Here is a 288,358-nt window from a genome sequence, read left to right as displayed (position 1 = left end):
ATTATGCTGTGTTCCCGATGCTCTGGCCTCAAAATGCATTGTCTCTCTCCTCCATAGGCAGAAGATTGTTTTCTTTACTTCTATGCTTGATAATGCCCTTCCCACAGACGCTTAACTAGTTTACTTTATGGAGAAGACAAAGGAGAAGGTAATAGATGAGGCTTTCTGCTTTCTCTTTCTACTATGCCCATTACTGCCCTGCCCATACAACAATCCAATCCTATCTTTCTCTTGCGCTGCCTTGGAAGCATTCAGTGAGGTCTGTGGACAGAGTGCAGCTGCTGTCTGCACACCCATGTAAGAACTAAATCCGGCATTTAGCACCTTCTCAAAGCACCTTCAGTTGGATTCTTCTGTTGAGATTTTAGTGAAACTGGCATCAAGATCAGGAGAAATATGCTCATCTGCTCTCTTTTCATGTGAACATCATTTTATATAATTTAATTTAGTTGGATGTCTCAGTTCTGAAGAGTCCAAGGACAACTGGTAATTGGCAGATTCTCCATCTCTTTATTGAGAGGAAAGGAATGACACTCTTTTCAGCTTTTTATGTCCCAGCTACAAGCCGGAAGATAATAATTTTTCTTTCTGAAGGTTTTTGAAGCCATTAAAACATGCAGCTCTTTTGCATGTTAGGAAGATAGTTCTATATAAAGCAGAGAATTATTGCTTTATAGGGAGCAGCTACGTTTTTTGAATTTTCTACATTCAAATGTCCTCACTACAAATATATAAGTATGAGAAGTGAGGCACATGGTATTTAGCTTGAATTAATCATTCCACATGGCATAAAATATCATAATATCTGGTTTTTGGTTTGCCTGTTTGTTTGTTTGTTTGTTTGGTTGGTTGGTTGGTTGGTTGGTTGGATTTTAGTTCTTTTGAGTTAGATATGGGTTTGTTTTAAGTTTCTTGAGTCAGGGTCTCTCCATGTATCCTAGACTCTCTCCAAAAGGTGATCCTCTGCCTCAGCCTCCTGCGTGTTAGGACTACAGGCATGAACCACTACATCAGACTTATCACTGAATTCTTCTTGTAAATATACAAAATTATAATTTGTTAATTTGTGATACAAATTTTTGAATGAAAGAGAACCAATGTAATGATGGCAAAGTTCTTTGAGACAAATCATCAAAGCTACTCCAAACATTGAGCACATAACTTATCTTTTATCCATCAAAATATTCTGGACCTTTCATGTGCATGGATGACTTCCTTTCAAGCACATACAGAGAGATGGAGTAGTAACATCAGCCTTAATGTACTCCTGTGGAATGGCAGACAAATTGAGGAAATGCATGTCTATGCTCTGACATTAATTGTGCTGCTATATGATAGAGACTTTGAAATTAGATATTATAAGATCCTGTTCACAGTGGTAATTATTTAGTAAAAGTAGTGAAATCAGGTTAGTAGTAAATTGCATGTTAATAGTTATGTTATTTGGGATAATTTGTGTCCTTAATCAGGGGTTCTCAATCTGTGGATTGTAGAACTAGAGTTTTAAAAAGGTTACTCAAATTGTCAGAGTCCAGATGTGCAGGGCCAGACGTGCCTGAGGGAGAGCCAGAGATAGGACTTGCCGGATCAGCTACCAGCCCAAGAACACTGACCATCCGTAGCCACCCCCTCCCCTTCCTTCACTCCCCAGAAGTGAGTCATTCCCCTGAGTGAGATGAGCCACCCTACCTGCACTGCTGAGCTGCTAGAAAGCATGTACTCCTTACTGATGTAATTTCACGCCGAAAGTAACTGTGCACCATTTGAAATGACCAATCATGTGTAAGAACCTCCCTATATAAACCCCGGTTTGGGCTCGGGTCGATTCTCTGTCTCCTGTGTGAGACAAAATGGGATTTTATTGTTTACATCAAGGGTCAATTCCTGGGGCACAACATTAGAGGAACTGTTTTAGAAAAGGGTTAGAATGACCCTTTCACAGAAGCAAGACCATAGAAAGGTTGAAGAGGTACACAATAGTTTTATCATTTGTCCATAGGAACTTGAAAGGGTTCAAATAAACCACTGTCCATATTAATAAATGAATAGCTTATATTTGACCTAAAAATAATCTCATGAGATTTAAGATTAAAAATTAGGAATATCTAGTTTGAATAAACTATCTGTGAAAAGGTTTCTTGAATACTTGAAAACAAAGGGATTGGGGACAATGGGCTGGTTAAACACAGATCAGTCTCCTGTGAGATAAAACACTTGTTTCTAATTACTTTGACCATGATGGAAAAAAGCTTTTAATTAGTTCTTTTTAAGACCAAAATGGGAAAGGATAGTTTGGGGTCTGTAGCCTTGAAGAGTTAAGCCATCTGCTTCCAGCCAGCTCTCCCCAACATGTGATTTGCAAGTTAAATGTCGCCAGCTGATGACATATGGCACTACTTACTTCTCTAAATATCTTACTCAAAATGAGTTTGCTGCTCTGCCACTTGGCTAAATACTAAATGCTCTCAAATGCTGAGCTCAGGTTTTCAGAAGTCATGGCAATTGCTGTAGTTTTCCCTTAGCAAACAAATCTAAGAAAAGGAACCGCGATCTAAGAATCTGGCTTGTCTTAGCGCTCCATGCTGTAAATTCTGCCTTAGACGTGTTTGATCCCCTAAGATGTTCACAGCAAGTTTACAATTTTAAATTTCTCTTCACAGTTTTAGACTAATGAAATGGAGAGGATGAAAACCACTTCCCTCAGTTTGAGGTTTGTATCTGAGGAAAGTGGGGAATGCTCTAAACAGGGAAACCAAAATCCTTTTCGAATCCATGATGTGCCTTCTGGCAGAAGAGTTGATTCTTATACTGCAGCAGCCCTCAAATATTGAAACAAACAGCACGCGGCAGTCATAATCCCAGTAACCTACAGATACAAAATGGTTGCCCTTGAGGTTTTAGGCTTGTTAACAGATACAGGTTGCTCGTCAGAATTATTGATCCAAACAACCTTTAGGTGATAACCTACCATCTCTTCTGGTCTTTTAATCACTCAGCTTCCATTAGCGACTATTTCTACTAGAGTTACCAAAAGAGCATAGTAAGGTCTACCTAAGTCATACTAAGACAGACCACTAGAAGGATACACACCAACCTTGCCAGTCAGACCACAATCTGTCTACTTGTAATCCTGATACTTCTCTGTAAGAGGAGAAGTTGGGGCCATTGGATTGCAACTGATAAGCTCTGGATCGTTAATTCATTGAAAAGGTGCTTGAATATCCTACCCACCCACAACTTTTGATCACATTACCCAGTGTTCAGTAACCAAGGTCAGCTAGCATTAGACAACACTTTGCCCTCTTATTATATTTATGCTCTTCTTTACTGTCAATAAAGATTTGGGGTTGTGTCACACCAAGGTCACATTTTAAGCCAGTCTTTTTACTATACTTCTCCTCTCCTCTGCCCCACCCACCCACCCCCAAAACAGCGGCCTTTAAACATTCTATCACAATTTTCAAAGAATATGTAATCATCTAATAAGCAAGGATTAAGGTCGATTAATGGACACATGAGGCTGAAATGCTGGCAGAACTTGAAATGTTGTGGAATTAGGATTTTTAGGAAAGATGACTTTCGTGGCCTTAGCCCATGAAAACAGCTGATTTGAAAAGCACATCTTAAAAACTGAGGTCCCTGCCCATGTTCAAAATTAAGCTTTTTAAAACTATTAGACTGTGGCAAGGTATGGAAATGAAGTGATAAGCGATAGGAAAAATGTGAGGTTGGAGAACCCTGATACACAAAGCTGGTCTGAAGCCATTAATGTATTCCACAGTTGGCATTCTGTGTTGCTTTATAGTAGCTCAGTATTAATCTAGATCCATAGAGTTCCTTATAAATTTCTAAAATTCATGATAACGAGCTTACCTAACTACTGAAGTTTCAGATAATGCAATTTTACCATTCTAAAAAGATACCCTAGGCCCTAAAATAAAGTCCATCATGTCTCTTCACACCATCAATATCATTAATGTCTAGAAAAATTTTATCCTAATTAAAAGATTTATGACTATGCACATGAACACACATATACATGTTTGTAAGCATATGTGTGTGTATATATATCTATATAGATATATATATAGATATATGTGTCTGTGTGGGTGTATGAGCACTCACATGGTCATGAACATGCAAAATGATAGCTTAAAATTCAAAGTTTAGGGGCTGGAGAAATGGCTCAGCTGTTAAGAGCACTGACTGTTCTTCCAAGGGTCCTGAGTTCAATCCCCAGCAACCAGATGGTGGCTCACAACCATATGTAATGGGATCTGATGCCCTCTTCTGGTGTGTTTGAGGACAACTACATTGAACTAAAAATAATTCAAAGGTCTTACATGCACAATCCAAATAATTCCTCAGCTTTAGGGAACAGATTCTGAATGCAGAGTTTGTTGTCTACACAGTATAGTATCGGTTCCTGTGTTTAGCTCCCACTTCTACTTGCTCCTTTTCTTCCGCAGCCTCCTACACTTTTTGTAATGCTCCTATTGTGTGTTGTGCTCTCATGAAAGTGAATATCAGCTGTATCAATCATGTAACATGCACTATTGACCATGCTTTCAGACTCCCCTCTGACTTGCTGACTCTTGCCTATGTCTCGGTGCTGTAGTAACCTATGCTGTGAGGACAGTCTTATTTACCTTCTTGGTTACTGTTAGTGTCCTACAAGGACTTCAGGTGACAAATCATCTGTGCTGTAGGAACAGGATTCCAATTATTCACCTAGGGGTATGCATGTCTATCTGTCCCTTGACATATTACTCCTTTGGAACAGCCAGAAGCAAAATTACAAGAAAGAAAGAAAGAAAGAAAGAAAGAAAGAAAGAAAGAAAGAAAGAAAGAAAGAAAGAAAGAAAGAAGGAAGGAAGGAAGGAAGGAAGGAAGGAAAGGAAGGAAGGAAGGAAGGAAGGAAGGAAGGAAGGAAGAAAGAAAGAAAGAAAGAAAGAAAGAAAGAAAGAAAGAAAGAAAGAAAGAAAGAAAGAAAGAAGAAAAGGTCTGGCTTTGATTTTATTGGAGAAGTGAGCAATGTAAGGTTCCTAAAAACAGAGTAAGTGTTCTAAGGCTCAGAGCAGGAGGGAGAGGTTCCCAGCCAAGGAAAGAAGGAACTTGAAGCACGAGCCTATAAATGGACTGGTCATGTCAAATTCTCTTGGCTTGCATAAGGCTGAACAATAAGTAATGATAAATGAACAACTCACTATTTAGAAATATCTTCATCGTAATAGTGATAAAAATTGGCCTATTAGGTTCTTTGTTGTTTTTATCTCTCTCCTGATATCCTAGAAGGACAAATGGCAACTTAGTTTGTTTAGCTGATCCTGTGGAGCTTAAGTGCGAGTGGCTTTTTGTGGATGTGTAACATGATTTCCAGGGGGCTAACTCAGAAGCTGGGTCTAAAATAATGGCCTCAAATTGTTGTTGTACAATATTTAATAACTCTATTAGTTCTTATTATAACCCAGCCAGCTCATTCCCCCCTCCAATCAAGTCAGAGTCTTATTGATTTACTTAATTGGTTTTAGCACAATGATTGGGTGATAACCCTAAACTATTTTTATACTAGACAGGCTATTTCTCAGCTGGGCTCCCCTAGTTACTTGCTTTTTGAGTCTTGCCCAGGTTATTTCTGCTCCACCAGTCTATCCTCCAATGTGCTTCTCTCCCTGCTCCTGGTCAATCCCATCCAATGGAGACCTCTTTTTCTCTCCATCTTCCTCCTCTTTCTCTCTCCTCTCTTCTCTCTCATGGTCACTACCTGTGATTCCCAGCCCTGTACCTGGAGCCCTTCCCACCTCTATTCTCCCAAATAACTTGGCTTTCAGACACTTTTATTTAACCTGTTAGAGAAGATTGACAAGCAAAGTTTATACAACATCATTTGGTACACATGCAAATGTACTGCAACCAACTCTTGGGCGTCAATAATTATCATTTGAATACATAGTAACACCAGACCAGCTCCTGACATTATATGATTTTTATTTAACAGCCATTTCCCACACAATCAACTTCTATTTTAATTTCCACATAACTGGTTCATCAGTATTCATCTTCTTCCTTGATGTGAGCTACTAAGCAAGGCCAATTGGGACCTTTGGTTTGGGGTGGCTGATGCTGAAGAAGACAAGGTCTCTATGCTTCTCTGGATAACGTCTAAGGACCCAAATAAGTGAGAAGCTTCCATTGGCTATCATGATACGACTGGCAGTAACCTGTCTGAGGGAAGAGCCAAAAAGAGGTTTGATATAATTTTGAGGTTTTGTGTTCAAAAATATAGTCCTGTGTCCTTTTGAATATCTGAATCCACTCAAATTATCTTAAAGCAGTCATTTCCTTGGAAGCTATTAGCCACATTTCAAATGCTCAGGAGTGAACTCTGTTCTGTAGGATAACTCAATATTAATGTCACCACACCTTGTATTTCTTCAGTGTCACAACGGGAGAGACAGAAACAGAACTCTAATTTCATCTTCCATTTGTTTATGTTTTGTTTTGTTTAATCTAAAATAATGGGAGCAATCTTTAAGTCCCACCTCTGCTCTTTCAGATTCACAAGCAGAAACAAGTCTTCCGACTTTCTCCATAATAAGGGTCAAAAAAGAATCTATTTTTTCCCACTTTTCAAATTCCTTCTCATGACCTTTCCTGACAAGAATCCTCCTAATCGTCTCTCCAGCCACGTGCACACAAACACACAAGTGTGCACATACACACAGGAAAAAGAGATCTGGTACAAGGTAAGGGAAGAGTTGCCACATAATAATCTTTACAATTGACAATAACAAACTGTAAACACCAAAGTGCTCAAAGCATATATTTTCTTCATTAGCTCCTAGCAGTACAGTAGGAGAAGGAGCTGAGCCTCATTCTGATTAGCACAGAGGAGGCCTGGCAGCCTAGAGCTCTGTGAAAATCTGCCAAGTTGCCAGCTCTAAGTGCAATTAACTATGGATGCCTAGGGGGTTATTCTAGAAGTTGGAAGTCTAGTGACAGGACTCTGTCCTACTGAAAATTACATTTCATATAAATAACCTTCAGATCCTTGGATAAGTCCCTCCTATACTGCAGATGACACATGAATCTCAAAAGGGCAGAAAGGACCATTTTAAGACTTCTGAGTACCCGCAAGGAGACCTATCATCAGTTGTAGGTCAGTACAAACCAGTCATTCAAACAGTTTCCTGTTTTGATAGCTAGGATTTCTGACAGGATCTCCGAAGCAGACCAGTTTGGCTTAGGGGCATTTCCTCAGGTTGCCAGAAGGCATGATAAAATCAAATCAAATCCCAGGGCAGAGATTTGAATAATGTGGTTTTGCCAAAAATTTCTTTCAATTCTCACTACCTTTATTTTTTTCAGAATTCAGAGCCAAACATATACTGTATAATTTAATCCACAGGTTCCTCTCTGATGTTGATATCATTATTCATTTTACCAATGAAAATAATAATAATAATAATAATAATAATAATGAGAAGAAGAAGAAGAAGAAGAAGAAGAAGAAGAAGAAGAAGAAGAAGAAGAAGAAGAAGAAGAAGAAGAAGAAGAAGAGAAGAAGCAGAAGAAGAAGAATTAATGCATGTTCTTATAACTAGCTTCTGTAAAAAGTGCAAATGGCTTTCAATGGCAGGGTCCTAGAGATATGAATAGGAAGGGGAAGAAAACCCTCACAAAGCATCAGAACTGTGTGACTGACAGGCAGCAGGTGTACGGACTACAAGTGTGCAACTCACATCCACTGTCATCTCAGCGAATGGCTTGGTCCCAAACTTGCTGAAGGGGGAAATTTGATTATCTTTGCTTCCCCAAAAGACTGATAAATTGAATTCAGACTGCTATTGTTCCAGATACGGCCGAATCTTCTGCAGGATTTTAATCAGCAGCAGCATTATGTAACATATGGGAGCGATTTGGCTGACAGGAGTCTCCAACTGTCACTGGAACATCCGCCCAACATGAAAGGAAAATAATAATATGTAATAACGGTGCTTCCTTATCGAAAGAGCAGCTTCCCTCTGAGAGACTCGGTGGTTTACTGTGCTACATCCTTACAGCATCCTGTTACTGGAGCAGCAAGCCAATTGGCTACAGTCTTGATTGTTTACTGGCTGATTCCAGTAGCATTTTAATGTCTTTCATGGCTCTTGCTTCTTCCTCAGTATAAATCCAATTCCCCCACTCAGTTTCCCAATTCTTCCTTCCTCTTTATTTAATGATTAACTTTTACCCACTCTTCTCTGTCCTTCTGCCCTAGTTCTCATTATTGATTCCTTTCTTTTTCTTATTTTATAAATTAGGATCTATACTATACAGCAATCACATCTACACATCAACTGGTTTAACCTACATTTCCAAAGTAATTGTCAAATTATGTGTTGTTTCATGAATTTGCTTTGTTAATCACATTTGCTGTATTAATTGAATTTGTGTGGGGATTCAAAGGCGCATAGTCCTTTCCAGCAAGTATGGAAGACAAAGAGCTAATGGTAATCCAATAAATGTTGTCATTAAACTCAGGAAACCTGCTTGTGCTTGTAGCTTTCAGACTTGACTGTAGAGTCAGCCTCAGCAGTGAGTCACCAGGCTTCCTCATTGCCTTTCCACTCTCGTGAACTTCCTATATGTGCCTCAATCTCCAGCAATGCTGTGTCTCCATACCTCAGAAAGGTTATCTATGAAAAGACGCTATGACAAATAGCTTAACAGTTGTTCTGATGGAAGTGATGGTGGACATCCTCTGACTCTGGAGCCAGGATTTTGGTTTTACATAAACTCTAAGTCAGTCCCAAATTCTTGTTTCTGAGTTATACAGAATGAGAAGAGAGAATCATTGGTGCGGTGAAGGAGCAAAGCAGAAATCTGAAATGAAACATTGAGATTCCTTTGAATCTTTGAACCGGGAAACTGATGGATTGGCCAATACCAGTTAAAAAGAGAGTTTAGTGGACAGAGGGAGACAGATTGCTGTAAAGTGTGATGGTGTGGGATTGCAACACTAATTAGTTGAGCGAGCAAACCACGTAAGCAGATATTGTTTTGGGGGCTGGGGAAATATCTCAATGGTTAAAGTACCTGTTTGGTAAGCATAAAGATCTGAGTTTGAATCCTCTGCCCTGAATAAAGCTAGGCATGGTGGTTCTCATCAGCAGTTCTAGTGTTTCAATGCTGAGATAAGACACAAAGTCAAGAGACTCTCCTAAAGACTGAGGGACAACTAGCCTAGTAGAGAAAAACAGTGAGAACCAACATGTAAGGTGGACCTCTGCCTTCTACTAGCATCCCATGATGGCATGAGCACCTGCACTCTTACACTATCACAGGCAAACATTCAGAAACATATATCTTATACACACACACACACACACACACACACACACACACACACACACTATAGTCTGCTTCGCTTATCTCTGACCTACTTATCCAGATTTTTAAAATTCAATTTCTGGAGATATCAGAGATACAATGATATTGCCGTCATATTATTCTAGCTATACAAGGAGTTCTTAAAGTAATGATGCTAGCAAATGAAGTTCTATGCTGATTTTCTACATTACTTAGCATTCAGTAACATAGAAGCTTTCCTTCTAAACCAATAACAGGGAAAAGTAAAAGTAAACTATTCCACTAGCATCAACAGAACAATTCATGTTCATGCCTTAATAGAATATGAGACTCTGATCCTTTGGCAAATTGGGGCAATGACACTGTTCCTGAGGTTGTCAACTAAATGTAAAATAAATAAATAAATAAATAAATAAATAAATAAATAAATTAAATAAATAAATTTCAAATGTACCATTGGTGAAATTGTGAGATTATGATACATATATATTAATCTTCTTTATTAAAATGTCATTTATGTCTTCTATTTTATAACTAGAGTACCTAAGTTGTCATAGATGGTAAATGTTGTATGTAAAATGAATAAACCATTACTGAGACACCATTTTCAAATCTTCCAAGACAAAAGTAAGAACTATTTATTTACAGTGTTATAAAAATATCACTAGATTAAATAAACTAACCATAAAACTAACAAAAATTATACACCAAGAGTGTAATATCTACATGTTGCCCCCACAAATGTATTGGTTAATAATGGTTTGTATCAACATTATAATTACTAAAAATTAACATTTTTCAAGAATTTAGTCATGGATACTTACATCATTTCCAACCCTTTTCTCCCCACTCAAATTCTTCCTGTGCCTCTCCACATGCTTTGTATTTCTAGTCTCTTCTTTAAGTACTATTTTATACACACATTTATATATGTTTTATATGCTTATATATTACATGCACATTTAAATGCAACCTACTGAGTCCATTAGTCTTACTCACGTGGATATGTGTTCAGGGCTAACTACTTGGGATAGGATAACCTATCAAGGGTCTCACCCATTTTTTTTAAGATTTATTTTTATCATAAAATACACATTATGTGTGATTGTATGAGTATGTTACAGATAGGGGGACACAATCAAGGTCCATGTTTTAGGATCCCCTGGAACTAGACTTACAGACTGTTGTGAGATGTCTGATGTGGGTGCTAGAAAGTTACCTCTGGAAGAGCAACACAGGTCCTCAACCATTGAGCCACTGCCTCTTGGGCTTGTGATGCTCTCTCGCTCTTTGCAAGCTTATTTGGGTTTTCTGGTTAATTGAAACAATTGGGTCAATCATTTTAGCAAATATCACCACATTCTCCCAGTATTCACAGGAGAGTTTTCTTTCCTATGTTGAGTCCCACTGCATGAGTGGAGTAGAGGAGCAGGAAGCCCTGTGATGTGAAGCTAAACAGGGTCTCTATTGGTTTCACTTCCTTGCTGCTTCCATCTTCAACCACATCCATCAGTTTGAGTGAGGAGGTAAAAGAAGAGAAAAGGATGCTTTTCTCTCTTCTTTTACAATTTATAATCATAGTACCTAGGACATCACATACGCTAAGTAAGTGTTACTTATCATTTTCAGATGTTCCTGGTGCTTCTTCATACAAGGTTGTGGTCCAGGTGTGAGGAGAAGCATGTCATGTCTGCCCACATTTCACTTGATAGAACTGTCATTGGTTTTATGTGGGCTGCAGGTCTTTGTTTCTCCGAAGAATAAAATGGCATCGGCACTGTCAGTTTTTTTAAACAAGGAAATGACTGAGATGAAAGTGAGGAATTCAATTGGCCATACTTAACAGAAGAAAGAGAGTTAGAACTGGAAGCAAGGGGGTCTGAAAAACTATTGCAGTAACACAGGCAGAATAATAAGACCCTGGCCTAGTTAGCAGGAAAAATCGAGGTGACCACACAACACATATCAACTTATTTGTTGAGTGAGCAGAAAAACAGCGTGTCAGATCGTGGACTTTATTTTATACACATTTATACATAAGTATATATTTAAATGTGGGTGGTCATTTGCTTAACTGATGCATGTTTTGTCAGCTGCTTAACATTTTCCCTAATGGATTCCTGCAATAAATATTTATTTGCGACGAAAGTGTCTGCAGTTCTGTGTCTGTAGGAAGTTGGGGAAAGCTCAAGAAGAGCTGAGGAAAACAAACACAGTGAGTGTTTTGGGATTCTGTGCCTCAACTGAGGGCTTTGAAGTCAATGTGTGACACCAAATCAAGTATCAAAAGAGGGAAAATGCCTTGTAAATTGTCTCCTCTTTATTTGTTTTGTTGCTGTTCACCACTGTCAAGTAGTGAGATGCAAATACAATTCTTGAATGAATAATTCCATCGTGGCCATGGCACCTGGCTTATAGTAGGAGGAGTCTCTAAAGATCTTAGTCTGAATATGTAGAAGAGAAAAACCAATGTGCCTGGGGAAGCAACTGGTAACCAGTTAATCAGATAACAGAAATTAGCCCTCAACACCTTTTGGTATGTATTATAGCAAATAACTAGTCCTCAGAAAGTCTAAGATACACAATGAAGAGTTTGTTAATGGAGCAAAGGGTGTCATTAATTCTTGTAAAATCACTTATCTGCATTTTAAAGCCTTTTTTATCCTTCTAGAGTTATGGACAACACATAGGAGCGACTGAGAACATGGAGCCCCTTCCCTGCAGGTGACAGCCACCATAAAAAACTGCAAGGTGATTGGCATTTCGGACTAGAAATAATTACCATAAAATTCCAGAGGATATCTGGTATCCTGCTCTATCATTCCATACCCTGCTCCTTTGAGACAAGGTCTCCCACTGTACCTGAAGCTTCATTAGTAGCCAACAATCCCCAGTGACACTTCTGCCTCAACATTTCATAGAGATGGAGTTAACAGGTGCATGCACTATTTTATACCTGATTCTTTGCATTGGTGATAAGATCCAAACTCAGGTCCTCTTGAAGGCACCACAATTGATGTTACTTACTTTACTGTAGGATGATGTCATTATACAGTTGAAGGCAGGTAGGTATAGGATAAAATGAGGCCTGAAATTGGACAAGAAGGAAGGATGGATGGGAGAAAAGTTTTAGGGGGGGAGGGAACAGGACCGAAAGGGGAGAGAAAAGAGGAGCAGGCAAGAGAACATGGAGGCAGATGTTACGATTTCTCTCTGCACATTTACAGGTTGTTATGGATATTCTTAAGGGATGGATGTGTACAGGGCTTTGTATGCCTAGATGAGCAAATTATATATTATCAGTTGGATCAGAGGTTATTGTTAATATGGCGATTTAAGTTCAAGAGTGTGTGTGTGTGTGTGTGTGTGTGTGATGGCTAGACATGCTAGCCCACCACGAAATTGGGATGTGTATGTCTGGCATGGTGGGAACCTGCCTTGGGAACTTGACAGGTAGAGAGATTGCTGCCAGGCTCAGAGAGTAGCCATTGACAGTGTGATATGGGATGGAGCAGAGCGGGTGAAACACTTTGCTGACTGAGATGACTATATCTACCAGATATCTTGATACACTACAGTGTCAGATCTAGTGTAGGGTAAAAGACAGTTTTTTATTTTAATTTTACAGCAACACTCTACCATGTCTCTGGCTACATATGTTTGTTTGTTTTTCTTAATTTTTGTTTGTATTTTTGTTTTGTTTTGTTTTTTTCAAAGAAACAAGTTCCCATGCCCTGGTATTTGATACATAATTGAGAGGCATACTGTCAGATACCCATGCTGTCTCTAGGACACAGAAACAATTTATACGAAATTTTCTCTAACTTCCCAAAAGTTATAGAGTATTCTGCATTTTCAAGTACTCTATCAAATGACTACCTCATATCCTACATATGTATAAGGTAGAATCAGGAATGTTTAAATACAAACTAAATATGCTTATTAGTACAGGAATAAATGCAAAATGTGACAGAGAGCCCTTAAATGTATACTACAGCCCCAGAGAATGTTTAGAAACTATGATTCACTCTGCATTAAATACTCATTGCTGGAAGCATGTTAAATTAAATGCCTGTAATGATCTCAGTTGACTAATCAGGAAACTGAGGCACAAAGAGAAAATACCTCACTACGGGCCACACTGGGAGCAGACAGGCGAACTCCACTCTTAACCATTAGATTTCTCCTGAACAAACAGCACAGAGAATTCTGCCTGAGGAATTACAGGCATGGTTTGTGGGTTGGGTGACAAGGTATGACAGAAAGAAGCCAAGGAATGAGGCAAGAGCTATAAGCAGGGGTCAGGATGTGACAAAAGGGGTGACAGGATTTATGAAACTAATAATTTTAGTCCATAAGGTGATAGCAGTCCATTATTGGTAGGAATAAGATGCCATGTTCCTATGAACCTTGTATAAAATAGTGGATAAATAACAGACAGAGCCAAAACCAGGAGCGTCTCTTTTGAAATGTGAGTGACTTTCCTGCTAATCATTAACAAGAATCAATTTTGGCTGAAGTGCCAAAATTTCTGCCTATACCCTGTTTTTAATAGTTGCTACCAAGGGTCTCCCTCACATTAATGATCTGTTTCCTTGGTGAAATTCTTCCTGATACTCTCAAGACTTCTCTCAAACTGGCCTCCATTAGTGCGTGTTTCTGTGAAACCAATTAGCTTAGCTCATATCGTGAGATACTTGGTCAAGTACCAATGTAACTATTGATGCCTATAGTTACCTAATCACCTGTGTACATTTTCACTTTTAATGAGGCTACTAATCTTACAGAGAACTAGAGAAGGTAATTGGGAGCTCACTAGCACACACACTCACACACACACACACACATTCGCACACACTCAAACACACACTCACACACACACTCACACACACTCAAACACACACTCACACACACACACTCACACACACACACATGAAAACATTTCACATATTAAATATTTTATAAATGTACACGATGCACATTATTTTCATGCTCTCTTGAATTAATTAATTTTTACTTACATTTAAAATTTTAAGCTTTCCTAGGCTGATAGAAAACCAGCTAGATAGATATCTACACATAGAGATACCTACATGCATTCACAACCATTCACCAGGAAACAGACATTGATATGGAGATAATCATTTCAGGTGAATAATCAGGGAATGAACATGGAAGGAAAAACAGAGAACTATTACACGGTGAGTAAAGTAGAGCTGTCACATGGTCCCATAAAGCCTGCAGGTGGCCACATCCCTTAGGGATTGCTTTCCTGCATCGCTTCAGAAAGATGCAAAGGACCTTGATACATTCAGGTTGACTCATCATTGTTCATGGTGATAAGGTCACAAGCATCACCAACAAGGAGAAATGGTCACAGGTGACTTGTCATCTAAATAAGCTAGGAACTTTCTTCTAATGCCATGCTTAGATCCCAGATTATTAACTAATTTGTGTAAAAGAGGATATGAGTGACATATCAGAGAATATACCACAAAGAGACAGAGCAACCCTGTGACACAGATAAATAGAACACCAGAGCATATTTATCTATAATACCAACATATGAATACATATATATATTTAATATATAATATATACTTAATATATTTATATATTAAAAGTTAACAAAGCATTCAGTGTGTTAATGCTCTATCCTACATACATATTATTTATTCAACCAGTGAAAATTGTCTTTTGGGTGTATATACACATGTTTTTATATGTGTATAAGAGGTACATGTGTGCCTGTACACACATGCATACAGAGCCCACAGAACAACCATGAATGTCTTTGCTCAGGTACAGACCACCATTTTCTTTGTGTTTTTAAGTCACAGTCTCTCAAAGACCTGGGACTTGTCAAAAGATCAAGCTGACCACCCACATAGCCCCATGATCTGTCTCATTCTGCCTTGCTGGTGCCAGAATTCTAAGCTCATGGCGCCATATCTGTATTTTATTTGTTTTGTTTTAAATATGGATTCTGATAAACAAACTCAGATTCTCAAAAGACACAACCTTACAGTCCAAGCTCTTTCCCAAGCTCCAGAAGATTATTTTAAACAGAAATTATTTTTATATTTCAATTGATTTAAAAAAAACTAAAAATTGTACCTATTAGGAAATACCATGTAATGGTTAATATGTTTGTATGCTGCAGAATGCTTAAATGAAAATAAAAATATACTTGTCTCCTTGAATATTTATTAGTTTCCTATGGGGAGAAACACTTTCAAAATATGTTTCCTCTAGTGTTTTTAATTTTCTTTCCAATTCAACTTTCCTCGATTATTTTGGTAAAAGACCAATGTCTGTAAAGTTACGTGAACTCATCTTACAGCAACAAGTCAACAGCCTTGGCCACTTTTCCAATGAACTTCGCCTAAAGTTTTTCACACAGAAGTTGTTCCAAAACCCTGTTCATTAGGAAAAAAATTAATTAAGATTATCAAGACATGGCTCTGATGCATTGGGTGTTAATCAATCTCACTAATCATCCCTGCAAGCTGACTTATTATAATCATATATGAGCAGAATACTTTTTTTATTCTTTATTGATTTGTTCTTTGCCAATTTTGGTTTTTATTGAATATTTATGCATTTATGTTTCTTCCTCCCCCCCTCCCCGGAGTTGGGGACTGAACCCAGCCAGAGCCTTGCGCTTACTAGGCAAGAGCTCTACCACTGAGCTAAATCCTCAACCACATTTACATTTCAAATGTTACCCCTTTCCCCCCTTTCCAATCCCCCTTTCCCTTCCCTCTGCTTCTATGAAGATGTTCCGACTCCTACCCACCCATTCCCACCCACCAACTCCCACCTCAATGCCCTGGCTTGCCCTACACTGGGGAAATGAGCCTTCATAGGGCCAAGGGCTACTCCTCCTATTGATGTCAGATAATGCCATCCTCTGCTATATATGGGGCTGGAGCCATGGATCCTTCCATGTGTACTCATTGATTTGTGGTTTAGTGCCTGGGAGTTCTGGGGGTAGTCTGATTGGTTGATATTGTTGTTCTTCCTGTGGGGTTACAAATCCCTTCAACTCCTTCAGTTCTTTATTTAACTCCTCCATTGGGGTCCCCATGCTCACTCTGATAGTTAGCTGCAAGCATCTTCATCTGTATTAGTAAGGCTCTGGCAGAGCCTCTCAGGAGACATCCATATCAGGCTCCTATCAGCAATTACTTCTTGGCATCAGCAATAGTGACTGGCAGGACAGTTTCTGGATGACCTTTTCTTCAGTCCCTGCTTTACTCTTTGTCCCAGTATTTCCTCCCATAAGAATTTTGTTCTCCCTTCTAAGAAGGACTATAGCATCCACATTTTGGTCTTCCTTCTTCTTGAGCTTCATATGGTCTGTGAATCGTTTCAGAGCTTTTGGGCTAATATCCACTTATCAGTGAGTGTATACTATGTGTGCTCTCTTGTGACTGGAATGCCAATGCATTCTCTCTTGCACACCCTCTTATCTTCCTTCAGCATAGATATCAACCACCATCCTCTTACTGCTACTACTCTCTGTCTCAGTTTCATGACTTCTAGGCTTATTTTGTGACTCACTTATTTGACCAGGGCCATCCATGTGATGACTGGATTGGAACAATCCACTGGAACTAGTGGGCTCTGAGTTCGTGAGTAGCAAAAAGTCCAGCAACTTCGGGGTGGTATCTCCTGAACCCTTCATCCAACAATGCGTTGATATTGACAGTTCCATCCTTGTGTAAAGGCAGTGCATTTGTTAACACCTCCTGGTTGCAATTGACTGGGTATTGATCAGACAATGGAATTTCACATCTATCTTCTGGTACTGGCATTCTTTCCAATGCCTCTGCTACTAATGCAATCATGAGTTTCTATACTCACCAGCATTCACTAGAAAGAGGCTTCTCTGATTAACCCATGAGTTCCATTTGCTTATGCATGTAACCTCAAGTATCTAAAAGGTAGTTTGATGCTATGTCAATTTAGAAAAACAACAGTGTTCACTCTAGGATTTATGAACCCAAACCATGGGGTTTTGAAAAGATTTACATTAGCAGACATGAATTTCCTCCTGTGGAATGAGTCTTGAATACAATCAGAAATCAGTTGTCCACTCACCAATAATAGTAACGTTGGTATTGAACAAGTGGGTACATCATCACATCACATCAGTCTCATAGTTCAGAGGATTTACAGCCAGGTAAAATCAATGATAACTTTCTTTCACAGATCCCTGAATAGCATCTTCTGAGATAAGGAAAATCAGATGACTGAAAGAAAACTTAGAAAGATTAGTTTTAATAACGTGATTTAATACAAATGTGAGATCTTTAATTTACCGAAGATTCTGAAAAATTATAGTTCACTTATCACACCTAGAAGATAATTACTGTTGATATGATATTGCCAGAGTATTTCTTAATTTAGTTAAATACAACTTGTTATTTTAATTCTTTAAAAAATTATGGAAATAATGTTACTTGTCTGATGAGCATATTAGTATAAGAAGTTTTAATAAACTCAGAAAAATAAAATACAGAAGAAAACATACAACTTTAATAGAAAATTATCAATCCAGTCAGAGTTACTGTGATATGAAATGTGTGTGTGTGTACATGTATGTATGCATATGTACACAGAAATGCAAGTTTCTTTAAAGAAAGATTATCTTTGAAAAGTATTTTAAGGGTGTTATGTACAATATATAAGTTTCTAAGGTGATTTTCTACTGGTTCTTATGGTCCCTTCTATTAGGGTTTTATATGAGCTTCATGTATACAATCAAAATGGCATTCCTTATTTTAAAAAGATCTTTATATTGAATTTATTTATTCCCCAAAGATAAAAGGACATCTCAAATGCACAAACTGCTGTAAAGTCTTTTTACAATTGAAGACACATAAACATTTAGCTTATTTCCAGTAGTCTTTCTACACCTTTGGGCATGTATTCAAATAAATATAGAATCACAAATCTAGATCTCAAAAACCAAATATCTTTTGTAGTAGGTCAGTCTTTTATTGAACAAAAGAAAAAATTCTGACATCTGTCATCAAACAGAAAAATCTCTACCTGGAAAAGATAATAAAATAGTCAGGGCAAAAGAACAAAATTCACAAACATTACAGTGTGAGGGCCAGAGGGCACAGAAGATACCAATAAAACTAGGCCCTCTAATTCAACATGATCAAAGTTCATATGAACTCACAAAGGCTGAGGCAATATGCACAGGGCCTGTACTGGTCTGCACCAGGTCCTCTGCCTATGTATTATGGCTTCTAGCTTAGTGATTTAATGGGATTCCTGAACATGGGCACTAATGGGACTCTGATTTTTGAGCCTTCTCAAGCCTTCTCTTGGGCTCTTTTTCTTCTGTCTGTTTGCCCGAATCCAGTGTTTTCTGGTTTCTTTTTGTCTTACTATATGTTATCTTATTAGCTCTTAGCAGCCTGTTTGTTTTGTAATAAGAAACAGAAAGGGAGTGGATCTGGATTAGAAAGAAGTTGGGGAGGGACTGAAAGGAATAGAGAGAGGGGATGCTGTAATGAGGATATGTTAGGTGAAAATAATTAAATTCAAACAATAAAAATATGCAGTGATGCATGCCTGATTTTTGCCAACGCCTAGAAAGCTGGAGAAGAATTGAGAGTTCTAATGCAGCTTGAGCGACATACTATATCTGCAACCAGCAAACCTTTATCTCCAAGGAGAAAAGGAGAAAAGGAGGAAAGGAGGGGTAAGAAAGAGAAAAGAAATGTATAAGTGATTTAAAAAAAACAAGTGAACAAAAGTACAAAATCAGGTAAATCAGGGAGCTTCAGAAAGAGTCATCAGGCTAGAGGTGTGGTGCTCACTCACTCCTGTAATCCTAGCCCTTGGAAGGCTGAGGCAGAAGGATTGCTGTAAGCTGAGGAAAGCCTAGATAGACTACACATTGATTTCAGAGGCAGCCTGGGCTAATGAATGAGGTGCTCTTTCGAGACTGAGAAGAACACTTAAAAGTTTAGCAAGGGGGCAAGGGGGTGAAAAAAATGTTTAGCAAGGATAAAGTTCCATTGCCATTTAGAGTTTTCTGCTGTAGCCAAGAAGACAGTTTGACGTTTTGGAGCACAAGTGCTGTCCAGGACTGATATAACTCTAGCCAAAGCACAGTGGATATATGCCAAACTACCAAAATATGTGAGTTAGAATGGATATATGAAATATTTACCCATTTATATCATGGACGGAGGAACCAGGAAGGCAGAAAAGCTGATTCTTATTATATTTATAGCAAATTAAAAGCAAATGTCTTAGCCCAGAAATCTCTTCCCAAGAGGATGCATTCTTGTTGCTAGGTTCAGCATCAGAGCCTGTTATGCATCCTCTGTGTTCGTCCCTAATGAAAGTGTTGGCACAGAGACCCACCATCCCCATGCCCAGCTACCCTGCTCATCTCCTCAGCTCAGTGAACTCAATCTTGCTGGGCTACCTTCCTAGCTTGTTGGGCTTATTTCCTGAAACAAGTGCCATTGCTTTTATTAGTACTTTGGTTCCCTCTTCAGGTCTATATAGCTCTATGTTTCTAAGGATGTGCAGTTTTCTGTCTTTGCAGATTATATAAATTTCGGAGAATGCATAAAACACCATATAGGAGAACAACGAGCTTCTCTTCCTTGGCTGGCTCTTCTATCTATAAAGAAGAAATAAAGTGCCTAAACTCAGTATTTGATGGGCTAATAAAAATGTACTCAGGTTTCTTCATAGAAGAACCAATGATCCATGAGCATCTTTCATCTAGAGTCTACACTGATGGGAAATGACCCACACATGTTGACTTGTCTCCTTCCTTTGGTCTTACAAACCAAAGCAGCACTTGACAATTACAATTACAATTCAACTTGAATATTGAAGAAGGGGGTATTTTTTGAGCTTCTCTCCTCTAGATGTTTCAGGAATTAGACTCCTTTAAATTAAAAAAAGCATCCCACAACTGATTTTGAAAGTCTTTTCTGATGTAAAGTTTCTGACACAGCATGCTATAGTTGATTGTGCCAATGGATTTCTCCCCTTTAGGAAAAAAAACTGCAAAGCAATAATTACCTAATTAAGATTTGCATAATTATGATTACTAAATTCCAAGAGAACTGTTGTAGTAACAGTATAACAACTTATCTAAGGCCAATTAGCTTGTATTTCCTTTCTGACTTAATTTATTTTAATTCAAAGGAGCTATAAACAGGATATGTCTAGTTGGTGATTTAATTAGGTATATATTAAGAGATTAGAAATTGTTATGATGCCAACAACCTCAATGTCCTTCAAAGTGGTATTTTTATTCCTTATTTCCAAAATTGTTAGAATCGGTGCTATTTTCATAACTCTCTTCATACCCTAAATTAAGATCAATATTCCATAGAGCTATAGTTCTCGTGTGTTATTTCAATGATAGAGAAAAGAACAGGATAAATTCATTTTTAGTAAAATGAACACTTAGCTCAGTTCCTTTGATGTCTATACTGGAAATGCAGTCATGGCAACTTGATACTCCATTTATAATATTCAAGGATGTAGAAATAAGATCAAAAGGGTGGTTTGAGATAGATTTTGTTCAGTCTTTGATTTGGATAGTTTAAAAACACCTCAAGACTGTGCATGATATCGACAAGAAGAAAGTGATGTTTAAATCTTCCAATGTGTTCACAATACAAGCCAAATATGCTGAGATAATTGAAAGAAAAGGAAATCCTCTGAGAAACATTGCACTAAGACCAACCATAATGATGAGAATCCAAAGGCTCTGTCTCGTTCTCTTCCTCTGAATCTGAATTTAAATGTCGCACGCACACACACACACACACACACACACACACACACATACACACACACGTGCAAGGGTAGCTAAAACAACCATAAATAGTAAAAGAACAGAGTTATAGTAATAAAAACAGTATGGTATTGTAATGAAAATGACAGGTTGTTCAATGAAATTAACAAGGCAGTATGTTCAACAAATAGTACTAGGCAAACCGAAGTCTGCATGCAGAGGAATCCAAATAGACTCGTGACTATTACCTTGTGTAAGACTCAACTGCAAATAGACCACGGACCTCAACTTAAGGCCAAATACACTGATTCCAACAGAAAAGAAAGTGGAAATAGTCTTAAATTTTTGCCACAGAAAAGACTTTCTGATCAAAACACAAACATCACAGTTACTAATGCCAATAATTAATAAATTTGACCTCATGAAACTGGAAAGTTTCTTCATGGCATGCTACAGAATAGGAAAATATCTTTACCAACTATACAACTGATAGAGTTTTAATATCTAAACTATATAATGAACTTTAAAACACTGGACATCAATAAAATAATTTAGTTTATAAATGGAGTATAAAATTAAACAGTTTTCAAATGAAAGTCAAATAGCTGAAAAGCACTTGAAAATATTCAGTATCCTTTGATATCAGGAAAATGCAAACTAAAACTGCTTTGAGATTTCATTTTACACCAATCAGAAGGGCCAAGATCAATAAAAGAGATTACAATTCATGTTGTCAAGGATGTGAAGCAGGGGAACACTCATCCATTGCTGAGGAGAGTGCAAACTTGTACAACAACTACGGAAACCAGTGTGGCAATTCCTCAAGATGCTGGTAATAGATCTACCTCAAGATCCAGCTATACCACTCTTGGTCATATGCACATAGGATGGTTCATCCTACTACAGAGATACTTGCTTATCTGTGTCCATTGCTGTTCTGCTCAAAATAGCCAAAAATTTCAAACAACCCATTTGTCCACCAACATATGAATATATAATAAATATGTGGTACATTTTCAGATTAGGAATTATTCAGCTGTTTAAAAAAAAAGGAAATGTGAAATCTGCAGATAAATGGATAAAGCTAGAAGAAAAACTGTGCTGTGTGAGGTAAACCAGACCTCAAAAGACAAATATGGTATGTATTATCTTATATGTGTACATTACCTTTGAAAGGTAAGCTATGGTCTCTATAACTATAGAGAACCATAAAAGTAAGGGACTAGAAGGATGGGGAGGCTCTTCCCAAGGAAGGGGAAACAGAAGATGTAGACACAAGGGGGAGAGTGGGGCAGGAGAATGCAATAGGAAGGGAGAGACAAAGGGTTGAGGGAGGACAGATAAGGAGGGACAACCAACACTAAGTACCATTTAAGAATTCTATCCATATGGAAACCTAGGAGTATAGAAGCTTCTTAAAATCTATACACATGTGAAAGAAATCTAAATGGACTCACCAAGTAATGGGGGAGAAAATGCCCCAACTATACTTCTTTCACTGCCAAGTGAAATATCCAGGGCTAGAAATGGGTTATATCTAGTTCAATGTTGGGCTTCAGGGATCCCATAGAAATTTCCAAATATCTCAGGGTATTTCCATACCTATTGGTTGCTTTCTACAAATTAATGGTAATGCTCTATTGCTGAATACTTACTTATATATCTCATTGAACATGGAGAAGTTGAGCTGATGCCTAGCTAGGGCATCATCTCTACTGACTAGAGTTCCTCACGCTAGAAGGTACTCTGCACATTACCAGAGAAAACAGATAAACAGCAACCCAGTTACAAATCCTTATTGTACAATGGTAATCTGCCTACATGATAGGCTAGTGCAATATCTGTGCTGTGATTGGATTTATGGCCCACTCCATGAGATGAAACCCATTCCTGACACCGTTGGAGTGGCCAAGGACCTGAAACTAGATAGGCCAAGAGCCTAGGAGAAAACAAAATACTGATGGAACATGGCAACAGTGACTCCCAAATACATGATCAATGCCTTTTCATCCATCACCAGGAAAGCTTCCTCTTGCAGTAAATGAGTTCAATACAGAGATCCACAACTAGACAATATGCAGAGAATGACAGACGTTGTAACACTCAGTACCAAATGGGCTGTGTTTATCAAACCCCTCCTCTCAAGGCTCAGACAACTGTGCATTTGCAGAAGAGGAGGCAGAAAGAATTGGACAGCCAGAGGTATGGATGATTCCAAAGAAACAGGGTCTTCCAGACTCGACACAATTGATACACACAAGGAATCACAGGAGCTATGACAGAAAGCACAGGACTTGCACAGCTTCAGGTTATACAGGGTCACAGCAATGTGAAGAAGAAGCAGACATGTACTGCGCTCCCATCCCTAACCAAGAAGCTATCTCCAATTGATGGTCTTATTGGAAGGAAAATTTTTTTCTCCAGTGGAGTCCCATACAAACCATACTAATAAAGGGCCAACATAAAATGGATTCCATGATATTTTTGTAGACACTTCATCTCATATTGCTTTGTTTGGGTATATTTTCTTTGTCTTACAAGTCTTCTGCTTGTATATTATGGTTTCTGATTTTGTGGAGTGTGTGTGTGTGTGTGTGTGTGTGTGTGTGTGTGTGTGTGTGTGTGCCCGCGTGTGTGTTTCTTGTGCTTTCTAGGTTTTCATTTTCTACTTTTTATTCTGTTTTTTTTTTCTGTTCCCTCATTGTTTTCTAAAGAAAGAGACAAAGAAGGTGTAGTGTTCAGGAGGTAGAGCAGTGGGGAGAATCTGAAGGTATGGGAAGGGGAAAACCATGCTCAGAATATATTGGATGAAAAATATTTCCAACAAAAACAAATGTTTATAAATAATAATATAACCCAAAAAATGTGTTGGTTTCATAGCTGCCAAACATGTGACCATATAATCCCTCATGTTTTCTAAGAAAATGACAGAGAGAGCTTTCCCACCTGTCTGGCTTTTCCTCCAATTGTCTCCTTCCAAGAATTCTGGACACCAGTGTCCGACTCTTTGAGCACCTTTTGTTTTATGCATATATATCCTGATTTGCCAGTTCCCTTTCTTTTCAGAAATAATCTGGCATGTTACTTTTACTTGCTTTCACTCTAAGAATGTGTGGCCTCTCTGTGGTGATACATTTAACTAAAAGAAAAAAAAATCATCATCAAAAAGTTCCTATTAAATTCAAGAGAATTGCATTCACTTTCTTTGGAGCCATCAATGTTTAACATTTCTAAGGACAATGGGTTCACACAGTTTCACAAAGCTGTCATGAGTGACATTTCAAAGATATTTGTCCTGAGCATTTCAAACTATAAGAAAACTTTGATATTTAACCAAAATATCATCAAACAGAGTCTGCTTCAGGTACTGTCATTACATCTTTTAGCATTTATTACCATTCTAAGCATTTGTTTCCCATTTCTCATATGTTTGAATGCACTCTGGATTATCTTTTATTTCAACATATAAAATTACCTCCAAACATAATCACAGCTACAATAGACCAGATATTAAAGGTCAAATATGAGGTGATGAGGTGATCTACATTTGCTCATATGCGCTGTCCGTTTCATTGCTTTCTCATTGCTCCTATAAACAAAGCTGGAAGAATTCATATCTTTGACTATTACCTCTGAAATGTCCAAAAAGTCTTACTGCCTCTCAGGGAGAAATCATGGTTCTCATTTCTTTTCCCCTTGATATTTTGACTCAAAATATGTCAGAAATGCCCTACTCACTGTAATGGGAAGCTATGATCACTAGTGAATCTCTTGGGGAAAAAACATGTTTTTAATAGTTGAGTAAACTATTTTTAAAACTAGAACTTCCTTAAGATTGGTAGCATAGGTTTTGATTAAAACTATAATGCCATTCTCTCTGCTATCAAGTCAAATTAGTTTCTCTATGCCTTTTAGTTTCCCGGAACTTTTTTGGTCTTGAATTCTACTATTCATTTTCCTCTTACCCTACTTCTGCAAATTCTAATCCTGGCTTACATATTTATAAGGGTACATGATTGTCATTAAAAAGTATTGTATTCTTAAGAGTGTTATTTAACATATATGAAAAATGTTGATTTTAAATATATAATCAAAATCCAGTGAGACGTGCACAGGTGCTCACAGATACACACACATGCAATTTTTTGTTGTTGTTGTATTTACTTAAAAAGGAAAAAGTCTTAGGAAGGAAAGAAGTTCTGAGGGGTCAATATAATTCCTTTCCCTGAGGCATCATTTTTGGATTGACAGGAACTCTATATTTCTTTCTTGCCTCACAGAAACAATCTAACTCTGACAGTGTGGGGAAAGAATATGTGATTACAGAAAAAAAATAAATAAATCATCTGAAAGCAGTTGGGATATGTGTGTGTTTGTGTGTGTATTACATGGTTTTGAGAATAATTACTGTTTTTGAACAGATTCTACTTTGCAGCATATTTTTCTATAGTTTCTTGTTTTGAATTAGAAACTTAATATCTTTCATTCTAAACTCCAAATCAAGGAAAATGGAGAACTTAAAAACACAGATGTTCATGACTTAACAGTTTCAACATGCACACTATTTTCAGATTATTTAGAACATTCATATTTTGCTCAGAAATTTTGCAATGAGTCAAAGACTTGTGAATCAAGGATACTGCAACAGTCAGTGTTGACAGGCCTCTGGGCAGGCCAGTAAAGGCCTCTGGATTCAGGTTAGTCCCTGAGCATGTCTGTGAGCAATTGTCTTGACTGAATATTTCATCTGGGAAGACCCATTTTAACTGTGGACCAGACCATTTCTTGGGTATAGATCTTGGACTGGATAAAGAAGAGAACAGGATCTGAGGACAGGTGTTCACTGTTCTTTGTTTTCTGATTGCAGCACAATTTGACCAGCTGCCTCAGGCTCTTGCTGCCTTGCCTCCTCTGCCATGATGCCCTATACCCCAGAAGTATGGGTTAAAATAAACCAGCTCTTTCATGAGTTGCTTTGTTCAGGGTATCATATCACAGCAACAGGGAAAGGAAGTGAGACAGAAATTAAAATCAAGACATGAAATGTAAGCCTTTTATAAAAATTGTCACTAAGGAATCAGTAGGTATTATAATGGTCTTACTTAGACTGCACTTAATCAAAACTAAGTTCAATGAATGTTTAACACTCAACTTACATTGACATACTCAGCAAGTCAAAATGTTTGTCAGTTATGAAAAATTGGGGATTTTATTTATTAAAATAAATTGTTTTAAATGGTACTATAAAATATCAAGAATATTTTTCTGTTAAACATAGCAGTGCCCTGTTAGAGATTAATGCATATTGCCAATAAGCCACATCATTTAATACTTCATTTCTTCAAAGACAATTTTTTAATTTAAGATATTAGAGAGAGTCCGCTATTTCTCTTTCTTCATCTATTAAGAGAACATGAGCTATTCACCAAAAAATTTCTATTTTTTAAAAAAATACAATTTACAGCCCTTAATAAATTTCTGTTTAATAAAAATTATAACTTTTGTATCTTTTATAAAATATCTATTAAGAATCTATGATATAAACACTGTGTCCTCCCTCAAAGTACTCATACTTTAGTGTTATGGGCAATTAGAAGATGAGGGTAGTTGAGGCTAAGTAGATGTCTTAGCTAGTGTTATATTGTTATGAAGAGACTCCATGAAGAAGTCAACATATAGAAGACCATTTAATTGGGTGTTTGCTTACAGTTTTAGAGACTTTGTCCATTTAGTCATGATTCTCATGGTGGGAGGCAGAGAGTCATGGCACTAGAGCAGTAACCGAGAGTTTTCTATCATGATCTGAAGGCAGTGGGAAGTGGGGATGAGGGAGGGAGGAAAAGAGGGAGGGGGAAAGGGAGGGAGGGACAAAGAGAGGGGAGGGAGTGGGGGAGAGGAGAGAGAGAAACTGTACCTGGCATGGGCTTTTGAAATCTCAAACCCACCTCTGGTGATTCATCTCTCCAACAAGGCCACACCTCTCAATTCTTTCCTAAAGAGTCCACCACTAACTTAGGGGCCAGACACTTAAAAGCGTGAGGCAGCTGTGGGCGTTCCCATTCTACCTACCACCTTGGATATGTCGGGAGTGGCAGGGGCGGAGACAGAACTGACAATTTTACCTGAAGCCTCCTCAGCAGTTTTTGTCAAAGACCTCTACACAGGCAACCAAACAACTCTTGTCTTTGATGCAAAAAAGAAAAAAAAAAGTTAAATCCAAACAAGTATAAATCAGAGTTGGAGTTTATTTTAAAATAAGATTTTAATATAGATAATAGGCACAAGGTTAAATGCAAGAGAGGCGCTCAGAAAGAAAAGCACACACCCAAATCACAGATATGGCTTTCTCAAAGAAGTGTCACACTTTATTGTCTTTACAATAATCACAGGTAGGAAGTTATTATCTTCAATTGGTTGCTAAGGAATTTAAATGAGATTACAGTATGTGATTCACGATCAGTGCCAGACAAGATTATAACTTATCTGGCTGGAGAGATGGCTCAGTGGTTAAGAGCACCGACTGCTCTTCCAGAGGTCCTGAGTTCAAATCCCAGCAACCACATGGTGGCTCACAACCATCTGTAATGGGATTCGAGACCCTCTTCTGGTGTGTCTGAAGACAGCTACAGTGTACTCATATACAAGATTATAACTTATCAATTAAAATTCCAGATCACAGGGATACAGGAAGTTAGAATGTCTCCATTGCAAGGAGAACTAATAGTCTTGATTCTGAGATTCCCACCAAGTATCTTGAAGATGAATCAAGTCCTAACCAAGACCCTAGACCTTCAGGCCTTAAACTTGCTTCATGGTTACTTTCACATAAACTATCTACTTATAAAAGCATTATTTATCTTTATGCTGGCATGCTGGGGGTTAGTCTGGTGGTGCTATGTATTCAAATGCTAAATACTGGCTCCGGATATTTGGATGCAGTCCAGATGAGCACTTTCTCAAGTACACCAAGCGATGTTGTGTAAACTTTGCTCCATTTTACTCTGACTGGTTATATAGAAGTTGGTGAGATTTAACTCCTGGGGAGAACAGTGGTAGATGAGGCTCTGGTTACTGGGCTGGGAGGTCAAAGGTGGAGACCATGAGAGAGCTGAGGGAAAAGGAGAAAGATACAAACCAGGAGCACATGGCCTAGAGACGTTCACCTTGAGAACAGACTGATGGAGCAAAGCAGCCTGAGTAAGACTCAAACAGGAAGTAACACACAGCTTATGACTGCGATGTAAGTTAGAAGAGCATAAAATTAACCCAATCTAGGCTTACATCTCAATGAAATACCAGGTATTTGTGTCTTTTATACAGACTAGCTAGAATATACAATTCCTTTAGGCGACTTCCACAGCAAATATTGTCATTTTTGCTGAAATACCTGCTTCTAAGATGGGGAAAGACTTCAACCAGACTCTAAAGTAGGGGGACTCCCATTTCTTACAGAATGTATTATAAGTACATCTAACCTGGACTCGAGGGAGAGCATAGGAATCTGCAAAGAGAACAGCAGTTAGGTAAGAAGCTGAGAAAAACAACTTCCAGGCAGGGAATCACACTTACCTGCAGGTAGAAGAGTTCAAAGAAGGAGGAAGGACACCCTGGGATCTAAAAAGCAACTGAGAGGCAGGCTGAAGGGGAAGCCAGGAGCCTCCATAACTCAGTGTGCAGGAGTGCAGGAACTCTATACCTTGGTTTGAAAGTGCTTTCATTTTATCCAAACATCCATAAAGAGACTATGGGGCTTTGGATAGGTGGGATGTGGTTCAGTTTTCTGTTTACAAAGGAGGGATGAGCTTGCTTAGAGGCATTTAGCCTAGCCGCCATGTGGAGAATGGCTTAAAAGGGAGCAATCCTGTGGTAAAGGATGTTGTAGTCTGATGTAAAAATCTACAGAACTGAAAAAGAGGGCTGGGGGGGGGGCGGCACATTGAGGACTGTCTATGCAAGTGGACCGGTAATCATAGGGGAACTGAAGTTAATTTAATCTGTGTATTTATTTATTTATTTAGAGAGACAAAAAAATATCATACATGACTCTTCCTTCACTTTGACAGAGGACATAGGAATATGGCATTAATAAATGGTACAACGGTTGGGACACAGTAATATTTGAGATGTCTTCAAGTCATTTATGTAAAAATTCAATCATAATAAAATTTGTGACAGACATTTCTAGCTTCCCTCTTGAGAGTGATCTCAGCTGTCAAGAAGAAATCCTAAGAAGCCTCCATAATTAAAAGAGGGAAGGGATTAAGTAAGAAAGGGGTCTTGAGAAGAAATAGCAACATATTCAAGTAATACAAACAAGACAAGATAGCATTGCAGACACCAAAAAGAGCAAATGCTATATTTAATAAAGGTATCCAAAAGACATTCATATACCAATACCCAGTGCAGAATACATAATACCTTGTATGGCCAAGGAACTTTGTGGCTGGATTTAACTTAAAGATCCTGAGATGTGATGACTTATTGGATTATTACCTGGATGTGGTGATTTGAATGAGATGTTAACCATGGGCTTTAGTAATTGAACACTTAGTTCCTAGGTGGTGATACTATTTGAGGAGGCTTAAGAGGAAGTGGGACCTTTCTGAGAGAACTACATCATTGAGAGTGGCCTGAGCATCCATAACCTTGCCCAATTTTCAGTTTGCTCTCCGATTTGTCTTTGCCCCTAAAAATTACTGATCTTGGCTTCCAATTCCTACTGCATTGCAGTTTCCTTGAATTATCCAGAACCATGAGTCAACATTCTCTTTCTTCCATGAATGTTTCTTAGTGATTGTGTTTTATCACAGAAACCGAAAAGCAACTACCACAGGAAATGCAGAATGAGTAGTGACAATGGTTCTTTAGATAGTGACAGAAAAAAAAAAAGAGAATCAAATAAGGGATAGAGTACATAATAGGGGAAAAAAGATTTGTCTGTGTGAGAGAGACAGAAAATACACACACATACACACAGGCACATGCACTTACACATGCAAACACCCAAGTGTGGGGAAAGAGAAAGATGGATGCAAGCCATTCAGAAAACCTGTAGAGGTAGGAAAAGGATTTTCCTCTAGAGCAGTGGTTCTCATCCTTCCTAAATACTGTGACTCAGTACAGTCCCTAAATACAGTCCCTCATGTTGTGGTGACCCCCAATCACAGACTTATTCTGTTGCTACTTCATAACTCCAATTTTGCTACTGCTATCATAATATAATATTACATGGTATAATATAACAGAATCATAATGTAAATATCTGTATGCAGAATATCTGATATGTGTCCCCTATAAGGGTCCTAACAGACAGGTTGAGAACCTCTGCTCTAGAGAGAAGGATCTTTGCCCTGACAATCCATTTCAATCTCCCAGCCTCCAGGACTGAGAGAAAAATCACTCTCTTGTTTGAAACTGCAGATGTTGTGGTAACCCATAACAACAGCAAAAGGAAAATAATGTTCTAAGTGGCTTAACACTTGCAACGTAGAAATTTATTGATAAAAGAGATGTAATTAAGAAGAAGTAATGACTTATATGCATTCTCCTTTGATATATCCCTCTCCATGGTGTTACGAGCTGCCGGCATTTCAGCTCAAATTATGACATATCTGAGGTGAAATGAAAACTCTATCGTGTCTTGGTCTCCTGACTGTTTTCCTCTTTCAACATTCAGAGTCTGCTTCTGATCATGTCATAAAAAGGTTCAGGGATTTTAGCTATGCTTGGTGGAATGAACTTGAGAAAATTTACCAAAGTGATTTTTAAGTGTATCATTTATTCCTTGTGAGAATGCTTCTCAGGAAAATTAGTCTTAGCTTGATTTAATCCAAAGTTTTATTTATCAGGAAATTATTTTCTGATAAAAAACTTACTTACACTGTCTGGAAACACCACCTCATTGCCTGCAATACACTATGTGAAAATATTCCTCAAATGCTTTCATGCTAAACTTACCTTGCCAATCCACTCTGTCCCCATAGCCTCGTCTTCCATTTGAGAGTTATTGCCCCCAAAGAGACCTTTTTTTCTGAAACCAAGCATATCCTGTATTCCAACGCTTTTAAGAAAGATGAAAAATCTGATATTAAATCCTATGAAATATTACAACTTTCCTGGATCTAAGGATACATTTCTTCACTAAACGGGTAACAGAAATAAGTAAAAGGCAACATAGGTCTTATGACTAAAACCACATACAGATTTTCAGCAATGTCGTCACCATCAATTGCTGGGAGATCGTGACCGAGAGCTCTGCAGCTAGACTGTGACGGAGACAAAAAACTGCAAAGCACGACTAATAACCATCAGCCACGATTCTAAGATGAGTCAGTGACCTACCAGGAACTCAGTACTCTGTGCTTTCTGCACGAGGGAATTTAAATAAGAATCATACAGCATGCTAACCTAATTCCCTAGTTGTATTAAAATATTTTTAGAAGAGAAATGTAATTTAGCTTTCTCAATCCTCTTGGCATTGAGAGACAAAATATCCTGTGACTAACAATAGGGTCTCTGCTGCTCTTACTGTATCATATGGCAGCATTTAGATAACCCTGGCAGAGCTGCGTAATGAGATACCGCTAACGGCGATTACTTGAAAAAGTACATTACAAATCTTAAAAGTACGTATGTTTTGACTTTGCTACTGAAACCTGAAAGTTCCAGGCTGGGAAATGGTGACTCACACCTATAATTTTAGTGTGAAGAACACTGAGAAATGAGGATTATTATGAGTTTGTGGCCAGCAGCCTGAACTATGAGTAAGATTCTGTCTCAAAAAAATATATAAAATAGAAAAATAAGCATATTTACTATAAAATATGTTATTTCTATATAACCACATATATGTAATAGATATTGACATAGAGATAGATAAATGTGAGCATGATCTGAGTAAAATTATTTGGTGACAATGGAAAAATATTTTTGTACTATGTAGTATATGCATTTAAATTTACAGACCTTTAACCACAAACCACATAGAGGTATGATATAGTAAATTGATGAAAGCAAAAGGGGAAAACTTACATGACTTTCTAGCTTGGACTAGGCTATAATTGAGTTCTTAGTGCAACTGTGGAATGTGGTTGAAGATGTAACACAGAGAACTTATTGAAATCCTATTCACATGAAGCTACGCACTGCAGATGTCAGCATCTAGCTTCAAACTGAGATCTTAAACCAAGCCACTCTCTGTTCTGCGCTTCCAATGTGCTTCAATTATGTATCTCCTCAAGGTATCTATGATAAAGTCTTGGTCCTCAGGTGACAAGATGAAACTTATAACCTGTGTAGGTGTCACACAGTCACAGATCATAGGTAGAGTGACCTCAAAAACAAATACAGGCCTTCTCATCCTCTTCCTCCCTCAACCAAAGTCCCTTTATAGGCGTCTTTGATGCTATCATGCCATCATTGGCCACCTAGTGACCCATCATCATTGGTAGCCAGTGCAGATGCCAATTCTTTGACCTCTAAATCTGTTTGTCACATGTGCCTCTCCTCTTCATGAGTTTGTTGCTTCAGGTACTCAGTATAATGACAGACATCTGAAATATGATGTTTGATACTTTAAAACCCTTCTTTACAAAGGGAAAATTAATTGCTAATATTGATCCCCTTTTAAGAAGAGGAGTAGCCACGAGATGTCTAGAATAATCAGAGTGAAAATGGAAAGAGGAAAAAGAGCCTTCCCTAAGGTAGAATGCAGAATAAAGCTCAGAACTGTTCTTAAAAAGAGCTAATGCTGCAAACAGCCTCACTAAACCAAACCAAACAAATCAAAACAAGCAGGACTAAAGAGTTATTATAGACTGAGTCTTCTTATTTGTTTTCTGTTGCTAAAGATAAATATTACCAAAAACAAGTTGGGGAGAAGATAATCTATTCAGCTAATCGTCAAGCCATCAAGAGAAACTGAAGCAAAACTCCAGCAGTAAGCTGGACATAGGAAGGAAAGCAGAGACCATTGAGGGATGAATGTCTTTATGGCTTGCTCAACAGGCTTTCCTATGCAAATGAGGCCCAACTGCCTAGGCTTGCTACCACCTGCAGACCCTCCCACATTAATTATTAAATCAAAGATCCCACAGACATTTCTATAAGCCACTCTGATGAAGGCCATTACTCAATTGATTTTTCCCTCTTCCAAAATGACTTTAGTTTCTGTCAAGTTGACCAAATCTAAACAACACATTAAGCAAGATGGAAACTGAGTATTATCTTCCAGTAACGATTTCAGAGGACAATCATTTCAGAAGTCATTTCATGACCTGCAATATAAATATAACATGTTTCAACACATATTTTACACAACATGAAATAAAAATAAACCAGTTGGAGTTGGGGTATCGAATTAGTCCATAAAAAGCTTACTGCACAAGCATAGAGACCTTGAATTTAGATGACTAGCACTCATATGACACAAAATATAGGGAGATTGCTTAATGGTCAAAATGCTTGTTATAAACATGAGGAATGGCATTTTTATTTCCAGAACTCACATAAAGATAGATGCAAGGGCATGCGTATGTAATCCCTATGTGCCTATGGCAAAATGAGGTAGGGACAGAAGAATTACCCTCCCCAAATCTTGACGGTAGCCTGCTGTTTCAGGAACAAGGTGCAAGGTGAGGATCGACATCCCAGGATGGTCTTCCACATGCACAAACACATTCCATGGCACAAACACATTCTCACACATGATTATTCATGCACAGGAATATGCACACACAAAATCAACACTAACTCACATACATCAAACACACACACACACACACACACACACATACCTGTGTGTGTACACACACAACCAGAGACATGATAATACACTTCTATAACCACAAGACTGTAAGGCAGAGACAAAACTAGAAATAACATACATGATATTAGTTCACAATGGTATAAAACCAGAAATCAAGAGGAAGAAACTCAGAAATTATACAGAAGTAGAGGGAATGTACTAAATCCTTTTAAGTAGTCAGTGAGTTACCAAAGAAAATTCCCAAGATTTAAAAGAAGTTAAGACACAACTTGTCAGAAAGCAACACATATAATGAAAATGGTTTTTCCTATAGCTATTCTGCTAAATGGACACAGAACAATTGCCAGGAGCTGTGCCCCTGACTGGGTCCTCTCTGGAAGGCAGCCAATTAGGTTGAGCATTAGCAGGGATAAGACTTGCTCTTGCAAAACTAAAGGTTGCTTATTATAAAATAGCATCTGCCTGTCTTGTCTCTAAGTTACCCTGAGACCAGGCCTCTAGCAATTAATACGCAATTGTAAAACAACAGAAAATGAAGAAAAGGATTAGTTTGAAAGGCAAGTTTCTCTATTGCCCAGAAGCCTCACCTCTCTCTGGCCAGTCGAGGCTTGGAGCAATTAACTATTATTGAACTAGGAAAAGAGTCACACCCACAGAAAGAAAAAAAAAACTTTTACACAAGCAAATGTGCATATAAACACATATATATTCATACATACATTCATATACACATTCACATTTTCCTTGGTCGCAACAATCTGTCTCACACACACACACACACACACACACACACACACACACACACACAAACCTATACTTGCATATATATGTGCACCAAATACCAATGCAGAAAGAGCTCACTCATTCTGGATGAAAAATAAGCTTCAACCTTTATTGCAAAGAGAAAGAAAAAGCTTCCACCTTTCTGTGGCTAAATGAGAAAAACCTAATTCCATTAGAAAAAAAAGGCCTGTCCTTGTCAGTAAGAAGAAGCACTTCTTACTGTTAAGAAAAAAAAACCCTGTCTCCTGGTGAGAAGAAGCTCCCTGCTGCTTTCTGATCTCTCCACAGCTCTTTCTGCTCTGCTCTCTGTGCTCTATCTTGGCTCGCCTCTCCTCAGCTCTTCAGCTTATCAGCTCTGTTATAATCTTTTTTGTCCCTTCTCGTTCTCTTCAGCTCTATTCCATTCTGCTATGTTCTGCTGTCTCTTCTGCTTCTCTTTTGCTTCTACTCTGCATTCCTTCTATTCTCTTTCTCCCTCCTCAATGCCATCATTATTAGTTTCTGTACTTTTTTTTTTCTTTTTAGGAAAATAGATCACATGGTATTCTAAGCCTTTTTTCTCAAAAGTTCACAAAAAGTTCAAACATAAATTCAAATCTTAAATTGAATAAGAACTAACAACAGAGATATTTGCATGTGTTTCCACTAAGACTAGTTATCTAACAAAACATTCATTATCTGCCACTAACTCCACAGGTTCATTGAAAGTTTAAAACTATAATTCTTGGGTTTAAGTTAGCAAATCATCTGCCTAGTGTTTCATTAATATTGAAGCTTTGTATAGATAAATCCAATCAATATTTTATCTTTTGTCCTTATACCTACAATAAACTGTTCATTCCTAGTTTATGGCCTTTAGTTATCAGATAATAGTTTTACAACCAGCCCAGAAAGGAACTTTTAATGGTAAATCTGCTACGTGTCTGTTTTCTATCTTAGGGCAATTAACTCATGACACATGAAGACTTGCAGAGCCTTACTTGCATCCCTTTGTGTAAATGGTTCAATAATTATTAGTATAAACTTGATTCTATAGAATCATTATCAAGAATTAAAAAGCTATTTATTTGTAGACATAGCATCTCTACAAGACAGTACATCTTCATTGAACTGCAGGAAATTTGCTCAATAGCATGGGCTAATGCCAAGAAATTGTTATATTAATTTAATAACGACAGGAAAGGTATATCAATAGCAAGAATCACTCCAGAGATGAAGTCTTTAAAGGCCTTACTTACAAGGGCTCATTCATGCAAAAATGGTAGACCATCACAGGAACGTCATCTGCTAACCTTTATTCTTTCCTAAATGGCTTCTGACACAAAATTGGCCTCTAGATTTATACTTGTGAACACATAGGTCACAGTTTTTTTGTGTGTGCAGTGGATAATGGTTAAAAGAATAACTCATAGCTGGCCAAAGTGCAGAGAATAAGTAAGTGTCCATAGAGTGCTCAGCCACACATGGAATATCTATACCTTCACACCCCCACAACCCTCCAAAGTTCAATAAACATCTCCAAAGATGAAATCGAGAGATTGACAGAGCCAGTGGTTGGGGTGGGCTGGAGCAAGACAATGTTTTCTAGAATTGACACGAGTGTTGCACTCGTGAATTCACAGCAGATGTAGTTACCTGCACAAAATCAACCCAATTATTGTTCAGCCTGCATACAGGAGGAATTCACCAGACCAGCTCCTAACTTAGAAGTTACAGATAGTTGATGGCTTCTGAGAGAGAGCAAGAGAGAAGATTTCTTTAAGGGTATGACTTCTAGAAGGTAGATGATACTCCAATGGATGGGCCCACATCCTGCAGAATGTAGTCACCACAAATTGGACTTGCTGGGTTATTTTTAAAAAAAGAAAGGAAGGAAGGAAGAAAGAACAAACACAAGGGAGATTTTGAAGATTGTAGATAAGGGAAGAGTTAAGGGGAAGAATGGGCCCTACGATGACCAAAAGTATATTCTTCTCAGAAGATCTGTAATGACACATTGCGGTCCTGTCTTCCTCCATCTACTACTTGGATACTTAGGCTATGTTTGTGTTTCTCAGCCTAGGATCACAGATAGAATGCTAGCATAACTGTTTTCTAAAAGGCTCTACCCTGCAGCTGACTGAAACAGATGTGGAGACCCACAGCCAAAGATTAGAGGGAGCTCAGGAAGTCTGTAGAAGAATTGGGAGAATGATTGAACTCAGAGAGGATAGAGACTCCACAAAAAAAACTAACAGAATCAACTAACCTGGACCCTTGGGGATTCCCAGAGACTGAATCAAATACCACAGAGAATATGAAGGCTATACCTAGGCTCCCTGCACATATGTAGTAGATGTACAGCTTGGTCTTCATGTATGTCTCCTAACAACTGGAGCAGGGACTTACCCTGAATCTATTGCCTGCCTGTGGAGTCTGTTCTCCTAAATGGACTGTCTTGTTTGGCCTCAGTGGGAGAGGGTGTGCCTATTCCTGCAGTAACTTCCCTTTTCTCACAGGTGAAGGGTAAAGGGGTGAAGTGGAAATTTAAGGGTTCTTTGGAAAGTCGCTTGGATGGTGTTTTGCTAGGGCATTTGTTAAAGTGGACACAGGTGTGAAACATTAAGGCCAATTTATAAAGGAACATTTTGCTGAAGCAAACACAGGAAAGAGGATGTTCTGCTAAAGCAAGTACATGAAAGGACATATGAAAGAGTCTCAGCTAATGACACACAAGTATTGGTCCACCTTACGTTGTGTAGTTGAGCTGTGATTGTCAGAGCTCCATAGAGAAAACACACCAAAGAACTCCTGGAGGTATACTGCAGTCTGTTGCCACTTCCTCAGACTCAGACTGACACATGCTGAGGCAAGACCTAGGATGAGGCAAGAGCCATGCTATAGCAAGGCATGCGGAGGACACGTGATGTTCGAAGGGTATAAATAGGATTCTGTGGCGTGATGAAGACAGAGCTTGGCTTGCTGGACAGCCAGCTGTGCAAGGCTTATGGGTCTCGAGTCTTCACTGATCTTCACTTCCCTGAAAGAGGCACAGCTGAGAACTTCTCCTGGTGTTCCTGTTGCCCTATCCCTACCCCACACTGACTTGAGCCTAGGCTGAGGCCTGGCTGTCTCTGTTATGTCATGTCACCACTGTTGCTAACTGACTCTACTGAACTGAACTGCTGGTGTATCCGTGGTGTATCCGTGTTTGCTAGTGGATCAAACTGCTGCTGCCTGCTAACCTGTGAACTGAACAGCTGATTTCCAGACAACACAGGAGGGAGTTGCTCCATAGAACCTTTCTAAATAGGTCTATTACCCTACTCTATCTTCTATATCCTTTCTTTTCCACTATCTCTGGTAGATGATGGGTTACAAGGAAGGTTAAATCATTTAAGAACCATCATTAAAAATGTATTTGAAAAAGCTTAAAGCTACAGAGGAGGCATGGAGGAAGGGGCCTTTTGAGGAGGGGACTTGGAGGTAGGCTATGATTAAATAAATAAATGAAAAAAATAAAATTTGTATATTAAAAACGGAAAGTGATAATTATGCTATAATCTACAGACCCAGAGAGACTAAGTATCAAGGATGGCTCAAGAGGGGATTTAGGAATCCTGGAATGGGAAAATAGAATAGATGTTGTGGATGAACTTAGAGCCAGTGCAAACAGGAACAGGAAGGATCATATGTATGGGGTACAGAGAGAGAATATTAGGAGAGACAACTGTAATTGGTGTATATTTAGGGGATAATATGAAAAATCTAGTACAGTGGAAACTCTCTGGACTCTACGAGGTTGACCCGAGTGAAGACTCCTAGAAATAGGGGAACAGAGAATCAGATAGCCTATAAACCAGCCTTAGTCTGTAACAAGAATAGGTTTCCAGGAGCAGGACTGCAGCATTAACCTTGTATTTACAATATATCCTGCCTATAAGATATCCTAGAGTTATGGTGACACAGAACTTATGCAAGTGGCCAACCAATGATTGGTCCAACTTCAGGCCCATGCCATGAAAGAGAGTCCATGTTTAATACTGCCTGGAAGGCCAAGAACCAGAGACAGAATATCCCAGAGACCTAGAACAGAACCAAACATAATTGACAAAGTAAGTCAATGAAATGCATCCTAATGACGCTCTATTATACTCATAGATTTGTGTCTAGCACAATCATAATCAGAGAGTGTTCATCCAGCAACCGATGGGGCAGGTGCAGAAACCCAAAGCTAAATAATAGGCAAAGCTTGGGGAACTCCATTAAAGAGGTAGAAGAACTGTGGGTTCAAGGATACCACAAGAACACAGTCCACAGAATCAATTAAGCAGGGCTTCTAGGGGCTCAAGGAGCCTACATGAGTCTACCCTAAGTCCTCCACAAATATGGTACCGCCAAGTCCTGCATAGTTTCCTGCCCCTGAGGCATAGCCAGAAGGACATGGGCCTCTATGAGTGCTGACTGTTTCTGTGGGTGTGAGGCTTGTTTGTATAGTAAAGTATATATTTTACTTCATGTTCTGCCTTCTGGAAATCTTCTCCCTGTTAAGGTTAATGACTCCATGATAATTGGAAGCATCATGAGTTCAGGAGGTGAGAATGTGTTCTTGAGCAAGACAGTAACCTCTGTGACCTTCAGGATAGCCCTTTAGGCTATGGGAAAGAAAACTGAAAATATCATGTTCAAAAATATATAATTTCCCAACTATGCAAAATATAAGGATACAATATGAATTGTATGAGAGGCTTCCCAGACCTAATAGAACAGAAACATCTGCACCAGTAAGTCTTTTTATCAGAAAGATATTAAGGAAAGGGATAAAGATATTTAGGAAATGGTGATCTCAGGGCAAATTTCCACCCATCTAAGTTTATTTTTGTACTTACAAAGGTAGGAAGATTCTTCAGTTCAAGGTCAGATTGGGACTGAGCAAGTTTAGGTCCAGGAGTGGTAGGAATGTAATCTCAGGACAAGATCCCACCCATGTAAAGTTACTGTTTGTGCTTACAAAGGCAGGCAAATCTCTGTGTTCATTTGCTATGTTTAAAAAGAAAATGTACTTACAGAATCCTTCTAAGAATCAAGGGGCTGAGGTCATAAAATGATGATTTGTGAGATAATCAAAAGGGAGCCTGGAGTGATGACTGAATTGCTATGTAAATAAAAGAAAGAGCTTTGGGTACGCAAGAGCTGAGCTGTCTACACAGCTGTCTGGAGAGCCACCCATGGGGAGCAGAAGACAGAGCTGTCATCTTGTATCCGTTATGGATTTCGAGTTGTTTCTTCCTCCACTTCCAAACACCCCTTCTTCAGGGCCCCCTCTCCAAGCCAAAGCTGGTCTTTGGCATGTCATGATTGCTTAGCTTGGTGTTCTTGGGGATCTCTTAACAGTGTGAGTAGGAGTATCTCCGACTCTTTTGGCTATTTTTGGGGACCCTTTGCCTCTTACTGGTTTGCTTCATCCAACCTTAATATGAGGGTTTGTGCCTAGTCATATTGCAACTTCTTATGCTCTATAGATATCTGCGGGTGACCTGCTTTTTTCTGAGTGGAAATGAAGGATAAATGGATCTAAAGGAGAGAGAAGTTGCCAGGGAAGGGAGGTTGGGAGGAGCAGAGGGAGAAAAAAACAGTCAGGATGTAATATATAAAAGAATAAATAAATAGAGAGGGAAAAATTAAAGTTTATAGGTAGGATCTATTACTTTCAGAGAATCTCAAATAAGTATCTTAATAATGTACGTCAAGTTCTTCAAAAAATAAGGACATTTCAAAATTAGTAAAAATAATAATAGAAAATAGAGCAGAAATTAATGTAATGGAAACTGGAGCAATAATGTACTAGATCGCAAGGAAAAAGTTTGTACTTTGAAGAATAAACATGATTGACAAGTCATGTCATGATTGACATGATGGCCAAACTGAACAAGCAAGAGACAAGGCCCACACCAATCAAATTGGAGATGGCAAGAGGTAGCGTCAGATATCAGAGAAACCCAAAGCAGCAGGAGGAAACACATATTGGACTATATTCAAATAAATTTTAAAATTCAGGCTCTAAATTTTGTCAGGCCTTGAAAGAACTAAGACGATTAATCTTCAGTGCATTCCATAAGAAAACACACTTTAAATTATTAAAATATATAATATACTTTATATTTATTCTTGAGAATTGAAAATAATTTGCATTAACAAAAATCATAATGCTTGGAAGGAAAAACTTCTTATTTCAGATGATGGAGAAAAAAGATGGGGAGGGATAAAGGGGAGGAGGAAGAGGAAGTGGAGAGGGAGGAGGAGGAAGGAAGGCAGAAGAAAGAAGAAGAGGAAGAAGACTGTCCTTGGTTCAAGATAAAATTTCATACTGAAATAAAAGAAGTTAATTTACTAAAACCTGCTGAAGGACAACTGTAAAAATAGTCTATAGCAAATGTTATTGATGAGATATTAGAAGTATCTATTTGAAAGAGAGATAGATTTAATAATGATTCATGTCCTCAGCCAAATGTTTAGCTGGAACGTCTAAATCATAGTATAAACTAGAAAGAAAAAAGGGATGAAAGATAAAGGATATAAAAGGAACAAATATTCATTACTTGTGGATAATAGGACTGAGAAGATGCAAATGACCTACATAAAGGTCTAAAGAGCTGATGTAATTATATCTGCATTGATTATGTTAAGGTTAATATAAAAAACTATTGTGATTTTATGCCTCATCAATAAACAGGAGGAAAAGCTTGTAAAATAGTATATTTATGCAGCAACAAATGTTGAAAGGTTTCTGGGGAGAGATCTTACACTTCAAAAGTCATACAAAGAAAAAAATGTGCAATTATTTAAAAGGGCATATAGGTGATAAACTAGTGAAGACATAAGCACTTATTTTAAACCCCCATTTTCTTCCTATTAGTAGATGTTGCATTCCTAGTCAGAATCAGTATAGGATTTCAAGTTAAAATTTGATAAGTTTTTCTAAAATGTTTATAGATGATCAAAGAGAAAATAAACCCAAGGCACCAATGAAGAAAAAAGAATTCAGCAGAGCATGTGCTGCTGAATCTGTTATGGAATAGTTTGATGTGGTCTGTTTCTCAAAATTCATTTGCTAGGAGCACACCTTTAGTGCAGTAGCAGAACTTCAAAATGAAATGAAGTCGAAGGCAATCTTAGGTCATGAGGTTCGCAGCTGCATGGGGATTAATGTTTTGCAGAAGCGGGCATTTCTGGAATAGTCCTCATGATAGGTTCTGTAGAAAGCAAGGGCACCCAGGTGTTTGGCCCTGTGCTTCGAGCTGGTTCATTTAACAGTTCTCAAATACGCTGTTGCGTAGCCAGGGGGCTCTTGCCAAAGTGACAATGATAGGCCGTTTAGACTTTCTAGTCACCAGAATTGAGGGCCAAATAAATGTCTTTTCTCAGGGTAAGATAAATTGAGAGAATGTGATGTGGTGTCGGAAAATAACCAGAGTCCTGTGGGATAGAGTAGGGGAGCTTGTAAGCAGCTTCAAGTACAAACAGAGTCAATGCAGGAGAAAGGCGGCATCCAGAACTCTGGAGATGATCATCTCCTTAGATGCCGAAAAAGCATTTAACAAAATTCAATGTCCCTTTGTGTTAAAAGTACTGGAGAGATCAGGAATTCAAGACTCATACCTAAACACAATAAAAGCAATTTACTGCAAACCAATAGCCAATATCAAATTAAATGGAGAGATACTTGAAGCAATCCCACTAAAATTGGGGACAAGACAAGGATGCCCCATATCTATTCAATATAGTACTTGAAGTGCTAGCTAGAACAATAAGATAACAAAAAGAAATCAAGGGGATACAAATTGGCAAAGAAGAATTAAAGGTATCACTATTTGCAGATGATATGACAGTATATATATATATAAGGGACCCCAAAAATTCTACCAAAGAACTTCTCCAGCTGATAAACAACTTCAGCAAAGTGGCCAGATAAAAAATTAACTCAAATCAGTAGCTTTCCTTTATACAAATGATAAACAGGCTGAGAAAGAAATTAGAAAAACAATTCCCTTCACAATAGCCACAAATAATATAAAATATCTTGGGGTAACTCTAACCAAACAGGTGAAAGATCTTTATGATAAGAACTTCAAGTCTCTCAAGAAATCGAAGATCTCAGAAAATGGAGAGATCTCCCATGCTCATGGATAGGCAGAATTAACATAAAAAACAGACCATCCTACTAATGGCAATCTATAGATTCAATGCAATACCCTTCAAAAGCCCAACACAATTCTTCAAAGACATGGAAAAAGCAATTCTCAAATTCATCTGGAAAGGGAAAAAACTCAGAATAGCAATAACATTTTTTAACAGTAAAAGAATGACTGGGAGAATCACCATCCCTGACCTCAAGTGTACTACAGAGCAATAGTGATAAAAACTGCATGGTATTGGTACAGAGACAGATAGGTTGATCAATGGAATAGAATTGGAAACCCAGAAATAAAACCACACACTCACACACACACACTTGATCTTTGACAAAGAAGTCAAAAATATACAATGGAAAAAAGAAATCATTTTCAATAAATGGTGCTGGTCTAACTGGCTGCGTGTACGTAGAAAAATGAAAATAGACCCACATTTGTCACCATGCACAAAGTTCAAGTCCAAGTGGATCAAGGACCTCAACATAAAACCAGATACACTGAATCTAGTAGAAGAGAGTACTTCTTATGGCAAAGAGCCTTGAACTCTTTGGCACAGGCAGAAATTTTCTAAACCGAACTCCAATGGCTCATGCTCTAAAATCAAAAATTGATAAATGCAACCTCATGAAACTAGAAAGCTTCTGTAAGGAAAAGGACATTGTCAATAAGACAAATTGGCACCCTATAGATTGGGGAAAAAAAATCTACACTAACCCCACATCTGATAGAAGGCTAATATCCAAAATATATAAAGAACACAAGAAACTTACCACCAAAAACAAAAACAAAAAACAAAACAAACAAATAAAAAACAACAACCCAATCAAAAATAGGGTATAAAACTAAATGGAGAATTCATAATATAGGAATCCTGAATGGCTGAGAAGCATCTAAAGAAATGTTCAAAGTCTTTAGTGATCAGAGAAATGCAAATCAAAACGACCCTGAGAATCCACCTTACACCAGTCAGAACGGCTATGATCAAAATCTCAGGTAAATACAACACATGTTGACAAGGATGTGGAGAATGAGGGACACTCCTCTATTGCTGGAGTGATTGCAAACTGGTACAACCACTCTGGAAATCAATTTGGAGGTTCCTCAGAAAATTGGAAACTGACCTACCTAAAGATCCAGAAATACAACTCTTTGGGAATATACCCCAAATATGCCCCACAATGCCACAGGGTCATATGTTCTGCTATGTTCATATCGGCCTTATTTGTGATAGCCAGAGGCTAGAAATAACCCAGATGTCACATGATAGAAGAATGGATACAGAAAATATGGTTCATTTTGCAGGCAAATGGATAGAACTACAAAATGTCATCGTGAGTGAGGAACTAAGACACGAAAGCACACGCATAGTATATTCTCACTAATAAGTGGATATTAGCCAAAAAAAATACAGAATACCCAAGATATAGTCTACAGAACTCAAAAAGGTCAACAAGCTGAAGGGCCCAAGTGATGATGACTCACTTCCACTTGGAAGGGAGAAGAAACAACCACGGGGCGGGGGAGAAAAAGGGGGATAGGGTGGAGGGAGAGGGAAACACGATCTGGTACTGGGTGGAGGGAAAGGACTGAAGCCCTGAAGGTCAGCAGAAAGAATGGAAACAAGCGACCTCAGGAGGAAGAGGGTTGAGAAGACCCTTTAAAATATACCAGAGACCTGGGTAGTGCGAAAGTCTCAGGACTCAAAGAGGGGGACGCTAGATGAAAGGCCCTTCAGTGGGAAGAGAGAATTTATTGGATCTACCTCCAGCAGAAAGACAAGACATCAAGTGAGGGATGGGGTTGCTATCCCACAGACAAAGCTCTGACCCATAATTCTTCCTGTCTGAAAGAAATGCAGGTATGGAAATGGAGAAGAGCCTGAGGAGAAGAAGGTCCAGCCACAGGCCCAAAGTGGGATTCAGCTCAAGGGGAGGCCCCAAGACCTGACACCATTACTAAGGCTATGAGGAATTCACAAAAAGGGACCTAACATGACTGCTCTCCAAAAGACCCAACAAGTAACTGAGTCAGCTGAAGATATATGCACCCAACTGCTGACCCCTTTGGTTGAATTAGGGAAAAGCTGAAGGAAGCTGAGGAGGAGGGCAACCCTGTAGTAGGACCAGCAGTCTCAATTAACCTGGACCCCAAGATCTCTCAAACACTGCATCACCAACCAGGCAGCATACACCAGCTGAGATGAGGCCCCCAACACAGATACAGCAGAGGACTCTGGGTCTGGGTTCAGTCAGAGAAGATGCACCTATCCTCAAGAGACTGGAGGAAGTTTAGATATCTGGGTGGGTGGGTGCGTTGGGGACATCCTTGTAGAGACAGATAAATTAATTAATTCGTTAATTTAAAAAGAAAATTCTATCCAAGAAATAATGGTGACACAAAGGTATTCATATGAATTTATGGCATAAATTCACAAAACTAAACTTTAGACTTTTTAAACTAAATACAAGAAAAAAAATCATTATGCTTCATAGTTCAAAATTTACTTGAATCATTATGCCATTGAATTAAAAAGCTAAAATGCCCCATTATTTGTAACGAGCCACATGAATATATAGACACTAACTTACTTATCCAAAATAATGGGGGTTTACATTTCAAGGGAGATACTTCCTAATTATTAGCTGACTTCAAGACATTTTCAACAATAAATCTCAGGAGAAATAACTCCAATTGATAAAGATAATCTGTGAATAGTCAATATTAATTTTCTAGAGAAAAACTGAATAGTATGTGTGTGTGATAGTAACAGAAAATCGATGGATTTGAATGTTAATGTAGACTTTTCAGTATGCCGTGTGACTCCTGTTTTACTGTCAACATCAGGAGTCTACTTTTTTTATCCTAAAATTGCATCTCTCTAAATAAAATATGTCCCAATTGCCAGAGCTTCATCCACAAAAGCCAATGATCTCAGGAAAGATATAGTAAGAAAAAATGATAATTACTTGCTTTTTTTGTTGTGTTTAACAAGTAGGGTTTTTAAATTATCAAATGACATTATTATAAAATCTGAAACATGTTTTTGCAAGTCTTAGAAATTTTTTCTATACATTTAGTCATTACATGTTTAAATCCCACTTCGTTAAGTTTAATTTCTCAGTTACTCAATCCTATTGCCTACTATTATTAATCCTAGACATCTTGTCTTCTTGTTCTTAGAATAAGCAAAAGAACGGACTCAACTCAGTGCTCATTAAGAAAGGGTTCATGTGCAGTAAAGGGCACTTACTGGCCATATCTTTGTATTTATATCCCATCCCACTCCTTCCTTGTTTTGATGTCATTGAGGGTAACCACTTCAATATCCAGCTCCTCCCAGCCAATCAGTAAGGAAGAGCCATTTGACCTTTGAACCTTCAAAGCCTCAATCAGTCAAAAAAAAACTACCAAAATAAGCATAGGTTCTGTAAATCCACAAGAAGGAACTCTACTATTGACATTTTACCAGTAAGAAAGAATATAAAGGAAACTTGCTCCTAGTATGCATTACTCCTGCCAGTAGCTGTCATCTAGGCATAGTTACTGTCTGTGAGATCTCAAGATAGCCTAAGGCCTAGCTTAAATCAAAAGGCAAAAGTAAGCAAAGCTCCCCAACAACTCACATTCCTAACTCACAAAGAGTTGTCCCAGCCGACCCCAGTGTGGTCCTCCCTCACCAGGCTGTCTACGCTCCTCCTTGCTGTGTACCGGCCCTTGCTAAATCAAACTTTTTGATGGTTGGCCTGCTGTATGCTTCTGTAATATTTTTTAATCACAAGACTAAGAATCTGAAACGAAAGAGATCTGAGCAGCATCCTTACTCTCTGTCACAACACTATTTTCCAGGAATGTTCTAGGACCTCGACTCAATTTCCAGCATCAAAATCAAAATAAAAGTTAGGTATTACAATTGTTCCAAATATCCTACCATTGTTTGCAGGTGTAACCAGAAGGAAATCACTGGAAATGTGATTTTTCTTCAAAGGAAGTCACTGGAAATATCATTTTCAATGACTCACTGGTCATTGACGTTAGATATCTACTCAATTGTGTAAATATTGTCATATGTAAACATGTGTAATTTTGTCTTAACTTGTTTTCTGAAGTTTAAAGGGTACTCTGGAAAATAGTTGCAAAAATGTCTAAATAAATAGCTTTATAGATTTTTTTTCAGTCTGTTAACGTAGAAAAGAAAGGCACGTAGACCAGTGAATATATTTCACCAAAATATAAGCTTTTGCAGGGAGTGTTCCCAACCAACTTACACTCTGGCAGCATATTCACGCTTAGCTCTTTCAAAACCTTTGTCTTTGCATTGATAATATCAAAATTATTCTAAAAACGACAGACAATATTGATCTATAAATATTGAGAAGTACTTTAACAATAGCTAAATGTTAATTACATAGTAATCCAAAATATCGGTTGCTATTTAAACTCATCTCCACTTTGCCTTATAGATTTTAAAACATTGAGAGCCAAATGATATTGGTAAATTGGTTGTCGACCTGTTTACCCTATCAGCCATCTGCCCATCTTTGCAATATTCTCCACACGAAGGAAAAGGTCATTCTGATGACTCTTTTCAGCTCAAGTACAGTTCCTCAAAAGCAGGACTTTTTTTTTTTTTTTTACTATTTTGATTTTCTTACAATATCCAATGCTTAATTTTTTTATGTATCACTAATCTTAAAAAAACAAAAAATGGAATTGAATAATGGATCAAAATGATATGAAGTTCTTTTTTTGATTTTTAAAATTTATTATCATCATCATCATCACTATTATTATTATTATTATTATTATTATTATTATTATTATTATTTACACTCCAGATTTTATTCTCCCTTGATCTACCCTCCAACTCTTCCACATCCCATACCTCCTTCCTGCCCTGACTGTCCGCACCAGGAATTCCCCCATCCCACCCACCCCACCAGATCTCTAAATGTCCGGGACCTCTACCTTCTTGAGGGTTAGGTGAATCTTCTCTGAATCTACCAATCAACACACCATTTATAAAGAAAACTATTAAGTTTAAATATTTATTTACTCGGACTTCAAATTGTCACCAAAAAAAGAAAAATTGTTTCTGGTGTATTGGTTAAAATAACTATACATACATATGTATGAGATACTTCTAGTTTCTGTTTCTAAGATAATTGTGTGCACACACACACACATATTGGCCAAACGCTCTGGGATATTGGTTCCATATAAAATGCACAGAGACGTGGCATCACACTGGACCCACACTTTAACTACAGCTATTTGATATTTAAACCTCTTTTGAGTTAAGATGCTTTAAGAGCTGAGATTTTATTCCTTCAACTAAATAAGAGATATCTCTCTCTCCAACAAGAGAAAGTAGAAGGTATTATTGTATCTTTGCACTAAGCAGTAAGCCATTTGAGTTTTGGACAGTAGCTTGTGATTAAATAAATAGCTTTAAACATGGTCTAGTCCTAGCCTTCCCTTTTGTAAAATCCCCCTGCTTTTATAATTTCCTATTCTCTGAAATGAAACAGACATAGAAATCAGGGCCTACACAACTCAGAAAGACAGCGTCTTCCTTCCTGCCTTCATCAGGCATTGTGAATTCTATTGACTTTCCTGTATTAATATGCTTTTTGAAAAGCCCTCCATAAATAGGATGACAGTAGAAAGTATGCTTTTCTGTGATTGCTTGGCATAAAATTCATTAGCCCCTAGTCTACTTTCTTTCAGCATCGTTCACGGCTCCAAGAAAAACCAGCAGCAGCCACAAAGGAAGGAAATGAGCAGTAAGCTCAGAAGCCCATCCCTTATTCATTTGATAAGAGGCCTTGCTTGTCACAGCCAGGTTCTGACATGCAGCCACAGTAGCAATGAATTCATCTCCTGGGTTCTTGTTGCCCAGTGGAAAAGCTCCTTTTCACAGAAGCTCCTTTCTGTAGTTACATCATTAAATTGTAACAAAGTCTCTCATTTTTCAGCTTCTTGGAGAGACAGCTTACAAAAAGTGACCACTCCGAGGACTAATTTTTTTTGTTTTAATGAATCATTTAGCCTGGTATCCAAGAACAGGAACATCCTTATTTTGAAGCCGTTCAAGTGTTGTCTATTACTTATGTTGTTCTTGAAATTTTAATGAATTGCACCTTATTAGATACTGAAGAAATCATTGTTCAGATGACAGCATGTTTTGAAAATCACATACACAGTCTTTTAGCATCACCTGCCTATTCCAATTCTCTAGAACTGCACGGGAGATGTCCTCCTGGTCATACCATGTTCAGTATTAAACTTGGAAAAGAATCTTCAATCCAGAAGAGAAGATACTATGAACGCAAGTACATTTCTCCACTTCAACTTAATGTCATCCAAATGATACCAGTTACCCTCAAAAAGAGAGTGAACAAGAACAAAATAGTTTATCCTTAGCTTCTTATCCTTTTAAATTTTATTTTTATTTTAATTGTGTGTGTGTGTCTGTGTGTGTCCGTGTGCTTGTGAGTTTGCACTTGCTAAATGGTGGGTCCACAAGAGCTGGAGTTACAGGCATTGGGGAGCTACCCAATATAGGTTCTGGGAATGAAACTTGGGTCCTCTCCAAATTCAACACATACTTTAGTCATTTAGCCATCTATCCAGTGTGTCAAAGTTATTTTTAATAAGTAAAAATTGTATGTTGATTCCTAACTACTGGCAAGAATCTCAGTGTCCCCAATATATCAATTATTACAATAAAATATTCTAGTCAGTTCTGATAAGAAAAGAGTGAACACAGTTCATTTTGCATATATATATACATATATATTTATCTCTTGTGATTTTTACTTATATTACAACTTTTTAAGTTTATAAAAGATATCTTAGCATTGTTAATCTAAATAAAACAAGCTCCAGTTTACATGAAGTATTTCCTTAAATATTATTTTGTGTCTCATCAAGGATCAGATGAAATACTGATGAGCAAAATGATCTGTTCATCAAGAGCAGAGATCTAGCAACCTGGCAAAAGCAAGGCTGTGCTTTAAATTCCAATTTCATTTACTAACATTTTACCTCAGAGATTTATCACTATAAAATGTGTCAGAGTAAAGGAACTACACAATGCAATTAGCTACTAAATTGTACTTTGTACTTAATATTGCAAAAAATTTAAATAGAAATATTTTTTTCTTAACCTTAAGAAATATGGGGACTGGTTGGGGATTTAGCTCAGTGGAAGAGTGCTTCCTAGCAAGCGTAAGGCCCTGGGTTCGGTCCCTAGCTCCGAATAAAAAAAAAAAAAGAAAAGAAATATGGGGACTACCTAAAATATACTTGGAGTTAAATGAGAAAGGTAGTAGCCCCAAGACTGATAACTGATAATGTTGAACAGGACTGTAGGAGTGTTCATAATTTAATGAATGAAATGGACAATGAACAATAACAAACACATAGTATAAAAATTGTTACAGATTATGCTGCTGTATGTAATGGAGATTAAGAAAACTTGTACCAAAACAGATGTTTTAGGTGCTTTTCAAAGATGAAGAAATAGTGTGAGAAAAGAACAATGCTTGGAAACTAAGAATCAGTCACTTAAATGAAAATTTCAATGAATATGTGGTTTTCTTCAAGTTATCTGCAAAATAATAATGATTAATACCCAGGATTCAGCCCAGAGATATAACTTGACATCCTCCTCCACAGATAACTTGCTTAGCCATGTTCAATGCTACTCTATTCACATTAGCTAGGAATGGAAACAACCTAACTATCCTTCCACTGGTGAATGGAAAATGAAAATGTGGTGTATATACTCAATGGAATACTCTTTAGCTGTAAAGAAAAGTAAAATTGGCAGGTGAACAGATGGAGATAGGAAAAGTACTGAGTAAATTTAGTCAGATCCAGAAAGACAGACCTGCAGTTCCTAGCTCCGAATCTTCAGATGTAAGTACACAGCATGGGATGGCCTTAGTAATCAGGTGAGTTTTAAAGCATTTCAGAAGGAGGGGCTTGGGAAAACAATAGCAGAATATAGGCAATACGAATAGAGATTGGGTGATAAAAATGAGTTGAAAGATGAGCAGGAAACTCATAATTCAAAATAGACCTAAATGGCATTGCAGAAAGATGGACAGGGCAGCACCTAGGGTGACCTGCCCGCAGGAATGCTACCATTTATGTTAGTTTTCTTTCACACTTCAAGTTTTATGGTAAAGTCATATTTTATCATGTCTGTGTCCAGGCTGTGCTTTTATGAGCAACAGAAAAACATGCTTCTAGAAAACCAGTTCAGTTTCCCCGTGGAAAAGAGCTTGTACAGACACATAAATCAGGTTGATAGTTCATGTGTTGACTCCACATTGTACTCTCTTGAAACTAGGCTGGAAGGGCATCCTAATAACTATAAGAGTGGGCCAAGAAGACCTTCTAACATCAGCAGAAAATGCCACTCTGCATCTGGAATCTGTAAGATAGAGGATTCAGAATATTATTACTCAATATAACCCCTTTAGACTTGTTCGCAATTGGGTGCTGTATGGAAAACTTAAGGATACGTATGCTCATACCAATTTAAGGATATGAGGTATTTTTCAAGGAGGAATAATAATTATTGTCATTTTAAATTGTGACTCTGGCAAGTAAAGAACATTGTAAAATAAACTACACAATCAGAAAGCATATATGATTACTGATGGTATTATATAAGACATAACTACCCGGTAACAAATGTTCATGTACCAATCCTATCTCTCAGTTGTATGTGAAAGAGGTATTTTTTCCAGTCCTAGTATAATTATAAGACCCAATGAAGAGTCTATAAAGAAGACAGTGATAGGAGAGTTCCCAAACATGCATGAGTCAATTAAAAGTGCCAAAGCCTGTGGAAACTACAGAGCATATTTGTCTACTGCTTTGTATTCCATTCCTTTATTATCTTCAGCAGTCATTTGCCTTCTTTGTTTTCCAGATCAATTCACTTTATAAGCATGCACTTCTAGATAATACAATTTCTGATTCGTTGTGTGCATGAGAGTTTGAGATGCCTCCTTGTCCAAGCCAGTCCAGCATTCCCTATCTGATAGATACATTCTCAACCTCCCAGGTTGTATACCCCAACCATCAGAGGGTCCATCCATTCTCCAATCTTAGCAGTGCCAGGTAGAAGAAGGAGTACCATAGACAATGGTGAAATACTGAAAGACCCACCATAAGTAGAAAATGTAACCTTCAAATTTTTAAAAGAACACTTCTGCTGGGTGACACATCATACACTGATATGTCAAGGACCAGCCTCAGCTTGCAGAGTCGTTCTGACAGATGGGGTATCTGGAAGTGGTGAAACAAATGACCTGGAGTCAAATTGTGTGTTACAAGCTCATGGCCTATGTTCTGCTCAAAACAATATTCCAGAATATTCTCTCTCTCTCTCTCTCTCTCTCTCTCTCTCTCTCTCTCCTCTCTCTCTCTCTCCCTCCTTCCTTCCCTCCCTCCCTCTCTCCTGCTTGAGACAACTTTTCCTTGCTATTCTAAAACCTCTTAAAGAGCCAAAACCCAGTTTTTAACATACGTATCAACCCAGTCATTTCCCCAGGTCCCTTCTGATTATTCCACAAATCAGCATCCCATGACTGCTGTCTTTTGACTATTAGAGACATCAAGCACAAGCACAGACAATAAGATAGTTGGACAGGACCCTACCCTGAAATTACCATTCAGACTAAGACTTAACCTAAATAATCTCTGTTCTAGGCTGGTCTTGAACTCAGGAATCTACCTGCCTTTATAAGCATAAACAAAAAAACTTATTTCGGTGTGATCTTGCCTTGGGATCACCACTCCCTAAATCTCTTTATCTCCTTCCCTAGTATCTTTCTGACAAGCTGGCTCATAGAGCAGCTGCCTCTGTTCCTTTAGATCTGTGAATCTCCTTATACAATTCATATTACATTCTTACATTTTGCATAGTTTAGAAATTATATATTTTTGAATTCATGTTTACAGTGTTCTTTCCCACAGCCTTAATGACTGTTCTGAAGGTTATAGCATCCTATCATTTTGCTGAGACCCACTCTCTCCTCTCAGATTTGTACTGTCTCTGATTATCATGGAATCACTAACCTTGACATAGGGACATTCTCAAAGGAGGAACAAGAAAATTTGTACACTATTATACAAACAAGTATTACACCCACAGCAACTATCAACACTTAGGAGGCCTACACCCTTCTGCTCTGTTCCATGGGCAGGAAAACATGTCATATTGCCCCTTACATGGCCAAGCCAGACTCAGCACTGATAGCTACTGTAGAAAATGATTTCTGATTTAGTGACTGAAGGCCAGCAATCAAAAGTCAGAATTTGGTGGATTTATTCAAGCCTAGGCTTGTGACTATTATTCTATGGCTACATTGCTTTGCCTTATGTTTTTAACAAAAATTTCCTCTGCCTCTCAATTATAAGATACATGTAATCACAACTAGGTTGCTTATATAATTCTGTGCTCTCCAGACTTTTAACTATATGTGTATTTAACTTATAGTTACAAGTTTGAGGATTAGCACACCGACATGTTTTGATGTCTCCTTATTCAGACCAATACAGAAGAATATTGTTTGAATCCTTAATGGGCAGTATCAAGATTTTAACCAGAATCCTCATACAAAAATATAAAGATACTCAATTTCATCTTGACACCCCCCTCAAAGCTCTGCATAATTCACTTATGAAAGCATCTTTTTCCCACTATAACAATGGCAAGATGGTCTGAGAAGTAGTATAATACCTTGCAGCATAAAATAAATCTTTTTTACAAGACCCTTTTTCTTAGTCAGTGTGCTATTGCTATGAAGAGACACCATGAAACACCAACTCTTATAAACAAACTCTTAATTTGATCTTGCTTACAGTTTCAGAGTTTTAGTCCATTGTGTTCCTGGCAGTAAGTATGGCAGGATGCAGGCAGACATAGTACTGGAGAAGTAGCTAAGAATTGACATCCAAATCTGTAGGCAGCAGGAAGATAGAGCTTTCTTGGGCCCTTGAAACCTCAAAGTCTATCCCTAGTGACACATTTCCACAACAAGGCCAAGCCTACTCCAACAAGGCCACACCTCCCAAACCCTCCCAAGTAATGCCACTCCTTGATGACCAAGCATTCAAGCATACAAGCCTACTGAGACCATTCTCATTCAAACCATCACATGTTCTCATGCATCAAATACTTTAAAAATATGTCTTGGCAATTAGAAAGAGAACAATAAGTCCTTATGTTATTGTTATCATTACTAAGATATATGTCCATTGAATTATTATAGACACTATTTTTGTTATTACTGATGATAGAAATGGTATTCACCTCTAGGATTCAATTTCCTTAGCTCCTAAAACTATAGAATTATATGTAGTGACATGTTATAAAGTTATATGGCAAAAGAAATTCCCTGATAATTGTCTCCGCAATTAAAGAAAAGCATAAAGTTTTAGATTTAAGAGAGAGAGAGAGAGAGAGAGAGAGAGAGAGAGAGAGAGAGAGAGAGAATCAGGCCCAATCAAAGAAACTATCTTATAGGCATTTAGAGAAAAAAGAGAGAGTCATAGTCAAGTAAACAAAAGCATGTTTTTAGAATGCTGCTGTTGAAGTACAATAAAGAGAGGAGAATGTTAAGCTTTCAAGGGCTGAGTTAAAATATTCCTTCTGAAATTCCAGAAGAGAGAAATCACAACACAGAATCAAAGCAAAAGGAAAATATGTTCAATCTTTTAAGATTACCACTCACAAATACTTATCAAAGAAATGATTAGAAGACAATTCAGGAAGGAGGTTAGAAATTTATGTTAATGAGAAAGTAGGAGGCAAGAAACAATGGTAAGCAGAGAAATCAGCAAGCATAATAAATCTAATCAAGTATTGTGGGAAACATTAATATAATGAATACGCTAGGGATAAAAAGCTAACAGATAAAATACTAAAAAGTGATGTCTACTATATTTCTATGTGTTAGAATTTCCTTAAATAAATGTATAATAAAGTTTGATTCTTATAACAAATATGTTAGAGCACTACCAATGACAGGCTCACTTACTGATGGAGAGAACAATCCAGAAAAACTTACTAGCTTGATTAATAAACTACATTTGGAAAATAACAGACCCAGGGTTTGAGTCCATTATTCACCAATACCATGATCTACTACTGGGAGTTAGTAAAATAGAAAAAAATATCACTCTAAAAAGGGATCAAGCATTCAGGAATACTTACTTTAATATGGAGAAGAGTGATTGTAATTAAAGATTTGAATCATTCAGAGAGAAATTAGAGGCACTGATTACAGCTAAGCTTTTATCCAAAAATTAGGGAAAACAAACCAGTTCTTTTCTAAGTAGTCAGGAGGGGGTATTGAGTAAATTCTCAGCATGTGCATTTCCTATAGTGAAATCCTTCTACTAAGGTTGGGTCTGTTGGTATGTATTTTAATGCTTAATACTAGTCCCTAAGATCTGGTTGCCCCCTATGAGGAGCTCCTCATGTACACAAAGTGATGCTATGTAACCTTGCCCCACCCTCTTCCTGGTTTTCCCTGATTGGAGAAGGATGCCTACAGCCTACAGATCTGGAGAAGAGACATAGGTGGGGTTTCAGTTCCAGGGGCCTGGGCTCTGAAACATAGACCAAGAAGGGGAGAAGAGAGAGTAGAAGGAAGTAGGTGCCATGGGGTACATGGGAATCATGACAGCATGGCCAGGAGGGTCAGCCACTTGAAGTAGGAACAGCCCATGTAAAACATGGCAAGTTATGTCTCTGGGCTCTTGACAGGGAAGTAGACAAAATAGCATAGAGGTTTGATATCTACCCAGCATTAGTCCTTTATAACTATAAAGGTTTTGTGTCTTTTATTTGGGGACAAAGTAAGCTAAAGTGAGAATGCAACTAGCAATTAGAATTTTCATAACATCATTCTGTTCATGAGTCTGTACCAGAAACTCTTCTACCTGTACTACAAGATGTGAGTGTGGGGAGGGGTGCATAATACATATTATGTATATATTACAATTTGTATTGAAAACTCAGTAGAACAAAGTTTTTGATATACTCAGTAATGCATCATCATGAATCAATACAAAGAAATAAACTCCTAACATCCCCCACAGTATGAAGAAAATGGACACCATTATTAATATTAAGAAGGTAAATAAAGAAGTTGCTGATTGATACAAAATAAGTGTCCCTAGCCTAAACACAAGGAGCTCTAAAATCTTCCCAGATATTGAACTTGTTGCTAAAGCATTTCAGAACATTTTGAACTGAAAATGTTCGTATTTGGGATCCTTAATTAATAAAATTATGCGAGCATTCTCAAATTTGAAGTCAAATCTGAAACATTGCTGTCCCTTAGCATTTCAGACAAGAGACACATGACCCACATTGTTTTGTTGAAATGAGGAAACCTATTAGTTTGGGCACATAGAGTAAAATATCATAAAGAAATGCAAAGTTAAGGTAAAAGAATACAATGAAAGAGGGAACTCATAAATGCACAAGACCTATTTGGATGCTGTGTCTCTCTGGATGCTTGGTAGACTCTTCACATGTGAACGGACATGTCATCCTCACCAGGCCGGATCTAGTGATGTGTGTGTGTCACTAACCAAGAAGAATGACTTCCTAAAACTGAAGGACAGGGGGACAAGATAAGTTCATAGATGACTACTCTATGACAAAAGCCAGATTAAAAAAGAAAGAAAGAAACACTCAAATTAAATTTCTCTCTGCCTCATAGGATTGGGGGAATTTCACGAGAAGATGAAATCTTAAAGGATAGGTAACACTAAATGTTTTTAGACTGATATAGTGGGTAGTAGTAGAAAAATATAATGCTGAAAAATCACATGAGCTGATGGTAATAAAAGGAGAGAAACTCAGCAAGACTGATTTGCTCCGATTTTTCTATATTTGGAAACAGAATCTTTGGAGCTAAGAATGTTCCTGCATCTAGGTTTACAGAGGGCACTCTTATATGAGGGTTTTAAAACACACTTCATTGCCAGACCATGCAATCCATCCTAAGTTTTATTCCCTGCTTTAGGAAACAAGAACGAGGAAAGGTCAAAGACATCCTTGGTTCTCTATGAGTTTTCTGAAACTCTTCCAACTTACAGTGGTTTGGGTAGCATATCTTGAATCTCATCATAAAAGTGCATTTATTCCCCTTGGGAAATGTAGAGACATGATAACCGCAAATAGCAGGTCATACCTTAAAGAGGATTCACAGACGGAATCAAAGAAGAATCCAAAATGAAATCATGTAGGAGCTGGGTAATAAACAACAAATCCTGCCCTTATTCATGCAGGTTACTCGAAAACTCACTGGGGGGATAAATGAGTTTTCTGGCTATTGTTTCTAATTCTGCTATCAAGCACGCTGTGAATTGAGCTGTAGTTGTATTTAATGGCTTCACAGAGTAATTAGGTCATGTGTGAATTCATAATCCTAATTATATCTGTGAAATACAATATTCATTTGAATGAAAATACATTTTCATTCTCTTATGATTTACAAAATATCCAAAGAGAGACACACAGTAGTAGTAGTAGTAGTAGTAGTAGTAGTAGTAGTAGTAGTAGTCGTCGTCGTCGTCGTCGTCGTCGTCGTCGTCGTCGTCGTCGTCGTCGTCGTCGTCGTCGTCGTCGTCGTCGTCGTCGTCGTACCGGTGGTATTCAGCACGTTTATGATAAGAAAGTTAGCATCCTGTGATCTCATACATTATTCAGTGTGACATTATTCAGTAACTTGATGGTGTTTTTTAGTGTAGAATTCAAAGACTCTCCTTTAATTATTATGATTTCTCTCTTCTGGAATTAAAGTGGAGAAATCAATAACTATAAAAACTTACCCAAACAGTTCTAATGCAGATGGTACTTAGAAAATACTTTATCATATAATAAGAAATATCTATAATGAGCCAACCAATTGACTAGAGAACTGTATGTAACTTGATATACTTACTTGATATATTTATAATCTAATGACTGTAAGCTACTTCAGCATCTCCAACCCACCACAGTATTATCTTGCCCATCTAAAAATGTGCGCATTGAATACACATATTTGAATCTAGGTCCAAATATTCAAACCTAAGCCTGAAACACTGGATAAAATTCTGAAAGGGTCTATGCCAGGACTCTGTAAATCATGCAACACTGCTGGCTTAGCCTCTTCCCCAAGAATTTCAAAGACCAATACAGGAGATAAATATGTAATACACTATCTGTAATCAATCATGAATTAGCAGATGGATGTATTTAATCCTGTTCTTTGAGAGATCAGATTTTATGGAAAAGGAACAAGATTAAAAAGACAAATGAGAATTTAAACCAAAAGAAACAGAAAGAAATAAAAAAGACACAGGTGTAGAGGGTCATAATGAAAAGACCATAGAAGGGTAAAGATAACACACCAAGAATTAGTTGGATTGAGGCCCATGTCAGAAAGCGCAATGCTTCCTTCAGCTCTCTCTGCCTGAAACATGAGATGACTATAGGGTGGCAGGTTAATTTGGGTTGGGCACACCCTGGGAAAGATACTTCTCACAAGACTTCTATGGTGCATATCACTTTCTAAAGAGTTCAACATATATACAGCCTCAAATTAAATTTATTTTTATTAATATTAAATTCACGGAAGAATTACCTTCCCATAACTTATTTTTCTTTGTTCTGCAATTTCATATATGAGTATTTTTAAATGGCTTAAAAGAACCTCCTAACTTAACTCAAATGAACTGGATAGGAAACAGCCAAAAATACAGAAGATGCTAAAATTAACTTCTAAATTCCCTATCAAATTCACTCTGCCTATTTCTTTTTCCTACGGTGTAAGTCCTGTTCTCTCTCACTGCCTTCTTTGTTGAAAGCTTTTTGCGTAACATGCATCCAAATGGTGTCATTTCTTATACTTCTGTTCCTCCTCTGGAGACCCATCTAATGAAGGTAGAAGGCCTTTTTCCTGTGCATTACAGATAGAAGACACCACAAAAATACACTGTGTTCTTTTGAGCTTCCCTCATTTTATCTTAAAATGTTTTTATTTAAGATTTGTCTGTGTGATTTTATTTAAATTTCATCTCTCTCTGTCTCTCTGTCTCTCTCTGTCTCTCTGTCTCTCTCTCTGTCTGTCTGTCTCTCTGTCTGTCTGTCTGTCTCTCTCTCTCTCTCTCTCTCACACACACACACACACACACACACACACACTCACATGGAAAATACAGAATCAAATCATAACGTCTCCTAGCTAATCTAAGGACACACATCCAATTATTAAAGTCAGGTGGAAGAAAGGCACATAAATAGTAGTAGTAGGTACCAACATCTTTAAGATGTAAGATCGCTAGAAGAATAAAACTTTCTACTTTTAAAGATGACTTCCTTCTCGCTTGAGCCAAGAACACAGAAAGGAAGCAAGTGCAGTATAGACATGACCACCTGTGTAAAAGTATCTTATGAATCAAGCATCCTTGTAAAATGATGGTCTTAAATTTCTGTATGCCAGAAAAGTCACTGTTAATTTACATTGTTCTTACATACTTCTTAATAGTATTGCTATTCAAACTCCAACAATTTCTAATGCTGATAGGCCAATCAAACTGTAAATGCTAATAGTAACAACAAATATTCATTAAATATTCATGACACAGGGTCTATATAGGTTTTGTGTATATTGACTTTGTTCTTTAATTTGAAGATCAAAAATTTGTGTATCTATATGCATGCCTATGAGTGTGTAATAGCTCTCTATATATTACATATAGAAATAATATTATATACATATATTAGTGTTTTACATATATTACACATTGTACACACATACTTATATATACATATATATAAATACATATTAGTATTTGCTCACTTTATACCTGAGAACTAAAGCACTGAGACATTAAATGACTTGTTCATGGTTGTAAAAGTTATGAGAACAGAAACCAAGTTTTCATGCTACCTGCTTGGACTCCAAATCCCATAACTCTCACACTGGATGTCACTTATGATGTATGTGCATAGCAATGCCTCCTAATAAGAATGGAGTTGCTATTATTTTTCCATTTTACAAATGAGAGCACACATACTGAGCCAGAGAGGCAGTGCAAGATGATAGATACATATTGGAAAATCTGAGATCATAAAGTCAACCAATCTAGTTTCAGAATATGTGTTCTATATTATTCTCTGAGATGTTTCAGAAATTAAGATTCTGAAACACTTTACAAAGCCCAGTTGACATAAGTTTTGGAGTCTGTGTGTTGTGCATCAGCCGTACACTTTTTTTTAATACCCTTATATGAGTATTGCTCCAGTAGAAATACTACTTACCTGTAAGACATAAATATCATCTTCCATTTTTTGAAACTGATTCATACAGTTTAATGGGTCAACTTCAAAGTCATAAATCTTGTGTTAAATTTAAGGCTTCGCTGAGTCCTTTTCTTCTCATTTCTGTACGTTTTGGAGCCAATATAACACCATCAAAATGTATAAATATGTAGATTTTTCCTATAAGAATTTTTGATTTGTCCAATAATTTAATAATGTTGCAACCTCAAAACCAAGAAGCAATAACAAGAGGGAGTGAGAGTTGCCAGCTGTAACTGAAGTCTAGTAAGTGCGCCCTTGAATAGCATGCTTAGTTGTTGTGTACAGCACACGATCGTAGACTTTGGCTAAAATATTTGATCTATAAAGTCTGGGAATTAGAAACACAAAGTATTTAAATATTTCTCCAGTTAAACTTACCTCAAAATGCATCATCTTCTCCATGTTGAGAAACCAGTTAAATTTCAAATAAGAAAGGTCGACCACATTAACTGCCCAGTGTCACACTCATTATTTCTTACAGGAAAGAAAAACAAACAATGCCCAGTGTATATTTAAAAAGAGTCCATTAGGTTGCGTGGACACATGGAGGAACACATGTAAACACAGTGCCACACACTAGATGATCTGAATGATACATTATTTGAAATATATTATTATCCAATATTTCATTGTTTATAAAGCCATACCCAACATACAGCACAACTTACTGTTTTAGCTTCTTTCTCATACTAGCATCCTCTTTCAGGAGACCATGTAAATAAAGGCAATGTAAATGCAGTCATTCACTGTGAGCCTTTTGAAATAAACTTATTATACTTTGATTTTGATTTTTAACAATTTTATTTTTATTTGAGACAAGATCTAACTTGATAGCCTTGGCTGGCCTCGAATTTTCAATAATCCTCTGGCCTCTGCCTCCCTGAGATGGTTAGTTTCATTGTCAACTTGACGCAATCATAAATCACCTGGGAAGAAGATCCCAATTGAGTAACTGACTAGATTACATTGGCGTCAGGCAGTATATGTGAGGGATTTTCTAGATTACATTAATTGAAAAGCTCTACCCTCTGAGGGTGTCATCATCCTGTAGGCAGAGGTGGATAGGATTGGAGAAAGTGGGCTGACACAGGCAAACTTGCATGAATTCAATTCTCTCGAGTGTAATACATCCAGCTGCTTCAAGTTCCTGTCTCGACATCCCTACACTGATGATGTAAGTAACCTATCTCTGTGAGTTAAAATAAGCCTTCTCGGGGTTGGGGATTTAGCTCAGTGGTAGAGCGCTTGCCTAGCAAGCGCAAGACCCTGGGTTCGGTCCCCAGCTCCGAAAAAAAAAAGAAAAAAGAAAAAAAAATAAGCCTTCTCCCCACTTAAAAAAAAAAAAAGAAAAGAAAAAAGAAATACATGCTTTAGTTCAGCATAAAACACTCAAGGTTGACATATGATTAATATTGTGTTCTTCATTGATGAGGATAATTATACTGATGTGACTTTGAGTAGCCATTCATTTGTTAGATTTTGAAGGGAATTTGAACCACAGCAGTAATGGTAACCATATTTTACCAAATAACCAAACATTTAGCACCCATTTTTTAACTCTATCAATGAAGGTAAATTTGTTGGGTTTGTTGAGTATACAGTGGAGAGTGAAAAAATAGGAGTCATTGGTCAAGTGCAGGTAATGCCAATCTTGCAAACCTAAAAAAATAGGGCTTTTTGTGCAAAAGTGTGTAAAACTGCTGCTAAAAGCTACTGTGTTGTGAGATTTTTGATTTCTTAAAACAGACACAGAAATATTATAAGAATAGGTTTAAAACCCAGGCCTGGGATATGTCCCCAGCAGCTGACGATGATTTACCTCATGCTCTAGAAGAAGCATAGTTTTACCAGCTGTAGATAGTTTCTGTGATTGTGTGATGCTTAGAATTCTGAAAACTAATTCGGATGTAATACTTGAGAACAGTGGGTATGTAAAGGCTAGGGCTCCTGAGATGTTGGGTTGGTCATTGATGGGTTGTTGGTTGTTGCTTGGCTGCTGTTGGATGCAGTTTGTAAAGCAGTTTTGTATAAAGGAAGAGGGGGAGGAAGAGGAGGAGGAAGAGGAGGATAAAAAACAAGAGGAGGAAAAAGAAGGTGAGGAGAAGGAAGAAGAGAGGAAGGGGAAGAAGGAGATGGAAGAGAAGAAGAAGAAGGGGAAGAAGGAGAAGAGGAAGAAGAGGAAGAAGAGGAAGAGGAAGAAGAAGGGGAAGGGGAAGGGGAAGGGGTAAGGGAAGGGGAAGAGGAAGAGGAAGAGGAAGAAACTATATATCCTGATAGCCAAGATCAAACGTATCCCACAAAACTCTACACCCCTAATGAGCAAGAAGTAGTCTAATGATAATAGCACACCCTTTTTCCTCTATCTCTTTTCTCTCCTATTTAGGGGTAGGAGGCTTAAAGTGTAAAAGAAGAGGATGGAGGACGGAAGACAGAAGAACCCACAAAGTAGCTAAACAGCCGGCTACACTACCACACTTTTAGTGCAAACTTGGGTTCTGGTGAACAGCCTTAGTAAAGGGCTAGTATAATTCATGTTTATATAGTTGTAAGAATTTAAGAGTTGCGGAAGTGTAAACATAGAAATATAGGAAAAGACAGAGGTTTCTAAAAAGAAGGAAAGCTATACAACCACTGCACCTGATAGCATCACAGGGAAGTAAATGGACCAGTGGCCTGAGCATCAGTGGTGAGTGACCCAAGATATGTGAAACAAGAGGAGATTTTGAAAAATAGCTCTGGTAAAGAAAGAACCTGAATTTATTATTATTTTACTCTGCTGGAGGGAAGAAGTTAACAACATTAGTTTTGTCTAACTTTAAACCACTTTCAATTTTTGTTTCCGTTGTCTTTGAAATGCACATCAATGAGGAAATATTTTATATACTTAATGCAGATTGATTCTAATAAGGATTTCCCAATAGTCTTAAAGCTCAAGGGTCAATTGCTATGTATTTTTTAAACATCTTTTCATCAGATCATTGCCCCAAGCTTTTTTTATGTGATAAAAGTTATTCTAAATTTCACATGATAATTAATCTAAACTCTAAAGCTGGAAAGTATACTATTAGCATTAAAAAACTGGGTCACAGTGTATTTGTTTTTCTTCTTAAACTGCTGGGTGAGTAAGCATAGTTAAAGCCAATGGCTTCAAACTGGAGACTAGGACAGACCCACAAAAAGTGAAAGACTTATTAGGAACATCAATACTGATATAGTTATTCTTACAATGCTTTAAATACATATAAACACACAACAGTAAGTACGTTGATTCCTCATGACACATGCTTTTCTAATCATAAATCCAAGTGTACTAAAAATACTAAAATACCTGAAGAAAATAAACATGTAGAGTAACGTCATTAAATTAATGTGATGAGTTATATTCTCCTAAGCTAAATTAAAATTCACAACATAATATGGCATTGAATGATTTTCTGCAAGTTCAATAAAGCCAATCAACTAGTTGTACTGAAGTTCACAGATCAACACTGTCACTGCCTATCATATATTTTCTGTTGCCTCTAACAACAGTTGACCACCTTTCTGTGCAATCTTTGTGTTTTCATTCCAAATGAGCCTCTGTTTGCTTCTTCTCACTAAGCACAAAAGGTTTATTGTTTTGTAACAATACACATGAGGCTTAATAAAGAATTGATCTGAGAAAATGTTTTAATAAAGTTTATGAACATAAACATGTCTCTCTCTAACAGCAAAAAAGCCAGATATGTAAGTTATGTTGAAGAAAACTTGATTTACTTTCTTCTTCTTCTTCTTCTTCTTCTTCTTCTTCTTCTTCTTCTTCTTCTTCTTCTTCTTCTTCTTCTTCTTCTTCTTCTTCTTCTTCTGATATTAAGATCCAATAGTAGATGTGCTTACAGCAAAAAGATCCAATCAACATCAAATCTCAATCTCACCCTTCATAGAAATAGAAAAAGCACTATTCTAAAATTCATATGGAAGCACAAATAATTTCAATCAAAAAGAAAGAGTAACGTGTGAGGTGTCACAAAGCCTAATTACAGATGAAGTCATACAGAGAGAGAGAGAGAGAGAGAGAGAGAGAGAGAGAGAGAGAGAGAGAAGAGAGAGAACTAAACAAACAAAAAAAGTCCATTCAGATAGCAATCAACTGGGGCTGCTGCAGATGGTGACCAATGACTAGAGAAAAGCAAGAGACAGGAAAACCGCACGTGCGTGTGTGTGTGTGTGTGTGTGTGTGTGTGTGTGTGTGTGCGCGCGCGCGCACACACACACACACACACACACACACACACACAGTGAATGAAGCAAGGGGTAAGCTCCAACAACCTCACACATACACAGACAGATAAACAAATATCCACACAGTCACACATTTGGTGGGTGGAGCAAATTACAGTGAGCTGACACTGAAAACTTTTCTTTTCCCTTAGACCTTTTATAGTCCTGAAGACAATGTTTTCCATATAAGAAGAGAATAAAATTACCTCATAGCCACAAGCTACGTATTCTCTAAAAACAATCACCACAAAAACATACTCTTCAGAAACAGATTAAAATCACTACACAAAAGGAAATTACAAGATAATTGATTGTGTATCCTTCTTTTGAAACTCATATCTAACTAAACATTTCCCATCTATCTTTCTCTTCACAAGCTCCTCATAACTGCAAAGCAATAATTCTTTTGTCATAGCTTACCAAAGCTTAAGCAAGCCTATCTATATTAGCGAGTTCTTTCCTATGTTTAGCTGGCGACAATTTAAGTAGAACATCATCTATCTTACATCTTTTGATTCTTGTTCAGTTAAACTGGCTAATTATCTATCATCTATTCTTATATTCACAATAAAATTACCTTTTCCATGTCTATGACCTTTTTTTATGGTGCACCCCAAACCTGTGTTCATATTCCTAAAAAATCAAGTAATTCAGGCCCAACTTAGAATGAATGTTTTCTTCGATCATTAACTTCCCCCCAGGGTATTTTTCTTGCTACCACGTTTACTGTTTGTAGTCATTAAAGCTCACTTTATTTCTTTTCTCATCTATGTAGCTCTTACTATTCTATAAGGAAGAGACACATTCTATTCTTGATTCTAACTTTTAACTTTCAATCATCTATCCTAACTTCCCAAAATTACTTAAATCAAATTAACTTCCTGAAACTATTTAAATCAAATCCAGAATTCTATAAAATTATTAACTTATCTAAACAGCTTTACCTCAAGAACATTTGTCTTCGTGTTGATCTGCAGGAAACTTGCCCAACAAAGTAGGCTATCACCCAAGAAGTAATGACACTAGGCTATATGCAGTGAGGGTCTTCTGATGCTCAATCATTGCAAGCTAGATAAATGAGGAATATAGCAATGACAACCATGAGAAGGCACATCAGTAGCAAAAACATAATCATGGGACAAAGACTCTAGGGCTGTACCTCTCTTCAGGGTACACCCATCACAGCCAAGAAGATAGGCCATTTCCAGGAAATTCACTTGCTCACTGCAGTTTTTCCTGCATACATCTGTCACAAAGGTATAAATTTTTAAATGCCTTTACATAATTTGAGAAGAGGGGTTGGTGATTTAGCTCAGTGGTAGAGCACTTGCCTAGCAACCGCAAGGCCCTGGGTTCGGTCCCCAGCTCCGAAAAAAAGAAAAAAAAATAATTTGAGAAGAAAGGATCTCTGATTCCACAGAGTTAAATCTTTGTTTGTAGCAATTTTGTCATCCAAAGACAAAGCTGTGTCCTAAGTCTGGCCCACCGACTGTTCCAACTGAAGTTAGACCTTGGAATCTTCATGTGGTACTGATTGGTCAGACATGCTGGATGCTAAATGCAATCATTGTAGGGTCACAAAAGATTTTACTGAAATTTCAAAAACCCCTGGGAAACTAGGCAATGTGTGGCAAGAGTTAGAATCCCTGCAGCAGCCTGTGGGAGAAACTGCCTCCATGAGATGGGCCTATGTCTTAGTTAAGGTTTGTTCTGATGAAACACCATGAACAAAAACAAAAAAAAATAAAACAAAAAAAATAAGTGGGCATGAAAGGGTATATTTGGTTTACAATTTCATACTGCTATTCATCATCAATGGAAATCAGGATAGGAACTTAAGCAGGGCAGAAACCTGGAGGCAGGAGCTGATCCAGAGGCCATGAAGGGATGTTGCTTATTGGATTCCTCTCAGGTTTTATTCAGCCTGCTTTCTAAGAGAATCCAGGATGACCAGCCCAGACATGGCACCATCGAGTGGCCTGGACCTTTCCCAGGGCTAATCACTGAGAAAATACCTTACAGCCAGATTTTATGAATGTTTTTTTCCCAGTTGAATTTCCCTGTTTTCAAAGAATTCTTCTTGACACAAGACTAGCCAACATTGCCTGTATGTCTCTAGGATATTTTCTTAATTGATGAGAAAGGAGCCATCCCACTGGGGATGGTACCATCCCTAGGCAAGTGGGCACTGGCCATATATAAAAGGTACCTGAACATAAGGTGGGACAATTCTGCTTCAGTTCCCACCTCTAGGTTTCTGCCTTGAATTCCCTTCGTGATAGACTGTGATTAGGATGTGTAAAACAAATAAGCCCTATCCTCCACAGGTTAGTTTTGTCTTAGGATGTTTTACCACAGCAACAAAAAGCAAACTGGAAAAATACCAAAAATATACATTGCAGAAAGCACAGTTTCTTCAACAAACGGTGCTAAGAAAATGGAATATCCACATGTAAAAGACTGAAACTATATCCTGGTCTAAAATGCTTCAGAAAAATCACTGTGAGAGACATTGGGTAAGTAGGATTTCTTGTTCTCTGTCTTAGAGGGCAAATGAAAGCTTCATGGACAAGAGAAATGTACTGAAGTATTTTGTGAGATCTTGCAATTAAGAGGCATAAGTATTGACTGTATGAATTTAAAGTCATAGGTAAAGTAAATATAATTCTGAGTAAAAAAATCAGGAGAGGGAGAAAGAGAGAAAGGAGAGAGAGAGAGAGAGAGAGAGAAGCTAAAAGAGAATTTCTGCACAATTCTGTTTCAATGTGTTTCTGCACATTGCTGTACATGCCTTTGTTGTTCCTTCTCATACAGAAGTCAGATATAGAGGATTAACAATTTATTTAACCACTTCAGAAATGCTGCTTTTTGCAGTACACAATGTGCAGAGACTGAGAGGCTTTAGAATAATACTCAGTCAAAAATGGGGTGTCTTCATCAAACCACTCCCCTCAAGACAGAGATTTATGCAGAAGAGGAGGCAGAAAGATTGCAAGAGCCAGAGGTGGTGGGCAATGATCTCAAGGGAACAGTGTCTTCCAGACATAGCAGAATTGATGTACATATGAACTCACAGTGACTGTGGCAGTTCATATAACATCTGCACAGGTTCAAGCCAGATGTTATTCCAGCACCAAAAGGGGAAGTAGACACAGATTCCCACAACTGAACAAGATACTATTTGCAACTGATACCCACTGAAAAAAATGAAAAAATCCAATGGAATGTCACTGGGTATATTAAGTGTACTCTAGTGTATTTCCCATGTCTGGGTGTAATTGGTCAACACTAAGAATCTCAATCTTGGCACTTTGTTCCAGAGACAGCCACATTTTCTCGTAACGTACCAGGCTTGTCCTGTAGACAAAATGGTGTAGGTCAGTGTGATCAGATTTGGGCAAATTTTACACCTGATTACCAGGGCTGCCTTCTGTTCTGCACTTGGCACAATGTTGCCATCAATGACCCCTTCATCAACCTCAACTACATGGTCTACATGTTCCAGTATGACTTTATCCATGGCAAAGTCAATGGCACTGTCAAGGCTGAGAATGGGACGCTTGTCATCAACAGGAAGCCCATCAGGAGCAAGATCCCACTACATCAAATGGGGTGATGCTGGTGCTATGTTGTGGAGTCTACTGGTGTCTTCACCACCATGGAGAAGGTTGGGGCCCACTTGAAGGGTGGGGCCAAAAGGGTCATCATTTCTGCCCCTTCTGCTGATGCCCCTATGTTTGAACCATAAGAAATATGACAACTCACTCAAGATTGTCAGCAATGCATTCTGTCCCACCAATTTCTTAGCACCCCTGGACAAGGTCATCCATGACAACTTTGGCATCATGGAAGGGTTCATGACCATGGTCCATGCCATCACCACCACTCAGAAGATGGTGGATAGCCCCTCTGGAAAGTTGGGCATAATGGCCATGGGACTGCCCAGAACATCATCCCTGCAAGGCTGTGGTCAAGGTTATCTCAGAGATGAATGGGAAGCTCACTGGCATGACCTTCCACATTCCTACTCCTAATGTATCCATTTTGGATCTGACATGCCTCCTGGAGAAACCCGCCAAGCATAATGATATCAAGAAAGTGGTGAAGCAGGCATCTGAGGGCCCACTAAAGGGCATCCTGGGCTATACTGAGGACAAGGTTGTCTCTTGGGACTTCAACAGCAACTCCCATTTCTCCACCGTTGATGCTGGGGCTGGCATTGCTCTCAATGACAACTTTGTAAAGCTCATTTCCTGGTAGGACAATGAATATGGCTACAACAACAGGGTCTTGGACATCATGGCCTACCTGGCCTCCAAGGAGTAAGAAACCCTGGACCACCCACCCCAGCAAGGACACTGAGAACAAGAGAGAGACCCTTGGTTGCTGAGGAGTCCCTGTCCCAACTCGGCCACCAACACTGAGCATCTCCCTCACTATTTCCATCCTAGACCCCCATAACAGAAAGGGCCTAGGGAGCCCTCCCTACTTTCTTAAATACCATCAATAAAGTTTGCCACACCCCACAAAAAGAATCTCTCTCTCTCTCTCTCTCTCTCTCTCTCTCTCTCTCTCTCTCTCTCTCTCCTCCTCCCTCTCTCTCTCTCTCTCTCTCTCTCTCTCTCTCTCTCTCTCCCCTCATGTGTGTGTGTGTGCATGTATGTTTTCTTGAGGAAATGTTATATATTCAACTTACTTAATGCCACAGTAGCACTGTTGTACTGAAAACCATTACACTATATACTAATTATAAGAATTTAAAAGACTGAACACTGCTCAAAGTACTGAAATGTATATGTCATAAGAAAATCTGGAGTAGGATATCTGAAGGTTTGATACTGACAGAAGTTCTATCAGGGATAAGGACTCTATGAACATTTTCATTTTTATGAACACATATCTCCTCATGCCTCTTGTCTCATGCTTTCAAGACTGCTGCAGCATCACAAGTTTCAGATCTGTGTGGGAGAAAGAGATAGGCAAGGACAGAGACTTGGGTGCCTTTGGTTTAAAACCTTTGCCATTTCTCCTTAGTAGGATGCATTGCTCCTGCCTTTTTTTTACTGATGTCTCACCTATGAGAACTATACCACGTTCCTCCATTTAATGATGTTTTTAGCCAGTTTCATTACTGACATGGACAAACTCAGGATGTTTTAAGGTCAAGGCAAACATGTGGGTATGAGTAAGCATGGGGCCATATCCCCCACGTTCGTTGGCCAGAATACATTAAAAGAAATGTGGCAGGTAAGCTAAAACAGAAGAAAAAACAATGAATCCGATGTAAAAATGTCAAAAGATAAAACATGCAGCTTGGGAAAAGAAAATCGAATAACGAATAGAGGCTGAACCCCAACAGTAAAGAGAAATGGAAATGAAAGTGAAACACATTTCTGAAAATGCCGTTTTGGTAAAATAATAAATGGGAACTTTAAAATTTCATTGAGGAGGTCAACTGCTTTTTTATTGCACCATTTTTTGAGATTATAATATAATTATCATTATTCTCTTACCTTTCCTCCATCCAAACCATCTTATATGCCTTTCTCCACTCTCCTAATTCATGAACTCTTTTTATTAATTGTTATTCACTGAATATATGGATCTATATGTATTTAGGAATAAAAATACATATATTTTATTTTATGTACTATATGTATTTATATATGTGTTGATATTCCTAAATGCAACCTGCTCAGCCTATACAATGTTTGTTATATGTATAGTTTTAGGGCTGAACATTTGATATTGGATAGCCAGTTGGTGTGCTCTTCCCAAGAGAAGACTATTTCTCCCACTCCCAGTGCTCCTTCGCAATATGTAGCCATTCTGCAAAGCCCATGTTATATGTACTGTTGGGAATTCATAACATTTGATCACAAATATTCATAAGGAGACATTTCTGAAATAGCAAGAATAGCAGCATGCATAACAACTTAAATGTTTCTTGAAAGGACAAAGGAATTTTGACACAATCAAATATTTAACTGCTAAAATTAGCAAAACTATATTCACAATGAAACAAAATTACATACATGTTGGTTGGAGTCTTCCAGACATAATCATTTTACTTAAACATAAATGGATGTGCTTTTATACCTTTTTATTGATTCTTTGTAAATTTCACATCATGCACCCGAATGCCACTCATCTCTACATCCCTTCATATAAACTTCCACACCAAAGGGAGGAAAAATCTTGACATGGAAACGGTATTGTGTCAGAGTGTGTCCCATAGTATACGCTTTTGTTCACACATGTTCATTGCAATGACTCATTGGTCTGGTTAGAAGACTCTGGCTTCCATTATTGTATCAATACTGAAACCTCACTGAGAGTCCTCTCAGTATTCTGTTGTTGCCCTGAGTCATGGAGATCCTGTAGATTTGGATCTGTTGCACCGGCTCCTTCATTCATGCCAGCATTTCAACAATGGAATATATGTTGGAGTAGAACATTTCAAAGCCCTAGATAGGGATCTAAGAGGTATCTTTAACTGGTCAGCCTGTTGACTTTCCCTGTCTCATACCCTTGGCCTCTCTCATGCCAGCTCTCTCACACTCATGCCCTCAGGCCAGGTTCCTGCAGCCCCCACATCCAGGGCTAGGGTGCACCTTGAGTGCTGCATGCAGTATTTCTTAATAATTGAAGTAATAACTAAAAAGTGATTCCTTTTTACAAAAGTTCAGGATAAAGAAGAACAAGAAAGGATAAGCTGTGAAATGGTGAAGTAATGGATGACTTGGTCTTAAAACCAGTTTGATCATCCTTTAATCAGACTATTTTAAAATCTTGATAATATTTTGTCCACTTTAGGCATGTTTGAAAAGATAACAGGATCAAAATTTAGTCATAGGCTTTAGCTTTTGATATCAAAATATATTCTAAGGCAGAAGTTTAACTTCGGGCTGAGTGTAGTTTTGAACTGGCCAGTGTTATACTGGTCCTATAGCTCTGAAGCCATGTTGTAGATGGAGGTATTATTCTTCTAAATGTTTCCAGGTTTCTTCAGAAAATGAGCACATATGATTACTCTTCTGCATGCTTCTAGGCGTGTGCTGTATACTGCTAAGTCGATCTGTAACACTAAGTAGCAGGTCAACTATAACCACTGTTGCTGTGGTATTAAGCACATTAAAGATATAAAATTAGCCACTAAGTTTGGCATCAGGAACAGGATCCCTGATCTTGTCTCTGCTACCCTGATGGAATGAGTTAAGACAGAAAGCTGAAGGTCTATGGAAAAGTAAAAGGAACGCGAGTGTAAAAAGAGAATATATGTAGAAAATTTAATTAGAAAAGATATTTAATTAGAATAAAACATAAGCCATATTAGAAGGGATGTAAGGAGATCAAAGATTTTACTTTTATGGAAATTGGAAGAAGACCCCCTTTTCTAGTCCATTAAAGATCCTGTTGATATCATTGTCACATAAGTATTTCAGATTCAGTATCGATTGTATCACGACCCTCTTTCCAGTCTATGGATCTTGAATTCATCTTTAAATCCCGACATAGAAGCTTCACCTATGTTCACCTAAGTCAAAAGTCATCCTAGACTACTTTAGCACCATTTGTGTGCAGTCCATCACTTGGTGATGAACTTTCATCTCTTAGGTCGTACATAAACATTCTTCTCTCTTAGCTTAATATCAATGTCCAGAATCATTTTGCTTTTTAACCCTATACGGTTCTAGTGATGGCCAGTAATATAGCCCTATGTTGCTACTAAATCACTGTATAACATAATATTGAACTCATTTAATGATCGGTTCACCAACATCCAAGATTAATTATTTAAAAGAATTTATTAGTATTCTTAAATAGCAATCCTACTCATATGTCTACTGACAAATTGTACTATGGCAGCTTCCAATGTTAACCCTAAGCCTGATCTATTCTTGTTGGGAATTTCTAGGGCCAACCAAAGCCTTATAAATTCATCATCCAAACACCTTTCATCATAAAGTCCCTTCAAGTTTATCTGATTTTTAAATAGGAAGGAACAACACTGGTTATACAATTTCATCCCACACAATTATACAACAATTATAGGAGTTTTCAGTCAACACCCAATTATCCCACTGTGTGTGTGTGTGTGTGTGTGTGTGTGTGTGTGTTGTATGTATGTATGTCATCCTCCTTCCTGCCCTCCTTTCCCCTCCTCTTTCATTTAAGACCAAATCTTCCTTTGTAGCTCTGGCTATTCTGGCAAACACTATAGAACTCAGTTTATCTCAAGCTCATGATTTTCCTACCTCAGCCTCCCCAGCCTTCCAAATTGTATTTATTGCAGCTAAGACATTAAATCTATACAAGCAATACTCGGGTCTCTTAACCACAATAATAGCAAGGTCTCACAGCATTTGCAGTATGTTTCTCTTGCATGGGAGACTTTCATTTGCTCTCAAAGAGAGAGAATGAAGAATCCTGGGCAATCAATGTCTCACACGTGGATTTTCTTTAATCCTTCCAGCTCTCAGAAAAAGAGACATGTCAATGTATCATCATATGAACTTTATAGGGTTTTTATTTCACTGGCTTATTGAAGATGACATTTCTGAACTACATTACAAGAACAGTTCGGTTCCAATTGCAATTCCAGGAAGGAGTAAATTAATACTAATGCAGAAGACATAGACAGAGGCCAATGAGAGTGAAATCTAGGAATGTATACAGGCACCAAGACTTTAATTGAAATTCGTCTCACACTAAGAAAAATAAAAGCAGTATGCAAAGAAGGTGTATTAGCATAGTTAGCAATGTAGATGTGCTTTGAGAGAGTCCTGCCAATATTCCCATTGCTGTAACACTGTTATCCACATCTCCAGAACTCTTTCTTCTATGACTCCATCTCAGCACCAGTGAAAGGGGAAGGCTGATTGAAAGAATGCCTTCATACTTCTATGTTATCACTTCCGCTTAATAAAACTGAAGTTTGGGGTAGTACATTGCAATGCTGAAACCCAACTCACCCATTTCTGGTTCATCGAGTCTGTCCAATGCCTTCACATCTTCAGACTATGTTGGGATGCCTACCTGGTAAGCACGAGGCCATTTTTTAATGTTTTTTTCTGTAGACATTGTCTCAGTTAAACATCACAGAGAACTTCAAGGTAGAAACCATGAATCTCAATTTCTAAATGGAAGTTCAGAACAGTTAGGATAACCCACCCAAATAGCTAGAGACAAAGCTCGTGTGACATTTTTGGTCCATCAGATGCTTTTCTAACGTCCTATAGACAAATAAGCAATGACTGACATTCTGATTAGGTAAGTATCTTGTTTTCTATCAATAGAAAACAGGGATCAAGGGGAAGAACTTCAAATGTAAAGAGTAAAAAAAGAATAGGAATGAAATGTTTGTCCTCTGGTTTCCCATATCACAGAGAAGAGACTATGAAGTCATCAAAAAGATTCAGTGAGATAAAACAGAAGGTTAAAAAATATTTCTCATGGGCTGAGTATATGGCTAAGTTGGTAGAGTACTTATCTAGCATGTAGAAACCTCTGAGTTATCTGGTGGGGTTGTACACAATTACACAGAAGAATCAGAAGTTCAATGTCATACTCAGTCACAGAGAAAGTCTCAGTATAGCCTGGGCTATCTGACAAGAATGATTGTTCTTTCCTTTACCCTTTTTTCTTCTTGTTGTCAGATAGCCCAGGCTATGCTCAGACTTGCTCTGTGACTGAGTGTGTTGAAGGGTTATATTGGAAATGAAAAGAAATCGATATCTTGATGTCTCAATTAAGTACCATTTTCTCCATGGATACTTGTTTCATCATTTTACACCCAATTTTTTACAGTTAACTCAACAGAAGCAGTACATTAGAGGTCACACCATGTATTATCATTAAATTTCCCTTGACACAAACAATCACAGAGTCAGATATACATCTTGATCAAAGTTTCTGAAGTCTACTATGTAGTCAGTGCTCTACTGGGAGTGCAGAGCGCGTGTCTCACACAGAAGTTTATAATTACTCTTTTATATTAAGGACGTTATGAAAAGCACTTTCAACTATCAGATAGAGTTCTGTATATTTCCAAGGAGTAGTTTTTCCCCTACTGGAAGCTTACCTAGAACCTCTGGCATCATGGAAGCTAGACCACACCGAAGAGCGTTTCAAGGATGGTACACTGCAGGTCCTCTGGACCCTGTGTTCAAAGTTTATGGCATCTTCAGCAGTACAGACTTACTTTCCACCTCTCAGGGGAAACCAAGGGCATCATCAGTAGTCTATAGTGTTTGGGAGTCTCTTGGACAAAGCTGAACAATTGAAAAAATGGTTTACCATACTTGGTGTTGGGGTTTGTCTTAAATGGTGGAGAATTGCCAGGCAAGATAAAAATTCTTGATTTAAACTGTATATGTGTACACAGACTTACATGTGATATAGGTATTGTTAAAAGTATAAGTTATCGTGCTCGCTTCAGCAGCACATATAATAAAAAAAGTATAAGTTATCATGGCTTTTTCAGATAGTGTTACTTTTATTTCCTTGTTTGTCTCCCACCCTTTCCCTAATTAGTGTCCCCTCATTATCCCAACCATCCTCAGATTATTGTTACCCTTCTATATTGTTATTCCCTTCTATATTTTTCTTCAACTTGATATCTCATAAAACTCTTCACACTTCAGTTACAATATAACACAACAATCAGAGCACTGTTTACTAAGTGATAGTTTTATTTCAACTTATCTCTATTGTTATTTTTTTAATTTCATGGTCTGAGACAGGCTCTCACTACATAGCTCTGCTGGTCTAGAATTCACTAGAAAGAACAGGCTGGCTTATAACTTGTAGAGTTCCTTCGGTCTCTACCTCCTGAGCGTTGGAGTCAGAGGAGTGCACTGCCATGCCTGACTAATGACTCTGTGCTCGGTTGTCACTGTATTGGGACTCCTTCTCTCCCTATGCAATGATGTTTTGCTCCCTAGGCAACAATGCTTTCCATTCTATGGATAAAGTATATAACATTTTCTATTCCTGAGAGTGCTTCAGCCTCAGGAGAGTTTCTGCCAGGCTAGAGTTCCTTTCATGGTAATACTTACAAATTGCCTGATGAACGGCACAATAACAAATTAGATGGTCAAGTTTTGACAATTAAATTGCATACAGCTCCAAACAACCTAATCACAAAACTGAAAATAGATAACACTAGAATGTGAATTCAGTTCAAGGGATGTCAGCGAAGATTTACAGTGTGCAGGCTATCACGGAAGACATAAATAGTGTTTGGACTTGAGCTAGAAGTCAATTTAATAAGTAAAGAGATGTATAGATCTTACAATGTAAATACAATTGCTAATCTTTTCTGGAATTTGGATGTCATTAAGCAATTTCTGACACCACAATCCCAAATCACCATATAGAAGAGAAGGGTTATGACCTAGCTGATCATGCACAAATTATTCCAAACCTCAATTAAGTTAAGATGCAGAAGGCATATATGTAAATGAGTGGTAAATATTGAGTAAGTAATACATTTCTTGAACAAATCTAAACCAAGATAACATAGAATACTCTTCTATAAATTCTTAAATAAAAGGATTTCTATTTGTGGGTAGGAAATACTTTCATCAAGACACCAATGCTGTGTTTTCTGAACTCATAATTCAACCAAGAAAACATTTCTGGTAGAAAAATGTATCAAACATCAAAGAAATGAATTATATCAATAAAATAAGAAGAATAGCTTTTAGGCATAGTACCCGTGGCATATGTCAAACTGTCCACATTTTGTATCAAAAATCTATTACAAATATCACAGGTAAAATTTGCAGCTTCTTTAACCTAATATAAAAACAACAAATTCTACCCCACAGGCTTCCATATTCATAACCAAAATGGAACCATGCCAAAGCCATGATAATTTATCCTTTTATGACATTGTTTCCTTGGAGGAAAGCACTTTATGATTTCTTTTATTCTCCTGAAATTTAAGTGAAAATCAAAGCATTTCTTGCCTTTTAAATTTGGAAGTACAAACAGCACATAGGTTTGCTGTCAGTCAAACCAAAGAAATTCAACCCTGTTAAAGAGCCAGGGAGTCTGTGTCTGTTGCCAAAGGCCTTCCTGATTTAATCATTGTGATTTCATAAGTCTTGGGAAGAAGAATCAAAGAAAGTTTTTATTCTTGTGGCTGCTACAATCAGGTTTTTAATATTGAAGATATTAGGTCTTGCAGGATTTACAGCGAAGCCCTTAGCTAGCTACACCTCTAAGTTTTGAAGCTGTGAAAACTATTAAAATAAGAAGAATGTAAAATGGCAAGCACCTTGATGCAAGGCCTTGTAGCAGGATTTAGTGTTAAATGAAGCTAACCTATTTCCACTTTGTAGTTTTGATAAATGTCCAGAGGGCCTTTTGAAAGTAAAACAAAATGAAAAGAACAAAGACATAGATCATTTCATTGGGAGACCCTGGGTTTATACAGTAGTTCAGTTTTGTCAAGTCAATATCAGAAAACTCAAGAAATACTAAAGAAGTCTATTCCTCAAAAACTCATTGCATCTCTCATCCAACAGCATACTCTAATGTGTTCATCATTTCCTGAAATTAACCTTCACTTGTATTCTTATACTTGAGAATCAACATACTTGAGGAGACATACCAGGTTGGCTCCAGTCTATAGAAGCATTAATATATTGCCTTCATACATAAATGTAACATTTTTGTACTAATTATTCTTAAATAAATTAGCTTGCAGGAAAATCTTTTCTGAATATCTATCCCATGTTATTATCTAAGATAAATTCTGAGATTGAGACCAAGATCTAGACAAGGTATAGTCCTGCCTACAAATGACCATTAAAATCTACCTGTCAAAAAATAATCAAAAATCTAACTGAATATGCATTCTAAAGAAGCCTAGATTAAGCAGAATACAGTGCTACTGGAAATTCTGTTTCACTTTACTCAGTAGTGGTTCAGATTGACTCTAAAGAATTGGTGGAAAGGCAAGCGAACTTGAGCCTCGGGACCACAGGTAAGACCAACTTTTCTGCTGCAAGAGACCTGCCTGGTGAACTCGGGACGCACAGAGGCAGAATTCCTCTAGGACCAGGCACTTCCTGTGTCTACCATGAGTCCCACACCCTTGGATCCTGGCCCGCAGCAGCTCTCTGCGCCTAGACCCTGTCGGAGAGAGACCTTACCGCCTGGTCAGGTGGCAACTCCTGAGGCTGCAGAGCAGAGAGGCCACCAACACTGCCCACCCCTGCACACATCCCTGGCCCAAGAGGAAACTGTATAAGGCCTCTGGGTTCCCGTGGGGGAGGGCCCAGGAGCGGCAGGACCCCTGTGCCTGAGACACCACCGGAACCTGAAGGAACAGACCAGATAAACAGTTCTCTGCACCCAAATCCCGTGGGAGGGAGAGCTAAACCTACAGAGAGGCAGACACGCCTCGGGAACCAGAAGAGACTGCACTCTGCACACATCTCTGATGCCAGAGGAAAACAACAAATGCCATCTGGAACCCTGGTGCACTGAAGCTCCTGGAAATGGTGGCGCAGATCTTCCTGGTTGCTGCTGCCGCAGAGAGCTCATGGGCAGCACCCCGCGAGCGAACTTGAGCCTCGGGACCACAGTTAAGACCAACTTTTCTGCTGCAAGTGACCTGCCTGGTGAACTCAAGACACAGGCCCACAGGAACAGCTGAAGACCTGTAGAGAGGAAAAACTACACGCCCGAAAGCAGAACACTCTGTCCCCATAACTGGCTGAAAGAAAACAGGAAAACAGGTCTACAGCACTCCTGACACACAGGCTTATAGGATAGTCTAGCCACTGTCAGAAATAGCAGAACAAAGTAACACTAGAGATAATCAGATGGCGAGAGGCAAGCGAGGAACCCAAGCAACAGAAACCAAGACTACATGGCATCATCGAGCCCAATTCTCCCACCAAAGCAAACACGAATATCCAAACACACCAGAAAAGCAAGATCTAGTTTCAAAATCATATTTGATCATGATGCTGGAGGACTTCAAGAAAGACGTGAAGAACTCCCTTAGAGAACAAGTAGAAGCCTACAGAGGAATCGCAAAAATCCCTGAAAGAATTCCAGGAAATCATAAATAAACAAGTAGAAGCCCATAGAGAGGAGTCACAAAAATCGCTGAAAGAATTCCAGGAAATCATAAATAAACAAGTAGAAGCCCATAGAGAGGAGTCACAAAAATCCCTGAAAGAATTCCAGGAAAACACAATCAAACAGCTGAAGGAATTAAAAATGGAAATAGAAGCAATCAAGAAAGAACACATGGAAACAACCCTGGATATAGAAAACCAAAAGAAGAGACAAGGAGCTGTAGATACGAGCTTCACCAACAGAATACAAGAGATGGAAGAGAGAATCTCAGGAGCAGAAGATTTCATAGAAATCATTGACTCAACTGTCAAAGATAATGTAAAGCAGAAAAAGCTACTGGTCCAAAAACATACAGGAAATCCAGGACTCAATGAGAAGATCAAACCTAAGGATAATAGGTATAGAAGAGAGTGAAGACTCCCAGCTCAAAGGACCAGTAAATATCTTCAACAAAATCATAGAAGAAAACTTCCCTAACCTAAAAAAGAGATACCCATAGGCATACAAGAAGCCTACAGAACTCCAAATAGATTGGACCAGAAAAGAAACACCTCCTGTCACATAATAGTCAAAACACTAAACGCACAAAATAAAGAAAGAATATTAAAAGCAGTAAGGGAAAAAGGTCAAGTAACATATAAAAGGCAGACCTATCAGAATCACACCAGACTTTTCGCCAGAAACTATGAAGGCCAGAAGATCCTGGACTGATGTCATACAGACCCTAAGAGAACACAAATGCCAGCCCAGGTTACTGTATCCTGCAAACCTCAATTAACATAGATGGAGAAACCAAGATATTCCATGACAAAACCAAATTTACACAATATCTTTCTACAAATCCAGCACTACAAAGGATAATAAATGGTAAAGCCCAACATAAGGAGTCAAGCTATACCCTAGAAGAAGCAAAAAACTAATAGTCTTGGCAACAAAACAAAGAGAAGAATAGCACACAAACATAACCTCACATCCAAATATGAATATAACAGGAAGCAATAATCACTATTCCTTAATATCTCTCAACATCAATGGCCTCAACTCCCCAATAAAAAGACATAGATTAACAAACTGGATACGCAACGAGGACCTTGCATTCTGCTGCCTCCAGGAAACACACCTCAGAGACAAAGACAGACACTACCTCAGAGTGAAAGGCTGGAAAACAACTTTCAAAGCAAATGGTCAGAAGAAGCAAGCTGGAGTAGCCATTCTAATATCAAATAAAATCAATTTTCACCAAGATCACCAAAAAATCCACCAAGATGAACTCTCAATCCTAAATATCTATGCCCCAAATACAAGGGCACCTACATACGTAAAAGAAACCTTACTAAAGCTCAAAACACACATTGCACCTCACACAATAATAGTAGGAGATTTCAGCACCCCACTCTCATCAATGGACAGATCATGGAAACAGAAATCAAACAGAGACGTAGACAGACTAAGAGAAGTCATGAGCCAAATGGACTTAACGGATATTTATAGAACGTTCTACCCTAAAGCAAAAGGATATACCTTCTTCTCAGCTCCTCATGGTACTTTCTCCAAAATTGACCATATAATTGGTCAAAAAACGGGCCTCAACAGGTACAGAAAGATAGATATAATCCCATGCGTGCTATCTGACCACCACGGCCTAAAACTGGTCTTCAATAACAATAAGGGAAGAATGCCCACATATACGTGGAAATTGAACAATGCTCTACTCAATGATAACCTGGTCAAGGAAGAAATAAGAAAGAAATTAAAAACTTTTTAGAATTTAATGAAAATGAAGGTACAACATACCCAAACTTATGGGACACGATGAAAGCTGTGCTAAGAGGAAAACTCATAGCGCTGAGTGCCTGCAGAAAGAAACAGGAAAGAGCATATGTCAGCAGCTTGACAGCACACCTAAAAGCTCTAGAACAAAAAGAAGCAAATACACCCAGGAGGAGTAGAAGGCAGGAAATAATCAAACTCAGAGCTGAAATCAACCAAGTAGAAACAAAAGGACCATAGAAAGAATCAACAGAACCACAATTTGGTTCTTTGAGAAAATCAACAAGATAGATAAAACCCTTAGCCAGATTAAGGAGAGGACACAGAGAGTGTGTCCAAATTAACAAAATCAGAAATGAAAAGGGAGACATAACTACAGATTCAGAGGAAATTCAAAAAATCATCAGATCTTACTATAAAAGCCTATATTCAACAAAACTTGAAAATCTGCAGGAAATGGACAATTTCCTAGACAGATACCAGGTACTGAAGTTAAATCAGGAACAGATAAACCAGTTAACCAACCCCATAACTCCTAAGGAAATAGAAGTCATTAAAGGTCTCCCAACCAAAAAGAGCCCAGGTCCAGACGGGTTTAGTGCAGAATTTATCAGACCTTCATAGAAGACCTCATACCAATATTATCCAAACTATTCCACAAAATTGAAACAGATGGAGCACTACCGAATTCCTTCTATGAAGCCACAATTACTCTTATACCTAAACCACACAAAAAGACCCAACAAAGAAAGAGAACTTCAGACCAATTTCCCTTATGAATATCGATTTAAAAATACTCAACAAAATTCTGGCAAACCGAATCCAAGAGCACATCAAAACAATCATCCACCATGATCAAGTAGGCTTCATCCCAGGCATGCAGGGATGGTTTAATATATGGAAAACCATCAACGTGATCCATTATATAAAACAAACTGAAAGAACAAAACCACATGATCATTTCATTAGATGCTGAGAAAGCATTTGACAAAATTCAACACCCTTCAGGATAAAAGTCCTGGAAAGAATAGGAATTCAAGGCCCATACCTAAACATAGTAAAAGCCATATACAGCAAACCAGTTGCTAACATTAAACTAAATGGAGAGAAACTTGAAGCAATCCCACTAAAATCAGGGACTAGACAAGGCTGCCCACTCTCTTCCTACTTATTCAATATAGTTCTTGAAGTTCTAGCCAGAGCAATCAGACAACAAAAGGAGGTCAAGGGGATACAGATCAGAAAAGAAGAAGTCAAAATATCACTATTTGCAGATGATATGATAATATATTTAAGTGATCCCAAAAGTTCCACCAGAGAACTACTAAAGCTGATAAACAACTTCAGCAAAGTGGCTGGGTATAAAATTAACTCAAATAAATCAGTAGCCTTCCTCTACACAAAAAGAGAAACAAGCCGAAAAAAATTAGGAAACGACACCCTTCATAATAGACCCAAATAATATAAAGTACCTCGTGTGACTTTAACCAAGCAAGTAAAAGATCTGTACAATAAGAACTTCAGGACACTGAAGAAAGAAATTGAAGAAGACCTCAGAAGATGGAAAGATCTCCCATGCTCATGGATTGGCAGGATTAATATAGTAAAAATGGCCATTTTAAAAAGAAATCTACAGATTCAATGCAATCCCCATCAAAATACCAATCCAATTCTTCAAAGAGTTAGACAGAACAATTTGCAAATTCATCTGAATAACAAAAACCCAGGATAGCTAAAAACTATCCTCAACAATAAAAGGACTTCTGAGGGGAATCACTATCCCTGAACTCAATCAGTATTACAGAGCAATAGTGATAAAAACTGCATGGTATTGGTACAGAGACAGACAGATAGACCAATGGAATAGAATTGAAGACCCAGAAATGAACCCACACACCTATGGTCACTTGATTTTTGACAAAGGAGCCAAAACCATCCAATGGAAAAAAAGATAGCATTTTCAGCAAATGGTGCTGGTTCAACTGGAGGTCAACATGTAGAAGAATGCAGATCGATCCATGCTTATCACCCTGTACAAAGCTTAAGTCCAAGTGGATCAAGGACCTCCACATCAAACCAGACACACTCAAACTAATAGAAGAAAATCTAGGGAAGCATCTGGAACACATGAGCACTGGAAAAAATTTCCTGAACAAACCACCAATGGCTTATGCTCTAAGATCAAGAATCGACAAATGGGATCTCATAAACCTGCAAAGCTTCTGTAAGGTAAAGGACACTGTGGTTAGGACAAAACGGCAACCAACAGATTGGGAAAAGATCTTTACCAATCCTAAAACTGATAGAGAGTTTATATCCAAAATATACAAAGAACTCAAGAAGGTGGACCACAGGGAGACAAATAACCCTATTCAAAAATAGGGTTCAGAGCTAAACAAAGAATTCACAGCTGAGGAATGCCGAATGGCTGAGAAACACCTAAAGAAATGTTCAACATCTTTAGTCATAAAGGAAATGCAAATCAAAACAACCCTGAGATTTCACCTCACACCAGTGAGAATGGCTAAGATCAAAAACTCAGGTGACAGCAGATGCTGGCTAGGATGTGGAGAAAGGGGAACACTCCTCCATTGTTGGTGGGGTTGCAGACTGGTACAACCATTCTGGAAATCAGTCTGGAGGTTCCTCAGAAAATTGGACATTGAACTGCCTGAGGATCCAGCTATACCTCTCCTGGGCATATACCCAAAAGATGCCCCAACATATAAAAAAGACACGTGCTCCACTATGTTCATCGCAGCCTTATTTATAATAGCCAGAAGCTGAAAAGAACCCAGATGCCCTTCAATAGAGGAATGGATACAGAAAATGTGGTACATCTACACAATGGAATATTACTCAGCTATCAAAAACAATGACTTTATGAAATTCGTAGGCAAATGGTTGGAACTGGAAAATATCATCCTGAGTGAGCTAACCCAATCACAGAAAGACATACATGGTATGTACTCATTGATAAGTGGCTATTAGCCCAAATGCTTGAATTACCCTAGATGCCTAGAACAAATGAAACTCAAGATGGATGATCAAAATGTGAATGCTTCACTCCTTCTTTAAAAGGGGAACAAGAATACCCTTGGCAGGGAAGAGAGAGGCAAAGATTAAAACAGAGACTGAAGGAACACCCATTCAGAGCCTGCCCCACATGTGGCCCACACATATACATCCACCCAATTAGACAAGATGGATGAAGCAAAGAAGTGCGGGCTGACAGGAACTGGATGTAGATCTCTCCTGAGAGACACAGCCAGAATACAGCAAATACAGAGGCGAATGCCAGCAGCAAACCACTGAACTGAGAATAGGACCCCCGCTGAAGGAATCAGAGAAAGAACTGGAAGAGCTTGAAGGGGCTCTGAGACCCCATATGAACAACAATGCCAAGCAACCAGAGCTTCCAGGGACTAAGCCACTACCTAAAGACTATACATGGACTGACCCTGGACTCTGACCTCATAGGTAGCAATGAATATCCTAGTAAGAGCACCAGTGGAAGGGAAGCCCTGGGTCCTGCTAAGACTGAACCCCAGTGAACTAGACTGTTGGGGGAGGGCGGCAATGGGGGAGGGTGGGGAGGGGAACACCCATAAGGAAGGGGAGGGGGAGGGGGATGTTTGCCTGGAAACCGGGAAAGGGAATAACACTCGAAATGTATATAAGAAATACTCAAGTTAATAAAAAAAAAAAAATTGGTGGAAAAAATTGCTATTGGAGGATGATCAGGCCCAATTGTTGTAGGACACTATTTTTCCTTTCCTCTAGGGAAAGGCGAAGCATGTCTAGTCATTTCAGATAGAGAAATTATGAAAACTCAAAGTGAGGCAACTCTGGAAGTCTGACATTTAAACAGAAGCTTAGATGAAATGAAAAAGTTGGTCAAGGGGAAACCAGGAAGCATGTGGTAGGCACTGTGGATGAGTCCAACTTCAACAATTAGGAAGTGAGACAGTGAAACTGGTAAGAAAGCAGGGACTTTGTATCCATCATATGGGGTATCAAAGTTGATTTAGAAAATATAGAGTGTTTCCAGAACCACAATATTCTTCCTGTTGCTTTCCATGGCTGTTTATATCCTCTACTTACATGCCAAGAACAACAATTTTTGTTCTTATTTTTAATATATTTTATTCATGACTGGTATAGAAATGGAATTATAAGTCACCAGTCTTTTTGAGATAGTCATTTCCAACCAAATGTTATTGGCCAGAGATTCACCAGATTGTTGGATTAGAAACTGTTTAACCACTCAGAGTAAAGAAGATCTTTGTCGTAAAATTACATAAGCATCCATGTACAGATTTTTTCCCATGAACAAGTTTTTCAATTCTTTATGTAAATATACACAATGCATTATTGGTTTACACTGATTCTGCATGTTTAGGACTAAGGGATGACTTCCATGCTTTCTACAGTCCCTCCAGCATTGAATAAATAACATAGTTTTTCCACTGTAATTTTTGCTATTTGTTTTATTTTAGCTTTTCTGAAATGAGTAGCTAAGGTCTATGTACCTTTTCCATACAAATGCTCATCTTTAACCATTATCCACTTGAGTTTTTGTTTCATGTTTGAAATTTATATATATGAAATATATATATATATATATATATTTGCTAACATGCGTCCCAATCTGTATGTTATCTTTTCAGCATCTTCCCAAGATTTTTTTAGAATAAGGACTCAGAATTTGGTGATGCTCAATGTATTAATGTTTTCTTTTATATATGTTTTAATGCCAATCCTAAGAACTCGTTGGCCTAAATGAAAATCTTGAAAGGTTTGGCCTGAAGTACAGTGGTCTATCTGCATTTTCTACTTCTCTGTTGTTATCTATCTGAGTCTTTTTCATTTATTTATTTATTTATTTATTTATTTATTTATTTATTCACCTTATATCCTGATCACAGCCCCCTCCCTCCTCTCCTCCCAGTCCCACTGTCCCATTCTCATGCCCTCATTCTTGTCTCCCCTTCTTCTCAGAGAAGAGGCTTCCCCCTTACAAGCTTGCCATTGCATATCAAATCCATCAGGACTAAGTGCATCCTCTCCCACTAAAACCAGATGAGAGACCCCAGCTAGAGGAAAAGCATCCAAAGGCAACAGTGTCTGAGTATAAGACAGCCATTGCTCCAATTATTATGGGAACCACATGAAGACCAAGCTTCACATCTGATAATAGGTGTAGGGGGCCTAGGTCCAGTTCATACAAACTATGTGGCTGGTGATTCTATCTCTAGAAGTTCCCTTGAACTAGTTAGTTGCCTCTGTAGGTCTTCTTGTAGTGTCTTGATCCCCTGGTTCCTTCAAGTTTTCCCTGACCCATGCCACGAGACTCTTTGAGCTCTGCCTTTTAGTTGACTATGGGTCTCCACATCTGTTTCTATCAGCAGCTGGATGAAGCCTCTTATATGACATTTGTACTAGGTTCCTGTCTGCAAGCGTAGCAGAATGTCCTTAATGGTATCAGTGACTGGCTTTCTCCCTCATGTGTGTGTGGAGGGGGGTGGGGGATCTCAAATGGCCACTCATTGGTTGGCCATTTCTTCCAACTTTATTCCTGGACATTTTGTACACAGGGAAAATTTTGAGCTGAAGGTTTTGTGGGTGGGTTGGTTTGCTCCCCCTCCACTGGATGTTCTCCATGGTTACAGGAGGGGACCACTTCAGTCTTTATGTCCCCCACTGCTAGGATTTTCAGCTAGGGTCACCCTAATATCCTCCCAGGCACTTACCCTATTCCAGGACTCAGACTTCTCCCAGAGATGCCCCCCACCAATTTCCCTTCTCTTTCCTATCTCTCTTAGCCCCAACCATACTCTCCCCCCCATCCCCTCTCCTACCTAGTTCCCTTCATCCATCCACTTCATATGTCTATTTTATTTCCCCTTTCCAGTGAGATTCAATCATCTTTTCTTGGACCCTCCTTGTTGTTTAGCTTCTTTGAATCTGTAAGTTGTAGCATGTTTATCTTGTACTTTATGGCGAATATCCACATATAAGTGCGTATGTGAATATGTTCCATGCATCTCCTTTTGGGTCTGGGTTACCTCACTCAGGATGATATTTTCTAGTTCTATGCATTTGTCTGCACATTTCATGATGTCCCTGGTTTTAATACATGAGCAGCATTCCATTGTAAAAGGTCCATTTTCTTTATCTATTCTTCAATTGAAGGTCATCTGTGCTGTTTCCAGATTCCGGCTCTTAAGAATAAAGCTGCTATGAACAAAGTTGAACAAATGTCCTTGTGGTATAGTGGAACATGTTTTGGGTATATGCCCAGAAGTGGTATAGCTGGGTCAATTTTCTCATACACAGAAAGTTTAATTTACAAAGTGGTCATACAAGTTTGTACTCCCACCAACAATGGATGAGTGTTCCCCCTTGCTCTATATCCTTGCCAGCATGTGCTGCTGTCCCTTGAGATTTTCATCTAAGCCATTCTGATGGGTGTAAAATGGAGTCTCAGTGTGGTTTTTAATTGCATTTCCCTGAGACCTAAAGATGTTGAATGTGTCTCTACGTGCATCCTGTTCATTAGAGACTCCATCACAGAGAATTTTCTCTTTAGCTCTGTATCCTTCTTTTAATTGGGTTGTGTTGTTGGTTCTTAAAAGTCAGATATTGTTTGTGTGGTTATAAAATTATTCCAGTGATTGGTTAAAAATGTTATTCTATCTCCATCAGATTAATTTTGCACATAATTCAAACATCAGTTACAGGTACATTTATGAACTTACTTTGTGATACTCTTTTTCTATTTCAGTGACTTAGGTCTAACCCCTACAACAATGCATAATAGATATTGTATCAATGTCACAGGTTTCTCTTGTTTTATTTTTTAAATTGCTTTAGCCACTTTGCATTCATTATTTCCACATATATTTTATATATTGTTCTTTGTATATTCTTCCTATACAAGATTTGGGTTCTCATGCTTTTTGCAGGAACCATCAGAAACCTTTCCATTAATGTGAGAATTGGTATCATTATCTAATCTGAGTGCTTCAATCCATGAACACACAATGACTTAGCGTTAATGTACATCTCCACTCATCAGTGTTGTAGAATTTCCATCACTCAAGTTCTGAACTGAGTTTGTCTTTTTGAGTGATTTTTATGGTATTGTAATGTGAGTACTTGCACATATGTCCACACTAGTTTAAAGCAATACCCTCAATGTTGAATCTGTACAGAATTCTTCTCTTTGTTTGGCCTAATTATGACTGAGCAGTGAATTCAATGTGATTTTAATAGAGCTTCTTTTCACCTTTCTGAGGAGGAAAGGGAATATTGTGTCACTACCACTAGGTAGAGGTAGTATTCTTACCAAATTCCTGTTTAACTCTTGATACTCTGACCCCTGGCAGAGACGAGAGTCATGGCCCTGACTTGACTTCTCCATCAACACCTTGGTAGAGATTTAGGCATTTCATTACAGTCTAGCTAAGATGAGTGTCTAGATCCCAACATGACACCCAGCTTTTACTAGCTTGACTAAAACATTTTCTGAGGACAATGGGTAAAATAACACGACTATTTTCTAAAACCATCCATTCTGCCAGGTTGCCCTTTTCTAGGTCTATTGGCCAGAGGAAGAACATATTTGTTTTGCTTTGTGACTGTGTTAACATTTTCTTTTCTTTTTTTTTTTTTTCTTTTCCGGAGCTGGGAACCGAACCCAGAGCCTTGTGGTTGCTAGGCAAGCACTCTACCACTGAGCTAAATCCCCAACCCCGTGTTGACATTTTCAAATTCTAAACATTTTCAACTCAAAGTATAAGTTATCTGAGGTAAAAAAAAAAACAAAACAAAAAAAAAAAAAAAAAAACACAAATCTCTACGATGTCATTTCATGAGTCCTGAGATCCTAAGTCTCTCCACATTTCAGAGTTTATTTCCATATATTATCTAGGATGGTTATTGTGCTTAGAAAAACAAACATGTCTATCCCATCTTTATAGAAGCAGAAGCCTCATGTCTCCATTGCAGAACCTGCTGCCACGTTGCTATGTGGGAGCTACAGAATCCCTGACAGTTTAAGGGCATAAACCCCAGGTTGAGTTCCCTTTATCCATGAGAAGCCCTGTAGCTTCCTAGTTAAATTTTTTTCCTTTTACTTGATATTTTGATATATTATTTGATTATAATTCTCATTACTTACCTTCTGTACTTGAAGCAGATCCAATGGGGCTGGGTGGTAAATTAGTTGTAGAGAGAGAAGGGAAAAAGGCCTTTGAGATAACTCTCAGGTTGAAGCTGAACAGGGATACTCCTGATTGACGTGGGAAAGAGATCTGTGAGGGTTTATTAAACCAAGAGTTTATTTTAGACATGTTGATTTATGAATGTCAATGTGTACAATATCAAATAATAATAAACATCTGGAGGTTAAGATGATGATAGGGACAGAGGTCAAATTCAGGATTCATCTGTCTTTTAGTGTGTAGCAATTAAAGTCTTCATAGCCAGATGGATATAGGCAAAGGAAAAAATATGTATCATTTTCTGGCTTTCCAGCAAATGATGCTTGTTGGAAATAATTGTGGGAAAAATGCAACAGGAAAGGAATTATGTAAACTAAAAGCAGAAATGCCGTGAGACAAATCACAGCCACTGATGCCTCATGGATCATATTGGAAAACATCAGGCCCTCAGAAATTCTTCAAAGTTCAAGCAAGAAATTTCTCTTTCCACCCATAGCTTTTGAAAATCCTATGATGGATTCCCACATGCTTCTTCAAATGAACTGAGAATCAAAAGTTACAGTGGGTTCAGCTCACTGCCACGCAAGCACTTTCCTGAGGCAGGACTTAAAATATGCTAATAGGAATGGAAAAACAGTAAATTTATTTTATGTCCATAAGATTCACACTGAAATATTCATCTTCAGCTGTGTATCCCTATCTTTATGTTTAATTTAATGAAACCGAAGGCATTAGAATAAAAAGTTGAAAATTTATAATAAACAACTGTTTGCCATGACAATTTATTACCGGTATGTTGTGTGCCTGTGGATATAATTTTATGGCGTTCAGATGCAAACATATAGCATTATCTTTCATATCTGTAAGTGCTCTTTCTGTGTCTTTACTCCTCTCCCTAGATGATTTCCCAAGCCCTTTGTTCTCTGTGCAGCTGTGAGAATGGTGGAGAATTGATGCCCTCTAACTCTTAAGTCCTCAAACCACTTCTCTAAAGATTGGACAAAGCTGGACAACGAACTCATTAAGTTAAACCAGAAATTATCAACTGCTTCTCCCACTCCTCAGTGGACCCAGGAAAGACAAAGAAGGCTCTTGTGCTCTTGGCTGAACTTTATCACTTGGAATATTTGTGGGGAGCGTTTATCCGATCAACTCATCTTTTCCTTGTCACTGCTGATGCGGATTTATTAAAGGAATCATTAGATAAATTCAACTTATAAAAAGCCAATGAGGGGGTTGGGGATTTGGCTCAGTGGTAGAGCGCTTGCCTAGGAAGCACAAGGTCCTGGGTTCGGTCCCCAGCCCCGAAAAAAAAAAAAAAAAAAAAAAAAAAAAAGAAAGAAAAAAAAAAGAAAAAAAAAACCAATGAAAGGAAGTCTTTTCACCTTTGGAGTGTAATTTAGGTATGATCTTTCAGATAACAGTTACCATCCTTGTCAAGGAAAAGGCCCTTTTATCAGCATTGTGAACTTTTGTGTCTAAATCCTTCATTGAGGTAGATTAATAGCAAGGAAAGACGATCTGGTTTTTCGTTGTCACTGGTAATCTAGCAAAATGAACAATGATTCTTTAATGAACATGTTTTGATAAACAAAATCAAATAAATAAATAATTCTTTTCTATCAAAAGTTTACATGAAGCAAAGAACATTATCTGAACCATCATATGCTGATCGATTTAAAGAAAACTCTTTCAATGTGTAATGGTAGGCCATATTCTTTGTGTAAATACTGAGTATGAGTTTTGAAAATAGCATAGATTTCATAAATCATTTACGTAGCCATCACAGGGAGACCCAAGACCATCTTCAAAAATTTGTGGTTAAAGCTCATGGCAATAGTCAATGACCTCTCATGGTTTCTGAGTGAGATATTCAAAAGACTCCATGAGAACAATTTGTGTCGGCTCTACAGTACTTGGGGCAGGTCTCAGTTCAAAGCCTTGAGACTGGAACAGACCGACACGAAGCCAAGCATTTCAGCATTCATTTGTTCATGTCTGTAGTTCACTGCTAACTGTTGCCTGGGACACAGTTGTGGGGTTCATTTGGGTCTGTATGCAAAAACACTTATCACTTACCTCTCCTTGTGTTTCTCTCTTTCTTTGCAACATAGGGAGGGTTTCTAAGGCCAAGAATCCCAGAGTTAGGCTATATTGCTTTTCTCCATCCTAGTTTCAAAGGTCATGTCCCCAGTCAAATGGAGTTCAAGGAAGAGCACTATAGAAAAGCATATAGGAAAAGAGAGACTTCTGCATGCTACACAGACAAGACAATCTGCTATAGTTTACTCTGGATGTAATAATTCACACACACACACACACACACACACACACACACACACACACACTTCTTTTCCATCAAAACTGCAAAGCCCCTTCTGTTACAGCAACAACGCAATATGTATAACAATTTTCTAAATGAGGTTGGATGTGGTTCCTAGGCAGAGATTTCTCACATACATTCTTAAAGGACTTTGCCTCACAATGGAGAAATGTGATTACGTAGGCAGGTTACACTTCTGCTTATTGAGCAGGAATGTCTGTATAAGCCTGGGTAATAGTAGTGGAACAAGGATTACACTTCGTCTGCCACTCAAAGGAAAGAAAAGAGCTGGAACAAATTCCTTGTTGATAGAGTGTTTACGGCACAAGAATGAGAGCATGAATTCTTACCTCCAAGACTCACATAAAAAGGAAGGCACACCTACTTGCATCTGTAACCCCAAAACTGAGAAGGGGACAAAGGCATGACATTCCCTGGTACTCACTGGCCAGCTGGTCAGGCCAAATGAGTAAGCTTCAAGGTCAGCAAGAGATCCTATCTCGAAAATATGATGGAGAACAGCTGAGCAAAATGCCTGGGACGTTTGTCAGCTTGACACAAGTCTGGATATACCTCAAAGAGATCTTAGTCAAGATAATGTCCCCATAATATTGAGCTATAGGCATGTCCATGGGACATTTTCTGGATTGATGAATAATGCAGAAGGGCCCAGTTCATTGGAAGCCATCAATGACCTGAATGTGGCCATTTCTGCTTCCAATGTTAACTTACTTTGAAGTCATTTAGGCTTTGCCTGGCTCGCTCTTCCTTCCTCCCTCCCTCCCTTCCTACCTTCCTTCCTTCCTTCCTTTCTTTCTTCTTTCCCGTTGGTTATTTTATTTATTTACATTACAAATGTTATCTCCCTTCCCAGTTTCCCCTCTGCAAACCCCCTACCCTATTTGCCCTCCTCCTGCCTCTATGAGGGTGCTCCCCGACTTACCCACGCACTCCTGCCTCATTGCCCTCTATTCCTCTATTCTGGGACATCAAACCTTCACAAGACCAAGAGCATCCCCTCCCAGTGATTCCATCCTTTGCTGCATATACAACTGGAGCCTTGGGTCCCTCCATGTGTGTTCCTTGTTTGATGGTTAGTCCCTCTGGGAGCTCTGGGTTATTCTTCTTATGGAGTTGCACAACCCTTCAGCTTCTTCAGTTCTTTCTCTAACTCCTCCATTGGGATCCCCGTGCTCAGCCCAATGGTTGGTTGCAAGCATCCTCATCTGTATCAGTAAGTCTCTGGCAGCAAACACTATGTGGCATCAGCAATAGTAATTGGACTTGGTGGCTGTATGTGGAGTGAATCTGCCCATGCGGCAGTCTCTGGATGGCCTTTCCTTCAGTCTCTGCTCCACTTTTTGTCCCTGTATTTCCTTTAGACAGAAGCAACTCTGGGTTAAAATTTTTGAGATGGGTAGGTGGTCCCATAGTTCTTTTTAATTTATTTTTACTGTATTTTTTAATCTTTAAAGTCCAGACTTTATCCTCCTTCCTGTCCACCCTCTGACTGTTCCACATCCCACACTTCCTACCCCGTGTCCAAGAGGATGCCCCCACTCCCTACCTCCACTCCACCATTCCCTGGGGCCTCAAGTCTCTGAAGGAATAAGTGTGTCTTCTCTCACTGAACCCAAACCCAGCAGTCCTCTGCTGTATATGTATTGGGGGCCTCGTATCAGCTAGTTTATGCTGCCTAGATGGTGGCTCAGTGTCTGAGAGATCTCAGAGACCCAGGTTAGTTGAGACTGCTGGTCTTCCTATACTCTCCTCCTCAGCTTTTTCCAGCTTTTCCCTAATTCAAACAAAGAGGTCACCAGCTTCTGTCCATTGGTTGGATATAAATATCTGTACTTGACTCTTTCAGCTGCTTGTTGGGCTTTCAGAGAGCAGTCATGATAGACCCCCGCTTGTCTTTCTTAAAGGTTACTGGGCTTTAACTAACCTTCTCTTTAGTGTCCTTGCATCTTCTGTCTTCTATTCAAGCAGAACACCTACAGAATTGTTTACTTTAATTGGATTCCTAGTCCCATAGACCCAATCTCTCCTGAATTACTGAGAGTTGTAAAATGAAATAAATCCATTCCTTCCCATGTTGCTTTTGGTCATGCTGTTTTATTGCAGTAGAAACCTTAACTAAGACAATGTCTAATGTTGATTTCTCCCTCTCCCAACTCCATGGAGGGGGGGGGCATGGGGAACTAATGGGAGAAACATGTAGTGATTCTTTCATAGAAATTCTGAAATACATCTTGACATTTATTATCAATTCCTTGACTAAAACTCAGATGCAATTGTAGGGATAATTCTCTACAATTCCTAGTTCTTTTTTGGGCTGCAAACCCTTTATGTAAAAGCCAGCTTGTGAGTGCAACTCATAATGCTTTGTGCTTTCTGGACTGCAAGTCCTTTATGTTCTTTATGGAAAAGCCAGCTCATGAGTGCAACTCACAATGGTTTCACCCAGTATAACTTGAGCAAATGGAACCAAATGTGATTCCTTTTTTGTATCCCATTCCCTTTAGTCCAGTGTTTTTTTCCATAAAAAGAATGTGCTTTAAATTCCTGTGATATGTACTATGAAATTTTGGGTGTTTGTGTTGTATATCCAGGGCCATAAGCATAAATCTTATCTTAGCAAGCTTCTCCCTATCTGGGCCCGATAAAAGGCTGCTGTGGTTGGACAGGAATCAAAATGTAGACGCCTTATCAGTCAGTACAGAGATATAGGCATACCCTTAGTGTGCCTGGGGGACGTTAATCTGTCCAATTCTATGACACTCCATTTTATATCTTCCTGAAACCTTAGGAAGAGATGATATGGTCATATTGTTGGCTTTATTTTTTACTGGCAGTAAAAATTTTCTGACAGTGACCTGGGTTCAATCTGGATTAAGACTCCTTTTCTTAATTTTAGAATTATTATCCACCCATTTGAAGAGGTGAGACTCAAAAACGGTTGTGTTAAGATGCAATGAACTGTGGTTCCCTTGCATTTAATCATCTTTTCTTCAAGGTCTCTCCTTTCTGTCACATTTTATCAGGAGCATGAAGATGCTCACCAGCACTCTCAATATGCTGCCTAGGAAGGCCTTTAAGTGGATCATGAAGTTCATTAGATGCACCTACTGCTTCCGTAAACCGCATGTGGCAATGCTACTAAAATTTCTCCTATTCTTACCAAGGGTTCATTTGCTTCTAGATCTCAATAATATTTGATAGCTTCCCTGTATTACTAACTAATGGCTTGATGGTTATTGGTGCTTCCAATACTAACCTACTTTGAAGTCATTTATGCTTTGCCTGGCTATTTCTTAAGGGCTACTGGGATTTAACTAACCATCTCTTTAGTGTCCTTTCTTCTTCAGTCCTCTATTCAAGCAGAGCCACCTACAGAATTGTTTAGCTTAATTGGGTGACTATTCCCACAACCCCAGTCTTTTCTGAATTACTGTTGCCTAGCAACAAATCACACCACTATCTACTAGTGATTTTACTCTAACCTGGTTTCTATACAACAGAAATTTGGACAGAGCATAAGAAAGATGATTTGCTTCAGACGTACAGTATACAAAATTTTTATTGGAGAAATCAAATTTGAAGCGCAAGATGTTAGATCATCCAAACCTTGATCACTTAGATGCCCTGAGGTTGTTGCCAGTCATCACTTGGGATACTGGCTGGATAATGAGAATACCTACTCATGATCTCATCTTTTGGACTTAATCTCTGAACATAATGACTGGAATCAAGAATAAGCTACTTTGACATCCATGATCTAGCTGTGTATTCACATAATGTGTCACAACTGCCTTAATCAACAGCATTCCTAGAGTTAAGGACAGGTAACAGAGATAGCCATCTCCACAGCACTAAATTTCCAATGGGAGAAATGCCCATTACACATCATAAGAAGTAGGATTAGTATGGAAATATTGTTGTTACCATTTTGAAAACACAACCTGTCATTAATATTTTTTAAAAAGTATTTAAACTATACACACCATAAGTACCAAGTGTTATGAAATGTAGTTCTTTTGTTTGATTTATTTTTTTTTAATTTTAATGTTGGGGAGGGTACTTAAGCCTTGAAATATAATCTACTTCTACTAGACTGTAAAAAATAGTTCAGCCCGGTCTCCAGCTGCACCCAGAGCTAAGGCTGTCCCACAGCCCTCCGGACCCAAAGCCTGCCCAGAGAGAGTTGGTCTCCCAGGACTGTCCTTGCTTCTAAGTTCACAGGCTCACAAGACCAAAAGAGACAAAAGTTCACGTGAGAGACAGCAGGAAAACTAACATCAGAGATAAGCAGATGACCAGAGGCAACAGAAAGCTAAGCAACAGATACCATGACCACTTGGAATCTTCAGAACACAATTCTCCCACTAAAGCTAGTTCTGGATAGCCCAACACACTGGAAAATCAATATTCAGATTTCAAATATCATCCCTATGATTATGTTAGAGGACTTTAAGAAGGTCATAAATAACTCCCTTAAAGAAATACAGGACAACACAGGTAAACAGGTAAAAGCCCTTAAAGAGGAAGCAGAAGAAAACCCTTAAAGTCTTACAGGAAAACATAAACAAAGAAGTGAAGGAATTGAACAAAACCATCCAAGATTTAAAATTGGAAATAGAAACAATAAAGAAATCACAAAGAGAACCAACCCTGGAGATAGAAACCTTGGAAAGAAATCAAGAGTCATAGATGCAAGCAAGCATCACCAACTGAATACCAGAGATTGAAGAAAATCTCAGGAGCAGAAGATAGCACAGAAAACACTGACACAACAGTCAAAGAAAATGCAAAATGGTCCTAACCCAAAACATCCAGGAATCCAGAACACAGTGAAAAGATCAAACCTAAGGATAATAGCAATAGAAGAGAGCAAAGATTCCCAACTTAAAGGGCTAGTAAATATCTTCAACAAAATTATAGAAGAAAACTTCCTTAACCTAAAGAAAGAGATGCCCATGAACATACAAGAAGTCTACAGAATTCCAAATAGAATGGACCAGAAAAGAAATTCCTTCCATCACATAAAAGTCAAAACGCCAAATTTACAAAACAAAGAAAGAATATTAAAAGCAGTAAAGAATTATGGTCAAGTAACATGAGGGCAGAACTATCAGAACTACACCAGACTTCTCAACAGAGACTATGAAACCTAAAAGATCCTGGGCAATTGTCATACAGACCCTAAGAGAACACAAATGCCAACCCAGGCTACTATATCCAACAAAATTAACATGGATGGAGAAACCAAGATATTCCATGACAAAACCAAATTTACACAATATCTTTCCACAAATCCAGCCCCATAAAGGATAATAGACGGAATATTTAAATACACGTAGAGAAACTATACCCTAGAAAAAGCAAGAAAGTAATATTCTTTCAACAAACCCAAAAGAAGATAGCCACACAAAGATAATTCTACCTCTAATAACAAAAATAACAGAAAACAACAATCACTATTCCTTAATATCTCTTAACATCAATGAACTCAATTCCCCAATAAAAAGACATAGACTAACAGACTGGATATGTAAACAGGACTCAACATTTTGCTGCATACAAAAATGCACCTCAGTGACAAAGACAGACTCTGCCTCAGAGTAAAAAGCTGGAAAATGTTTTTCTAAGCAAATGATCTCAAGAAACAAGCTGGAGTAGCCATTCTATTATTAAATAAAATCAACTTTTAAACAAAAGTTACAAGACACTTGAAAATCATCAAAGAAAAAATTGCATGATCATTTCATTAGATGCTGCGAAAGCATTTGACAAAATTCAACACCCCTTCCTGATAAAAGGCTTGGAAAGATCAGAAATTCAAGGCCCATACTTAAGCATAGTAAAAGCAATATACAGCAAACCAGTAGCCAACATCAAACTAAATGGAGAGAAACTTGAAGCAATCCCACTAAAATCAGGAACTAGACAAGGCTGCCCACTCTCTCTCTCTACATATTCAATATAATACTTGAAGCCCTAGCCAGAGCAATTAGACAAAAATAAGAAGTCAAGGGGATACAAATTGGAAAGGAAGAAATCAAAATATCACTATTTGCAGATTATATGATAGTATACTTAAATGACCCCAATAATTCTACTAGAGAACTCCAAAATCTGATAAACAACTTCAACAATGTGGCTGAATATGAAATTAATGCAAACAAATCAGTAGCCTTCCTTTATTCAAAGGATAAACAGGCTAAGAAATAAATTAGGGAAAGAACACCCTTCACAATAGTTACAAATAAGGGAGAGGGGGGACGAGGGAAAAAATAGTCACAAATAATATAATACACCTTGGTGCGACTCTAACTCTAAGTGAAATATCTGTATGACAAGAACTTCAAGTCTCTGAAGAAAGATATTAAAGATCTCAAAAAATGAAAAGACCTCCCATGCTCATGGATTGACAGGATTAATATAGTAAAGATGGCCATCTTGCCAAAAGCAATCTACAGGTTCAATGCAATTCCCATCAAAATTCCAGCTCAATCTTCATGGAGTTAGAAAGAGCAATTTGCAAATTCATTTGGTGTAACCAAAAAGACCAGGTTAGCAAAAACTATCCTCAACAATAAAAGAACTTCTGGGGGAATCACCATCCCTGAACTCAAGCTGTATTACAGAGCAATCGTGATAAAAATCTGCATGGTATTGGTACAGAGACAGGCGGATAGACCAGTGGAATAGAATGGAAGACCCAGAAATGAACCCCACACACCTATGATCAATTGATCTTTGACCAAGGTGGTAAAACAATCCAGTGGAAAAAGACAGCATTTTCAACAAATGGTGCTGGTTCAACTAGAGGTTAGCATGGAGAATAATGCAAATTGACCCATTCTTATCTCCTTGTACAAAGCTCTAGTCCAAGTGGATAAAAGACTTCAACATAAAACTAGATATATTGAAACTGATAGAAGAGAAATTGGGAAAAGCCTGGAACACATAGGCACAAGGGAAATTTTCCTGAACAGAACACCAAGCACCGAAAGAAATGTTTAACATCCTTAGTTGTCAGGTAAATGCAAATCAAAACAACTCTGAGAATCTACCTCACACCAGTCAGAATGGCTAAAATAAAAAACTCAGGTGACAGCAGATGCTACTGAGGATGTGGAGAAAGAGGAACACTCCTTCATTGTTGGTTTGAGTAAAAGCTGGTACAACTACTCTGAAAATCAATCTGGAGTTTCCTCAGAAAATTGGGCATAGTGCTACCTGAGGACCCAGCTATACCACTCTTGGGCATATACCCAAAAGATGCTCCAACATATAACAAGGACATATGCTCAACTATGTTCATAGCAGTCTTGTTTATTATAGCCAGAAGCTGGAAATAACACAGATGTCCTTCAACAGAGGAATGGATACAGAAAATGTGGTACATTTACACAATGGAGTACTCCTCAGCTATTAAAATCAATGACTTCATGAAATTCTTAGGCAAATGGATGAAGCTAGAAAATATCCTGAATGAGGTAACCCAGTCACAAAAGAACTCACATAGTATGCACTCACTGGTAAGTGGACATTAGCCCAAAATCTAGGAATACCCAAAATGCAATTCACCGACTATATGAAGCTCAAGAAGAAAGAAGACAAAAATGTGGGTGCATCAAACTTTCTTAGAAGGGGGGACAAAATATCCACTGGAGGAAATACAGGGACAAAGAGTGGAGCAGGGACTGAAGGAAAGGTTATCCAGAGATTGTCCCACCTGGAGATCCATCCCATATGCAACCACCAAATCCAATCTCTATTTCTGATGCCAAGAAGTGCTTGCTGGTAAGAGCCTGATATGGATGTCTCCTGAGGGGCTCTGCCAAAGCCTTACAAATACAGATTAAGATGCTTTCAGCTAACCATCAGACTGAGCATGGGAACCCCAATGGAGGAGTGATAGAATGGACTGAAGGAGCTTAGGGGATTCCAACCCCATAGGAAGAACAACAATATCAACCAACCAGATCCCCAGGAGCTCCTAGGGACTAAACCACCAACCAAAGAGTGCACATGGGGAACCCATTGCTTCAGCTGCATATATACCAGAGGATTGCATTGTCTGGCATCAATAGTGTAGTTGAATGGCAGGGTTTTGAGATGGGAGTAAGTGGATGAGAGGGGGAGTATCCCCTTAGAAGCAGGGGAAAGGTGTAGGGGAGAGGGGGGAACCAGGAAAGACATTTACATTTGCAATGTAAATACATAAACTATCTAATAAAGAATAGTTGAGAGTAGGTTTAAAGAACTCACCTAAGTAAACGAATGTCATATATTCTGTATAATAAAACACATGACATTCAAATTAGGGGGATGACTCATGTATTTGAGCAGATTTCAGTTCATTCACAATAGCACGAAACTCTAAATCCTAGAGACACCACACCTCTTGTCTCTCCACTTGGACACCTGGACAGACAGGCACACACTCACATACAGACCTGTGATGTATTATGTATAAATTATGTATAAATGTATAAATTATGTATACATAATTTAAAAATGAAGAATAAATATTTAAAATGTTTAAACTTTGACAATTACCCATCTATTAGGCTATCTATAATAGCCAAGTTATCAATATTATTTTGACCCTTTTGGGGAAGCTTCAGAAATAACAATGGATGGCCCCTTGCTTTTCAAAGCTCTATGAGAACTTTGAACTAGCGTAGTAAGTATTCAGCTCAAAAAAGAAATAGGTATGCCAAAAGCTGACGTATCCACTGGAAATAACAGAGACATGCGTGGCAGAAGTATAATTACTACAAATTTGTTTTAGACATTTATTGATCTTAAGAGTTCAGAGTCTATAATGCCATTCTCATCCAAAATGGATCATTGATATTTCGTAACTTCAATACTGACAGATTATCACTCTATTCTATTTAGTTCTGTCACAGTTTGAATAATTATATTTACGGCAGTTTCTTCTAGAGTGGTTCATATGTTTTTGAAGGCAATGTTGAAGTCTAATTTTGAAGGCTTCATTTGTCAACGGAATACTTTTTAATATCTAACTTCAGAAAGGTGACGTGACCGTGAGATACACATAAAACCTATTCACTTATACTGCTGCCTTGAAAACAATTTGCTACTTCTCACCAGTACTGGGCCATTATCTACAGCTGGGGATTTTTATGTGTCAACAATAGAATATAGAAAAATAAATGAGAAACATCAAATCTCTGACAACAGTTGCTCTACATATATGCATATTTAACCCTATTAACCTATTTTTGAAATTTTTTAAAGATTTTAAACATTTTAACATTATTTATAAATTTCTGTTTTTATTTAAAAACAAAACACATAAAATTGCATATCAGAATAATGTGTGATCTTAAAATGCAAACTTATTTAAGAAAACAAATTTAATTCCTAGAGAAAGGCTAACTGAAACATTCACAAAATTTTTTATGTCACAACCCAAATATTTACCAAGGAGCTTATTGCTTTAAAAAAAATCTTAAGTCATCTTTTTCTCAACAAGAAATCTATGAATACATTATAAGTATTAAGTCACTTTGTTGGCAACAAAAAAGGAGATGAGATATATACAACATTAAGATATGGCTCTTCAGTAACATGCAGGTTAGAATCTTAATAGAATAATAAACAATATAAAAACTTACTATAAAAATTGATCCAAATAAACAAATGTTGGGCATCTCTAAAAACAGGATAATAATGCAGTTGAAGAAACTGAATTTAAAATAAAGTGCAACAGAGTAGTGTGGTGACAAGTCTTGGATATCAACTTGACTACTTCTGTAATTAACTAAGGGTCAAGCATCAAAGTACACCTATGAGGGGTTTCCCTTGATTGAATCACTTGAAAACTCATCCTAAATCTGAATCATTTGAGGTTGGAAGATCCAACTTAAAACTGGGCCATACCTTCTAGTGGCAGCACAGGTAAAAGACGTGGAAGAAGGAATTGCTTGCTCTTTGCTTGCTAGCCCTTGCTCTCTAGAAAATCCCCCCTTCACTGCAATTAGAGCCCATTTCTTCAGAACTCTGATGTATGCCAAAGACCACCTGAGACCTCCATCCTTGTGAACCAACTATTGAATTCTTGAATGCCCCACTTGGAAAAAGCCACTGTTGGATTATGATGTCTATAAGCCACTCTGATGCAGTGCATTTTTATGTATATTGATTTATTCCATCTGTTCACATTCTCTGGAGATTTGTGACTAATACCAATAGTGTAATAATCACTTACATGCAATCATAACCCAATTTTAAGTTGAAATTAGCAAGGATAAAAGATAAGAAGGTCTAGCTGTCTCATAAGTACAGAAATTTTTCTCTTAAAATTCGGAAAAATTAGTTTAGTCATCTGCCACTGTTTTAAGAAATTCTGATGGGTAATGCACCTACTTTCCCACTTTTTAATCTATGCTGTCAAAGATATTCTGTCAAGTGTCATGTGGGGGAGATAATCACATTACTCTGCATTCCTAACCCAGGTCTTTGTCCACTTTTCTCAGTGATATTTTCATGTCTCTTCTGCATTTGAACATGTGATATGTTTGACATGTTTAGCAGATGTCGCCACACATACACACCAGTACACAAACTATAAAACATGCAAGATACTTTTAAAGAATTGGCATGCAGAGAGAAGCCGACGGTTGAGCCAAAGATTTTCAAAACACTAAAGGTTTAAAACCTAAATGTAGCCAAAATTTTCCGTAAGTTTTGGAATTTATATAAATCCTACCCTTTTTAGCGTTATGGATATGAAGACTACTAGAAAAGCAAGCAAGGTAGCCCAGAGTTTCTGTAAGGTAATTTTGTAGCTGCATGCAGAGACAGCCTGTCAGTGGGATCATCGGTTAGGACATCCTTTGTCTGCATGGATTTCTTTCTCCTGCCCTCAGCATGCCTTCCAGGATAGATGCTTTCCATAGTAAGGAAAGGCATTCTGTTCTTTTTTACGAGTCCTTGGAAAAATTCTGTCTCAGGTACCAAAAGCTTCCCATCAACTAAATAGGGGAGGCAGAGACATGAAGGAGAGAAGAGCACACGACTATTTCACTGCTTTCCCTGTAGTGAGACAGAGGAGTTCAACAAGCGAGGAGTCCCACAAGCCATGGATTTGCCTTTACCTAGCTCTCTTCAGAGAAACCCCCTTCCAAATCTTTATAGCTGCTGTCATCACATCAGGGAAACACACACCCATTTTTACTGTGATCCAAATTCCAATAAATATCTAAGTATCCTGAATTCACCGAAGCAAAAAATAATCAAGAGGCTTTCGCTGGTAGATTGTGGTTAATCCACTTGCCCCGCCCCAAACAAAACCTAAAACCTCTGGTGCTTCACTAATGACAATCCGGTTAAATTCTGCAATTGCTTTTGTAAGCATGAATATTTAGAAGACTGGCTCATTGGTATATGACACAAGCCGCTTCAGATTCTAGTGTCTAGACCTTAGAACTTAATTTAAAATGCATTTATTTACGAGAACTACATGTTTTACTATTGTAATGCCTTCACTATAAGTTGATTAAAATAATTTCAGACACATATTTCATGAATATTGGCTGGCTGAAAATGAAGATATAATAAGGATAAAGGAAAAACTATCACCATATCAAATTCTAGGCTCTTCCTAAAGAAGTCATAGCCCTCCACTGACTGCAGCTCCTTTCTCTTCTTCATGGATTTAGATTTGAATGTAAAATATCATTCACATTCACATATATGGTAAACACACTAAGTAATTTTATGCTTACATAGTATATCATATTTCATATATAGTTTATTTTTATGAAGGCAAATCTATAAACTTGTGAATTGTCAGTTAAATATCTGTATTATCATTGAGGAAGACCTTTGGTTTTTCTTCAATTTTGAGACATTCCATTAAATATTGATTCAAATATTTTTCATTGCTTTTCTATATGTTTTACTGTCTGGTCTTCACTTATTTGTGATATTTTCTTATATGTTAACATTATTACTAAATAACACATAGTATTGATATTTTCGTAATATCTATAGTGCAGGTATATTTTTATTTTGAAGGCTTTTTTTTTCAAATTTTCCATTATAAATTTTCACTGTGACTTATTTTTGAAAGGGTTCCCCACTTAAGAAGTGAATGTACAAACTTGAATGATGGCCCCATGGGTAAAGTCGCTCCCCACACAAGATGATGACCTGAGTTAAATCTCTGGAATCCACATAAAGTGAAAGAAGAGTATAGACTTTCCAACACTGTTCACTGGCCTCCATATATGTGTTCTGAAGTATGAACTCACACATACACACACACACACATGCACACATGCACACACACATACATGCACATACACACACACATACATACACATGCCCACACACATGTACACACACACACCACAGTATAATAAGATAAATTTTAAATTAAGTGTACATTCTTCTATATTGTCTTTGCCCAGACTTTAAATTGACTCATACATCTTTAATCTAATATTTTGTTTTGTGAATAATCTACTTTCATATGCGTTTTCTGAATAATCAATCTCATCTAATATGCTATACAACTTGCCACCAATTTATTCCCTAGCTTACTGAATAATGCATTTCTCCTCCTATAAAATTTCTACTTTACAATATTCTAATGGAGAGTGAGAGGATGCATGCCACTTAGAGAGTCTTTACTCCAGTTAATTGTAGCAGAACTGCTACTTCATGACTATTGGTAACACTTTGGTGTTAAAAGCACAAGCTGCGACCTTTTTTTTCCTTCAATATCATCTCGACTATTGTTTTTCACCTTTACTACTATTTATATATTTTTGCCCACATCTCTCACTTAATGGGAAAACTGTGTGATTTAAGAGGCTTTGCCCTAAATTATAGATTTGCTTTTTGACAATGAAAATACTTTAATATAGTGTTTTATTTTTATTCATCCATGCATACAGCTTTCCTGAAATTTTTAAACAATATTCAAATATTTTAGAATTTTAAATCTAAGTTCCTTGGGCATCATTTTTCCTTTTTTCTATAGCTGCCAGATACTGCATTTGAACTTTGAATATGATTTTCCCTGCCTTATGTTTCTATTTGGAGGATAATTGCTTTCGTAAACTGGTACTTTATTTAGCTGTCTCGCAAGTAACTTCGTGCATTCTGATAGCTAAGCAGATTCCCTTAGACTATTGATGGGACAGGTATTCTCCCCAGGTGCCGGGAGCACTGCCTTTGCTTCTGTTATGGCTGTTACTGTGCTTGTACCTTGGTGCCCTCATCTATAGGGTGATAATGATCCTTCTTCTTTCTCCAAGTCTTCAATAGAGAACAATCCAAATACCACGCAAGTCACGGGTCTTTATAGATATTTTTATAAAGAATTACCAAGATAATAAATAGGAAACCAACTTCATAAATTTTATTCACTAGAGGGTGCCATTTAAATTACATTTTTCTTTAAATTGGTCGTTATTTTATGTTATATTGATACGTTTTATTATTGTTAAACAAGTCTTATGTTTCTGAGGTAAGCACTAATATACTATATATTTATTTTTAATTTTACTTATTTACTTTTTATTCACTGTATTTGTGCATGTAATGGTGCATATGTGGAAGTCAGAGAATAACATGAAGAGTCAGTTCTCTTCTTCCACCATAGGAGCTTAGGGATCAAACTCAGGTCACCTGGTCTGAGTGAATGCTTTTAATCACTGAACTGATTTGCTAGCCCTACGTCATATTTTAATTTCAATTCATTGCTTGATATTATTTGCAAATGTTTAAAAAGTTTATATCTATGTAATATTGTTCATTATATTACCTTCAGTGTCTTTTATTAAATTAATTTTATAGGGAATTTGAAAATTATATATTACATGTCTCCAAATCTAATAGTAAATGTTCACTTTAAACAACTTTTCATGATTATATTATTTCAAACAGTAACTAGATGATTAAATTCCTTAAATGTCCACTAAAAAGCAAGATCCGGGATTGGGGATTCAGCTCAGTGGTAGAGCGTTTGCCTAGCAAGCACAAGGCCCTGGGTTCAGTCCCCAGCTCCGAAAAAAAAAAAAAAAGAAAAATAATAAAAAGCAAGATCCACGGTGTGTTTACTGTCAGTTACCGTATTATGTTGTCTGCAATTTTTAAGTTATAAATGATTGACTTTTATGTATTGGAGCTTAGAATAATTACAATGTATTTCTTATTACTATCTTTAATTAATTGCTTAATATTACTTTTAATACCCTATATAGTCATCTGTGTTTCATATTTCTATTCTTGTAAAACCCCCAAAAGTAATCCAACCTCTGCCTATAATTGATAGATTTTTATGACTCAATCTATGTGCAAAACAACCCTAGTTCTCTTTCACAATCAAATGCCAGGGAAGAATGACAAGTGGGGATTTGTTGATCTTAAAATGCATTTTCCAACATGTTCTTACATCTCGTAAATCCAGCAGATTTGCAGCAAATCTAATTTCAATGTATCATTTCCTAGTATATACATCTTCTATTTCTCAGGCAGATTTTAGGGTTTTGTTCTTGTCTTTTGCTGTCCTAAATCTCATTAGATCTTGTGGTGTTCCAAATCTGGCTGAGTGCTTTATAATCTTGCTGAATAATTTATATATGCTTTACAATATAAAGAAACAGCATCCTCCAGGTTTAAGAAATATTTGATTGATATTTTATCTACTGCCAACTTACTGTTCTGTTCTGTGTTCTGAATCTTCAAGTTGGTAGAATTGAAATGTGGGACATCTGGACCGTTCCAAAGTTCTCTCGTTTCCATCTCCTCTGGTTCTGCACTATGCTGCAGTTTCTTGGTGTAATTTTTGTTATTTCTTTGAAAAAGTAATCTTGTCCATGTGACTAAGGATTATAGACATGCCTTCAGTTTAAAGAAAAAATTATTCTTTAGCTCTAGGGGGTGGTGCTGTATTCTGCTCGAGAGTTAATCAATTTTGCTGTTATGTGACTGTTCGTTTTATTTATTTTTCCTTCCTTTTATTTAATCTTTTTTTAACACTCCAGATTTTATTCCCCTCCCAGTCCACCCTCCAACTGTTCCACATCCCATACCATGCTATGTGATTGGTTGACTTTTAAGTAGGAATATCCCTTTAAAACTGTATATACCCAGGGAAGAACCTATTTCCTAGCTGTCGTAGCAGCTGTTTCTTTGGTTCACTCATGATGCTTCCCTGTACACTTCGTAGTGATTTTGCTTAGTTAGCTTTTAAAGCAATGGTTCTCACCCTTCCTCACGCTGCAAACCTTTTAATACAGATCCTCATGTTGTGGGGAACCTCAACCATAAAATCATTTGGTTGCTACTACATAACTGTAATTTTTCTACTGCTATGAATCATAATGTAGATATCTGATATGATCACATCAGAGGGTCACAACCTATAGTTTGTTTTGGTTTTGGTTTTGGTTTGGTTTGGTTTTTCATTGTTTTTCTTTTGTTTTCTTTTTTGTTGCTGTTGGGTTCAGTGTGGAAACTGGAAAAACTCAGTTCAGATGTGGAAGCTTAAAAATGAAAGCTTTATTTTCTAAGCACTCGAGGAGACTGTCAATTCAGGATCTAAACTGTTTTCCCAAACAGAGATTGTACAACATTTTTAAAGGACGGGAACACAAAGCAAAGGGGCAGTAGGGAGGGGGAGCTACAGTGTTATCCAATTGTAGTTTGGCATTATGGGTCAAGCAAGGCAGTGAACATTGGAGACCGAGCCGTATCCAGGGCACGTAGTTTCTAGGATCTCATTCATTCTCCTAGACATTAGGTCCAGAGCTCAGAGTGATGAGGAGACAAAGAAGCAGGTCAGCTGCATGGAGTTAGTGAGGGCATAACTGGCAATTGACTTTATGTTTTCATAATTATGAACCTTGGTTTAAACAACAGTAATTTCTATACTCTTTAACGGTTAACAGACAATAAAGAACACATTGGGAGCTTAGATTCCTTTTCCTCACCTATCTTCCCCTCCCACTTAGGTCTCTGGGGCACACCCACCTGCCTAAGTCACCAGCTATCACCCTGGGACCTTCATTATCCTGCCACATTGATAGATTCCCTTCCCACACCCATCCTCTCTGTCCACTGAGTCTTCTAGGGCATCCCCATCTGCCCTGAGCAGCCTGCAAGCCCTGCTAGACCCCCACTATCCCACTACCTCTCAGTCCACCATCAGACCTGCTGGTCAGCAACCATTCATCCCAAGGATACCCATCAGAGACCTGCCACACAAGGATCACTGAAGTCAACCCCCCAGATACTGTGCTACAGCAAGTCCTACATATCCTAACACAACTGGAACACAAGAAAATGACCCTAAATCTAGTCTTATAAAGAAGGTAGAGGCCTTTAAAGAGGAAATAAATAAATTCCTTAAAGAAATACAGGAAAATATAATTAAACAGGTAGAGGTCTTTAAAGAGGAAACAAATAAATCCCTTGAAGATATGCAGGAAATTTTTAAGCAGGTAAAGGAAATAAATAAAACTGTACAGAACCTGAAAGTGGAAGCAGAAGCAATAAAGAAAACACAAACTGAGGGAATCCTGGAAATGGAAAACCTAGGGAGGAGAACAAGAACAACAGATGCAAGAATCACCATAGAAAAGAGGGCATGAGAGAGAGACTCTCGGATGTACAAGATACAAGAGAAGAAATTGATACATTGGTCAAAGAAAATGTTAAATCTACAAAATCCCTGACACAAAACATCCAGGAAATCTGGGATGCCATGAAAAGACCTAACCTAAGAACAATAGGAGTAGAAGGAAGTGAAAAGTCCCAGCTCTAGAGACCAGAAATATTTTCAACAAAATCATAGAAGAAAACTTCCCCAACCTAAAGAAATAGGAGAGTAAAAACATAAAGAAGCTTACAGAACACAAACCAAACTGGACCAGAAAACAAAATCTTCCCAACACATAATAATCAAAATACAAAATCTTCAGAACAAAGAATGAATATTAAAAGCAGCAAGGGAAAAAATGGCAGGTAACGTACAAAGAATACACCTGACTTCTCAACAGAGACTCTAAAAGCTAGAAGGGCCTAGACAGATGTCTTGCAAATTCTAAAAACCCACAGATGCCAATCTATACTGCTATAGCCAGCAAAATTCTCAATCACCATAGATGGAAAAAATAAGATGTTTCAAGAAAAATTCAAATTTAACCAATGTCTATCTACAAATCCAGCCCTACAAAAAAAAAAGACTAAAAAGAAAACTCCTACACAAGGAAGATAAAACACAGGAAAGAAGTGATTCCATACCAGCAAAAACAAGGGATTGATCAATAGAACCAAATCAAAAACCCTGAAATAAACCCACACACCTGTGGACACTTGATTGTTGACATAAAAGGCAAAACCATAAAATGGGAAAAAGGGAATGCATCTTCTACAAATGGTGCTGGTCTAACTTGGTGTCTCATGTAGAAGAATACAAATAGATCCATATCTGTCACTCTATACAAAACTCAAGTCCAAGTGGATCAAAGACCTCAAGGTAAAACTGATTACACTAAATCTAATGGAACACAAAGTGGGGAATAGCCTTGAACTCATTGGTACAGGAGACAACTTCTTGAACAAAACGCCAGTGGCTCAGGCTTTCAGACTAACAATTGATATATGAGACCTCATGAAACTGGAAAGCTTCTGTAAGGCAAAGGGCACTGTCATTAGGACAAAATGGCAGCCTACAGATTGGGAAAGGATCTTCACCAACTTTACAGCTGACAGAGGACTAATATCCAAAATTTTTAAAGAACTCATGAAGTTAGACACCAGCAATCCAAATAGCCCAATTAAAAATGGGGAATAGTTCAACCTCGAGACCCTCAGTGGTAACTCCTGGGCGTATACCCAAAAGATGCCCCACCATACCACAGGGACACTTGCCAAACATGTTCATAGCAGCTTTATTGGTAATAGCCAGAAACTGGAAACAACCTTCATGTCCCTCAACTGGAAAATGGATAAAGAAAGTGTGGTTCATCTACACAATGGAGTACTATTCAGCTACTAAAAACAAAGCCATCATGATTTCTTAGGCAAATGGATAGAACTTAAGAATATATCCTGAGTGAGATAACCCAGACTCAAAAGGACATTCATGGTATGTACTCATAAGTTGGATAATAACCATAAAATACAGAATACCCACACTGCACTCCACAGACCCAGAGAAGCTAAGCAAGAAGGAAGACCCAAGCAAAGATACTTGAATCTCACTTAAAAGTGGGAATAAAATGATTTTAGGAGGCAGATGGAGGGAGGAAACTGAGTGGGAGAGGGGATGGTGAGGGGATTGGGAGTGGGGAGGTTCAGGATCAGAAGTGATAGGGGGACGGCCAGATCTGAGAAAGAATGGAATCTGCAGCTGATGGGAGGAAGGTAGGAGTGGGAGCATTTCAAGCATGTGCCAGAGACCTGGAGTAGGGGAGGTGCCCATGAATCGATGGGGTGACTTTAGCTGAGACTCACAGCACCAGGGAGACAGAAACTCAAGTGGCAACTTTCTGCAGCTGGGCAGGAACCCCAGTGGAGCAATAGGGACCACAGACCACCCACAAAACTTTCAATCCAAAACTTATCCTGCCTACAAGAAAGGCATGAACAGGGGTTATGGAGCATTTTCTGAAAGAATGGCCACGAAATAACCTGCCAACCAGAGATCCACCCCACGTGCAAGCACAGATCCCTAATACTATTAATGCTATTCCATTATGCTTTCAGACAGGAGTGTGTTGTCCTCTGAGAGGCTCCACCCACCAGCTGACTGGGACAGGGGCAGACCCTCACAGCCAAATACTGGATGGAGCCTGATGACTCTTATGAGAATGCTGAGGGAAGGATTGAGGGCCCCTATGGGGATAGAAACTCCACAGGAAAACAACAAAGTCAACTAACCTGGACCCCGGTGGGATCTCAGAAACTGAATCACAAGCAACGAGCATACAGGAGCTGGACCTACCCAACCCCCACCTTGCACATATATAGCAGATGTGCAACTTGGTTTTCACGTGAGTCTCAAACTACTGGAGAAGGGGCTTCATGAAAGATGTTGCCTGTCTGTGGAATCCTTTCCCCTAACTCTGCTGTCTTTGCTGGCCTCAGTCGGAGAAGAGACTTGGTATGCCAGGGATGATGGGAGAGATGGCTGGGGGAGACTGGGAAGGAGTACAGAGATTGGGATGTAAAGTGAATAAAAAAGAAAAGAAAATTACACACACACACACACACACACGAAAGAAGAAAAAATCCCACACCCATCAAAAAAGAAGAGAGAGAGAGAGAGAGAGAGAGAGAGAGAGAGAGAGAGAGACTGAGACTGGAGAAGAGAAGAGAAGAGAAGAGAAGAGACAGGAAAAGAAAAGAAAAGAAAGAAAAGAAAGAAAAGAAAAGAAAAGAAGAAAAGAAAAAAGTTGGAGAAGTGATATTGGTGGTCATTCCTAGACCTGGGAACATGAACTTGTTTGACACTGCCAACAGGATGGAAAAGTTGTTCTTGAGATGACTGGACTCAGACAACTGCTTACAACAGAAGCTGTTCAGTTTAAGGAAGTCCCCAGGTCCCATAGGGCCTAGGACTTTGAATTTAGGTTCTCCATTTGATTAAATGGAGTCTAAAAATGAAATGGTGGTCCTTAGAATGTGTTTCTTTTGCTTTTTTCCAAGTTACTGAACTTGAATTCTTTTTTTCTTTTTTTTTCTTTTCTTTTGTTGGATATTTTCTTTATTTACATTTCAAATGTTATCCCATTTCCCAGTTTCTTCTCTGGAAACCCCCATCCCATCTCCCCTCCCCCTGCTTCTATGAGGGTGGTACCCCCACCCACCTACCCACTTCCTCCTGCCTCCCCATTCTGGCATTCCCCTACACTGGGGCATCGAACCTTCACAGAACCAAGGGCTTCTCTTCCCACTGATGCTCACCAAGGCCATCCTCTGCTACATAGGTGGATAGACCCATGGGTCACTCGATTTATACTCTTTGGTTGGTGGTATAGTTCCCTGGGAGCTCTGCAGGGGCTGGTCTGGTTGGTTGATATTGTTGTTCTTCCTATACAGTTGCAAACCCCTTCAGCTCCTTCAGTCCTTTCTCTAACTCCTTCAATGGGGACTCCATTCTTAGTCCAATGGATGGCTGCAAGCATCTGCCTCTGTATTTGTCATGCTCTGGCAGAGCCTCTCAGGTGACAGCTACATCAGGCTCCTGTCAGCATGCCCTTCTTGGCATCCCCAATAGTGTCTGGGTTTGGTGACTGTATATGGGATTGATCCCCAAATGGGGCAGTCTCTGGGTGGCCTTTCCTTCAGTCTCTGCTCTACACTTTGTCTCCATAGTATTTCCTCTTATGAGTATTTTGTTCTCCTTTCTAAGAAGGACTGAAGCATTCACACTTTGGTCTTCCTTCTTCTTTAGCTTCATATGTTCTGAGAATTTTATCTTAGGTATTCCGAGCTTTTGAGCAAATATCCCCTTATCAGTGAGTGCATATTATGTATGTTCTTCTGTGATTGGGTTACCTCACTCAGGATGATATTTTCTAGTCCTACCCATTTGCCTAAGAATTTCATGAAGTCATTGTCTTTGATAGCTGAGTAGTACTCCATTGTGTAGATGTATCCATTTCTGTGTTGAAGGGCATCTGGGTTCTTTCCAGCTTCTGGCTATTATAAATAAGGTCGCTATGAACATAGTGGAGCATGTGACCTTGTTATATGTTAGAGCATCTTTTGGGTATATGCCCAGGAGAGGTATAGTCCTCAGGTAGTACTATGTGCAATTTTCTGAGGAACCTCCAGACTGATTTCCAGAGTGGTTGTACCAGCTTACAATCCCACCAATAGTAGAGGAGAGTTCCTCTTCCTCCAAATCCTCACCAGCATCTGCTGTCACCTGAGTTTTTTATCTTAGCCATTCTGACTGCTGTGAGATGGAATATCAAATTCAATATTAGTAAATACAAACTAACGATGCATTGAGGAGAGATAAAATAACGGATATGAAAGCATCAGACCAAAAGCCTGAGATAGCACAGGCACTCACTCCTTTCGTCCCAGTCCCCTAAGACCTTGCAGGCATTCACCCTGACTCTTCCCAAACCCCCTTCACTCCCCAACAGATCCACTCCTCTTCCATTTCTATTAAGGAAAGTGCAGGCCTCCGAAAGATATCAGGAGATCATGTCATGACAACATACAGCAAGACCACGTACAAACCCTAATAATAAAACTGGCTAAGGCAACACTTTAGGAGGGAAAGGGTCTGAAGAGCAGGTAAAAGAATCAGGGATGGACGCCCCCACGCCCACGATCAGGAGTCACACATCATAACACACATGCGCACAGGCAATGTTTACCGGAAGGATTCATTGGTTACAATGAACACTGGCTACAATGTCTCATTACTTTCTTTAGAGTATTACAGGCTTCCTTTTTACCATACCAATAAATTTCAATGCTAACTGGCAAAGGGCTAATGAAAAGACACATTGTCTTCTGTGAACTGCACGTTACCACCTGGAGAATGTGGGTGTATGTTTAGGGTTGGAAAAAACAATTCCTAACCATTGCTAAAGCATGTTCACTCTACCTGAGAAACAAATGCAGTATACCTGTTTAGAAGCCTGAATCTGATACGACCACCAACAAATCACACTGTGTAAAGCTAGGACCAGAGTAAAAGCTGGCCCTTAAAAGGGAACCACACAGGTGGGTCTATTTTTCTTTAAAATGGAGGCTTTCATTTCAGTGAATTAGAAGCTAAAATCTTGACAGAAACCATTTTCAGGTTTCTAGTTTCTAGTTCATATAGATTATCTTCCATAGATTTTTTTTTAAAGTTATTGTTTCCTAAGACTTCCTTATTAAAAGCATTTTCTTCCTTTTCGAAAGTTTACCACTGCATTTTTAACTGACTGAAAGCTTTGTTCTGTGTGACCTATCTACTTATGCAAGCCACTGGATTATTGGTGCTCTTGGTGCTGCTGAGAGGCAAAGGACTTACCTGAAATCTTAAGTGAGCTCAGACAAAGCTCTCAGAGCAGCCACTCTTCACAGTCCAGAATCTTTTTTTTTCCCTGTTAAGAGAGGTCGGAAGGTCAAAGAGAAGAGCAGGAAAACACCTGCAGTCCTACATCTATCTAAGCACTTCTGCAAAATGTGCTGTCAGGAATACATGTGCGGAGGCAGGGGGGATGCGTTTTCCAAGAGACACTTGATTAACACAAATGCATCATGTTCAGACCTCCGGTAAAACAGAATAGCCGGGAGGGCCTGGAAAAATTATGCAGCTGCTTCCCGAGATGTTTTTATTTATAATTTCATGGACAGTGCACTTTGCCAGGAAGTGTCACTGGAAGGTACACATTCATCTGCATGACTGGCTCCAGGTCTCTTCTGCGGCAATGATCGCTAATGAATATGCAATACGTCGTTTTAAGGTTCAATAGATTTCAGATGGGCTCATGACAAACCACCTTGACTGCATTTGCTCTCAAGGCCCAATTTGGAAGGCTAGAGACATTGACATGGTGCCAGTCCTGCCTGGCATATTAAACAAGGACTCTGCCTTAATTGTGCTCTTGTGTGCTGAAAGCCCAACACGATCCTCAGGGTCCTTCTCCATGGCAACTTCCTCAGTGATTTGACATGAACACACATGTGTGTAGAAACAGTTGTGGAACTCTTAGACGGTGAGAAGAGGAAACGAGCCCAGACCTTGTCTTTGAGACTGGGTGTGGTGAGCAACAAATAAATTTAAAATATTCACAGTTGTGCACACCATTTTATTGTATTATTTTGATTACTGAGTCCTCAGTGTCTACAGTCACTGGAAATCTTTCATACAGTGAGATATAAAAATGCAAGATACATATGGAAAGGTTCATTAGGGCAGCCCATACAGTATTCCTTGTAAAAATTGTTTTGTATTACACACACAAACCTTTCTGAGTGGATGTATACACATGAAGGAAGTTTCTAAGGTAAAGCTCAGCTTTAAGAGACACGAGTGAATGTTTCAAGCTGGTTGCTAGGCCCACCTAGAATCCTTCCATCAGTGCATGTTTCCAAGTTCTCAACTTTAGCGGTGCTGTCTCTAAATCTCAGTCATGAAGCTAGAAAGTGGCTCAGTGGTTAAAAGCTCTTGCTGCTCCTACGGAGGACCAGGTTCAGTTCCCATCACTCTTGTCATTGGTCACAGCCATCTAGTTTCCGGGATCAGACATTCTTTTCTGACCCCTGTGGGGCACTAGCCACACATGTGAGTGTATACATACATACATGGAAGGGAAACACTAACTAACACACATAAAAATAATTAAATCTCAGTCATTCTGCTGAGGGTGCTGTGGAGTTTGCCTAGTCCGATGATCACTGTGCGTTTGAGTACTTTTCTTGACAGGTTCATTTAGTGTGGTATTCTCTTCGGTCAACTACCTCTATGTGGGGATCAGCCTGTGTGGTGCTTACTCTATTTTATACAAAATTGTAGCTTCCAGGCTATACCTTGCCCTGAGTGATTCATTTAATAATGCAAACATTCGGTGTGAGTCTGAGTGCTGAAGGAGAATGGCCTATACCTCGGTTGTGCATGGAAACCACCACTGTCCATGCTACACACACCTTGAGGCAAAGACTGATAAACGTCTCACTTGCATAAATAGAAAAGTGTCACTTATGGGCTTTTCAGATTAAACCAGAAACACTAGGACATACCAATCTAAGAAATCATGTCATTAAAAGCCCAGATTCGACATAAACCAGACAAACAAATGTTGTGACTCTCTCACCTAGATAGCTCATATAAAAAGAGACACCCCTGTAGAAATTAAGATTTTCATAAATGTCTTCTGTTTTTCGCATATGAGAGCATAATTTAACATTCAAAAAAATGACCTATCAGGCAATTAGCATCTTACCTTATGGAATTCCTAAGTGTATGCTTCAGTTATGAACTCAACATGATTCACATGTCAAAGTTCAGAAGAATTTTCCAATTACCACTTAAGTGCTTTGAGAAAAATATTTTATTAGAGAGTCAGGGCTTGTACTAATAGCTTGTGTGTCTACATAGGACTTACTTGAACTGAGCTCTGTTTTTATTAAGAAATACATACATATATGCATACATATATGTGCGAATGAACAAATAGCTCAGTGGCTATGAACAGTTTTTGCTCTTGCAGAGGACCCAAGTTTGGCCAGCACCAGCTTGATGGTTTACAGTCATCCATAACTCCGGTTGCATGAGATTCAACGCTTTCTTCCAACCCTCAAGAGTACAGGATGCCCACATAGTGCACATGAGGGCAAAACACTTGTACACATAAGAGAAAACAACAGACTACTTTAAAAATTTAAAAAAATAATATATACATATTGGCTCAGAGCTTGTGGGTGGGACCAACCAATGACTGGTGTTCGTTGAGTCCTAAACCTGGAAAGGGAGCCATGCTGCCCATTACTGCCTGGATGGCCAGGAAACAGAAGCTAGATGGCCCAGCAACTTTGGGTAAGAACCAAGCATGACTAAGAAAACAAAAGTCAATGGAGTAATTCCTAATGCTATTCTGCTATACTCATAGATTAGTCCTAAGCTAATCATTATCAAGGAGGCTTCCTCTGCAGCTGATGGAAGCAGATGCAGAAATATACAGCCAAACATAATATAGAGAGCACAGGGAACTCTGGGATATAGGGAGGTAGGATTATAAGAACCAGAAGGGTTGAAGACACCACGAGAGCAACTAAGCAAGGGGCTCATAGGAGCTCACAAAGACTGAAGCAGCCATCGTGGATCCCGTGTGGATCTATGCTAGGTCCTCTGCATATATGCTATGGGGTTTTTTAGCTTGAGTTTTTGGTGGAACTCTAATCGTAGGAGTTAAGGTGTCTCTGACTATTTTGCCTGCCTTTGGGACCTGATTCTTCCTGCTGGGCCGTTACATTCAGCCTCAATATGCGGATTGGTGCCTACTCTTATTCCACCAAGTTATGACATGCTTGGTTGATATCCCTGGGAAGTCTGAACTTTTCTGAAGGGAAACAGAGGAGTAATGGATCTAGAGGAGAGAAGAGATGAAGGGGGAACTGCGAGGACTCAAGGGAGGGACGCTATAGTCAGGATGTATTGTATGTGAAAAGAATAAATTTTAAAAAGAAATAATATATTCATGTATAGTATAATCTGTACATGTAATTTTTAAAATAGTTACATTTAACATATATATTATTGCTTCTTATACATCCATAGAAAGATATAGATATAGGTATAGGTATTTAGATGATAGATAGATAGATAGATAGATAGATAGATAGATAGATAGATAGATAGATAGAGATAGGTAGATAGATGTAGATAGTGATGATATAGAAAGCACAAGGAGGTCAATCATTCATCCAGGTCACTGAGTTTAGTAAGTATAAAAATTTGGACCTAGGCAATGCTCAAAACTTATGTTCTTAAATTTCTATTTGGCACGTTACCTGAGGAATGATTCACAAAATTTATACCTACCTACCACCTATCTTGCTCATTTTAATCACATGTTTGAAGCAGTAATATATGGATATTGGTATGAGTAGTTCTTGTAATGGCTTGTAATAGCTAATTGAAACAGAGAGCAGAGACTGAGGTCAGTCCTTAAGAAGCACTTTAATTTTAAAAATGGTCTTGAGTCTTTCCACTGCGGTAAGAAATTCTTTTGCTTAAAATGTTAAGTTGAAATTTAGTACCGAAATTAATATTATATTTAGAAACGACTGTTCTAGGTATTCAAATTTTACAGGGTCCAACATTAAACCTCCATAATCAAGAAGTCATAAAATAAGTATGTTAGATTCGGCAAACTGAACTGTAATAACAGTGTGAATCGTAAAGATTGGGACTAGGATTCTCTATACCTGGTCTGGTGTCGGGCATGTATAGCCACAACATGACAACCCACATATTCCCACCCACAACTCCTCCTCCACTTCATATCAAAATGTGGTTCTCCATGTGGCAAGGAAGCCAAGCAAATTAGTATACCAAGTATAAGACCCCCAAATTCATACAACTCTGCTATCATCTTGGTTCAACAAAAAACTTTTGCTACCCAGATAGTGATACGAAATTCAATCTGTGGTCAGCCATCTCTATGGGAACTCCTACTCCACAACTTTCTCTGCTCCTTGGGTCCATTCAACACCAAATGGTATATTTACTCTCAAAGCTTCAGATCCCTGGAGGCCCAGAGAGTTCAAAGATTGTCATGTCTAAGAAGGCAGTAAACCTCAGAAAACACACTTGAGCCCCTCCCGCTGAAATAACAGAAAATAGATCTAAGGAAAGAAAGTATGGTTGTGACAATGAACATCCTGGAAGTCGTGATTCTATCTCTATATCTTTCTCTTCCTCTACCTTCCAACTTAAACTGAAAAGCACCATTCTCAGCCACTGGGCTTGAGGAAAACTAAGCAATGATTAAAATATTTTGCAGGAAAAAATAATATATAAATATGTATACATAATATATTCTGCTGAAAATAATCATTGACTTTTATTTTCCTTCTTACAGGATAAGTCCATTCTGTATATGCGAGAGTATATTTCAGGCTTCTATTTTATAAATTTGGCATTATCTTGCATATTCATATTACCCAATAAGCTATTTATTAGTTTCAATAAAAACACTTTTAATATCCTACCCACAGCATAAATCCTGACTCTCATATGAATTCATTGAAGTTCTATTCAAATAGAGTAATTATCCTAAGGTATATCTTTAGAATATATAGGTTATTTATGTATTAAAGCTGGTAGGTTCTGATTGCTTTATTTTGATGGTGAGTTATGAATCTTCTACATTTAAGTGGAAATGTGTTTTCAAGCCCCAAAGCTAGAAATCTTTTTAAAACACATTGGAAATGAAGTCTTATTTCCCAGGTCTATTTCAGTATATAGTAGTTTGTAAAATAAATACTATAAAGTGGTTTGACTTCATAATAGTAATTGCTTTAAAACAGCCCCATGGTTAGACTTGGTATTATAAACTTTGTCTGGTAGCCAATTATTATGGCCCCACTAATGCTCTAAGCCACTGTCTATAATAGAAGTGCCAGGTTGAGCACAGTCATATGAATAAAATATTACAAATAAATTATCCCATTGGTATGCAGCTTCTCTTATGAAATACAATGACTTGTATTTACCAATATATTTCCAACAAGATTTGCAACAAGATTGATATGAATGGCCAGGGACTCTATCCAAAACTATTGTTCAATTCTTCATCGTCCAATGTTTCACTATATAATTTCATTTGATGGCTCATTTGTTAAAAGTTTCATCAGAAAGGAAGACAGCCTAACTCAGACACACCACCCACTATACCTCCTTACTCTGGGGTACGTTTATAGACTTTTAAGCTATAATTTATAGAGTAAGTGGAATGTGAATGAGGTGATAAAGCCAGCATGGAATTTCCAGAAGTGCCATGACTTCAGAAGCTTATTCAACAACTTCACATTTGAGCTGTACTAAGGGTATACCCGTTTACTTTCTCTGGCCATGCTTTCTATGAACAGAGGCAAGGAAAAGGGAGAGTCTGCAGGGGAAAACAATACACAATGAATAATAATCTGCTCTGCCTTCTGATATTACTATTGTCTCAACACCGTGACAATCAAAGCATGAATTTGCACAGGAGAATATAAATAACATAGTGAGGGCATATGGGAGAAGGATTGAGGGAGGGGGTGATCTGGAGGGGTCCAGTGAATGGGGTACAAAATGAATAAGTAAATAAAATAAAAATGACACAGTGCAATTAAATTTTGATTATTTCAAATTTTTGGAAGACAAACATTTCACAAGTGAAAAAAGTTACACTTGACTTTATCTGGCAGGTGAACATCTAAACACAGACATAAGATCATCATTTATTTAACATCTCCAAGGGATAAATGACTATTCATTCCCACCTTGACTGATATACGTCTTTTTATGTGTGCTCAGTAACCCTTGGTACCAGCCCATCCTCCTCCCCATCACCACCTTCCTGGCTACCATGAGTCAAGCAACTCGACTCCATTACACTCTTCCTTCCTGATGCTCTGCCTTATCAAAGGCCCACAATGCAGCCAGAGCACAGACCGAACCATCCAAGATATCTCAGCTGAAATTAATGTCCCCTTAAGTTGTTTTACACAATGGTAGTAACCTGACTGAAACAAGGCATTTAAATTCAAGTTACTTTTTTCTCTGTAAAGAGGTCAGAAAAGGGAGTGGGAAGATGTCTCTATCGCTAAAAATGGTGCAGAAGCATGAGGAAGTGTGATGGATCCCGAGAACATGTACCGAAGCCTGGTGTTATGAAGGACACCTGTACTGACTAGAAAGATGCAGAAGGACAGTACCCTGAGGCTTGCTCCTTAGTCTAGTTAAACCAGTGGCCCCCAGGTTTAATGAAAGATGATCTTTAAGTATAGTCTAGTTGCTGCAGAGGTTTTCAAAAGCAATAAATTTTCTGATCTGAATCACTGAGGAATTACATTTGATTAGTTATTCAAAGAGACAGAGTAATTAGGGGGTGTTAGCAAAGTATGTTATATACATGCATGAAAATATCATTTTCATATATGTGTCTTAATGCATGTGTGTTAGTCACTGTTCTACTTCTGTGAAGAAACATCATGATGAGGCAGAGAGAAATTGAACCTGGCATGGGCTTTGGGAACGTCAAAGCCCACTCCCAGTAACATATGTCGTTCAACAAAGACACATCTACCTCAGTAAGGACATGCCTCCTGATCCTTCCCAGCAGTTCATAAACTGGGACTAAGCATGCAAATATATAGGCCCATAGGGGGCAATTTTATTCAAATCACCACAGTATGCTAAAATATAAAAGGAAAGAGATAAAAATAACTGAGATACAATTTTAAAGACATACAAAAGTAACCAGAAAATTATTAGTGCACCTGGACACAATGAAATATTTTTAAAATGTATCAGCCATGGGAATTTGGCAAGGGGTACAGTTTTCTGACAGGATACTACTGAAGGAAGAACATGTGTTCTATCTATTAGTGAAGAGATAAGCTGCTATTCCATGGGGAAGGGAGAGCATACAAGAAATGGTATAGTGTCCAGGAGACAGAAGTTGCCCACATTACTGGAATGCTCAACCACTAGATGTTTATGACAGTTTTTAGGTTCATATAAACTAAGAGACAAAGAGGTTTGCCTATGTAATCCAGACTGTGACTAAGGGAGGTTTTGCCACCTCCTTGATAAGAGTTATGGCTCCACACTGGACAATCTGCACGCTTCAGAGCCAGTGTGATTCGACAGCATGGTGCCATAAATGCAGCAAGGTTTGGACCACCAGCAGCTGCTTAGAATGTGGGAAGCACAGCCTCAGGTGCAAACAGTAAAGCTTGAGACTCAGGAGGAGTGGCGTGGATGTGAGAGAGGCTGCCTCCACTGCGCTGCTCACGGGTACGCCCTCACACCTTAATGTCTACAGCTTCAGTTTCAACAATGTGAATAAAGATCAGAATGTATGGGTCTTGGCAATGCAGCTATGAGGACACCTGCTGAGCCTCCTTGCTGCTGGATTGAGTCAGAGAATGACATCGTGCTCTTGAGTCACACATCTTACCTAACGCATACCAGCAGAAGAAGGATGGGTGACTCCCCATAGCAGGTTTGCAGAAAAATCACAAACTAAAACCCAAGCATGTCTTACTACAGCTTTTATTAACCACGGGATTATGGAAGTTCATAGCGTGAACAAGTATGTAATGGAAATAGGCTGCAGAGATGAGAGCATATCAGCAATCTAATCATTCTATATGTGCTACAGACTGTGGACTCATAGGTTCCGTGGATGCATGAGTGGCCTCATGGGTTCTTTAGATGCATGAGGCCCCATGAGAAAAGTGATAGGCTCTTGTGACGGTGGATGAAAGGAAGAAAAACATTCAAACCTATTTGATTTAAATCCACTGATGTTTCCTTTATGAGTTTTTCCTCCAAGATCACTATAGAAAGCAGATGCCCACATTCATTCTATGTCCCAGAGTTTATCTATGCATATATTTGGATCTTTTCATTATTAGGTTTCATTTTATCTAAATGATGCATGCTTGCTGAGACATTTCATAGTAACTGTGGCAACTGCCTCGAGAGGCAGTGCAGCATAATGAAGGGTACCCCAGATTTGAGCACTAAGTGTTATGAGTAAGACACCTACTGTGCCTGCTAATAGAATATCATTAAGCTGCACTCCATCCCCTCATCAAGAAAATGAAAGGATCAACAGGATCACTGTGTTAAAAATGTTTATCTAGTAAATGTTACTTACTTTTGTTATTAGTGCTCGCCGTATCTTCAGTGCTTAGAATAGCAAATGAATGAATAATTCACACAGGTGCATGCGCATGTGCGCACACAGACACACACCGCACACATTCTTCCTTCTAAGGTGTGCACGTCCAACAGAGTGCCCCTTTTCAATAGAATTATTAAAAGTGCCCCGCATATCAAAGATGCGGACAGAACATTACATACCATCTTGTAGCTAAACACGGCACTAGCTTCCTGGAAACAATTACCTCATCCGAATTCAGTGCTTCCTAACTCTCCTTGGACTCAAATGCATACCATACCAAGTACAGTTAAATAAAAGTATTCGTCTCGTACTTGAACATTTTTCAAACACATCTAGCTGAAGCTAATGAAGCTCGGGTGTCATTGAGTTCAAGGAGACCATTATTGTTTTGTAGTTCATCAGTGTTAATTCAAAAACTACATCTAGTATCTCTTGGTATTCTGAAACTTTGACATTTAAAAGGAAACTTGTACTTGAAAAGTTTGAGAATCATGAGTCTTGGTCATGCTACATCTCTAAAATGTAATCTTTGCCTCCATGAGTTCCGTGGCAGAAGCAAAGGTCACTGGAGTCAAGAATATACAAAGACAAGAGGTGCCCTGTTAAGCCTTCTCTTCTAAAGGGCTCTGGGCATCATGTGTCTGAGTCTGCCTACATTTGTGAATCCGTTTAGGTGTGAAGGTCAAGTTTTGACAAGAAATAACCATTATGGACAAATATAGCCTTCTTTGCTAATTTGGAGAATGTGAGATTGAATAAGTTGCCTTACCAAAAGTCTTGCAATGTTTTAAAAACACCAATATTGTCTTTCTAAATATTTACCTTCGTTAAGAGTCTCTTCAGGTAGGTGCTGCAAATCCCAACAACTTCTGCCACTGATCTTCCTCCATCATCACAAAGATCATAGCAACATTCATGCAACAGACGTGTATGCCTGTGCTCTAAAGAGATGCTTGGAATTGAAGAGTAAACCCAAGAAATGGAAAAGAGTCATTATGTAGATTTCATATCCAAAAGAAGACCGTGGAAGCTAGACCTGGTGGTACAGTCTTGTAATCCCAGAACTTGGGAGGGTAACATGGAAGGGTGTCACACACACACACACACACACACACACACACACACACACACACCACCACCACCAACAACAACAACAACAACAACAATAACAAAAACAATGACAGTGGTGAATAAAATGAAAGGGAAAAATAACGGATTATTCTATTATATTTTAGTTTGTCTCATTTTCTGAAACTTTCTGACTAAACAACGCACCCATCAGGAAGACATACTCTGTGGTATATACCCTCTTTTGTGTGTGAGCGTAACAAGAGTTGTTCAGCAGCCCTTTGCCTCCTGACCAGTGAAGCAGCTAAGACAGAAGCCAAACACATGCAATGGGTTCATGAAATCCAATTTCATTTTTCTCCTTCTGAAAATATAAGACCCCATTTCCAAATTGCCCTTGCTATTGGGTCAGAGCTGGGTGATTAGTTTGTCATGTGGGACTGTGGAGAGAATTGATATGTGTAACACAGTCACAGAAGTTAGAAGTGGATATAGGACCTCTACCTACTTTCTTCTGAAACAATTTAACACTTGGTGCTAAACTCACATGAGGAACATTCCTGTTAGGATCCTCGTTCTTCATGTCCTAATTTGCCATCCAGCTAAGAGATGGTATTTTCTAATCAAAATACTTTCGTGTGTGTGTGTGTGTGTGTGTGTGTGTGTGTGTGTGTGTGTTGACTTCAGACTTTTAAAAAATGAATTTAAAAACCAGACTCTCAGGATTGAGATCTTTGAAAAGTTAAATAAGATCTCCAAGTACTAATCTGCTGTCTGTAGAAAACACAGAAAGTGTTACCATGCAGGATCATGTATTAGTCTGCTTTTTTGTTTGTGTGTCCAACATGATTACAGAAAAGATTACAGTCCACTAGATATGTAAAGTAGCTATGTGAACAATAGTTTCTTCTATATTGTTTTATTCCCAATAAATGTATGTTGTATAGTAATTATTGAAATGGTAAGAATACTTGTATTTCAAGAGTAAAATGGGATGTGGAAACCCTTGAATTCAGCACCTCATTTTACATACAGATAAGCAAATGAAGGAAGAAGAGCCAGTGATGAGGCCTATGGTGGAGTTCTACTCTACCACTGTATCCTTGATGTTCCACACCAATGTATGAGAATGTACCATTTAAAGAGTCACTCATCTATATACTACATTTAAAATAGTTCATCACGGTTGGAGTGATAGCTCAGATGTTAAAATCACTTATTGTTCTTGCAGAATGCCCTGGTTCAGAACCTACATAATAATGGCTCACAACTACCTGTAACTCTGATCTGCTGCTCTCTCCAGCCTCTGGGGGGCGGGGGGTACTGTATATTCACAGTACACATAAAGATGCATGGGCAGAAATAGAAACACAAAAATAAATAAATAAATAAATGTAAAATAAAATACTTTATCAGTCTTGCCCAAGATCACTAAAATTAGAGGCACAGAGGTTTGAGCAGCAGTGACTTGAGTTCTTTCCTTCATGCAAAACCTACTGAGTTATATCACAGACTACATGACTGTGTCTTAATTACAATACCAAGTTAACTTGTCTAAGTAATGTAGCAAATGACATAGGTGCTCATCAGCATACACTTTGGTCTAAATCTTGTTCTGCTGTTGTTATTATTATTATTATTATTATTATCGCTTTTTTTTTACAGCCCAGACATTATTCCCATCCTGGTCCACCCTCTGACTGTTCCTCATCCCTTACCTCCTCCCCTGTCTCCAAGAGGATGTCCACAGCACCCCAACTCCTACCTCACCAGACCTCCCATTCCCTGAGGCCTTAAGTCTCTCAAGGATTAGGTGAGTCTTCTCTCACTGAGGCCAGATCAGGCAGTCCTCTGCTGTTTATGTATTGGGGGCCTCAGTCAGCTGGAGTATTCTGCCTGTTTGGTACTCTGTGTCTGAGAGATCTCAGGGCTCCAAATCAGTTGTTTTCTAACTCTAGACCATAGGCAGTTTAACTATGATTTAGTTCTAGAATCCTAACTCTAAGTTACCTACTCTATGAAATTAGGATAAGAGAATGTGCTGTGAATAAATTTTCTGTTTATGAAATCATTTCACACAGCATCTGATAACAAAAAGCATCCACTAACGATGATTACCATGAGATGCACAAAATCCATTCTGCTCTAGTCATACAATGGACATACCTGAGTGTAAATACTTAACACACATATGTGATATGAACAAGAATATGTTATATCTGCTAAATCATTTTCACAGCATATCTATAGAAACACTGTTACAGTTCAATTACCACATAAACTTGCACTGTTGAAAAACATGTATACACTCTGATGTTACAGAATACAGGCTTGAAGAATAAAATAATATGAACCGTGTTTTTAAAGTATTTTAAAACACTAGGATAGATTCTTAAATCAACTTATTTAAGAACAAATGTTTGATTTTAAAAGGTGTTGGTGTTGGTTAAATTTCACATAATTAATCACCTTTACCAGAACATCAAATTTTGTATGTCTTTTGCCTCTTGATATGAGACACACAGAGTTACAGGCATGGGTTCAGAGATAAACCTCTGGCAGGACCCTTCCCTCTACAGCAAGAGATTGGCTTGCATTTTGCTCATTTGCATTTTTCTTGGGAAACCCAAGTGAGTAACGTTGAGCTGCCTGTTCTTCAGGGCAATAGAATAGCGCTCACTTTTTGAAGAATACATTAATAAATTAAAGACTGAAGTAATCAGCTTTGAACTGTTTTACTTGCCCTCCAGAAAATTATCTTCGCTGCCTGTGCCTCCAGGATCTTTTGAATTGTCAGCACCGTTCAAAACATTGCTCGTGATTCCACCAGGGACGTCATTTATTATCATATCTATCGCTTCTCGCACTGCCCTCTCCTGCCTGAACCAAATGAACCAATTTCACTGTGTAACTAAGCATCAGAATCAAGAACCATTGGCAGGCCGGTAATGGTGGGAGTTCTTAGTTACATTAGTGCCTTTTGAGCTGTTGTTCCCCTCAACTACCCTCAAAGCGTTGGAAAACTGTATCAGATCTGGCTTATACACCAATATTCTTCCTGGCATTTCCCCTTGTTCCTGAACTCCAATAACTATCATAAGGTTTTAAAACAATCTCAATTTCCCGGAGTTGGATTCTTGTTCCCTTCTGCCAACAACTAGCTGGAATCCTGCTTCCAACCCAGATGGACCATCACACTCCGGAAACCACCCGATTCTCACCCACCTGTCTGTGAGGACCACGGCTGCTGCGGACCTCCAGCCGCCAGCCCCGACCACCTGACTTCATCCTCGGAGCCCTGATTCAAGCCCAGACGGAAACAAGTTTGTTCCATCAACTCGGACCCTGAATCAGATTCCTGCCACGTTCCTTGGAGGCCAACTTTCCAGCTGAGCCAGTTTCCCTAGATTTGGCATAACCTATTCCTAACTTATTGCTGTCTTCCTGCAAGCCAAAAAAACCCAAACCAAACAAACAAACAAAAATGGATTTCTGGTGCCACACACACTGTCTAAGCAAATACAAGTATCGGAATAAATAATTCAAACCTTTGGGGACCTAGTGTTGTGCTCCTTTACCTTCTGGTATCACTGAAGAGTATATTCAGGTTATCACCGAGTTTATTTGGATACTTTGGGGAGGTTTCCAAGTCTATAAAGTCCCAGCAACAAAGTAATATGGTATTCTCTACATTTGCAATACGGAATTGAAACAAAAATGCCACATAGATTGTGATGTTTATAGTCCTCTGTGAATCGGGAAGGAGAGGGGGTGTCTCTTCATCCAAGTGTATGGGGCTTGGTCAGTGCAACTCCTGGAGAAGTGTCTTCTTGGTTTGCCCACTATTCCTATTGTTTCTGCCTGGGATTAGCTGGGCTTCTCATTTCCTCTCTGAGCAGCCATATACACGGTGCACTTTAAAAACGTAACAAGCTTGCCTGAGAGTGTCTGTAGGACACAGTCCTGGAATTGGGCTCACAAGGACTTTTGAGAGCTCCTTTAATGAATAAAAAAGTGGGTTCAGTGACACGTTAAGAAACACTTGCTTCCTCATTCACTGGCAAAGGATCCCAGGTTTCTATAGCTCTACATATATAAGAGAACATTATTAGGTGTGGGAGGAGTGAGGGCGAAGGGAAAAGAGAGAGGTAAAACAGGTGTAAGAAAAAAAAAAGGAGAGAAGAGGTAAAGAGAGTGACTGTTTTGGGCAAATGAGAGGAACAGTTGGTTGGGAGGAAAAGATTTAAGCTATGATCAAGCACAGGGAAGCCACTTTCAAATCTAAACTGTCTGCTGATTGCACTGAAAACCCACAACTATTTTTTAATCTTATTTTCATGATCATAGGCTTCTCAGGCTGGCATAATTACCTTCTGAGGTTTCATCAGCATTTGGCCAAATTGCACCATCTCTACTTCAAAAGCGCTCTGCTTCCAGAAAAGAATAGGAAGCCGCTTCCTTTTTAACTCACAGCAGCTAGTGAGCTGTTGGCGACTTTGTCCCTAAGGAATGATACAATTAACCTGAGCCTGCTGCATTCCCAATGCTGGGTGTGTTGTTACTGATTTTTAAATTGGCCTTCATTTAATTATAAGCTAACACTTAAGAGTATTATTCATTCAGGGTTTTAGCCTTTTGCCAAACTACCCCAAGGTTCCTTTTTCAGTAATAGTTGTCATTCATTCTCACCCAAACAACAAGCCTGGAACAAATGCTAGCGTGGTGAATAGTCCACAGAAAAGCTGATTGTGAGAAACTAGATAGCAAGGTAGACATGGCTGTGTCTTTCTTAAACATAATTTGTCTCTTGATTTCATGACCATACTAGCACTCCATTGTAGAAAGTGTCAGGAGGCAGAGAGTAAGGGGGAGGCTGCTTGCTTGGTCTGAAGAATAAGAATGTAGGCAAAGGCTAGTTCAGAACAAGCAGAGATCAAAATCATATCAACTCAATGAGAGAAATCAGGCCTTGGCAAACTAAAAAGTCAACACATTACCAGATTGCCTTAGAAACCATATGCCAGTTAATTTATAGCACAAGTCATGCTTTTGATTGAAGGAATCATCTCTTCTGCTGGCCAAAAGAGCTCCTGCCCAGAAAGAGGAATTGACTACCAAAACACAACTGTGTGGTCATACTCTCATGACCATCGGTTTCTGGAATGAATATGTCTACTTCACCCTAGCACCTGTAATTCTTTTTGTCTTTTAGGCCTTGGGTAGCAAATATTTTCAGCAAAACAGGCTATGGTTTCTGTTGCAGCTAAATATTCAACTCTGAATTTATTGAGTAAAGCAGGAGCCATGGAAAGAGAAAGTAAAATTATAGACAGGAATCTTGCCCGATAAAACTTTATTTAGAAAACAAGCAGGAGATCGGGTACATATTGCATCTATCCATATGATGCTAACAAGATGCCTCCCCACTAACGAAGGTATTGCCAGCCTCAAAAAGAATCTGAGAAAATACGTTACTTCCTGGGAATAATAGAGGTAAATCATAGCAAAGAATTTCTTAAGCCAGGATTTACTATTCAAAGTCTCATTTTAGTAGATCAAAATTGGGTAGTGAAGAGTTAATTTAATTCAGATGCCAGCAAATCTCATGAATTCTCTTTAAATCAAATGAGGTATTTTCTTCTAATCTGCCATCTACTTGCATCAATTACAACTGTCACACCCTGGGAATGTAAGATAAATATCCATTTTTTAATCCTCCTCTAAACTGGATGCTTCATGCTAAGGGCAGAATATGAACACTTCCTTTCAATACCAGGTCAGCACAAGAGAAAGGTTTCTGCAAAAACTGGATTTATTTATCTATTTTTCCATAATTTCAATCTCTGCTAGGTGTGAAGTGTCATTGTTGTTATCACTGTTTGGCCTGGATGGCTTGACTTAGGGAGTGGCACTATTAGGATGTATGATCTTGTTGAGTAGGATGACCTTGTTGAAGGAAGTGTGTCATTGTGGATGTGGGCTTTAAGACCCTCATCCTAGCTGCCTGGAAGCCAGTCTTCTCCTAGTTCCCTTCAGATGAAGATGTAGAAATCTCAGCTCCTCCTGCACCATGCCTGCCTAAATGGTGCCATGCTCCCACCTTGACAATAATGGACTGAACTCTGAACCTGTAAAACATCCCCAATTAAATGTTATCTTTATAAGAGTTACCTTGATCATGGAGTCTGTTCACAGCAGTAAAACCATAACTAAGACAGCATGGCAGTCAAAACCCTTCTAGTTGGTCTTGTTTCCACCATTCTTTTCCAGCCTCTTTGGAGTTCATCTCCCACCTAGAGCTCTTTAAAGTTTGCCTGTAACCTAACATACAGGATTTTGGTATGGTGTCTGGGGTGACATCTAGAAAAATGTTCAGCAATTCACATTTCACTCTTTATTATTCTCAAGTTTATAGGGGCAAACAGTTGTCCTTGTTCTCAGAGAAGTGAATGAGAGAAACCTGAGGGGATGGCTGGCCCATTTTCCCCTCAGTTCTATGAAATGCCCTTTAGATATCTGGTGTCTCCTGCATACTTCTCTGCTTCCCAGATTGCTCATGGGTAAAGAGCTCCACCAGGCTTTGGGGTTGATTTGGTTGGAATGATGCTGTTGGAACTCAGAGTATAGTCAATTTCATCTGGTCTCAAGGTCTTCATCTATGCTGGTCAATTGACTTATCTCTAGGCTTCTGCTAGCCAACAGAAAGTCTGCACTCTTCATCACCTCACTAGGATACTTCAAAGAACTGTAACATACCAGAATACTTTGCAGACCATCTTAAGACAAAAACAGGAATAATTACTGAGTGCCGGTATTGGATATGTCTGTAACATAGACTTCCTACTGAGCCTGAACAACTTCTAGTCAGTGTATCAAGGAAAATGTTATCAGCCTGAAAGGGTAAATACCCTTCCTTACTCCTCTTGTATACTCAAAGCCAAATATACGCTTAAATTGAGGAAACTAATAATAGCTATTGTTCCTATCTACTCGCCCTTTTCTCTGGTCTCTCCTGTGCTGTGCTATTTTTCCCACCAACTATTCAGACATATATGTATATGTCAATATATATATTTCTTCTTCCTTCTCTCTATTCATCCCTTCCTCCTTCTCCCTTTCCTTCTCTCCCTTCCTCTCATTCTCTCTACATCTCCCTCTGTCTCCATCTCTATCCAACAAGGACCACACGAAAACAGAGCACTGCAGTCAAGCTTTATATGTCTCATTTACTTTATATCTCGTGGAGGAGATAACAATACAAATGTCTCTGTGTTTTGATAGAGCCTGACATTCACCTGTTTTCTGAAAACTTCTGTTTGTAGTGTAACAATTACCAATTCATTTTCCCTTTGATTTCTGGAATGTTTAAACTCTTCCTAGAGTAGACTGATGCCTGTATCCTGCTAAGATAATTAATTAATTAATTAATTAATTAATTAATATACAGAGAGCTGTACTGCAGAGATCTTGACCCTTCCATAGTTTATGGGTTGCTTTGATAGCAATTATCAGTGTATGACTCAGTTTCTGCTGCTGTGAAAAAACATCTGAGGAAATAACTTAAAGGACATGAAACATTTATTTTTGTTCATAGTTCTAGAAGCATTGTTCCATGTTGACTTGGCTCCTTTTTTTTCCTGTACCCAGAATCCTGTAGACAACACTCAGCCAGACAGAAAAATAGCTGTGGAGAGCAGAAAGCAGAAAGAGAGGAGAGGGCTAGAGGTAGGAGGCCCTTCTAGAGCACACTTTCAGGGACCCTTCATCCAACTAGGTTTTCCCTCTTAATCTCCAAAATCGTACAGTGAATCCTTAAAAAGGATTAAACTGCTGACTAGGTCAGAGCCTTCCTGTTCTAATCCCTTCCATCCTTTTACTGAGCGTTATATTGAGGCTCAAGCCTCCAGTGCATGAGCTGCTAGGGGACATTTCAAATCCAAACCACAAAAGAGAACTACAAATGTCTCCCACTTCAAGAATATATTTAAGGTTAGTTCTCAATGGATGCATCCGCATGACAGGATGAGGGGAAGAGAGGTAGGGTTGTCAGATCCTCATCTATCAAAGACAAGAGGTCAAAATAACCACAGATTTCCTAGACTGGGGAAGGTCAGCCTGACACAGGTCAGGAAGTTGCAATACTCAGAAGATGAAGGCAGTAACTCTGCGAGGAGGAAGCCAGCGTGGGCTGGAGAGACAGACCCGCCTCGAAGAAAATTAAATGAAACAAAGACTCGGAGTAATTTTTATGCTGCTCATGACATCACCTTATGTGATAGATTTCATCCTTGGCTATTCCATAAGCAGAATGTTTATTTTATCTTTTTAATTTTGTAAAGCCTATTTTTGTGACCATACAATACATATTTTAATTATATAATCTAAATAATTAAATGAATAAGCGAAATATAATCCCCACATACAGCTAAGGAGATATACATACACATACAAACAGAGAGAGAAACACACACACACACACACACACACACACACACACACACACGCTCACTTACTTTATGACCTATCTAGACTATTTTATAACATTACTGCAAAGTTCTATCTATGACAACATATATTCAGCCTTTATGAGTCATGTGCCAATGGTTTCATCCTAATTATATTTAGAATTATAATTTCTGTAGATCCATTTCCTAACTCTTTGATTATTTTTGTAATAGTTGAGTCTTTCCAGCATTCTGATTCACTGGACAAATTCAGCCTGTAAGTATTTTGAGTCTTCATAATTTGCCCAACTTCGCTGACTAATCCCTGATTTTACTTTCCTTTACTACTCCTCTCCTCCCAGCTCTTGGCATGATTTTGTCTGACTACTTATAAATTAAAACTCCTGCTTCGCATCGTGTTTACTCCAAGTCTGTGAGTTTTGCTGCATCTTGAAAATATGATCAGCTTACTTATAAGTTCTAGAAGTAAGAGGTACTACTTGAGCAGAATTTTAACCACCAAACTCTTACTAGCTTCTTTCAAATTATGGAATATTGCTGCAACGTACAGCTATTGAACCGTTTAATGTAAACTATTACTATTCTTAAGACAGGCTAATGGTTCTTGGCTCTCAGGAAGAATAGAAAGATTTTGTCCATGACAAATTCCTTATTGAAAACGCTCACTGAATATTTAAAATCAGTGATTTCTGGAAAGGAAGAGTTCTTCTTGGTGAGATATTAACAACATGCACCCCCATCATCCATGTTCTTCTTCTGGGTCTATGACTTATTACAGAAGGAGCTTTTGACCATGCCATGGAATAGCTTTTGCTTTCTGTAATAGAAGAAACTTTTCTCCTTTGTTAAACTCCTCACACTAAACCAACATGCTGACATCTCACCTACTTAGTGAAGAATGGGTAAGAACCACATGACTGGTGTGTCATTAATATCTGAATTTATCTAAGAAATCAAAGACAGACTGTTTTCTAGCGGCAGGCTATCACTAGTGTCTGGCTACATGTGCTATTCACATACCGAAGAGTCAAGTAGGATTTTCAAAAGATAACTTTAATTCACACAAACACACACACACACACACACACACACACACACACACACACACACACACATGAGCATGTGTGGGCGTATGTCATGCTTTCCCTTTTAAGAAAACAATTTGCTCTTCAGCTCCCACATTCTCAGCCATAAAAACTCTCCTACCTTTCCCTTGCAATATGATTTTTATGAGCAGCTGGGAAGGTCTCTCGGCTTCTCACGGTTTTCAAACTCCCCCAAGTTCCTCTTTTCTGCTCAGCAAAATTGTTAACCAGAAGTAAGAAAAGCCCTTCCTCACAATACAGTCTGAAGATTAGATGCAGCAGAGTAGACTTTCTAAATAATACCACGAGGACATTCCCAGTCTTCAGTAAATACCAGGTGCCTTGCCCTTCTCAGCTACAGCAGTTGCCATCTATCTTGCAACTCTTTTATTAAAGATGAGATTCTGCATTTAAAGGACACCCTTCTCCACCTCAGGAAGCCAACCCACTTACAGAACAATGCTAAACACAAACACCAGTTACTTGCACATCTGATGGAAAATTGTAGTCCATCTAATGAATAATAAAAGAATATGAATCTAACAAAAGACTTTAATTGGAAACTCTAGTGTCTCCATCTGCTCTGACATCTTTTATTGAGTTCTGATTATTATTGCTGGAGACAGATAAGCTTTAGACTAATCTGAATGAAGTGAGGTGTGACATTAACTGTTGCATCTGAACTCTTTTCAGATTAATAAGTGTGCAGCTTAGGCATGTATCTCATAATAGATTTCAATTCCTTTTCATTTTTTGCTTGTTGTTTCTTTCAAATTTCAGGATGTTATTGTATCTTGGGTACCTTGATGTATTAAAATTAAATTAAAATTAAAATTTGCACACCACAATGTATTTACTAGGACTATTTTTTATGTGAGGCAAAATAATGGACACACCCATCCAATACAAAACAAGAAGCAATTAGCATCTGTCTTCCCGATTGTAGGGTCAAGTCAGCCTACAGACAATATTGTCTCAGTTTGGGGGTGCTGCTGTAAAAATGTTACTGTGTTCAGAGAAATATATCCAATAGGACAAATTTAAATCCAGAAGAAGGAATAAATGAGTTAATGTTTAGAATAAAAATCTAAACACAAAAATCTACCAATTGGAACAGCTACTAATATTTTTCAGGAAAAAAAAAAAAGGCCTCATAAGGAAAATCAGAAGTCACAAATAGAAAAGGATGGGCAGAAGTACAAAGTAGGCTGATCTGGGTTAGGGTGTCTCACACAGACACAGACCCATACACACAGACAGATGGACACACAGAGAGACAGACAGACAGACAGACAGACAGACAGACACACATACACTTTCAAACCTATCTCATTCTACATAGACAATAGATAAAAAGGGTGATTGCTGGGATCCACTAGTAATACAAAGAACACACTCTGGAAACTGAAGGAGGTGGTATCATTGGGCCAATAAACCAGCACCTCTTGGGTGTCTCCTTCTTTCCTCCCTGCCTTTCTCTCTGTTCTTCCACATTTTTACAAATGTACTTGAAGACATAGATGGCCTTAAAACAAGATTTCAAGAAAATAAAAAATGCAAAATGAAAAAGAAAATGTTTAACATCTTTAGAAACTGTTTCATAGCCTGAGGCAGCATTCTTAGAATTCTTTCAGAGCTACAGTAATAATATTGGCTTGATTTATAAGCTTCTTGAGGGTAGAGGTGGAAACTTAAGGAACTTTGTATACCCAGCAAATAGAGTAGTAAAGAAAACTCAATAAATAGTTACTGTTGAAAGATTATATACACACATACACACACGAAACCACACACACACACACACACACATAATGATTAAATGGCAGTGAATTCCTTCACTAAAAGAATTTTTTAGTATGCTTGAAGAAATACTGAGCCCACTAAAACAAGATTCAACAGCAGATTAAAAGTTCTAGTAAAATGGGAACAAGAAAAATTGTAAGCTCTTATTTAGAACCCAATAGGTAGGAAGAACCCAAGAAATTATGATAGCATCAAAGACAAAAATGAGGGAAAATTTTTAGGAAAAGAATTCATAGTGTTGAATTCTACAATGACATCAACTAAGACATGCAAGAGAAAATATTCTCTACATTAGGTAACCAGGGAGCACTGTTAGCTTCATCAAAAGTAATAAATTAATTCAGTCTTTTAATGTAGTTTAGTTTATTAAAACAAAATCTAAGTTATCTAAACTATTTCCCATCTGGTTAGTCTAGAAACCCCCCCAAAAAAAAATCATAAAGAATTGATTCATTCATTCAACAAACACAAAATCAGCATGCACCAATATTGTAAATTTTCCAGTCACTATGTACCTATTTACAGGTACCTCTCTAATTTTTATTCATATCAAACTCACCTTGAGGGCCATGTAGAAAGCATATAGGTCCTTGGCAGTAGTCCGAACCTGAGTGAATTTAAACCTTATACTATAAGACCAAAGAGTTACCTTTCCCAGGTCAGAAATTTGGAGAACTAAGATAATCTAAAAATTCTCATGCTCAAATGCAAGGAAATTCTGAGTAAAGTACATGCAGTTCTTGTCCTAAAAATATAAAAATGAAAGGAAAAAAATGCTTGCATCTTGTGGCAGAATAAAAACACAGACCAAAGAGAAGTCATATTTATATGGCTGAAAAAAAGAATGTACGTTTCGAGGAAGCTGGGTCACAACACTTGAGGGGAGGTACCTGGTGTAACCTGGAGTTAACATCTGCAAGATTTCTCAAGAAAATTGACGTAGTGCTTGGAGTCACAAAGTCCCAGTCTCTTGGTATCAGAATCATGTGGCAGATAAGGATACATACAAACTTTGAAATTTTTCTTGAAGAAGTACTTCCTTCATTTGTAAATACTGCAGTTCCTGGAGTTTGTCTTTCTTGACTCACTGTAGGAGGGTATTGACTGAACAGCTGGATTACTATAATAAAATACCACAAACTGGGTACTGTAAACAATAGAAAGGTATATTCAGGAGTCTGAGTATTCAAATTGAAGGTACAAGATTAGCTTCTGGGAAGAAGCTAATAGTAAATACTATTCATAAATAGTAGTATTTTCATGGACCGGCAGAAGGGAACTCTTATATCTTTTGCCCCTATACAGACATTAATCCCATTAGTGAGTGTTCGACTTTCCAAGGGTTTCACTTGCGAATACCAGTATTTTGAGGCTTTAAGAGAGGTACCCATTGGGCATATTCAATTCTTTGCAAGCCACTAATGAAAAAGTTCAGCCTATTAACCTATGAACATGTGAAGATTTCAGATGGGACTGATTTTTATTGAGAAGTCACTATAAATTGCATGGCTCTATCTTGGCAGAGAAAGTTTAAAGAGATGTAACAAATTAATTAAAACTACTGGCATGTCTATATAAGATGTCTGGCCAAATTTGTCTAGACCAGACATTCTGTATGTGGTCCAGAATAAGTTTTACAGATTATTTATATCTAGAAAGCTCTCGAAAGAAGTACAAAGAGTGAGGTCTACTTCTAGTGGCCTGCTAGGTATTGCTTAGTTAGTCTCTTGGGAAGCAGTTTCTATAGGTGCATGCAGACTTCATTTAACTTGCTGTTGGCTGGATAATTTTATAACTCCACAGAGGTAGTTATTTAGTCGCAGACCACAAAGATTCACGCAAATGATGCCCAGCCATAAAATAACCCTGCTCATGGCAATGCAAATGACTTCTGTTTTATATGTAAATTAACACACAATATTGGAAATTTTTTCCTGAAAATTGAGAACAGGAAGTGGAGGAGAAATTGAAAGAAAGGAAATCAGATGGATTTGAGCCACACAGATTGTGTGCATGCAGGATATTAAATAAAATACTTTAAAACAGAACAGAAAAAAAAGGAAAACAGGCAAGCGAATGCCTACTGACAACTAGAAGACTCCTATGAAGAGTGTGAGGGATGCTTCCACAACCAACAAGGAAAGTTCTACAAAAATGGAAGAAACAAAAGGGGGAACCCCAAAGACTTCTTACAAAAGGGATTGCAGAAATTCCCAATAAGCCCATAAAGCTGGGAGCTGTCAGTCACAAAACTAAATCATATTAAGATATCACTTAGGAGCTGAAAACACCAAATAATTATGAAACGTGAAAGATGTGAAACTCTCAAAACTTTCAGGCAGGAAACCAAAATGGTACAACCATCTTGGAAATCAGTATTTTATTTTCCCATCAACTCAAGCATATATTTTACCCATCCTCTAGTCTCCCCGTTCATAACCATTTATCCAAGGAAAAGGAAAACATGCTAAGAAATTACTTGTACATGCATTTACATAGCAGATTTATTTGTATTAGCCCAAACCAGGAAAAAAAGTATTTTCCAAACACAAAAACCAGAGGTTAATGGAAAAACAAATCACATGCTTATGTTATATTCATACTTCCAGCCATATTAACCCACCAACAAAAACAAAAAATAAACAAAAACCTATTGAGGCATTCAACAGCATGAATAAATCCCTCAGACATTATTCTGAGTGAAAGAAACCAGACACAAAAGAGAATCCACTGAGTTATTCCATTTATGTGATGTTCAAGGACAGACAAAAACAATCTGTGATCGCTGCGAGGCTGTCTCTGGGGGAGGGGAAGGAACGATTGCAAAGCAACAAGGCAAAACTTTTCGGAAGGATAAAATATATTTTGTTTTGATCATAGATCAGGCACTAGATTACATGAATACATATAACTATCAGAAACTTTAGGATATGTATGCTCTTAAACAAATACACACTGCCTCAACCACTGAAGATGTGAATTAGATGTTATCATCTATTTATCTGAGTCGTCCTGTTTTTCCTGTCCTTTTTTTTTTGATTGCCCAATAATATTTGCACACATTTATCAATTAAGATATAATGGTTCAATTTGATTGGATTCTTCTACTGTTGTATTCTATTGTGAGATTTCTTTGGGGCATCCTATGCCATTATGTTTACCCTGCTGTGTTAGAGAACAGCACATCTTACTCTGAAACAGTAGCACTCTGTCACAAGGCTGACCTCACTCACCCCCAATCTTTAGTAACCACTACTCTGCTTCTCGATCAGTGGTTCTGAACTTTCCTAATGCTATGACCCTTTAAAGCCGTTCCTCGTGTCATAGCGATGCCACCCCCTCCAAAACATGAAATTGGTTTTGTTGCTACTTTGTAACTGTAGCCTTGCTGCTGTTATGAATTGTAATGTAAATATTTACATTTCTCTTAGGTGACCCCTGTGAAAGGATCATTCAAACTCCCAAAGGAGTCACAACGCACAGGCTGAGAACCACTGTTCTAGAAAATAACTGTGCTTGGAGAAAGGTTGGGAGTGGGGCTGTTTGGGTAGAAGTGTTGGATTTTGTTCTTGTTCTTGTTATTTGTTCCAGAACTGGGGGTGGAAGATAGGCCTATTTTAAGAGTACTTGCCACATGATAAACTACTGAACCTACCCCAACACAGTATTAAGGTTTTAGATACCACTTGTGAGGTTCTGCAGCATTCATTTCTCTTAGTTTCAATTGCTTCGTTTGAGAGAACATCATAATGGGCTCCATATGTCATCGATGCTGTCATGGTATTTCACACTTGAGATTGTATGAATAGTATTCACTGTTTTATAGCTCAATTTTTCATTCATTTGCTGATAAGAATTTGTGTTGATTCTGTGTTGTGGTTATCATCTTTAAGGACTTATTTGTGTTTGAGAAACTTGTTACTTAATTTCTTTTTATAGTTTATAGATATAGTTCCTTCTATTTCCAGTTTTATTGTAATGTGGATATAAAAGACAGATTGCATGATTTTTGTTTTTAATTGTTTGATTAATCTTTTATCCTTCCATATAATCTAGCTTAAAGAATCTTCCATATGCAGAAGACTTTTTTTTCTTAAATTGTGGGTAGAATGGTCTATGGATGTCTCTAAGGTTCATTTGAACTAGTATGTGAGCCAGCATGTGAGCCAGCATGTGAGCTAGTACATGAGCTAGCATGTGAGCCAGCATGTGAGCTAGCATGTGAACCAGCATGTGAGCTAGCATGTGAACCAGCATGTGAGCTAGCATGTGAACCAGCATGTGAGCCAGCATGTGAGCTAGTATGTGAGCTAGTATGTGAGCCAGCATGTGAGCTAGTATGTGAGCCAGCATGTGAACTAGCATGTGAACTAGCATGTGAGCCAGCATGTGAACTAGCATGTGAGCCAGCATGTGAGCCAGCATGTGAGCCAGCATGTGAGCTAGCATGTGAGCTAGCGTGTGAGCTAGCATGTGAGCTGACACGTGTTTAAATTACCATGTTTCTTTGTTGATATTCTAACTTCGCTATCATTCAATATGAAAATGGAACACCCAGTCTCCAGATATTATCATATAACAGTCCATATCTCCCTTAAAGTCTACCAATATTTATTGTTCATATTCAAATGCTCCAAAACTATATATGCATCTATCTATAATTCTTAAAAGTTGTTACTCTCTGACCTTCTTAACAATATATAGTAGCCTTTTTGGTCTCTTTTTACACTTTCTTTCATTAATTTATTTATTCACTTTACATCCCAATCACAGCACTGTTTTAGTTAGGGTTTTACTGTTGTGAACAGATACCATGACCAAACAACTCTTTTTTTTTTTTTTTTTTGTATTTTTTTTTATTAACTTGAGTATTTCTTATATACATTTGGCAAACATCCCCCTCCCCCCCCCCCCTCCTTATGGGTGTTCCCCTCCTTGCTGCCCTCCCCCCGACAGTCTAGTTCACTGGGGGTTCAGTCTTAGCAGGGACCCAGGGCTTCTCCTTCCACTGGTGCTCTTACTAGGATATTCATTGCTACCTATGAGGTCAGAGTCCAGGGTCAGTCCATGTATAGTCTTTAGGTAGTGGCTTAGTCCCTGGAAGCTCTGGTTGCTTGGCATTGTTGTACATATGGAGTCTCAAGCCCTTCAAGCTCTTCCAGTTCATTCTCTGATTCCTTCAGCGGGGTCCCGTTCTCAGTTCAGTGGTTTGCTGCTGGCATTCGCCTCTGTATTTGCTGTATTCTGGCTGTGTCTCTCAGGTTCGATCTACATCCGGCTCCTGTCGGTCTGCACTTCTTTGCTTCATCCATCTTGTCTAATTGGGTGGCTCTATATGTATGGGCCACATGTGGGGCAGGCTCTGAATGGGTGTTCCTTCAGTCTCTGTTTTAATCTTTGCCTCTCTCTTCCCTGCCAAGGGTATTCTTGTTCCCCTTTTAAAGAAGGAGTGAAGCCTTCACATTTTGATCATCCGTCTTGAGTTTCATTTGTTCTAGGCCACTAGGGTAATTCAAGCATTTGGGCTAATAGCCACTTATCAGTGAGTGCATACCATGTATGTCTTTCTGTGATTGGGTTAGCTCACTCAGAATGATATTTTCCAGTTCCAACCATTTGCCTACGAATTTCATAAAGTCGTTGTTTTTGATAGCTGAGTAATATTCCATTGTGTAGATGTACCACATTTTCTGTATCCATTCCTCTGTTGAAGGGCATCTGGGTTCTTTCCAGCTTCTGGCTATTATAAATAAGGCTGCGATGAACATAGTGGAACACGTGTCTTTTTTATATGTTGGGGCATCTTTTGGGTATATGCCCAAGAGAGGTATAGCTGGATCCTCAGGCAGTTCAATGTCCAATTTTCTGAGAAACCTCCAGACTGATTTCCAGAATGGTTGTACCAGTCTGCAACCCCACCAACAATGGAGGAGTGTTCCTCTTTCTCCGCATCCTCGCCAGCATTTGCTGTCACCTGAGTTTTTGATCTTAGCCATTCTCACTGGTGTGAGGTGAAATCTCAGGGTTGTTTTGATTTGCATTTCCCTGATGACTAAAGATGTTGAACATTTCTTTAGGTGTTTCTCAGCCATTCAGCATTCCTCAGCTGTGAATTCTTTGTTTAGCTCTGAACCCCATTTTTTAATAGGGTTATTTGTCTCCCTGCGGTCTAACTTTTTGAGTTCTTTGTATATTTTGGATATAAGGCCTCTGTCTGTTGTAGGATTGGTAAAGATCTTTTCCCAATCTGTTGGTTGCCGTTTTGTCCTGACCACAGTGTCCTTTGCCTTACAGAAGCTTTGTAGTTTTATGAGATCCCATTTGTCGATTCTTGATCTTAGAGCATAAGCCATTGGTGTTTTGTTCAGGAAATTTTTTCCAGTGCCCATGTGTTCCAGATGCTTCCCTAGTTTTTCTTCTATTAGTTTGAGTGTGTCTGGTTTGATGTGGAGGTCCTTGATCCACTTGGACTTAAGCTTTGTACAGGGTGATAAGCATGGATCGATCTGCATTCTTCTACATGTTGACCTCCAGTTGAACCAGCACCATTTGCTGAAAATGCTATCTTTTTCCATTGGATGGTTTGGCTCCTTTGTCAAAAAATCAAGTGACCATAGGTGTGTGGGTTCATTTCTGGGTCTTCAATTCTATTCCATTGGTCTATCTGTCTGTCTCTGTACCAATACCATGCAGTTTTATCACAATTGCTCTGTAATACTGCTTGAGTTCAGGGATAGTGATTCCCCCAAAGTCCTTTTATTGTTGAGCATAGTTTTAGCTATCCTGGGTTTTTTGTTATTCAGATGAATTTGCAAATTGTTCTGTCTAACTCTTTGAAGAATTGGATTGGTATTTTGATGGGGATTGCATTGAATCTGTAGATCGCTTTTTGGCAGAATGGCCATTTTACTATATTAATCCTGCCAATCCATGAGCATGGGAGATCTTTCCATCTTCTGAGGTCTTCTTCAATTTCTTTCTTCAGAGTCTTGAAGTTCTTGTTGTACAAATCTTTTACTTGCTTGGTTAAAGTCACGAGGTACTTTTATATTATTTGGGTCTATTATGAAGGGTGTCGTTTCCCTAATTTCTTTCTCGGCTTGTTTCTCTTTTTTGTAGAGGAAGGCTACTGATTTATTTGAGTTAATTTTATACCCAGCCACTTTGCTGAAGTTGTTTATCAGCTTTAGTAGTTCTCTGGTGGAACTTTTGGGATCATTAAATATACTATCATATCATCTGCAAATAGTGATATTTTGACTTCTTCTTTTCGATCTGTATCCCCTTGACCTCCTTTTTGTTGTCTGATTGCTCTGGCTAGAACTTCAAGAACTATATTGAATAAGTAGGGAGAGAGTGGGCAGCCTTGTCTAGTCCCTGATTTTAGTGGGATTGCTTCAAGTTTCTCTCCATTTAGTTTAATGTTAGCCACTGGTTTGCTGTATATGGCTTTTACTATGTTTAGGTATGGGCCTTGGATTCCTATTCTTTCCAGGACTTTTTTTATCATGAAGGGGTGTTGAATTTTGTCAAATGCTTTCTCAGCATCTAATGAAATGATCATGTGGTTTTGTTCTTTCAGTTTGTTTATATAATGGATCCGTTGATGGTTTTCCGTATATTAAACCATCCCTGCATGCCTGGGATGAAGCCTACTTGATCATGGTGGATGATTGTTTTGATGTGCTCTTGGATTCGGTTTGCCAGAATTTTGTTGAGTATTTTTTAAATCGATGTTCATAAGGAAATTGGTCTGAAGTTCTCTTTCTTTGTTGGGTCTTTGTGTGGTTTAGGTATAAAAATTGTGGCTTCATAGAAGGAGTTGGTAGTGCTCCATCTGTTTCAATTTTGTGGAATAGTTTGGATAATATTGGTATGAGGTCTTCTATGAAGGTCTGATAAATTCTGCACTAAACCCGTCTGGACCTGGGCTCTTTTTGGTTGGGAGACCTTTAATGACTGCTTCTATTTTCCTTAGGAGTTATGGGGTTGTTTAACTGGTTTATCTGTTCCTGATTTAACTTCGGTACCTGGTATCTGTCTAGGAAATTGTCCATTTCCTGCAGATTTTCAAGTTTTGTTGAATATAGGCTTTTATAGTAAGATCTGATGATATTTTGAATTTCCTCTGAATCTGTAGTTATGTCTCCTTTTCATTTCTGATTTTGTTAATTTGGACACACTCTCTGTGTCCTCTCGTTAATCTGGCTAAGGGTTTATCTATCTTGTTGATTTTCTCAAAGAACCAACTTTTGGTTCTGTTGATTCTTTCTATGGTCCTTTTTTGTTTCTACTTGGTTGATTTCAGCTCTGAGTTTGATTATTTCCTGCCTTCTACTCCTCCTGGGTGTATTTGCTTCTTTTTTGTTCTAGAGCTTTTGGGTGTGCTGTCAAGCTGCTGACATATGCTCTTTCCTGTTTCTTTCTGCAGGCACTCAAGCGCTATGAGTTTTCCTCTTAGCACAGCTTTCATTGTGTCCCATAAGTTTGGGTATGTTGTACCTTCATTTTCATTAAATTCTAAAAAGTTTTTAATTTCTTTCTTTATTTCTTCCTTGACCAGGTTATCATTGAGTAGAGCATTGTTCAATTTCCACGTATGTGGGCATTCTTCCCTTATTGTTATTGAAGACCAGCTTTAGGCCGTGGTGGTCCGATATTCATGGGATTATTTCTATCTTTCTGTACCTGTTGAGGCCCGTTTTTTGACCAATTATATGGTCAATTTTGGAGAAAGTACCATGAGGAGCTGAGAAGAAGGTATATCCTTTTGCATTAGGGTAGAACGTTCTATAAATATCCGTTAAGTCCATTTGGCTCATGACTTCTCTTAGTCTGTCTACGTCTCTGTTTAATTTCTGTTTCCATGATCTGTCCATTGATGAGAGTGGGGTGTTGAAGTCTCCTACTATTATTGTGTGAGGTGCAATGTGTGTTTTGAGCTTTAGTAAGGTTTCTTTTACGTATGTAGGTGCCCTTGTATTTGGGGCATAGATATTTAGGATTGAGAGTTCATCTTGGTGGATTTTTCCTTTGATAAATATAAAGTGTCCTTCCTTATCTTTTTTGATGACTTTTAGTTGAAAATTGACTTTATTTGATATTAGAATGGCTACTCCAGCTTGCTTCTTCCGACCATTTGCCTGGAAAGTTGTTTTCCAGCCTTTCACTCTGAGGTAGTGTCTGTCTTTGTCTCTGAGGTGTGTTTCCTGTAGGCAGCAGAATGCAGGGTCCTCGTTGCGTATCCAGTTTGTTAATCTATGTCTTTTTATTGGGGAGTTGAGGCCATTGATGTTGAGAGATATTAAGGAATAGTGATTATTGCTTCCTGTTATATTCATACGTGGATGTGTTATGTTTGTGTGCTTTTCTTCTCTATGTTTTGTTGCCAAAACGATTAGTTTCTTGCCTCTTCTTGGGTATAGCTTGCCTCCTTATGTTGGGCTTTACCATTTATTATCCTTTGTAGTGCTGGATTTGTAGAAAGATATTGTGTAAATTTGGTTTTGTCATGGAATATCTTGGTTTCTCCATCTATATTAATTGAGAGTTTTGCAGGATACAGTAGCCTGGGCTGGCATTTGTGTTCTCTTAGGGTCTGTATGACATCAGTCCAGGATCTTCTGGCCTTCATAGTTTCTGGCGAAAAAGTCTGGTGTGATTCTGATAGGTCTGCCTTTATATGTTACTTGACCTTTTTCCCTTACTGCTTTTAATATTCTTTCCTTATTTTGTGCATTTGGTGTTTTGACTATTATGTGACGGGAGGTGTTTCTTTTCTGGTCCAATCTATTTGGAGTTCTGTAGGCTTCTTGTATGCCTATGGGTATCTCTTTTTTTAGGTTAGGGAAGTTTTCTTCTATGATTTTGTTGAAGATATGTACTGGTCCTTTGAGCTGGGAGTCTTCACTCTCTTCTATACCTATTATCCTTAGGTTTGATCTTCTCATTGAGTCCTGGATTTCCTGTATGTTTTGGACCAGTAGCTTTTTCCGCTTTACATTATCTTTGACAGTTGATTTCTATGGAATCTTCTGCTCCTGAGATTCTCTCTTCCATCTCTTGTATTCTGTTGGTAAAGCTTGTATCTACAGCTCCTTGTCTCTTCTTTTGGTTTTCTATATCCAGGGTTGTTTCCATTTGTTCTTTCTTGATTGCTTCTATTTCCATTTTTAATTCCTTCCACTGTTTGATTGTGTTTTCCTTTAATTCTTTCAGGGATTTTGTGTCTCCTCTCTATGGGCTTCTACTTGTTTATTTATGTTTTCCTGGAATTCTTTCATGCATTTTTTGATTCCTCTCTGTAGGCTTCTACTTGTTCTCTAAGGGAGTTCATCATGTCTTTCTTGAAGTTCTCCAGCATCATGATCAAATATGATTTTGAATCTAGATCTTGCTTTTCTGGTGTGTTTGGATATTCCATGTTTGTTTTGATGGGAGAATTGGGCTCGATGGTGCCATGTAGTCTTGGTTTCTGTTGCTTGGGTTCCTCGCTTGCCTCTACGCCATCAAATTATCTCTAGTGTTACTTTGTTCTGCTATTTCTGACAGTGGCTAAACTGTCCTATAGGCCTGTGTGTCAGGAGTGCTGTAGACCTGTTTTCCTCTCTTTCAGTCAGTTATGGGGACAGAATGTTCTGCTTTCGGGCGTGTAGTTTTTCCTTTCTACAGGTCTTCAGCTGTTCCTGTGGACCTGTGCCTTGAGTTCACCAGGCAGGTCACTTGCAGCAGAAAAGTTGGTCTTACCTGTGGCCCCGAGGCTCAAGTTATCATGGGGTTCTGCCCACAGGCTCTCCAGCGTGGCAGCGACCAGGAAGATCTCGCCCGCCTCTTCCGGGAGCCTCCGTGCACCAGGGTTCCAGATGGCCTCCGGTGTTTTCCTCTGGAATCAGTAATGTGTGCAGAGAGCAGTCTCTTCTGGTTTCGCAGGCGTGTCTGCCTCTCTGAAGGTTTAGCTCTCCCTCCCACGGGATTTGGGTGCAGAGAACTGTTTACCCGGTCTGTTTCCTTCAGGTTCCGGTGGTGTCTTAGGCAGGGCTCCTGCTGCTCCTGGCCCTCCCCACAGGAACCCAGAGGCCTTGTACAGTTTCCTCTTGGGTCAGGGATGTGGGCAGGGGTGGGCAGTGTTGGTGGTCTCTTCCGCTCTGCAGCCTCAGGTGCCCACCCGACCAGGCAGTGAAGGTATCTCTCCACGGGTTCTGGGAGCAGAGAGCTGCCACGGGCCGGGACCCACGGGTGCAGGACTTCCGGTAAACACAAGACCTGCCCTGTCTTAGTGGGCGGGTTCGCCTGCTGGCAGGCTTCAGCCCGATCGGTCGCGCGCAGCACTTAAGTTGGTCTTACCTGTGGCCCCGAGGCTCAAGTTCACTCGCGGGGTGCTGCCCACGGGCTCTCCGCGGTGGCAGCGACCAGGAAGATCTGCGCCGCCTCTTCCGGGAGCCTCCGTGCACCAGGGTTCCAGATGGCCTCCGGTGTTTTCCTCTGGAATCCAAGGCAACTCTTAAAAGGACATTTAACTGGGTTCAGTCAGAGGTTCAGTCCATTATTGTCAAGGTATGAGCATGGCAGCATCCAGGCAGGCATGATGCAGGAGGAGCTGAGAGTTCTACATCTTCATCTGAAGGCTGCTAGTGGAAGACTGATTTCCAGACAGCTAGTATGAGGGTCTTAAAACCCATGACCACAGTGACACACCTATTTCACAAAGGCTACATGTCCAAATAGAGCCACTTCATGGGCCAAGCATATTTAAACCATGACAGCACCCTTCCTTCCTCTCCTCCCTGTCCTACTCTCAAACCTCCCTTCTTTCATTTCCTCCTCCACTGGGTACTAACCCACCCTGAAACATCGAGTCTCATCAGGAGTAACTGCATCCTCTCCCACTGAGGTCAGACAAAACAGCACAGCTATGCGAAGGGGATCCAAAATCAGGCAACAGAGTAGGAGTGAGAGAAAGCCCCACCTCCAATTGTTGGGAGACCCACATGATGACCAAGCTCACATCTGCTACATATGTAGAGGAGACCTATGTTCAGTCCATGCACACTCTTGGGCTGGTGGTTCAGTCTCTGTGAGCCCCCATGGTACCAGGTTACTTGTCTCTATAAGTCTTCTTCTGGTGTCTTGACCCTTCTAGTTACATCAATCTTTCCCCCTAATTCTACAAGTCGCTACAAGACTCCCTGAGCTCTGCCTAATGTGTACCCGTTAGTCTCTGCATCTGTTTCCAGATGGCTGGTAGAGCTCTCAAAGGGCAGTTATGCTAGGCTCCTGTCTGCAAGCATAGTAGAGCATAATTAATAGTATCAGGGGTTGGTTGTCTCCCATGTTGTGGTTCTCAAGTTCGACCAGTCATTGGTTGACTCTTCCCTCAATCTCTTCTCCATCTTTATCCTTGAACATTTTATGTCAGGGAAAATCTTGGTTTGGAGGTTTTTTTCGGTGTGTTGGTATGCTACTCCCTTCACTAGGCATCCTGCCTAACTTCAGAAGGTGGCCATTTTAGTCTCCATAGTCCCCATTTCTAGGAACGTCAGTTAGGGTCAGCCCTGTATATTCCCTTGAGTTTCCCCAGTCCCAGGTATCCAGCTTATCCGAGAGAAGTCCCCCATCAACTTCTCTTTTTTCTCCCAGACCCCTTATACCCCAAATTCTCCCTGTACCTGATCCCCATAGCTGGTCCCCACTCCACCCCCTCTCTTACCTAGTTCCTTCTCTCAATCCACTACCAATGTCTATTTTATTTTCCCTTTAGAGGGAGATTCAAGCATCCTCCTTTGGGCCCTTCTTGTTATTTGGATTCTTTGGGTCTGTGAGTAGTAGTATGGTTATCCTGTACTTTATATCTAATGTCCACTAATAAGTGAGTATATACCATGCACATCCTTATGGGTCCGCATTACCTCACTCAGGATATTTTCTAGTTCCATCCATTTGCCCAAAAATATCATGATGTTCTTGTTTTTAATAGGTGACTAGTATTCCACTGTGTAAATGTGCCACAATTTCTTTATCTATTCTTTGGTTGAGAGACATCTGGTTGTTTCCAGTTTCTAGCTATTACAAATAAAACTGCTATGGACATAGTTAATCAAGTGTCCTTGTTGTATCGTGGAGCATCTTTTCGGTGTATACCCAGGAGTGATATAGCTGGTCTTGAGGTAGAACATTCAGTGTAGGAGAATGCAAACAGATTCATATTTAACAATCTACACAATAATCAAGTCCAATGAAATCAAAGTCATCAACATAAAACTGAATACACTAAATCTGATAGAAGAGAAAATTGGAAATAGCCTTAACACATTGGTTCAGGAGAAAACTTCCTAAACAGAACACCAACAGCTCAGGCACTAAGATCAACAAATAATAAATTGTACCTCATTAAATTAAAAAGCTTCTGTAAGACAAAGGACATCACCATTAGGACAAAACCGCAGCCCACACATTGGGAAAAAATCTTCACCAATCCTACATCTGACAGCAAGCTAATATCCAAAATATATAAAGAACTTAAGGAATTAAATACCAACAACCCAAATAACCCAATTAAAAATAGGATACAGAGTTAAATAGAGAATTCTCAACAGAGGAATCTCTAATGGAAGGGAAGCACTTAAACAAATGCTCAACTCCTTAGTCATCAGGGAAATGTGAATTAAAATGACTCTGAGATGCCATTTTATCCAAGATCAGCTAAGATCAGAAACTCAAGTTACAGCAAGGATGTACAGCAAGGGAAACACTCCTCCATTGCTGGTGGGAGTGCAAATTTGTACAAACACTTCAGAAATTAATCTGATGGTTTCTTAGAAAATTAGGAACAGTTCTTTTTACACTTTTTAACTTAAGTTTATTTTTTCTGAAAAGAAGGAAATACAACCATTTATTTCAGACTCCATTTGTATAGAATAACTTTTTCCATCCATTCCCATTCAGTCTAATTCTTACTAGTGAAATAAGTCCACTGAAGGCAGCAGAACTGTGTATTTTGTTTAAAACTCATTTTTCTATAATCTGCTTTTATTTGTAGAATTTAAACTATTTATTTTCAATGTATTTTTTGAGGTTTAGCATTTTCTTTCACTTTGTTTCTTCATTTTATAGATCTGTTGTTCGTTTTATAAATTTAAATGTGTGTGTGTGTGACTGTGTGTGTGTGTGTGTGTGTGTGCTCGCGCGCGTGCACACATCAAATATTGGTTCTTGCTGAAGCCAGAAGAGAACATTAGAGCCCCTAGAGTTGATAATATTGGCAATATGGGTTGCTCGACTTGGATGCTGGGAATCAAACTTGGGTCCCCTGGAAGGGCAGCAAGTACAAGTGAGGTTACTCTATAGCTCCAGTCTTTTATTCTCTCTTTCTTTCTTTTGAAAAAAAAAAGAGACTACGATTCCTCTATTCAAAATCTTAAATGAAAAAAATATAACCAATGAAACAAAAAGATCGTAATAAAATTTTTTTCATAGAGTTGGCAAAATGGCCTATTGGGTAAAGATATTTACTGACAAGCTTGACAACCTAAGTTTGATCCCCAGATGGAAGGAGCTAAATGGCTCCTGAAACTTGTCTCCTGTACATGCTACAGTACACACACATGCACACACGTGCACACATGCACGTGTACACACACACACACACACATGCATGCATGCACATACACATAATTGAATATTAGAATATAAATAAAAAATAAATACCATGAGCAATTATACACCAATGAATTGAATAATTGAGAAGGTATAAATCCTTTCACATGTGAAGCCGACCAGAACTGAGTCATGAGGAAGAAAAAAATCTCCAACCAGTTCTATTGTAAGAAGGTTGAGTTGGTAATCAGCAAAAACTCTCAGTAAAGTCTAAGCTTGGATAATCTTCCGTAAATTTTACTAAACATACAAAAATAATTAATATGAATTCATCGCAGACCTTTTCAAAATTTAAAGAGAGGTGAACACTTCTATTCTCTTTTATATTACCCTGATCACACAGCTAGAAAAAATTACTACTAAAATTACATGCTAGAAGTTCTGTGGATATGCATGTAAGTGTTCTCAACAAAACCTATTAGCTAGTCAATTCTAGCAGTGCATTCAAAAGGTGAATTAACTGTTGGGTTTCCTGTTATCTGTAACACAATGCATGGGCTAGGTTTGTCTTGAGGCAGAGAGTATATTTCATTCATGTTTTGAGAAGTCCAAGGGTTATCAGAACTACATCTAGTGATGATATTTTTCACTGAAAGAGTTCTGAAGTGTTAGGAGACAGGGAGCGTGCACACATTTGTTTGTTTCCTACTTTTCCTCTTCTTAGAAAGGCACCGTGGGAGTTTAATGATCTTCTCCGATCCTAGTCACTGTCAAAACCACCACCTCTAATTGCAAATATTGGATGGATTTCCCACATCTAAGTATTCCTAAACATTGTTCTCACTAAGGCAATGCCTTGTGGAACCACACTCGCAGTTCTGCAGGGAGCCTGAATTGTAGTGCCATAACGGATAAACCCATTGCATGAAGGTTCCAGGCACCTGACTCCATCCTGAGAGCATCATAGCTAGGGATGCAGTCGGCAAATACCTTAAAGTAGCATCTTTAAAATGTTGGGAACCAAACCACCATCCTAGTCTAACTGGAAGATGGATTGTAGAATCAAAGACAATTATCCTCAAGTCTTAAGATTTAACATTGTTTTCCTTGTTAGATTTTAGTCTTATTTGTGATATTTTTTCTCCTTTCTTCTTCATGATTTCTCCCTTTTGCAATTGGAATGCATATCCTGTGTCTTGCCACTACAGTATTTTGGAAACTCTAGCATATATACGATTTTTCAGTCTCATAATTGTCCTCAGGACGAGTTGTATATACATTAAATCTTACTCAAATCTGATGCAGCTGAACTTTCGAGGAGGCTTTAAAATTCATGCTGGAATTAGTTAAATTTTCTGTGTCCTATCAGAGTGATATGAATGAATTTTGCATGTAAGGACATGAAATGTAGACGTGAAAGAGTGCAGTGCTGTGGTTTGATGATAGCGTGCCCTTCGCACATCAGGTTGGTTTCTAACCTCCGGCGCAATAGTGAAAGAACCATGGCTGTGGAACTGACACACCTATTCAAAGGCTCAGGGTGGAGAGCAAGGCTTTCTTGCCCATCTGCCCATCTCCATGTGACAATACAACATCAAATGCACTTTAAGTGAAGAGTAACCCCGCCTGGCGCCAATGTTGGCACCTTCATCTTCTTCTCCCCAATCTGCCAAATTATAAGGAATTAATTTCTATTGCTTAGGAACCATTTGGGAGAATATGTTGAGAGGTATGTTGCATATATACCATTTGAGAGAATAAACCACCAAATCTGAAATATTTCGCTATAGCAGCATGAACAGCCTAATGACCTAGTCAAGTTAGCTAAAGAGGATAAATTGTGTTCATGTTTTCAAAAGACCATACTTAATAGGAAAGGAAAGGAAAAGAAAATAGAGACAGACAAAACTCACCAAGGACTGACCTTCCAATTCAGATTTTCACTGAGTGAACTACTACTACTGCTATCATTACATTTTTATTTCATTATTATTACTGGCTGTGGTGGTGATAGTGGTGATGATGGTGATGGTGTGTGTGTATGTATGTGTGGGAGAAAGAGACAGAGAGATGAGGGGGAGAGGGAGGGGAAATGGAAAGAGAGAAGGATATGGGAGAGAGAGAGAGAGAGAGAGAGAGAGAGAGAGAGAGAGAAAGAGAGAGAGAGAGAGAGAGAGAGAGAGAGAGAGAGAGAGAGAGAGAGAAGACATGCACGTACCACAGAGGACAAATTTCCGGAGTTGGTTATCTTTTTTCTTCTTCTGTAGCTTCAAGAAATAAAATTCAGGTTGCCAAGCTAGCACAGCAAAATCCTTTACCCACAAAGCCATCTCACTGTTCTGAAGCTTGCTACAGTTTCATCAAGAGATAAATAAAATGGACTTTTTTTAAAAAATAAATTGATAGAAACCACAATGAGCAAACAAATTAGCAAACTTTTGGATCGGTTTGACAAATATCAATTCTAAATGGGAAGTTATGAAAAGTATATAACAATACAATATTAGAAGTGGAATCTTGTCCAAGGGGAATGGCAAGAGGAATTCAAGATTTTTTTTAGCTGTGGGTGTTGTCCAGGAGAATAGAAATATTGATTAAATTATATTGTTCACTTGGGTATACATGTCTCTAAAACGATCAAACTATATTTCTTAGGTCATAATCCCAATAAAAATATATCTGTGAATATTTCTGCCTGTCTCTAGTTCAGGAGTTTGGGAAAGTAATAAGATAAGGACTACTACTCTATCTCTATGGTAACAGACAAATTTACTACCAGTGGAACATGTTCAGTGATTATGTCCCTCTCCAGAGGCTCTGAGCACCTTGTTTATTCTTTCTAACAGAAGCTAAATGTTTCCTCCTCGTCCATTCCCACCTCTTCTTTTTAAGATTGATTTGAAATTTGTTTGCTCTTGTTATTGCAAACCCAAGTAATATAGGATGGCTACTGCTATGAATCTGAATTACCTAGAGAAAGCTTTGCCAAGGTAAACGTGCTAGACCCCACATCCATAATCCCACATGCTCTCTAGCACCACCAACAAGAGGTGAAGCCGAGGCAGAAATTGTGTTTTGACATTTGTTTTTATAAAATTTCTCTTCTTCCACATACCTCTAATGAGCACACCCCATGGTAATTAAGTGAAATCTGTTTGTATTTTCCTAGGACACTGGGCATGGAAATTCCACATATAGCGGGCTCTTTTAAATACTGACTCTGCCCCCAAGAAGCTGATGACGATTATGTAAGGAATGGTACTTTTTAGAGCTCCTTCCCTTTGTAGCAATATATGATACAGGATAACAAGAAAATGCTGCTTAAAATACATGTCTCCAAATAATAAAGGAAACAAAGACTCGGCTGGTCATCTCTTGTTAATAAATGAAGCATGCACACATAGGCACACACATGCATGCACACACATGCATGCACACACACACACACACACACACACACACACACACACACACACTACCCTAATGCAAACTAGGGGGACAAACAAGTATTATAATTTGAAGCTATAATTTAAAGCATGATTATTATACTTTATTCCTGGAAACCAATTCATTCAAAACTCCTCCAGCAGCCCCACCTACAATGACAAAAAATTCTTTGCTTTTTTTGTTTCATTAATAAGATTCCTATCAAAATTGCCAAGTTGTCTTGTTTCAGCACCTATGATGCCCCTGGAAGACGAGATTATAGCTGTCACCCCTATCAAGGTAACACCTTATCAAGGTAACACCTCCCTTTACCCCATTTCTGCCCCCAAAGCCCAAACTTAGTATTTACACTTACAAAGCAGGGTGATCTTTGCTCTGTGATGTAGCCCTATTAGCCTCTCCTAGGAACAACCACAAACACTTCTTCCCACAGACTTCTTAAAATTTTGGTTTTTATCTAATTCTAGTAGAAATCTTAACATTTGTTTAAAACCATACTATTTTCTTGGGATTCTGAAAAATATTGAATTTGGGGTTATTTGCCAACCAAAGAATCTGGAAAGCCTGCCTTAATTCTCCTTACGGTATTTCTAAAGCTCAAGGACTCTCCCTGGGAAGTGATTCATGAGGTCTATGCAATTCTGAGCAGAGAGAGGGGTATGTGACTTGAGTCCACCCTCTTTCAGCACAAGCATGTCAATCAAACGCAAAACAAAAGAACAATTCTTTATCACTTCAACATTGGTGCAAAAATAAATCTCAGGTGAAGAGTGTCATGTCTAACTTATCCAGTAAGTATTTGATTCTATAAATGTCCCAATTAGAGTAATTCATTAAATGTTATTCTTGTAAGCTTATTGAATAAAATGATTTTAATATAAAAGATGAAGCTTTCAATATCTGGACTGGGTTACATCCAATTGAGTTGGTCAAAGGGGTCCCATAGGAATCTCCAAATAATTCAGACTCTTGCCAAGAAGATAGTTTGCTCTCCACAAACTAAAAGCAAGATCTCAATGCTAAAGACAACGCCTACATAATGCATTGAACTTGGTGAGGTCAAGCTGGTGCCTACACAGAACCTTCGCCTTTTCTAATGTATTTAGTATAAAAAGGTACCATGCAAGCTAACAAAAAAGAAAATTAAATATGAACCCAGCCACAAAACCTTTTATCTACATTCTGTCTTGTCTGCAAAATATGACAGGTCAGTGATGTCACAAAGCTTGTGGGAGTAACTCAACAATGTCCAATTTGACTTAAGGCCACGCCATGAGATAGAAGTTTAACTCTGCTTGAGTGATCATGAATGAGAGATTAGATATCCCAGAACCTGTGGAAACCAAATACTACTGGTAACAGTAAAACAAACACCTAATGATATTCTGCTACACTCATAGATTATTGCTTTATTCAGCCACTATCAGAGAACCTTCTTGCTAAAACAAATAAAACAAATACATAGATACACAGCCAGACATTACTTAGGGAGAGAGACACCTTGGAACATGTTGCTCTAAATGATATGTCATCACAAAATACCAACCTTGGAGCTCAAGGAATCCTGTGAAAGAGGAATCAGACAGAGTGTTGGAGCCAAAGGGATTGGAGGACACCAGGAAAACAAGTTCCTCTGAATCAATTAAGCAAGGCTGATATGATGAACTCTGATATGAGTCTGTGTGGCAAGCACAGGACTGATTCAGGTTTGCACTAGTTCCTATGCATTTATAGTATAGCTTCCAGTTGAATGTTTTTATAAGACTTCTGAGTGTATGAACAAGTGAATCTCTGATTTATTTTGTCTTTTCTTGTGGCTTTTTCCTTTTGTTGATTTGCTTTGTCTAACTTCAATGTGATGGTTTTTTGTTTTGGCTTGTTATATTTTATTTTGTTGCATTTTATTTTTACTTCTTAGGAACATGTTCTTTTCCAATAAGAAAAAGAAAATGGGCCTGGATAGGGAGGAAGTAGGGAGGATCTGACAGGAGTAGAAGGAAGGAAAATTGTATTCCAGATATACTGTTTGAAAAATAACCTATTTTTAATAAAAGGTGGGGAAAGAAAGAGAAAAGGTAGTGGGATTTATTTGGGAAACAATGCTGAGTGATGTGAATTTAAATTTGTTTTTTCCTAAGGGAAGATGCAGAGAAGATGACATGTTAAGCTCTCGATGCATGGTCCTTCTGTACCCTTCCTATAAAGCACTAGTCCCTTGACAAACATCAGGATGACCTTTCCCTTACTGTGTTCAAACCAGCCTTCATACCCAACTACATTATTGCCAATTTTCTGTTGCATATGAAAAATTCAAATGTGCCAGCTGAGACTCAAAAGAAAAAGAAGAACGTGGTTGTCTCAATTCCTTTTATTATAATATATAGTTTTGTTACCTTTGCTTAAAAATTAACTTCACCCTCAGCTCCAGGAAGAAAAAAAATTAACTTCACATTTTATACCAGTTTTTTCTTATCTTTCATCATTAAATGTGCCTCCATTCTGCAATGCTTTATAGAAAACGTCAATCCAGATTGTTTCACCATGTAGACACTCTTTGATTTATTTATCAATCTCCATTGCTGAGAACAATGATTCCCTTTTGTTTATTAAATATCAATAAGACTTCTTTTGACCTAGATTATTGTTCTCCTCTTTGGTGATTTCCTTGAGGATGAGTGACTATTTTTAAGGACCCTCTTCATCCCAGATACCCTCTTTTTATAACCTGAAATTTACTTACTTGTTTATTTCTTTGTGTCGGGGTTGTGCTACCAGAATAACATATGCTCCCTTCCAAACCATCATGAAATATGTGGTCCAAGAACAGAACAGCTCAATCTTCCTAGAGAGACTGTCCTCGGAGAAGGAAAAGACCTTAGCTCTTTCCTGTCCATTACAACTTACTTGTGATCTATTCAATTTGCTGAACGACTTTGTTGGAAAAGAGCCTCAAGGTTTGATAGATTTGGGAAGAATAGGGAGACTGAACTCACATTCTCTTGAAGACTGGACTGTACATCATAAAATTCAAGCGGACAAAAATGAGACATAAAATGAAGAATTGAATATAATACACAGGAGCAAACAAGTGACTCTATTGCCTCTGGGTCGATATTGGGAAGAAATATCCTTGGAAGGTTTTAGAAATTGAAGCACCTCATTGCCTTTCATAAGCCTGCATTGTCTGTCAGTAGAAACTCCTGGGCTGCTTCAGTTCATCAAAGCAAACTCTCTTTAGAAAATAAATTATGTTCCATAATTACTTCTTATCTCGTTTTCAGTTTTACAGGCTGCTTCCCCCTCCCATTCTCTTCTCAAATGCACATTTAAATTTAATACCAGAAATTGTTTAATTATTTTTAAAGCGTTAACAATAGGACAGCTGACACTGTGGTGATTGTGTGGAAGCAGAGAGAAGCCTACTCAACACGAAGCATCTGCTGCTGTCTCAAAACTTGGAGAAACTTCCATTGATTTATACAAAGCACTCTGTCTACTGTGCTGACGAGCTCTGTGCATGTCTCTCATGCTGCATCAGACAACAAAGAGTAACTAAAACTCCTAAAAGGGATGGACTGTCTTTAGTGGGTTTACAAGGTGGCGAGAATGATAAATATGTCTACAAATAATCGCAGCACCATGGAGAAGAGTCGCAGACTTGAGGAAACAGACTGTATTAAATAATGACTAATGAAGCCTTGGCATTGGCTTTGGGAAAACTTCTCAAAGGAGATCATTTTTAAACAGACCAAATAAACTTTTGTTTTAATGAAGAAGAAGAGAAATCTGTACCATGAAAACAAACAGAAATATATTAATAGCAGAGGGAATAGTAGTACATTGTGTTAAGACAAGTCAGAGTATAAACAGCCAGGAAAGTGACTAGGGAGAATTCCCACTGACACCTTTGGAGTTTATTGTCAGATGTTATTTCTCTTTATATCGCGTCCCTCTTGAGGTAACTAGAAACTGTGATTTAGTGCTTTTGGACAGATGTTGTTTTATACAATTCTTCATACACCAAGTCTGATTTTTAAATGGTATATAAAGAAAACATCAAACCAAACCATTCACTGATTGTGACAGACTTAGAAAGGCCATGAGCCTTTAGGACTTGAAGCATCACCACAATCATCAGTAGTCAAGAAGAGCTTCAAGAAGCTGGCAGATCAAAGAAGACCCTTCCCCATACCTCACAAAGAGATGTGAAGCCTGGAGCACTTAAGATTCTTCCCAGGTCCCTCTGGGTATCTTATCAGGATTTTGATCTATTTAGAGCAAGACAAAAATATAACTAACATTTCATGGGAAAATATCTCAAAGAATTTAAGAGCTGAGCATTAATATTTCAACCTGACCAAACAACATTCTTTGTTTTATGGCTAGCAGCCCGCTAAATTACAAAAGAAAAATTAAAATGTTATGAGCAATTACCATCTCTTGTGTTCACATGGTCTTTCTGCACAAATGCCTATGAAATATTAAGGTGATGGTAGGCAGCAGCATTCCAGGGCTCTGCAAAGCCAAGCTCAGTTGTCTTGGCATTTGTCTACACCAGCCCAGGTTGTGATTCAGAGATAATCAGGTTCCTATCACTTCTCAGTGTGCACCTACTTGATTTTTTTTCTTGTTATTTTCCTCCCTGTTGAAAATCTAATTTATCAACATGTTTCCCTTTAAAATCACACATGAAAAGAGATTTATAAGAGGTAAGTAGGAGATGTAGTAAAAAGAAAAAAAAAAGAAAGACCGCAATGCTGGAAAGATTTGAGCTTTTTTCCCTCTTTATTCCTGGAACCAAGCATGAGAGTATGGGATGAGAAAAAGACTGGATGTGAATTTTATTATCTGTTCTGAAGAAGCCAGAGAGAAGGCCAGCTGCCACTCATGGAGCTCCCGGGATCAATGTGTCCAGCTGCATACCATCCACAGCCTCCTAGGAAAGGTCTCATCCCAGATGGTAAAAGTGCAACACTTGAAACTCCCAGACCCAGGAAAAGATCTGTTACTGAAAGGAACTAATTATGCATGCATATGATGAACATTTATTCCCCTATAACCACCTTGCAAGAAGAAAACACTCCATAACAGTCCTCTGAGAGGCTCCACCCAGCAGCTGACCAAAACAGATGCAGAGACCCACAGACAAACATTTGATGGAGCTCAGGAAGTCTTATGGAAGAGTTGGGGAGGGATTGAGGAAACCAGAGTGGATAGGGACTCCACAAGATCAACAGAGTCAACTAATCTGGACCCTTGGGGCTCCCAGGAACTGAACAACCGACCAAAGAGCATATGTGGGCTGGACTTAGACACCACACACATATGTCGCAGATGGGCAGCTTAGTCCATGCGGGTCCCCCAACAATTTGAGTAGGGGGCTTACCCTGACTTTGTTGCCTACCTATGAATCCTGTTCCCATAACTGGGCTGTCTTGTCTGCTCTCAGTGGGAACGGATGTGCCTAGTCCTACAGTGACTGTGATTTAAGGTGCCAGGGTAGGTTGGTATACAGGAGGGAGAGCCTCCCTTATTGAAGGAGGAGGGGGAAAGAGGAGGAGCTGTGTGAGAGGAGACTGGAAGGGAGAGACTGTGATCGGGAAATAAAGTGAATAAATTAATAGGAAAAAAGGAAACACTGTGCCCACTTTATAGAAAACTGAATGGCAGAGAAAATAAGTAAAACATAATTCTCATGACAGGTAGATTAATTTTCCATAGGATACTGCTGTGTGTGATACTCCCTTGTTCTAAACCTCCTGGGATTCTTCCTACATACAAACTCCAACATCTGTATTTTGTTCCCAGACTCCATTATGTGTACATCACTAAAATCAGCTCTATAAATATGAGTTCAGTTCATACTAGTTTGCTCCTTTCGTTTGGTTCACACCAAGCTTTTCCCATAAGGACATGGGCTCGTTAAATTTTTCATCAAAGGGGAAAGGGATGGAGGAAGATGGCTCCACAGTTGATGGTACTTTTGCTCTTGTAAAAAATATTGGTTCAGTGCCAAGCCTCCACATGGCAGCTCAAAACCATATATACTTCTAGTTCCAATGGTTTCAAGACTATCTTCTGACTTCAGTAGCCATCAGACATTTCACCTACATACATGGTGACAGGCAAACCACAAACACACATAAATGAATCTTTTTTGGAGGGTATAGGGAGGAAAGGTTTATTCTGCTTACATCTCCAGATTATAGTCCATCATTGGAGGAAGACAGGACAGAAACACAAGCAAGACTGGAACCCAATCTAACTCTCCCTCCTGCCTCTCCTCCCAGTCTTGCCCTTACAAATCCCTCCCACACAATAACCCTCCTCTTGAAGAAAAAGGGAAGCCCCCACCTGTGTACCACCTCATCCTGAGACATCCAGTCCCAGCAGGACTAAATGTACCATCTCCCAGAGGCCCAACTAGATAGTCTAGGTAGGGGAAGAAGATCCAATGGCAGGCAACAGAGTCAGAGACAGTCCCTGCTCTAGTTGTTAGGGGACCCACATGAAGACCAAACAGCATATCTACAAAGGGGAATGGGGCTAGGTCCAGCCACTGCATATGCTTTGGTTGGTGGTTCAGTCTCTGTGAGTCCCCATAGGCCCAGGTTAGCTGGCTTTGTAAATCTTCTTGTGGTGTCTTTGACCCATCCAGCTTACTCAATCCTGTCCACAACTCTTCCACAAGCTTCCTGAATCTCTGTATGTTTGCTCATGGGTCTCTGAATCTGTTTAGATCCACTCCTGAATGAAATCACTCAGAAGACAGTTATGCTAGGTTTTTATCTGTAAGTATAACACAGTATCATTATTAATGTCAGTGGTTGGCTCTCTCCCTTGAATGGGTGTCAAATTAGACCAATCATTGGCTGGCCATTTACACAATCTTTGCCCCATCCTTATCTCCATGTATCAGGTAGGCAGGATAAATTTTAGGGTGAGGGTCTACAGAGCAATAGTAGTAAAAACTGCATGGTGTAGGCAGATAAGATTGATCAATGGAATAGAATTAGAGAACCAGAAATAAACCCACATACCAATGGACACTTGATACTTGGCAAAGAAGCCAAAATCAGTGGGAAAAGGAAAGGATCTAAAACAAATGGTGCTGATCTAACTGAATGTCTACATGTAGATGAAGAAAATAAACCCGTATCTATCACCCTGTACAAAATTCAAGTCCAAGTGGATCAAACTCCTCAACATAAATGAAACTTAAAATAATTTTGAATTGAAAATTTCACTTCAAATCATTTCTAGATTGAAATATGTTGCATTTAGACTGACCTACATCTGTGTTCCCAAGCCATGAAGCTTCAAAGTGGCCCTGGGATAGACTATCTCATCTTTTTTTTTTAAATATAAGAACTGTCACTTTTACCTCAGTTGTACGAGTAGCACTTTGTACAGAGGTAGCTTATGTTCCTTCCATATTCACAGAATCATGGATACGTAAGTATTTTCCATTTGGAGCTACTAGAAATAACGCTAATATTCAACATGAATTTGCAGAGATGGGCAGTTTCACTGATCCTGAGTAAGTCCCAGGAGGACAGCCATATTCTAAATTTATGTTTAATCCTTTTGGAAACTACCAATCTAATTTTCAAAGTCTCTACGTCATTTAATATTCCTCTCCACAATATACAAGGTTCTAGTGTCTCGGAGTCCTTAAAAATACCTCGTATTTGTCATTTTGATGGCAGTCATTCTAGAAGATACAAAGTGGTTTAGATTGTGTTTCTCTAATGAAAGAAAATGAGCTATTTATATGCTCATTGGATATTCTTACATCAATGTTGATTAAATGTCTATGCAAATTTCCTAGAAATGGTAGCCAGTGCCTTTAATCCTAGTATACAAGAAGCTAAAGTAGGAGGGAGAATTTTAAGGAAAGCCTGGATTAAACTTGTGAATGAGAATTTACCGAAAGAAGCCATGACTATAGCATGAACTTCAGCTGTATGAAATGGTTGGAAGCTTACAAAGGCCATAGCCAAATTATTCTGGCTCAAGTTTAGATGACTTAAGGGACACACATTGCTCTCCTCTGTACGTGATGTAACACTGTAATCATTAACTAAATTATTCAGAATACATAAATACACCCCTTGCCTCCACCAATGAAAGGGCTAAGAATGTTGTCAGCATCTCAGACTTACAGCAGAGTTTTCATGTTTACTGTGTCCTGCTCCCCAATATTTCCACCAATGTATTTAAACATGAAATGTGTTGTTTCATGACTTTCCTTGTTCTGTTTCTATTAAAAAACAGTTCATGAAGCCTAAGCCTGTATTCTCAGACCATAATGATTTATATTTGGCTCCAGAGTAGACAATTCCTTTTATTTAAAAAGATAATAAAAATTTCCCATTAAGGGAAGAAGCAAACCTTTCATGGTCACTACAATCCAGACTTTCATCAAATCACATTAGATAAAATGTTAATCTAAGCTTCACTTTACTTACTACTTTCCAATTTTTTTAAATATTTATTTTGATCTTTTTGTGTTGTGTGGGGAAGTGGTATATACACATGAGTGGTAGCACCCATGGAGAAGAGAGGAGAATTTGAAGATACAGATTGTTGTAAGCTTCCTAACATGGGTTCTAGGAACCAAAACTGGGTCATTTTCAAAAGCAACAAGTGCTCCTAACTGCTGAACCATCTCTCCCACACCAATTCCAAACCTTTTATTCAGTGGTTTATCATCGTGAAAATGTGTGTTGATCATGCAACTCAACCTTGCTCTCTATACTAGTCCTTCATTGGGCCTTATTCATCCCAGCTAACCCCCTGTCTGCTACAGCCAGACCCTGTGCGATGACCTGGAAAGCAGAGGAACGAGTCAGACTCAGCAATGGTTAGCATTTATTTTATTGGGAATGTGAAGAATGGAGACCAAACCCATGACATCTGACTGCATGGATTTTGCTCTTGGTGGTTGTTGGTGTGCTGATATTAAAAATGACAGAAACTGTTCTATATATATTATGCAAAGATATTCCATTCATTTACAACTCTAAGAAGCTACATGCTAGTTTTAGCCACCATTTAACAAATGATGACAGAGTTGCAAAAATTATTAAGTTTTCTGAGAGCACAAGGTTAGTGGCTTTCAGCACCTTGTGATGCCTAGCAGGAGCTAAGGCTTGGTTTCACAATCGGTGGACTGCAGGAACTTGAGTCCATGTTTGCATAAGGCCCCCTTCCCCTCCCAATCTTGTCTTTTCCTGAATGAACATCATTAGATCAGGTCAGGCATTTCCTGGCAGTCATTTTAGCGCTTAAATAAACAGTATTAGCTTCACAGCATGAAGATAACCACCCAGAAAAGGCAGGGGGCATGAGTTCCAGGGACATTTCTAAACAGTGCTGTGACTCAGTAACTATTTTCCTCCTTGGAATCTTTTGTGTGTTCCCACAGTACCCTGATACTTGTCTGTTCTTCAAGGTTCACCATGCTTCCTTGCATTTGTTTATTGGCTTCTCATGGGAACATTGTAAATCTAGTTGTGCACAAACTTAGCCAGCAATCATTGCTCAAGTGAGCAAAGAATGACCAGCACTCTTAAGGAGTCTTTACGGCAGTCCTAAGCATAAAAGGCATTTCTATTTTCAAATTCAATCCTATTAAAATGTAATTAACAAACTGGTGTTCCAGGGAGTCCGTTAAGGCTTTTATGAAAACTGTGCCAGAAGTTTTAATATTTTTCAATTTTCCCTTAGGCAAAGTCTCACTGCATGCTCCAGAGTAGCCTAACTGCTAACTGCTCAAGCTCCTCTTCCTTGGTGTCCTGATGCCAGGACAACAGCTGTGAACCACCACAGGACAAAAGAATGTTCATTATTTGATGGGGAAAATTATTTGTATTCCAGCTCCTTAGTTTATAAAGGTTTATTGTAGTGCAGTGGTGTGTGTGTGTGTGTGTGTGTGTGTGTGTGTGTGTGTGTGTGTGTGTGTGTGTGTGTGTGTGTGTGTGTGTGTGGGCACGTATGATGGGGTTGGCTGCATATAGAGGCCAAAGGACAGATTTGGGTTTCTGCTTGTGGGCCCTAGTCACGGAACACACGGTGCCAGGACTTGCTTGCAGGAGCAAGGACCTTAACAAAGGAAGTCATCTCACAGGGCCTCTCATAACATCAGGAAAGGAGCACGGTAATTCTGTTGGTCCTTTGAACCAGGCAAATTTGGAAACTAATGTTTTTAAAGCTCAGGATTTGACTAAAGTGCTAGTTTCTTAGGATGTACAGAACCTATTATTAAGGAGAAATACAGATTTGATTATAAATAAAATTATTATTTTTCTTTATTTTATTAATTTTTCAAGTTGGCACATAATGTGATAGTAAAAAAGACCTATATGGAGGGAGGTAGTAGACAAATGGAAGGGGCAAACAAGAAGAGAAACAGAATGAATAAGAACAAAATATAGTGGCCTAATATACCCAAAAGATGCCCCAACATATAAAAAAAAGACACATGCTCCACTATGTTCATACTTGGCCTTATTTATAATAGCCAGAAGCTGGAAAGAACCCAGATGCCCTTCAACAGAGGAATGGATACAGAAAATGTACATCTACACAATGGAATATTACTCAGCTATCAAAAACAACGACTTTATGAAATTAGTGAGGCAAATGGTTGGAACTGGAAAATATCATCCTGAGTGAGCTAACCCAATCACAAAAAGACATACATGGTATGTACTCATTGATAAGTGGCTATTAGCCCAAATGCTTGAATTATCCTAGATGCCTAGAACAAATGAAACTCAAGACGGATGATCAAAATGTGAATGCAGATTGCTCCTGAGAGACACAGCCAGAATACAGCAAATACAGAGGCGAATGCCAGCAGGAAACCACTGAACTGAGAACGGGACCCCTGTTGAAGGAATCAGAGAAAGAACTGGAAGAGCTTGAAGGAGCTCGTGACCCCATATGTACAGCAATGCCAACCAACCAGAGCTTCCAGGGACTAAGCCACTACCCAAAGACTATACATGGACTGACCCTGGACTCTGACCTCATAGTAACAATGAATATCCTAGTAAGACACCAGTGGAAGGAAGCCCTGGGTCCCTGCTAAGACTGAACCCCAGTGAACTAGACTGTTGGAGAGAGGGCAGCAATGGGGGGAGGGTTGGGAGGGGAACATCCATAAGGAAGGGGAGGGGGGAGGGGGATGTTTGCCCGGAAACCGGGAAAGGGAATAACACTCGAAATGTATATAAGAAATACTCAAGTTAATAATAATAAAAAAAATTTAAAAAAAATTAAAACAAAAGAAAAAAAATATAGTGGCCTATATATTAATATGTGCGTGAAAATATAACCATGAAGCTATTATATTTTCCTGTGACATTTTAGAGCTTTTTGCATAAAAACTGGATAAATTTTTCAGGTATATGTCTGAGAAAGATTCCGCCAAAGAATCCAGGCAATGATGCTGTAATCAAAACACTTCTGAGTGCTGATCAGGCCTTCCCATGATTCCTTATAGCCCTTTAACATCCAAGAAATCAAGATTAAGTCAATAAAATTGGTACGCGTGCATACAGCAGCCATACAGGGAGAGATGGCACTGCTGTTTCGATGGACACTATTCAGAAGAGCTCATTCTTGTATCTGATTTCTGGCATCTGATGGAGAATTTGATTACACACACAATACTCAGAGTCTCAATGCTGTCTTTTGATTTCTCCGCTCCAGAAGATTTGCAAGGTGGAAAAAGAAAAGTTTTCCCTGCTCTCTGGAGAAGAGTTGTAGTTTTAAAGTAATACAAAAACAATTCAAGGAGCAGCAGAAACAATTTTAAAAGTAATCGACTGAGAGTCCATCGGAGCAGGTGGCTTCTAATCTCCATCTGCCAAACCGAGCTGCGTGGCCTTTGGCTAATCTCGATGCTTGTGACCTGGTCACTTCTCTATAAATAGAAAGTTCTTGGATTCACCGCTCATTCATTGCAGTAGTTATTGCATGGTAGCCATAAGCAAAATACTTTGCTAAGTTTTCTAGAAGATGTGAGCAGCCTTCACTTTAGTATTTGAAATAATTAATGTTATTCTTTTAGGAGCTCAGTTCAAGTATTACTTCCAGGACTTAATAAATGACTTCTATTCACATCCTTCCAAGGGACACCCGAGAGAGTTACAGAACAATAAGAATTATTGCCACATTTTGTTAATGTATTAGTAATGGCGATAATAACTAAAATTATTGTCTATTCAGTAAAGAATTATTCTAAGCACTCAACATGCATTTATTAATCGGATACTCAAGGTGAACATATAAACAAAGACTGAGATAGAAGAACTAAAAGAAGAAAATGAAAACCTTGAGCCAAACAGCCAACAGGTAGCATCTCTCAAATTCAGCCCAGAATTTGAGTACAGGGGCCATCTTGCACTCTCCAGTGTGCCTTCTAAAATAGTATAAAGACTCGTTTGCCTCTTAGTTCAATTGGAAAAGTCCACCTGTAGAACATAGCTTAGTCCTTGATATCCAACCTAAGAAATTAAACTTTGTTCCTTAATAGGAAACACCACATGTGAAACTGATCTTCCTAATCCAAGCAAATGATGCTAGCCTCAGGCACGCCTCAGGCAGGAACGATAGGTAACTCTTCTGGAAAAGTTAACTGAAACTGGAAACGCTTCAGTTTTATTTGAATTCCTCATACCAGTACAATAATAGGATCCCTCTCCTCTGTGATGAACTCACATCACACATGTATAGAATGATGACAGAGTCCTCCACTGACACTATTAGGAAATTCTCTTTTTCTACATTTTGGCAGAAATAACTAATGTATGCCTATGGTTTGTGTATCTCCATCAGAGTGAGCTCTCTATAAAACAGTACATTAGTATAAGGGGAGAAATGAATTTTTCTGAATATTTTTTCAGCAAATAGTGAGGATTCAATTCAGTCTTAAAGATGGACATGGGCCTATGGACCACATGAAGAAATGGAGTTTTAAAAGTTATCTGAGTTTGCAAGTGGTCCCTGGATCAATTATCACATCCTGAAAAGTCAGAGAGGTTTTGAAAATTGAAAGGAATGTAAAAGGCTAGTGACTAGTGACAGTAAGATCGGACCTGAGCATATTGTTCTGTACAACCATCCCAAGAAAAAAATAACTGATTTTAACACATCTGTCTCCCACCCATCAAATACAACTCTGCGAATATAGCAGTGGATGTAAGAGCAGAAACAGAGAAATAGGAGAAAAAATGTAAGTTGTTCTTATATATATTGATAAAAAGTTCATTCGAGAAAATTTCTTATTTATATTCTTCTTTCCCTAACATTAGTGAGAAAATATCCTTATTTCCATGCAATGCAATTATACCCAGTATCTTTATCATAATTCAAAACATATATGTTCATAACATGAGCCAACACATACTCTACACATAATCCCTGAGACTGAGCTGATATTAATTCCTGTACAGGTTGTGTTTAAACCAATAGAAGCTTATTAAAAAGAAAAAACATCTTTCCACTCTAATTCTTCTTTCCCTGATAAATCCAACATAACTAATAATAACAAATAAAACAGATACATCTGAATATGCTCGCCCCTCTACCGCTTTGAACAATGTCTTTACAGTTTCATGCCTATTTGGAAAACTGACTCAATTCAAGACATAAACTCTGTGACTTTAAGGCTACCTTGTCTGTTTCCCACAACAGGGCAGATTGTGCTTGAGGAAAAGGTGAACAAGAATGTGCACTCATTTAGTTTCATTTCATTACCATGAGATAGTTCCTCTATATCTGACACTAGAAAGTCCAAGTTTAACTGACTTTGCTATTTCCTCGAGATGGATTCTCAGTCAGTCACTTTAGCATTATCTCTGACGAGCCTTATTGCACATCAGTACAAGAGCTTCTTTGTAACTCATTTATAGGGAAAAAAGAAAACTGCAGGATCATAGAAAGAGGGCTTAGCTTATAAAGTGCTTATCATTAAAAGACAAGGTCTGACTTCCATCCCCATTAGACGTGTTAAAAAAAATGGTCATGGCAACACACATCTGTAAGTAATCCCTCCATCAGGGGGGCAGAGAGAGAAGGCTCTCTGGGGACTGCTGTAGGAACCCCTGAATGAACTCCATGTTCAGAGAGATCCTGTGTCAGAAAATAAGCTGTAGAGTAATTAAAGGAGATACTCAGTGTCCACTTCTGGCCTCCACACACATGGCACTCATAAGAACACACACACAGAGAGGGGGAGAGAGAGAGAGAGAGAGGCCATACAGTGTCTGCATGTACAAATTATTGCTACATTATCTATGTATACAAACTATGCTCAATTAAGGATTATCCAATACCCCCCAAAAGTATTTCTTTAATGCTTAGTGGACTTAAATTTGGCTCTGTATTAATGTCAAGCAGGCATCAATTTTTTATAAGTTTAAAAATCACATAAAGTATTTCAGAGAAAAATGGAGATAGTATTTTCTTGTCTATCATATCTCCAATAATTCTGTCATTCATAATATTCCAGAAGACTTAGTGAAATCAGTGGTTCCTCATGACACATATGTAACTGATTAACTTTCTCAGATGCATTCTCTTTCTTTCTTTTTCTCTCTGTCTCTATCCCTCCTCTCTGTCCCTCTGTCTGTCTCTGTCTCTCTGTCTGTCTCTGTCTCTCTGTCTCTCTCTCTGTCTGTCTCTCTCTGTCTCTCTCTCTGTCTCTCTCTCTCTCTCTCTCTCACACACACACACACACACACACACATACACACACACACATATGAATCCTCATTCCTCTGCATTCAACTGGTTCAATCATCTAAAAGTCATTTATTGACCATTATACAATGTGATGCCATGTAACATACTACTTGTTTTGATTTGTTTTTATTTTTTTTTATTTTTACACTCAAGATTTTATTCCCCTCCCGGTCCACCCTCCGACTGTTCGATATCCTATACATCCTCCACTCCACCCCCAACCCCCACCCTGTCTCCACTAGGATGGACCCACCCCACCCACCCCACAAGACCTCTAAACTCCCTGGAAACCTCCAGTCTCTTGAGAGTTGGATGCATTTTCTCTGACTGAACCTAGACCCAAGAGTCCTTTGCTGTATATGTGTTGAGGCCCTTATATCAGCTGGTGTATACTGCCTGGTTGGTGATTTAGTGTCTGAGAGATCTCAGGGGTCCAGGTTAATTGAGACTGCTGGTCCTCTTACATGGTCACCGTCCTCCTCAGCTTCCCCAGCTTTTCTCTAATTCAATGACAGGGGTCAGCAGCTTCTGTTGATTGGTTGGGTGCAAATATCCACATCTGACTCTTTCAGCTGCTTGTTGGATCTTTCAGGGAAGTCATAATAGGTGCCTTTTGGTGAGCGCTCCATAGCCTCAATAATGGTGTCTGGTCTTGGGAACTACCCTTGAGATGGATGTCACTTAGGTCCTGTCCCTGGACCTTCTTTTCCTCAGAAAGAAGCTCTTCTCCATTTCCATTACTGCAATTCTTTCAGACAAGAACAACTCTGGGTCAGAGTTTTGACTGTGGAATAGCAATCCCATCCCTCTATTTACGCCCTGTCTCTCTGCTGAAGGTGGGCTCTACAAGCTTCCTCTACTCACCATAGGACATTTCATCTAGGATCCACCCCTTTGAGTCCTAAGGTTCTTTCACCTCCCAGGTCTCTGCTGCATTCTGGAGGGTCCTCCCAACCTCCTACCTCCCAAGGTCACCTGTTTCCATTCTTTCTGCTGGGTGTCAGGACTTCAGTTCTTTTCCTCCACCCAATACCAGATTATGACCCCCTCCGTGTCCCCTTTCTCTACCTACCCAGTCCTCCCTCATGCCTTCTGGTTGCTTTCTTCTCCCTCCCAAGTAGAACTGAGGCATCCTCACTTGGACCCTTCAGTTTGTTGACCTTTTTGAGTTCTATAGACTGTATCTTGGGTATACTGTACTTTTTCCTTTTCTTTTTTTTTCTTTTTTCTTTTTGTTTTTCTTTTCTTTTTTTGGCTAATATCCGCATATTGGTGACTACATATCAAACATGTCTTTTTTGAGTCTAGGTTACCTCACTCAGGATGATATTGTCTAGTTGCATACATTTGTCTGCAAAATTTAGGATGTCCTCATTCTTAATGGCTGAGCAGTATTCCATTGTGTAAATGATCCACATTTTCTTTATCCATTCTTTTGTTGTGGGACATCTGGGTTGTTTCCAGCTTCTAGCTATCACAAATAAGACTGATATGAACATAGTGGAACACACACTCCTGTGGCATGGTGGAGCATATTTTGGGTATATTCCCAAGAGTGGTATTGCTGGGTCTTTAGGTAGATCTCTTTCCAATTTTCTGAGAAACATCCGTATTAATTTCCAGAGTGGTTGTACCAGGTATGGAATCCCACCAGCAATGAAGGAGTTTCTCTTCTTCCACATCCTCACCAACATGCGATGTCACCTGAGGTTTGAATCTTAGGCATTCTGACTAGTGTAAGGTGGAATCTCGGAATCATTTTGATTTGCATTTCTCTGAACACTAAGAACTTTGAACATTTCTTTTGTATGTGTGTGTTTCAAAATTTTTATTAGAATTTTTTAATTTGCATTTCAAATGTTATCCTCTTTCCCTGTTTCCCATCCATAAGCCCCCTACCCCATCCTCCCTCCCCCTTCTTCTATGAGGATGTTCCCCCCCCCAACTACTCCCCTTCCCACCTCCCCACCCTGACATTCCCCTACATTGGGGGTCCAGACTTGGCAAGACAAAGAGATTCTCTTCCCATTGGTACCCAACAAGCCCATCCTCTGTGACATATTCAGCTGGAGCCATGCGTATGTCCATGTGTACTCTTTGAGTAGTGGTTTAGTACCTGGGAGCTCTGGTTGGTTGGTATTGTTCTTTTTATGGGGTTGCAAGCCCCTTCAGCTCCTTCAATCCTTTCTCTAACTCCTCCTATGGGGACCCAATTGAACATTTCTTAAGGTACTTCTCAGCCATTTGAGATTGCACTGTTGTGAATTCTCTGTTTAGTTCTATACCCCATTTTTTGACTGGGTTGTTTGGTTTTTTGGTGGTTAGCTTCTTGAGTACTTTATGTATTTTGGAGATTAGCCCTCTATTGGCTATGGGGTTAGTGAAGACTTTTTCCCAGTCTGCAGTTTGCCGATTTGTCTTACTGACTATGTCTTTAGCCTTACACAGGCTTTCCAATTTCATGAGGTCCCAATTATCAATTCTTGATCTTAGAGCATGAACCACTGGAGTTCTGTTTAGGAAATTTCCCCCTGTGCCAATGAGTTCAAGGCTACTTTCTTTTCTATTAGATTCAGTGTATCTGGCTTTATACTGAGATCTTTGATCCACTTGGACTTGAGCATTGTGCAAGGTGACAAATATGGGTCTATTTTCATTACACACAGACAGCCACTTATACCAGCACCATTTATTGAAGACACTTTGTTTTTTCATTATTTATTTTTGGTTTCTTTGTCAAAATTTAAGTGTCCATAAGTGTTTGGTTTTATTCCGGGTCTTCAAATCTATTCCATTGATAAACCTGTCTGTCTCTGTACCAGTACCATGCAGGTTTTTATCACTATTGCTCTGTAGTACAGCTTGAGGACAGGGATGGTGATTCCCCCAGCCGTTCTTTTCTTGTTAAGAATTGTTTTTGCTATTCTGTTTTTTTGTTTGTTTGTTTGGTTGGTTGGTTGGTTGGTTGGTTGGTTTTTTTGCCTTTCCAGATGAATTTGAGAATTGCTTTCTCCATGTCTTTGAAGAATTGTGTTGGGATTTTCAAAGGGGGGGTGCAATGAATCTGTAGCTCTCCTTTGGTAGGATAGCCATTTTTACTATGCTAATTCTGCCAATCCATAAGCATGGGAGATCTCTCCATTTTCTGAGATCTTCTTTCATTTTTTTCTTGAGAGACTTAAAGTTATTGTCATACAAATCTTTTACTTGCTGTTGGGTTAGTGTTACCCCAAGATATTTTATATTATTTGTGGCTATTGTGAAGGGAATTGTTTCCCTAATTTCTTTCTCAGTCTGTTTATTATTCGTATAAAGGAAGGCTACTGATTAATTTGAGTTAATTTTATATCTGGTCACTTTGCTGAAGTTATCAACTGGAGAAGTTCTCTGGCAGAATTTTTGGAATCACTTGTGTATATCATCATATCATCTGGAAATAGTGATACCTTCATTTTTTTCTTTGCCAATTTGTATCCCCTTGATCACTATTTGTTGTCTTATTGTTCTAGTACTTCAAGTACTATCTTGAATAGATATTGGGGAGAGTGGCATCTTTGTCTTGTCTCAGATTTTAATGGGATTGCTTCAAGAATCTCTCTATTTAATTTGATATTGGCTGTTTGTTTGAAGTAAATTGATTTTATTATGTTTATGTATGGACCTTGAATTCCTGATCACTCCAATACTTTTAACATGAAGGGGTTTTATATTTTGTCAAATGCCTTTTCTGCATCTAAGAAGATGATCATGTGATTTTTTCCTTTGAGTTTATTTATAAGGTGGATTATATTAATGGATTTTCATTTATTGAACCAATTTTGCATCCCTGGGAAGAAGCCTACTTGATTGTGGTGAATGATGGTTTTGATGTGTTCTTGGATTCAGTTTGCAAGAATTTTATTAAGTATTTTTGCATGGATGTTCATAAGTATAAACATGATTGGTCTGAAGTTCTCTTTTTTGGTAGGGTCCTTGTGTGGTTTGTGTATTAGAGTAATTTTGGCTTCTTAGAATGAATTAGATAGTGGTCCTTCTGTTTCTATTTTATGGAATAGTTTGATGAATATTGATATCAGGTCTTCTCTGAAGTTCTGATAGAATTCTGAACTAAATTCATCTGGCCTTGAGGGTTTTTTTTGGGGGGGGAGGTGATTGGGAGATTTTAATGACTTCTATTTCTTTATGGAATATGGGCTTGTTTAAAAACTTTACCTGCTCTTGATTTAACTTTGGTATGTGGTATCTGTCTAGAAAACCATCCATTTCATCTAGATTTTCTAGTTTTGTTGATCCTTTTGTAGTAGGATCTGATAATATTTCTTAATTTCCTCCCTATCTGTTGTGATGTCTTCCTTTTCATTCTGATTTTGTGGATTTGGATACTGCCTCTGGGCCCTTTAGTTAGTTCGGCTAGGGGTCTATATATCTTGTTGATTTTTCTCAAAGAACCAGCTTTTGGTTTTGTTAATTCTTTTTATCCTTCTCTTTGTTTCTATTTGGTTGATTTCAGCCCTGATTTTGAAGATTTGCTACCTTCTATTCCTCTTGGGTGAGTTTGTTGTTGTTGTTGTTGTTGTTGTTGTTGTTGTTGTTGTTGTTGTTGTTCTAGAGTTCTCGGATGTGCTGTTAAGTTGCTAGTGTGAGATCTCTCCAGTTTCTTTACAAGGGCACTTAGTGCTATGAATTTTCCAATTAGCACTGCTTTTATTGTGCCCCATTAAATTTGGGTATGATGTGTCAACATTTTCATTAAATTCCAAGAAGTTTTTAATTTCTTTCTTTCTTTCTTCCCTGACCAAATTATCATTGAGTAGAGAATTATTTAATTTTCACATGTATGTTGGCTTTCTGCTGTTTTTCTTGTTATTGAAGACCAGCCTTAGGTCATGTTGATCTGATAAGGTATATGGAATTATTTCAATCTTCTTATATCAGTTGAGGGTTGTTTTGTGACCAATTAATATGGTCAGTTTTGGAGAAGGTACCATGATGTGCTGAGAAGAAGGTGTATTCTTTTGTTTTAAGATGAAATGTTCTGCAGATATCTGTTAAATCCATTTGGTTCCTAACCTCTATTAGTTTTACTCTGTCTCTGTTTAGTTTCTGTTTCAATGATCTGTCCATTGGTGAGAGTGGGGTGTTGAAGTCTCCCACTACTATTGTATGGAGTTCAAAGTGTGTTTTGAGCTTTAGTAAAGTTTCTCTTGTGAACGTGGATGCCCTTACATTTGTGGCATAAATGTTCAGAATCGAGACTTTCTCCTGATGAGTTTTCCCATTGATGAATATGAAGTGTCCCTCCTGGTCACACTTAATAACTTTTGGTTGAAAGTCTATTGTATTGGATATTAGGATGGCAACTCCAGCTTGTTTCTTGGGACCATTTGCTTGAAAGACCTTTTTCCATTCTTTTACTCTAAGATAATTCTGTCTTTGTTATTGAGCTGTGTTTCTCGTATGCAGCAAAATGCTGGATCTTGTTTGCATATCCAGTCTGTTAGCTCATGTCTTTTTATAGACGAGTTGAGTCCATTAATATTGAGAGATTTTAAAGAAAACTGACTGTTAGTTCCTGATATAATTGTTTTTGTAGGTGGCTTTATGTGCTTGTGGTTATCTCCTTTTGACTTCTTTGTGAGACGCTTAATACCTTGTCTTTGCTTTGATGTAGATACCTTCTCGTGTTGGAGTTTTCCTTCTAGGATCCTATGTAGGGCTGGATTGGTAAACGGATACTATTTGAATTTAGTTTTGTCCTGGAATATTTTGGTTTCTCCATCTATGTTGATTGAGAGTTTTGCTGGGTATAGTAGCCTGGGCTGGCATTTGTGTTCTCATAGAGTTTGCATGACCTCTGACCAGACTCTTCTGGCTTTCATAGTCTGTTGAGAAGTCTGGAGTAATTCTGATAGGTCTACCTTTCTATGTTACTTGGCCCTTTTTCCTTGCAACTTTTAATATTCTTTCTTTGTTCTGTGGGTTTAGTGTTTTGATTATTATGTGACAAAAGGATTTTCTTTTCTGGTCTCATTTGTTTGGTATTTTTTTATAAGTTTCTTGTACCATTATGGCCATCACTTTCTTTAGGTTGGGGCAGTTTTCATCTATGATTTTGTTGAAGATGCTTAAATGTCCTCTGAGCTGGGAATCTTCATTCTCCTCTATTCCAATTCTTCTTAGATTTGGTCTTTTCATTGTGTCCTGAATTTCCTGGATGTTTGAGTTAGGAGTTTTTATGTTTTGAATTTTCTTTGACAGTAGTGTCAATGTTTTCTAAGGTATCCTCTATACCTGAGACTCTCTCTTCTATTTCTTGAATTCTATTGGTGATATTTATATCTGTAATTTCTGGCCTCTTTCCTAGGTTTTCCATTTCCAGGTTGGCCTCCATTTATGTTTTTTTATTGTTTCTACTTCCACTTTTAAGGGATTTATTTGCTGCCTCTTTAAGGACTTCTACCTGTTTACCTGCATTTTCCTGTATTTTTTTCAGTGAGTTACTTATATCCTCCTTAAAGGACTCAATTATCTTCATGAGATAGGATTTTAGGTCAGCTTCCTGATTTTCTGGTGTGTTGGTGTATTCAGAGCTTGCTGTGGTGGGAGAACTGGATTCTGATAATGTCCACATATATTGGCTTCTGTTGTTTATGGTCTTATGCTTGCCTCTTGCCATCTTGTTATCCCTGGTGTTTACTGGTCTGGGTGACTTTGTCTGGAGCATACTTCTTTTGTCCCTGGGTTGCTATAGGTCTCCTGGTAGGCCTGCAGCCCTGGCTATACAGACCTCCTGTGAGGTCTTCCTACTTTGGGTCTTCAGAGGGGCAGATAAGCTGCTAATCTGTTGCCCTGACTTCACTGGATCTCCTGAGAAGGCTTCAGATGGTTGCGTCTTCAGAGTAGCAGTCAAGATGTTGTTCTGTGTGAAGCTGTTCTCTATGGGAGGCCTATGGACTGCAGTTTCTGTTTTCCTGTTTGCAGCAGAACTCCAGCAAGGCTTTTAGTCTTTTTGGTCAGTTGCCCTATATGCCACAGGTGCAGCAGATCTCCTGGGATGCCTCAGGATGTGGTATCAAGTGCTCTGAGTGCAGCTGATCTTCTGATATCCCTCAGAATATGGTTTCTGTCCCAGCAGAAAGGACAAGGCAGAAGGGGATTGATATTTGGTGGGCATGGGGTGGGAGATGTTGGGTCCTCAAATTCACGGGCCTCCCAGCAGCTGCTGTGGGACTTCAGCAGGATTCTTACCAAATGCTCTTGAGTGCAGCAGATCCTCTGATATACCTCAGGATATAGCCTCTTCCAGGGAGCAGACTAGCTAGCAGTCTGTCCCAGCAGAAAGGACCAAGTAGAAGGAGGTAACATATTACTTAGTGACTACTTCATGAGGACATACAATGATAAAAGCAGATATCAAAGGATAGAAGTAAACTAGGTGCCAAATCAAGTAGATGCAGTTTGCTAAATAATGCAGAAACTTTTAAAAAATTAAAATGAATAATTCTTTGGGGTAGTTGAATGTAGATGTAAGGTGTTTGACAGTCTAGTTTTAGAAGTTGTTAGGGATCACAGAAGGCATGTGAAAGAGAAGGAAAAGGACATGCAAGATAAGGAAGTGCTCAAAGCCCAAGGCATACTAAGAGATGTCCATCTGGTTCAGTGACATTAGAAGGAACTGTGCGCATGCTTATCAGCAGTCTTTTTCAGGGGTATCTTTTCATTATTTCTCTTACAGCCACTGGTTGATTTTATGAAATGACTTTTTGAAAAGTAGTATATGTCCTTGTAACCTTTACTATAAAACACAATCTCTGTATCAAGTTTCTATAGTCAGTACATAAAATAGGACAATAGACAAAGCTCTACGGCAATGGTGGCAATAGGTGGATATCAAGTTAACTCATTTCACTTGGTTATTTTGATATCCCACAACAAATTTCCCACTTCAAAATAGGAGCACTTGCATTAAGCTAAACTAATAGTTCTCACATGCTTATTATGAATGAGATACTCTTGAAAATACTAGAGTGTGCCAATGACCAAAATGAGTGAGAAGATCCATACCTTGCGGAGATTAAATTCAAGAGAAAGAAGACAGGTAAAAAATATTAATAAAGAAAATTAGTTCGGTAAGCACAGTAAAAAAGAGAACCAAATATGATGTTTAAATTTTTATAAAAATAACAGGATGAGCTTCATTGAGAAAGTAATACATAGACAAGGACCTAGAGTTGGGTGCTATCTATTAAGCAAAGGAAATATCACCTGCGTGGAAGGAAAGGGCACAAAGATACAGCACAAAGACAGGCATAGCAGGAAGAGAGTGAGGACTGATGACACATGCCAAGGAAAGAAAGTCGGTGGCATACGCACAAAATATTTGGGACAAGGGTAACGTTGAAGTTTATTCTACTTTGTTCTGAGTGGAATAGGAGCCTATTGCAGCACGACTTTGGCAAGAGTGACATGATGTTGTTTACACTTTCCAGGAATTTCTTCAGTTGCTGACTTGAGAACACATAAAAAGGAAAAGAGAAAGGTGAAGTGAATTTAAGGGGCTGTTGCATTAATATAAGCATAAAGTGATGGTTCCAAAAAAGGCACAAACAATAAGAGGCAGTCTGAATCTAAATTCAATCTTAATTTGAACTAATGACGCCCTAACAAGCTGGCTAGAGAAAGATGAGAATCGATTATAACCCAAAGATTTCTCTCATGTTTCTAAGGTTTGTTTTAGGTTCTGATCTGAAAGGAGAAAGCTGGTATTGCCATTAAATGAAAACAAGCATAGAAAATTATGACAATGGATTTTACATTAAACATAAATGGACTAAAGAATGCAGACATAGAAAATGTTAAGAATGGACTTCACACAAATGTAAATAATCTAAGCATGCTAATAAATTGCATATACTATAAAACTGAGTAAAAAATCAAGGCCTAATCACAAAATACAGTAAAAGACTGTCTTAGAAAAATACAAATGATGCAATTCAAAGTGTAGAGGAAGATTGGTGTTTCTACTTATCATTAATTGAATTAAAGCAGGGATGATGTGATACAATATCTGTTTCAAAGCACATAGTATTTCACAATGATAAGATGGGCCTAATTATCAGAATGTATCTAGTAATGTTACACTGAATATTTAAAATAAATAGTAGATATTCATAAAACTTTAAATAAAAATAATCCAATCTAAAAATTATACTCAGAAAATTAAATATTCTTTCCATATTTAAAAAATGTAGAGACTCAGAAAAATTAGAGAAAATTCAAGAACTTTTACATTAACATTTGGGATGTCTTCTACCCTAAAACACCAGAATAGATATTCTCATCAAGAATAAATTGTTCAGCTAACAGAAAATTCTGGGCCACAAGTGATTTATTTCTCTTTTATTTTTATATGCATGTGTGTATGAGTGTGCATGTTTATGTACATCACATTCATGCAAGATCCTTCAGAGCAGAAGAGGCCATTGGATGCCCTGGTACTACAGTTTTCAACATCTATGAGCTGCCAAGTAGATGTTGGACATTAGACCCGGGTCCTTTAAGAGAACATCCAGTGCTTCTGATCCCTGAACTGTCTCTCCAGCTCTCAAGTATCAATGAATTTACAAGACAAAATTTTAAACAATGGTTTTTTTTTCTCTAATCATGATGGAATTAAATGAGAAATTGGTAACAAAACCATATCCCAATAGTTTTCAAATATCTAGAAATTGAGTAGCACAGCTCTAAAGAAATTATGGGTAAAAGAAAAATGCAAAAGAGAAATAAGAATGTGTTTTAAATTGATTCAGAATACAGTACGTTAGCCAAGCAAACTAAAAACAATATCTTAGATTTTTCAGCTTCTACAGAGCATCAGGAAAATAAAACCAAAACAATAGAAGTAAATAGAAAAACAAAGCTCCGAGAGTAATTTATAAAGAACACGAGAAGAAAGCAATATATACTACCACTGAAACAACAACTGAACAAGAACACTGGCTGCTCTTGCAGAGGACCTACGTTGAATTTCCAGGAGCCCATGGTGGCTTACAGTCACCCACAACTCCAGGTCTAGGGGACCTGATGCCTTCTTCTGACCTCTGCAGACACTGGATAGCACGTGTAGAACACACACACATGCATTTAAAACACTCATACATATAAAAGAAAATGAATAAATCTAAAACATTTTAAAGAGCATAAACAGATGATATTTCACAAAAAGTACTTTGAAAGATGAATGAATGCATTCCACTCAGTAAGAAATCAACATTTTGAAAAACCCTGTGCCTATTAAAGACAATGAATTTGGGATTGAAAAATTTGTCACAAATGCACACAAATGAGATTGTATCACATTCTTTAAATCCTGAAAAGCATTTGAGAAATACATAATAACAATGTATATATAAATAATCCATAACATCCAAGGAAATTAAATAATACAGAACTTATTCTGTGGTAAAAGGTTTATGCTGACCTAAACATCAAATAAACACATACTGAGAAAATAAAACTGCAAGCCAATATCTTTCATTGATACAAATGCAATTTTATCACAATGTTAAACAATTAGACCAAAGACTAATTTGTTGACTCAAAAGCCAAGCAGTGTGATTCATCTTAGCATGAAATAAATAGAAAATTTACATGATCATCTCAGCACACAGAGAAAAAACATTCAATACAATATAATGTCCTTCATACAAAGTCTCATTTACCCAGAAACAAAGGAACTTTCCACGTTTGAAAATGATATCTACAAAATATCAATACGTAACATCAGACTGAATTGTTCAGCACTACTTGCTCGTAAGGAAATCCTTAGAATCAGAAATAAAACAAAGATGTCTGTACCGTTCTTTTCTACTTTTCATATACTAGAAGTCCTATACATTGCAATAAGAAAAGAAAGCAAAATATATTTACACTGGCAAGAAAAAACTATTACTTATAAATGCTATAATACCACCCAGAAATCATTGAAAATCCAATAAAATGCCGAAGAAAAAAGAACAAAATTAGTATTTGATCAAGGTGGTAGGATTCTGAATTAATATGCTAAAAACATCAAATTTATTTTTATAGACTTCATAAAGAATTAGTATCTGAAATGCCATTTATAACCCAAAACATATTGAGCTCTTCAGATTAAGGCTAAAAACATTTATAGCATCTGTACAGTGAAAACAACAGTGTTGTTTGAGAGGTTAATTGAGAAAAACTTAAATAAATATTGGGACAAACTACATTTATACAACAGAAAATTCAATATTTTTAAGCTTTCATGTCCCCAAAACGACATGATCATTGCTTCAGATGCAGAAAAAGCCATTGAAAAATCCAACTCCTCTTCATGTTAAAAGTCCTGGAGACAATATGGATCCAAGTGACACAACTAACCATAATAAAGGCAATTTACAACAATGCCATAGCCAACATCAATTTAAATGGAGAGAAACTCAAAGCATTTCCACTAAAATCAGACGGAAGACAAGTTTGTCCATTCTCTTTGTACCTATTCAGTATAGGACTTGAAGGCTTACCTAGAGCAACAAGAAAACTAAAGGAGTTCAGTGGAGTACAGACCAAAAAGAAAGAAGTTAAAGCATCTTTATTTGCAGATGATATAATACTATACATAAGAGACCCTAAAAATTCAACCAGAAAACCTTTACAGTTGATAAATATTTTCAGGAAAGTAGTGAAATAAAAATTAACACACATACGTACACATACACACAGCGCACACACACACACACAGAGTAGCCTTCCTATATACAAATGACAAATGGTCTGAGAAAGGAAAGTAATACCTTCAACAATAGCTTCAAATAATATAAAATATCTCAGGCTTACCCTAACAAAGCAGATGAAAGACTCATATGATAAAGCCTTTCAGACTTTGCAGAAAGAAATTGATGGACACATCAGAAGACGGAAAGATCTCTTATACCCATGGATCACAAGGATTAATAGATTAAAAATGGCCACCCTACCAAAGCAATCTACAGATTCAATGCAATCCCCATCAAAATTCCACAGGTACAATACCAACCAATAATAGAACTATTTGAGTTTCATAAAAAATTTACGAAAGTTAATAAATAAATAATTTTGCCATGGCACTATCCTGAAATACTTGTTAACATTATTTAAATGAACTATCTAAATGCATAAAAGCATTGATTAGTGTGTTAGATGTAAAATTCAAAGTTAACTAAGTCACCTATTAGAAATGTTAGAAAGGAAGGAAAGGAGGACTCTTGTGACACATAAGGAGACTTTTGAAAGTAAGGGCTATGTTTATTGTCTTAATGATTTCCAGGTCGGGGATAATTTCAACAGCATCCATCCACACTGCTGGTTTCATGGATAATTCTATGAATAAGAATGTATTCTCTTGTAAATTTGCAGTTTGATGGATATAAATATGAGTTTCAATATAGTTATAATATTGCTGATATCCTTTCTTCTAGATGCCATCAAGTAAGGGGTGAGAATATTTACAAATATATATGACCTGTATACAAGTCAAGAGATTTGTTTTTTTAGAGAAGTCCAAATAGAAGCATAAAGGCAAGAAAGTGAGTATGAAGTCTGATAGGTGGATAGATGGTACTGTGAAAGTCCTCATACGTTCTCGGTGAAGTGTTTCCATTTCTTTGATAACATAGGAGGCAGAGTTGTTAACTGAAATTGTAGTTGGAGAATGAGATATATAGGTGTAAGGTAAGAGTACAAAATAGCATTGAGAGAAAGTCCATAGTAGCCCTGGAAGATATGGTACAGTTCTCAGAGGACTAAATTCTATTTAATGTTCACTCCCATGTATCTGAAGTGTGACCACAGAATGTTTAGATATTTCCTACTAGTCAGTGGGCAGTAGTGAGAAAGAGATATTTTTTAGTAGAATTGTGACTTTTTTCCCATGTTAAGTGTAGTGAAGAAGAAAACAAGCAAAAGAAAGGGTATTTGTGCCAGCAGCACCCACAATGATTGACAATAGAACTCAATCCTAATGTTTTGGCTTCAGTGTGAAATGTCACTTGCAGGTCCATATGTTTGAACAGGTGATCCTAGGGTGTGAAGCTGTTTTAGGAAATTGTTGAACTTTTGGAGGATAGAGCATCACGGAAGGAAGTGGTTCACTGGGACAGGCCTTGAGGTTTACAGGCCCAGTTTCCTGTTCTTGCATTGCCTCCTGATCTCCAGAGATGGGAGAAAGCATTTGCCACATGCTCTCAGTCCCACAGAACTGCATGCCATAATTCAGAGAGACTGTATCTCCTCAAACCCTAAGGCAAAATAAGCCTCCCTCCCCTTAACATTTTTCCAGTGCAGAAGTCAGTTATTAGGTCACATCAATATAGAAGTACCTATCCACGAATGAGGTATATAAAATTAGTTTGCTGACAGAATTGTAAATATGTGCAAAGGCAAGGTTTAGTTAGTATCTTTTAAGTAAGAGTTGTAATTGAGTAGAGCAAATATTGCTAGAGAACAGTAGTAAAAGCATCATGGAATAGAAGCTGAACTGAAGTACAAGACAGGAACGATGGTGGTAAACACGTCAGGCAGCAGTGTGCTAAAATCTTTGAAAAATAGTATAACAAGGCAGAAGTTGAGATGACTGCAAAATGATAAGTGTGAGTGATGTAAATATATAACATAAATTCCTCTCCCATTCCAGAAGTACAGGCTTTATGACAGAAAAGCTCTAAGTAGCTCACAGAGTCAAAGGGGTCTTGACCTGAGACGTGAAAGAGAAAATGGGACGGTTTCTACTGGATGGGAAGAGGTGATCTGAATGCTTCCATAATAGCGTGAGCACACATAGAATGGGTTCTGATGTTTAATCGTGGTCTCTAGAAAACACAATATTTAAGAAGCCAGACCTTGGCAGTCTGGTTCTCCTCTCAGTGTGTAGAAAGTTAGGATTAGAAGGTGAGGAACCTGCCCTTATGGGTTCAAGGTAGATGGTATTGGTGATAACATAAGTTTAGAGGTAAGGAATAGGTGTCTGGAGCGTTCTGACTCTCTTATATAAGGTCAAGGAAGTATCTCTAGGTGCAGCTGGGGCATGTGGAATTCTCCCTGGTGAGGCAAGGTTTTAATTATAGTGCAAGAGTTCAGCTGTATCCTGTTAGAGTAAGAGATGGACTGTGGGCCCTGTGCCTGCTCATCCTGCTCTGTTTAGCAGGCTCTGTGAGTCCAGGGAAGCTACAACCAGGGAAAGAATCATCCCTAGACGTATCCAGTCTAGGGTTCTATCCTTCCTTCACAGCATCCTAAAAGCCCAAGTTCACTCTATCACTGAAGAGTTTAGGACAGGTGTAAGTGAGCACCATCAGATGGAGTAAAAGTCTTTGTGAATATTGCTTGATACTTATAAAGATAATTTAAAACAAAGTGTTTTGGCTTTTTTTTAAACATTTTTAACATTTGACTATGGGACTATTGTATTTGACATGGTAATTTCCTACCCGTCCAATTCACTCTTGTAGCCTCTAACAGTTAACTGTTGACTTCTCAGATATTCCAGATTCATAATATACCTTTTGATTTAACCCTCTGTTCTTTCCTTTGTCTGATGTGCTCTTCTTTAAGCTCTGCTGAAAGCCTTTCCCTGATGTGTCAGATAAGAGGTTTCATTCTTAGTGTGCAACCATGTTCAATGTGCATGGTTCTGTCAGAACTCAAAATAATATGATAAGTGCTTACACACTTGCATTTCCTGCTGGACAATAAGTTCTTGAAGGTCAGAAAACCCTATTTAACTTTCTACCATGAGCACCTCAAGTGCTAGGTCTTGTTTAATTAAGCTGAATACAAGGAATTCATTAAGTAGTCTTGAATAGATGCTATTAATAGCTAGATTTGGATAAAGCTTATCCAAATTTAAAAACATACGATTTAAGTATACTTTCAGTTTGTCAAGAAATGGCTTGTTCACAATTCACGTAATATTTCTGACATGTCATGAGGAATAAACTTTAAGAAGGGAACAAAATGAAATTATTTTTTACATGGTTTAGTCATCCCACAAATAGAGCATGAGGTAAAGTTCTCAAAATTTCTTCTCAAGTATAGTTAGCTTCCGTGGAAAACGACAAGATAAAACTATACTCTGTTGTCAATGTGACACAGCACTGCCTATTTAGACATCCCAGGACACACAGAGGTTAATTGAAACCAAAAGCAAACTCCATTTTAGTAAACAAAATCAGTTTTTAACCAAACTTTGGAATGCCGCATTAAATACCGTAAGAAATGTGTTCCCATGTGAGACTGTGGTTTGTAAAATATAACAGACAAAGTTAGTGTTATTAGAACACAAACAACCTTGCTGAATAAAGTAACATAGCTAGCTACAGCGCAGAAACAATCCTGCATGGTACAATTTACAGCACAATTCCGAAGCTTGCCAGCCATGAAGGGAAAGGCTAAGTCTCAAGCAATTTATTTTATCCAACAGGATTAATTGCTTCCACAGTGTTAGCCCAAGTCAGTGCAAGAAGGAGGGCCTCCCAGGAGGTCACTTCAGATTTAAAAACTTAACTGAAATCAGTGCCGTGAAGCTTTATGCCGTCAAATGGTCATCGGGAGACAATAAAGATAAGCTTTCCTGGGGTTTAATTGTTAAGTATAAGGTCTTATTTAAAATTTTTCACTCAATCATGTGCCTTTTTTGTTGTCACCGGAAAGTTAATGCATACTAATGTCAATAATTTGTTTGAAAGTCAGTACAAAGAATTACAAGCTGTCAACACTTCCAAAAGGTTCTGCCAGTCATACTGACAGAAGCAATTCACAGGCTTCTTGGCCGGACACTCACAGAATGTCCAGAAGTGAAATGCTAGGAAATTCTATTTTCTCGGAACTTATAGTTTATCTCCGAAAATTGGTGTTTCCTATCTCTGGGATGAGGAAACGCTGCGACTCCTCTGCACATATTTCCTACCTGAAGCACGTGACACGGATGGTTTCCTCATCCTGAGGGGAGCTTCAGGAGGTCTGAGAGAATGCTAATGACCCTGTTTAAACATGAAGGAACAAGTTTACTTTTTCTCCCTGCCTTTCAGAGAGTAGAGCAGCCTCCTAATGAGACACTTCAACAACCCTGCATTTCCCACAAACAGAAACTTGAATATTCTTTCGGTCCATTTGGGAAGCTAAAACTTCTCCCCAAGCTGATCAACATCAGCACTAACTGGCATGTATGAAGTCCTAGATTTGCATAACTATGTGTTGAAAAATTATAATTAAAATCTAAAGGCAATTCTCCCCAGAATTACATTTACGTAGTATTTCTTAAACTATGAAGAAATCATATAGAGATGATTAGCCACAGTTGCTGAATCACAGCAGTCGCAATCGCCATGAATACATAGCGTGACCAAACTACCCAGAATTCAGTTCAATCAACTTTATGCTAAAGAGTGAGAGATAGTAATGGTCTTCCGTTTGTCTATAATATGTCTTTTAAATGTAGCAACGAGAAGATACCGAATTTAAATTCAGAACATATCAGAAGTCAGAAGAATCTCAGACTTCAACCACAGCTCACGTCTCTTCAAGCTAGGTTCAGCATAATTGTAGCGCTAATCCCCTGTTGGTCACATGTGATCGGTGACATTAGCAAATCCAACAAAAAGTATTGTTTTCCCAATTCATCCTTAGGGAGCTAAAAACACACTTACAACACAGGCAATCCCCCTTCTTCCTACAATTTAAGTGAGTTAAGGCCAACCTATTATGTCAAAAAATGAATTAATGTCATAAAATACAATGACAATCAATCAAACCTCCTGACATTTTACAAGAGCAGATCAGCAGTGTTTCATCCAGGATGAGTGGAAGTTCCACACAATGCAATGGTGAGGCTGACAGAGACAGAGATCACAGGACAATGAGCTGTGCTGTCAAAGCCATGACATGCAGAGTTGTGGGAGATTGCCAGTTTCCACATCTATGCACCGCCAGGAATATGCAGAATAAAAATATAAGTGAAGCCGGTCATAGTGATGAATCCTTGTAACTCTAGCACTCTGGAGGCAAAGGCAGGAATGTTTCAAATTTAAGGACAGCCTAGGCTATATGTCTAGATACTAAGTAAGTAAGTAAGTAAGTAAATAAATAAATAAATAAATAAATAAATAAATAAATGTAATTTTTAAGACTAAGCGATAACTCTTCACATCATTATAGCATATTTATTCTCTTTTAAATAATATTTTTACTTATTCTTTGGAATTGTCATCTATGTATATGATATGTTTTGATCATTTCCACCCTGATTCACCCTCTCAAAATCCCTCTGCCCCTTTCCCAAAACATCAAGTCTTCTTACTGTTTTTTAATGACCAACAATATGCAATCAATAGCTTATTGACTCTGATGGATGCTTTGGCTGCTTGTTCTCCCTCTGACTGGAAGTTCCTAAACCCTGAGGAATATAATTTTCCTAACAAAGGATTTTACTCAAATTGTCAAAAACCGTAGTGAATTTGGGCCCCTTGATAATGAATCAATGGTGGCAAAAATGCATAGGTGTGTAGAAAATGTAATTCCATTTGTTTCAGTTTGCCGTGGAAGATGTGGAAAAATTAAAATTTTTCCACGTGTAAATTTCATAGAAACAGAAAATTTTGCTAGAGAAAAGCCTGTGTCTTCCTGTGTCATTTTTTACCACAAAAAGACCCCTTTCTACTAATTCTAGGTATAATAGATTTGAATTCAGTTATCCTAGCAGCAAATATGTTGCTTTAATTGCATTCTTAAAAGTCTTATTAACATTTTATTGTAACACAAGTTGAACCTCATTCCTATGAATATTTCATAATGAAAACTGCGTCTCATATAACTTCTTTTTTTTCCTCCCTTGTAGCAATTGGTAAATTGAGTTCAACATCTTCAACTCTCTAGCAATTATTCTGCGGCTGTGTGCCATGGTGACGATTGCAGCACAGGGTGGAGGGCACTGGGAAGTATGAATAACAGCTAGATATACCTTGGGGAGAATTTGAGTCATTAACCTCCAAACTTATCACTCTCAAAACGTGTCATTCGGAAGCATGATACAAATGAGGCGGGAGAACCCATTGGTGGCCTACAAAACAGAAGGGGGGGATATTTAGTTCAATCCAAACTCCACACCAAGAACATCTACAGAACCGCTTTGAAGGGATAGGAGTTGGTTTTGTTTGATCTTTGTAAAGGAACAGTCAGCATCATTTGGTTCTTACAGTTGGCCCATTCCTTTCTAAAGTTCCTATTATTTCGTGTCACCCACAATTCCCCTTTTGTAATCTAAATGAATATAGCAACATCTCTAAATATATTTTGACATTTATGCCACAGATTATTACATAATTCTTTAGCATTGGTATATTTAAATTTAACAAGTTAATTAAATTTTCAGAATATATGGGAATGGAAATGAGTTATAAAATGTTACATACAGAGTAATATTATATATGACCAAACACTAATAACATAATCTATGTAATTTTGTTTCTCTAAACTCTAAGCTCCTAAAACGTCTTCATCTGAGAACTTTAAAACCTTTGTATTAAGTCACTAAAAGGAAAAAAATTTCCTACACTTTCAATATTAAATTTAACTCCAAGATTAGCATAATAAATCCCAAGAAAGAGTTATCAATTTAAATAAGAAACAAAGACTTCTATCCAATCACTCTTTCCCAACATCTACTGAAAGTTGCTAGAAAGTCACAGGATCTTTCTTTATTCCATCCCCTCAGTTTAAAGTATACCAGCTATCATGAGTCTAAAGTAATGTCTAAATAAAATCAGGCAGCAGAGAAGAAAAACATTCAAAGATCCTTTACCTACTAGCAATGGCTGGAATATCCTGCAGAACATTAAATACTAAATATATCTTAAATAATAAGATACTATCTATTCAAAAAACAGAACCAAGTTTGAAATTTTTCAAACACCACAGGTTAAATTAAAGAACCATACTTCACATCAATATATTTAAAGCTCTAAAAAGTTATACAGTTACAATATCTGTTGAGCATGGTTTAATTGTACCTCTCAGCACCAGCCCTACCTGACCCTTCAAAATGTTCAAAAGCACCTAAAAGATTTCAGCTGCTACCCTGATCTTACTCTGGTTGGCTCCTATAATCCTATTTCTCACACATTACTCAATCCAATACAAAATACTGTTAATTTTACCAAAAAGTGATTTAATTTCTGTACATTTTCTATTTATCTGACGTTTTTGAAAACCATGTATCTATATAAGGTAATCTAGACTGTTGTCCATTAACTATTATCAGCTATTTCTGATGAAAATATTTTTTAAAAAAACACCCTAATGGTGAACTAGGAGCCATGAATTTGTTATTTGTTCCCTAATTCCTATTTTAATCAACTCAGAAGTTTGTAATGGCATCGATAGAAAGACTAAGTCCAAACCTTGTACTTATAAAATTTTTGTAACAAATAAGTTCTATACCAATGTAAAGATATGACTTTAACTTAGTTACCAAATGATATTATGGCTGTACAAATCAATTCTAGCTAATTCTTCCCTGTTAAGTTATGACCATTTCTAAATTCCTCATAAAAACAACCTTAGGATAACCACCTTTAGCACCCCCCCAAAGTCCAGGGAATTAGGGTGATAACTCTTCAATGGCTTCTTTAAGCTGTACATGAGCGTTGAGCTATCTAGAAGGGGTTGGGGTTGGATGAGGAAGCTGGCCACACTGACAATTGTTGTAGTCTCTGATGTCTGTCTTGGATTGGATCCTGAGGATCAGGAGTTTAAGTAGGTCTGATGGTGAGACTCATCAAAGCTGCACATTCTGTAATATATAAATCTCAAACAAAACCTTAGTATCCTCAAGATATCTGTATGGATTGAATCAGTCTATGTAAGATGTACAGACTGGTTACGATGAAATTTTGTTCATTTTTTTATTTCCTTAAATCTACTTCTTCAGGCACTCTCCCTTTATCAAATCTAATCCATATGACTCTGGAAGGTGTCCAGAGCCTAATCATCATTTTAAAAACACAAAGACAAACCTATCTCCCCAAACACTGTGTTCTTTAGTCTGTAACCAGAAAAGCTTGTCTCGTATTCTGTCCCAGAGAAAAAATATAACAAGACTCAAAATCACATCCATTATGAAAATTAAAACAATTTTTAAAACAAAAGTAAGCTAAACAATAGTGTATGAGCCTGTTGAGGTTTTCTGATCTGTCATATCAGGAAATTCACCCAAAATTCCTGTGGAGCCATGTTAGAAAGAATTATGAGTATCCTGTAGGACTTACTAGAGCATTATATCTTTATACCATCTATCTGTTAAACTCTCTACTTGGAGCCCCAGACTTTATTTATTAATAACTCTATAAGATATGTCTGTATTCACTCTGCCTGGTGTTCCAGACCTTTTATTTATTTATTTATACCTAGTTCCGAATCATGGGTGAAATCCCTACATGATTCAGATAAACTCTGTACTTTTCACAACAAGGGACCTAGGGTCTGTGAGCAGACTCCCTCCTCTGTTCCTTTGTTTAAGGTTCCCACACTTGGACCATCGTGTGATTCAACATGGCACAGCCCTTTTCTACTTAGAAGATAAAGCTCTCTCAGGCTGAAAAACTTCAATTTTTAGTGGATTCTTGCCTAACTTGTTGGCTTACCACTTGTTGCAGTAAAAATAAAAAAGATCATTTGCTATCAGTTCCTGCTAGCCAGATCCACTCACTCCAGCTGCTACTCTGCCAGCAGTCTGTAAGCAGTCCTTTCCCAGCAATCTCCCTTTTATCTGCCCTAGGCAGTAATTACCAGGCCTGGTAACTAACTCTCTCTCTCTCTCTCTCTCTCTCTCTCTCTCTCTCTCTCTCTCTGTGTGTGTGTGTGTGTGTGTGTGTGTGTGTCTGTCTCTCTCACACACACACACACACACACACACACACACACATCGTCTCATTCTGTGGGCCCTGTGCATTCTCACTCTACATGGACAACAGAACCAGATCTGCACGTTCCAACTGCCTCTCGGCCATTTCTTTCACACACTGTCCTCTTTAGCCCAGTAAAATCAAAGTTCCAGAAACTTGTAGTTTAGCCATTAGATTAATATGCTGAATTCTCAATCCACAATTTATCTACACAATAAATTCATTGCCAATTGATAAAGATATAAACTGCCCACCTAGACAAGGTAAAATAGATTTAGTTCACCTAAATCTGAACCATCCTCCTCCATAGGCTCTATCTTGATCCCTGCTTCTCCTGCTCCTTTCTCCTTTGACATTTTACCCACCTACCCTTCCATCTCATCCAATGATAGGCTTCCCCTTATCCTGGACCTGTCTTACTACATAATGACATCATCCTACACATCACCCTTTCTGTTTAATTTAAAAAACACGTTTTTGTCAAATATAAGCTGTGCACAGCTATTACCATTAGAAAATCATCCAGACAACTATGTTTTCTCAAACTTAATTAGCTTGAGTAGGCTATGAGACTAATTAGTCTTCAACTCCATCAGAAATCTGAGAATGGCTGGACTTGCCTTGCTGCATGATGGCATCATCCTACAGGGGAGCATCTTCTGGGTATATGCTCAGGAGCAGTATAGCTGGGTCTTCAGGTAGAACTATTTCCAGTTTTCTAAGGAACCACCAGATTGATTTCCAAAGTGGTTGTACCAGCTTGCAATCCCACCAGCAATAATAATCTCCACATACTCACCAGCCTCTGTTGTCACGTGAGTTTTTTATCTTAGCTGTTCTGATTGGTGTAAGGTTGGTTTGTATTTCCCTAACGATTAAGGGCGTTGAACATTTCTTTAAATGCTTTTCTGCCATTCAAGATTCCTGTTTATCTCTGTACCCCATTTTTAATTGGATTATTTGGTTTGTTGGAGTCTGACTTGAGTTTTCTTTTTTATATATTTTGGATATTCACCCTCTGTTGGATGTGAGGTTAGTGAAGATCTTTTCCCAATCTGTAGGCTGCCATTTTGTCCTATTGGCAAGAACATGAACCCACTTACAAAACTTTTGACCCAAAATTTGTCCTGTCTAGAAGAAATGCAGGCACAAAGATGTAGCAGAGACTGAGGGAATGGCCAACCAATAACTGACCCAACTTGAAATCCAGCCCATGGGCAAGCACTAATCCCTAGCATTATTAATGATACTCTGTTATTCTTACAGACAGAAGCCTAGTATAACTGTCCTCTGAGAAGCTCTATCCAGCAGCTGACTGAAACAGATGCAAATACCCACAGCCAAATGTTGAATGAAGATCAGAGACTCTTATGGAAGAGATGGGGGAGGATTAAAGACCCTTCAGGGGATGAGAACCCTACAGGAGGACCAACAAATTCAGCTAACCTGGAACTCTGGGAGCTCTCAGAAACTGAACCACCAAACAAAGAACACACAGGGCCTGGAATGAGGCCCCTGGCACATATGCAGCTGATGTGCAGCATAGTCTCAATGTGGACCCCCTAACAACTGGAGAGGAGGTTCTTCCTAAAGCTGTAGCCTGACTGTGGTATCCATTCCCAAATAGTGCTGCCTTCTCTGGCCTCTGCAGAAAAGGATGTGCCTAATGTGACAGAGACTTAAAACACCAGGGTGTAGTGAAACCCAAGGGAGGGGTGCTCATCCTCTCAGAAGTGAAGGAAAGAAAGAATGGCGGAAAGGGTCTCAATGAGGAGGAGACATGGTGGGCAGCACTTGGGATGTTAATTAATTAATTAAAAATTTTAAAATTAATATTCAGGCTGAAGAGGTGGCTCAGAGGGTAAGAGCACTGGCTGGTCTTCCAGAGGACTCGAGTTCAAAACCGACAGACTCATAGTGGGTGGCTCACAACAGTATAAATCTCCAGTTCCAGGAAAATTGGAGACCTTCTGGCCTCTGTGGGCACTCCATGCATGTACTGCCCAAGTATACATGCAACAAGGCAGCATACATATAAAATAAAAATAAATATCAAAAATAAATATAAAGAAAAATTAAGATCAAAAAACTAAATTTTACCTGAAGATCTCTCTTGAAGATGGCTTTAAGGGTCAAAGACTGGAAGACCTACATACATATGTTCACAGAAGATGAATGCAGTAGGAAGAAAAAGTTGACCAATTGTCCAATTCCAAAATGCTAATAAAATTTCATCTTTTCCAACTTTCTCAGAGATCCAATTTAAAGGAAGAAATATGAGTAAACCAGGACTAAGAATCAAGGTGAAAAAGTTTGTTCATGCTACTCGAGAATCTTAGTGCTCCTTACTGGGTTGGGTGGCAGAGGGGACTGGAACTCAAGATCATAAACCTTCATGAATTTGTTCTTCTGTATTCAACACAGTATATATTGATTGGATAAAATAGTTTGATTTTCTATAACGACTTAATTAGCAAATGAATATCATACCCAAGATTGTGGATTATTATACACAATGTTTATCCCTCTTAAGTCAAACTGTGCAAGTACATAAAATCATTTGAAATAAGCAATTCATATGCTCAATATAGAGATATTTATATATTCATTAGAAAAATTCCTATGGGACAATACCTACTTGGCAAGGATTTGGGTATAATTAAACATAAATTATATTATGCATAGATGACTTAATATAAACATTTAGAAAAGTTGTTGATTAGCCACTTAACAATTGATTGTTTCACTCAGCTATCAAAAAACAATGACTTTATGAAATTCGTAGGCAAATGGTCGGAACTGGAAAGTATCATCCTGAGTGAGGTAACCCAATCACAGAAAAACACACATGGTATGCACTCATTGATAAGTGGCTATTAGCCCAAATGCCTGAATTACCCTAGATGCATAGAACAAATGAAACTCAAGACGGATGATCAAAATGTGAATGCTTCACTCCTTCTTTAAAAGGGGAACAAGAATACCCTTGGCAGGGAATAAAGAGGCAAAGATTAAAACAGAGACAGAAGGAACACCCATTCAGAGCCTGCCCCACATGTGGCCCATACATATAAAGCCACCCAATTAGACAAGATGGATGAAGCAAAGAAGTGCAGGCAGACAGGAGCCGGATGTAGATCTCTCCTGAGAGACACAGCCAGATTACAGCAAATACAGAGGCGAATGCCAGCAGCAAACCACTGAACTGAGAACAGGACCCCCGTAGAATGAATCAGAGAAAGAACTGGAAAACTTGAAGGGGCTCGGGACCCCATATGAACAACAATGCCAAGCAACCAGAGCTTCCAGGGACTAAGCCACTACCTAAAGACTATACATGGACTGATCCTGGACTCTGACCTCATGGGTAGCATTGAATATCCTAGTAAGATCACCAGTGTAAGGGGAAGCCCTGGGTCCTGCTAAGACTGAACCCCCAGTGAATGTGATTGTTGCGGGGAGGGCGGCAATGGGGGTAGGATGGGGAGGGGAACTCCCATAAAGAAGGGGAGGGGGAGGGGTTAGGGGGATGTTGGCCCATAAACCGGGAAAGGGAATAACACTCAAAATGTAAATAAGAAATACTTAAGTTAATAAAAAAAAATTGATTGTTTCATTGCTTCTCTAACTTGTATCTATTTTCATGTATAGACATATGTATGATAGAAATTAGGTCAAATACAACATATTCCATATGTTTCTGAAAACAAAATAAATTTCAGGTTTCTCTAAACATCCTCTAGCTCAAATTTTCAGAAATTCTCATTTTTCCCCTACTTGTTTTGAACTAGTATGGCAATGAGTGCTGCTACCAAAGGTATGTGAGATAAAGGAGGAATTACCAAAAATAACCCAAGGTGGAATGGACCCTTATTTCCAGACCCCATTCACCCAAGTTTATGACAGTCAATAATGAGTCTACATGCACCAAATGGGGCCTCATCAGCAAGGACAGCTGATGTCCACAGAAAAGGCCATCTACCATGTTTCTAAAGACATTCCGTGGATGCTTAGAATAACAGAAACCTTGAGACAAATTCAAAAAGTTCTTTTAACATGGAAGAAATGACAGGCATGAACAGACAGGGCAAAAGTTTAAAAGAACCAGACAGACAAACTAGAAAGCAAGGGGGAGGTTTGCTATGTTTGTGGTAAATTCTGACAAAATAAATGAGAGATCAACTCCAAAGAAACTGACATACAATGCTTGACATATTTAGCTCTTCAAAACCACTTCTTCACAGGCATTAACATTAACTCAGAGTAGTTTTTCCAGGAAATAAAAATACTATGTGTTTATCATTCTCCATTCCTTCTTTCCTTTCTGCAAAGATGTATTATCCTGCAATGCAAACTTACCTGAGTATGTGTGTTTGTGTTTATGTGTGTGTGTGTGTGTGTGTGTGTGTGAGAGAGAGAGAGAGAGAGAGAGAGAGAGAGAGAGAGAGAGAGAATTAGAGCCCCATGAAGATGGGATTTTATGTCAGAAAATAATAGACTCAACAAAGAAAAATCTATCAAAAATATAATTTATGGTAGTAACACAAGTTTTAAACACAAGCATATTTCTTTTCTCATCCAGAGGGCATTCAATAAATGTTTGCTGATGGAGAATTCCTAAGTGTTGACTAAACTTCCAATGCCTTTCCTGTCATTTATCAGATGCCATGGGGCATTTTGTATAATACTTAATTAGTACAGTCAGTGTTCATCAAGAAATCAATTAAAATGCAAGCCGCCTGCAGGCCAACCAGCTCCCTTGATGATGAGGACAGCATATTCTCTCCTGACCAAACAGATCTGTTTTTATTAAGCAATTCTCTGAAGATATCATTCGCACCTGTTTCTGAACTCAAAGTACATCTTCGAAGCAGTCCTAAGTCAACTCCTGCACAGCCCCCTACCATCTCCTCTTCCCACAGACCATATTGGAATAGCAATGATGATGCTAGCCTCTTAAGTAAAAAATAAATTATTATTAAAGGAAATAATTAAAAGCCAGTAGGTATACATAGGTAATATCTGTATGAAGAACGTGTATGTGCATCTCAGCCAGAATGTCTGATGTATAAATAAATGGCAAACAGTAGAGTCTACTGCAACACACAAATACGCTGGTGAGCCGTCAGCTCATAGCCCTCACTCAACTAGTGTTTGCATTGCCCAAGCCAGACACCTAGAAAATTCTCGCATTTCATATGAAGACAAACCTATGGAGCTGGAGTTTCCTTTTGTTGTCAATTTATAAACAAAAGACAAAATTAAAAACTGAACTAGAATATTGAAGTTGATCAAGTTCATGGCAACAAAGAAGAGGTATATGGGATTCAAAACTAGTCCCATCTGCAGAACCTTTTGTCTCCATCCATTTAAGATGTCTCTGTGCATTTACAGAACTCAAAACATATAGAGTCTAAATTTCTCCTTTTCTATTGATATTTTTCTTTCTCCATTGATTGTGAATGATAGTTTTCCTAAGTTTAGTAGTCTGAGCTGATATCTGTGTTCTCTTGTGGGCCAACCTTTATATGTTAGTTCATCCCTTGCAGCCTCTAATATCCTATCTTATTCATCAACTTAGTCTTTTTATAGTTTCCCAGATGTCCTGGATATTTTTTACCTAGATTTTTCCAGACTCATTATTTTCTATGACTGAATTATCCATTTTTCAAATTTGTCTTCAACACAAGAGTTTGGCTCTCTCTTTTTTTTTTTTTTAATGTGTGTTTGTTTTTTTTTTTTTCTTCCATGTCTTAATATGTTGGAAGTTTATCTGTTTGGTTTTTTGTTTCTTCTTTCTTTTGTTTTTGTTTTTATTTATTGATTTACTGCTTATTTTTTAAATATATATTTATTTTATCAGACTATAATTCCACCATTTCTCTACTTCTGTATCTGTTTGGTTTTTGACATCCTAATTTGTGTGTGTGTGTGTGTGTGTCTGTGTCTGTGTCTGTGTCTGTGTCTGTGTGTGTGTGAGTATGTCTGTGTCTATGTGTGTCTATGCGTGTGTCTGTGTGTGTTTGTGTGTGTTTCATTTTTTAATCGGATACTTTCTTTATCTACATTTCAAATATTATCCCCTTCCTGGTTTCCCCTCTGTGTTCTCTGGTTAGTCTGGCTAAGGGTTTATCTATCTTGTTGATTTTCTCAAAGAACCGCTTTTGATTCTGTTGATTCTTTGCATGGTCCTTTTTGTTTCTACTTGGTTGATTTCAGCTCTGAGTTTGATTATTTCCTGCCTTCTACTCCTCCTGGGTGTATTTGCTTCTTTTTGTTCTAGAGCTTTTAGGTGTGCTGTAAAGCTGCTGATATATGCTCTCTCCTGTTTCTTTCTGCAGGCACTCAGAGCTATAAGTTTTCCTCTTAGCAAAGAGTTCATTGTGTCCCATAAGTTTGTACCTTCATTTTCATTAAATTCTAAGTAGTCTTTAATTTCTTTCTTTATTTCTTCCTTGACCAGATTATCATTGAGGAGAGCATTGTTCAACTTCCATGTATATGAGAGTTTATCTTGATAGATTTTTCCTTTGAAAAGTATAAAGTGTCCTTCCTTATCTTCTTTGATGACTTTTGGTTGAAAGTCAATTCTATTCGATAGAATGGTTTCTCCAGCTTGTTTCTTGTGACCATTTGCTTGGAGAACTTTTCCAGTTCTTTACTCTGAGGTAGTGTCTGTTTTTGTCATGGAGGTGTTTCACACACACAGCAAAATGGTCTGTCCTGTTTACGTATCCACCCAGTTAGCCTATATCTTTTTATTGAGGAATTGAGTACATTGATGTGAAGAGATATTAAGGAAAAGTGATTAATGCTTCCTGTTATTTTGTTGTTAGAGGTGGAATTATGTTCATGTAGCTACCCTCTTTTGGGTTAGTTTTGTTGCTTTTTCTAGGGTGTAGTTTCCCTCCTTGCATTGGAGTTTTCCATCTTTTAATTTTTGTAGGGCTGTATTTGTGGAAAGATATTGTGTAAATTTAGTTTTGTCATGGAATATCTTGGTTTCTCCATTTATGGCAGTTGAGAGTTTTGCTGGGTATAGTAGCCTGGACTGGCATTTGTGTTCTCTTAGGGTCTGTATGACATCTGTCCAGGATCTTCTGGCTTTCATAGTCTCTGGGCAGAAGTCTGGTGTAATTCTGATAGGTCTGTCTTTATAAGCTACTTGACCTGTTTCCCTTACTGCTTTTAATATTCTTTCTTCGTTTTGTGCATTTGGTGTTTTGATTATTATGTGTTTCTTTTCTGGTCCAGTCTATTTGGCTCTGTAGGCTTGTTGTATGTTCATATCTCTTTATTTAGGTTAGGGAATTTTCCTTCTATAATTTTGTTAAAGATATTTACTGGCCCTTTAAGTGGGAATCTTTGCTTTCTTCTATACCTATTATTCTTAGGTTTGGTCTTCTCATTGTGTCCTGGATTTCCTGGATATTTGGGGTTATGATTTTTTCACATTTGGCATTTTCTTTGACTGTTCTTTCAGTATTTTCTATATCTTCCCCACCTGAGATTCTCTCTTCTATATCTTATATTCAGTTGGTGATGCTTGCGTCTGTGACTCCTGATCTCTTTTCTAGGTTTTCTATCTCCAGTGTTGTCTTCCTTTGTGATTTCTTTATTGTTTCCATTTCCATTTTTAGATTCCAGATGGTTTTATTCAATTCCTTCACTTGTTTGGTTGTGTTTTCCTGTGAACCTTTAAGGGATTTTTGTGTTTCCTCTTTAAAGGCTTCTACCTGTTTACCTGTGTTCTCCTGTATTTCTTTAAGTGAGTTATTTATATCCTTCCTAACGTCCTCTATCATCATCATGAGATGTGATTTTAAAGCTTGCTTCCAGGACTTGCTGTAGTGGGAGAACTCAGTTCTGATGATGCCACGTAGCCTTGGATTCCGTTGCTTATGTTCTTGAGCTTGCCTCTTGCCATCTGGTTATCTCTAGTGTTGTCATCCCTTGCTGTCTTTGACTGAAGCCTGTCCCTTTTACGATTCTGGTTGTGTAAGAACTCCTCAGAGTACAGCTGTCTCTGTGATCCTGTAATTCTGAGATCCTGTGATTCTGAGATCCTGGGTGTGTCAGAGCTTTTGGGAGTCAAGCTGCCACAAGGATCCTGAAATCTTGGTGTGATGAAGCTCCTGAGACCCTGTTGTGTCAGAGCTCCTGGGAATCAAGTTTTGTCAGGGTGTTAGAGGAGTGGGTGGGGATCCAGAGCTCTGGGTTTGTTCTAGACCCAGGTGCAAGCTGTAAGGAACCAATGCCTCTGGCTGGCAGGGTTTGGGTTTCCCTCTTTCCTGTGGGGGGTCCCAGTTATACAGGCACTGGGAAAGATGTTGTGGCCTCACTTGTGATCTTGAGTGTGTCTAGTTTTCTTGGTTGTGTCCTATCTCCTGAAAATCCAGCTTCCTCTATGATCCTGTGATCCTCTAATCCTGGGTCTGTTACAGCACCTGAGAGACAGGCTTCCTTTGGGTTTTGTTGAACTGGGTTCGAAGCCAGCATCCAAGGTCTGCTTAGGGCACTGGTTGAGACTGGAAGGAACTTGTGTCACTGGCTTGGTAGGGTTTCTGCTTCTCTGGATCCTGGGCAACCCAGTTACTCTGCGTTTTGGGGCAGATGTTGTGGCCTCTGGTCCTGGACATGCTAGAGCACCTGGGAGTGGGGATTCTTCTGGGAGTTGTGGAAGTGTGACATCCTAAATTTTTATTTCTAGATTTATTTAAGTTTGTATTTTATTTAGTGGTTCTACTTTGTTAAATTCTACTTTTGTGTTTTGAATCATCATCATCATCATCATTATTTCATTCAATTTTTTGTATTTTCTAAGGCTTCATTTGATTTATTCATATGCTTTTTAAGGCCCTTAAACATATTAATAATTCCTACTTTAAAATCATTGTTCTATAATTCAGCCATATTGAATTTTTCAGGGCCATACTGCAACAGAGTTACTGGTTTCTTGTGAAGGTGTATTATCTTGGCTATTTGTGTTTGTGTTTTTGTGCTGTGATGCGGGGGAAGGTTAGTGAGATTGGGATCCCCACCAAGAATCAGATTCCCAAGGAATGGAGGTGGGGTAGAACTTTTGCAGGCAGGCTGCATTAGGGCCAAGAATAAGTCTGGAGACAGGAAAGGATGAGCTAGGGGAACAGTGGGTACACACTGAGGGGTGTGCTGCTCAGATTCAAAGCCAGTAATACTCTGCTCTTCAAGGTCTGATTCAGCCTCAAACACCATATCAATGCAGAATCGCAGGCATCATTCAAAACATTAACTCACTAATGCATTTTTTACAAGGCCTCAGGTGACTCTCGTGCAAGCACACTAGAGTTCAAGAAGCACAGCTCACTGAAATTTGATGTTCTGGTGGTTTCTATGTTATTCCACCAGTTTGAGAAGAGAGAACTGGTGCTGGATCATCATGAACATCTGGCTTTAGCTTACTTATCTAATTCTTGTATGTCAATGCATTTCTTTCATAAGGAAAGAGGAGGACATAGGGCTCCAGAAAGCAAATAGGAAGCTAGCAGAGCTCAGTATAGATGATTATATTTTCTGAGACTTATTATTGCAGAAAACATTAGATACCAGACCATATTCTAATGAGATGGAAATATCTTTATTCAGAAGCAAAGAATTTATTTGATTCCCCAATGACCAAAAGACTGAAGGGCTACCTGTTTCTTCAGTCTTTCATACCTCTGAATATGTATGAGTACTGACATCTACTGTCCAAGTCATCGACAACGTTGATGCATGTGTATAATTCTCTTCCAAAACTTAATGTTTCTATACATTTGTTTATCATATGTTTTTCAAGTGATGTATTTTGTCTGAAATAATAACCTGCTTGTGGAATATATATATGTATATATACATATATATGCATTATGCATCCTGGATAGGATTTCAAACCTTTCTAACAGTAATAGATAGCTCTAAGTTGGCAGTAGCTTTGAATTTGTTTTCAGATGCATGTGGAGTTGGGAGCGCACAAAATATCTTACACAGTCAGAACGCCATGAATAGGCAAGCAGAAAGAGCATCAAGTCCAGGTCAGCATGTTTGGGAACGAATAAGATCTAATGCCAATGTTAGAGTGATCACCAGCAAACTGGAAGGTCAAAGAGAAAAGACATTACAGCTAATGTCCTATGGCTGTGACACTAGAACCCTACTGGAGTGCCACCTGGCATCTCAGCCCTTTTGATTAGCAACAACTGTAGTCCATTCTAACTATAATGAGTTGCTGGGTAAACAGTATGGTTCCAATAAAGCAAAAGCATCCTTAAGTTATAAAACAAGGTCTCCTTTCAAAGAATTGAGCAGGGATGGAAAAAAAAAGTGCAAAGTAGCAGGAATAAATCTTGATTGACGGCAGGCAACTCCTAAATACGTGTTTACAGGTTTTAAGTGAATAGTCAGTGAACCAATAGAGGTGGTAATCACAGCCACTCTCAACCTGGCTCCTTTCCAGCATCCTCTTCACTGCTCAAATGTCGAGGGTGTTTGGCTTTGCCGTGTGATTCCTTTTCTCAGAAGCAGTGAGGTGCCAATAACATGGAATCTTGTTATCTTACGAGCATTTCTGCTGGAATGGATCTCATCCACAGAACACATGAAATGAGAAATAAAGTTGCAACCAGTCTTAGTGAACTGAAGTAGAATCTGTAATGCAGAAAATTGAAAAGTAAATTTATAATTGTCACAAAACTTCCAACAGTGCAGCAAAGCATGTACCCCTGAAAGGAAGAGGCAATGAGTTTTCTATAATTGAAGAGACGATTGTAAGCCAAGACACAAAAACAGGATTTTTATGCAGCAGGGAAATAGATACAGATGGAATTATAGTCTTGTCAGGCTACATCCACACAGCTATTAACTTTGCCAGGTCTGATACCACCTTGGAAAATATGAGATGCATATCATGCTATCCATGTCCATTTCAAAACTCTATGTAAATCTTCTGAGAGCATAGATAAAAATGAATATTAAAAAATTGATAATCTCAAAACTATTAACTAACAACCTGCTAAGTATAAAGCAGTCATGAATATCTGGCAGAAGGCAGATAGCTACATTAGTCAGGGAAGAAACCAGACTCGTGAGACTTTTCTGTATTCTACTGAGATCACCTGTGGAATTACATTATATTAGAGAAAATGATCTCACGATCATCTATACATTTTCACATGAGCCTATCTACAGCAGTCACAGACACATAATTAGTGCCTTTTCTAAAATAGATGTAATGCTTTGAAGAAAGATAGTAGCCATCATGTCTTTGGGGAAAATAGATTAGTGAAATAAAGTCTCTTGTTCAAACATTCAGGGTATGACATTGAAGAAGTCATGACCCACAGTAAGAGGTTAGAGTAGAAATGGGAAGAAAGGCTGACCTGGTTTCCCAGAACAAAAGGCATTAGGTGTTTCCATTTTCCAATGCAGAATGATTGTGTAGGCAATAAATTATAATAAAATTTGTAGCTTCAGTGCAAATGCGTAAGAGCATAAAGAATTACCAAATTAGAGCAAGTATGTGATTTATCTAGGATAGTGTTCAGACTCTTAAAATGCTAGCTACTGAGTTCGTAATCGGTGAACTCAAGTAGCGCCCCACACTTAAGGTTGTGCATGGAATATTCATCTTCGCTATAGATGCTAAAGCCCGTGCCCAGTCCAGAGTTCTATGCATTCTATGCCCAACATCTGACAACATTTTTATTAAGGAAATTGTAAATCTGCTGATCAAAGGTACAGAAAATTTGCAAAATAATACCCATGAAGTCTGTTTTTGCGTTACATGTTCCTTATGAATTCGTGGATCAGAAAGTGGGAAAGATAGGGAGCTAAAGGGAGGAAAAGGGAGGAATCATAAGTTTTTTATTCTTCCCTCAATTCCTAAATTTAAATTTAATTTAAATTTAAACTTCTCAATTTAAAGGTACATGTTGAAGTTAAAAAAAAAACCTAAAGTAATTTTAACAAATATTAAATCATCCCCATTCAACAGCATGTGTATTTTTTTTCTGACTTTAATTCAGCCCCTCAGAAGGATGCCACAGAAGTCATAAACATGAGATGAAAATAATGTCTTCCTGAGACCTGCACAGGTAACACTCGTTACACCAGAAGGGGGCATTGCTGAAAGAAATGACTGTCAAGTGACAAGGGGCGGGGGATAATGCAAAGGGAGAAGAACGGAATTCTGCAGAATGGAGCAGGAAAGCCATTACTTCATGTAAATTAAAAATAGCTTTAAAAGGATGATAGTGGCTCTGATCCTGTCAGGCTAAGGTATTTGGTGGCACATAGTAATATGAGAATTATAAGCAATTTGCAAACCACAGGTCTGAATGCCTGCCTGCCTATTTCTAACCTTGTGATGGTTAATCAGGGATTTTTCATGGGGGAAAAACAAATTCCAAAATATCAGTTTCATGAATCCCTGCCAAAACCAAGAGCAGTTTGCTCCCTGCCAATGAAAGACCCCTGTGAGCCAAAGCGAGATGATACAATGAGTGCTCTGTCATTAACACGATCCATGGCCTACACACGCTTTTCTGAGAGCCTCACTCTTGGGCAGAATACAGACTTCTCCTTTTCCCATACTGCTTCTTTGATTTAGGTATTGTCCTCAATCCCCTCAGCTGCTTGAGCACAGCCTTTGGGCCTCCACCTTCCCTGCTACTTGCCCTCTCTCAGTCTGCCAGCCTCCCCCACCACTCTGCCGCTCTCCTCTTCCATGCCCATGAACGGTACTGCCCAAATATCTCCTCTATGCCAACCATCAGTATGCTGTAGGTCCTGCTAGGTACCAGTGATGTACACGTATGCTGTTACATGTAGCATATTTTATCACTAAGATCACTGCTATGTATCTCTTACAACACACACTTAACCCAAGATAGCCTGAGATCAGAAAGAAGCACTTTAGTCCTATCACACAAGAGCTAAGTGTCTAATTCAGGCAAGTCTGACCCACGCTCTCCTTTAGTGAAGGAAAGGAATGAAGAGGAATGCAGAGAGATACCATGCCACTCCTTTAACCATGCCACTGAAGAAGACTGTACAGTTCTTGTGTCGTGACTCCTCTAACATTTCTTCTGGCATTATTAGGTGCTTGTCATTGGGATTCATACTTGGGAGTGTTTCAGTGAACAAAAAGGATATGGTTAGAGAAATGTAGAGATTTAGCAGATAATTTGGAGTGAATGGCAATGAGCTACAGAGTGTTATCACCACTGAAAAGAGTGCTCTAAACGTCAAAACCAAGATGTGGTTAGAAAGTGCAGAAATAATAAGGAAAGGTACCATGAATGGCCAAGAATGAGGGGTGGAAAGAAGCCAGTTATACACCGAGCATTGAGGATTGTTCAATGAGAAGTTGAAAGCCCTCCCTTCTGGAAGCAAAATCCTCTGCCCCAAAAAGATGCTCTTCTTCAATTTAAGGAAGATCCCAAGGCACATAGCAGAACAAATAAAGGAGCCCTACTGCTAAAACTTGCTTAAGGAATTGGGGGTCCTGAATCAGTCAAGGGCAGATGCCACCATCGCCTTTAGCTCACGTCCCCAAGCCATCAAGAACCATGATCAGTCATCACCTAAGGTGACCAACATGTTTCCCATCCAGGTGTAGCATCTGTCTTGCCTGCCAGGCCCAGGCACTCCTGAAATAGAAGGTGACTGTAGGTTTAGGTCAATGACTCTGTTCCTTTAACCTTAAATGGGAGAGGATGGACAGACTAATACACCTATGTGTGCGGACAAGCAAGTGGCTGTTAGTGAAGGAAAGAGATGAAGACGAGGCGGAGATGCCAAGCTTTCCTTCCACTTTAGTGACCTCTTTAATGCTCCTGAACAGAAGCAACCTTGAAGCTCCTGCTACTCCACACTTAGTCTTCAACATTTGACCCAAATATAGTTTAATCTGCTCCTCAATGAGAGATAATAATAGAACTGTCGGAAACACATCAGGCTCAGAAGGAAAACAAAACATCTTCGTTTTTAAAACATAGGACTTGAATTCCAAATATTAGGACCCTCCCACCATACTTCCGATACGGACAAGCTTGTGTGTATAGCTGGTAGAGCCTGAGACAGTCAACAAAAACGTATTGTATCCAGCAAGGAGAGCATAGTAAACAAGCCCAAGATCCTCTGCCTGGATGCATACAAAATGAAGGGAAGGAAGTCCTGAAAGAGATCCCAGTCCCCTCGGCAGAGAGCTTTATAGCCAGCTACAAGATGGTAAGGCCTGCACTATCACAGGAATTAAGAGAAAGGCCAAAGGACAAGGACAAGCAGCAAGTGTGACAGCAGCAGGGATACCTGCATGAGAAAAAGGAAAGTACAGGCCAAAAGTGTCTCTCTGGTGCCAGCACACTAATGCCACCTGGAGGAGTGGCATGGAGATGTGTAACTCAACTCGGACTATGCAACATGATGGCGACTTACTTAGTCCAAAAAAATGTAACAGTTTTTAGTGTGGTTTTCCCTTTGTGTTTGAAGTTTCAAATCTACTCATATTTGTTTAGGCTTCCAAATCTACATGCAACTACGAACTAGTAAAATATTAACATTCTCCTGCCCTTTATCTCCCCACCCCCTTCACAGTCTCTCGAGAGGCCCCGCGGGGCATTTCACGTGGGACAGTAATGACTCCGCCATTGCTATTCAGCTTCTTCAGCTTCATTTTATTCGTAGAATTCAGCCCTTTGTGTTCAGAAGGATTCTGTGGAGAAATAGCACCCATGGAATGAATATATATCATAAAGATAGATCTACTAGATGACTTACACAGGAAGAGATGACTATTCCACAATGGCTTTTATTGTACACCGGAGAGGCTCAGAACCCAGGAACTTCTTTGTCCATGAAGCCAGGAGCCTCATCATGACTAATCTGCCACTGTAGGACTGACAGATTCGTGAAGAGCCATTGGTCTTCCATCATATTGCAAAGTCATAAAGGATGTGTTTCTATGGCCATGAGGGATTGGAGCAGCAGCAGAGCAGATAAATCTCTAGCAAGTAGCAAAGGGGGGCCAGAGAAGGCACCCCACTCCCCTCCAGACTTCTGTATGTCCAGCCTGCCACGAGAAGATGACACTTAATATAGGGAAGGCTCTTCTCTTCTCTCCTCAGTTAGTCAGGCCCAGAAACAAACTCCCAAACATGCCCAGATTCTTCTATTACTTTATTTGAGGCCCAATCAAGGACAACACCCTATAAGAGATTTCAAGGCAAGACTAACTAGAGCGTGGCTAATAATTATTAGTCCTGTCTTATAGGACATGACTCTGATAGCTTTTCATTCTGTGTTCTCTGAGCCTCCCATCTACCAAACACATGCCCATCTTCTACGGGATGCAGAGTCCTTGGGTCATGATGAGAGACAGATGTGAAGGAGGAGTAGCATACTCCTACACCAAAATAGTAGGGACTTACTGTCAGATGAAATCCAATTCCCCATGAGAATAAATTCACTCACAAAGAAGGCCCTTACTTCCCCTATAAAGAAACAGATAGCAGTCCTGTGAGCAGAGGAACTATGCTCATTGGCCAACAACTTATTTTGCCCTAAGCTGAGACCCATCCTGGCCCTGAACAAATACAATGATGTAAGTCTTAGAAAATTTAGAGCGGAGGGGGGGGGATCAGACCATTTTGAAAAAAATAATTGATGTAACCAGATCTTTAAGGTAGCTTATACAAACATCACTAAAACCACTAGGAGGGACCCTTGGCCTTAATGGCATAACCATGCTTCCCGACTACTAGGTCTTGAGTAACTGTAGAATCACCAGCTCCAGATGAGGCAATTAACTTGAATGATCAAATAGAATCAGCACTTACATTCCCCTCACCCACACTTTACCTCACCATGTGACTCGCTCCGTCCTTGAACTTCTGTCACAGTCTTCTGGGTGCCAGAATTACAATTCTGTGGCCACCATGCCCAAGCCTCCCTTTTAGCTGCTGGTATCTATAGTGTATAGAATTTGCATAATGGGGCAGAAAGATATTACAGGATGTATCTGTAGTTTAAATTTTTTATCGTATCTGGTAAAGAAAACGAAATTTTTCTATAACCTTAAGAGAACCTAACTTCAGAATTGGGGTTGCTACTGACCCCTTCAGAATTAGCTAATTAGTTTATTATGTGCGTCCATCTGCCCTTTGAAGCTCCAGGTGGTTTAATGTATGTGGCACTGTAACATCATTAGCATTGGTTTAATTGGGGGGAACCGAAAGACCTCTGCCAAGAAAGCAACTTCATAATGTGAAATCCGCAGTATTGCCCTGGAATGAATTCACAGTCCCATGGGCATCAATCTAGTCAGCATCAGACGATCCTTCTGTCCTCAGTCACATCATTTTACTCCATAACACATCATCTTCCCCATCTGCAAAATGGACAGAAATACATAACTCAAATGTCATGGTAAGGATCAACATGACATTAAAAGCATGCAGTCAACATGATAATAAAATTGTTGATTTTATTGGTTTGATAGAACATGTTCAATTTATTGAAATTTACACCTGGGGTTACTATACTGTTTTCCTCAATGATTCAAATAAGGCTTGTCAAATGTTCCCCTTCGCCCATATACAAACTCCTCACAGACTGCCCCTCATTCTCACCACATGCTTTAGTTTGGGGTCAAGGTTGTCTTGTGTCTTATTCAAATTTCACCCTTCTGCAGTCACAGGATACTACCTATTGCAAGTAGAATACTGACTACTTGTCAATACTACCTAAAATTGTTGTTGTGTGGAGGTTCTTGGGAGGATACTTGGGCCTCTCCTTATGTGATCTCTTGACTAAGATACCAGGGTGAGGCTGAAACCATTCCTTTCTGCCTTAACATGAGCCACATCTGGGACCTATTGCACAAAAGAGTGCACTGTAACACTGCACAAATCATCCCTACAATCAGTGGGTTTTTACCAAGGCATAGGAAATGACATTTCTCTAAGCACAGGATAAAGCTGAACCCCTGTCATTCACACAAACCTGGTCATTTTCCAGACTCAGAACTATCATGCAGCGTGTCAGCTCAGGGGCTCAGCAGGGTGCAGAGGGGAAGAGCTTAGCAGGTGTGGAGCTCTCAGACAAGAGCGAGCTCAGGCCTTCGATGCTGACACCACCAGAATGGACTGGATCATCAAAATCTACATGTTGAATATGTAACCCCTGAAGCGATGAAATTAGGAGACGGGCTTTGGGGAGGTAAGAAGCTGTCCTAAGGGTAGGTTCATAGATTAGAAGTGGTGCCTTTATTAAACAATCTCTGACAGCTTTCTTCAACCTTTCCCTATTATGTGTGGCTACAAACCCCAGCTTCCAGACACATAAGAAACAGTGTTCTGTATATCAATGTTCTGTTGTTTATATTATAGATAGAGTATGTATCACATTTTGGTAAAGTAACCCAAATTGAGGCACAACAATGAAAAACTTCCCTCAAGGTATTTCATTCTGCTTGAGATCAGTACTCAAGTCCCTGAATCCAAGACCTTCAAATTGCTGTGAAACGTGACCCAGGGTCCACAGTTACTTACCCATGCCCCTCTGACTAATTGTCACCTATCAAATATCCCAGGGTATTCTAGAGTTTAGCATATACTTACTCTCTCTCTCTCTCTCTCTCTCTCTCTCTCTCTCTCTCTCTCTCTCTCTCTCAAGGAAGCAAGGGGCACATCCTCTGAGGTAGGAAGAAAAGCAGAAACTGTGCTTCAGTAGAAGCACGGTGAGGAGACTGGCTTTAGAGAGAGTGGGAAGGGAATCAACATTTCTAAAAGGGAACTCAAGGGTTGGCCTTTAAACGGAGCAGCTTAGGGGTCTACTGACCTTGCATAAGAGTGCAGTAAAGAGTGGAGGTCCTACTGTGACACTATAAAGGTTAATGGGAGATGAAGAGCTGGATGTTCTTCACGGTGGTTAGACTCCATGTAGTCAGTATTTATTAGCACTCAGATTAATTTAGTTTAGAGCGATCTCACTCTTTGCCAAGCACTGTTAAGAACTTTGAAACCCTTTCTGAAATTTTAAAATCAATGAATAAATAAAAATAAAAGTAACACTTTTTGGTAAGAAAACTGAAATCCAAATAGCTTCAGGGACGTATCCAAAGACACAAGGTCTGGTCCCTGGAACTTTTAAGGTTAACTTCCACAGCAAAGGGAACGTTGTAGGTGTGACTGGGTGAAGGATCTTGAAGAGACGTTAACCCAGGTTATCTAGGTGGATCCTAAAATGTGATCAAATGGTCCCAAGTCATGGGCAGAGGGAAATGTGACATGGAAGGCAGATGGTGCTGTGTTCTCATCAAGAAAGAACTTTTGGGATGCTACCGTGCTGGCTACGAAGGGGAAAGTGTGGAGCAAAAGAATGCCAGGAAGAGGGTCCCACAAAGAATGAAGTCCTCTAGGAATGTATAGAGCGATGGTTCTCAACCTTTCTAATGCCGCGACCCTTTGATATAGTTGGGGTTGTAGTGAACTATATCACTATAAAATTATTTCGTTGCCACCTCATAACTGTAATTTTACTGCTGTCATGCATCATAATGTAGATATCTGAGTCTTCTGATGGTCTTTGGGGTCCCCTGCGAAAGGGTCATTCAACCCCCAAAGAAGTTGTGACCCACAGGTTGTGATCTGCTGGTGGAGAGGGAACGCGGTCCTGAAACTGAAAGGTCCTCACACTTCGGACCTCCCCAGCTCCAGAGGAGGAAGGCCATGCTGTCCAAAGCTGCATAGTTGACAGCCGTTTGCTATGGATGACTGAAGGGGAGTACAGAAGTGACTCTGAGGCCCTCTAATGTATCCACAAACTGGATAGCCACGCCTCTGGGAAACACAGAACAGGAAGTCAGGCAGAGAAAGGGGCAACTAGAAAGGGAGCTGAAGGATGGAGAAGGAAAGCAAAGAAAATGAATAAAAAGAGAGAAACAGGTGGGAAAGGAGACGGAGAGAGGAAAGAAATAACCGGACTCTAAACAGTCCCAACATCTATGGCGGCTTTGCTGAGGAACCTGTCACCCCACGTGAGTCAGAGTAAGTTGGCATGAGCCCTTAGTGGATGCTGGCACTGGGGTAGAGCTACAGGGCTCAGTAGCTCTAAATCCTGAGGTGTCACAGCTGAAGGGAAAGCAGATTGATGTAGTCCTAGCTCTAAGGTCAGCTGGCTCTGGAACTGTTGGACACAAATGTTAAGTGGTTATATATGAGGCTCAAAAAAAAAAATAATCTGAATGGATCCTCTTACTTTGTACCACGCATTCAATTACGGCTTATTTTGATTTTAGAATATGTTTTATATGTGTATATGCGTGCGTTGTGTGTGTATGCAGGTGCCACAGCATGAGAGGTCGGAGGACAACTCTCAGGGATTGCTGCCTCCTCTGCCACGTAGATCCCAGGGTCTCCGGTTTGGCAGGAAGGGACTTCACTCCAGGAGCCATCTCACTGGACCCCTGACTGCTTTTAATATATATTCTATAAGGTATTTTTAATTCTGATGTAGTGATCTTGCCGTTCCTTATTACTAATTATGACTGGCTGTATGTTATAGTATGTTCACCTAAATCTTCTAACTATTGTTCAAGAAACTCTTATAAATGCATTTTTATTGTTTTAATTGTATGTAAATTACCAAAACCTCACTATATGCTTGCATTCGATAGTTACTCAGAGAAGACGTAAATTAAACAGGAAAACAAGTGATTGTGCCTAGCATTTTAACAACATGACATACACAGAAACATTTGTCCTCCAGGCTGGAGCATGAATCTGAGAGTCTTTTGCTGGTTAAACTTAGCATTACATTTTCCCTAGAGAAATTAGAAACGACATTTTGACGTTCTCTGGGGCTTGGAAGAGAGACTGAGATAAACATTTGGAGTCCATATATAGCACCCAAAGTACAGCGGTTTTCTAAATTTCCTAAGAAACAACCCTCATTATACCGCTGAAAAGCAATATTGCTTGGGACAATTAAGAATGTGAGGCTACAAGGTGAGCTGCTTTAGTGGGATGAGGAGACATTTAATTCAGTCGCTTCTGCTCAAAATCAGAAAGGGAAATAGCAACCAAATACCACAACATACGGAGTATCTGTTTTCTGATAAAAATGCCAGGTGAAAGGGTCTTATTCAAATCCACACAGTATTATCCACCTCTCCTGAAGTTGATTTTCCCCTTGGCACAAAAGGCACAGCCCTGTTTCCCTACCACAAAGCCCTGGGTCACAGCGCCATCTAGTGGATGTTTTGTGATATCGGCAACTCTACTGCCTAACCAAACAGGCCGTGAGTGCTTACCCCAGCCACGGACACAATTGTGGGTCAATATTTAGCACCTGGAAAAGGTCTTCTGCGCAGAGAGGGTTGTAACTGAATCCCAAGATCTCTGGTTTTTTTTATTGAAAAGACTAATATATTGCTGTGGTTTTTTTTTTCTTGTAAGTATCATCAATCCTACCACAAGGGATTATAGTGGTTTTGGGGCAGGACAAAGCTTACTAAATGTTTTCACATGCCAACCTAAAAGCTCGATCCAAAACCATTAAATTTCACAATATCGTCCCTTTTATTGCTGTACCGTTTCTACTATCTTCAGAAAAGCCACCCCAGGCCACTCAAGCAGTTCAAACGAGGGCACTTAGTCCTTTGTGTCCTCCGATCTACCAACTACCCGCACCTGGCCCCTGCACCTCGGGTGGCCGCAGCAGCGTCCCTTTGTCCGGTTGCCAGGTCAGGAATCTCTGGGCAGCTGCCTCTTCCACCGCTGCCCTCCTCCCGCTCCATCAAGAAATTTAATTCCAAGCTGGCAGGCAGAAGGTCAGAAATCTTTGAAAGCCTCAATGTCTACCACCTCCTCTCAGGTCTCGCCTCTCTGCAGACTGCCAAATGCCAGCTGATTTTCCTCCCCCCTTCCATAGTGCCCTGTGTCTCCAATGTCCAGGTTGTCACCTGAATCTTGCCCTCACATCTGCTTCCTCCCTAGCCTTCCACAGCAGCACTGTCCTTCATTAGTAACATTCTGCTTCAGCTGTCCTCAAAGGCTCTGTACGACTTGTCATCCATCCAGAGATCAGCTGCAACCTCTTCGGAGTTGTGGACTCGGCTTTGCCTGTATCACAGGCATCCAGAGACCAGAGCTGACGCGGAACTCTGGGGAATCAGAGCTACAGGGCACCTGAAGTCTGCACGATCATATCTTGGGAAAGTGGGTCTTGTTAAAAACCAAGGACTCTGGGGTAACGTGACAAAAAAGACAGAGGACAAACATCAAACCCAAGCTGAATCGGTGACAGTTTTCTGTCTTTTTAAGTTTTAAAATGACATGTTCAGGGCAAATTTAGAACAGCCTTTCCAAAAAAAAAAAAAAAAAAAAAGCTTTCCTGTATATTCATGAGGTTTTGCGGCCACTCTAAAAGAAACTTTTGAAACTATGCGGGATAGGGACATTACACCATTTTTAGGAGACCATATCAGGTTTAAAGATATAGATTGCAAAGAAATTATATTCTCTTGTACAAAACTGCTGTGTCCCCCTATCATCTAGCCTCCAGTATATCAGGGTCAGAGCTATCTCACAAAGGAGCGATACAAAATGAGAGCATGGGGAAGGTTTGAAAATAGACGACAGCAGGGTTGGGGATTTAGCTCAGTGGTAGAGCGCTTGCCTAGGAAGCGCAAGGTCCTGGGTTCGGTCCCCAGCTCCGAAAGAAAATAGACGACAGCTATTAGCTATGGTACAACTAAAGACCAGGCAAACGCTGGGGGAGGGAGCAAGACCCGGAAACTCTAGAAACCATAAAGCTAAACGCATGAGTCAGTAGCAAGGAAAAGCAAACTTGCAGAAACGTCTCTGAAATGCTTCTTAGGGAAATGCGTCCTCTGTCTTGCTGGGTTAGGTAAACAGTGCTAGAAGACAATACTTGGTGCAATATGTGAAGGGTATTTATTTCTACCTCACGATTTGGCATCTGATGTGAAACAGAAGCCAGATGATTATGTTGATTGTCCCCAATAAACGTTCATAGTCTAAGCTTCTGCTCCCCAGTGCAGTGCTCCATGTACACCTCTGCCAATCGTTTTTAAACATAAAGTATAATGATAACTCTTTGACAATCTGATAAGTGCATCTAGCACTGAGAGGATAAATTCATCTGTAGTTTTGTGACAGTTCGAGTCAGATGTCACTACCAGAATTTCAAATTTACAGCCTTCTAGATTTTAACACTATGGCTCCAGAGTTAACTACTTAAAAGTCTTTACAGCATACTAGCGTGTCTATTGGTGTCACCCGAGTTCACGCCATGCTTAGACAGCTGTATGAGTGAGACTTCATGCATGGAGCTACTGACACCAATAGATGGGACAAACTGAATGAGGCAGAGACCAAGAGGCCTCAACCCTAAGCAAAGAACTACAGGCTGCTAAGGAATGCTCGGAGCATGAGAAATAGTATCCGCCAGGGAGGAGCACTCCAATTGGCTACCCAACAGCAAATACTTCGCCCTGAAAACAAAAAGACTTTCTACAGACTGTGCAGGCTGTACTAACATATTTAGGAACACACACACTCAGATATACACATACATGCCTGTGCTCGTGTGTGTGTGTGTGTGTGTGTGTGTGTGTGTGTATGTGTGTGTGTAACAATTTAAAAAGAGCCTGTGGACATTTTAAAAAGGAGAAGAGGAGGTGGGTTTAGAGGAGGATTTGGATGTGGGAGGGACGTGAAGGAAATAATGTAATTATTTAATATTTTCAAAAAATAACTGTCTATTTATATTCAGGATGGAGCGATTCTGGGAAGGAAAGACATACCTGAGATATGTCGGTTTGTATGACATCCTGGGGTGGATAATAAATGTGTTCTCAGAGAATCTTTGCTGAACATGAATTCTCTCTCCTAAGAGAACTAAGCCCAGTTGTCAAGTAATCTTGAGGCACCGTGGGAAGGAGCAATGAATTCTCTGCTTCTGTCTTCCACTCAATTTTCCCATCATATCTTCAGTCTCAGAGCCCTACGGGCAAAGTTAAGGAACAGAGAATTGCCTATGAACAATGTTTTCTTTCAAAACCAAATCCTACACCTCCCTTCCCTCTTTGTCCTCACTGCCTCTTCTGTGTACTCCCAGGGACTACTGAAGTGTGCTGTGCACTGCTTTCTGGGCATCCAGTGTGGCTGCTTGCAATGACTTCTCTACTCATTATGCCAGTTGACTTCAGTTAAGTCCAGACTTTGGTCACCTACTCTCTGTATCCCCTCTAGGAGGAGGACAATGTCCTGGGAACTTCTCAACCTCCATGGAACACAGCCTTGGGTCCAGGAAGATCGGTTTCTCTCAGTTGAAAGTTCACATCTGCCTTTCCAATCAACCTAACAGTTTCCCATTTCTAATCTGAAGAACACCTCCAATTCTGCCCAGTGATTCATTCACAAACATCCCACACACATCCATCTCCAGCCCCCTAGGCATCCACCTGCCTAAATTCTATTACTCCGGGTTTTACAATAGAAAATTGCTTTCAGCAGCGACGCAGTCATTCAGCCACCATGGTGATCAAGGATTTGTTCTCTCATGGTTCCTGTGCATCTGAGCAGTAGCCATAGATACAGACAGATATTAAATCTGTTGCTTCTATGCATTAAACCACCTCATAGAGGTGAAGCTTGATTTGAATTTGATTTCTGAATTTTAAAAGCTCCAGAGACACTGACTAACAAAAGTTTGGGGGACTAACAGTTTCCATGCAAAAAGTACCACCTACAGAAATGGCTAATGATGTATACATTGTATTTCTTAAACAGCTTCTTTAAACAATAAGAAATCAAGGAGCTGGCAAATATTCCAGCCACCCCTTAGAGGCTTATCACAGCTGCTGGCATTTCTATTTGACTTCAGACTTCCACAACTATTTATACATGCATACACATGTGTGTTTATTAATATACACACATATATCCCCGTCTGTTTGCACATGTGCACATAACCTCATGATTTAGATGTATTTAGAAACATAAAAACATATTCTGCTTCTGTGTTGGTTTTAATAGTAGAATTATCCAAATATCTCCTAAAAGATTAATTAATGTAGTTATGATTAGTTTAGCAACATAACTATATTCCTACTATGTCGTAGGGCATAATTCTGACTTGGGACCAAAGAACACCTGCAGGCCTAACTTTCTCCAGTGCTATGCATGTAGATTCTTTCTGTCACATTATATAAGGTGATACTATTTGGCTATTGGGCCTCGAAGCGCCAGGTGGTGAACACTTGGAGAATTCAAGATGCTGTTACCATGGGGATAAGATGCTGGTCCTTCCTGATGCAATCAACAATACTTCCTCTCAGAGGGGGAAAAAAGCCTTTCTACTTGAAAATAAATGAGCTTTAAAATGGAAGGTGTTTTTTTTTCTTTTAAGTGAATGACTATTTTATCTAACTCTGTGTTTAACAGTGACAGCTGAGATGGACAAATGAAACAAGTGGAAAGAGACCCTGTACTGCTTCTGTCTCCTGCTCTCACACTGGCTGGTACCAGGTAAAGGGATAAATTTGCAACGCCCCATGGAACACTGTTTAGGTGCATATCTTATGTGGTAATTACGAAACAGCCATAAATCATCCCTCTTCCTTTTTCAATGTTCACTTGGCTTTAGTGCTCTTGCCATCTAGAGTTGGAACTTATTTCCTTGCTCCTTGAACATAGGCTGACAATGTACAAAAAGGTAAGGCAGAACAGGATCAGATCCATGGCCAGGTTTGAACCCACAGTCTCTTGGAATCTTTCCCAGCCTCCATGAGGACATCTGAGCTGGTGTGCAGGAGAATGAGAAATGCTCGCCTTTCATTTTCCTCTTTGCTCAGCCCACCACTGGCCATACCTCAGGATCAATCAACTGGCTGATAGCAGAAACTGACCCAATCACAGACCAAATGAACCAAAAGTTAGAGCCAGAGAGTTTATTTGTAGTGACAATTATAATGTTTTATTTTATAGCAATTTTGTTCATCTTAAAGGACATATTTATAAATATACAGGTATGTTCTTAAAACTAAAACTTTGGTTGGAATAATATGACTGCCTATTGAAAACCACAGAAGTTATGCACAAGCTAAAACACATTCACTTGTCTCAACCTTGACAAAAATGGACGGCAGGTTTATTTCATTTCGTTCATGAATTCAGATTTTGTGTCAGAATCTGTTGAGTTAGAAACACTTGACAACAAACACTTCCTCTGCACCTACTGTGTATTGACTGACTTAAGCCCCTTTGCTCTTCCCAAGACAACTTAGTATAATGTGGTGAAAGCATGCATGGGTCAGGGAAGCACACAAGACAAATATATGTGATGCAAGAAAGGTCAGTAACTGTGCTGATAGCATGAGAAGGAAGACATGACTTCCTTTTTGCATTTTATTTTACTTTATGTTATTTTATTTTCAAGTCTCACTCTGTAGCTCAGACTGGCCTTGAATTTGGGATCCTCCTGCCTCAGACTACTGGGTATTAGAATTACCGACAAGTGATATCATCTTTATTTATCACTGGGAAGTGAGCTCCCACATAGTTGATAATATATTTTAGATATTTATGTCCAAAGCAGCTTTTCCCTAAAAATAAATTTCTTTTCTTCAACTGTGTATATGCCACTTTTGCTAGAACCTATGTGTTGAGATGGTGACCAAAAGACTTCAAAAGAGCTAACCTAGTTACCCAGAACACATCTGATAGGTGAGCAAGAATATGATTCTTGTTGTGTACATGGGGAAAAGGTAAAATTAACTGCAGCACACAACAGCCTTTTCTAGTAAAGTTCAGTGTATAAAGTGTGCTGATATAAGTGGTTCTGTAGAAAGGATGGGGAAATATGTGAGGAATAGCTGCAAAAGCCATTTCCTTGAGTACCCAGTCAGAACACAAGCAGACTCATTTCTTTAGATAAACCATGAAAATAATGCATCCCTTTTTATGACAAGAAAAAGACTATGGAGGATGGATGGATGGATAGATGGATGGATAGATAGATAGATAGATAGATAGATAGATAGATAGATAGATACATTCATACATACATTGATATGTACATAAATAGATACATAGATAGATGATATAAGTAAAAGCAATATAGAGCAAAACAGTAGCCAACATAAGGCTAAATGGAGAGAAGCTTGAAGCAATCCCACTAAAATCAAGGACTAGACAAGGCTGCCCACTCTTTCCCTACCTATTCAGCATAGTACTTGATGTCCTAGCCAGAGCAATTAGACAACAAAAAGAGGTCAAAGGGCTACAAATTGAAAAAGAAGTCAAAATTTCACTATTTGCAGATGATATGATAGTACATTAAGTGACCCCAAAAATCCCACCAAAGAACTCCTACAGGTGATAAACAACTTCAGCAAAGTGGCTGGATATAAAATTAATTCAAACAAATCAGTAGCCTTCCTCTTCTCAAAAGATAAACAGACTGAGAAAGAAATTAGGGAAATGACACTCTTCACAATAATCACAAATAATATAAAATACCTTGGGTGACTCTAACCAAGCAAGTGAAAGATCTGTATGACAAGAACTTCAAGTCTTCAAAGAAAGAAATTGAAGATCTCAGAAGGTGGAAAGATCTCTCATACTCATGGGTTGGTGGGATTAATATAGTAAATATGACCACTTTGCCAAAAGCAATCTAGAGATTCAATGCAATCCCCATGAAAATCCTAAGCCAATTCTTCACAGAGTTAGACAGAGCAATTTGTAAGTACATTTGGAATAACAAAAATACCAGGATAACAAAACTTTTTCCAACACCCAGTACCAAGGTGATATGTAAAGCAAAAGGACTGCCTGTGTACATGGGGACACCTGGAACCTTTCTCTTGCTTTTAACTTTCCCAGGATGTCTATGTATAGACAATCTGCTGTTTGGAGGCAGAGTCGATGGTCATTGTTCTCAGTAGAGATGATGTGCATGTGCCATGGTCTTAATGAGGACAACTGTTAGTTGATTAATGAATTTGGGGGAAAAGTGGATAGCACGTTGTAGAAATATGCATATACCTGCCAGCTATGCTATTATTTTCTCTCCATTGCTTCAGAAAGTCTGTTGGAGTATCTGCTATATCACTGACTGTGCTGGCTAGTTTTTATGTCAGGTTGACACCTGCCATAGTCATTTTGGAAGAGGGAACATCAATTGAAACAATGCCCTCAACAATTTGTCCTGTGGTCATTTTCTTGATTGAAGATTGACATGGGTGGTCCTAGTCCATGGTGTCCAGTGGGCTGGTGGTTCTCGTGGATAAGAAAACAAATTGAGCAAGCTTCCTGACAGGAGTGCTCCTCAATAACCTCCTGTCTCCATAATACTACCTTGATGGAGTTCCTGTCCTGAATTTCCTCCATGATTAACTGAGATTTGAAACTCTAAACTGAAATAAGCCCTTTCTTTCTCAACTTGCTTTTGTTTATGGTGTTTTATCACAACATTAGAAACCCAAAGTATGGATACTTCAGTCCTTCTTAGAAAGGGGAACAAAAACATTCACAGGAGGAAATATGGAGACGAATTTTGGAGCAGAGCCTGAAATGAAAGACCATCCAGAGACTGCCCCACTTGGGGATCCAGCCCATATACAGCCACCAAACCCAGAGTGAAAGAACTAGAGTTGGAGCCAATCTGAGGCCAATGGGAAAATCCCACCACAAATGTCCAAGACCAAGGACCCCTCCCTTCTAGGAAGAAAAAAGCTAGTTTAGTTCCTGGAACAGCTGCAAGCCAAACTGTCACACAAAGCTACCTTACTCCCAGCTGAAAGCCCTGAATGGTAGAGAGTCAATCTGAAAGTTGTTTCACTCCACCAAATGCACATAATACCCTGCCTAGTTACCATTCTTCAAATACTGCACCAAATGTTTGCAAGGTATATAACTCCCTGTTAGAGTCTGCTCAAGGTCATCTCTCCCTTGAAGTGAGATGACCCCAACATGTTGGAATGATTAAACTCCTCTTGCTTTTGCATCGATCACTGCCTCTAAGAGTCTCATTTCAGGAGGTCCAGGTAGACATCCAATTTGAACCTCACAAGACAATATTGCTGATGACAACAAGTGCGAGCTGACAGGAGCCTGATATGGCTGTCTCCCGAGAGGCTCTGCCAGAGCATGACAAATACAGAGGCCGATGCTTACAGCCAACCATTGAACTGAGAATAGGGTCCCCAATGGAGGAGTTAGAGAAAGGATTGAAGGAGGTGACGAGGTTTGCAACCTCATAAAAACAATACCAACCAACCAAAGCTTCAAGGATCTAAACCACCATCCAAAGAGTACACATGGACAGACCCATGGCTCCAGCTGCATATGTAGCAGAGGATGGCCTTGTTGAGCATCAATAGGAGGAGAAGCCCTTGGTCCTGCCAAGTCTCGATGCCCCAGTGTAGGGAAACATCAGGGCAGAGAGGCAGGAAGGAGTAGGTGGTTGGGTGGGTGGGGGACACCCTCATAGAATCAGGGGGAGGAGGGATGGAATAGGGGGTTTATGGATGGGAAACCAAGAAAGGTGATAATATTTGAAATGTAAATTTAAAAATAGCCAACAAAAAAATCAAAAAAGAAAAAGAAACCCTAAGACGCAAGTTGTTCATGCTTATATAAATAAGAAAACATTGCACTAGTTCACTAGAAATTCCAAAACAATGGGCCACAAAATTAAGTATGTAAAACCACAGAAATGTATGCTATGGCCATTCTGGAGACTAGAAGTCTAAGATCAAGATATCCATCGTGAGGGGTCCTTTTAAGGATCATAGGAAAAAGATCTAAGCAAGGCCTCCCTCCTTGGGATGATGGCATCTGTCTTAGTTGCTTTTCTCCTGTCAATGCCAAAAGCAACCTAGGGAAGAGTTAATTCTGGCTCACCACTTCACCATTCCAAGGAACACAGCTGATCGAGGCCAGAAAGTTATAGCAGCAGGAGCCTGAGACTGCTGGTCAGGTGGCATTCACAACCACAGAGCAGAAAAGAGGGAGTGTTTCCACTCAGCTCTGTCCCTCCGGTCTGGGCATTATAGGACCACAACTCATGGCATGGTGTCACCCACATATAGGATGAGTCTTCCCACCCAACCTTATCATGATAATCCCTTGCAGGCACATCTAAAGATTTGTCTCCAAGGTGATTTTAGATTGTCAAGTTGATGATCAATATAAACTGTCACAATGTAATGAACATTGCCATGTGACATTGTTTTGTAGTACGATACAAAAATTTTTTTCATCAAAAAACTAAAGGTATATTAGCCTGTAGGACTTCAGGCTTCATATTATCTTAATTACAACCAGAAAGACCCTATTTCTAAATACAATCAAATGTGAAAGGTGGGGTTTTACCATATATAGCTGCACATAGAAACACGCATTTCCTGATTCAGAATGCTCACATTTGATGGTTTACCGGGATGCCTCTAGAAGGACTAGGAAGACAAATATGCTGCTACTACCTAAAATTTGCCTTCATCGGGTCCAGGCTCCCACTCAAGAGCTCATGCGTTATACTTAAGCTGCATCCATAGTAAATTCTCTGTAATAAGAATTCTATACTCTCAATAGGCTCTCAGACAGAGAATTAGAAAAACATGGAATGTGTCAAAAGTCATGTACAATGAGAAACCAGTGTGGTTAAATTTTTTAAAAGGTATACATATACATGGGAGAAAAAAAAACTTAGTAAAGTAACCAGATAGGTCCATTCATGCAAACAGAGTTAAACGTCTGTGGTCTACACTCCTACTGGATCTGAATAATTCTCACAAAGGCAGTTCATCCCTTACAGGACTCTATTCTCCGTTTCTAACCTCAGTTGAGTTGTCATGACCCAGCCTGAGAACAGGAAGCCTCCGTGAAATACAAATCTTCTGCTTAAGTAATATTATTAAATATTAAATACGAAGCATAGCATCGTAAAGCAAACTGTTCCCAGTATGCTAATTCAATGAATATTTACACAATGTTATTAAGGGCTATTCAACTATCCAAAACCCACTTGTACATCGCATTTTATTTAAAACAAGCTCACTTGCAGATCAGTTGCCCATAAAGTTTAGGGTCATTTTTATGTATTTATTTATTAAGCGTATGTGTTCATGAGTTTCTTTGCATCACATTTGCTCGATTGCCCACGGAGGCAAGAGAAGGCATCCGTCAGATCGCTTGGCACTTGACTTGCAGCCTGTTGTTAGGTAACATGTGGGTGCTTCAAACAGAATGCAGGCCTCTACTTCAAGATCAGTAAGAACTCCTAACCACAGCCGCTAAGGGTCAATTTTTTTTCCTTCTTCCAGAACAATGTCAAATGGTAATGGAGAAAACCTAGAGTCTGAGCAGGCCAAGTTATCAGTCCCATTCTGGATTTTATGTTGCATTGAAACTAAAGCTAAGCTCTATTTCATATATAATTACAAAGACTGTTGAGCCATTTTATCATGCTTTTGTCCATGAATCCTGAACTTCTCTCTTTTCTGCTTGACATGTAAGGTAGATAGCTACTAGAGAGCACTGCTTTATGGTCATCTTATATTCAACATGTCACATAAGCAAATCAAATCCACTGGTTTTCCTTTTTCCCACACTTTCACTCTCCTGAGCATCCCTTTCCAGTCCATAAATCAAGTTATTTGAAGATGCCTCCTTAAACATAAGGGGTATGTCTTGAAGTCATTTACTACCACTTTCTCCCTTTTCCTTCCTATATCAATTCAATTTTCAAGTTCTTCTGATACTCCCACATTCATTTTAGTAATGTGCGATGATATGCAAGGAACTGAACAGATCATTAGGGGAACAACAATAAATAAGAAAAGGTCTCTCCCATAAAATGGGTCATCGTCTATTTTGAAAAGAATATCAATTGTCAACAAAAGTAAGAGAAGCTATGTTAGAACTATATTCTCACTGAGGGAGTCCAGAGGCAATATTCTTGAGGAAAGTTTGAGAGAGCAGAATTAAGGGGCTGAAGTGAAGCAGGCTCTGGAACCTGCATGGTAAAACAGAAAGGACCAGGGCACTTGGAACATTATGTATGATGAACTTGCAAGATGTAGAAATGCATAACAAAACAAGGACCAGCTCTAAAGGATGTGGCATGTAGAACAAGAAGTGATTCATTAAAAGTGTCCGAGTACTGACACAGTCAGACACCCTTCCTAGAAAGCCAGACCTTACTGAATCAGGTAGATTAGATTGAATGGATACATGCAGGAATAGCACAGGAAGAAAATCAGATAGATGCTATTTGATAAATACAGGAGAAAAGAAAACTACCATTGTCTGTGGCCTCATTCCTCCCTGCATCAGCAATAAATAGGGATGGAAATGTAAAAAAAAAAAAATTAAATCAGAAAATAAATACGTAGAATTTGATGCTCAGTGACAATTCCAATCATGACATTTAGGAATTGCCAAAGTAGACACACAAACACTAAGCTGAACAGAGCTCCTTCAAAGTACAATGATTAAAATATGAACTTCGGCATGAAACATGTCTTGATATAAACGTATGTATAATAATGTTGCTGAAACTCACTAAGCCTCGGCTTCCATAAAGATTAATAATCATGCCTATTCCAGTCCTCCTCTTTAAATTAATATTTCTCTCAACCCTCCCTGAAAAGCTTCTATTTATAGTAGGTTGTGGTCAACATAGAGACTCACAGCTGGCCAAGATACAGAGAAAGAGAGACTGTGAATTGCTCATTCCTAAATGGAGTGCCTATACCACACCCTCTCTTCCCAAGGCTCAGGATACATAAGGGAGCAGAGTGTAAGAGCAAGAAATGTGGGCTGTTATAAGGGAAGCATTGCATTCCAATCATAACAAGAACACTTGCATATACAAACTCAGAGTGGCCATGACAGCATGCACCTGTGAAAGGCCAAGCCAGACCAAATTCCACCATGGAGAAGGCAGTTGGGGACACCCTCCCAACCCTGGTCAAGGACCTTTTGGCAACCAATAGTTGCTGGGAGAGAGAGAATTCATTTTCTTTAAGGGTGTAGCCTCTGCTAAGTTGACAGCCCTCCAGTGGAAGGTCACACACCCACGAATGCTTGAGGGATACAAATTAGACTTAATGCATTAAAAATAAGACACAAAGCTGGGTAGATGTGAAAGAGGAGAGATCTGAGAAGAGTTGAGGGAGTAAAAATGATGAAGTCATGATATACAAAATTTACAGAGGACTAATAAAATACATGTTAATAAAAGATTCATAAGTGTATCTTCCTCTTATAGTATTATAAGGCATGAATATGCTAAAACATACTTTCAGCACAGTATCAAGCATAGCTAAGCACCTATAAAGATCAGATGATTTTGTACCAATGTCTAATCCTTTACCTCTGTAATAAACCAGGAAAAGAACACAGAATTTTAGATCCAGTTTTTCTTTGTCGCTATTTCGTTTTTCATTTAGTTACTTAATTTTAAATGTTACTTCGTACCTGTGAGTATTCCTTTTATCAATGGAAACAAAAACGTTGTTCTGTTAATGTAATATACTATGATATGAAATGACATACATAAGAGAAGCTTTAATAGTTTAAAATAATAATAAACACACACACAAAAAAAGATGAGTCTGACCCTAGTGTAGTGCATTCTGGGCATCTCTGACTACAGAGAGTTAAGTACGACCTACAATACAGAACCACACCAGAAGGACTTAGGCTTATGAAACAACCTGGACTCCAGACCCGGGCTGCCACTCACCTGCCACCCAATGCTAGCACCTTATATGCCCGGAGCCTCCACTCCCTCAGCAGCTTAGGAGAGCAGATTCCATATCCTCTAAATCCATCTACCAGAGCTTTGACAATATGGATCACTTGTCTTAAGAACATCTCAGATGCTCAACTTTCCATAAGCTAGGTCACCAGTTTCTTAAACTACGACTTACAATCTTACATGAGAACATGTAACTCAAAGCAAAGACGATGGAAAATAGGCAAGAATAAAAGGTTCCTGAAGGCGTGCCAATCAAAAGTTAGTTCAAAATCAAGTGCACACTGACAGCGAGGCGCTTCCAGCAGCACTGAATTCTTGCATCTTGTTTCTGAGCACAAGACACTGACTGCACGTACCGTTACTTTAAGTAACACCAACTCCTCGTACCTGAAACCCCCAGCTCAGGTTTGAGAACATCAGGGGTTATGAAATACAGTGTTTGCATTGTTCATTCTAATCTTTCTGCTCCTATACAGACATAACAGTTTAATTATGAAAATGGAGACTGCCAGTATTTTTCTACTGTCAATCCACAACACAAGTGTCAACTAAGTATGTGTCTGGGCTACACTGTTAGATTGTTTGATTTTAATGTTTATTGATTGAGTTCTGGCTTACACTTTTTTCTTTTATTGGATATTTTCTTTATTTACATTTCAGATGTTATCCTCTTTCCTGGTTTCCCCTCTGGCAAACTCCTATCCCATCTCCCCTTCCCCAGCTTCTATGAGAGTGCTCCCCCATTCACCCACTCCCTTTCTTCTCCCTGTCCTGGCATTCCCTACACTGGGGCATCTAGCCTTCATAGGACCAAGGGCCTCTCCTACCCTTGATGCCCAGCAAGGCCATCCTCTATTACATATGTGGCTGGAGCCATCAGTCACTCCATGTCTACTCTTTTGTTGGTGCTTTAGTCCCTGGGAGCTCTGTAGTGTCTGGGTACTTGATATTGTTGTTCTTCTTACAGGGTTGCAAACCCCTTCAGCTACTTCAGTCCTTTCTCTAACTCCTCCACTGAGGATCCCCATTCTCAGTCCAGTGGTTGACTGCAAGCATCTACCTCTGTATTTGTCAGGCTCTGGCAGAGCCTCTCAGGTAACAGCTATATCAGGCTCCTGTCAGCATATACTTCTTGGCATCCACCGTAGAGTTCTGACTTATATTTTATTTAAAATTTGTGAAATGAATCTTGGCCTTAGGATTAGGACAGAATTTCCAACAATTTCTGAAATGATTTTTCTTTTCATAATTTTCTGACACTTTGTATTTACATGAAATGGCAATCTCAAGATTGACAATTAAAAAATCAAAAAGGTAGATCAACTCTGAAAGACATTGAAGACTCTGAATAGCATACAGTATCAATATTCACCCACAATTTAGTCCTTTATGTAAAATGAAACAATTGCATTGACACTATTAACATGCAAGTCTGCTTTCCTCTTCAATAAATGAAAACATCATATGTATACTAAAAATCTATTTTAAGAAAATTTCTTAATGAGTCTTTATTAATTAATGTTTGATATATATATATATTTTTTGTATATATATATATATATATATATATATATATATATATATATATATACCCAATGTCCAAAGAATGTTTCTTGGGCACAAAGAACTCACAAGTGAAATGACTTAAGAAGTCTGCTCAAAGCCAATAAACTTCACCGAAATGAAGCAAAGACAAGATTTACTATGGGTCAAGAATATCTCTACCCCAGAGTCAATGCAATCTCACATTATTTAATTTTTCACATGCTTTAATCTTTGATGACATTCATAAATGAGCAGATTAAATGCAATTAGCCCATCAGAACTCAGCTATCAGGATTCACCCCAAAAGGGATTTATGAAGCACCTTATAACCAAAAAAGGGCAAATCTCAAAGACTACAGTCAGAACCAGAGGAAAAATAGCTAGCAGGGAAACTCAGTGAGAGAAAGGGAACCTGGAAATGACTGGGGTTTGTTTTTGTTTCGTTTTGTATTTATCATGATTTCCCAGTCAAATATAATATGGTTCTTGGCTGCTATTCCCTATTCTTTGTGTTCATCAGAATGCAGTAGATTGGGATTGTTTAATGTCATCAGGAAAGTTAAGAGGAAAGAGACGTGAGTAAATAAGCTACAAGAAGATTACTGTTAGGTTGAATCAGCAGGCTACCAAAGTTTCCCATTCAGTTCTGAGGCTAAAGGTCTCACTCTAAGCCAAGTAGAAAATTAAACAAAACTTTACTGCTGCTGTTACTGCTGCTTAAGTTGTATAAAACTTAAATAAACTCTGAATAAAAATCACTGTCCCTCAAGGAACCAATAGCAAAAGATCATTTTAGCATAGTGTTCCTCAATTTTGGTGCTATTGCATTTTGGGTCAGCTATTCCTTGCTGGGGGGAGAGGGACAATGGTGCTGCTCCCCTATTCCCAGCATCTCTAGCCTCCAGTTTGGCCTACCCAACCATCCCAGCATGGCAGCTAAAACATTTCTGGATATCCAAGATATCACTCAGAATAGCAAAACTGCCCCTACTTGTGAAGTATCCAGTTAAAGAACACTCGAAATCTCCCAGTTCCAAGCCAGAAGGACTTACCCTACCTGTCCACTGAAACTACTCTGATGCACAGTTATATGAAATAAATTTCCCTTAATGAAGAGAACTTTTTAACATGTGTCCCTAGGACTGGGGATCAGTCCACAAGGCTAGTAGCTTAATAGCCCAGTATGTGTGAACTTTTATTCATAAAAAAAAAATTGCTGGGGATGATATAGATCAGAAGACACTCTGAGTTTGTCACTAGCAGCATTGCCCCAGCAAAAGGATGGACCTCTCCCCAGGGACAAGCATCCCTGCTTTCATTGATGAGCAGACACACCTCTCATTATTTTATTTCTGAGCCTCCTTTTCCCAAATAGAGCTAGTTTCTCTCCTTTCATTCCTCTTCTCCAACTAACCCCTTTCTAGAATTTAATTCGCTGAGATTTGTCCATTTCCTTACTAGAATTTATTGAGAAAGTCTCATTCTTACATCAAGAATACTAGTTTTTATTTCTATCTCAAAACAAGAAGCAGGCGAGAAATGGGAGTACATGACTCTAACTCCAGCACTTGGGAGGCAAAGGCAGAAACAACACGCAAGTTCAAGGCAACCCATCTGTACATGATTTCCAGTCTAGATATGGCTATGTAGTAAGAGAGCATCTTCATAAAACGAAGCTGAAGTATCAAGCACATGTTTGTTCCTTGCCTTCACGAGCTGGGGAGTCAGTGTGCTGCTAGAGTAGAGCATGGATCCCCCACCACCACAATGCTATGCTCATCTGTTTGCAAGCATTTCTCATCTACATTTTCCTTCACCATTGTGATGAAACCTTATGAGATGATGTTATCTCTACACTGTCATCAGAATACAGGGCACACATTTCTTACTCAGTAGATGTCAATTACTAATTAAAGAGAACATTAGTTTAAATTTTAGTTCATAGAGAGGGGAAGGTAGGTCACAGCACAGATGAAAACATCTCAGGAGTCTTACTATAAAGACCCTAAAACAAGTTGTCCTGGCTGCTGCCCTCTCTATAGGTGTAACTGGTTTGTTGATAATGCTTAGCTGTGGGGTATAAAACTGCTGCTGAAATAAGATTGCTCGGTCTACAGTGATGGCTCAGTGTGTGAAGGTACATGCTGCCAACCCTGATTTGACAACTTGAATTCAAACCCTAGGAACATGGTGGAAAGAGAAAGCCAGCTCCCACCAGCTGTCTTCTGGGTTCCATGTGAGAACCATAGTACGCATGTACACATACATACAGGCACATAGACACATCCCAGAATCCATGTGCACATACATACATGCACATATACACATGCAGAATAGGGAAGGATGTGATTTATAAGGGAAATTCTATTACTCTGCTTGTAAGTAATATCATCAGCCAAGAAAGAAGCCATAGTGGAGCTGAGCTGAGAGGCAACTGGTTAAAACATCACGCCACAGTAAAAGTAATGCCCAGCTTTCCATCACTAGTGTAATAGTTATGAGGATGGGGTTAGACTGGGGAAAGTGTTGACTCTCAGTATTCATTTCCCCAGTGATTCAGTTCTAAATAAGGGCCATGAGGGTGAGCTCAGGTTATCTCAAACAAAAGTCTCCTGAGGTTTCGTGAACTAGTGAAGCCTGGTGGAAAAATCAATAAGAACTCCTTAGAATCAAAAAGATTTAAGTACTGGGTCAAGGTAGAAAAAAAGTTTTTTCAAGGTTGCTTTCTTCCCCGCATGGGGGTGTCTCAGGAGACACTCCTACAGAAGACTTCTGAGACTCTAGTAATGAGGGACACCGACTCAGAAGAACGTGACAAGCCAGACGTTCCAGACACCCAACTGACTGTTACGCACTGGCTTGGGAACTGAGTCGTGTGTAAGGAAAGCAGTTTTTCCCCATGAAGCCTGGTGTGTACTCCAGTGCGAACAACTCCATGTGTTCACGCCTAATGAGTCACACACTGGGTTTTGACCAAAGCTGGACTATCAACCACTAGCAAGCAGGAAAAAATACGAGTGGAAATCCAAGTCACCCACACGTTTCTCTGTTGCAGTCTTTAGAGCCCCAGTCTCCTGCTGAATGAAGCCCTAGAAGAAATTCAGGATTTTGAAAAATCCTTTCCAGGCACATCCCTCCTAATTTCTATCCTAAGGAAATGAAGCCTGGAGGTCACTGGGCATATGCCTACCCAGGGACTAACCTGAGGCAAAGGGAAAAATTCTGAGACAGAGTGAAACTATTTATGGGGAGGTAGAAGTTTTACAAGGGAAAATGGGCATTGTTGTGGTTATAACACTAAATGAACATTAAACAAAGCCTAAGTCCTCTTTGTTACTCTATTAGTTGATTTGCAGTATGCGTGGGTATCAAAAATTATATACTCAAACACACGCTAATGTCTTCAAAAATATAACTTCTAAAGAATTTTAAATATCCACAAGTTGCTAGAGAAGAGGCCTTAGAAAATATACCCGGATGATGGCTGCAATAACAAAATAAAAGTAATCTCCTGTAACAATTCAGGTCTTTAAGAACTCAATAGACGTTGTAACACTGTAGAATATACACGGTGTTTGCTCTTTACATCTGAGAAGAAAGGTAGGGGCGGTTCAGAATATCTACCTTCACAAATGATTCGGTGCAATGCGCCGGATTCTTGAGACCATACATCACATTTTAATGGGATTTGTAATGAAAGGGCCATGGAAGGGTGATAGACTAAGGATCTCTGTCAGACTATGTCACTACAGTAGTAATTGTCAGGGGTTATTTCCAGAGCCACTGTCCTGCAAAAGGATGGCGTGCGGAAAGAAGTGTACCATCCCAGGATTACCCTTGGTACTAAGCTGACATTCTGCAAGTGAGCCTGGCAGCAAAAAGAGCAATCCGCATAAATATTTAGATAGGAAAGAAAAGAGAGGGGAAGCATTCCAGTGCCTAAGCTGTTCCTTCCCGTCGTTCTCTGCAAAAGGAAATGCTTGGGCTTCACTGCCTTGTCCAAATACCTTGTTGCTGCTCACCAAGTTGGGGAAAAAAGAAGTAAGAAAAATGTGGAAATTTTTTGAAAGGGAGTTTTGAAAAAAAAAAGAAAAAGAAAGAAAGATGGCCTCGAAAATGACTAGCACATAAGTCAGATACGTTTGGCTTGCCCAGAAAGATTTTTCTAAAGGTTTCTCTCTGTTTTTAACCAATGGAAATTTTATTTTTCTGACAGTTTTATAGACACTGTTTTCTGTAAATATCATCTCTAGCCCTGGCTTATATCTTACGTTCACTGGAAGCCAATTCCACTTCATTTCACGGTCATCCACAAATGAATGATGTCTTTGGCTCCACAGCATGCTGTGTGCTTTGGGATAACAGCAAGGCCGTTATCTCCGAGGACTCCAGCGGAATGGGTGAGCTCTCAACGAGCAGCAAGTAGTATCTCATTATGTCAATAAAGCCATTAAGCATATGAGCCCTAGAAGTACCATGCTGCAACTCTCATTTGAGAGAACATTTCCAACAAAACCTATTTCTGAGCATTATCCCTAAAGGGGTTTAGTCTCTGGCAGTAGATATTAAGGTAAACATAGATGTAGTCAAAAATAGGCAAACGATTCTGAGACAATATGCAAACAGATCAGAATCAAAGACTGACTAAATAAACCAAATCGAGTATTTCTCCTCCCTTAATGTAATTTAATAACAGTAAGTGCACTGGGACAGTCTTATCAGCCTTGATGCCAGTCAATATAAAAACAATAAGCAAAACTCTTTCTAATAGCTTCAGCTTCAGCCCAGTGACTGTACCAACCATGATGATCACTGGAAGAAAAGGCCTTTGTGTCTCTGTATTTGCTGATATTCTCATTTTGAAAAAGAAAAAAAACCATAATGAAAATGCACACTCAACCAAAGTGCTAAGTAAGAGAATTAAGAATTCGGTCTTGCTTACTCGTTCTCTCTTTTATTTGCCCATGTCCTCTGGCTATTTATTGTAGTGCTCTTTCTCCTGATTCCTTTGATGGCAGAGTGTTGTCTTCCATTTATCCAGCACTGAAAAATATTTTTTGATTGTCATTAAAATATGTTTTATCTAAGGAAACAGTTGGGGTGCCTTAACCTATGATCAGATTCTAAATCCCATTTCATCTTATGAAGCTGACATTTGCAGCGTTCATTTGAAATTCCTCACAGGTCTATCTTAAGTTCAACTGTACATTTGAAAACCACGATCGTGCACGGCAAATAGGATACATATTTAGCCATCAGAATACAGAGTCAGCAACTGTTTTGAGAGGAGTGCAAAGCCTGCCTCCGCTCTAAAGGAGGGAAGGGAAGCTCCACACAGGTTGGGAGTCTCAGCACGCTCTCACGGAGGACATAAATCTGAGATGGGATTTGCAATTGGATACAGTTTCAATGCTCTGCTCTCTAGTCATCTCATTTTAAAATTTCACATCGTATAAATATTCAAACATCCTATCAAAATCTACATGACAGGATTGCAGAATTCACAGCTTTTTACCTGCCCCTTGAACATAGAAGTCCTCATTAAAATTGTGTACAGTTCAAACCTGAAGGCAGGGCTGGCGGATAGCTCAGTGGTGCGGCGCTCACTCAGCATGCAGGAGGCCCTGGGTTCCACCTTCGGCATAAAAATAAAAAGAGGAATATGCAGTTGATTCTATTTTTTCACATGACAATACTATAAAGCAAAATAATATTTTAATGCTTATAATTACTTGGAAACAAACAGTGAAGAAAAAAATTGTTTACCCAAATATGTGCATGCACAGTTTTAGCTGACTTCTTAGTTTTCAGGGAATCTCTGTTAATCTTTTATTGATTCCATTACTTCACCAAAGTAGAAGTCTCTGCCTAAAGGTGCCCCTTCCTGGAATAAGCCTGAAATAGAGATTTGCTTGGGTGCCTCAGAGAGAGGGGCCAGGCAGCCACAGGCACAGAGGAAATTCATCATGGAAACACTCCTTCCATTCCTCTCTGCTTCCCACTCTCACAAAGTTCCAAAGTCATTGACAACAGTATCTCATTTCTTTCAGCACACTTAGCACTCCCGTTGAGCTACTGCAAGTTAAAGGCACTGTGCTTGGTATAAATGAAATACACTGGAAATGTATCTCCCTTATCCCAGAATACTGTATCTGTCTTCATCGTGATTCCTTTTAGGGTAAGTAAGAAGACGGGATTGGGAGTGAGAGAATGGCACTTCCCATCTCAGCAACAGGAAAAGATACTAATCAATACTCATTCACAAAATATCTAGCACAGAAGAAGGAATCAGATGCTGCAGAAAAGCAGAAAACGGGCTGAATGGTTGGAGAGGCATGTTATTGCATAGGAATCGCATAGTCCAGGAAGACCTTACTCCCCGTGTGCCTACACCAGTGACAAAAAGCTAGAGACTGATAAAGAGACAGACCCTGGTGAAGTGGTGTCTCCCCATCAGAAACCTCTTGAGATATTTACAGAGCTGGAAGAAGGGCTGTCAGGAGCGGGGACTGGGAGGAGATGTGGCCAAGAGAAAGAAGCAGAGATCACTACCCACTTTATTACTCTTTCTGGTGTTCACTCTCACTGGCCTTGTTATCTTTCAGGCCCTTTCTACCTCTTTTTGTTCTCCTTCTGGAGTTGAAAATTGAATCTTTGATGAAAATGAAAGAGTTTGAATTCTTCCAGGGTTAAGGGAGAACTGACAGTGAGGTTTACAGCATCCCCTGATTTGTTGGTTCTGTTGCTGCTTTTGCTGGTGTTTTGTTTGTTTTGTTTTTAGTAAATCTTTGCCTCGGGGATGCTACCTTTTCCACAGCCCCTTTCAAGTCCCTGCTGCCAGATCCTCCTGATGTCTCCTTGTCTTCTCATCCCTTTAGTTAGGCAATACAAAGAAAAATGTCCTTCAGTATGTGGTGACCTTATGTGTTTGAAAGCAACCAGAATGATCAGTAGAGGACTGATGTGGTGGTTTGAATATGCTTGGGCCATGGGAAGTGACACACACTATTAGGAGGTGTGGCCTTGTTGGGATAGGTAAGGTCGTGTTGGAGGAAGTGAGTCACTGTGAGGGTGGGCTTTGAGATCCTATGCTTCAGCTCCACCCTGTGTGGAAGAGTCAGCCTCCTTCTGGCTGGCTTTGGATCAAGATCAAGATATAGAACTCCCAGCTCCTTCTCTAGCACCTGCGTGCTGCCATGCCTCCACCATGATGATAATGGACTAAACATCTGAAACTATAAGCCAGCCCCAATTATATGTCGTCTTTTATAAGAGTTGCTTGGTCATGGTATCTTTTCACAGCCATGAAAACCTAGCTAAGAGAGAAGTTGGTACCACAGACATATCGCTGTGATAGGACCAACCATGCTTTTGTTTGAAAGAGTGGGGATTTTGAGACTTTGGATTTGGAAAGCAGTGAAATGCTGTAAGTGGGGCTTTATGAGACATCCTAGTAGGAATGTGGAGGACATGTGCTGAGGTTTCATTTGAGCTGGGGAAGACGGCTCTAGGGGTTTCAGAGGAGAAGAATGTTAGCATGTCGCCTTGAGGACTGTTTCTGTGATATTTTGGTGAAGAATGTGGCTGCATTTTGGCATTGTCTATACAGTCTCCCTGAGGCTAAGGTAAAGAGACTAAACTTAATTGCATTGACAAAAGAGGTCTCAAAAAAAAGCATTTTAGGCTCTGTTCTGAGGTTTACTTTGGTTTTGAATGGCAAAGAAGAGTCACTGGCTCAAAACCAAATCTGCTATGTAGATGGTGACCACACTGCCTTAGATGGAGCCACCGTGTGGAAGTCAGTACGCCGCTCTTCTGTATCTAGGACAACGAGAAAGAATAGTGAGGACGATAGAGACAATAGTCGGAAATCCACCTACCATAAATGCTGCCAATTCTTTATTAAATAGAATATAGGAGATCTGGAAATATGATAGACATAACTATAAGTCATAGGGTTATTTCCTATCCTAATTGTACTAGAGAGAGCAACACACATAAAAATTCGTCAACAAGGAAAATGCCAGTGCATGAAAGCTGGAGTGGGTGGGTGGGCACCCTCATAGAAGCAGGGAGAGGGAGGATGGGACAGGGAGTTTCCAGAGGGGAAACCTGGAAAAGGGATAACATTTGAAATATAAATAAATATAATATCCAATAAAAAATGAAAATCTAAGGAAAAAAATAAATGATTTATAAGAATAATATAATAAACTATTTTAATTGATTTAACAAAGGATAAAGTATAATGCATTCCTTATTGGATAAATGTCCAAATAACCCACATAAACACACTACTGGAATATTGCCATTGATAAATGAACTTTTCTCTAAAAAAAAATTCATCAAGTAACTTTCAGTATATCATAAGGTAATAAACATGAGCTAATAATGCAAAAATAGTCCTGTATGAACAAATTAGTAAAAACTGAATCACAGAGATGTAGTCCAAGTAGTCAAGTATGTCTCAACATTTGAAAATCAATTAAGGTAGACCATCGTATCAATTGCCAAAAGAAGGAAAATCGCATTATCTTAGTACTATACGCAAAATAAAATGTTTAGCAGAATCTAATACTTATTTAGGACCAAACCGCTAAGTAAGTTATCAATAAAGGTGACGCTCCTCTCCTTTATCAAAAAGAAAAATCTTCAAAACACTTATAGTTAATAGCATACCTAGTGATGAGAAGCTCAAAACATTCTCACTGAGACCAGGTGTAAAACAAGTGTGTTTATCCTCACCTCAGTATTTTCAATGTCTTGGAAATTCTAACAGCATAATTAGGACAACAAAGGGAGTTAAAAAGGAAAGAAGAAACAAAATCATCCTGTTCTCACAAGACATGACTGTCTATATAGAAAAACAGCATACACCAGAAAAGAGCCCTTGTTATAAAAATGAATATAGCAAAGCTTCAAGATACAGGTCAATTTAACATACTCAGGTACATCCTATATTTGTACTGAATGGCTAGAATCAAAACTAAATGCACCACAGCATTAATATAAACATCTCCACAAATGAAATCATATTGTATAAGTCAAATATGTACAAGATCTATATGAGAAAATATGAATATACAAAAAAATTTTAGTAACTAAATAGGGCCAGAAAGATGGCTTACACACTTAAGTGATTGCCACATTAACATGGGAACCTGAGTTCAGTTTCTTCCATCAGAAGAATCTGTGTGACCAGTCTAATAATCAAATCAACAAGCTATCAGTTCAATGACCAGCCTTGCCTCAAAAAGTAAGGTAATGTTAAAGAATACACTTGATGGGGTTGGGGATTTAGCTCAGTGGTAGAGCGCTTGCCTAGCAAGTGCAAGGCCCTGGGTTCGGTCCCCAGCTCCGAAAAAAAGAAAAAAAAAAAAGAATACACTTGATGGCAACTTTTGCTCTTCAAATCACACAGGACACAGAGATTGAGAAAGATACAGACAGAGGCACAGAGAACTAAATAAATAGAAAAATTTAATTTTCATAGACAAAAAGACTTATTATAAAGACACTCATTTTCTCCAAACTGACCTGTAGATTCAAAGCAAGGTCAACTAAAATTCCACCAAGCTATTTTTGATACCAGCCAATTGATTCCATAGTTGATACAGAGAAGCGAAAGAACAAGGATAGCCAGCAGCATTACTTAGGAAAAAGAGTGTAAGAGAGCTGACACTTACTAAGAAGAGAGCTGATGTCTTACTATGAAGGTACAATCAACAAAATACTGACTGATCTTTGACAAAAAGCAAGACAATATTTTCAACAAATTTTGCTGGAACGGTGGATACTCATACTCAAAAGAGTGACCCTAGACACAAATCTATGACTTGCATGAAAATTGCCTCCAAAAAGATCACAGGCCTAGATCTAAAGTACAAACATTCCATAGAATATAATGTATGAGAAAACTAGATGACCTTGGAAATGGCAGCAACATTAAATACAAAGCCATAATTAGTATGCATGAAAGTCATTACTAATAAATTATATTTCATCACAATTAAAATATTCTGCTGTGCAAAAAAAACCATCATAACGAAAGAATTGAATGACGTGCCACAGATGGGGAGGTGATATTTACCCAAGACATAAACAATAAAGGGCTATGATATAAAAATACAAACGTAAGAGTAGCATTAAAAAGTAAAGTGCCCAATAAGAAAAAGTAGATCAAAGGCCTTAGCATTGAACACACTAAAGGAGATATACAAATAGCATATACACCTATAAACAGAAAACTTCTACTTCATATATCAGGAGGAAAATGCAAACTAAAACAAATACACTAGATTTATCATACTCCAGAACAGGGTACAATTGTGCTGGCAAGCACATGGGATAACAAGACTGAAAATGTGTTGTTGAGAGGAAGGCAAAGTGGAAGACGATTTGATCATTTCTTACAGAATTGCACATTCTTAACAGGGGTCCCAGGAACAGACCACAGTGAATGCACACTGATGCTTACCTGGATTTTATACAGGCCGGAATTCTAATCCAGGGAACAGTACCACTGGAAGGTTATTCCCACCTCAATAAATTAAATTAAGATTATCCCTAACAAGAATGGCAAAAGGCTTGTCTCCCAGATGATTCTAGATTCTGTCAACTTGACAATTAACACCAGCCATATCAACAACCAAGTAAAAGGTGCCATCTGACATAGAAATCTAAGAGAACAAAATATAAATTAGTGTTTGCCAGGGTTTAGTGTGGGGTCAATAAAGCTCACGGATTTTTAAGTAAAGTACTCCATATACTATTGTAAGTATAGACATGTGACAGTACACAGTTGTGCAAATCCTTAAAATGCTCAACACCAAGTGTTAATCTACCTAAGGACTTTGGGTGATAGCAATGTGTTTGGTATAGTGGATAGTAATGAAGCAAGTACATCAGCTTCAGCAAACTTCCCACTCAATCCGACATGACTTGAATCCTCTAAAGAGGAAGAGACACTAGCAATGACTTCACAAAGAGAGACCAGGTACAAGAGAACAAGAAGTCTAAAAAGACAACTAAGTTGCTGCTCCTTGACCTCAGCCTTCAAACATCCAGACTTGTGAGGGAATACAGTTCTGTTTTGAAGTCATGCAGTTCATGGATTTTTGTTATGATGGTCCTGACAAAATAACACAGCAGTTACATAAGAATATTGTAAAAAAAAAAATAAAATAAAATAAAATAACTTGCTCCTGTGGTGGTTTGAATGAAAATGGTCCCCATAGGCTCACAGGAAGCAGCAGGAGGAGGTCTGGTCTTCTTAGAGTAGGTGTGGCCTTGTTTGCGGAAGTGTGACATTGGGGGTGGGCTTTGAAGTCTCACAAGCTCAAGCCAGGCCCAGTGGCTCACTCTCCCTTCCTGTTGCCTGCTGAACCAGATGTAAAGCTCTCAGCTACCTCTCTAGCACCGTGTCTAACTTTGAGTCACCAGGCTTCCTGACATGATCACGATCTAAACCTCCGAACTGTAAGTCAAACTAAATGTTCTTCTTTGTAAAAGTTCCCACGGTCATGGTGTCTCTTCACAGCCATAGAAACCCTAACTAAAACAGTTCCCTTTCCATCCTCATCCAAATAGTTAATGATAAGAGAGCTGGTTTCCATTTCTCAGCTGAAGAAGTTAATATTTTTAGAAGACAACTAGACCGCCTCTCATTGACGCTGTGAAGTTATTGACTAGAATCCTGTGACAGAGCCACGGTCCCTGCCCACTGGGGATCCTATATGTTCCTCAACCCTCTGATCTGATGTCATGCCACTCAACCAGCCTAGACAGCAGGAACTGAGACTTAGGTTTGATTTAGGATTACAAAAAATTGATCTTCTGTGTCTCCTTTTCCCCTCACACTTCCTGTCTGTGACTGGTTGCTTCTTTACAGTGAAAAATAAGAGGAAAACACCAGGGTAGAGAAAAGGTATGAAGAGTAATAGATCAGAGTCAACAGGGGCAAAGCATTCCAGGTTAGCTAAGAAGAAATGGTGCAAGTTGGAACTCTGAAAAGCTGGAACAAATCAACCTTGAAATTTGGGTTGATTGTAGTGCAATAAAATAGCCTGAGATAGTATCCTGTATTCCTCATGGCCTATGTGTCATGCAAGCAGTCTCTAAGTACCCTGTCTCAGAGTGAATGTCTGGGATGGCAGCCTGATGACTGGCTGCCTTGCTGGGGTTAAATGGGTAAGAGCCAAACCTCTGACACTTGCGTCATAAACACAACAGAGATGAAGAAGGAAGAAATCCTAAGAGCAAGTGCTGCGTGCGCTTAGAAGATGTGAAAGCCATAAAACTAGGCAGGCAGAGGGCTGAGACAGAAAGGAGAAGAGCACACACTGGCCTTCAGGAGTAAAGCGCCTGGAGCATCCTCCACCTTCCAATTTCTAATTCCCACCCACCGCAGGGTCAATCCATTAGTGTTCTCCTGGGAAGGACAGGACTGGCACACTGCAGAACTATTCGTAAGAAAAGTACCATGCAACACAGGGATGTGAAGTTTGGGCATATTGAATATTTATCTAAGAGGCTATTTTAGCCAGAAGAGATATAGTTATGTTTAACTATCAGGTTGACTTTTTCACACCATTAGCACAAAACAGGTCCCTGTGCAAGAAAGAAAATCAGGTACACAAAACTTTCAGACCTCTTTTTGTACCCACACAAGTTGGGTGTTGTGGTGTGTGGTGTGTGTGTGTGTGTGTGTGTATGTGTGTGTGTGTGTGTGTATTCCTTCTTATATTTTTTCTAAATAAGGGACCTACTAAGGGACCTACTAAGTGACCTATTAGAAGTCCCAGTGCATGGAACAACAAATGTGTGCATCACTGGGAGCAGACATACACAGAAGCTACATGAGACCCACACAGCTATTCAATGGTGGGTTGCTGGTAAGCGTATGAACTGAAATTAAGGAAAACAATTATAACAATTCTAAAGACTGGATAGTCACTACCTGATTGTAAAGAGTTCAGAGTTCACAACGTCAGAACCAACATTACCTTAGGCTGACTTTAACTCCTTTCTCCGTTAACCATTTATTATCTACTTCTGTGTTTAACCTAACATCCTTTTCACTATAAGTTAAACCTTTCTGAATTGTTTTAATTTAGTAGACCCAAACCTCTACCAATCCAAAACCACGACTGTCAACAGACAGTATCTGAGACTCATAGCAGAGATTTTCCCACATGGCTGTAACCAATCTACCAGATATTTTTGCCAATGTTTTTGAAAAGTGCCCATAACTTCCTTTTCCTATGTACCTATAAATACTTCGGGAACTTGCTTTCACATTGAAATAGTGTCTGGGGCAACTGGATCCAAATTTCCAAGTCATGGCACTCAATCTTACTCAAGAATAGACTCTTATTCTTCTTGAAGTGAGAGTTGCTTTGCACTGTGTCTTAGGCAGGTACGCCCTATAAAACCACCTCTTGCAGGGATTAAGGGTGGAAGGCCCTGGCAGAGCCAGGAACGGGAAGCATTCATGTTCTGAGCCAAGTCGTGACTTCCATATTACCACTAACACACACTCACCCTCTTTGTTCGCTGCTTTACAAAATGAAGTGCAGGATATCTTGTTATTTCTTTAAGGGAAGGTGCAGCATTAGAAACATTGTCACTCTTCCTAATTAAAATAGCCATATATCTTTAATGCACCCTTTAACATTCCAAGGATAACTGAGCATATTGCTTGATTTGCACACTCCTGATTTCCATTTGCGTAGATCATTATTGCACTAAGTAGACACAGATGTTTAAGTTAATTTTATTGTTAATGCTTCAGGGCATTTTTTTAGGAAAAGTGCGCAAAGCTTTTAAAAATCCAATAAATTATATTGTGTCTTAATTTAGTTCATGTTCTACCTTCAAATGAGGAAGGACACAAAAGTGCTCTTGAATTTAGATCTTGATTCTATCACCAATTTGGGTAAGTATTTGAATTTACTGGAATGGGCAAGACACACTCTCAGAATGTTGCTTATGTGCTAACAATCCCTCATTAGCTAGATAAAGAATTACATCTTGACTAAAATTTGTAAGAAGCTTATAAACTATCTTATTATTCACAAATAATGACAACTTGAAGGCATACATTATGCCAGCCTCATGTCAACAGAAATGAACGCTTTCTAGAATCATTCTATAAAAATGCTGATTACCCACGGCACCCTCCAGCCACAGAATCTTGATGCAATTGTCGGCAAAAATACCTTTGATTCAGTTAATTATGTATGATAACATCTGGGAGGGATTAAATAAGTATTTTATAAAGAAAAGAAAATGGGGCATGATTAAATGTACTCCCATAGGTCGTAGACTATTGATTGTTTGCACCTGAAAATTCAATTTACGCATTTCCAGTTCAGGGAGACAGGCCTCACTGGGTTTAGTCCTCTACTCCCAGAAGTGTCTGAAGCCAGATCTGAAATTCCTTGTTTCAGGTACACAGAAGTATGCCTGTGCACACAAACAAACATTCCTATCAACTAAGTTTTGTAAAGTTCGAGAAAGGTGCTTCAAAAAAATAAAATCTATCTGGGAATAGTAGGCCATAGCCACACCAGCACACAGCCACTGCATATTGTAAGAACCTGAGAGGAAGAAAGAGTTCTTTTAATTACTTTAAAAGCTTTAAATGTAATTTATTTTAAAGTAATTTTAAAATAATTCCATTTATTTACATATTGCATGTATGTGTGCATGTCTTTTTGTGACCACAAAGTTTGTCACAGTGCACACACGCAAAGATTGGAGAAGAACTTCAGGATTCAGTACTTACCTTCTACCATGCCGGTCCTGGGAATCAAAGTTGGGTTATTAAACATGGAGGCAAGTACATGTCACTGCTGAGTCACGTCAGTAGCACAAGAAGAAGTGAAAAAAAATCTGAGGATTGCATCTAGTTTTTAAAATGAGAATTTTTTTCCCACGATGATTAATACCAAAAAAGTGGCACAAACCTAGAGTTGACCAAATGGTTGTCCATGTAAAGTTACTTGTGCATAAGATGCCAATACCCTCTGTAAGCTATAGTTGTGTGGCCTCCATTGATGTTGCTATGATTTAGCGGGCAGTCATGAGGAAGAATCATTCTCTCGTAGCCTCCCAGATTTATGCACTTTTGTACTCGAGTTGTCCCAAGGAGCTCCATTTTGATTCCGGCAGCTTTCATCTTTCTTTCCCAACCAGAATCATGAATGATGTCACTTTTGTGGAGTGCCCGTGTGGAAACAGGTGTTCCCATATATCCTGTCACTGCAGTGCCAGAAACACTCTCAGCTCTTTATACTCACAACTGATTCGTCCACATTAGTTATCTAGAATCTTCTCCATATATCTCCTCTGTTCCCAGAACGACTTTCTCACACACCGAATCCACTTTTCTTCTAATTGGCTTCCTTAGAATATATTCCTACTCACCTTCTATTTCCTACAAATATAAGTGCTATCTTGGAACCCTCATCATGTTTCCCCTCTGAGCCTACTTACCCTTTGAAAAGAGGTGTGTTTGTGTGTGTGTGTGTGTGTGTGTGTGTGTGTGTGTGTGTAAACTCACACAAGCACGGGGAAGTCAGAGAATAACACTTAGTAGTTAAATCACTTTATGGGATCCAGGGAAAGAATCCAAGTCATCTGTCCACAAGCATTTCTACCCTTCCAACCAATTCACTGGCCTCAAAAAAAATTTTTCAAAAAAAATGCTTTCCTACAAATACAGAAATGTAAGTCACCCTCAGACACACTCTTTCAGTCCCTCTTCTATAGAACAGTCTAGTCTGGTCCTGAGATCAGCACTCAGCTCCCTGTTCCCTGTCCTAAGGGCAGCAAATCAAAGTACTCAGCCCTGTTCTAACCTGGCTCCGGTTTTGGCTAGTAATCTGCTTCTTTGTATGCTGCAGGCCTTGTCTGCGTCCAACACTGACTATGTCATCCACAAATGCCTTTTAAGATGACCACTTCTTTAAACCATGGGCTTTTCTATCCAGTTCCCGAATAATAACTCAGAGGTTATTATTAATAAATGCCTAGTCCATTAACTAGGCTGGTTCCCTGACTAATTCCTAACTTATTATCCCATTTACTCTACCTGGAGTAGAGCTATGTGTCTGGCTTCCCCTTCTCAGCTTCTCACTTCCACCTTCTCTGCCTCCCTGTCCAAAACTCCCCTCCTCCCACTTGACGCCTTCCCAAACAGAAGTCCTGCCCTCTACACCTGCCTCAGCTTATGGCCCATTAGCTTTTTATTGACAGGTGCTTCCTCAACACAGTACACAAGAGATTACCCCTACCCTTCTTCATATCAGTACCCTCTGTATAATTCACGAATAAATTTGGTCTTTTACAATAAATGCTAAAATGCATAATTTCAACATCTGTTTCCCCAACTTTTTCTTTCGTTCTTTAGTCTTCTCTTATACACCACATCCTGACCACCATTTCCCCTCCCTCTCATACCCTGGACTCCCCCAGCCCCACTCCACCTCCCCTTGGCAGGCATTTTTCTTTCAAGATATCTAGGAAAATTCCAGCTGCAAATGTTTATACCTGAATTGTTTTTCTCTGAGCCCAGTGAGCCTGTTTTTATTTTCTGTCGTACCCGCAGCCCACATCCTCTATAAGACATGTATGTGGAAGTACCACCACTGCTCTCACAGAAATTCTAGTTACATTCATAGAGAAAGCATAGGTCCTTCCATTGACAGTTGAGTTCTCAGAGATGTCCCATTTGCTGGCGATAACTAATCCCTACAAGCAATCATGTAGGTTTACTCTTTAGCCCCTTCATCCACTGTTTCCTGGGACACAGTGGCTGTAAAACTAATATTCTTGAGCCTTCTGCCAAGCTTTAGCCAACAACCCCAGTATCACCATTGCCTTCATTTTGAACAAAGCAAGGAGATACACAACGCAACTTGGATAATATAGAAAAGTATTGACATTTATCAAATGTACGATCATCACCATTACAGGTTAATTAGTGTTGCGGTAAATATTAAAAAACAATATACCAACCCACACTATTGCCTGCACCGTAGAGCCACATGGCATCTGTGGGTATTTTCATCTTGATCAGCAAAGCGTCTCAACCCAATTTCCAATTCCATCCCTGTTGATGGCTACTCTCTAGGCCCAGCAGCAGCTGACCCCTGTGACTCTCTGCTGTGAACTCTGCTCACAGTTCCAGCATCTGCCCCCTGTGGTTATAGCCACAATTCCCAGTATCCCAGTAAAATCAAAACTCTAGAAGCTTGTAATTTATCAATCAGATTTATATCAGTAAATTCTCACTCCACAAAACATCCACGCAATAAACTCAGAGCCAATTAACATTGATATAAACTGCCCACCTGGATAAGACAAATTGTCCTGTAAAAAAATCCATCTCTTATGAAATATTCATAGCTACCTGTGGTCACTGAAGGCCACACAGATCTGGGTCGTCCCTCTCTGCCTCCATCTTGGGTCTTCTCCTTTTTCCTCTCTCTCTCTCCTTTCTCCAAAACTCTGTGCCCCATCACAGAGTTTCACTGCCCCATCACAGGCCTTGTCTTACCTTGTGCCTGCCCTCACCTGCATAGAGACAACAATCCACAAATTAGCATGAAGCTATTATTCTAACACCAATGAGCATAAATGAAACATTCAAACAACAATCTGTTTCGGCATCTCTCTAGAATAACTAAGAGTTTAAAATTGTTGCGATGTTGGCAGTTATCGGCTTCTGCCAGCGTGCACAACAGCTATAGACCTTCAAGCTGCAAAGCCTTCCCTACTGCAAGACCTAAGCAAAAGCAGCTACCAGTCAGAAGTCTGTTGGAATTTCGTCTTTTCTGGAGACAGGCTAAACTATGTGTTTCTGACTACTCGTCCATTTCTATAAGTCACACGGATTTTCACTACCAATGTTCTCCGTTATTAAAGCTCAACCATTCAAACCTTCAGAGGTTTTTATGGGACAATTGCAATTTTATATGACTCCCCAAATATGCATTAGTCTGTTCCTGCTTCCAAAACAAAATGTCCAAGCCTAGATAATTTGTAAACAGCAGAAATTTACTTTCCAAAGTTCTGAATCCTGGCAACATCAAGAAGAAAGTGTTAGTGGATTGAATGTTCTCTAGACACTCCCCCTTGCTTACAACATGGCAGATTTTTGCTGTATCCCACAAAGCAAACAAACAAACAAACGAACAAAGAGTCCAACACTGTCTCTTTATGTGGTAGAAGAGATGAAAGACACCAGAAGGAATCTGAGGTCATATTTGTGGGGACAGAACCCTCACAATTTAATTACTTCCCAAAGCCCTAGACCTCAAGCCCATCACTTTGTGACTTATGTTCCGCACATTCAAACCATACCAGCACTGTGTGATTTTGAAATGTCTCATTCCAAATATGTCTCAAGATGGAGATATTTCAACATACATAAAAACTCTTAAATGATCATTTCTCAGTTTTCCCTATAAAAGAGTTGTCCTATAGAAACAGTGTGACTATAACTCTGCCCACATAATATCCTGAATTATGACGGCTTGTAGAGATGCAAATGCATTCTACATTGAATTACGTGGTGGGAAACATACTTCTTATGGTAGAGCTTGAGGCAGATCTTCAAAATGAACTCAACCAATTCTTTATCCCAAGACCTTTGTGGTAATGTCATTGCTAGTTTTTAATCTAGAAGAGTCATTAAATGTACTGTTTCAGCAAATCTTGGTGGATGCTACAACATATTCTACTTATCTGCTGAGACCTTTTCCCCAAATGGCTAAAGAGGGCAACTCTAGGAATAAACATATTCCTGAACTTTCGTTTCCTTTCCCAGGAGGCTAACACCATTAACCAAAGAGGAAAGGGGATTGTTGCATATTGTTAGTATATATTCTAAGTGGAATCTTGTTAGGCATTGGTAGAAATTAAATAGTGTGTTGGTGGTGTAACTCATTCAAAGGACAATTACTTCATCTCTGCAAGCTGTGGACTCAGCCCCTAGAACAAGAAGGGGAAATGCAGTCATTAATTAGTGAATCTATTAAATATTGTATCAGCTCTTTTGCTTCGTGTTTCTACTTCAATCGGTTTAGTTGATAGTGTATGCTAATTTTTGCACAATCTGATCATACAGGTATTAATGAACTAAATCAAGTAGAGGGCGTCAGGCTAACAGGGCACAGTGTTTTAGTCTGACTTCAGGTCATTTCCACAAAAGATGGCAGGTGCAATCATAATCCAAGGTAACAGAAATAAAGAAACAGGACAGGTTTCTCATGAATGGGAATCGGAAGAGGAATAAATAGTCGTTCTAGTGTCTCTGGATCATACAGAAACAGCAATTTCGGGTCATTTTCTTAATAAAAGAGTATCACACGCAATAAGAAAAGTGACAGCGTATTCAATTTAGGAAAATACCAAGGACAATTTTTTTTTTAAAAAAAAAAGAAACTTTACAAGCAACCCCAGCACTGAGATTACCAAGAGCCTTAAATCTACACAACTCTGGTTAAACTCCTGACTCAGCTGAGCAGTAAGTTTGTGTGCAATTATGAGAAAATTATACTAATCTCTATGTCCTACCGTATTCCCATGCAAATTGGAGTTTCTGAGGAATTTTCAGAGGCCATTCTCTTCTTTTAATGTACATTGGTGTTTTGTCTGCATGCATGTCTGTATGAGGGTCTCAGAGCCCCTGAAACAGGACCTATAGACAATTGTCAGCTGCTGTGTGGGTACTGGGAATCACACCCAAGTCCTCTGGAAGAGCAGCCAGTGTGTTTAACTCCTGAAGCTCTCTTCAGCCCCCCTGTGGCCATTCTTAAGAATCAAAGCCTCTTTTGAAACTATTTTCCTTCGCTTGCTTGCTTTTGTGTGTAATATCCTGGGATGAGGCTTGGGAAGAAACAGGGAGCCTAATGTAAACATTTTGTTTCTGAGTTTCTAAATTGATAAGGAAGGATTTCCCAAGCAACAGTAATTCTCTCAGTTTGAGCCTTTGGATAACACCAGGCATCCAGGAGGAGGGCAATAGATGGGGCAGCATGACAAAAGCTCATAGGACAAACCTTAGACTCCTAATACACAAGTGTTTAGTTGCCTTTGGGAGACAGTAGCCTCCGGAGTTCCTTGGGATCTAAGTTCCACAGCTACAACCCAAGCTTTATCGAAGAGACTGGTACAAATTAGTTTATTTTCTGAGAGCAGATTCACATGTTTGGAGACAGACACTCGGGATTGTAGAGGGAAAGAGTCATCATTGGATAGTCTAGTGTCTGAATCTCATCGTCCAGTATCCACTGTCAGAAGCGTTCTCAAGCATAACACTTATTAGATTACTTCTGAAGAAACACATTCCTGAAAGGGGCTGCGTTTGACTTGCCTTTCTAGTATCTGCTAACATAAAATTGACATGTCCTTGAATTATTTACCTGTGTTCTCAGTTTCACAGTGATCTGAAGCTATTCGCACTGGGGATCCATCCTTAATATTATTCCTCACGACTCAAAAAGAAGTCCCCTGGGAGAAAGAGCTGCCATTAGACCTTCAAAGTTCCTGTCCCTCAGCCTGACATGCAGCGTGAACTTAACACACAACAAGAACCAATCAAAACCTGGTAGAGGATGTAATTTTTTTTTTACATACTGACTAATACTCACCCATCCATTTATTTTTACAAAAGTATTGTTGTTTGTACTGCTAGATATCCAGGGGTTTATTGTTAACAGATGCGCTTTTTCTTATTTTGGAGAAAATGGCTGGTATTTGTTCTTAGATCATTTCCTTAAATCTATCTCAGCTTGGAAAGGCAGTGTGCACCAGTTCTCATAGCACTGGGGAAGTAAGACACGAGCATTTTGAGTTCTAAACCAGCCTGAGATACCTAGGAAGATCCTGCTATAAGGGAAGAAAATAACAAAAGCTTCTACGTCTGTGTATAAAAAGGTAATTATGATGGTTTGAATATGCTTGCCCCCCACAGAGTGGCACTATTAGAAGGTATGTCCTTATTGGAGTAGGTGTGACCTTGTGGGAGAAAGTGTGTCATTGTGGGGGTGGACTTTGTGAGACCCTTGTCCTAGCTGCCCAGAAGACAGTCTGCTCCTAGCTTCCTTTGATGAAGATGTAGAACTCAGAGCTCCTCCAGCCCCATGCCAGCCTGGATGCTGCCATGTTTCCTGTCTTGACGATAATGGACTGAACCTCTGAACCTGTAAGCCAGCTCCAATTAAATGTTCTTTATAAGAAGTTGCCTTGGTCATGATGTCTGCCCCCAGCAATAGAAACCCTAACCAAGACAGTAACCCTTTCTCCGAGGTATATTTTGGTGTGTTTTGATGGTTTCAGATTGTCTTTTATTAGTAATGTTTTACTAAACATGTATTTTCTTAAAATTTCATTTGTATACTTGCTCCTTTATCTGAATGTTTTCTTTCGGTTTCTGCTTTAAAATACATTTAACTTGCAGGATTTTCTAAAACATAAACACCTACACAATGCCAAAGAAATACAAAATACAAGATCATGTGGCATACTATTTGGAAGTCTGAAATAATTAGTTTCTAATTAACTCAAATGAATTTCCAGCTGAAAAAAATGATGTCTAAAAATTTTAATTACACGACATGCAGTAAAAGACATGTCCAATTTAATAAGACTTTTTGTTCAAGTAAGATGATGACTTTATGTGGCATTAACTTAAACTAGACTATGTCTCAAGCAGTAAACAATTCAAATACCATCTTTCTATGATGCCATAAACGGGATGCTTTGCCAGTGTATTTGGAGAATAGGTCAAGTCCACAGAAAGCTCCTCATAAGACTGACATATTTACTTTTATGTTACTTCTGTTCTGGTTGGTAGATTAAAACCAGCCTTATGCAATCCATTACCACAAGACTATACTAGCAAGATGAACCTGAGACGACTTGCCCACTGTGTGCTCCTTATTATCCAGAGGCTGTCTTCTGAGTTAGGTCACATGTAAGAGAGACTTATGACCTTATCCCTGTCTGATATCTGTCATGGACACAATTGAAGAAAAGAAAAAAAAACAATCTGTAAGCATTTCTGAAAAGATGTATCAAAATTTAAATTCAGGATTCTTTAAGTAATGTTAACGTCTATAACAAAGCTATAAAAACATCATCAACCATTTACCCAAAGATGGTGCAAGTATATTATATGCAATCTAAAGAATATAATTGAATTTTAAAAGTTTATGTCTGGCCTTAAGAAAGAAATCCACTAAGAAGAACTAAAACACCAAGAAGAAAAGACAATGCTTGTATTTGTCATTCTGTGGCAAAAGTAAAATTATAACACTGAATTTTTTTGTGAGTTCTTGGAAACACTAAATATAATCTCTGTGCAGAAAAGTGACTCTTTGTCTTCCAAGCTTTAAGAACACAAACACCTCTATTGCTTCAGAGATTTTAAGTTTGGTCAGAAATAAAAAGCTGCTACAGAATTATATTCAAATGTGTTGTGCCTAGAAATATGCCAAACTCATCCAGATTCAGACTTCAGTTATAAATCAGGACAGGATGTCAAAAGTAGGAATAGTCCGTGCCTATATAAGTATGGACATGAGACAAGTATAGACAACCTTATACATGTGCTTAACAATATGCCTGACATTCCAATCCCTAGGAACTTAGAATCTCCTATAAAAGTAACTTATTATTAATACAATCATAAATTTGACCACTATAGTTTGTGAAGACATATGATTCATGAGATTAGGGGTGCTTTTCTTTATTTACTTTATATCCTGCCCACTGCCCTCTTCCAGTCACCCCCTCCCACAATCATTTCCCCATCTCCCCTCCTCTTCTCCTCTAGAAGGGTTGGGGCTCCCCTGGGTATCTTCCACCCCAGCACTTAAAGTCATGAGATTAGTTTTAGGCAAAAATCTTTCAAAAGAATTTCAATATGCATTCTTCAGTAACTTACTAGAGATTCATATGGGATCTTGTCATTGATGATGGAATCATGCTTTAGAACATCAAATCCTAGTACCTTACTCACCAAAGAAAATTTCCAACTAATTCTTTGGCCACGATTAGATTCAAGGTAAGACTCAAAAGGAATAAATCTAAACAGAGTGAAAGGGGAAATCTTGATTACCCTTTTAAAATTTTATCTAAGATAACTTATTTATGAGGGCAATGGCTAAACTTGCTCCAGTTTTCAGTTTTTGTGAAGCCAATATTTTCTTGTACTTGGTTTGTGGTCACACAGCACTAGAATATAGACCTATCTAGAAAAGATAAAGAACACCAGAGTTTAATGCAATAGGGAAGCTATAACAAACAAAAAAGCAAATACGTGCTATTTACTCTCAGGAAGTCTTCAGCCTAGCAAAACAAAGTATGGGCTAGCAAAAAAGCAAAAGGGGAAAGTAGCCAAACAAATGTCATTTATCCTTAAAGAACAGGTCATAATTTATAGCAGAAAGGGCTGAGAATAAACAGGTAAGAGAAATACCACAAGAAATACTTCGGAGTGATACGAATATTCTCCCCGCGAAAATCTATCTGTGTATTTCTAAGCCCCTTCGGTTGTCACATCTCAATAGTTTTATAAGAAAAATAGAGAGAAAGAAAGAAAGAAATCATATACCATTTCACCAGACATTTGTCATGACTCAGGAGGACATGTTTTGGCTGATAGCTAAAAACTGGGATAAAAGAGACAGGCTGTTTAGGACACTATCTGGGGTATGCCGGGACTGATGAAGCCTGCTGATGAGGTTACATAGGAACAGGTTCTTTTCTGTCATGTTAATTATGTTTCAACAGGTAAGACTTAAGACTAAGCCCAATTAATTTAGTGACACTAAAAAGAACCTACAATTGATTGGAACCACTGGATATTGAATAAAAATATTTACTTAAGGACAATAAGGCAGAAGTATCATAAATTCCAGGGCAGACTGGGCTAGAGAGTGAGACCCTGTCTCAGAATCCTAAACACACACACACACACACACACACACACACACACACACAACAACACACACACACACAAACACACACACACACACACACACACACACACACACACAAAACACACACAAACACACACACAACACACAAAACACACACACAAAGCAGAGCTTTATGAAAACCTGGCAGTTACTTTTTAACTGTTCCCATATAATGAAACTTATCATTCAGGATTAACATGTGGATATTTTTCAATAATGATAAAGCAATACAAAACAGTAAACACTCATTTACTAATCTCTGATGACCAATTAACTAACATAATACAAATGTTTTCTCAGATTAGAACAAAAAGATACAATTCAGTTTTAATCAGGACCATAATACTTTTCGGTCCAAATCATAAATAATGAAATAATTAAAATTTAGATTCAATAAATCAAATATTAAAGGTAGATTAAATTCAGCCATCTTCACGTTACCAAAGATGATAGATACTATGATATTTAAAGATCTAAGCCAATAATAAAAACAAGTGAGGCAGAATTATTTAGGGCACCTTGGTGCCAACTGAACACAGCTGTAAAAGAAGAACACCGGTGTTTCCAGTTTCTCTGAATATATTACACCACTCAATATCACGTCCTGGTGTGTTGTTTGCTTTTTTGATAGCCAAACAAGACAGGCTGATTGATTGAGTCACTCCCAGGTATTCGTTCTTCCAACAAATATTTATTGAAGGATTCATCATTTCAAGCACTGGGCTATAGGATTTTTCTCACATCACTTAATTGAAATTCCACCAGTATCCTCATGTTATAATGAGGATTAAGTCAGCTAATATTTACATGGTATTTAAAAGAGTCCATGGCACATAGTAAGTGCTATATAAATACGTGTTAAATAAATTATGCTGGCGTTTACTGTAATATGCTCTTTGTATAAGGTTGCTGTAGAACTTCTCTTGAAAAGGTTTTTATCAGCCTAAAAGACCATGTGTATCCTGAAACATTAGAAGGAAACTGGGCATAAGAAATAAATATGAATATATGTCCATATTAAAATACCTGTTAATAAGTTTCCCTGGTAAAAATAAAAAATCTCAGGATTGGCACAGAGGTCTATCTCATCTTTAAGCATTTGTTCTCATGTACTTATGAACTCCTTGAACAGATTCCAAGCTCTGTTTCAAATAACTTGTTTACATCTCACATTATATTACTATCATTTCTTCTAGGTCGTGTCTAGAACCTTTGATATCTTCCCTCATTCACTGCCCTAAATTAACTCAGTGTAAATAAAAACATATCAACAAGTTGCAGATGGCATGTAAGAGTAATTACCATTCAAGGTAAGACATTGATTGATTTGGGACTAGATGATGTAGAACAGTGATAAAATCTTTTTTTAAAGGTATCTTCAAGTTGAAAACCTCTTTAAAAAATGCAGCAAAGGAAGCCACTCATTAGAACATTAAAATGTGTGTCCCTTCCCCCATCAACATCATAATTAAATCTGGAAAACAATGAACAACTTTTCTATCTTGAGGAGAAAAAAAAAGCCACCCTTGCCCAGGCATATTCCAAGCAGTCAGTCACTTCTTCTCACAATTCATCTCTATCCTGAGACTAGAATAGGAAAGGAGGGGGGAAAAATACAGAGGCTTCATGACAATGCTTACAAACAGCCCCGGCCAACTGCGGCAGCCTCCTTAGCTGAACACTTCCAGGGCCTTTGATGCTGGGTGACAGCTACTGGAATTAGAGTTGGTGAACAGAGAAACCTCAATATGCTTTCCTCCAAATGCTCACAGACTCTGCAGTCCTGATGCAGGGCCTTCTGCAGAGCTCAGCTAAGCCTTTCTATCAATCATGATGATCTGGTGCCCCCCTCTGGCCTCAGTGCAGCAATGTTCTTTAGCTCCATCAAGAAGCTAAAGGATTTTTAAGCCAGAGTCTAGGATGAAATCATCCACATCTACCTACAAAAGAAACCTAGCTTTGTCTGAGATTACAATAATTATTCTAATTCTCCAAGGCAAAGCAAAACTTGGCAGACTGACTGCCTGCTCTTAGACTCAGTGTACTTAGGGGATGTAATTTTGCTTTATGTATTTTTAAACATTCCCCACGGAGATATAGTACTCCTCATCTCTTTACAGTTAAAATGAGTAACCTGCCTATACTCTGTTCAGGAGAGTAAGGCAGTTGACTCAAGAGACCCATTCTGTAAGACTCCAAAGGACTTAGAACATTGTGCAAATAAAGCTGTATCAGGAATGCAAGTTAAACAATATTACCACGATCACAGAACTATTATTTCAAGTTATTCACTCACCCTTACCCAAGCTTCTCATGCTTTTAACTAAAGAGATACACGCTTTACACAGTCGCAGAACGCTTCAGAGGCTCTCCAGTGATTTCTTTCCACATCTGAAGTCCCTTTCACTGTGGTCCCTCCCTCTAATGTGACTCTTAAGTAGTCAATAGTATCTGATCTCTGTTGAGGCAGCACATCCGGCGGGCCCTAGTTTGTGTGCTGAAAGGGTTGGACAAGTAGACATAACACATGTTACTGAGAGATGTGGGTGAACTGGAGGACATGGATGCTGTCGGGTTTCTATAGCAACCCTAAGGATGTCAGCTCCTAAAAGAGAAAGATGGCAAACTGAAGGTCAGAGTGTGAAGGGGCAAAGAAGATGCTCATGGGTTAGAGGAACGTGACAGTGGAGAGAATCTGGGCATGGCTTTCAGACATTAGTTTCAACTCCTAACGCCACAGGTAACACAGAGCAGACAGAGGCTGCATAGGAAAGTGTATGAGACACCCTAGTTTCTCCTTCATCAGTCCATCAGAGTTCTGAAACTCAGGGTCCTTCTGGATTGGAATATGTAACTGATTTTTACTTTTCATTTTAACTTTGTGTTGATTCTTTGTGAAATTCACATCATGCCACCCCAATCCCACTCATCTCTCCATCCTTCCATATCTGCCTTCCCCCATTTAAACGCTCTCCCAAAAGAAAACAAAAATAAAAATAAAATAAGAAGAAATAAAAACGACTCATCATGGAATCTGTAGTGTGTCGTGGCATGTTATACAGTACACCCTTTTCCCCAAAAGCTTCATTTGCAAATGTCCGTTGCAATGAGTCGTTGGTCTGGTTTGAGGCCTCTGGCTTCTCCTACACTATCAGCACTGGACCTCACTGGGAGTCCTCTTGGATATCCTGTTGTTGTCCTGTGTCAGTACTTTTGAGTGATTAAAAAGAATAAAGCTAAAACTACCTCTAAGACAAATAAAAATCAATTTAGAGATTTTTTTTAAAAAAAGCAAATCAAGGGCTGGAGAGATGGCTCAGTGGTTAAGAGCACTGACTGCTCTTCCAGAGGTCCTGAGTTCAATTCTCAGCAACCACATGGCAGTTCACAACCATCTGCAATGAAATCTGATGTCCTCTTCTGGTGTGTCTGAAGACAGCTACAGTGTACTTATATATTAAAAAATAAACAGATCTTTAAAAAATAAATAAATAAAAGCAAAGCAAGAATATTGTTATTTTCAGAAAACTTTAGAAGCAACACAAATTGAATCCAGTAAATATTTTCATTAGAGTTGAATGAGGTGGAGAAGAGCTCTAATAAAGTTATTGACTTTGAGGACTTGCATTCCTGGTAAGTCCAAGGAAATCAACTGTCTAGTCCTTCGATAAAAGACTGGAAGGGACAGATCGCTGAGGACACTAAACATTATGAAGATCAGCGCTTATAAGTCAAAGGCATGCTACTAAAACATTCTTATTGTCCCTGAATATCATCTGCTGGGCGATATCTAGTAAAATTATCTAAGTGAGTGACAACTTGATAAATAGTCATGTCTAGTGGTAAAGAGAGGTGACATTTCGTCATGCATAAACATTTCCTGTGGCAGTTGAGATGAACTAGATCAGAAATCTATTGACACTGAGGTCGAGGACTAGAATTCTCTATCACAGCACTTACTGTAGTATTGGTGTGAGTTCTTTGGTGCCCTTACTTCTGTGTATGGTCTAACACTGGCTTCCCCCCACCCCAATGCCTGACATGGTGTTTGATGTAGAACAGGAGTTCTTGAATCTAGTTGAGTGTTCCTTTTAAGGCCATTTTGCTCTCTGGCTTCATAGAGCAGTAAAATCCTGAGAGTTCTGATCTTTCATAGTCAAATAATTTTTAAATGAGTGAAAACAGAGTCTCATATGGTAAGCACTGTTTTCATTGTGCCAAAAGTAGGAATACTGTCTTTAAAATAAGGTAGGATCTCTGGATCACGTCCACAGCAACCTTAGAATCAGTGTCTGTTTTGAACTCTCCCAAAGAGACCCAAAATTTTTTCTTTGTAAAATGATAAAGTAAAAAAAGTATGAAGCAGTTTAAATAAGGGATCCCCATATTAAGGATAAAAACATGCAACCTTCAATCTTGGGATTTAACAATGATTTTTAAAGCAATTTTCCAACCCTTCTAATGCAACTAAAGAAAATACAGGATTACAAGATCCAAAACCATTCCCCTCCAAAAGATATAGGTTGAAATTGTCACAGAAAAAAAGGAATATGGGCCTAAAGAGACGTCTCAGTGGTTAAGCGCACCTGATACTCTTGTAGAGGACCAAGGTTCAATTTTCAGCATCTTCTGGCAGCAAACAACTGCCTTCGACTCCAGTCTTAGTGGATCTGATTCTCTTTTCTGGCCTTCTTGGGAATCAGGCACATGTGTGGTGCACATGCTTGCATGTACTCACACATACATATAAAATTACATATTAAATTAAATTAGAAAAAGGAGAGAGAGAGGAGAGAGGAGAGAGGAGAGAGGAGAGAGAGAGAGAGAGAGAGAGAGACAGAGAGAGACAGAGAGAGAGAGAGAACTTACTGGATCACAGCAGAAATACTTGGCTCATTTAGTCAGACAAGTGCTTTAAGGTTATACTATTTCTACTCATACCAGCTAATCAGGACAGAGACCCTCCAATATGTAGATGAAAAAGGACATTGTAGTCCTATCTGGAACAGCGATTCTCTTCTGATATCAGGTTGATATGAAAGGAGATAATAATGAATTGATGGCTTCATGTAACCCACTCCCCTCCCTGTTCCTTTCTAACCATCAAGGATCTTAACTCGCCTGTCTTATGAGCAAACAGGAGGTGCACAGCCTTGAAATCTGAGCAGGCCTTAGAGCATCCCTAGAGATGTCTGTCTCATTCAATCGCAGATCTTTCCGAATGACCAACAGCCCCTCTGTGCAGGGTCCTGAATTTCCAATGGCATTTTCTTGACTATGACATGTGCTTCTGGGAGCATAGATATTCTCAGGAAGAATAACAACTATAAAATCATTTTTACTCGATTCTATTTTTTGGCTTCCTGCTCTTTAATGCTTGTGCCAAATCAGCCATTCATTGCCCTGTATAAAGGAAAAAGACATCTGCAAGATTGATGGCTTCCCCGTCTCGCTGCCCTCCCTGTGCTAAATTAATAAGAAGAAAAGAAACTTTAGGTCATTAAAATTCCTCATGCAGCTACAGTTTCTTCCCACTCTCCACTTCACACATTTTACTGCCTACAAACAATTGTGGGTTTTAAGTTTCCAATCTAACTTCCTCGGGAGATCTAGTCAATCGGTCTGTGACATGGGCACTTTCCCCTCTTTGGACAATTTACACAGTTCCAGGGATACAGCAAATCCCATCTGGGAGCTGCACACCATCACCCACACATTAACTTGTGACCTTGAGTAATAAAGATCACAAACTCCATTTCATTTTTTTCCTTCCCCATGTTGCCTGATAATATAAAAGTGTGTCGCATCCCTTTGATTTGTAACTTGTGTGCTTGTGATACACCCTTGCACAAACAGCATGATAAAGTCAAGGAAGCTGAATGACAAGTTTTTTTTATACTCAAGTCTATTTCCCCATAAATATTCATGTACATAAACATAAAAGTGTTCAGTGGGGGTGAAATCTCTGTAATTGTACCAATAGGAAACAGTCAAAGCGTGCGTTCTCCAAGTGGGGTAGGAATGTCTCGGCTGGTGCCTGTGTTTAAAAGCAGTGACCCCATAGAACATATGTAGGTATGGCAATCTGAGAGTTTTGAAGACTGACGAAGATATCAAAAAGCACCACATTGGTCATATTTAATTGGAAAATTACTATCTGCTCTTGCAGAGCTTGCCTTCATTTGCATGACTTTTGTGATATGCAAACTGTGTTTATGCCTGCATTTTAATAGTCTGCCTTCTGATGAATGAGTCAGTAGTCGCTGTTACAGCACCTCATAAACTTTAGCAAGAGGAAGAGCACGGTAACTGATAGCAGGTTTTGTCTGAATTTCTGGTGGATAAATTTCTAGAAAAGTAATAGAATCTTCTGGGGAAGGAACGTCAGCCACTCTCAGAACTATTCACTCCCGTTACCCTCTGGGGAGCAATCTTTAATAAATGGAAAAGCACAGATGTTTTCAAGGATATGATAAAATATCTGTGCCTTTACTCTGAGATAAAATAGTAAACATTGAGTGGCCTTTGTTTGTTTGTTTGATTGATTGATTGATTGATAGTTTGTTAACTGATTGGTGGGTTGATTGATCAATTTTTTAGTCCTGTAGATTGAACCCAGGACCTCACACATACTAGACATATGGACATATGCTTTACTGCTGCGTAATAGTTCTAGTCCAGGAAATTAGTTTTGATACATAATCCAAAGGACTCTCAGATCTCTAAACTTCAGCAACCCGGATGGTTTCTAATGGCTTCTGTTCTGAGGTTAGAAATGTGCCTGTTGTGACACTGTTAGAAATGTGACAGTGGGGGTAGAGAACAGGGTGGGGTATGGCTACAGTGAGAGAGAAGAGGGGTTCTCTTTTCACTAGAACTGGTGAGTCACAAGGTTAGTTCAAGCAGGACATAGAGAGGAAAAGATCAGAGAACAGAAAACAAAATCAACAAAGCCTATAGATTTGTTTGTTATTTGTAGAGAGAACAAGGACATAAAAGTCCTTTCTCCGTCTATGTGCCTCCCATTTTAATACCCATGAACTTAGAACAAATAGCATCTGTAATTTCCTTAATAATGGCAACTGCAGCTGACTGTGGAGAACAGAAACCATGGACGACAAAGCCCAAATTCAGGGGGACTTTGGGATTTGCATTTAAATTTTTTCCTAAAATTCCTAAAGAGGATAGCTTCCTGTGCACTATATCTTTACTACATATGCTACTGCATTTATTATTACTAGGCAGAAGGGAGGAGAGCATTTCTGCTGGCCTGCAACATGACCCAGGGGGTAAAGTATTTGCCATGAAACCCTAACAACCTAAGTTCAACCCGTGGAAAGACGGATGGACAGAATCCCTCAAGTTTACTCTGATCTCTACAAATGTGCACATGCAAAGACCTGCATCCACACATTTGCACATAATACACACACACACACACACACACACACGCACACACACCTCATAATAAATAAACTTTTAAAGTATCTCTGCTTCTAAAATAATAATAATCGGAGTATTAAATAAATAAAAGTAATGAATAAACCATGGAAAACTGTCAGATTAAAGAAAAATAAATTGTCTTTAATCCCAGCACTCAGGTGGGATCTCAGGCGGGTAGATGTCTTAAGTTCAAGGCCAGCCTGGGCTACAGAGTGAGTTCCAGGACAGCCAGGGCTACAAAAAGAAATACACTCTTGAAAGGAAGGAAGAAGGAAGGAAAGAGGGAGGGAGGGAGGGAAGGGAGGGGAAAGGGAGGAAGGGAGGAAAGAGAGGAGGGAGGGAGAGATACAGAAAGAAAAGAGAAGTAAATTTATGAATGGGATATATTGAGAAGAGCAAATTGAACACATATTTCTCCCTCTTCTATAAGCATGCCTCCCAATTTAAAAAATTAAGAATGCAAAAACAGGAGCCTCAAAAGGAAACAGATAGGCTAACAATACCACAGATGTTACGGGTTTCGATAGTTTTAAAAAATAAATAGGAAACAGCTGGAGAGATGGTTCCGTGGTTAATAGCACTGACTGCTCTTCCAGAGGTCCCGAGTTCAATTTTTCAGCAACCACATGGTGGCTCACAACCACCTGTAATGGGATTTGCTATTGTCTTCTGGTGTTTGAGGAGAGCAACGACATACTCACATTCATAAAATAAAATTTTAAAAAAATAGAAAACAGAAATGGGATTAAGAGCAGCTTTAATATATGAAAAAGGTATGAGTATGCTGCAAGGGAAGATGTCACTGATCCATACCCAGGGCCTCAGAGACTCTGGAGAGACACACAGAGCTGAAGAGTGAGAACAGAGAAGAGGAGGAATGACAGTAATAGAGGAGTCGGGTGTACATTGAAAACCAGGGGCGCTAACTGAGGCTGTGTGAAGGGTGAGGACTCTAGGCCTTTCCTCACAACCTCCATGCGACTTGGAGGTTATCTTTCCTCTTCGCTCACCACTCTCCCATCCCTGACAAACGAGGTGCTTACCCTCTGCGGAACTTGCACATAAACAACCCAGAAGATCCGTAATTGTACAACAGACGTGAGGAGAGGGTTACAAGGGTGGGGAAATTGCATTCCAAACAGAGCCGCCTGACAAATTCCAAAGAACAGTAGCTCCCAGCTGTCTCCTCCACTCCCCTCGCATAGAACAGAGGGACATAGATTCCATCACAGAACAGAATGTTTAGAGAATTCTTCCCCAGGAACCATCAAATAATGCCAAAGAAAACACACTCCAAAACACTGAGAGCTCCTCGTGAAAAAAACTGGATCTCTTCTGCTTGTCCTTCAGGAAGTCTCTTTTGAAAAACCCCAATGCTGGGTAATTATAAGGAACAGAAGAGAAGTTTCTCACGGTTCTGGAAGCCTAGGATCACTGGGAGTGGCAGGTTTGACTATGTGATGACAGCGGGTCTCTGCTGCAACATCTTCTGATGGGGAACAGGCCTGTGCTTGCACATGCTGGACCGTGAAGGACCAAGAGAACCAGTTGATGCATGAAGCCTTTCTATGGGATCTCACGGAGGTGAGAAAGAGGAGAGCTTGTGCCCTAATCTCCCCCACAAGCCCTACTGCTTAAACCCATCACATCAGTGACAGCTGGAGAGGACCTGTTCAACCTGGAAAAGTCATTAGCAGAGAGCAAAGAGCCTCTGGGTTCCCAGCTTCTGATAGACTTTTCATTGCCTCACTCTCAGGTATAACTAAACAGTCAAGTGTGGCAAGTGTGTGAGGAAATTCTCTACTGGAAATAGTAATTTAAAAACGGGTAGAAGAAATCAATGTCACGCAGGGTGTAAGAACACATTTATTAAGAACAAATATTCTTAGCATTTTTCTGGTTACTGAGATTGTGTCAATAACAAAAGCAGGGTTTATTGTAAAGGAATTATGGGTGATGGAAATTTCTTAAAAATTAAAATCAGAAAAAAATTAAAATCAGTGCAGGTAAAAAAATGTATCACTGAAAGAAAATGAGATTGAGATTTTGTGTTTCAAATGTCATGCCTTCTTTGGGCTGTGTTTGGCAGTTAATAAATTCAATACTTCAGCTCTAGTTATCACTAAAAACTAAACATGCTGTACTTTTTTTGGGTGGGGAATTCTGGTTGTTAGACTATATGTCTGTGATTTGTTCTCTATTCTCCAGGTCCTTCTGTCCCTGAAATTCTTAAGGAAACATTCTGTACTTAATTCTATGTGCCTGCCTTGCTGCTTGGCTTATAAACTTCTGGCGAACAAAAACCAAACTTCTTTGCTTTAGACATAGTTTTCATAGCATTGGGACTTATGAATATTTTAAGAAGTCCTGTTCGAAAAGATGCTTAAATCTCCCAGACATCTCTAAATCTTTTAAGATACAAGAAACATGGAGAAGATGCTCATGTGTTACATGTATTAAACAGCATCCACTATAAGAGTAAGAAAAGAATCACTAGGTTTGGGGGTTAAATAACGATAGTAAATGAGGTGAAAGAGGACATCTCTTTACAAAGGTGGAAACAATGAAAGCTTCGCAAGCTCTAATCTACTCACCAAAATGATACTCGTGCTCACTGAAAGTTAAGATAGACGATCTGGGTTTTTCTAGTATTGTACTGCACACAGCAATCGGTGATCAGTTATGTGCTAAACTGTGCCAGATGTGTTTGAAATGAAGAGCTGTGTGGAGGAACAATCACCACATCTCTCCTCGGAAAGCACAAAGTATGGTAAAATTAGGCTACAATCAAATGAGGTCAGTCCTTTCCTCTGAGGCATACACAGAATATATGGGTAGTGGTGGTGATGCATGCCTTTAATCCCGGCAGAGGCAGGTGGATGTCTCTGAGTTTGAGGCCAACCTGGTCTGTAGAGCAAGTTCCAGGATGGTCAGAGCTTCACAGAGAAGCTGTCCTGAAAAGCAAAGAAACAACAAGAACAGTAACAACGATATGTCAGTTCTATTGATATTTTATGGGGACAGAAAGATTACTCAGCAGTTAAAAGCACCGGCTACCCTTCCAGAGGATCTGGGTTCAATTTCCAGCCCCAACCTGGCAGCTCACACCTATCTGTAACTCCATTTCCAAGTGATCTAACACCTCACACAGACATATAAGCTATATTTGTATCGATGTACCTCAATGAACATAAAATAAAGTTAATGATGATGATGGTGATGATGATGATAAAATATATGTTTCAATCTAGAGTGGGGGGAAAAAGCATACATACATCAGAAGATGATTTGAGGAAGGCCAGCTTAAACAATCCTCAGAAAAACAAGTTGGGACATCTAAAGCAAAACAGGTATTTGGAGCTAAAGGTAACCTGTTTTGGCTTTCTTGGGAATGCAAGATTGGAGTGATGGAGGAGACACACAAGGCTGAAGCAGGAAAAGTCCCAGGTGCACAGGAAGGGTTGGCTAACCTATTCTTATTAGAAATGCTTACTTGAAAAGTTTACATGCATATTTGGGCCCCTAATAGATTCCAACATGCTGGGAGTGCACATGAAAGACATAAGTAGTCAATGAAAATGCAGGAGTTAATCATCCGGGGCAGGCATTACATGCCATAAAAGTTTGGAGCACAGTCTCAAGTCCATGAAGAACCACTAGTGGATTTTACTTTCAAGAGTGAAACAGTCATCTTTGCATTTGGAAAGATTAACTGACTGTCTTGTAGAAGGTAAGTCAAGAAAGCTAAGGCAGTAAGGAAGTGAATTGGTTAGAGGGCTACAATATCAACTTCTGAAGAAAATGAGAACTTTGGTATTAGATAATTTGAGATTTGAGCATGTAACACAACTATATTGAAACACATATGAAAGAATCATACTATTCTTATATCTCTAAATTAATAATAGCTTAATAGACAGAACTCTCATTCATCAAGAGGGAAAATACAAAACCAAAATCAAGCTGTGAGCAGAGAATTTGGGTGGATGGAAAACGGTGTAGGTATTGATAGATTATCCTAATCACAGTAGAAGGTGAATATTTCCAATAAAGTTCTTGTGCCCATGGTTGAGTGTTGAAGAGGAAAACAAATATTCATAGTCATTAGTATCAAGTTCTAAAGTGAGAAGACAATATTAACTAATATTAAATGATACATAGAGGAAGAAGAGCCCAAGGTTACAGCTAATAGGCCCCTTTGAGAAAGAAAATCTCCCAGCCCAGCGACAACCAAAGAACAATGTCAGGGAAGCATTTCAAGAAAGAAATTGGTAGTCAGTGGATTACCTGGGGCTTGTCCTAGTTAGATTTCTATTTTAGTAATAAAACACCATGACCAAAAGCAACTTGGGAGGAAAGGGTTTATTTCCACTTATAGTTAACAGTTCACCATGAAGGACAGTCAAGGTGTAAACCCAAAAGAGGAATTTTACAACTGGCTTGTTCCCCATGACTTGCTCAGTTTGGTTTCTTATACTATATAGTACCACTTGCCCGGGGAAGGGTGAAATATCTCACAATGGACTGGGTCCTTCCTCATTATTCATTAAGAAAATGCCTAGGGATGGAGACTTGACTCAATGGTTAAGAGACTGGGTTGTTATTGCAGAGGACCTGGGTTTGGTTCCCAACACACACATGGTGAATCACAACCATCCTTAATTTCATTTACAGAGATCTGCTGGCCTCTACTGATCTCCAAGTGTACCAGGCACACGCATAGCATGCATACATATACACAAACCAAAGTCGTGTACATAAATTTTTAAATCTTTATTTTAAAAAAAAGAAACCAAAATATGATCTTCAGACGTGCCTACAGGAAGTCTAATGAAAGGGTGTTCTCAATTGGTGGTCTATTTCAGGTAACTTTAACTTATACCAAGTTGAAAACAAGACAGGGTCCTCCAGAAAAAAAAATAGATCGATAGGGAGAGATGTGTTTGGTGTGTGTTTAATGGTTTTCTGAGCGTATAGAAGCTGGTAAGTTCCACCATCTATCCTTTCCAAGTTACTGATCTTATAAAGTCATGCTATAACTCTAATGTAAGACTAAAGACCTAAGAAGCAAAAGGGACACACAAGTAAGTCCCAGTACAAGGACACAGATCAACCGAATTCAGTTGGCCAAAATCAATTTTTGCCTTTTCTACCTTTTCATTCTATCTGGGCACTCAGTAGATTTTGTGATACACATTCACCCTGAAAGGAATGGAATTTACTTGTCATTCTCCAGATCAAATGCTAATCTCGTGCCTATGAACACAAATCAATTTCCCCAAGCGATTTGGTCAGCTTATGTTTCTTAGTAGTTGTACAGTACAACAAACTTCTTGGAGTGCTCATCAAAAGCCAAACTGGAACTACAAGAACTGAAATTACCATGGTTCTAGAGATTAAGGAATTCAAGCATCAAATGGTTTTGTTTCAGATTCAACAATTGTGGAGTAGTCGTCCTCCTAGAACAAAGACTTGCATTACAGAGCACAGATTCTGTTCTGTTTTCCCCTCCTAAGCCAGGACACCTGTCAGAGCATCTTCCATTTCTAGACTCAGTTTCCATCTTTCTTGAACTCGTAAACCGGATGGACTTTGCTGAACTGCACCTTGGTACTGAATCATTTAAGGACACAAATAGGCCAAAGTCGCATTGAATAGACTTTTTGGTCAGGTAGTAGTCGCAAGGCGGGGGTAATTACAAACTAAAGTAAAATGGACAATGTTCACGATGCCAACATTTCAAAGTTAGGTCTTTTCCTCTCATGAATGGTCTTTGTGGGCTACTGCTGATGTAGCTAATACTTGCTCGAGGCCTTGCAAAGTTCCCTTCCATGACTGAATTCACAAAATTTAATATCTTTCTTAAATATCTGTTCTAAATTGTGTAAGCCTCAGGCCCTAAAATACTTCAATCTACCTCTAAATATAGTATTAGTTATAGATATAAGTCTTTCTTGGTAATTTCAACACAGACAAGGAAGAAATAGAGGTGGTTTTTCCATTCTGAATGAACTCTTGTCAAAAAGGACAAATGTTTTTCCTCTGACCTTATACTGAAGATGCCCTTAACTCTTTCCCCTCAAACCTGCCATTTCCCAAAGACACAGCAGAAAGTAAGGTGATCAAATCAACTACTAAGTCCTAGAGGAGTAAGATAATATAAAGCACTAGTTGCCATGGAAACCAGTACCCCATAAAGCATTTCGTGCACAAGCACACAAAGAAATGCTTCATTTGTATGGCTTTTAATGCAACTGTTTGATACATTTCCTCTTCCTCCACACCCTCACCTACTCTTTAAGGTTGACCTTCAGGATCGTGATTCACTAGCATCATCCACTGAGGTCAAGGAGCTATCATAGGTATACACCAGCAAAGGTGTTAAGGAAATTACTGGAACTGAATTCCCTCAAGGAAATCAATGCTTGTGCTTGTGGAGGAAGCCTTTGGACAGCCACTCAGAACACTGGGAAGCAGCTTCCTGAGAGCCTAATGAGCACTGTGGTTTCTCCTTCCAGAAAAATGCACATTTTCATTCTTTTGCATATGATTTCGGAATGCTCTCGGAAATCCTTACTTGGCACTGGAATCTGATTAATCTCTCATCGCACGGACATCACAATATATTATATAGTATGCTGTATTCATCAATCGAAGTGACATCTAACAGCCTGTTACATAAAGTGCCCCTTATTGTAAATGAAAGGAATTCTTTCCTTCTAAAGAAGTCCCATACAGGTCACAAGCTTACAGACACTTAGGTATAACCTATACTTTCAATTTTACTATCTAATATCTATTTTGTGTTTAACTGTATGAGATTAGTTCCATAACCTATGTATGTCAGAATAAAAAAATAATCCTGGCATGGAAAACCTAAAGGAATCTCAAGTGCACACTGCTGGGAGATTCAGGAAAGCCTTGAAAACCCAGTCTTTCTCCACAAATCTCCAGACATGCGTGCACAGTGAAATCCATCACAATGTTTTTATGAATGCTGGCAATAAAAAAACAATTAGTGCCACTATTAAGTCTTTTCTCAAATTTCCAATGGCCCCTCACTGGTCTTTCAGTCACCTCCCTAATGTCATGAATGAGCACTGAAGGATCCATACCATGGAAATAGCCTGTGCTCTAGCAGGAAGCCTCTGAAAAGGCTTCTTAGTCGCAAGGATGTCACGTGTGCCACTCTGGCAATCCCTTGTTTTCTATCCCTGTAGAGCCCAGGAGCTTGAGAAGTGATTCCCAAAATGCACCATTGCACTGGCTCCCGTCATGTTTTTGGGTCATAGAGATATGTAACAAAAACAGGACGTGAGTGGCCTTTCGAGCTGTGACTTTTACCTCTACGGTCTTTAATATCAGGAAGCTTGTTCAGGACGTTCTAGAGATCCCGTTATCTTTGAGACAGACAAAGATTAAAGAATGTTCACTGTCGCGCTTTATATTTATGATTTTACACTCTGCAGTTCATCTTGATGAAGTGAAGATTCCTTTCATTATTAAAGCGCATTTTCCAGGAGGGAGATGTGATTATTCTTTGAGCTCATACACTCGCATTTATCTTTATCTAAATGAGTTCAAACAATATTAGTAGCTTCCAAGCAGAACTTCCCCTCCAAATACTCTCAAAGCCGTTGAAGAGAGAACACCAGAGAACAGAAAGTCACAAGCCCTTGAAGTGAAGAAGAATACTTTGGCAAAAGGATGCTGAGACCATCTCCCTGCCCCTCCCCCCACTACAATAAAATAAGAATAAGAAATTTTGCAGGAAAAAAATATCTAACATGAAGTAATAGGCCTTAGGTAGGAATAAACTGGACATAGTACGTTCACGGTATGACTGAGAGTAACAGTCTGAATTCTACTGCGTTGTTCAAATTGTGTGGGCATGTTCATATGTCATGTGATAGCATGGGGGCAGTGCTGGCATTACACAACTAAAAGCCAGGGGTGCTAAATGTCTAGTGTTATTCAAAACACTCCCACTCCAAGGAGGAATTTTCCAGGCCCAAACGCAAACATCCCCTTTGAGTAACCCTGACAACAAATTGAGTGAATGAGAAACTGGCAGCATGCGGGTCCAGGAACACATTAGACAGGGTTCTGGGGCCACAGGGAGAGTTCAGATTGTTATTAAGCATGTGACAGGCAGCACTAAATGCCTTTTTAAAAAAGAAGTATTTTCCTAAGTCCTAGGGACAGGGAGCAGGATGCCTTCACAGAGCACTATGATCTATGGAGTCCCGTTTCTTGGAGGGTCCCTTACACACTTGCCTTAAATTGGGCTCTGAATTGCCACTCAGATCTCCAGTGACTACAGTGGAAACTCTGGAGAAGAACTGTGCAGCTTCCTAAGTCTTCTCTACGGTTTCATCACACCCCAGTCTCTGGGGACTCGTTCTAAGCTCTTTCGGAGAACGGTCCATGAGTCAGCACAATCCACACGTGAAGTGGGATCCCAGCCTTCCTCCATATCCTTGTCTGAAACTTCCCATCCTAACTCTTAGTGGCTGGATGCTAGGTCTGCTCAGCCTGTGACTTTTATTCCAGTGATCACGTCTACCGTAACTGAGGGTGTGCAACTGGCAACTATCCAGAGTCCTGTTCTACTTATCCTGGATCCTATGTAGTTTCTGCCCTTACTTTCAGTATGCTACCTACCCCTCAACTCTAGGCTCACAACAAGTACTCCATCGCTTCCAGGCAGGCTTTCCTAATGCTACCTGGCTACACACCCACACCTCACTGTGGTGTTAGACTTGTCTGCCTTCACGCCGTGCTCATCTGATGAGTCACCAGAAGGAAAACGGGCTATTGTATCAAGAGCAGTGATTCGAGACCTAAAGATGAGTGTGAATCCTGATACAATAGTTTGCTAACTGTGGGAATTGTCTCCAGTCTCTTACACAACAGCCTTCACATTACAATGTAATCACAATAGTGATGCTGCTGCTGCTGCTGCTGCTGCTGCTGCTGCTGCTCCTGCCGCTGCCGCTGGTGATGATACTTGTTGCAGAACTCTGAGGTAAGCAATGAGCAGGATGTAGACATTCAAAGGCAGCTAATGACTACCATCTTTATAATTGTCAAATGCATAATGACGGCAAAGGCTGTGTGACAGGAAAGTTGGGACGGAGTCGGTTCAAAATTAGAATGTAAAAGAAGCCAGTCGGCAGAGCAGAGCTGCAGCCACCACCGCCACCACCACCCCTCACAACCCCCAACACATAAACACCAAGGCTGACTGACAAGTGACAGTAAAGCATTTCGTGAACAATTGCCAGAGAAAGTCAAGGCTTGGCCAATAACCGAAACACAGTGGTTCTCAGCCTATGGGTCCTGACTGACCCCTTTGGAGCTGCACATCAAATATCCTGCATGTCATATATTTTCATTATGGTTCATAACCAGCAAAATTACAGTTCTGGCACAGCAACAAAATAATTTTATGGTTATGGGTCACCACAACTTAAGGAACTGTATTCAAGCGTTGCAGCATTACGGAAGGTTGAGAGCCACTGCTTTAAAATGTCGTGACCCTCACACACAGAACCGTTGAGCAACTGACTTTCCTCTTTGTTTTCCCAACCCCTTTGGTAGTGTGCTATTTCTTAACAAGTCGTTTCTTTTTCTGCTCCTATCCAATTCATCACTCCAGGCACAAAAGCACCCGGAATTCCTGTTGCATGCACCCCAGACCCTGCTATCTGCCCGCAACACTTATTCTACCTATCCCCAAACATGCCAGTCTAAGGCCGCACTAGCCTGTTTCCCAAACCTCTGCTCCACCCTCCTGTGCGTGCCTGTATGTGCATTCTGGGCCCCTCTCATCAAAGGGATGGGCTTCAGGCCAGGATTCTGAACCAAGTCCAGTGACTGAATTAATCAAGGAACAAAAGATTGTGGCACAGGAAAGGGTGGGTGTAAGGAATGGAGTAGGGGCTCGCAAGCATTCTTGGAATGCTAACAAGGTAGAGCAATAGGGGAGAGGAGGCTGAATGGAGAAGTGAGACCGGAGAAAATAGCAGGAGTGGGAAGGGTGAACAAAGCCAGTCTTATCCTCAGTTATCCTGGCAGTGCCGGGGCTGCCTCCATGGGAAGACCTTGCTTCAATTCCTACATTTGCTTTGGGGATAGAGGCCTCTCCCCGTGGGCCACAGGAAATTTTATAAACCGCCCTCCCAGCCCTCTCCCTCCTGTGGTCTTCATTGGTGTGGAGGAAGGAAAGACTCGATTAAAATTAGTTCCACTCTACACCACAGCTGCCCTTTTCTTCATAGAGATTTACTTTTGACAAGTGGTGTCTGTTGCTTTCACTTGCCGTGGGCTGTAACTAGGGCTGAAGGGGAGGAAAGAACTGAAGAGAGGATTGTTTTGGAGTGTCCTGATGCAGCTCGTGGTAACAGGTGGCCAGGAGAACTGCTGACTTGAAGCTGTGCCACAGCTGAGCTGAACCGCTTGACTAATGCTGACGCCTGACAGCTTGGACTGGGCATAGCTCAGGTACAGCCTGGGAACAACTGGCATAGCTCAGGTACACCCTGGGAACAGCTGGCGTAGCTCAGGTACACCCGGGGAACAGCTGGCGTAGCTCACGTACACCCGGGGAACAGCTGGCGTAGCTCACGTACACCCGGGGAACAGCTGGCGTAGCTCAGGTACACCCCGGGAACAGCTGTCTACTTTTTAATTAGGTGAAGAAATAGGAACGAATTTTAAAAAAAATTAATGAGGTAGAATAGAAAGGAATGATTTACTTCTGTCCCACGTTATTGTTATAAACAGTTTGCAAAAAAATCACACCGACTGTATCCCTTGTCTCTCTGGAGGCTTTGCCCGGGTGCGGCTGGCTGGCCAGTGCTTCTCATGGTCTAGGTTTGGTCCATATCACCTGGGGATGCGGGAAAGGTCCAGATACTGATGTGGAATGTCTGTGGTGAGCTGAGATAGAACGTAGCAAGCTCCAGGTGATGCCAGTTCTACCGGGCCAGGAGGAAACGGAACAGCAAGGCTGTCAAACACGTGGCACTTCGGCATGCAAGCACTGTACAAACAGTGTCAAGCAGTCAACCGACAGAAATGGTCTATTAGTAGGGGGGTGAAAGAAAACTACATGCTGATGAGATTTTAAAAGAAATTGAATGACTAAAGAAGTCATTAATATTAACGATTTTAAATTACTCTTGTGACCTCTCAGACTTCTGATCATACACCACGGGCTTAAAAGTACCCATTACAATTATATCATAAATGACTCCGTGTATGAATATTTCAATTTCTGAGACATTTAACTACAGCAAGGTTTTTTTTTTCAATTCCTTCAACCAACAGAAAAAAAAATAAGAGAGTCTTTAAATTATTAAATCCTGCAATTTACTGGCAAAGTTGAAGAAAGGCTCTCCCTCCTCCTTTGGTAAAATGTTTAATTCAGAGGCATTTTAAGTCAGGAGAAATTAAAGCAAAAGGAAAAAAATCATGGGAATGCATTGCATAGAGAAAATGGGATGCAGGGGGAACAAGCGAGGCTAATGCATCATGTGCGCCATAGCTGATAGAAAAGATGTTCGAGAATACTAAACTGCTGTTTTCTATTCTCCCCGTGCCAATTCCAACATCACTTCTACAGAGGAGAAAGTGAAAAGCCTTAGGAAGGAAGAGCAGGACTGTAATAATGGAAGGAGGAACCTGGGAGCCTGGCCCTGGGAAGTCTGAGAGAGGAAGAAAGGGATAACAGCAGACACTATCCTGTTCTTCCCTTGAGCCAACGTGCAAAGGGGCCAGTAAAAGATAGCACCCAAGCCCATAAGCGTCCTCTGGCCCCATTTCTTTTTTCTTTTTTTTCATTTTTTTTTATTTATTTATTTTTTTAACTTGAGTATTTCTTATTTACATTTCGAGTGTTATTCCCTTTCCCGGTTTCCAGGCAAACATCCCCCTAATCCCTCCCCCTCCCCTTCTTTGTAGGTGTTCCCCTCCCCATCCTCCCCCCATTGCTGCCCTCCGCCCAACAATCACGTTCAGTCTTAGCAGAACCGAGGGCTTCCCCTTCCACTGGTGCTCTTACTAGGATATTCAATGCTACCTATGAGGTCAGAGTCCAGGGTCAGTCCATGTATAGTCTTTAGATAGTGGCTTAGTCCCTGGAAGCTCTGGTTGCTTGGCATTGTCGTTCATATGGGGTCTCGAGCCCCTTCAAGCTCTTCCAGTTCTTTCTCTGATTCCTTCAATGGGGGTCCTGTTCTCAGTTCAGTGGTTTGCTGCTGGCATTCACCTCTGTATTTGCTGTATTCTGGCTGTGTCTCTCAGGAGAGATCTACATGCGGTTCCTATCTGCCTGCACTTCTTTGCTTCATCCATCTTGTCTAATTGGGTGGCTAACCAATGATTTAAAAAGCTGTCACATCAGCCTAGGAGTGGCAGGGTAGAAGGGGAGAAATGTTGTATTGGGACTGTGTCGGTCATAGACAGGAGGCCCTAACCTTCTTGGGTAGCCCTCAGTTTCTCAGAGGCATGGACAATAGGTAAACATTGCCATGCACACTATGACTTGACATTGCTGCCACCGAGAGAAAACCCTACTGTAGAGGAGAAACAGCACAGACCCTAGAGGCCGTGGCCAAGAGCAGGGCAGGCATTAACTCCTTTATGGGTCAATTTGAGGGAGACTCGCAGGGTCAAAAGTCAGGTATGCCTGGGTCTTCGGGAAGATCTTCTTGGTGGGAATGAGCAGGTCTCCATTTGACTTGAGCAGAGAGAGTGAGAAATTAGTGACTGAAGAAAAGACTTCAGTACCAGGACCTGTCTGGAGCCTCCACAAAATAAACTGATGGGACTCTAAGAGCTTATGTAAGAGTTACCCAGTCATTACTAGAGTTTTTTATTTCTTCTTTCAACAATAAAATGGTGACTCTCAAACAAAAAATCAAACTTTCAGAGAAGATGATGCTTTAAGTTTCAGAGTTCCATATCTAAACATGTCGAAATTCAGTTTTAAATATAAATCTATAATTCCCATGTTGAGTTGATTTATTCATATGGTGGTATAAATGTCTAAATTCATCTTTCTATATATGGATATCCATTTTCCTAAAGCCCTTTATTTTTAAAAATTACAATCATTTTCCCCTTGTGCACTTTTCCAAGATTTGTTGACTGTGCTGGGTGACTTTATTTCTCTCCATTCCGTTTGTCTTATCTGTTCTTAGGTCATGTTGTTTTGGTCACTATAGCTCTGTAACATATTTTTATGTCATAAAATGTAATGGCTTCAGTTTTGTTTTTTCTTTGATGAAGATTGAACTTGTATTTTTTTTCCTGTGGTTTCACACAAGTGTGTTTTTCTTTTATTTTTATGAAGAATGCTCTATTTCAATGGGAACTGCTTTGAATCTGTAGGTGTTTTAGATAGTAAGGTTAAGGGGAAAATCTTCACAAGTGAAAAACATCATGACCAAAAGTTAGTATAATCCAAATAAGATGTCAAAGGTATAGGGTACAAAAGCAAAAATAAAAGAACAGAATTATATCAGTTCAAAACTGTGCAACAGAAGAAACAATCAGCAGACTAAAGAAACAGCCTACAGAATGGGAGAAAATACATGCAAATCAAACATTGTACGTGGGATTAATACCCATAATACATAATATTTCAAACTACTCAAAGAAAAAGAAATCAAACAACTTTATTAGCAATGATATGAGTGAATATTTTTATACATGAATGAGTATTAAACAGTCAGATTCATGTTTTCCTCTGGCCTCCATGTGCTAGGTGCCATGGAGTACGCACTAGTTAGTTTTCTGTCAGCTTGACAAAAGCTAGCATCATCAGGGAAGGGCAACTGTAAACTAAGAAAATCCGATTGGCCTATAGGCAAGACTGGGGTGTGTTGCCTTGATTTAGGGCTGATGTGAGAAATCCAAACCCACTGTGGGCAATAACCCAACCCTCAGCAGGTAGCCCTGAACCATCTGTGTGGAAAGGCATCAGGTAACCAGCATGCTACCATAGTCTCTGCTTCAGTTCCTGCTTCCAGTTCTTGCTCTGCTTGGGGACTTGTCCTGACTTCCCTGGAGGAGGGGTTGAGACATGAAAAGTACAAGCCAAATAAACCCCTTCTTTCCCAAGTTGCTTTTGGTCACGGTCTTTTCACAGCGATGGAAACCACAGTAAGTCAGCATGTATGCACCCGTATTCAGGCACATGACCAGGGCATGCATACACAATAAGTAATAAGTAAAGGCGAGCATGTGGGGGTATCACTGTTGGAGTTATAAATTAATATACCCACGTTAAGACTTTATAAGATTAAGAATGTCTTGCAAAGTTTTTGATCATATCTACCCCCTCCCACTACTTCCAGATCTAACCCTATCTCCCTATTCCCTGCCCCCGACATCATACCCTCTTTTTAAATTTTCATTTAATAACTCGTCCATACGAATTCGTGCTTCCCATACACTCCTGGGTATGAGGCCTTCCACTGAAGTATAGTCAACTACCAAGAAACACATCCTCAAAGAAAAGTGAGTCTCCCTGAAGCCATCAACTGTCCATAGCCCTACAGTTAGGTGAAGGCTTATGAACTCTGCCCACTCTATGCCAGAATGTTGACTGACTTAATCTTGTGTATGTGCCATGAAGGTGCCACGGAGGCTATGTGGTGATAAGTGGTCCTGCCATGTCAGGAAGACACTGTCCTGTTCCAGTCCTGCCAGGCCTCTGGTTCTTCCAATTTTTTCACTATCTTATGTGATGGTCCTTGAGCCTTGATAAGAGGTGTGATATAGATGTCCCAGCTGTGACATCCACTGATTATCACTCTCTGCATCCTGACCGGTACTGAGTTAACCACCACAAGCTACAAACAATCACGTTTACTTTCTACTTACTGCCTGTCCTCACTCCTCCCAGCTCTGCCAGGTGACGCCTGATGGTGACCTCTCTGCCAACTGTTATGAAAGATCGCCACCTTTAAACTTGCAATCTCGGTAGACCCCAGAAGCCTATGCTCATGCACTTTAAGACACTCCAGGATTTGTACTGGTTTGGAAACCTAGGTGGTCATGTTTCCTGGATGTTTTCAAGGAAGAGTGAGAGTGGGACATTTGAAGAAAGTCTGCTACAGTCTTTCTTCTTCTATCTGATTATAAGTGAGTCATTTTTTCCATTTTTATCTTCTGTAAAATGAAACCATTGCTTGTTTTGGGTGGCTATTGCACAGATGAACAATACTGTGGGTGAGTTGCCATTCACACTGATGAAATCAGCAGCATCTGTTAGCCTTTTGTCTAGGCTCTGCCCCACAGTTACCTGGCAACAGCCAGATGTGCCTGACTCACTATAAAAGGGGCTGCTTGCCCTCTCTTCTCTCTCTTGCCTTCTTGCTCTCACTCAGTCCTCTTCTCCCTCTTCCCTTCTCTCCCCATTCCCCTCTCCCCTCTCTGTCCATGTGCTCATGGCCGGCCTCTCCCACCCTCTCCTCTCCTCTCCTCTCCTCCCCTCTCCTCTCTTCTCCTCTCGTCTCCTCTCCTCTCCTCTCGTCACCTCTTCTTTTCTCTTCTCTTCTTCTTCTTCTTCTTCTTCTTCTTCTTCTTCTTCTTCTTCTTCTTCTTCTTCTTCTTCTTCTTCTTCTTCTTCTTCTTCTTCTTCTTCTTCTCTCTCCTCTCTCTCTCTCTCTCTAAAACACAACAGTACCCACAGGCCAGGCTGAGATGAGCTCTGCAGAGGCTGCATCCCCACTCACCTTCTTTCCTCAGCCCAGTCCTGTTTTCTTAGCTTTTCCCTGTAGATGTTGTGCTGCCAGTTTGTGTATATCATCTTGACTGGGCTCAGCGATGCCCGTGACCATGACTGTAGAAGATATGAGTGACCAGGATAAGGAAAGAAGACCCTTCCTCAGCAGTGTGAGTGGGTGTCTTCCAATCCACCCAGGTCTGAGTAGAACAACAGTGCAAGGGGAATTGCTTGTCATTTTGTGTCTTCCTGAGCTAAGACATCATCTTCTCCCTGTCCTAAAATATCTATGCCCTTAGTTTCCCAGGCTTTGGCGCCAGACTGAGTTATACCACCATCTGCAGGTCCACAATTTGCAGGAGATAGACCATGCGCCGTAATGCCTTCCAACCTGCATACCTCCTATTGGTCCTGTTTCTTTAGGGATGCCTAAGTAATACCTAGTTTTGATCCTAACAACATTTTCTCATAACATACCAATCCCTGACTTGAAGTCAGCTTACTGAAGGTCTCATTTGGTTAAAACTGGTTACCACACTCCCCTGCCAAGAATCACGCCCCCTTGTTCTCACTGTTGACACTGTCGCCAACACAAGCCTTTGGTAAAATGACCACTCACACCTGCTTGACCACTGTTTCTAGGCTGCCATTTCATGCCACAGCTGGTGTGATGGCCTTCTCCTGGTCCTCCCTTCCTAAAACTGCTCTCCAACATGCCTTCCTGCCAATCACAGCCAGGAGAAGTGATAAGCTCCAGCTTGAAGGTGCTTACAACCCTACAAGACTGGCTAATGAGGCCGGTGGATTAGTCTTCCTCTAATCCTCCTCGAAGATATGCAAGTAACACAAAGCCCTGACATTAATGGCTCCACCCCACATGAATAAATGATGTCTGTCAGGAAGTGTCAGTTCCACTACTGCTCACATCATTGTCATACTGTAAACAAACAAGATGGTTTAGGAAAGAAGATGGTTAAACTTTAGAAACTGTTGTACAGGCAATCCCAAGTTTGTAGATGGGTGTGTTCCCAGAGTCGATTTATAAATTAACTAACTAAGCACTTGGACTTTATTAACCCAAGAAGCGGTGTTATAAACTTTGGGCATCTTCACCAGTGTCCATGAAGCCCTGTATAATCACAACATAATTAAACGTCACTGTCTGAAAGGATGGATTTTTGTTTATAAGGAACCACCCTGGACCCAGGGTTGTGTGTCTCCCTCTGAGCTCTTCTCATCTGTCGGCTGCATTTGCTGCTATCACTCATTTTCGAGATGCAAACACTCAAGCAACCTGCTCTTCTCTAGTTTCTGCTGCAGAGCCAGGACACGAATATAACGCGAGCTTAGTAAACTCAGACTTCTTATAAATAGAAAGTGGGGACAAAACAGAGGCTACAAGACTGACTGTTCTCTGGTTCCAGAAGCCACAGGGAGTGCCTTCCCCGGCATGGCACTCTATTTTTGTGATCTGAGGATACCCACATTTGAAAGAAAAGGGAAACCCACACAAACAGTGATTGTTGGTGTTCTAAAAGAAGAGTGGTTGAAAATTCTTCCAAACTCTACTTTGTTAAACATATACACAAAGTATTCCTCTGAAATCATACTTTCCTAAGAACTTCTAATGAAAAATATTTATATACTATACTGATACTTTCAAATTACAATCCCTTTGTCAGAAGCATCAGCTCAAATGTAACCTATTAGAAAGGCCACTTTAGAATTCTCCCTGAACCTACAGAATCAGAAACTATGCTTGTAGCCAAGCCATCTATGTTATAACATACCGTCTATGTAAGTCTAGGCACACTAAGGTTTGAAAGACATTGAGCTAATGATTTCAAAATACTAGATTAAAAGTCAGGCTTAATTTCATCTTTTAAGAAAAATGACAGAGGGGTTGGGGATTTAGCTCAGTGGTAGAGCACTTGCCTAGCAAGCGCAAGGCCCTGGGTTCGGTCCCCAGCTCTGAAAAAGAAAGAAAGAAAGAAAGAAAGAAAGAAAGAAAGAAAGAAAGAAAGAAAGATGACTAGAAATACTATCTAATTGCTCTCTGTATATCACATAAAATATGACTTTTATAAAACACGTAGAAATTCAACTATTAAAAGTTGATTCTGTTGTCTATGTATACAAGCTACTATCAAGTCTACTAAAGAAAATTCAAAATGGGTAATCAGAAAGTAACATGCAAATACAAGATTTACCGCCTCTGGAGCTAGAGAGATGGTTCAGTGGGTACCGGCCTTGTCAGGCAAACCTGAGGGCTTGAGTTCACATCCCCTGCTTTGTTTACAAAGCCAGACTCAGAAGCGCACACATGTGACATCCTAGAGCTCTTACAGGAAAATGGGAGGTAGAGACAGCAACATGAAAGCTCGTGATCCAGCTAGCCTGGCACACGTAGTGGAAAATAACAAGAGAAATGCTCAAGGCATTAACACCTGAGTTTGTCCTAGGCCTTCACTGAGGCTCCGAGGCAGGTGAGTACCCAAATTCACACACACACACACACACACACACACACACACACACACACACACACACACACACACTTTACCAATTAATAATAAAGAAATGAGGGAAAGTAACAAAACCAGAAGTGGCATTAGAGTAGTTATTTATAGCTTTATAAAGAAATATATGAATCAAATGGTGTAGGGAAAGCAGAAAGAAGTTGGATAAGGTTTGGAGGCTATAATATCAAAGTCAGCTCTTGCAAAGAGGCATGCACTTTAATGATAGAAGCAACATGGTGAGAGGGAGCCATATGAAATGGGTGGAGGGCAAGGTAACTACAAAGAAGACTCCATGAGAAAAACCCAAGTGCAGTCAGCACAGGTATTTCCTACATAGGTGATGACTAAGTTCTCATGTCTGAGGGCATGAAGATGCAGGAAGCATAGGACAATTACCCCTGCCATCGCTGCTATATGCAGTGCCACCAGCGTGACTTACAAAGCTGTTCCTATGTGTACTGTGACACCAAAGGACTTGCCCAAGGGGTCAAGACAAACACACGTGTAGAATTTAGGGTAGACACTGGATAAATAACATAAAGGGACAAGACAATCCTAGGTCTTGCTAGACCAGACTTTATTTAGAATGCAATACTGTGGTTGAGGGAGAGAAATATGATCTTCGATGATTATAAAATCATCATCATACAGTATGTAGGTTGGTTTAGAGTGAAGGCAGTTGGAGTCAGGTAGATAACTTAAAATGTGATAAAATGGGACAGATGGGAGAACTTAGACCCTAAACTACTGTGCAACGGGAAAGAAATGGGAAGTGTTGTCACTTTGGTCTACTAACATCAGATCGCCTGCACGGCGCAGGGACTCATTGTCACGCTGTAGGAAATAACCACAGTGAAGACTGCACTTTGGTAAAACAAGTTAAAACATATAATTTTACAGAAGTCTACAAAACTTCTTTAAATTATGAATGGTACAGTAATTGTTATAAGGGAAGATAAAGTACTATAAAAGTTTGTTTATTTTGTATAGAAGATCCAGAATTATTTTATAAATGATTGGTTGAGCTTCAAATCCTCAAGGATGAAATGCACCCTGTTAAAAAAATGAAACACCGGGCTGTACCTTGGGAGAAGTTTTTCCAAACCACACTCCAACCAAGGCAAGAATCAAGTAAGCAAAAAACGCAAAGGTAGAAGAATTACCCATTTAGAAGTGGGGGAAGTATTACACAGACTAAAAAGATATACACACTATGACTAATACTGGAAAGTTTTAAAATCATTAGTAAATGAGGAAATGCAAATTAAAGCTACATTAAAATATCATTACATACTTATTAAAGTGGCTTAAATTAAAAAATCAGTCATGACATGAATGCTGGCAGGGATATGGAGAAATTAATCTATACTTTGCTAGTAGGAAGTTCTGGAAAAGAGATGGTGGTTTCTTCAAAATAAATATATAACCTCCCCATAACTACATAATTGGATCATCAAGTATTTATCTCGGATAAATAATAATGTGTATAGTTCACATAAAAACTTCAAAAACACTAGTCATGTCTTATAACAGACCAAATATAAAGTCAGTCCATGTGTCTTTCAACATGCTAGCAGTTATACAGATTCTGTTAGATCCATAGATGCCATTGTCTCCTCACAATAGAAAAAAAATGAACCATTGATACACACAACACTACACACGTTTAGCTATACAACTCCACCAGTAGCAAGTCTTTTGAAATGTGTGTGTGTGTGTGTGTGTGTGTGGTATGATTCGGTTTATTTACTATCTATAGAATGACAGAATTGTATAAGGCTTCCAGGATTGGTTCCCAGCATAGGTTGGGAAGGAAGTAATAGGGAGGAGAAATCTTCTCTCTGTAGGATAACGGTGACATTAAGAATCCTACGAGGAATAGAATACTCTGCAAATGCAACATCGTGGTGGGAAAATGAACATGCTCATGTGATAAAATTCCATACACAAGTCAGGTATGATGTGCATGCTGCAATCCCAGCATTTCAGCTGTTGAAGCAGGAAAATCACAAGTTCGAGGCCAGCCTCATCTACATGGTGAATCTTAAGTCTATAGTAAGACCTGGTTACAAAGCATAATCAATACTCAAATGCCCGGAAATACAACCAAAACTAGGAACCGACATTTAAGGCTGTGTCTCACGTGTGATGATAATGCACCACAGTTTTATAAGAGGAGTGAAGGGTATCTGAGATAATGTTTCTTATCCCGGAATTTAAAAAGTTAATATTTGAAAAATACATATGATATGCAAATTGCTTAACTCCAAGCCTTGGAAAAATATATCTTCTAGTGTTTTGATCTGCATCTTCAATTGACTAAGAATACCAGGAATAAAACTTTAATTGGTACAACCCACTTAACCTCTGAAAATCATATTAATACTTGGAGATAGGAGAAATTAAAAATGTCTCCCACAGAATATGGAAATGTCAGTCACTATAAGTGCCAAACTAATAGAAAAATGCATATTCCATTAGTTCCAAGTATCATGTCAGAGTGAAGAAATTGTATCCTGGTATGAAAAGTAGACTTTAATGTGTAGGCTGCCCCTTGACTGAAAAGTTACCTTGAAACTTTCACAACAACCTCTACTCGGGCTTATTAGAAGACATACACCAGAAATTGTACAAAATACATTTCTGACCCTGGCCAGTGTTCACCTTTCAGAGAATCCAGAAGGCTCACATGCTCACAGTCAGAATCCAAAGCCTTTAAGGTCACCTCCTATCCTGACTGGAAGGTTCTGCATAACAGCACTAAGCCCCTAGCTACACCAGAGTTGTACTTAAAGTTTTAATGGGAAGAGTGCATAGGGTGAGAAACAAAACTTTTGATAAAAATAAATCATCTTATAAAGTGTTGGTCGGTGACTTTCTACGTTATAATTCAACCCAGGCTCAAATGTGTCTATTATGTATTACTGGTGCTGGCCAGATTGATTCAAATGGTAACTCTTGAGAAGTGAACAGATACTGAAAGAACAATAAATAAAGACTGGCTATTTAGACCATAAAGGGCTTGAGGTGATCAATTAGTGAGTGACCATGTAGCTTTGAATATTCTTCAAATGAAATGAAGCTACATAGGCACAAATCACCATTATGACCGACTTTAAACCCCGCAGAATCACATCGGACTGTCTAATGGGCATATTTATTATATACCCACAGCATCTGATGGGATTCTCAGGGGTTTAGAGTCATAATTCAATGCTCAAGCCTCCAAATTCATATCCTAATAATTCGGCACAATGAACTAAGTGGGGATTCTACCTCTTTAAACCATGGAATATTAGAAGCTTTTAATATTTCATACACAAGTGTGTGTGTGTGTGTGTGTGTGTGTGTGTGTGTGTGTATTACCAAATCCTAGAGCTAATAAAGATGGCTCTAATGCTTCCAACTAATATTTTCAATATGCGGTAAAATAATCAATTTGTCCAATTTTAAGCAGCGTAGCTCCATGAATGAGGTATTTGGCATGGAACCTGATTTAAAATGCATCCCTTCCCCGAGTGATTGAACCATTGTAATGAGAATTTATAATTTGTAGTATATTACAGGAGGAAATGAATTGAACTTCTCTATCAAAATTATTCATGGACCAAAATCTTTCTTTGCTCGAACACACAGAAACTGGCAGACAAATGCAATTACATTAGATAGGCTGCCATCCAGAACAACTGAAGAATGCTATTTATCCGATCTTAGCAATTTAAGCTTACCCTGCTCCCATGGCTGAGTACAAACACCGGCCCGTGACCAGCACATTAGTACCACAAGGCTATCCCAGATGCCATTGCTGGAAATCAATAGAGAGAGGTTTATTGGGTCCAGGCTGCTTCATTTGAACACAATTGTCAAAATCAATCCGTGTCTAACTTAATTTGCAATTTGATTTGTACCTACAATGCTTTTGTAGATTAGACAACTGATTATGAAGTACCAATTTATTCCTGGAGGAAAAAAATGGAGCTTTTGAACAAATATCATTATTACCTTCCACAGACATGAGCACCTAGTACCTCCAAAATACATAAATTATTCATTAAAGTAATAAACGAGAGCACTGTTTTGTGAAAAGTGGCTCCGATAAATATATTGCTTATGACAACTTTGTGACATTTAAAAAAAACTCCTCAACTTACGAGAATATTCAGGTTATGAATTTAAACCAAACGGTTTCACCTTGCATGTGGGGCTGAGTTTATGTAGAGAGAGGCTGTTCACAAAATGTCACGACAGTTGAACCTTGAAACGGTCTCTAATGTAAATGAAGTTGAATGCTTTCTCTGTAAAGACAAGTACAGCCCATCTCACCTACAGAGACTACCCGTGCACTGCCATTACAAGCCACATGGTCACCTTGATCTTCGTGTGTTCAAACATAAATTATAAAATGCCTCCTAAATTTTAAAACAGGCACTCCGGAATCTATGGAATTTCTAAAAATGAAAATCTGAAAGATGTTGGAGGAAGGAAGTGCTTGCTGATTCAAATTTGAATGTGTACTGGATAGCTATCTGTGTGTTGATTTCAATCTCATAAAAAATCACTAGGAGTCATTAAAGAGTGAAGTCCTAGAAAGAAAGGCTACATTTTCAAAACTACTATTCTCAATTCTTCCAACTTGGTCAAGTGACAGTTTCTTTCCCTGAATATCAGTGTGTGTGTGTGTGTGTGTGTGTGTGTGTGTGTGTGTGTGTGTGTGTGTGTGTATGTATATATATATACAGCAGATTAACGACAGGCTGCCATGCCTATACCCAGGACTAGTCTGCTCCTTCCCCAAACCATGAAGTGCTGGTGATGCTTGGCTCATTCATTGGTGGACAGCACCTACATTCTCAGTTGCTTATTTACCAGATCCAAAGTCGTGAGTTCTGTCAGCATACCAACCCTTAGCCACTGCCCTCAAAGCTAATAAAGCCTTGTCACAGGTCAGACAACTCTGCTAGCACAGTAAAAGCGAAGTGTGTGTTGTACATTATCAATAAATCGACAGGAAAGGGAGTGGAATTGTTTTACCCATCCTGATAGTAGTGAATCGGAGGCTTGGGTAATTTGCACAATTGTTTTTAAGTCACAGAGCTACTAAGTGGCAAGATGGAGATTCACCACGTCTTCAGCCTCTGCAGCCCACATTATTAAGGACACTGCATTCTGTCTCCTTTTATGATCCAGAGCCTCACAGCCCCTTCCAACATAGCCAACTCTTTCAGAAGTCCTCAACACGTACGTATATCTGGAAGGCCTTGTCTCACCTGTAACCATCTAGAAACTGATGGCCCAGCCACCATAAAAACTCAACATATTATGGTTTACAGATCAACTTAGAAGGTAACTCTGCAAACATCACAAGGAGCAGTAAGTCTTCTAATGGTTATAGTCTCCAAAGTTGGTGACACTAGAGGACAGCTTATATTTGGCACAAATAGGAAGAGGATGGATTTTTAAATAAGCCTTGGCAATTTATTGCTCATTAAGTGGTTAATAGTTTGGGGCAACATCTTCATCAGAAGGTAACGAGGTAAGTATATTGCCTCCAAAATGAACACATTTACATTTATGCTTCCAAGAGTAAGTGCGAGCTAATCTTGGGAACTGTATACATTACAGTGGGAGAACATCAGCTATAGAGTCAGACCTACCTAGATATGCAACTATTCATATTGCTTAAGAAATATAAATCCTAGGACATGATAGGACTGTCTGTTTCTTTATGTTTAAAACAGGAGGGAAGCAGGGAGCTGAGGAGAGGGCTCAGTCAGTAAAGGACTGGCTGAAGGGTGAAGGCCTATGCTAGCTCTCCAGAAGGTCCTTTGAAAACAGCTAGGTGTCTTAGGGGGATCCCTGGGGATCTGTACCCTTCTAGTTTAGAGAAGTTCAGCCAGCTCCTGGCTCAGTGAGAGACCCTGCCTCAAATAATAGAGAAGAGAGCAGTAGGCACAGCTAATTCATCCATCCCTAGTGTGAATACTGAAGAATTCTGGTCTGAACCTGCAGCTCTCCTTCAGATTTGCACAGCACTGTCTGTATATGGACTCCACGCAAATATGAACACCCAAAACAACAGCAGCAAAATGACTAGATTTGGGTTTTTTTTTTTTTGCCAGATTAAAGAAGAAAAGAAATATGACAATGTAAACACGGGAACTGGGAGAATGACGCCTTCCAAACCCTTCTTCCATCCTTCCTGTGAGTGCTAAGACTCCATTATGGAATCCTTAATGAGAGAGGCTTCATGAGGCCATCCAAAGTATTTGTCGCACTCACCGTTTTGGCTCTGACTAACCAGGAACCAATTTTTAAGGAGAAAGTGGCAGGAAACTGAAGAGCACCTATAAACATGGTACGTCCCTTACGAAACACTGTCAGAGGTTAACAGCATAACTGACCTATTCATAATCCTCCCTAACACTGCTACGTAACGCAGATTCCCCTGCTTAGAAGGAAAATTGAGGTTACCCCAGGTGCCCTTTTAGAAAGAACCAGCACAGGGCAGTAGAAAAACATCAGTGTGTCATCCCCAAAGTGCTTCTCTACACAGATCCCCCATGGCGGCCATCTCATAAGGAGGTAATAAAGCTGCCCTTCATAAATTTACAGTACGTAATTGAGAGAGCGAGCCCCATCGTTGCCTCTGAACGTGGACGTAATCCAAGTGGTTAAAAGAGGAGCATTCCTGGCAGAAGGAATGGCGTCCTCTAGAGCTCAGAAACCTTAAATCGAAGCCAGTTGGGCCTGCAGACGCTGCAAGCCCACACAGTTAGATTGCTGGCGAGTCCAGTGGAAAGCGTAGCCAGGAACAATACCAAGTTTCAGCGAAGCCTCTAAACCTGATGGTCCCTCCACATGTTTTAAACATATGTTTAGCCCAGCATGGTTTAATGACGACAGCTGAAGAGCCTCTTCAGAAGCTGTCAGGGATGGCATTGTAAAAGCCCTTTATGACTGTCTCACGCCGGTAAGGATGTGTGCCTCATGTTAGTGTGAAACGTGCCTGTGTGGATGCAATGTGGACCTGGAGAATGATGACACGTCTCTGATGAGGCGGGACCACTACCCGTCGGCCAATCCTGCAGCCAGGCGCCCTAGAGCTGGAGGTTCTTGCCCTATCATCACAGGATTGCACTGTCTCGTTTCCCTGGGAGTTACCTAGGAAATATTCAGCCATCGTTAGAACGTCTTTGTTTAGAGTTCTCTAAAGAAAGTAGTACCCAATGGAGTACTACTCAGCTATTAAAACAATGACTTCATGAAATTCATAGGCAAATGGATGGAACTAGAAAATATTATCCTGAGTGAGGTAACCCAATCACAAAAAAACACACACAGTATGCACTCACTGATAGGTGATATCAGCTCAAAAGCTTGGATTATCAAAGATACAATCCACAGACCACATAAAGCTTAAGAAGAAGGATGACCAAAGTGCAGATGCTTCAGTCCTTCTTAAAAGGGGGAACAAAAATATTCATAGGAGGGGATATGGAGACAAAGTTTGGAGCAGAGACTGAAGGAAAGGCCATCCAGAGACTGCCCTACCTGGGGATCCAGCTTATATACATACAGCCACCAAACCGAGACATATTGCTGACACCAAGAAATGCATGCTAACAGGAACCTGATAGAGCTGTCTCCTGAGAGGCTCTGCCAAAGCCTGACAAATACAAAGGTGGATGCTCACACCCAACGTTTGAACTCAGAACAGGGTCCCCAGTGGAGCAGTTAGAGAAAGGATTGAAGGAGCTGAAAGGGTTTGCAACCCCATAAGAACAACAATGCCAATGAACCAGAGCTCCCAGGAACTAAACCACCATCCAAAGAGTACACATGGGTAGACCCATGACTCCAGCTACATATATAGCAGAGGATGGCTTTGTTGGGCACCAAAGAGAGGAGAAGTCCTTGGTCCTGCCAAGGCTGGACCCCCAGGGTAAGGAAATGTCGGGGTGGGGAGGCAGGAAGGGGTGGGTGGATGGGTGGGGGAACATCCTCATAGAAGAAAGGGGAGGGGAGATGAGATAGGAGGTTTATGGGAAACTGGGAAAGGGGATTACACTTGAAATGTAAATTAAAAAATATCCAATAAAAAATAAATAAAAGAAGAATAAAAAAATAAAAGAAAGTAGTATGGCAATTGTCTCAATTGGCTGGTCACCGTGAAGACTACTCAGAACAGGTAACTTAGTGTTTCTAAATCATATCATTGAAGATTCCTGTTATTGCCCAAAGAGAAAAACATGTCCTAGAAATGATTCATTGAGAGTCATTAGTTATTAGTAATAAGATGTGTCCCACAGTCCAAGGCTAAAAGGAAAATTAGTAATTCACTCTAAACTGGGACTGCGACTTTGAGGATGTCTCCGGAGCAAGTGTTGTCAACTGACATCAGTTTGGTGCACATGACTCAACTCCGGAGATGTAAAATTGAACAACTTTCTCAAACACATTTTCATGTCTGAGCTAAGCAGTTTTTCTTTTGTTAATAATTTCTCTTTATTCTTGAGAATCTCATACATTTTCTCCCTCCTCTTTTGTTTCTGTTTAATAACCCACTAATTACAGTTAGTGCTGTTCACATTGCATGGGTATAGGGCCATCCTCTGCAGCACGGGGAAACTTCCAGTGTCTCCTTCCCTGGGGAACTGCCACCTGCCAAGAACTCCTTGGTAACAAGGAAGGCCTGGGGAGTCCTTCCTTCCCCATCTCTTCAGACATTCTGGCTGGCTTGACATTGTGCAGATCCTGTACAGGTAACCACAGCTGCTGTGATGTCATGAAGGGCCCTACTATGTCCAGATGACAGCGTTTCACAGAGCTTTCATCCATCCTCCGACTCTTTCTCTCTTTCTGCCTCTTCTTCCAAGACGTTCCCTGCGTCCTAGAGGGGGGAGATGATGAAGATGTCCTGTTTGACCCTAAGCACTCAATATCTTACCATCAGCATTGTACCTGGGTTCCTACCTATTCCATACATTCTAAACTTGGGTAGCTAAATATCCCAGGACCTTGATGGGCTGGTTGACTGCCATTTTAGGATTCTCCTGTGAGTCTATAACCCCTAAAATTGGTCCATCCTTGATGATGCAGTGTGGCTCCATATGTAGTCCTGCTCCTGATGAAATATATCTGTGAAACAGGAGACTTGGCCTCCAGTCCTCACTGAAAATCCCACATTTTTTTAAATGAATCTCTTAAGTTGGCATATGAAGTAATGGAGTACATCATGACATTTCATGCACATATTTCAATATACTTTGTTCTTTTACATCCCCCTTTCCCGGTATCCCCCCCCCATCTTCAGAACCATTTCATATCTCATGTATTCGATTACCTTCACTTTCCACATTCTCCATCCCATAAGATCTATCCATCCTTTTCTCATGGTCGTTGTTATACCTTCATCAAACACACACACACACACATATACAGAGAGAGAGAGAGAGAGAGAGAAAGAGAGAGAGAGAGAGAGAGAGAGAGAGAGAGAGAAAGTGATATAAATTTGAATCTAGATCCCATGTATGAGAGAAAACACAAGGTATTTACCTTTCTGTGTCTGGCTTACTTCTCTTAACAATGATTTCTAGCTCTATCCATTTCTCTTCCTTGCTGGATAAACTCCATTGTGCATATGTGACACATTAAGCTGTCCATGGACATCTAGGCTGCCTCTGCTTCCTAGATTTTGTAAGTCATAATGCTATAAACATGGATGCATAGCTGTCTTTGTGGTGCTCTTCACTTAGCGTCCATTGGCTATACGCCAAAGAGTAGTACAGTTGGGTCATACGGTAGTTCTATTTTTAGTTGTCTGTGGAACTGGTTTCCAATGTGGCTGCTCTAGGTTCCATTTCTACCAGTTTCAAACCCTCTGGCTTTTATAATGGGCAGTGGTAACAAGAAGCCATACAGTCTAGAGAGGTTAAGCTCCTGAAGGCCTGTCCACCTAAAGAATGATTTGACAGCCATGCCAAATGGCAGTTGCTGCTACTGGTAGTCTCAATTTTTCCCGTCTGGTCTCAGTGAGCTTGACCATATTTTCTGGTGACTGAATCCTTACCACTTACTCACTTTCAGTAATTATTGCCACAGTTTAGCTTAATTAAATTAAAATTAAGAAAACTTAAATGTAACCAGTCATTTGGAGGCCAAAGGAAATAGAAAGCAGAGATCTGTGAGCAGAACCTTCTGCTTCAACTAGACTGCAGGCAGGCAGAGGGGAGAAGCAGAGGCATTAAAAATGGCCAGTCAGTTGGAGAGAAGGGCCTTAAAAGTCTGAAAATGAATAAAAGCAGGTAGGTGGGCATTGAGGAGGACATCTGCTATCTCAGAACTAAAGAGACAGAGGCAGGACAACTGTGAGTACAGGGTTATGCAGCTAAGACAAACTCAACAAGCTGATTTTTTAAATGTAGGAAAGATCCCTATTTTCTTGCATTCTTCCAAATAAGCAACTAACGTAGGTCGTTTTGGGGTTTCCTTTAGTTTTCCCACTTTCAAAAAGAACATGATTCTCTTAGAAAAATGTCACGTCTCACGGTGTTATGACACTGTTTTACTAAGAACGATGTTTCCTAGTGGCTATCTAGATAATACGCTACCCTAACAGAACAAGCCTCTCCCGAGAGCTACAAAATCTTTCTACCACTGTTATGAGCCCAAAACTTTCGGTTAGTTTGAGCAGATTTTCGTTTTTCTTTTCTCTTTCCTGTGGTCAATAGTTCATCATTTTCTCTGCATCTTCTTGGCTTAATGCAAAGAGCAACCACTGAAAATCTGGCTCAGAAATACTCATGAACATAATAACCTCCATATGCACCCCGTTCCCGGCTGCTAAAGAACTTCCACTTATCTCATATAATCTTTACAACAGCTCATTAGGTTGGGAGATGTAGTACTTCAATAAAAGCGCTGAACCCAGACACCACATAGGACAAAGCTGCTTCTTCTAGTATAATGTATTCTAGTACAATGGGATACCAGGTCTTACTTCCCAACTACACCCACATACTTCAATGTGCTAATACACCTCACATATGTTCAAACATTTTATTTTCATTGGTGAAATATTTTCCTGGCCTGGTTATCTCACTAAACATTAGCTTAGGGCCACAGTTTCAACATACGATTGTCAGAAAATGTTTAGCCTCGAGTTTTCTTCCACTTATTGAGACATATATCTATCCAAGAACATTTACACATTTGAGTATTAATCAACCATTAAAAACAATGGCATTTTGCAATTGCAAGCAAATTGATAGAACTAGAAAAGATCATCCTGAATGAGGTAAATCAGACCCAGAAAGACAAACATGGCATGTACTCATTTATAAGTGGACATTAGTCATAAGATACATGATAACCATGCTACAAATCATAGACCCAAAAAGCTCGGTAACAAGGAGGGCCCTAGAGGTGATGCTTGAATCACACAGAGAAAGGGAAATGTATTAGACATCAGAGGTGGATGGAGGGAGGGTACTGGGTGAGGGAAGAGGTGGGGATGGAAACAGGAGGAATGACATGGGGGTAGACAGAAGGAGAGAATACTGGGAGAGACAACTAGCTTCGGTGGGGCATCTCTGGAACAAGCTGAAAACCTAGGACAATGGAAACTCCCAGGATTCTTTGATGTTGACCCTAGCTAAGACTCCTATCAATGAAGTTTATGAAGCCTGAACTTACTATCTCCTATAACCAGACAAGACTTCAAACAGAAGGATTGGGACACCAACCCAGCCACAAAACCCTAGACTCACAATATGTCCTGCCTACATGAAGGGCCAACTTCCCTCAAATTCTTCCAATGATTGTCTCAGCTTGAGACCCGTGCCATGACAGGGAGTCCTCCCCTGACATCATTAATGATATTCTGCTATACTTGCAGACTGGAGCTTAGCATAACTGTCACAGAGAGGCTTCACCCAGCAATTAATGGAAACAGATGCAGAGACCCACAGCCAAACATTAAGAAGAGCTTGAGAAATCTTGTGGAAGAGAGGGAGGAAGAATTGAAGGAGCCAGAGGTTCCAAAGACTCAACAAGAAAACCTACAGAATCAACTAACCTGGGCCTACAGGGACTCACAGGGACTGAACTGCCAACCAGAGAGCAGGCATAGGATGGATCTAGACCCTCTGCACAGAAGTAATAGTTGTGCAGCTGGGTCTTCATGTAGGACTGTTTCTGAATGACATTGTCAGCCTTTGGATCCCTTTCCTCTAACTGGGCTGCCTCATCTGGCCTCAATAGAAGAAGGTGCCCCTAGTCTTACTACAACTTAATATGTTAAGGCTGGTTGATAACCACAGGAGCCCACCTCTTCTGAGAAGAAGGGAAAGTGAGATGAATGGGAGGGGGATGAGAAGGGGAGACTTGGAAGAGACAAGGGAGGGGAAGCTGTGATTGGGTTAGAAAAGAAATAAATAATTTAAAAAATGAAAGTTATGTCTATGTTGAGAACAGAAGGCACAATAACAATAACAGCAAGAATGATACAGTAGACACACACACACACACACACACACACACACACCTTATTGACAAATATGTGCTGAGACCCATAGTGGGTACCCAAAACCTTAGATCGTACCAAATCTTATATGAGCTTAGATACCACCATACCTAATATGATAAATGAGAAGGTACCAGTAAGTGAATAGTGGGGAGGATAACGGACACAGAGTAGATACACTGGCTTAAAGGATGATTTCTGTCTTGGGTAGACATAATGAGATGGTATAAGATTTTGTCATGTTACTCTGACTAGCGCACAATTTAAAACTTAGAAGTTGTTTCTTCCTGGAATCTTGAACTGATTATTTTTTAACTACAATTGACCCAGTTAACTGAAACTGTGGAAAGTTAAAACACATCAAGATGGGACCTTTGTAATGACAATTACTCATCAACATAGAAGACCTTTGTCTTAATTAGAGTTTTACTGCTGTGAACAGACACCATGACTAAGGCAAGTCTTATAAGACGACATTTAATTAGGGCTGGCTTACAGGTTCAGAGTTTCAGCCCATTATCATCAAGGCAGAAACATGGTATGATCCAGGCAGGCATGGTGCAGAAGGAGCTGAGAGTTCTACATCTTCATCTGAAGGCTGCTAAGAGAAGATTACCTTCTAGGGAGCTAGGATGAAGGTCTTAAAGTCCACTCCTACAGTGACGCACTTCCTCCAACAAGGCAACACCTCCTAATAGTGCCAATACCCAGCTCAAGAGTATTCAAATCATCACAACATTATAATAGCCAATACCCAGCTCAAGAGTATTCAAATCATCACAACATTATAATAGGCAGTATATTGTATCCTTATAACAAGTCTGTATGTAGTAAGTTATTAGAATTCTTATTTAGTATTAGAGAAGAAAAATGAGTCTCGGCAAAGCTGAGCAACTTTGTAGGGCCCTAGGTCAGGTGACAATGGCGTGGGTGTTAAAGCCGATCCCAGCTGTACTCAAAGCCCATAAGGCCCTAGATTCCCAGTCGCCAGTGTGACATTTCTCTTGTCATTTTCACTCCTTCAGAGTGTGGCATTAATTGTTAAAGAGCCAAAAATAGTTGCCTTACACTGTTCATACAGGAAATCTGTTTTCCTATTCAATGCTCACTCCCCTTCTTCCTCCAAAGGAGGTTTTCACTACCCTCATTTCTCTTGGTTTAGTGGCTGGGAAGAGTGGACATTATAAACCCCGTTGCTGGCAAGCTATTGTCCCTCACAACAGCATCCTCTTTCGAGACAACTCGCTCATTCATGCACTGCCCTGCGATTTTGCTGGCCTCCTGGACACATTCCAAAAGCCCTTAATAACTTTAACTTCTAAGGAGAAACTCTCCCATTTTGACTTGCTCAGGGTGAAAGGCATACAACTGTCATTCATCCCAGCCACTGTCTCCTGTCATCTCTGAGAAGTGTCTCACTTTCAAAGTGGAAGTGTTCGCTTTGTATTTCTCACCTCTCACTCCCCCATTCCTACTTCCACCCCTCCTCTGTCCCTCAAGCAACCTCATCCTTCACCCTTTCTTCACCAAACTAAAGGCCTCAGAGACAAGCCTCCTGTCTCTTTTGGACTTCCATTTTGTCCCCTCATCCCTGTCCCCTCTATGAAAAATAGATTCAATCTTCGTAATCTATAAACCCTTTCTCACCAACTCATTAAAGTTCAAATCGTTCTCCTCCGTTTACTGATCATTTGCATACTTGAAACTTAAAATTTGAACAAATCCTTACTCACATAAATGAGCAACGTGGGCCAATAACAAACACATATTTAAAATATTTCATTACAGATGTGAGTGCTACATGATGCTGTGACACTGCTTAAATCATCGGGGATAGAGTGAAATAGAGCACATCTTCGACGTCTCCACCTCAGGAAGCCACTGCCTTTGAGTTCAGAATGGCTCTAAATTCACTCCCCTCTGTCCTCCAAAGTATCCTGGCCCAGAACTAAGCCATCTTCCGTGCTCACCCAAACGAAACAGTATCTCCGTATTATGTGAGAGCCTGGCTTTTTACCGTTTCACACAAATATTTCTCTTAAACCATGTTTTAACCCAAAAGTGCGACTCTGTCTCTGATATAATTCAACTTTTAAAATTGGTATAAATCTGTGGGGACTGGAGAGATGGCACAGCGGTTAAGAGCACCGGGTGATGTTCGATTCCCAGCACCTACATAGTGGCTCACAACCATATCTGAATCCAGCGTCAGAAGATCTAACGACATCTTCTCACCTCTGTGGGGACTGGGTACACACATGAAGGCAAAATATTCATACACTAAATAAAATGTCTAATATTCCCATAAGTTTAAAGCCACTCTGAGTTGTAGACAAAAGCCCTGTCACAAATAAATAATAAATAAATAAATAAATAAATAAATAAATAAATAAATAAATAAATAAATCAGGGCCCCAAATGGCAGAATAGCAGAGGACATGGAGGTACTTTTTTCTAAGACCTCATTTACTGGGACCCACATGGTAAAAGGAAAGATTGATTATTGCAAGTCATCCTTTGAGTCCTACATGCAAGCTGTACATGTGCATGCACACACACACACACACACACACACACACACATATAAACACATACACACACACAAACTCACACACACATATAAACACATACACACACACAAACACACACATGCACATATAAACACATACACACACAAACACACACACATAAACACATATACACACATACACACACATGCACACACATAAACACACACACACACACACGGATGCACACACACAAAATATCCACATGCATAGATAGTGTACAACAAAACAAAGATTACACATTTATGCCAATAAAAATACGTAGATGACTGCTATTTTGCATAAAACTTATTCAGGTTTAAGCAAGATTATTTTTTCAAATCAGAAATTCTAATAATATACCTTTGGTGAGAAAAAAGAGAATACTTAAAATCATTAAATATTTGAATAAAGTAGGAAGATCCATTTTTTGTCAAATGGGAAAAAATAGATATTTGTCTGTGAGACACAACTACTCTCCTTCGGATATACTTTTGTGGATTTATCCACATTGCTTATACCTATTTACATTAAAAAGCATACACATCACTAAGAAAAGTGTGAGTGAGGAAAGCTTATTGTGGAATATCGGCCCTTTCAGAAAAGTATTAAATCTAAAAGAAGATTTAGCTTTCATGAGTCAACATAAAATCAACCACCGCAGTCCATCAACCACTGAATAAGTACCTCGGGCTGAGTGTCTGAGAAAACAGTAAGAAACAAACTTGCAGTCTTTCCAGAGACTGGGTTCCTTTCCTGCTCTCTCTCATCCTCCTCCAGGGGGCAGTACAGTTCTGAGGATCAGTCTGGCCTCTGTCGCCCTGGCTAGAATCCCCTCCCTCTCTGCTTCCCTGTCGTGAACTAGGACACCACTTTAAGCTGAAACTTAGTTTCTCACGCAAAAAAAAAAAAAATGAACAGAACCAGCAAGATTGTTGTACAGATGAAATGAGAAAATGGACAAGACGCAACGTGTTGATCAATACTATACACCCATTCTCTTTATAAACGCTACACTCATTTTCTCCATGCTAGTTTCACTGAGCATAATTTATTGAGCTTATATATTTTAAAATATATAATATATATTTATACATATTAGGCATGTAGGTAAAGACACTAGAAACACAACACATCTATCCCTTATCTCCATAAATCCAGTCAGCTGTGAGAAATTAGACCAGTAAGACCTTAAGATCCATACATGAAGAATTACTAAAGTACAGGAGAGAGAGGGAAATATCTCCAGTGGATTTGGAGGAGGGGGTCCATCTTGCCATTGTGATGGTAAATAGAGGGATAAAATTAAGTTGGGGTTGAAAATACCACCTCCCAGTGTCTTGCTACCCATTTCCCCCACCATGAGTACATCCCTAGAGGTTTAAACAAAGCTATATGGTCAGGATTCAGCCACTTAATGCTCTTTCCTAGTCCCGAGTTCTTAAGAGAGAAGTGAATCCCTGAAGAGTCAGAGCATAGCTGGCTCTAGTGGGCGATGAGCAGATCTCAGAGGAGGACGGAGGTTTACTGATGCTGAGGCTGCTCCCAGCAGGAGACTGGGGGATCCCCAGCCGGTTACCATCTCCCTGATTCCCCCATCTCCTTCTGAATCTTATTTCTAAAACCCCGGTCAATATCTAAGACCCCCTTAGAGCAGTGATTCTCAAGCTTCCTAACACTGCAACTTTATATAGTCCCTCATGGT

Source organism: Rattus rattus, chromosome 4 (genome assembly GCF_011064425.1).
Source record: "Rattus rattus isolate New Zealand chromosome 4, Rrattus_CSIRO_v1, whole genome shotgun sequence".
NCBI classification, from domain to species: Eukaryota; Metazoa; Chordata; class Mammalia; order Rodentia; family Muridae; genus Rattus; species Rattus rattus.
This window is presented reverse-complemented; position numbering follows the sequence as displayed.